Genomic DNA, 288,358 nt, shown 5'->3' on the forward strand with positions numbered 1-288,358 from the left:
GAGCTGGGCCGAATCTTAGCTTGGGCTGAATCCCAGCTTGGGCTGAATCCTAGCTTGGGCTGAATCCAAAACTTCACGTATTGCGTGTCATTCAAACTTTGTTTGAGGCACCGCTGCCAAGCAAGATACTTATTGGTAAATTTGATCCTGGTCATAAAGATCCCTCCAGTGATTGTAGGGCTGAATCTTACCTTGGGATATTAGTGCATGTCACTGATTGAGTGGTGACCTGCTGTCCTGTGTAATTCGTTGGGACTAGCTAAGCACAGGGAGGTGGAGCAGTACAGTAATTGCAAACTCGGTTGTGCTTGTGTCAACACTAACACACACACACACACACACACACACACACACACACACACACACACACACACACACACACACACACACACACAAACCACTATGCAGCTTCAGTAACAGCTGGGAGCAGCTACATCAAGCTGTGCTCAGTGTGCGGTCTGCTCCCTCGGGAACCTGTCAAACTAGGGTACAAGTAGGCAACCACTGGAAAAACCTGGGAGGATTCTACTTCTGTCTATCTGTCTGTCTGTCTGGAAACAAGGATGATTCTACCTCTGTCTGTCTATCTGTCGATCTTGCGCTCTCTCTCTCTCTCTCTCTCTCTCTCTCTCTCTCTCTCTCTCTCTTTCTATTTCTGTCTAGCTCTGTCAATCTCACTCTTTCCCTTTTTAAATAGGATGCCTTGGAAACCACAGACCGTTCTCCTTGAATTCCAAAATCTCAGGAAAGCCTCTTATCAGCCTGTGGAGCAGTGCTTACTGTGTGCTGTGCGTTCAGCCATGCGCATTTCTCTTTCTCCTGCTGTTCAGTGCCATTCTCTTGGCTGCAAAGGAGCTGAATGGTGCTGACAGGATGGCCATGTGTATTTCATATCCCGGGTTGAGCTGTGTGCTCCTAGGTTCCCATTGGGAGACTTAGAAAGAGGCCGACTGTTTCGAGGGTCTCCATGGGGACTGTTTCCAATGGGTTTCCAGGTGAAAGGGATGAGTGCTCTACTATATCTAACACCTTGGCTTTATGGGACGATTAGAGTAATAGTCTTCAGCCTAGAGTTACAGGCTTTTATTCTAGTTTCGCACTAACGCCTGATTTAACCTACTAAACACTCATCCATCAAGTCATTGATTGTTTATTCAGGATGTGAATCTGACAGTTTTAGATGTACGATTCGGAAACCTTTATAGAACCTTTAAGGCTCTGGAACCCCAGATTTGCTTCCTGTCTTTTAGCTTGTCCTTGTCGTCTGCAGTCTTAATAGCTGCTGTTTCCTGGTTGGTCCTTATTGGCTCCTGTTTCCTGGTTGGCTGATTTAGTGGACAGATGTGTTAAGCAGGGTGTAACATCACCAGTACGTGACTCTCATAAACCATAAACCCTGATCTACTGGGAGGCCTCAAGGACACCACATGACACGGGCTTCCTGCTCCTCAGATTGGGCTTCCTGCTCCTCAGATTGACAGCAGTGACAATGACTAGGTGTGAGCCACAAATGGCACATGATTCCCTATATAGTGCACTGACCCCCCCTATGGGACCTGGTCAAAAGTAGTGCACTGTAAAGGGGATAATCAAATCAAATCAAATGTATTTATATAGCCCTTCGTACATCAGCTGATATCTCAAAGTGCTGTACAGAAACCCAGCCTAAAACCCCAAACAGCAAGCAATGCAGGTGTAGAAGCACGATAAGGTGCCATTTGGGACACAGACTTTGACAATGACTGTGTGCTTGCATCATCTGTTGACTGGCATGTGGTTCGGAGGCGTGTGTGCATTGGAGGATATAATAACTAGCATGCTATAGGCCATGGTCCTTTACCTCATGGTCAGAGGAGTAAGCAGGATATGATTGAACTCTACTATACACTATAAGACGTGAAAAAGTGTTCATTTCGTGGGCATTGCTTTTAGACTACTGCTTACTGTATGTGGGAACCCCCCCTTAACCCATCACTACCCCCTAATCCCCCATCTAATACATTGTGACAAGGTAAACAGACAGCTGCTATGGGGGTGGTTGTGGGATGAGGAAATTATCTTCCTGAGTATGCATTCAGCATGCAGCACCCTGAGACCCAGCAGTCAGCGACTCAGCACAAATATCACTGAGAGAGCCTGCATCTCAAGTGGCACCCTATATTGTACACTACTGGCCCTGGTCAAATGTAGTGCACTACATTTGTAGCTGGTGCTACATTCCCTGTTCCTGTGTGTGGTACTGTAATTTAGATATGAGGTCTTTATAGGAATACAGAAGTAAGTCATTGAGAATTGTAGCTGGTGCTACATTCCCTGTTCCTGTGTGTAGTACTGTAATTTAGGTATGCGTCTTTAAACAAGGGATATACAAGCAAGTCAGTGGGCACTGTACTGTAGCTTGTCCTCTCAAATCAATTCAATGTAAGCCTTGTCCGAGCCAGAACGGCCCATAATTAATACATTGACTGTCTCAATATGTTTTGCAGTGGTTGTCCAGGGTTTCCAGATTTCTATGAAATATGATCTATAATGAATTACAATATGAATTAAATATTTGTTTTATTTAGTATGTTAAAAAGAAAAAAATCTCTCAAGTATTCATTTCAGTATTTCACTTACCTCAGAAGCCATTCTTGTCAGAAGCCTTTATTACACTATGCCAGCCATGATTGAGTTAGCTGTATCCAAACAGTGACTCGTCATTAGCAAGCTAGCCACCACGCTAGCTAGCTTTAAAATGTTGTGGGTTTACTTCTTCCAGTTTTTTTACTAGCTACACCAAGCTAACTTTTCTATCTGTCTTTTTTGGAAACGGTATCCGGCCATTACACAGACTGCCAACGTCAGAGATAACCTACTAATCGCTAGCTACCTGACTAGCCTACCACGATAGTTTTTCTGACGACTTAAAACATAACATCCCAGCTATGGCGACAAAAGCATCTCCCACTCCAAACGAGGAGAAGCTCCCGGCACGACTCTGCTCCTGTGGAAACAAGATATCCGCCAATGACACCCACTCGTTGTTCTGCTTGCATTGGGGTGCGACATGCCGAGGAAGCTTTAGCCTCCCCCTCCTGTCTCCGTTGCAGGCTAGCATGCCAACCTAACCTGAGTCAACAAACTCTAACATGGGGGCTGATGTTCCCGATGGTTCATTAGAGGCGATGGATATCCACACGGGATTCATGGAGCAACGGTTAGCACTAGCTGGCAGTGTTGCAGTACTCGAGGCCGCTCTCTGTCTCGAGTCTGGTCTCGAGGCCACATATTGAGTGTCTTGGTCTTGTCTCTGTGTTGAATACTTTTGTATTCGGTCTTGACTCTGTCTCGGACGTTAAGGACTCGTAAGACTCAGCTTCCATTTAGTCAGCACATAAAACTCCTTCTCAAGGCCAAATACAGTGCATTCGGAAAGTATTCAGACCCCTTGACCTTTTCCACATTTTGTTATGTTACAGTCTTATTCTAAAATTGATTAAATAGTTTTTTCCCCTCATCAATCTACACACAATACCCCAAAATGAGTTGCACATTTATAACAAAAACTAAGAGCAGAAATAACTTATTTACGTACGTTTTCAGACACTTTGCTATGAGACTTGAAATTGAGCTTGAAATTGACCACCAAGACTCTTCCTAGAGCTGGCCCCCCAGCCAAACTGAGCAATCAGGTAGAAGGGGCTTGGTCAGGGAGGTGACCAAGAAACCAATGGTCACTCTGACAGAGCTCCAGAGTTTGTCTGTGGAGATGGGAGAACCTTCCAGAAGAACAACCATTTCTGCAGAACTTCACTAATTAGGCCTTTATGGTAGAGTGGCCAGATGTAAGCCACTCCTCAGTAAAAGGCACATGACAGCCCGCTTGGACTTGGGCACCTAAAGTACACTGACTATGAGAAACAAGATTCTCTGGTCTGATGAAACCAAGATTGAACTCTTTGGCCTGAATGCCAAGTGTCACGTCTGGAGGAAACCTGGTACCATCCCTATGGTGAAGCATGGTGGTGGCAGTATCATGCTGTGGGGATGTTTTTCAGAGGCAGAGACTGGGAGACTAGTCAGGATCGGGGAAAAGATGAACAGAGCAACGTACAGAGAGATCCTTGATGAAAACCTACTCCAAAGCACTCAGGACCTCAGACTGGGGCGAAGGTTCACCTTCCGACAGGACAACGACCCTAAGCACACAGACAAGACAACGCAGGAGTGGTTTGAGTGGCCCAGCCAGAGCCCGGACTGGAACCCGATCAAACATATCTAGCGAGACCTGAAAATAGCTGTGCAGCGACGCTCCTCATCCAACCTGACAGAGGTGAGAGTATCTGCAGAGAAGAATGGGAGAAACTCCCCAAATACAGGTGTGCCAAGCTTGTTGCGTCATACCCAAGAAGAAACTAGGCTGTAATCGTTGCCTAAGGTGCTTCAACAAAGTACTGAGTAAAGGTTCTGAAAACTTATGTAAATGTGATATTGCATTTTTATTTATTTATTTTTACAAAAAAAAATGATCTGTTTTGCTTTGTCATTATGGGGTATTGTGTGTAGATTGATGATGACTTAAAATAAAACAATAAACCATTTGAGTAAGGCTGTAACGTACTAAAATGTGGAAATAGTCGAGGGGTCTGAATGCTTTCTGAATGCAGTGTACATGGACAGGACAAAGGGGTTTAGAAAACGTGATCAGCTATTCGTTTCCTGGGCCCAAACCTCACACGGGTAAAGTGCTCACTAAACAACTCCTTTCGCACTGGATAATAGTGGGGGGGGGGGGGGGGGGCTAATGCTTTGGCCTATACAAGTAAGGGACTCCGGTGTCCTGCTGGCCTGTGGGCTCATTCCACTAGAGGAATGGCTACATCCTGGCCTTTATTTAAGGGCCTATCTAGCCAAGATATTTGTATGGGCTTCGTACATTGGCAACGTTTTTTTATACAGTAGACTGGATATCACTGCACCAACTCTGATGCATACTGTATTACGTGTAGGATCTTCTGAGGGGCAGGGCCTATTTTGTGTGATAAGTCGCACAGGGCAGTCAGTCGTCAGGGTAAGCTCATCTGGCAATACGGGAGTCAGCATATCCCATGAATGAAATACGGAAACGAATCCTTGAAAGAGAACTTTAGGTTATGACCGTAACTCTGGTTCTCTGATAGTATGAGCGAGGAAGAGATGTTGCTTGTTTTGACTCGGAGACGCTGCATGGCCCTTTTTATAGAGTATGAGCGAAATGCCTCACTCGTACTATCAGAGAACCGGGGTTACGGTCGTAACCTAAAGCTTTTCTGTGTTTGTATGGTGTGGGCGTACCCCAACAACAGAATGGTGTTGGTGTATACTGGTCAATAAAATATTAATGACAAGTCAACAGCTGATTGGCCAGCTCAGTCAATGAGAAAACTCGGCCACAAACATGACATCATCCTCTGAGAAAGTAGTAAGCATTTTTGAAATGGTCTGTTTGAAATACACGTTTCACTTGGGCTTTTGGAAGTGTATTTTCCTCTAATATATGCTTTGGTAACAAATACAAGTATAGGAAGCATTAACATTATTTGGGTATGAGTTAACAGATTAAGGGGATATTTTCCCTGGGCAGTTACTTTAAGCATGGTACTTTAAGCATGGCAACGTTACTCTCAGGGTTTCTGTACTCACTGTTTCAGCTCTGTTTGTTTCATTGATGTGCCTCAGTAGACTGCACGCCACTATTCAGATTCCCACGCTAGCTTTGTCTGAAACGCAGAAAACATATGTGCCTTAGAACCTCTCGAACACACACACACACACACACACACACACACACACACACACACACACACACACACACACACACACACACACACACACACACACACACACACACAGTCCGTTCCTACTGATTGTAATGAGCGTGGCCTGCCTGGGAAAGAGCCTGGAGTATTTTCCTTTTGTTAGGAGAAGATGAAACAAAGTGGTTTGTGTCCCAAATGGCACCCTATTCCCTATATCAGTATTTCCCAACTCCAAGTACCCCCAACAGTAGGCATTTTTATTGTATCCCTGGACAAGCACTGCCCTATATAGTCCACTACGTAGGGAATATGATGCTATATGGGACACATACAGAGTTAAGTCTCCTTGGAGGAAGGCCTCAGTCAAATGCGCTGGGCTGAAAGCCATAGGGCATCCTTGGCTGCCGTCCAAATCCTCTATTAAGGCCCTGTGTAAAAATGTATGTGGTGGAAAAAGTACCCCATTAGTTATTACAGAGGAGGCTTTAACACTGAGCCTGCTGCCCCACTACAGTTCCCCTAGGACTCCAATAGCCTCTTATACATACACACACACACACACACACACACAAAGTGTGTGTCCAAAATGGCCCCCTATTCCCTATGTGCTATGGTCAAAAGTAGTACACTATGTTGGGAATAGGGTGTCATTTGGGATGTAGACCGAGAAACAACCCTGGGAAATCACCAAACAAGATGAAGTAGACCCATAGAACTCCTGTACAGTTCACACACAGATGGCTACCAAGGCTTTTCCTTTTGTTTCCACCTGGTGGAATGGGAATGGCCCAAGAGTGAACACAGGGCATTGTTAAATCCAATGCTTCCCCCCTCGGAACGTTGGAACTGGTTAGAATGTGGTTAAACTTCCGAGTCTTTTGTCATTCTAGAATTCCTGTAGAGGGTTCCGGAGTGTTCTGGGAGGTTGAGCTGTTGCCCAGACTGCAAGGAGGGGGGGCTGTCCCTGACCTCTATGTTCTCACACACGTACGCTATCACACTCACGCACACACAGACTCATTCAGTCTCCGCGTAAGGGTTCAGAATTGAGCAAAGGAGCATGGATAAAACTGCGAGGGTGTCACCAGCGTCAGTGGGAAAGGAAACTGTGATGTCAGGGCTCCTCGTGTTTCACAATCTCATATACATCAGCCATGCCAATAACCCCACGGAGATCCTATACTGTGATATGTGATTATATGGGTATCCCCTTGTACCAACATGTGTATATAGTTACAGTACTGCATGTGTGGGCTGACTATAATTTCCCAGTTCCCAAAATAGGGTTTTTCCCAACCACCCAATTGCCATCCGTTGACCGAATGATGTCCCTTTAAATTGGCATCACTTACCAAAACACCCAAAGGATATCATCCTGACCTAAAGTTTGCCCTTATTATTAGTTAGTCATCAAGGATTAGGTCCCAAATGGCACCCTATTCCCAAAATAATCCCTATGTGCCCTGGTCAAACGTAGTGCACTGCATAGGGAATAGGGTGCCATTTGGGACACAGACAAGGCCCTGCAGGCTCCTCTCTCTTCATGGTGGGCAGTATGTTTGTCTATGGTATAATCAGTGGGTAATATGACCTTGGCTTGGCAAAATGCATCTACAAGGATGTTACATTTTTTTTGCTTTAACAGAAAAGTGTAAGCAGCAGTGTTGAGACAGAGGGTTCATCCCAAATGGCACCATATTCCCTATGGGTTCCTGGTCAAAAGTAGTGCACCATATAGGGAATAGGGTGCGATTGGAGGCTCAGTCAGAGGCAGAGTGGTCTATTCAGATTGAAGGTGATTCCTATCTGACAGAGCAGGGCTGTGTCCACAATGGCATCATATTCCCTATATAATCAAAAGTAGTGCACTATTTAGGGAATAGGGTGCCATTTGGGCAGACCAGTTTTGTGTGATGATACAATTTTATTGGGCAGAAAGAGAGATATTGGAGTGTGAATGGGTTGTGGTGTAGGGACTAAATGGTAAGATGCAAAGCAGGCCTGTAGCAGGACCTATATTTAGAACTTTTATGGGGTAACTTTTGAGTGTTATTGTCTTGTTGACTTTCATTTTGTTTTATGCTAGTAAAACATAGCTTTAATGCCTACAATATGAAGTCAAAGTATTTTTGGAGCAAGATTAATGTTTTTTTTTTGTCATCGCTTCTTGGATAATGTAAGGAGGATACTGGCTTTGATGCACTCCAGACTTTTTGTTTTTCCGCACACATCTCTTTGCGCACACACGCACACACACACGCACACACACACACACACACACACACACAATAGTTACCAAGTGCAAACAGCATGAGTCTGAATGACAAAATCTCATATTTAGCAAATAGGAATTTGCAGAGAACCACCCATCAACCCTTTTAAATGATTAATGTTCGTTATTGGCCCTATGCCATTATATGTGCTTGCAAACTGTTTATGGATGGGGGGGATTGAAGTGAATAACGTTTCTAGCCGAAAGCTCAGCATAACTCCTGCGCTATCTCAAGCATTTTGTGAATGATAAGCCAGTGTTGAACCAATTACATGGACCGTTAACTCTGCCTGAACCAATAGTAAACTCCCCTCATAGTCATTTAGCTTTGGGAGACTGCAAGTTAAAGGATAATGCTATGGTGCCGATGATGTAACTGTGCTGTGTGCCAGGGCTTCCGTTTGCCGGTAATTGACGGCTTTTGGCCGATAAATACAAATATAGCCTGCCAAATTATCCAGGGCTGCCTTGCTGCTGAGGTGAGAGCGAGAGAGGAGCATTTGCCTAGGGAGAAAGAAAAGTATTCTGATTGCAAGGAAGCTATCCTGTTGTTACAGATGGAGAGAAGATGCTCTCAGCTTTCTGTAGATATACAGGACTTTTTTATTTCTCTCAATTATGAGTTCAGTAGCAACAATTATGCAAAGATATTGGATATGGCTTTGAGATACGGAGCCTGCGAAATGCGGATTGGCCATTGCGAGTGCATATGCCTCATTGGGCGGTAGGCTACAACTGCCACATTGGACATTAAATGTCATTTTAGATTAGCACGCGGCTACTATGAGTTATGGTGATCTGTTTTGAGTTTCCACTTACTCATGTGGTGAATTAGCCCCAAATAAATTCGCCTATGATATTAGAGCATGTAAAGATGCAGGAAAATGAATCTCCATTGAACAACAAAAATATCCCAAAATGATGTCGCTCTATTTTAAAAGTGAAATATAACAACAGTAGCATAAGTGTCTACCCACAATGCATGACAATCACTGAATTAGGTTGCATATTAAAATATTTTGAATCACAGGGTGATGAAACAACGTATTTCTTCAATACCATCTCGGTAGTCTATTACACTTCAGCAATAAGCCCCAAGGGTGTGGTATACGGCCAATATAGCACGGCTAAGGGCTGTTCTTTAGCACGGTGCAATGCGGAGTGCCTGGATACAGCCCTTAGCCGTGGTATATTGGCCATATACCACAAACCCCAGAGGTGCCTTACTGCTATTATAAACTGGTTACCAACTTAATTAGAACAGTAAAAATACATGTTTTGTCATACCCGTGGTATACGGTCTGATATAACACTGCTTGCAGCCAAGTTTATCATTTTTAATAAAGCACTGTGAATTACTTTATAAGATGATAGGTCTACTCATTTTCTCTATTGAGTAATGTTCAACTGTTCAGGTAGGATGCAATTTTGGTATAGTTTTTGTATATATATATATATATATATATATATATATAGTAATTTGTTTTACACATATTATTATTTTATATTATTGTAGGGATATTTATTAATCCAAGCCAGTTCTTTATAACCTGTTACTGCTATGGGCTCAGTCAGGGTCACACAGAGTGTTTATTGGTAGTCTTTAACAAATCTACTTTGAAACAAAAGTATACACCTCACACACATGATTAGGGGCTTAACAAAAATAAGTCACTTGTACCATGTCAGATATAGAGTTGAAATGTATTACATTTTGTATTTGCATCCCGATATTACACTTTATATACATCACAGAAGACTGAAATATAACAAAACTGTTTGACATAGAAACACTGGATTTTCTGTGTAAAAAAAGAAAAATGTAAAAAAAAAGATGATTAATTATGAAAACTATGAATAACATTCCACCCATGAGGCCACTAGGTAATTTGACGATAGGAAAGGGCTACATATGCTAAATGTGTTTGTTTTTTTACATTCTGTTGAGACATTTTCATTGGCTAAATTAAGTTTGATTTGTGTGCCTGTTGTAAAATAAATATAATTAGCCTTTCATTTGTTAGGTATGGCAGGCACTAGCCTTTCTTGGTAACTACTGCAATATAAGCTGTTCAAAACTTTTGTGAAGGTTTAAACCAGTTTGCAAGCATTTTGTTTAATTCGGTTGAGCCATTTCTTTGGCCAAATTAAGTTCCAACTATAATGTTGTGTTGTCCGGAATATAATATCCTGCTCGTTTTTTCCCTATAAACAATGGCTTGATTTACTTTTGATATTACCCTAATAAAGTTTAGAAACTTTTTGAAGGTGTGGTGTGGCTATTAGCCTATTATACTGCAGGCCTTTGATATGAGGCAGTGCGCAGCAACGCTCCGACCGACTCCGGCAGTTGAACTTGAGGTGAGGAAGAATGTTTTTGGCCTACTGGAGTTACTCCTATAATCTAACAATATAATGGTTGTCTTTATAAAAAAAATATTCATATTAAAAATGTACGAATTAGCATCCTTCTGTACTCCATTTTTCGAATGAAAATGTCTCAACAGAATGTAAAAAAACCCCACAGCAACTCGCCCAAGCCTTCCCCATTTCTCCTTCTCCCAAATCCAGTCAGCTGATGTTCTGAAAGAGCTGCAACATCTGGACCCCTACTAATCAGCCGGGCTAGACAATCTGGACTCTTTCTTTCTAAAATTATCTGCCGAAATTGTTGCCACCCCTATTACTAGCCTGTTCAACCTCTCTAAGGTCTTCGAAAGCCAAGTCAACAAACAGATTACCGACCATTTAGAATCTCACCATACCCTTTCTGCTATGCAATCTGGTTTCAGAGCTGGTCATGGGTGCACCTCAGCCACGCTCAAGGTCCTAAACGATATCTTAACCGGCATCGATAAGAAACATTACTGTTGTTACAGGAATTATATTCCTCTATGTTTTAATACCCAATTAAAATTAAACACACTGTCAATTCATGAGAATTTGTAAGACTCTTATTTGTATAAAATGGACAGAGACCAGTCATAAAAATCAACCAGCAGCGTTTATTCTCGAGAGTACTGCCCATGATACATTTTACCACAGGTTATAAACTGAAAATGACGTCAGCGTTTTCTAACTGTTCCTTCTCTTCTTGACACTGGTACAAAGGCTGTATAGTTCTCAAGCCTTCCCACATCGTCTAGAGCCAAGGCCAGCCTATGTAGATAAGCATTCTAGCCAGTCTGGCGATATAGTTAATTAATTTCTACCAAGGAACAGACAGTCATTGTTCTAATTCTTGATTATATTTACACACATTATATTCAGTACTAGGATTAAAAAGAAAATTCATACATATACAGTAACATAATAGTATTCTGATTAGTCAGTCCTGATTGAAATGTATACATAATTAGTCATTATTGATAAAAATTCCCTTAACAACTGTGCAGCCGTATTCATTGATCTGGCCAAGGCTTTCGACTCTGTCAATCACCACATCCTCATCGGCAGACTCGACAGCCTTGGTTTCTCAAATGATTGCCTCGCCTGGTTCTCCAACCTCTTCTCTGATAGAGTTCAGTGTGTCAAATCGGAGGGTCTGCTGTCCGGACCTCTGGCAGTCTCTATGGGGGTGCCACAGGGTTCAATTCTTGGACCGACTCTCTTCTCTGTATACATCAATGATGTCGCTCTTGCTGCTGGTGAGTCTCTGATCCACCTGTTCGCAGACGACACCATTCTGTATACTTCTGGCCCTTCTTTGGACACTGTGTTAACAACCCTCCAGGCAAGCTTCAATGCCATACAACTCTCCTTCCGTGGCCTCCAATTGCTCTTAAATACAAGTAAAACTAAATGCATGTTCTTCAACCGATCGCTGCCTGCACCTGCCCGCCTGTCCAACATCACTACTCTGGACGGCTCTGACTTAGAATACGTGGACAACTACAAATACCTGGGTGTCTGTTTAGACTGTAAACTCTCCTTCCAGACCCACATCAAACATCTCCAATCCAAAGTTAAATCTAATGGCTTCCTATTTCGCAACAAAGCATTCTTCACTCATGCTGCCAAACATACCCTTGTATAACTGACCATCCTACCAATCCTCGACTTCGGCGATGTCATTTACAAAATAGCCTCCAATACCCTACTCAACAAATTGGATGCAGTCTATCACAGTGCCATCCCCATATATTACCCACCATTGCGACCTGTACGCTCTCGTTGGCTGACCCTCGCTTCATACTCGTCGCCAAACCCACTGGCTCCCATGTCATCTACAAGACCCTGCTAGGTAAAGTCCCCCCTTATCTCAGCTCACTGGTCACCATAGCATCACCCACCTGTAGCACGTGCTCCAGCAGGTATATCTCTCTGGTCACCCCCAAAACCAATTATTTCTTTGGCCGCTTCTCCTTCCAGTTCTCTGCTGCCAATGACTGGAACGAACTACAAAAATCTCTGAAACTGTAAACACTTATCTCCCTCACTAGCTTTAAGCACCAGCTGTCAGAGCAGCTCACATATTACTGCACCTGTACATAGCCCACCTACAATTTAGCCCAAACAACTACCTCTTTCCCTACTGAATTTATTTTATATATTTATTTATTTTGCTCCTTTGCACCCGATTATTTTTTATTTCTACTTTGCACATTCTTCCACTGCAAATCTACCATTCCAGTGTTTTACTTGCTATATTGTATTTACTTTGCCACCATGGCCTTTTTTTTGCCTTTACCTCCCTTATCTCACCTCATTTGCTCACATCGTATATAGACTTGTTTCTACTGTATTATTGACTGTATGTTTGTTTTACTCCATGTGTAACTCTGTGTCATTGTATGTGTCGAACTGCTTTGCTTTATCTTGGCCAGGTCGCAATTGTACATGAGAACTTGTTCTCAACTTGCCTACCTGGTTAAATAAAGGTGAAATAAAATAAATAAATAAAAATAAACTCCTATATATCTAAAGCAGACGCAGTAGCCTATCTGAAATGCATGTTGTGTCGTAGCAAGCCCCCGGCATATCTCTTATCTCTCTCTCTGGGGCTAGGACTAAGCTTCTCTTCCTTTTTATATTTTTTGACCCCCAAAATGGATAGACCTAATACAGTGGACGCCTAAGCCAATAGGCCTATGCAGTGCCCTGATGCAACTAGTGCTCATATCTCTAATAGCTGAACAGTGTGGTGGACAATATTTGTTTTAGGAAAGCAAAAATCGTGAAAGAAAATATGCTCTAAAATTTTGCATATGCTACAGATGGAAATAGTGTTTTTGTAATTAGTTATAGGCTGTTTTTAAGGACACGTAAATGTGTCTCATTTAGCTACTATCCGTCGTTTATGGAATGGCGCTGGCTGTGTGGGTGGACGGACAGCCTAATGGGTTACCTACCCAATATCCGTCGTTTATGGAATGGCGCTGGCTGTGTGGGTGGACAGACAGCCTAATGGGTTACCCACCCAATATCCGTTGTTTATGGAATGGTGCTGGCTGTGTGGGTGGACGGACAGCCTAAAGTGTTACCTACCCAATATCCGTCGTTTATGGAATGGTGCTGGCTGTGTGGGTGGACAGACAGCCTAATGGGTTACCTACCCAATATCCATCGTTTATGGAATGGCGCTGGCTGTGTGGGTGGACAGACAGCCTAATGGGTTACCTACCCAATATCCGTAGTTTATGGAATGGTGCTGGCTGTGTGGGTGGACGGACAGCCTAAAAGGTTACCTACCCAATATCCGTCGTTTATGGAATGGTGCTGGCTGTGTGGGTGGACAGACAACCTAATGGGTTACCCACCCAATATCCGTCGTTTATGGAATGGCGCTGGCTGTGTGGGTGGACGGACAGCCTAATGGGTTACCTACCCAATATCCGTAGTTTATGGAATGGTGCTGGCTGTGTGGGTGGACGGACAGCCTAAAAGGTTACCTACCCAATATCCGTTGTTTATGGAATGGCGCTGGCTGTGTGGGTGGACAGACAACCTAATGGGTTACCCACCCAATATCCGTCGTTTATGGAATGGCGCTGGCTGTGTGGGTGGACAGACAGCCTAATGGGTTACCTACCCAATATCCGTCGTTTATGGAATGGTGCTGGCTGTGTGGGTGGACAGACAGCCTAATGGGTTACCTACCCAATATCCGTCGTTTATGGAATGGTGCTGGCTGTGTGGGTGGACAGACAACCTAATGGGTTACCCACCCAATATCCGTCGTTTATGGAATGGCGCTGGCTGTGTGGGTGGACAGACAGCCTAATGGGTTACCTACCCAATATCCGTCGTTTATGGAATGGCGCTGGCTGTGTGGGTGGACGGACAGCCTAATGGGTTACCTACCCAATATCCGTCATTTATGGAATGGCGCTGGCTGTGTGGGTGGACAGACAGCCTAATGGGTTACCTACCCAATATCCGTAGTTTATGGAATGGTGCTGGCTGTGTGGGTGGACGGACAGCCTAAAGGGTTACCTACCCAATATCCGTTGTTTATGGAATGGCGCTGGCTGTGTGGGTGGACAGACAGCCTAATGGGTTACCTACCCAATATCCGTTGTTTATGGAATGGCGCTGGCTGTGTGGGTGGACAGACAACCTAAAGTGTTACCTACCCAATATCCGTCGTTTATGGAATGGTGCTGGCTGTGTGGGTGGACAGACAGCCTAATGGGTTACCTACCCAATATCCGTCGTTTATGGAATGGCGCTGGCTGTGTGGGTGGACAGACAGCCTAATGGGTTACCTACCCAATATCCGTCGTTTATGGAATGGCGCTGGCTGTGTGGGTGGACAGACAGCCTAATGGGTTACCTACCCAATATCCGTCGTTTATGGAATGGCGCTGGCTGTGTGGGTGGACAGACAGCCTAATGGGTTACCTACCCAATATCCGTAGTTTATGGAATGGCGCTGGCTGTGTGGGTGGACAGACAGCCTAATGGGTTACCTACCCAATATCCGTCGTTTATGGAATGGCGCTGGCTGTGTGGGTGGACAGACAGCCTAATGGGTTACCTACCCAATATCCATCGTTTATGGAATGGCGCTGGCTGTGTGGGTAGACAGACAGCCTAATGGGTTACCTACCCAATGCATATCGATGGCTGGTAAATAGCTTAAATGTCCGATAAATACAAATATTCCCGGTCATTTGTCCAGCGCCAATTTTTCCTAACGGACACCCTGGTGTGTGCGTTTGTGTGTTTGTAGACTAAACTTGATCTCCCCACCCTGCCAGTACTGATTTACAGCGTTATTAAATCCTGAACCATAACTGTTTCAATGTCAGGCAAAAATATCATTGTGATAATAAACATCAAGGCAGTCTGTCTGCAATCCCAAATGGTACCCTATTCCCTCCCAATGGACCCTGGTCTAAAGTAGTGCACTAAATAGGGAATCGTTGGGACTCATACATGTACTGGGCAGACTAAACTAAACATGAATGGATTAGCTTTTATTGTCAGCAGTATGAACAATATCCCTGGCATTACACTTTTCTAAACACAAGCCTAAACACAAGGAAACATGTCAATGGGAATCTGCAGGGATATGTCTCTATCCAGTATATGAGTAACAATACTTTGGCTAGCAGAAAGGATATCGCATATCGCCAACTGAAGATTCTTAGATGCAGGATAGGAGGCTAATGGCCACAGGCAGATGCATACCATTCTGTGTGGTGTGTGTGTGTGTGTGTGTGTGTGTGTGTGTGTGTGTGTGTGTGTGTGTGTGTCTCTCCAATGCTTGAGGCTGTGATGGTTGTAGCACTCTGATGGTTGTAGATAGTTGTAGTACCTGCCTTGATTCATAGCTTGAAGCATATTTGGTACAGTATAATAGGACACACACACACACACACACACACACACACACACACACACACTTGGTATAATAAGAGGGGGTTGACTGACTGTGACTGATTTTACGTACTGCTGAGCCAGCACCATTAGCATCACACACATCGTCCATTCTCCAGCCAGCCATCTCCATAGAATAGAGAGACCAGGCTAGTACTGCCTCCAGTGGCCACACTATGAAACTACACCCTCCAGCACACTATGAAACTACACCCTCCCCGCTCATTGAATGAATGAAGGAACGAAGCCCAGATGAGATGCTCAGTCTGCATCACAAATGGCACCCTACATAGAGCCCTGGTCAAAAGTAGTGCACTATATAGGGTATATAGGGAATAGGGTGCCATTCGGGACACATACTTAGTTTGTATATCTGCTGAGCTAGGATCTGGAGCTTGGACTGGGTGAGACAGATGATTTGATGCACCACACCACCCAGCTCCAAAACAAACACTTGATGGACTGCTGCCCTATTTTCCCTGCTTTGCAGAGCAGGGCCTGGGCCGGTCTGATCTGCTGCTACTGAGTCTGACCTATTGGTCAAATAAAGGTTAAATAAATTGGTGCAAAGGATATGGCATAACACGTAGGGCTACTGGTTGCCATAGTGTGGAGGGCTTACCCTAACCTCATGAATAGTCAGTTAAACATTGTTTATCATTAGCTAAAACCATTGTCATGCAAGGGAGCAGCATTGTCTAACCTTCCTGTGTTCCTCTCTACAGGGCTTTCTACCTGGATAAGTCCAACCTTCCCCCCAGCTCCACACCTAAAGCTGCCCTCATAGACAAGGTAAGAGGATCAGGAAACTCCAGCTTCATAGGTTAGTTACAGTGGAGTCGTGGTCTGATACTCACGTTATGCAGTCATAGCAATTAGCCTTGTCCGAGCCAGAATGATCCATGGCACAATGGTCCTGTTTCTGCAGAGCGAGACAGCTTGATGTACAAGTATACCCCCTGGACAGGACGCTAGTCAATCGCAGGGTCTGATACAGTAGTCATACAGTATTAACCCTCCCTCCCTTTCTCCTACCTCTCCTTCTCCTCTCCTCCCAGTTGATGCGTCCTCTGAATGCTCTGGAGGAGTTGTACCGGCTGATGGAGAGTTTCATCTCCTCCCGTCGCACGGCAGCCTGTCAGTATACAGCCTGTGGGGCGTCAGGAGTCGGCCTGCTTACCGTGGCATCAGAACTCTGCTCTCGCCTCGGAGCCACACACATCGTCATGTGCAACAGCGGCGTGCACCGGTGAGTGACAGAGAGAGAGAGCGGAGGAGAGGGGATCTGGCCGAAAATATTCAAATTAATAATAGAACCAATTGCACTTTATGGCAGTAAAGTGTGCGCTGTGCTTACAAAGCAAGACTTTGACAAATGGGACAAACCCCCAATGGAAACCCAGCATGCGGAACTCTGTACGAGCATCCTCAGGCTACAGAGAAAAATTACAAACATCACATGCAGAGCAGAATTAGGCCAATTCCCTCTTCTGATTAATATCTAAAGAAGAGCCACCAAATGTTAGAATAATTTAGAAACAAGTGACCCCCCCCCCCCCACTTCGGACTGTTGTGATGACCGTATTACTGCATCTTACTGCATCACCAGCAGTTATGAGTCATGATCGCAGTGAAATTCCACATGACCGTTGACTCACGGTAAACTCCTCTTATGCACTCTGATGATCAATTTGGAGAAAGAAGTTCAACAGCAGGTTGAAGCTGAGTGGGAAAACATGGTCCTTGTGGATGTTTCAAAGCCAAATACAACGAAATGGACAGGGCTTTCTAAGGGGATGATTCATTCAAAACACCCGTGCATATGCATACCCTGAATTATAATAACGATTGTGCCATTATACAATACATAGCCAACCGCGTGTTACACATGGCAGAAAAACAAGCAACAATGCTGATGTAAAATATCTTTGGTACGTAATTGGTCTAGCCTACATTAATCAAATTTACGATTTAGCCTACAATTATAGTGAATTTGTTTTAGATTTTGAATAGCCTAGTGATAAGGCTTTTCTATTTTCATAATTAATAGACTGACACATTACTTTTAGCTGCAGAATGTCTCACCACCATGAGTTTCCATCTCCTCCCCTCTCTTTCGTTCCTTTCTACGGCGCGCATAGGGGGGGGGGGGGGCTGTCAACAGTTTAATGAAATATGTTTAGTTATGAAAACATGTTACTATCGATGTTCCCGAACAGATTTCAGTTGGTTTCCCAAATTAAGCACTTGGTAGCTGCAGAAATAGGGTTGGACAAAAGAGCCCCTGGGATACAGTGTTTGGGTGGAATGTCACCTGAGGCGCAGCGAAATTACCGTACGCACTGCAGAGGGTAGTGTATAGGGCCCAGTACATCACTGGGGCCAAGCTTCCTGCCATTCAGGACCTCTATACCAGGTGGTGTCAGAGGAAGGCCCTAAAAATTGTCAAAGACTCCAGCCACCCTTGTCATAGAGTTTTCTCTGCTACCGCACGACAGGTGGTACCGGAGCGCCAAGTCTGGGTAAAATGGCTTCTTAACAGCTTTTACCCCCAAGCCATAAGACTCCTGAATAGCTAATCAAATAGCTACCCAGACTGCATTGTCACCCCCCCACCCCCTATTTTACACTGCTGCTATTCTCTGTTTATTATCTATGCATAGTCACTTTCACTCTACCTACATGTACATATTACCACAATTACCGCGACTAACCGGTGCCCCCCGCACATTGACTCTATACCGGTACCCCCTGTATATAACCTCACTACTGTTATTTTACTGCTGCTCTTAATTATTTGTTATTTTTATTCATATTTTTTACTTGTCTATTTTTTACTTAACACTTCTTTTTCTTAAAACTGCAGTTTTGAGGGGCATCCTGAGTGGTGCAGTGGTCTAAGGCACTGTATCACAGTGCTAGCTGTGCCACTAGAGATCCTGGTTCGAGTACATGCTCTGTTGCAGCCGCACAATTGGCCCAGCGTCGTCCGGGTTAGGGGAGGGTTGTAACCACCAATTGGACAAGTGTTACGGCTCTCGTTGGTGGTAGAATGAGTAGACCAAGACGCAGCGTGGAAAGTGTTCATGATTTTAATATTCAAAAAACACTCAAACAAAATAACAAACGTGAAAAACGAAAGGGCACAGTTCTGTCAGGCACAGACACTAAACAGAAAACAAGGTCCCACAAAACCCAAAAGGAAAATGACAACTTATATGTGATCCTCAACCAGAGACAACAATAGACAGCTGCCTCTGATTGGGAACCACACACACACACACACGGCAGTGGTCTAAGGCACTGCATCGCAGTGCTAGCTGTGCCACTAGAGATCCTGGTTCGAGTACAGGCTCTGTGGCAGCCGCACAATTGGCCCAGCATCGTCCGGGTTATGGGACGATGCTGGGATGTCCTTGTCCCTTCGCGCTGTAGCGACTCCTTGTGGCGGCCAGGAGCAATGCACGCTGACACGGTCAGCCAGGTGTACAGTGTTTTCTCCGACACGTTGGTGTGGCTGGCTTCTGGGTTAAGCGAGCAGTGTGTCAAGAAGCGGTGTGGCTTGGCAGGGTCGTGTTTCGGAGGATGCATAGCTCTCGATGTTTGCCTCTCCCGAGTCCATACGGGAGTTGCAGCGATGAGACAAGACTATAACCACCAATTGGACAAGACTGTAACTGCCAATTGGATACCACGAAATTGGGAAGAAAAAGGGGTATAATAATAATATAAAAGTGCTTGTAAGTAAGCATTTCCCTTTAAGGTCTACACATGTTGTATTCGGCACATGTGACAAATACAATTGGATTTGAATAGCCTACCCAACATGAGTGCAAAACATAACGGTGGGAGAGTGGCCTCCATTCCCTATTCCAGTACATAGGTTACAAGTCCTTAACCAACAATGCAGTTGTTGTTTTAGTTTTTTCATTATTATACCCCATTTGATAATGGGCAGTTCTGAATCTAAACTAATTTGACATATTAGTAAAGAGCAGATTAAATTGAGAACAGACTAATGGGTAAAAATATGATCACTTGATGAGAGAACAGCTGTGCAGCCAGAGGCAAGGAACAGAGCCAAGCTTGAATAGCCGCATCATAGCCGCATCATAGTCGCATCATAGCCGCATCATAGCCGCATCATAGCCGCATCATGCAGCCCATATATGTTTTGATTTCTAAGGCCGACATGGTTTGTATCATTCACTACTAAAGTTGCCAAATAACTCTAAATCTATTGTATAGGACCTGTTTCAAATGATCACTTTTACACTCAACATAGCCACTTCATAATGTGCATTTGCTCCGGAATGGGAAAATTATCCTTTCTATGTTATTCACCTAAGTCCAATCATATTCTTCTTGTATGTAGCTTGTATGCTTGGAGGTCTGGAAATGCTAAACGTGTTTATGTTAATTACCGGTAAATTACCGTGAGACTGGCAGTCTTATGCATGACAATAACCGGCTGACAATTTCATGACCGCCACAGCCCTACTCCCACTCCTACAAAGCCCTTAAATGCCAAGATGTGACCATAGAGAAGAGTCCCCTCAGACAGCTGGTCCTGAGGCTAATTTCGCTAACCACTACCAAGGCAACAAAGCCTCAGGACACCACTGGTCCAACCAAATTATCACAAAGCAAAGAAAATAATCTATCACGTATTGGAAAGACAAAGTTAACTTCAATGCTAGTCTGCTTAGAGCCAAATATCTGACCACTATGACTGGTAGAAAATGAAGAAAAACACGGACTATGTACTCAGTGAGCACAACATGTCCATAGAAACTGGCCCAGAGAGAGGTCGAGACACAGCTGCATTTTCTCCTACATTGCCAGAACTATAAAGACTTACGGGCTATTTTCTTCCCCAAAATTTAAAAAACGAATACAAAGATTTTGAAACCAAAACAGAAAAGGAAAAAATCCAATATCGAAAAAAACTCTTAGCTGCAAAATATGTAGCTTCCTGACACACCTGTAGGGACAGCCAGTGGAATGACCAACCAGGTATCTATCTGCTTCATCATTTAAAAAAAATATCTGTCTGTATGTTTGCTTTGGCAATGTATATGGTAACACTTTCCATTGAGAGAGAGAGAGTGACTTGTACCCTTCTCCCATTGTCACCGCTCCTCTCACATTGTCCCCCTATTCTCACCCTCCCTCTCTTCTTTCTTCCTCTCTGTATCTCTACATTCTGTCAATCTCTGACAGTTACTTAGCAGGCTTGGCTTTCCACACACACACACACACACACACACACACACACACACACACACACACACACACACACACACACACACGCACACACACACACACACACTATGTTCTCTCTATTTGTCTCCATCCAGCATTCTATATCCCCCCTACATTTCTATGGCATCTCCATTACCACATTGAATGTACTCATTAATAGGTCTGAATCCCAAATGGCACCCCATTTTCTATATAGTGCACTACTTTTGACCAGAGCCTTATACAGACAACAGGCTGCCATTTGGAACACAGTGTAGAACTTACTATTAACATACCTTCCTCTGCATTAGTTATGAAGCCAATACTCTTAGTAATGGCTTTCATTGTTCCTTAAAGAGATGGTTAGTGCCTTTTTAAGTGAATATAGCACTTTTTAGACGGGAAGTCAACGACAGGTCAATTACTTCCATTCTTATTACATTCCATGTCTGCGTTCCGAATGGCAACCCTATATCATGCACCGCTTCTGACCAGAACCCTATGGGCCCTGGTCAAAAGTAGTGCGCTTTATAAGGATTAGGGTGTAATTTGGGACGCTACCTATATAAGGGTCCATCTTTCACCTGCCAGATCTTGTCTCGATTCATCATCCTGTGGGGACAGAAATATCCTGATCGTTTGTCACCCCTGATCCCTGCTGCTGCTTCATTCTCTCTTTCATATTTTTATCTCTCTCTCTCTCTCTGTCAGTCTCTATTCCACACACACACACACACACACACACACACACACACACACACACACACACACACACACACACACACAGAGACACACACACACACACACACTTGCGTGTGGTGGTGTGAATGACAGTGTGATAAAGTGTTGTGGAGTGAGCTGCCCGGCTGGCTGAGCTCTAATAGAAAGCCCCCGTCAGACTAGTGACTGCTGCTCCTTTATTAACTCACAGCCGTGTGTGTGTGTGTGTGCGTGCGTGTGTGCGTGCGAGCGAGCGAGGATGTGTGTGTTTGAGCACCACTAACTGGCCACAAGTCACCCATACAGGCAGGCTAAGTGTAGCGTGACAAGGCAGGTCAATTCTAGGGTTATTTGTCGGCCTGTTTTCCCACCCTAAATGCTATTCCATCTAGAGGGTTCTATAGAACGGGTTCCTGGTTCCCGGTACCATGTTTTTCTTCCACAGACTGTGTTTTTCTACGTACAGAACCATTCTGCTCTAACTTCATATTAATCAAAACACTGTTTATGGAACAATTCTTCCATAATCAAATATTCATCAAACTCTGACGCAGTACAGGATACAGCTTAATAACATGCTTTTTCCCCGGAACAATTCCAAACCTGACGAACCCAGTTATCCCAAATGGCACCCTATTCCCATTATAGTGTACGACTTTTGTGGGGCTCTAGTCAAAAGTAGTGCTCTAAATAGGGAATAAGGTGCCATTTGGGAATCTGACTGTGTGAAATCTTAATGGATTCCAGAAGGGTAGAAATAAGGAAATAGCAGGATGGTATTTATGAAACACTATGAAGCCAGGCCAATAGATTAGTAATGTAATGGAAACTGCACTATCAGAGAGAGAGGCAGGCAGGCAGGCAGCTCACACACACACACACACACACACACACACACACACACAGGTTGCTCTATTGATGTGATTAGTTGGCCTGATGGGCGAGGTAGCAGTGAGGTTTAATAACAGTGAAAGCAGCAGCAGTGTGATATTCAGGGTCTCAGCAGTTTACAATGTGCTGCCTCCGCTCCTCTGTTTCTCTACAATGTGCTGCCTCCGCTCCTCTGTTTCTCTGTTTCTCTACAATGTGCTGCCTCCGCTCCTCTGTTTCTCTACAATGTGCTGCCTCCACTCCTCCGCTCCTCTGTTTCTCTACAATGTGCTGCCTCCGCTCCTCTGTTTCTCTACAATGTGCTGCCTCCGCTCCTCTGTTTCTCTACAATGTGCTGCCTCCGCTCCTCTGTTTCTCTGTTTCTCTACAATGTGCTGCCTCCGCTCCTCCGCTCCTCTGTTTCTCTACAATGTGCTGCCTCCGCTCCTCTGTTTCTCTACAATGTGCTGCCTCAGCTCCTCTGTTTCTCTGTTTCTCTACAATGTGCTGCCTCCGCTCCTCTGTTTCTCTGTTTCTCTACAATGTGCTGCCTCCGCTCCTCTGTTTCTCTGTTTCTCTACAATGTGCTGCCTCCGCTCCTCTGTTTCTCTGTTTCTCTACAATGTGCTGCCTCCGCTCCACTGTTTCTCTGTTTCTCTACAATGTGCTGCCTCCGCTCCTCTGTTTCTCTGTTTCTCTACAATGTGCTGCCTCCGCTCCTCTGTTTCTCTGTTTCTCTACAATGTGCTGCCTCCGCTCCTCTGTTTCTCTACAATGTGCTGCCTCCGCTCCTCCGCTCCTCTGTTTCTCTACAATGTGCTGCCTCCGCTCCTCTGTTTCTCTGTTTCTCTACAATGTGCTGCCTCCGCTCCTCCGCTCCTCTGTTTCTCTACAATGTGCTGCCTCCACTCCTCTGTTTCTCTGTTTCTCTACAATGTGCTGCCTCCGCTCCTCTGTTTCTCTGTTTCTCTACAATGTGCTGCCTCCGCTCCTCCGCTCCTCTGTTTCTCTACAATGTGCTGCCTCCACTCCTCTGTTTCTCTGTTTCTCTACAATGTGCTGCCTCCGCTCCTCTGTTTCTCTGTTTCTCTACAATGTGCTGCCTCCGCTCCTCTGTTTCTCTGTTTCTCTACAATGTGCTGCCTCCGCTCCTCCGCTCCTCTGTTTCTCTACAATGTGCTGCCTCCGCTCCTCCGCTCCTCTGTTTCTCTACAATGTGCTGCCTCCGCTCCTCTGTTTCTCTGTTTCTCTACAATGTGCTGCCGCCGCTCCTCCGCTCCTCTGTTTCTCTACAATGTGCTGCCTCCGCTCCTCTGTTTCTCTACAATGTGCTGCCTCCGCTCCTCTGTTTCTCTGTTTCTCTACAATGTGCTGCCTCCGCTCCTCTGTTTCTCTATTTCTCTACAATGTGCTGCCTCCGCTCCTCCGCTCCTCTGTTTCTCTACAATGTGCTGCCTCCGCTCCTCCGCTCCTCTGTTTCTCTACAATGTGCTGCCTCCGCTCCTCTGTTTCTCTGTTTCTCTACAATGTGCTGCCGCCACTCCTCCGCTCCTCTGTTTCTCTACAATGTGCTGCCTCCGCTCCTCTGTTTCTCTGTTTCTCTACAATGTGCTGCCTCCGCTCCTCCGCTCCTCTGTTTCTCTACAATGTGCTGCCTCCACTCCTCCGCTCCTCTGTTTCTCTACAATGTGCTGCCTCCGCTCCTCTGTTTCTCTACAATGTGCTGCCTCCGCTCCTCTGTTTCTCTGTTTCTCTACAATGTGCTGCCTCCGCTCCTCTGTTTCTCTGTTTCTCTACAATGTGCTGCCTCAGCTCCTCTGTTTCTCTGTTTCTCTACAATGTGCTGCCTCAGCTCCTCTGTTTCTCTGTTTCTCTACAATGTGCTGCCTCCGCTCCTCTGTTTCTCTGTTTCTCTACAATGTGCTGCCTCCGCTCCTCTGTTTCTCTACAATGTGCTGCCTCCGCTCCTCCGCTTCTCTGTTTCTCTACAATGTGCTGCCTCCGCTCCTCTGTTTCTCTACAATGTGCTGCCTCCGCTCCTCTGTTTCTCTGTTTCTCTACAATGTGCTGCCTCCGCTCCTCTGTTTCTCTGTTTCTCTACAATGTGCTGCCTCTGCTTCTCTGTTTCTCTACAATGTGCTGCCTCCGCTCCTCTGTTTCTCTGTTTCTCTACAATGTGCTGCCTCCGCTCCTCTGTTTCTCTGTTTCTCTACAATGTGCTGCCTCTGCTCCTCTGTTTCTCTACAATGTGCTGCCTCCGCTCCTCTGTTTCTCTGTTTCTCTACAATGTGCTGCCTCAGCTCCTCTGTTTCTCTGTTTCTCTACAATGTGCTGCCTCCGCTCCTCTGTTTCTCTACAATGTGCTGCCTCCGCTCCTCTGTTTCTCTGTTTCTCTACAATGTGCTGCCTCCGCTCCTCTGTTTCTCTGTTTCTCTACAATGTGCTGCCTCCGCTCCTCCGCTCCTCTGTTTCTCTACAATGTGCTGCCTCCACTCCTCTGTTTCTCTGTTTCTCTACAATGTGCTGCCTCCGCTCCTCTGTTTCTCTGTTTCTCTACAATGTGCTGCCTCCGCTCCTCTGTTTCTCTGTTTCTCTACAATGTGCTGCCTCCGCTCCTCCGCTCCTCTGTTTCTCTACAATGTGCTGCCTCCGCTCCTCCGCTCCTCTGTTTCTCTACAATGTGCTGCCTCCGCTCCTCTGTTTCTCTGTTTCTCTACAATGTGCTGCCGCCGCTCCTCCGCTCCTCTGTTTCTCTACAATGTGCTGCCTCCGCTCCTCTGTTTCTCTACAATGTGCTGCCTCCGCTCCTCTGTTTCTCTGTTTCTCTACAATGTGCTGCCTCCGCTCCTCTGTTTCTCTATTTCTCTACAATGTGCTGCCTCCGCTCCTCCGCTCCTCTGTTTCTCTACAATGTGCTGCCTCCGCTCCTCCGCTCCTCTGTTTCTCTACAATGTGCTGCCTCCGCTCCTCTGTTTCTCTGTTTCTCTACAATGTGCTGCCGCCACTCCTCCGCTCCTCTGTTTCTCTACAATGTGCTGCCTCCGCTCCTCTGTTTCTCTGTTTCTCTACAATGTGCTGCCTCCGCTCCTCCGCTCCTCTGTTTCTCTACAATGTGCTGCCTCCACTCCTCCGCTCCTCTGTTTCTCTACAATGTGCTGCCTCCGCTCCTCTGTTTCTCTACAATGTGCTGCCTCCGCTCCTCTGTTTCTCTGTTTCTCTACAATGTGCTGCCTCCGCTCCTCTGTTTCTCTGTTTCTCTACAATGTGCTGCCTCAGCTCCTCTGTTTCTCTGTTTCTCTACAATGTGCTGCCTCAGCTCCTCTGTTTCTCTGTTTCTCTACAATGTGCTGCCTCCGCTCCTCTGTTTCTCTGTTTCTCTACAATGTGCTGCCTCCGCTCCTCTGTTTCTCTACAATGTGCTGCCTCCGCTCCTCCGCTTCTCTGTTTCTCTACAATGTGCTGCCTCCGCTCCTCTGTTTCTCTACAATGTGCTGCCTCCGCTCCTCTGTTTCTCTGTTTCTCTACAATGTGCTGCCTCCGCTCCTCTGTTTCTCTGTTTCTCTACAATGTGCTGCCTCTGCTTCTCTGTTTCTCTACAATGTGCTGCCTCCGCTCCTCTGTTTCTCTGTTTCTCTACAATGTGCTGCCTCCGCTCCTCTGTTTCTCTGTTTCTCTACAATGTGCTGCCTCTGCTCCTCTGTTTCTCTACAATGTGCTGCCTCCGCTCCTCTGTTTCTCTGTTTCTCTACAATGTGCTGCCTCAGCTCCTCTGTTTCTCTGTTTCTCTACAATGTGCTGCCTCCGCTCCTCTGTTTCTCTACAATGTGCTGCCTCCGCTCCTCTGTTTCTCTACAATGTGCTGCCTCCGCTCCTCTGTTTCTCTACAATGTGCTGCCTCCGCTCCTCTGTTTCTCTACAATGTGCTGCCGCCGCTCCTCTGTTTCTCTGTTTCTCTACAATGTGTTGCCTCCGCTCCTCCGCTCCTCTGTTTCTCTACAATGTGCTGCCTCCGCTCCTCTGTTTCTCTACAATGTGTTGCCTCCGCTCCTCCGCTCCTCTGTTTCTCTACAATGTGCTGCCTCCGCTCCTCTGTTTCTCTACAATGTGCTGCCGCCGCTCCTCTGTTTCTCTGTTTCTCTACAATGTGCTGCCTCCGCTCCTCTGTTTCTCTACAATGTGCTGCCTCCGCTCCTCTGTTTCTCTACAATGTGCTGCCTCCGCTCCTCTGTTTCTCTACAATGTGCTGCCTCCGCTCCTCTGTTTCTCTACAATGTGCTGCCTCCGCTCCTCTGTTTCTCTACAATGTGCTGCCGCCGCTCCTCTGTTTCTCTGTTTCTCTACAATGTGCTGCCTCCGCTCCTCCGCTCCTCTGTTTCTCTACAATGTGCTGCCTCCACTCCTCTGTTTCTCTACAATGTGCTGCCTCCGCTCCTCTGTTTCTCTACAATGTGCTGCCTCAGCTCCTCTGTTTCTATGTTTCTCTACAATGTGCTGCCTCCGCTCCTCTGTTTCTCTACAATGTGCTGCCTCCGCTCCTCTGTTTCTTTGTTTCTCTACAATGTGCTGCCTCAGCTCCTCTGTTTCTCTGTTTCTCTACAATGTGCTGCCTCCGCTCCTCTGTTTCTTTGTTTCTCTACAATGTGCTGCCTCCGCTCCACTGTTTCTCTGTTTCTCTACAATGTGCTGCCTCAGCTCCTCTGTTTCTCTGTTTCTATACAATGTGCTGCCTCCGCTCCTCTGTTTCTCTGTTTCTCTACAATGTGCTGCCTCAGCTCCTCTGTTTCTCTGTTTCTCTACAATGTGCTGCCTCTGCTTCTCTGTTTCTCTTTCTCTGCAATGTGCTGCCTCTGCTTCTCTGTTTCTTTCTTTCTTTCTTTTTATCTCCCTCTTTCTCTCGCTCTCACTCTTCTGTCTCTCAAGTCACCCCACAAAACCCTTTAGATGGGGGGAGCAGGAGGTGAGGGCTCACACTGTTCCACAAATACTAAGAAGAGAGTATCTTTAAAATGACGACGGACTGATTGAGAAGAGGGGGAAGAACAAAAAGAGGGGGGACAGGCAGATTCTCATTCCCAGATGCTTTGAATGGAATCACTACTATTTATCTGAGCGACTGCTGGAGCCAGGAAGTTAGTCACATTTAGTAGCTTTTCAGTCATCTCTTTACAGTAGGATTATCATCTACTGACGGGCGCTCAAAGATGTTTCAGAGACGACCAATGACCACTGTTCATTGTTGTTGCTTATCCGCCATGTAACCTTTCCCGGGAGTAAAAGGCAGAGTTTCTGCAAATAGGTAATGTCTCCTATAAAATGCGACCGTAAACATCTCACACACTGCTACATTCACTTTCAACATTGCATGTCATACATCAAAGCTGAGATCCTTCTCTCTCTCTCTCTCTCTCTCTCTCTCTCTCTCTCTCTCTCTCTCTCTCTCTCTCTCTCTCTCTGTGTCTATTTCCTTCCCTTTCTATTTTCGTGTCTCTTGGTACCATTTTCATTCCCTCTCTCTTCCTGGTTTATCTGTATGGGCCCAGGGCGAGGCGAATGGAGCTTGTAAATTGGCTGTGGGTTGAAAGCAACGGCATAAAGCAGATGGGTATAAATCAGCTGTTGCAGTGACACCAGCCCAAATGAACAGAGACTCTGCCAGCATCACACGCACGCGCTCACACACACACACACACACAGACACACCTCAGCCTCATGAGCCTGGTCGTGGCAAGACCAAAATGGTGGCTGAACAATTCCTTGTGGGTTGTGGCACCAGGTAATTAGACAAGCTTTAGGTGGTTGGTAGGGAGTCATGGTATGACCGCTGACTTAGTCCCTCGCCATGTTGTTCTATAGTCAACTGCTGTAAATGTGGTCAAAGTCAAGTGTTCGTTCTGGCTGGTGGGTAAATGTACCACACAAACATGAGACAAGGTGGGAGGATAGTTTATCCTCATGTCTTTGACAGCAGCACACCTACTCAGCCATGTTCTAGAAAGCTGACACCAGTCCAAAGCAGTTAGTGGAAATGAAGCTCAACAGGACTTTCGGCTCCGCCTGATGGTGTCGTAACCCTAGTTGCTCCAACTCATGTCCCAGGAAACTATGGTGATACATATTGTATTGAATTAAGAAGAATTGAACACGAGAGAGAAGGTTGGTTGACAGTTTGTCATCACGTCTTTGACAGCATACCCACTGTAACGTTGACAACAACTAGTGAAATGTAGAGAAACATCAAACTCCAATGATCTACCGTTTTTCACCAATGTCCTCTTACAGGAATGCTAGCTGGCGGTATGAGAGAGTTTAGACAGTTACATTGTCTGTAAAAGGGTTGTGGATCGATAGGGCTGTGTTGCTTGTTGTCGGACAAGGGGTTCCCTAGAGGCCTTGACATCTGCCGCTGAATGTATACTGTACACTAGGGTGGTGTGTGTTTTGAAAGGGTTACTTACTGTAACTTGTGAATCAATCCGAAACTCAGAATACACTTCACACACATCACACCTCATCTTCAGTGAGAGTGTGTGTCTGAGGACACCAGGGTTTTGTCTCAAATGGCACCATATCCCCTATATAGTTTGCTTGTTTTGATCAGGGCCCATAGGGCTCTGGTCAAAGGCAATACACAATACAGCCAAAGGGTTGTCATTTGGGACACCCTACTGTGTGCTTGGAGTCGGCTAGCTGCCTCACAGGGATGGAATGTTTCAATTCTCTCAATGAAGGTGTGCGAAAGCTTCAATCTGAACAGAAGGTTTCTCTCTCTCTCTCTCTCTCTCTCTCTCTGTGTGTTATTTTAAATCAAAAGACAGGATTCATTATTATCCTAGTTGTTAGTGAGCTGTGAGTGACATTATAATGACTATTAGATGCATACATCAGCAGACCTATATGCTAAGGCAGACAAATATAATGATGACACAGCTACAATAACAGATGAATCACTATTTTGTACTGGTAGGGGAAAACGACTTTATAGCAGTGTTGTCAGTAATGCCTTTAACTATATTTAGTTGATAGGCTGAGGCAAAGGGAGAAATATGATGATAATGAGTGTCAAGAAGAGCAAAGCAAGATTTGTATAATTAGATTGTACTGGCAATTAATAGGGGGATTTTGTCCTAGTAGGGAAACAACTTTACAGCTTTGTTGTCAATAATGGTAACTCAGTGTTCCTTATCCACCAATGGAAGACATGCCTCACAAGTCCTCAACTGGGAGCTTCAGGAAATAGTTCCCGCAAAACACCAGTCTTAACGTCAACAGTGAAGAGGCGACTCCGGGATGCTGACCTTCCAGGAAGAGTTGCAAAGCAAAAGCCATATCTCAGACTGGCCAATAAAAATAAAATATTAAGATGGACAAAAGAACACAGACACCGGACAGAGGAACTCTACCTAGAAGGCCAGCATCCCGGAGTCGCCTCTTCACACTTGATGTTGAGACTGGTGTTTTGCGGGTACTATTACTGAAGCTGCCAGTTGAGGACTTGTGAGGCGTCTGTTTCACAAACTAGACACTCTATTGTACTTGTCCTCTTGTTCTGTCCAAAGCACTTACCTCTGACCTCTGTACCCTCTACAGCTGTACCCTGAGTGTGACCCTGGAACAGGCAATCCTATTGGCTCGTAGCCACGGCCTTCCCCCACGATGCATCATGCAGGCTACTGACGTCATGAGGAAACAGGTATGGAGCTAGCAAGTATAGTTAAACACGTCCACACTCACTCACTCACTCACTCACTCACCTACTTTTACACCCCAATAACCTGGTTGTTATTGCAAAAAGGAAATGTGTTGTTTTCAGTGAGATACAGTACCTGGCTGAAGAAAGTTTAGATGAATACATCACTCCTCTAGTACCCACTCCCCTCATCTCAAACCCCTCTGTTCCCCTTGACATTCTACACATCCCTTTTCCTAATGCTACTTCACAACAGCAGACTAACCTACTACAACAGTTTTGATAAATGAGCGTACACACAGTTTTTTTTAAATTTTACCCCTTTTTCTCCCCAATTTCGTGGTATCCAATTGTTGTAGTAGCTACTATCTTGTCTCATTGCTGCAACTCCCGTACGGGCTCGGGAGAGACCGTACGGTCTCTCACGGTCCTCCGATACACAACCCAACCAGCCGTACTGCTTCTTAACACAGCGCGCATCCAACCCGGAAGCCAGCCGCACCAATGTGTCGGAGGCTACAACGTGCACCTGGCAACCTTGGCTAGCGCGCACTGCGCCCGGCCCGCCACAGGAGTCGCTGGTGCGCGATGAGACAAGGAGATGGCCAATTGTGCGTCGCCCCACGGACCTCCCGGTCGCGGCCTGGGAGGGGACTCTGATGGCACAGCTGGCGCTGCAGTTGGCGCCCTTAACCACTGCGCCACCCGGTAGGCCTCTTTCTAGGTTTTTTAAACACACCTCAGCCATACGGTGAACCATCCTTTCTTGGAGACTTGCATAAAAGCACAGCCTCTTCTTGTACCATGCAAAGCACTGTAACGGTTGTTTTTATACTGTGTCCCTTCTTTCTCAGAGAATGACCACTAAAAGCACAGTCTAAGCTTGTAACCTTTCAAACCTAAAGAACGGGCTGCTATTGTTCTCAATGACACACAGGACCTGGCTGTATAAAGGTTAGGTGAATACATGTTCACCACTCCCCTCCCCTCAAACCCCGCTGTTGTTCCCCTTGACATTCTCCAGGCCTTGTTACATAACGCTACTTCACAACAGCAGATAGATGTATTATTCCAACCTTGCTGAGGAATGGATGTGTGTGTGTTTTGAAGAATGGTTTGCTTCCGGCAATGAGAATATGCGGTTAATAATTCAACAGTTTTGATCTCCTCCAAAGGAGACGTCGTAACTCGTGTGGTGGATATTTACATTTTTGGGAGAAAAAGAAGAATACATCTCTTTAGTTCTGCTGTAGTGGCTAGGTCTATGTTCCAAATGGAGCAAGTTTCCCCTGTATAGTGCACTCCTTTTGACCAGGGCCCATAGTGAACCATTCTTTCTTGGAGACTTGCCTAAATATGGAATAGGGTGCCATTTGGGACACAGACCATCTATTCAGTTGTGCTGTAATTGCTAGGTCTCGTGGCTAGATCCACTATACTCCTTGTGTATAAAATATATTTTTCAAAAGACACGCTCGGTTGCAAAATATGTGGCCTGAGTCCCAAATGGCACCCAATTCCCTATATTCCCCCTATGGGCCCTGGTCAAAAGTAGTGCACTAAATAGGGAATAGGGTCCCATTTTGGAGTTAATATCCAAAAGATACGCTCATGTAGTCGCTAATTCTATTTGTCTTTGAAGAGTCATCGCCAACTGAGATTATGCCAATAACCAATTTTATTTTAATCGCCAGGCAAAGCTTGTTATGCTATATCTATTTTATTTCCAAATGGCCTGAATAGTTTAGCATTGGTTACCTTTACAGAAATAATGTTTGTTTGCGTCCCAAATGGCACCCTGTTCCCTATATAGTAGGGCCATAAGGCTCTGGACAAAAGAAGTGCACTGTATAGGGAATAGGGTGCCATTTGGGACTCAAACTCTGTGGTGTTGGTTCCCTTCCTGGACTTATTTAACAAAAGCGAGAGCTCGGTCTCTGTAAACCAGCAAGTTTACTGCTGCATTTGAGCTAGTTGTCATTTTTACCTCTGTAAGGCTATTTCTAAAAGCTTCTCCTCCCTTCTCTCTCCTTTCTCCCCCCTCTATCCATTTCTCTCTCTATCTGATTATATTGTTGCCAGAATTGACTCCCCTCTGCTTGCCAGCATACAGGATAGGGGTGTGTGTGTGTATGTCTGCTCGTGCTCGTGCATGGCTACTTAGTTAAGTCCAACCGTCTACCCGAGGGCTCAGGGAAACGGTGAAACTATTACTATCCCTCCATACTCTCTCGCTTTCCCTCCACACATTTCTTATTTATTTTCCCAGGTAAAGTCGTAGTGTCATTCAGAGGCTGTTCTGTCTTGGCCTGTATCTCCTCACCTCATTAGTAAGACTGTGAGTGGCCAGCCAGCCAGCCAGTCAGCCACAGGGTAATGCATAGATCGCATCCCTAATGGCACCCTATACCCTATGAACTGCACTACTTTGGACCAGGACCCACACACACCCACCCACAGGGCTCTGGTCAAAAGTAGTACCCTATATAGGGTATAGGGTGCCATTAGGGACGCAGCCTGATAATGGAAACCTAGGGTAGAGAGAGGCTACTTTGGCTCGTCTTCGGTCTCACAGAGAAGAAGTGGGCAGTTGACCAACAGGAGCACTATACTATTAGCTGTTTGACCTTCAGCTGGAGTAGATGGTTGATACTTATTCAAAAAGACTAGGCGTTCATCCAAAATGACACCCTATTCCCTACATAGTTTACTACTTAGTGCACCTATGAGCCCTATGTGGTCAAAAGTAGTGCACTATGTAGGGAATAGGGTGCCATTTGGGACATATACTTTGAGGGTTTCTATGCACACGGGGATTGAAGTACGTAATGATGTTCATTTGAGTAGGCTGAAGTGTGTTCGTGTGCATCCCAAATGGCACCCTATGGGTCCTGGTCAAAAGTAGTGCACTATAATAAGGAATAGGGGATCATTTGGGACTCTACGTGTTTGAATGGATTCTTTACAGAGACACAGTGAAAGAGCCTTTTGTCATTAGTTCTGTTTTGCAAGGTAATGGCACAGTGCTAGGAGACCATATTTCATGCTGTGTATTGTATTTTCAAAATGGAGATTAATGCTGTATGGATATAAGGATTTATCTTGTTTGTTCTTTACAGTGCATTTTTATTTTGTCAACTTTTAACATTTTGAAACGTTGTTGACTATGTCTCAAGGTCATTCACAGGTCATTAATTAAAGTGGTATTACATTTCTTCTCATTTAAAACCACAAAATATTCCCGGGACATTTCTAAATGTCTAACTCCATTTATGAATCAAATCAAATTCATTTATAAATATTGTTTTACGTCAGCAGATGTCACAAAGTGCATATACAGTATGACCCCAGACAGTTCAGTCCAAGCTAAGTGAGAAAGATGTTTTGTTTTTTTATTCACCAGACAGGGTCAGCCATAGTAATATAGTAATATAGTAATATGGCGCTCCTGGAGCAAGTTAGGATAAAGTGTCTTGCCTGGCTCAGGTATTTGAACCAGTGACCTTTTGGTTACTGACCCAACGCTCTAACAGCTAGGCTACCTGCTGCAGCCAGTTAGCTTTAACCGCTAGGCTACCTGCTGCAGCCAGTTAGCTCTAACTGCTAGGCTACCTGCTGCAGCCAGTTAGCTCTAACTGCTAGGCTACCTGCTGCAGCCAGTTAGCTCTAACTGCTAGGCTACCTGCTGCAGCCAGTTAGCTCTAACCGCTAAGCTACCTGCTGCAGCCAGTTAGCTCTAACCGCTAGGCTACCTGCTGCAGCCAGTTAGCTCTAACTGCTAGGCTACTTGCTGCAGCCAGTTAGTGTAATAGAACAGTCTGCAAAAACAGCCAGTCCTTTTTGCATCCCAAATCGAACCTTATTCCCTACATAGTGCACTACTATTGACCAGAGCTATATGGTCCCTGGTCAAAGCAGTGCACTACATAGGAAATCAGGTGCCATTTGGGACAAAGCCCTGGAGTCCTTGGTTTTCTCCTTTTTAGACCAGACAGATACCACGTCATGAATATGATGAATAAGATGAATATGAATGCTGTATGTCATTCACTAAGATTCCTTCCCAAATGGTACCTTATTCCCTATTTAGTGCACTACTTTTGACTAGAGCTCTGATCAATAGTAGTGCACAATATAGGAAATAGGGTGCCATTTGGGAAACAACCAAAGTCTTCTGTATCATAGAATATGATTCCAACAGAAATCACCCATCATAATGTACCTTGAGTCCCTTGTCAACGCTCAATCTGGAAAGAATTTGAATTGCATATCTGTTTGAAACTTTCCCAGGTTAGGGTAAGGCAAGGTCAGACTGTTTAAGAAGTCTCTTTACTGACTGGCCCATGGGTGTAAATGAGTCTTCCGCTATTAATTTGAATCCTTTCACTATTCATCAAGGGCAATGGGTCATAGCGTTGAAGAGCAGTCTCTCTAAGACAAACCTCTTCTCTGAAGTATGCTTCGGTCTCTCAGATGTGTTTCATTGCCTAATAATGTTTAAGTAACTCTTAAGTAACTGTTTTGAAATCTATTCTCAAGTGTGAAGCTAATGGAGACTCCAGACAGAGGCTAGGGACCACTGGAAAGTATTTCACAAATGAACCCATGCTTACCTAACCAGCCTTTCCAATCTCTCCAATCTCAGTCTCCCATTTGCTCATCCAACCCCTCTTCTCTCCAACTAAACTCTTTCTCTATGTGAATGTGTCCTCAATCAACCTAATAAAGTTGAATAAATACTAAACCCTATAGAGGTTCCAACATCCCACTGGTCACCCAGAGTCCCTGGTCAGGTAACCAGTCTCAACATCATTCTCCCATTGGTTTATTCAACCCGTCTCCAATACAACTCTTCCACAAGTCGTTGCAGTGTGAGATTGTGTCCTCAACCAACTTACCAACTGCTGTGTCCTCTAACACTTAAAGCCGTTGCAGATGGAAGAGTGCCAGTTTCAGTGCTCCGTTCCTGACAGTGGGGAATCTCTACCTGGAGGGTTCAATGTGGATGGATCACTGTGATAGACATCGCTGTAATTACTGATGCTATACACACACACACACACACACACACACACACACACACACACACACACAGGAGACTGTCTGACTGAATGACTAGGGTGTACTTACAGACGGGTTAGACAGGTTATGGACTCACAGACAGACTTGTTAGACATTGGTGATGCTACTGGAGTAAGAGAGACTGACGTTTCGGTGACATTCTGTGTGTTTGCGCGTGTGTTTGCCTATGCAACTGTGCATGCGATCGCACTCGTGTCTGTGTGCGTGCGTCTGTGTGAACGCAGGTGTTCTGGTGTCTGACAGGGTTTAACTCAGAGTGGCTGAGTTGCTTTATTTCCCCCCTGTACTCTAGTATCTGCAGACTCAGAACAGAACACTACAGTAACAACATTAGTGCTGATCATACACCCCTCTGTGTGCTGATACAACTATCTCTCTCTCTCGCTCTCTTTCTTTCAATCGCACCTGCTCACCCCCAGCTACCTCATCTAACCCCCATCTATCTCTCTATTTCATCTCCTCACACCCAAGGCTACAAACCGCTGCTCGTTGGTTTTACCAATAAAGAAGTGTTTTAATTGACTTCCGCTGTCCTCCGGGTTCGCTGAATTTCCTTTGCATCTCCACCCACCAGGGGCACTTTCTTCTCCCATCCCCTCACACATCTTTCTCTCAACCCAGTCTGTGATCCTATCTCTCTCTCCTCCATCCTTCCATCTCCCTTTCCATCACTCTGCTCCCTCTACCTCCCCCTCCCCTCCTATAGATCTGAATGGACAGTACACAGCGGTATCTCGCACAGTGTCGGACCGAGCTGTACTGTATGACACCCCCTTAACCACCCAGCTTATTTATAGATGCTGTTAATGTAGAGGAAATGTTCAGGATTTACACCCAGGTGGCCTGCACGGTGACTAGTCACCCCAGGCCCTGATGGATAGATACAGTATATAGATAAAGGCCCATCTCTGCGTTTCACATGGCACCCTATTCCCTATGTAGTGTGCTATGGGCCTTGGTCAACAGTACTGCGCTATATATGGAATAGGGCGCCATTTGGAATGTAGACTATTTCTGACCTCTCTTGCTTTCTCTCTCTGGAGGAAAACTGCACATTAAACAACCAGCGGCAGCCGTGATTAAATCTGATTGATTCTCATCTCTGAGTCATGCCCGCATCCCTCGTCCCTCAGGCATTGGAGACATGTCGTCTTTGTCCTAAATGGCACTCTATTCCCAAACGTCTCTGGTCAAAGGTAGTGCACTATGTAGGGAATAGGGCGCCATTTGGGAGGCAGATATAAATGATGTGGCCTAGCCCCTCGGGCTCGTCTGGATGTACAAACGAGTCGATCCAACAAGGCCATGAGGGTCTAAAATACAGAATGGGGATGTTGGATCTCTTTTATCATAACTTTTAGCTGTTCTCCTGGGTCGGATGAGAGATGTGCGTTTCCACACCTGGTGCCCCAAGGCTGTCACTAAAGTTAAGTTGGAATTCAATGATTTGCTCAATTTCGACTCTCTACCCTTCTCCCGACATGTGCGTTCAAATAACCCCCTCATGGATTTAAAAGGAATTGACAAGTGTGAGAACTAAATAAAGAGGGCATATCCTGCATATCCTGCAGCCATGCTTCCACCAATCCAATGCTGTTAAATGCATTCGGAATGAAGAAGGGAGAAGGGTTGAGAATTCAGAACGCAGCAATTGGTTTCTACAATGATTTGAATTATGTTCAGAGTGTCTTTATGCATTGTGGATCAAGGTCTTGTGGAGCAGAATGGTTCAGTGATGCTGAAAAAAGTGTGATCTGAGAAAACAGCAGGAGATCATATAATATTTATGCTTTGAGGCCTGCTTGGTACAGAAACTCAGCAACAAAAGAAATGTCCCTTTTTCAGGACCCTGTCTTTCAAAGATCATTTGTAAAAATCCAAATAACTTCACAGATCTTAATTGTAAAGGGTTTTAACACTGTTTTCCATGCTTGTTCAATGAACCATAAACAATTAATGAACATGCACCTGTTGAACGGCTGTTAAGACACTAACAGCTTACATACGGTTGGCAATTAAGGTCACAGTTATGGAACTTAGGACACTGAAGAGGCCTTTCTAATGACTCTGAAAAACACCAAAATAATGATTTCCAGGGTCCCTGCTCATCTGCATGAACGTGCCTTAGGCATGCTGCAAGGAGGCATGAGGACTGCAGATGTGGCCAGGGCAATAAATTGCAATGTCTGTACTGTGAGACGCCTAAGACAGCACTACAGGGAGACAGGACAGACAGCTGATCGTCCTCGCAGTGGCAGACCACGTGTAACAACACCTGCACAGAATTGGTACATCTGAACATCACACCTGCGTGACAGGTACAGGATGGCAACAACAACTGCCAGAGTTAAACCAGGAACGCACAATCCTTCCATCAGTGCTCAGACTGTCCGCAATAGGCTGAGAGAGGCTGGACTGAGGGCTTGTAGGCCTGTTGTAGGCAGGTCCTCACCAGACATCACCGGCAACAGCTTCGCCTATGGGCACAAACCCACAGTTGCTGGACCAGACAGGATTGGCAAAAAGTGCTCTTCTCTGAGGAGTCGTGGTTTTGTCTCATCAGGGGTGATGGTGATATCTATGTCTACCTAATGGCTTGCTGGAATTGATGATTCTGATATGTCTTTCAGGGTGCGAGAGTTCAGAATTCTGCCAAGAACCTGGGAGTGAGAGACCGCACTCCGTCATCTGTACCTAGGTAAGCTGAAACCCCCCTACCCTATCCACACCTACACAACACCATAGAGTAGTAATCTGCACCAAGGTAAGCTTATACACCTCATCCACATGCTACTAGACACAACACCACAGAATAGCTTGATGATACAGTGCCTTCAGGAAGTGTTCATACCCCTTGACTTATTCCACATTTTGTTGTTACAGCCTGTCACTGTCTTCTTGGTAAGCAACTCAAGTGTAGATTTGGCCTTGTGTTTTAGGTTGTTGTCCTGCTGAAAGGTGTATTCATCTCCCAGTGTTGGGAGGAAACCAGGTTTTCCTCTTGGATTTTGCCTGCGCTTAGCTCTATTCTGTTTTTTTTGTCCTGAAAAACTCACCAATCCTTAACGATTACAAGCATACCCATAACATGATGCAGCCACCACTATGCTTGAAAATATGGAGAGTGGTACTCGGTAATGTGTTGTATTGGATTTGCCCCAAACATAACACTTTGTATTCAGGACATTTTTTGCAGTATTACTTGAGTGCCTTGTAAACAAGATGCATGTTTTGGAATAGTTTTAGTATGTACAGGCTTCCTTCTTTTCCCTCTGTCAATTAGGTTAGTATTGTGGAGTAACTACAATGTTGTTGATCCATCCTCAGTTATCTCCTATCACAACCATTAAACTCTGGAACTGTTTGAAAGTCACCATTGGCCTCATGGTGAAATCCCTGAGTGGTTTCCTTCCTCTCCGGCAATTGAGTTAGGAAGGACGCCTGTATCTTTGTAGTGACTGGGCGTATTAACTGTAATTAATAACTTCACCATGCTCAAAAGGATTATTATTATTTTTGTATATTTTTTTACTCATCTACCAATAAGTGCCCTTCTTTGTGAAGCATTGGAAAACCTCCCTGGTCTTTGTGTTTGAATCTGTGTTTGAAATTCACTGCTCGACTGAGGAACCTTACAGATAATTGAATGTGTGAGGTACAGAGATGAGGTAGTCATTCAAAAATCATGTTAAACATTATTACTGCACACAGAGCGAGTCCATGCAACATATTATGTGACTTGTTAAGCACATTTTTACAATTTATTTAGGCTTGCCATAACAAAGGGGTTTAATACTTATTGACTCAACACATTTCAGCTTTTCATTTCTAATTAATTTGTTAAAACATCTTTAAAAATAATTCCACTTTGTGTGTAGACCGGTGACCCCCCAAAAAATCAACATTTAATCAATTTTAAACTCCGGGTGTAACAAAACAAAATGTGGAAAAAGTCAAGGGGTGTGAATAATGTGTGAGTACTGTGCTACTGTATAGTGCTACCGTTCAAGTGCTAGAATGCTTTTATGCATATTTGTGTGTTGATACAGTGGGGCAAAAAAAGTATTTAGTCAGTCACCAATTGTGCAAGTTCTCCCACTTAAAAAGATGAGAGAGGCCTGTAATTTCCATCATAGGTACACGTCAACTATGACAGACAAAATGAGAAAAAAAAATCCAGAAAACCACATTCTAGGATTTTTTATTAATTTATTTGCAAATTATGGTGGAAAATAAGTATTTGGTCACCTACAAACAAGCAAGATTTCTGGCTCTCACAGACCTGTAACTTCTTCTTTAAGAGGCTCCTCTGTCCTCCACTTGTTACCTGTATTAATGGTACCTGTTTGAACGTGTTATCAGTATAACAGACACCTGTCCACAACCTCAAACAGTCACACTCCAAACTCCACTATGGCCAAGACCAAAGAGCTGTCAAAGGACACAAGAAACAAAATTGTAGACCTGCACCAGGCTGGGAAGACTGAATCTGCAATAGGTAAGCAGCTTGGTTTGAAGAAATCAACGGTGGGAGCAATTATTAGGAAATGGAAGACATACAAGACCACTGATAATCTCCCTCGATCTGGGGCTCCACGCAAGATCTCACCCCGTGGGGTCAAAATGATCACAAGAACGATGAGCAAAAATCCCAGAACCACACGGGGGGACCTAGTGAATGACCTGCAGAGAGCTGGGACCAAAGTAACAAAGCCTACCATCAGTAACACACTACGCCGACAGGGACTCAAATCCTGCAGTGTCAGACGTGTCCCCCTGCTTATGCCAGTACATGTCCAGGCCCGTCTGAAGTTTGCTAGAGAGCATTTGGATGATCCAGAAGAAGATTGGGAGAATGTCATATGGTCAGATGAAACCAAAATATAACTTTTTGGTAAAAACTCAACTCGTCGTGTTTGGAGGACAAAGAATGCTGAGTTGCATCCAAAGAACACCATACCTACTGTGAAGCATGAGGGTGGAAACATCATGCTTTGGGGCTGTTTTTCTGCAAAGGGACCAGGACGACTGAACCGTGTAAAGGAAAGAATGAATGGGGCCATGTATCATGAGATTTTGAGTGAAAACCTCCTTCCATCAGCAAGGGCATTGAAGATGAAACGTGGCTGGGTCTTTCAGCATGACAATGATCCCAAACACACCACCCGGGCAACGAAGGAGTGGCTTCGTAAGAAGCATTTCAAGGTCCTGGAGTGGCCTAGCCAGTCTCCAGATCTCAACCCCATAGAAAATCTTTGGAGGGAGTTGAAAGTCCGTGTTGCCCAGCAACAGCCCCATAACATCACTGCTCTAGAGGAGATCTGCATCAAGGAATGGGCCAAAATACCAGCAACAGTGTGTGAAAACCTTGTGAAGACTTACAGAAAACGTTTGACCTCTGTCATTGCCAACAAAGGGTATATAACAAAGTATTGAGATAAACTTTTGTTATTGACCAAATACTTATTTTCCACCATAATTTGTAAATGAATTCATTAAAAATCCTACAATGTGATTTTCTGGATTTTTTTTCTCTAATTTTGTCTTTCATTGTTGAAGTGTACCTATGATGAAAATTACAGGCCTCTCATCTTTTTAAGTGGGAGAACTTGCACAATTGGTGGCTGACTAAATACTTTTTTGCCCCACTGTATGTGTATGCGTTGTATTGTTTCTATGAGAACAGAAAACGGCAGCCTCTCCCACCCAGCCCCCCTGCAGAGTCGATGATAGATAAGAATAGGGGATAGGGGCTGTCACAGCCAATTGGCTTTGACATATCCTTTTGTGACATGCAGCCCTTTTGAACCTTTTAGTGGGATTGACAAATGCAATTAAGTGGGGCTGTGATTAGTGTTGAGCTGTGCTGGCCGCAGGGGGAAATTTCTGCGCTCTCACTGGGTTTGTCATAATAGGTGCGGCGTTAGTGACTGCTCCTTAGACGCTCTGAGGGTGCTTGCCAAACAACACCCTATTCCCTACATACACATAGGGCTCTGGTCAAAAGTAGTTCACTAAAAAGGGAATAGGGCGCCATTTGGGACGCAGGCCGTGCGACTTTGAGACAGGTCTGTGAGAGGGTTGATTACTGATGGAGAATTGCGGTGAGGCTAGGGCAGCTTGTTGTGTTGTCTTAGCATTCTACGCTTTGAGAACTTACAGTAGGAAACAGGACATTTGTGTTAATGTGCATTTTGAAGGCAGGCACTCGCATTGCCTCATGGCTGAATGGGTGCAGAACTAAGAACGCTGTGTGTGTGGGTTTGGGGGGTGGGGGCGGGTGTGTGTGTGTGCGTGCGTGCGTCTGTCTATGCCGTGCTATGTGTACACCTTAATCTCTAACTGTAGCAAACAGTGAGCCCCTTTCCTAATTGTATGTACGTGTGTTTTCCCCACCAGACTGTATAAGCTGTGCCAGCCTCCACCCCCAGAGGGGGATTCCTAATTCCCTAGGTCCTGTATGGAGCTGTCCAGTCCAGCGAAGCTCTGCTCACCCTTCTTCCTGATCCATTCCTTAGAAGACTTCTCTCTTTCTACCACTGAGGAATCAACCTAGGGATGTGTCCCAAATGGCACCATATTCTCTATTTAGTGCACCACTTTGGACCAGGACCCAAAATGCTCACACTCGTGAGTTCAGTGGGTTCCAATAGGGCTCTGGTCCAAAGTAGTGCACTATATAGGGTATAGGGTGCCATATGGGACATAGACCTGGAAACAGAACATTTTCTCTCATCGACAGCCAGCTTGCCTTTTCAAAATGCCCACACTCAGTCACTCAACAGTGGGCTCAGTGGGTTCACAATTTGTAAATAGTGAATTTTTAATACTCTATTTCTCTCTCCGCTATTGTGCTGTACTTTATAGCTGATTTTAAAATGGATTTATATATTTGTCTTGCGTCCAGCTACATTGCATCTCATTTAACATTAATAGTGTTTTATAATGGAACAACAACAGAGCCTGAGATTGGTGCCTTGAGGCTGACGTCCAACCAGCCAACTGAAATGGAATGCAGCCTATCCATCGATGTTCTTTCTTTCTGCAAATAACTATCATGGAATGAAAATGAGCTGTTTTGTTATCACAAAGTTCAGGAAATGACCATTCCATGACCTGACTGATGTTGTTTGATATTTGTTTGGATATGGTGTGAAAATGGAATGAGATTATATGAGTTGTGGGGCAATATTGCTGTGCCCCATTTGCACAGTAATTTATTTTCCTTTCTCTCCAACTTGCTCATTCCAGATAATGCATTCATGGCCATGTTGATAACCATGCAAATGTTGTTGTAACATTGATCATAGCGATACTGTAAAATGACGTGTAGATATGCAGGTATGACACCTTGAACACTACCATGTAGCCATGTAGACACTCTAGTTTCATACCTTCTCTAGAGTCCCAGGCCGCATTCCAATCTAAATCAGCACCTTTGCCTCCTCCCTTCGCTTGGAGTGAGCCCTCCAGTGACGTGTCTATGACGTTTCCCCGAGGGAGTGGAGTGGAGGAGGGAAGGGATCACAAGTGAAGTGGATTGAGACGCACCTAAAGATTAGTAAGGGACCACTGAAAGGTGCAGTGTAGCTCGTGTGTTTTCCATTCTGCAGTCTCTGTGCCTTAATGATGGTATATTACAGATATGAACATGATCATCTGTACACACATGAAGTAACCCCCTGATATGAAGAGGTTCCTACATGAACCATCAGTATTAAAACAGCACTCCAAGCTTATGTAAGTAGAGCTATGAAATATATATAAATATACTTAAATATTGTATATTGCCAGTACTCAGGAGCTAAGTATTATTCTGTATTTAGGTATTACTTACAGTATCATTGCTATATTGGTAGCAACATTATAGAGTTGGTTAATTACAAACATGGAATATCAAACTGCATAGATGAGCTTGGATACACTCCAAATGGCACTCTATTCCCTATTTAGAGACCTATGGAGCCTGGTCTAAAGTAGTGCACTGTATAGGAAATAGGGTGCCATTTGGGACTCGGCCTTCTGTTTGACAGCTGTCCCCATATATCTCTCAATGTCTTACTGTAAACACATAGTGTTTGAAATATGTACCTTTTCTAATATTGCATAATGAAGGTGCCTGTTTGCCATATAGCAGCTTATAATGTGTTGAAGAGAAAACACATTAAAAGAAAGAGAAATGTAAAGATGCAACTGTAAAAAAAAAAAAGATAAACACCAATAGCCATGTTTGTTTGTTTGACTGAAAATTACTGTAATTTATTTTCTTATTATGAGACTGACCCTCCATAGTTGCCATATACACAATGTACTTTCTCTCGTTTGAAACCAATTTTCTCTGTATTACTTTTAAATATACAATGTTACGCTGTAGTCCATTAATTTCAATTAAACCAATTTAAAGGAGACATCCGGAAGGATTGTATTTTACACTTTGTTTCTACTTGCAGATTGCTGTGAAAATCAAATCAAATTTGACATGTCACGTACACAGTTTACAGCGTGTATGAACGGTGGCGTGAAACGCGTGCTAGGCTAGCTCCCTCAACGTTGCGGTATAATAGTCAATAATAAAAAATTTAAAAAAGTCTAATCGAACATAAGTAATTAGACGAAGATAGGATGCAGCCTACATTATAAGATCGTCTTAAGACTCGTAAAGAGGGTATTGCAATACGGCACTGTCTTAACTGTTCTGTCTTTGCAGGTGGTTCGCTTAGCAAGTGCTCTCTCTAGATCCCTGTCTGTCTACCCTTCTGGAAAAAACCACATGCTGTTTTTGGAGCACTTCACATGTGATGATATTTCACATGACGTTTCACGTGGATTTTCACAACCTATCACATGTGGATTTAAATGTTCACATGAAATCTCACAGGTGATGCCCTACAAACAAAAAGGTGGCGTTGTGATACCCACAGTGCTTTTAACTTACACGTTTAACAACACTTTGACCTACATGACTACATTGTGTATGTTTATTTATACATGAATTATTATTCAACATGTCCTTATCTAAGATTTGAACTCACAACCTCTTGATTCACGGCATTCCGATCTTTCTGCTACGCCACCAGTAGTTGATTTCACCTGTATTCCTACACTTTGGACTTCAAAGTACATTTCAGCTTTATTCAAATGTACACACATTTAAGGAAAACTATTTATATTTCTGATAGTTTATGATAGTTATACAGTACATTACTACAGTAATAGGATACTTACCGTAATAGTGTTTTGCTAGATATTTACTTTCAATCTCAATGCATTTGGGTACTTTTTTGATACGTCCTGCAATTACATTTAAACCTATAGGATACTTTAGATGCGGTTATGGCACAAACTGTTTTTTTAAATCACGGTCATTTTATGGTAAGTTACCGGCTACTGAGTTGCGGTGAGAACATATGTTAATGTCTTTCTACAGCTGCACTGTATTTTCTCAGTAAATACACAACAACTATATTCAGGAAGAACACATCAATTCTAATTCAATTATTTAAATAGCGGAAAGTTAAGAATTATAATTTGGTTTACTTTTTGATTTGACTGGAACTTAAATGGAATTGACCTCAGCATTGGTTGGCACACATGGGACGCTACCACACCCGGGAGTTGAACTACCTCTTAGATGACAGCAACCTGAATTTCCTGCTTCGCCACCAGGTCTGTGGCCATGACAGAGATCGGCCACAGATTTATTGGCAAGAATACATTCCTGTACTTTTACTAATCAAATCAATAATTGTGTGACTATCTGACAACACCAACTAAAAAGTAGCAGTGCTCAGGGACACAACATTAAGGCCTAGATTAAATCAGATCAAGCATAAACACGTGAAAGCCGACACCTGCATAGCTGGTGTTTTGGTGGTATCGCAGGTGTAACTGTGTTCGAGCTTTCAAATGGGTGAGCAGCTGCTCGTGTGGTCATTGTCACAAAGCCACAGCCATCCTACTCTCGTTAGAAGCTCAGAACGAGAAAGTGTAGGCTATATAGAAACAATGACACTCAAATTGAAAATCATTAAAGCAAATAATAAGAATTTCTATCAGCCTTATCGTGGTGTAGATTACGTATCACATTCCAATGTTCCAAATAGTAAACAAGGCTGCATGGGATTCCTCTTAATGCAGCTCCGTACAGCCAATGGCTATTTCCACTCCAGATATAATGACGGGAGATGGTTGTGGATTTGACAGCGCTAACGCAGTTTCACCTCCAAAATGATACTAATTTCCCTCTAGTAATTACCAGTTGGAGGGCCGCTCAAGTGGATTTTTCCCACTTCCCACTTGGTTACGAATGTAGCATTAGGTACAATTGTTACTGCACTTTGAAACATCGGTGCAGGCAATGTGCTGGTGGGGGCTCATTAGCATATATGGGGGCATGGTCTAAAATATATTTGTGCCAACCTTCACTGGAAATGTTGTAGCAGTTTAAGTGGTTTTATCATTATGTTGTTTAAAGTAGAGCACCTCTTGACATTGTCAGTACTGCAGTTTTTTTTTTAATAAGAACTTGTGACAATCAAGAGCCACACTATTAAGAGGTTACTGTGCATTTTCCAGTAGCTCAATGGCAGCTGGTTCACAGGGAGTTCATGTTTAATTTTCAATCATTTACTCTCAACTATACTGAACAAAAATAAATATGCAACATGTTCCATGAGATGAAATAAAAGATCCCAGAAATTGTCTCTCTAATGTTGTGCACAAATTTGTTTACATCCCTGTTAGTGAGCATTTATCCTTTGCTAAAATAATCCTTCCACCTGGCAGGTGTGGCATATCAAGAAGCTGATTAAAAAGCATGATCATTACACAGGTTCACCTTGTGCTGGGGGCAATAAAAGGCCTCTCTAAAACGTGCAGTTTTGTCACACAACACAATGCCAAAGATGTCTCAAGTTTTGAGGGTGAGTGCAATTGGCATGCTGACTGTAGGAATGTCCACCAGAGCTATTGCCAGATAATTTGTCAGTACGTCCACCTGGCCTCACAACCATGCCAGCCCAGGACCTCCACATCCAGCTTCTTCACCTGCAGGATCATCTGAGACCAGCCAGTCTGGCTATTTTAACAAATGTGTGCTCGTCGTCCTCACCTGTATCTTGACCTGACTGCAGTTCGATATCGTATGTCACCTTCGATGGCCACTGGCATGATGGAGAACTGTGCTCTTCACGTATGAATCCCCGTTTCAACTGTACCGGGCAGATGGAGTCGTATGGGGTCGTGTGGGCAAGCGGTTTGCTGATGTCAATGTTGTGAACAGAGTGGCTGAATGATGTTTGTGGGGTTATGGTATGGGCAAGGATAAACTACGGACAGCGAATAGAACCGTGTTTTAATGATGGTTATTTAGATGCACAGATATACTGTGACGAGATCCTGAATCCCATTGTCGTGCCATTCATTTGTCGCCATCACCTCATGTTTCAGCATGTCGCAAGGATCTGAACACAATTCCTGGAGGCTGAAAATGTCCCAGTTCTTCCATGGCCTGCATACACACCAGACATTTCACCGGTTGAGCATGTTTGGAATTCTCTGGATCGATGTGTACCACATCGTGTTCCAGTTCACGCCAATATCCAGCAACTGTGCACAGCCACTGAAGAGGTGTGGGACAACATTCCACAATCAACAGCCTGATCAACTCTATGCGAAGGAGCTGTGTTGCGCTGCATGAGGCAAATGGTGGTCACACCAAATACTGACTGGTTTTCTGATCCACGCCGCTATCGTTTTTTTAAACTACCTGACACCAACCGATGCAGATCTGTAATCCCAGTGATGTGAAGTCCATAGATTAGGGCCTATTGAATGAATTTATTTCAATTGACTGATTTCCTTATATGAACTGTAACTCAGTCAAATGTTTGAAATTGTTGCACGTTGCGTTTATATTTTTGTTCAGTATACAGTAGTTACAAGTGGATTATTGTAAAATTCACAGTGAGTTACTGTAGCTAATCAATTACACTCAGTGACCTGATGGTCTGGGAGGAAAGTGAGTAGTACAATTACATGGTTACTAGCTATTAGTGATGGGTCGTTCACGAACGAGTCGGCTCTAAGAGCCGGTTCTTGTAGGTGAATGTTGGGAGGCGGCTCGCATATCAGACGATCCAATTCTATTTATAAAAATACAAAAAAATGAAGATATGAATAATCAAAAGATATAAATGAATAGAATTAACTAATTTAAAGAATAGTATAGAAAAAAGTATAGGCCTAAATGCTCAAGCGCACACATTTGTTCTGACTGTCTGCTCAGATTAACAGCCTCACCTGTTGTTCATGTCAATCAGACATGCAGTGTCAACCAATGAACCAAAGATGCGTGAGGGAGGGCCGAGCCAACTCACTCACAGTCACACAGTTAGCAGCCGAGGAGAGAGAAAGAGGACAGCTGTGAAGACAACAGCTGGAAAATGAGTCGGAAGCACAGTAGCATTTGGATGCATTTTAATAATGTAGACAATGTTAGAGCACAGTGTAGAATTTGCAAAAACAAAATCTCATATAAAGCTGGTTCTACACACAACCTACACCGGCATATGCGAACTGTGCACCCAACTGTGAAGTTAGCTGTAGCAGAGCTTCGAGAAACTAGCGGGCCTGCTAGTGACAGTGGTGGAGCCATCCACTCAGTCAAGTAGGCCTACTCTGTGACCCACAGCAGCGCAGTCTTCTATGGACCAGTTTATGCTATGTCTGTAGCAAAACAAGGCCAAATTGATATTGCATTGGCTAAAATGATTGCCACCGATTTCCAGCAATTTTCGATTGTGGAGGACAGAGGTTTTAGAAATTATAGCAAAAGTCTAAATCCAATGTACACAATTCCAAGCAGGAAAACCCTTTCAAACATCACTTATTCCACAACTGTACAAGAGCACACAGGGTTCAGTGCGGGAAAGAGTTCAAAAAGCTACTGCAGTTTGCCTTACCACTGACTGCTGGACATCAAGGGTAACCACTTCTTACATGTCGGTTACATGTCACTTCATTGAAGATTTTTCAATGTCTAGCTGTCCTCTGGACTGCTTTGAGTTCACCGACAGACACACCTCAGAGAACTTGGCAGAGGAACTGTTGAGAGTGGCCAGAGAATGGCAAGTAGATGGAAAAGTGCTCTGTTGTGTTAGCGACAATGCAGCTAACATAAACAAAGCCATGAAAATGTTACAATGGACCCGTCATCCATGTCTTGCCCACACAATCAACCTGATTTGTAATAGATGCTCTGAAGGTGATACAGTCCACTGTGGACAAAGTGAATACAGCTGTGGAATACTTCCACAGGAGCACAGTAGGTGCTGAAAAACTAAAGTCTACACAATGCCAGATGGGAATACCTGAGTTGAGGTCTAAACAAGACTGCACTACAGGGTGGAATTCAACATTTTATATGTTGAAGCAGTTTCTTGAGTCAAATTATTTTATGGTTATTTGGTGTCAGATATAGAAATGTCAGCTTTTAACAAGGCTGCAGAATGTTTTAAATGATTATGAACAGACCAAATTAACTGGGATGACATTCCCTATTATGGGAGACCAAATAAAATAGCTGGAAGCCACGCCTAGAATAAGCCACGCCTAAAATCTTCTGATAGGCTGCCCTGTTAAAGTATGCTGCCATTCAGTAACCAATGTGCATGTTGCCAACAGATGAGTCAGAGAAGGTTCAGTAGGTTACTGGTAAGATTGCTAATGGCAGCAAGTGTCCCATAGGTTACTGACATTTTGCATCTCTTTTACGCTCACAGAAGCTGGTGTTGTAGCTGCACCGTAGCAGGACATTTCAGATTGCTAGCGACCAAGAGTTTATGAGTTCACATCCCATTTAAGGCTGTGTGATCACAGTACAAATGTATACAAGATTTATTTACACTTATTGAAATTCTAATACAGCAGCAAACTGTAATTTTATAGAAAACATCTTTGAGTTGGGCCTCCCGAGTGGCGCAGCATTCTAAGGCACTGCATCGCAGACCGGGAGACCCATGAGGCGGCGCACAATTGGCCCAGCGTCGCCCGGGCTAGCGGAGAGTTTGTACGGCCGGGATGTCCTTGTCCCATCGTGCTCTCCCGACTCCTTGTGGGCCGGGCACCTGCAAGCTGACTTCTGTCGCCAGTTGTACGGTATTTCCTCCGACACATTGGTGCGGCTGGCTTCCGGGTTAAGCGAGCAGTGTGTCAAGAAGCAGTGCGGCTTGGCACGGTTGTGTTTCCAAGGACTCATGGCTCTCGAGCTTCGCCTATCCTGAGTCCGCACTGGAGTCGCAGAGATGGGACAAGACTGTAACTACCGATTGGATACCACGAAAAAGGGGTAAAAATACAAACACTATCAAGTTGTTGTGTACATGTACTTTATTTTTACTGCAACTTTAGGCGAAGTGCAGAAATGTATTCTTGAGCCTCCCGAGTGGCACAGTGGTCTAAGGCACTGCCTCACAGTGCTAGCGGTGCTACTAGAGATTATGTGTTTGAGTCCAAGCTCTGACACAGCCGGCCACGACCGGCCGCAGCCGGCCACGACCCATGGGTTGGCGCACAATTGGCCCAGCGTCGTCCGGGTTAGGGGAGGGTTTGGCCGTCAGGGATGTTCTTGTCCCATCGTGCCCTAGCGACTCCTGTGGCGGGCCGCAATGCACGCTGACACAGTTGCCAGGTGTACAGTGTTTCCTCTGACACATTGGTGTGGCTGGCTTCCGGGTTAAGCGAGCAGTGTTTCAAGAAGCAGTGTGGCTTGGCTGGGTTGTGTTTCGGAGGACGCATGGCTCTCGACCTTCGCCTCTCCCAAGTCCATTAGGGAGTTGCAGCGATGGGACAATACTGTAACTACCAATTGGATACCACAAAATTGGGGAGAAAAGAGGGTAAAACAATTAAATACATTTTGTAAAAATAAATGTATTCTTGCCAATCCCCATAATGTCTACAGACCTGGTGGCACAGCAGGAACTTCCAGTAACTAGAAACCAAGAAGTTGTGAGTTCAAATCTCCAGAGTGGTTCATTCCCAAATTACAGCAATATTGTCCATTAACAGCAAAATGTTGCTTTAAAAAAATGCACTAACTAGTTTTTGATTTACCATATTTTCATCGCAACTAGACAAAAGCCTCCAGAGAATCATGACATAACATTCTAAGTACGTCCTTGGGGACACCCCTGGAACAAACGGGAACTAGACAAAACCTGCAGGGGACCATGACTGTGTAAATTGAATTAATGTCAATTATGCCTTACAAAATAAAATATTCTAAATGACATTTGACAGCTGGGATTTCACGTGCTCAAATGTCACGTGTAGTGTCATGATATCACATATTGACATTTTGCATCCCATTTCACGAGATCGTGTTCTCACGTGCTAAAATGTTGTCACGCAGTTTTATGTTTTCACATGTTGCTTTACATATTGTCACATGTTATCACATTAACTTCACATGAGATCATGTGTTCACATGTGAAATTCATGTGATTTTTCTGTAATGGTATCACTGTTTCTCAGTCTCTCTCTTTCCCCCACAAACACACTCTGTTTGTCTGTCTGCTTCTCTGTCTCTGTCAATGCAGTCTGCAGCAGACTTCCCAGGATGAATTCTTCTTCCTAGACCACAGATCACCCAGTTTTCTCATTGCCTGCCCAACAAAAGTCCAGGCAGAGGCTTGTCCCAAAGGGCACCTATTGTTTCAAACACAAAGTCTCACCACAAACAACACACTGCCGGCCTGGTGCCTTTCCACAATCTTCCAAGGATCTCAGTCCACCCACATAAATATACATGGCATTGGCAAGCAATTAGGCTGGTGACATCTGTTTCCCACTTATGCATAAGCATGTGCAAAACATTTGTAGGTTACATGACAGGAGGCGTGCGCACCAGCGCATTTTACGAACTAACTATGCGAATCATGCCCCGGCCAAACTTTGAACAAGCACACCTGTGTAGCCCTAGCCTGAGCCTACAGTCAGTACAGCTGCGCGAAAAACCGCACTGTCCTGTTTCTCACATCTGTCTTCCGTCCGGACCTTTAAATACTGCGAGATAGGTAAACAATCTGGAGGAGGGACCCTCTCATCCACTGATACCACTCTCAGCCAATGAGCGAAAGATCCCTAATCACTGTCAAGTAACTATCATTGCCATTGGCTTGGAGCATGAAGCGGTCGCTAGGGAGCCACTCAAGCGTCGCGCTGAGCATGGTCCGGTGCTACTGTGTAGTAAACCAAGTAGAGCGAAGCGCAGCGCGAGAGTACCTGCTACTTTCCACTTGCTACTTTCCACTATGCGCGGTGCGGTGAAGCAAACCCACCGCTCTTGACGCCCCTACTGTATATCTGTTGCGGTTATCCATCGCTGTGTGCACTTGGCTACAGTTGTAGTTCTTAAAGGTGTTTGAATTCGACTCTCGTATAGGCTACCCATTTTAATGAATGTATGGGATTGCCCCAACGTTTATTTTCAAATAATTTACGTTTAATGCAAGACGTATAGTTTCTTCATGGCGTCTCAACAGCAGTCAAGAATTCAGTCGTATCTGGAGAAAAATAAAATTGGACCGCTGTTTGAGGTTAGTGCATTCTTCATTTCAACTAGCATATTTCACCTGTGCATGGCATTGAATGGGACACGCATGTTTTGCTGCAAGCCTGCAATTTATCAGCATCATAAGGCTATGCTTTGGTTTCAATGTAGAAACTTAGATTGATAAAATAGCCTACATGAAAGCGCGTACTATTAAATATAAAAACTAGGTTATACATGTATGGAAATTGCAAGACCCTCTCCCTGCAGTGAATTGGGAAATACAGAGAGCGCACCCCTTTCTGCCCGATAACGATCATCATCACAGATTCGATCTGCCTGCAAGATTGTACTACGAAACCCACTCTCTGTAAATGTAGCTATTGGAAAATATCATTATAAGGTAGCCAGTAGTGGTTGTCTTGTCGCATACTTTCCCTGGCTACCAAGCATGCATGTCCTGGTCGTAGGCATCCACCCCCCTATGATTAGAAAGAGAGAGATGTTTCTGAAAGGTCCCGACGGGTTTACAGGCAGCACAAAGTGGGCAATATCATTCTGTGGAGCTCTAGGTAAAAGCGGTCGGGATAAACTGAGGTATCACACTGACACTGTGCTTGGAGGTTCCAAGCGGCACAAATGTTCACTGAAGAGAAGCAATAATGCTTTGTTTTTTTAATAGCCAAAAGCACTATTAAAAGTGAGACATAGTCTAATAGAATGGAAGGATACATTATTAGGTAAAACAATGTAAATCATCTCACTCATCCTTCATCACAAAATGATCATTGCATTTCATCTGCTACAGTAATGTTTGACTTGAGATCATTGCCTGTTCTACCGTCTGACCATATTAAAATAGTGTACTGCATCTATATGGCTGTTTGGCTGGAGAGTGTTGTTCTCTACCTAGCTACCGTTCTGTTTGTGTAGGGAGTTAATGTAAGTGCTATCGTACAGTATATAGGCTGAGTTGGAACATGCAGATGTGCAGAATAAAGAGAGAATTGCTGCAAGGCATCTGCCTGAAGGTGTACTGATTTAAGTGTGTGGGAAGGTTTGCATGTCTGTGGGAATCTGTTGTCTTCTGGTTTTCATTGACGTCTGTTTGAATGTTGTGTATCAGTCTGAGTTAATGACAGTATTGACTACCACAGCTATACAGCTACAGATACAGTTTTACAGTAGCGCATATAAACTACCCACTAGGCAAAACTGGTTGAATCAACATTGTTTCAATGCCATTTCAACCAAAAAATTCAATGTGATGAATTTTCACCCAATTTTTTAACTAAATCCAATGACATGGTGAAATGTTTTGTTGATTTCACGTTGAATTCACGTTAGTTGACAACTCAACCAAAATGAAATCAAAATGACGTCTGTGCCCAGTTGGTAGCAGCATAATAACTGGTTTTATTCTGGTAAATTCCTCCTTTAAATGTATCAGTCTGAGTTACTATAACGACAGTTGTGCTTACCACACCCCATCATGTTGGTATGATAAAAAGGGTCAGTCATGCTTGTTTGCTTCCCAAATGGAACCCTATGTAGCAGAGATGGTGCCATTTGGGACACATTGGCTGTTTCTCTAGACTGTGTTGGTATGATATCCCAGCTAGAAGAGTCAGTCATGCCTGTTTGCATCCCAAATGGAACCCTATGTAGCAGATATGGTGCCATTTGGGACACATTGGCTGTTTCTGTAGACTGTGTTGGTATGATATCCCAGCTAGAAGAGTAGGTCCTGCTGGTTGTGTAGACGGTAGAGTCATATCTAATTAGAGGGTCAGATGGGGAGATTAACCCTCAGATGCTAGGGAGATACCGACGCCGCACAAACACAGACTGTTTCTCCCGAGGCTCCTCCACACACACACATACACCATCTGCGATAACAAAACTGAGTGTGTGTTGTGTTGCGCCGGGACATGTTTTTGTGGGAGGTTAAGAGAGAGAGAGAGCGAGAGAAAGAGATACAGATAGAGAGAGACGTAGAAAGACAGAATGAGAGACAGAGAGCAATGCTTGAGCGTGTCTGCAAGTATGTATATCTGTGTGTGGTGGTTGTACATGCACTGTGTGTGTGTGTGTGTGTGTGTGTGTGTCCTCATGCAGGTGTGTCACAAACTTCTGATCAGGTCGTCCTTTCCACTGAGCTGCGAATGTAGCAACACACACACATCACACTGCATGTTAATCAGTGCTGGCTAGTATCAAAGAGTGGCCCGGGCCAGCCAGCCCAGCACAGTGGACAGCTGCTAACGTAGCGACTATAGCTCTATAAACTCACATCACTGCTCCCTGCTAGCGTGACTATAGAGCTATAAACTCACATCACTGCTCCCTGCTAGTGTGACTATAGAGCTATAAACTCACATCACTGCTCCCTGCTAGTGTAATGACTATAGAGCTATAAACACACATCACTGCTCCCTGCTAGCGTGACTATAGAGCTATAAACTCACATCACTGCTCCCTGCTAGCGTGACTATAGAGCTATAAACTCACATCACTGCTCCCTGCTAGCGTGACTATAGATCTATAAACTCACATCACTGCTCCCTGCTAGCGTGACTACAGAGCTGTTAACTCACATCACTACTCCCTGCTGGTGTGGCGGCAAAATACCTGTAAACTAGATTAGCAACTATAGCTCTGTACACTCACATCACTTCTCCCTGCTAGCGTAGCGACTCTAGCACTGTACTCTCACATCAGTTCTGACTGCTAACGTAGTGACTATAGCGCTGTACACTAACATCACTGCTTCCTGCTAGCGTAGCAACTCTAGCACTGTACTCTCAAATCAGTTCTGACTGCTAACGTAGTGACTATAGCGCTGTACACTCACATCACTGCTTCCTGCTAGCGTAGCAACTCTAGCACTGTACACTCACATCACTGCTCACACTCGCATCACTGAAGTCGGAAGTTTACATACACCTTAGCCAAATGCAGTTTTCACAATTCCTGACATTTAATTCTAGTAAGAATTCCCTGTTTTAGGTCAGTTAGGATCACCACTTTATTTTAGAATGTGAAATGTCAGAATAATAGTACAGAGAATGATATATTTCAGATTTTATTTCTTTCATCACATTCCCAGTGGGTCAGAAGTTTACATACACTCAATTAGTATTTGGTAGCATTGCCTTTAAATTGTTTAACTTGGGTTAAATGTTTCGGGTAGCCTTCCACAAGCTTCCCACAATAAGTTGGGTGAATTTGGGCCCATTCCTCCTGACAGAGCGGGTGTAACTGTGTCAGGTTTGTACACGCTTTTTCAGTTCTGCTCACAAATTTTCTATGGGATTGAGGTCATGGCTTTGTGATGGCCACGCCAATACCTTGATTTTCTTGTCCTTAAGCCATTTTGCCACAACTTTTGAAGTATGCTTGGAGTCATTGTCCATTTGGAAGACCGATTTGCCACCAAGCTTTAACTTCCTGACTGTCTTGAGATGTTGCTTCAATATATCCACATCATTTTCCGGTTGGGATGGCTTCACGGTTGGGATGGTGTTCTTTGGCTTGCAAGCCTCCCACTTTTTCCTCCAAACATAACAATTTTCATTATGGCCAAACAGTTCTGTTTTTGTTTCATTAGACCAGAGGACATTTCTCCAAAAAGTACCATCTTTGTCTCCATGTGCAGTTGCAAACCGTAGTTTGGCTTTTTTTATGGAGGTTTTGGAGCAGTGGCTTCTTCCTTGCTGAGCGGCCTTTCAGGTTATGTTGATATAGGACTTGTTTTACTGTGGATATAGATACTTTTGTACCTGTTTCCTCCAGCATCTTCACAAGGTCCTTTGCTTTGTTCTGGGATTGATTAGCACTTTTTGCACCCAAGTACGTTCATCTCTAGGATACAGAACGCGTCTCCTTCCTGAGTGGTATTACGGCTGCGTGGTCCCATGGTGTTTATACTTGCATACTATTGTTTGTACAGAAGAACGTGGCACCTTCAGGTGTTTGGATATTGCTCCCAAGGATGAATCAGACTTGTGGAGGTTTACATTGTTTTTCCTGAGGTCTTGGCTGATTTCTTTAGATTTTCCCATGATGTCAAGCAAAGAGGCACTGAGTTTGAAGGTAGGCCTTGAAATACATCCATAGGTACACCGCTTCTAAAGCCATGTCATCATTTTCTGGAATTTTCCAAGCTGTTTAAAGGCATAGTCAACTTAGTGTATGTAAACCTCTGACCCACTGGAATTGTGATTTATAAGTGGAATAATCTGTCTGTAAACAATTGTTGGAAAAATGACTTGTGTCATGCACAAAGTAGATGTCCTAACCGATTTGCCAAAACTATTGTTTGTTAGCAAGAAATTTGTGGAGTGGTTGAAAAACAAGTTTTAATGACCCCAACCTAAGTGTATGTAAACTTCAGACTTCAACTGTACATTCTGACACTCGCATCAATTCTGACTCAGACAAACAGACCTGCCTGGTTGTCATTATGAGAGACACCCTCTCTCGGTCTCTTTGCATTTTTTCTCTTTCTTCTTTATCTTTCGTTCTGTTCATCTCTCCCTTTACCTCTTCATCTCTGTTTCTTGCCTCTCGTTTTCCATCTCTCTGTTTCTCTACCCTCTTTGCTCTCTCTCACTCTCTGTGACATGATGAGTGAATATAGAGTTCATATGCAGTGAAGGAAGGAAGACATGAAACCCAGGGTAGCTATCAGAAATGATTAAAGAGATGAGTATGTGTCTAGGTGTTTGCACCCTTAACGGAGTTGCCAACAACCGGATGTATCCGGTTTTCAAGGATACAGCTAATTCAATCTAGCTTCCTTTTCTCCTGGATACCGGATGTGCCAACTCTGCTCAGGCGTTTATTTTGTGCCTGCTACCTTAGGTTAAGGGGTTTGTAGCTGATTCCCTTGAAAGCTGAGTTTGTAGCTGATTCCCAAACAAGCTTTTGTCATATGGGTCCCCCAGTGTTCAGTAAAATGCATCTACGACTGAGGATGCGTACCAAAATGGCACCCTATTCAAATCTAATTTTATTGGTCACATACACATATTTAGTAGATGTTATTGCGGATGTAGCAGAATGCTGGTGTTCCTAGCTCCAACAGTGCAGTAGTATCTAACAATTCACAACAATACACACAAATCTAAAAGTAAAATAATGGAATTAGGAAACAGATAAATATTAGGGCTAGCAATGTCTGAGTGGCATTGACTAAAAAACCGTATATACATATGAAATGAATTAAACCGTATGTAAACATTATTAAAGTGACCAGTGATTCCATGTCTATGTACATAGGTCAGCAGCTTCTAAGGTGCAGTGTTGAGTACCTGGGTGGTAGCCGGCTAGTGATTGCAATTTAACATTCTGAGGGCCTTGAGATAGAAGCTGGATGATGTCGGAGTGTACAGGCCGTGCCTCGGGTGATTGATGTCCTTGATGATTGCGGGCGGTGCAGTTGCCGTACCAGGCGGTGATACAGCCCGACAGGATGCTCTCAATTGTACATCTGTAAATGTTTGTGATGGTCTTAGGGGCCAATTAGAATTTCTTCAGCCTCCTGAGGCTCTGTGTGGGTGAACCATTTCAGACTGTCAGTGATGTGTATGCCGAGGAACTTGAAGCTTTTCACCTTCTCCACTGCAGTCCCGTTGATGTGAATAGGGAGGTGCTCTCTCTGTTGTCTCCTGAAGTGCACGATCAGCACCTTTTGTTTTGTTGACTCTGAGGGAGAGGTTATTTTCGTGGCACCACTCGACCAGGGCCCTCACCTCCTCCCTGTAGGCTGTCTTGCCATTGTTGGTAATCAGGCCTACTACTGTTGTGTCATCTGCAAACTTGATGATTGAGTTGGAGGCGTACGTGGCCACGCAGTCATGGGTGAACAGGGAGTATCGAAGGGGGCTGTGCACATACCCTTGTGGGGCCCCTGTGTTGACGATTAATGTAGTGGAGGTGTTGTTTTTTACCTTCTCCACCTGGGGGCGGCCCGTCAGGAAGTCCAGGGCTTAGTTGCGCAGGGCGGGGTTCAGACGCAGGGTCCCGGGTTTAATGATGTGCTTGGAGGTTACTATGATGTTGAAGTCAATTAACAGCTAAATGCCTTTAATGATCGCTTTGAGGCAAGCAACACTAAAGCATGCATGAGATCACCGGCTGTTCCGGACGACTGTGTGATCACGTTCTCCGTAGCTGATGTGAGCAAGACCTTTAAACAGGTCAACATTCACAAGGCTGCGGGGCCAGACAGATTACCAAGACGTTTACTCAGAGCATGCGTGGACCAACTGGCAAGTGTTTCTTCACTGACATTTTCAATCTCTCCCGAGTCTACAATACTTACATCTTTCTAGCAGACCACCATAGTCCCTGTGCTCAAGAACGCAAAGGTAAACTGCCTAAATGACTATCGCCCCTCAATCACACTCCACACTCCACTCCCTTTCCCACCTGGACAAAAGGAACACTTACGTGAGAATGCTGTTCATTGACTGCAGCTCAGCGTTCATCTCCATAGTGCCCACAAAGCTCATCACTTTCTAAGGACCCTGGTACTAAACACCTCCCTCTGCAACTGGATCCAGGACTTCTGGACGGGCCATCCCAGGATGTAAAGGTAGGCAGCAACACATCTGCCAGGCTGGACTACAGGAAAAGGAGGGCGGAACAGGCCTCCATTAACGTTGATGGGGCTGTAGTGGAGCGGGTCCAGAGTTTCAAGTTCCTTGGTGTCCACATCTCCAACAAGCGATCATGGTCCGAACACACCAAGACAATCATGAGTGGACGACAACACCTTTTCCCCCTCAGGAGAAAAAAAAGAGATTTGGCATGGGTCCACAGATCCTCAAAAGGATTATACAGCTGCACCATCGAGAGCATCCTGAGTGGTTATATCACCGCCTGGTACAGCAACTGCTCGGCATTCGACTGTAAGGTGCTACAGAAGGTAGTGCATTCGGCCCAGAACATCACTGGGACCAAGTTTCCTGCCATCCAGGACCTATATACTAGGTGGTCTCAGAGGAAGGCCCAAAAAATTGTAAAAGACTCCAGTCACCCAAGTCATAGACTTTTCTCTCTGCTACAGCATAGCAAGCGGTACCAGAGCGCCAAGTCTAGGTCCAAAAGGCTCCTTAATATCTTCTAGCCCCAAGCCATAAGACTGCTGAACAATTAATCAAATGGCCACCCGTATATCTACATTGATTGCAATTGCATCATCTGTGGATCTATTGGGGTGGTATGCAAATTTAAGTGGGTCTAGGGTGTCAGGTAAGGTGGAGGTGATAAGATCCTTAACTAGCCTCTCAAAGCACTTCATGATGACAGAAATGACTGCTACGGGGCGATAGTCATTTAGTTCAGTTACCTTTGCTGTATAGCTTTGGTCCAAAGTAGCACTATTATATCGACAATAGGGTGTGGTCATTCCACGATAATGGAATTACGCTGAGAATCCGATTGTTCCCTTTAAAAATGTAATGCTAAACAAACACATCTGTAGACATTGAAATCAAGGCCGGTCTGGACCGCCCAAAAAACAACGCCTGTGGATGTTGAAATCAAGGCCAGGGCTGACAAAAGGCCAGGGCTGACAAAAGGCCAGGGCTGACAAAAGGCCAGGGCTGACTGACAAAAATGTGACCACTTTTCAACGTCCATGGACGTCCGGTGTCGGTCGGTGCTCAGTGGGTGAGGATGCTGGTCACAGTAAATGGGAAGAGAGGGGGCTTATGGGTAGGTGTCAGTAAGAGCCCGGAGAGGTAACATAACTGGACAGAGATAATAGAGGCAGAGAGAGGGAGGTGTTTTCCAGATTGTTTATTAAACACGCACGCTTTGACCGCCAGACGACAGAAAGAGAAAGAAATCAGTTATCAGCTGAGCATAACAGTATGCCAGTGGAAGGGAGGACAGTAGCCTGTGGTTTGTGACTATTATGATTTCCCATTGTAGCGTATTAAATTGCTGTAATTTCATTACAGATGTTTCAGTAACTCTGTTAACGATTTAGTTACAGAATTACAAGTTTTAATCACTTAAAAAATTATTCATAAAACATTTTATATCAGTAAAAACACTAACTAATTGGCAGGTCTACCTTTACGTGTCACTTCTGTGAACTTTCATTTTCCTCCCTCATGGTGAGGGAGAGACATTAGAAAATATCTTAAAGCCAGGTGGGTTTTTGGTGGCAAAATTAAAAGGTAGGAAGCAATGTTCTTTAAACTTAAAAAAAGCTAATAATTTCTCCAAAACTAAATATACGTGTTGACATTAGTTGACAGGTATTTACTTCAACATTATTGTGTGTTGAAGTATCTCTAATACCTTTTAAATGCTATTTCTGGTAGATGTTAATTACAATGTTTAAAAATGTTTGCCTTCATTTTCCCAAAATATAGACTTTTTTTGACACCCAATTTGATATACTCCTATGAACTTCACATGTTGGTGCTCATGGGTACATTTACATGGACATGACCAGTGCCATTTGGGACATATGCTTCTTGATCATATCAGAGTCTATGTCATGTTAACACACCTTACAGAATCCTGTGAATATAGTGCATGAGTACATGTGTGTCTGCGTGTGTGTGTCGGCTTGGGTCTTTGCGGTGTCGCATAGCACAGAATGTATCTGACTGGCATTTTGATGAGAAAGCCTATCTCTATTTCACTACTGTTGTTTCATTGTTATAAATGGTTTTCTTCAGGAAGACTCCTGTCCTGGCTCTCTACAGTAACATGTTAATGGCACAACCTTAACAAGACAACAGTGCCATTTTAACCATGTCTGTTTGCAGGACATTGCACAACTTATTGATTGTGACTTGCCGTTCTAGGAGGGTATTTCATGACATAAAGACTTGGTTTTATGTCTCTTTTAGGTGTGTTGTTTCTGCCTCTCTCTGTTTCTCTCTCTGTTTCTCTCACTCTCTTTGTGTGTTCCCTCTCTCTGTGTTTCCCTCTTTCAGAACATTGGACTTTACTGTGCCCAGGGAATCCAGGGTATTGATTGTGGCTTGCAGGAGGGTATTTCATGATAAGGGCTGGTTGGTTTCGTGTCTCTCTGAGTTGTGTGTGTGTGTGTGGCTCTCTAAGGTGTGTTGTAGGAATATGACCCACCCCCCCTCCTCCTTGGTCTCCACGTCAACCCCACAATGAGGTCATCCTGCGTTCAGTATGCATGTACAGTAGGCAGTAGACTCCACCTGAAAGATGGTCCCCGCCTTCATTGTTCTCTTTCTCCCTCCCTCTCTCGTTCTTTCTCTCCCTCTCTCACTTTCTTTCATTCTCTTTCTTTCTCTATCTCTCTCTCTCTTCTTCACCCCCTCTCGCTATCTTTCCCCCTCTCTCTCTTGCTCTCTCTCTCCCCCTTCCTCCCTCTTTCTCTCACCCTTTCTCTCTCTCTTTCAATGAAATTCAATTTGCTTTATTGGCATGACGTTACAACGTACATATTGCTAAAGCTTACTTTGGAGATTTACAATGTTAACATAATTCAAATAACAATAATCAATGTTGTCAACGGGACAACAGTAACAACAATCTCTTTCAGAGTAGATGTTGGAGAAGTGCAGTGATATTATAAACGGTCATTTATCCACCTCTACCCTGTCAAATCAATGGCTGTAACTAGTGGTACTGTATGTACTCTATGTAATCCACCTGCGTCATGATTCAAATATGTGTCCCAAATGGCCACCTATTTCTTATAGAGGGCTCTGGTCAAAAGGAGGTCATTATATATGGATCAAGGTACCATTTGGGACACATCCCCAAGTGTCCCTTTCAAGGTTATTAAAGAACGTTTGGAGTATGTGTGATATTATGGACATAACACTCTGACACAATCATCAGAGCTCTGACATGTCAATGACTGAGCTCATCTGGCAAATCTAGCGCTATAGGAATGGCAAGGTAGATGAGCAACGTTCATTGAGCTATAACTGTGTAGGCCTGTGTGTCAGTTTCAATATTTGTGAGTCAACTCATCGGTATTTGCTCTCAACTAATAAAACGGTTACTTGAAATGACCCTGTCAACCGTATAATTTAATATTACACTAAGATATTGAAAAGAGAGAAGGTATTTGTCTAAACAATACCTTCCAAAACTTGGAGCTCCACTCCAGAATAATTGTGGAAATTCAACTATTAATTATATGCCATGGCATATTCCCTGCCTGTCCTTTGGGAGAATGAGCTACTAGTCTCTTCCAATCAAACACCTACTCTTCCCAATTATTTAGCAGTCACTAAAAACTCTGTCCTTTTTAATGTTCTCTCAGAGCTCTTATATGACACCCACTGTTATTTCTATTTCCACTGTACAGTATAATTGATGCATGAACAGGAAAAGGGCCAACTGTATATGAAGGTTAAGTTCCAAATGTCACCCTGTTTCATATATAGTGCACTACTTTTGACTAGATCCCTATTGGCCCTGGTCAAAAGTAGTGCACTGTTAGGGAATAGGGTGCCAATTAGGTGGCAGAGTAAGTAGTGAAATGGGAGGGTGGATAAAAGGTGTTAGGCTTTGGTTCTGTGTGTCTGAAACTTGGAATTATAATAGTTCCTACCATGATCTGTCAATCAAATCCATCCAATTAGGTCACCTCGGGTTTTGTGTTTGAATAGAGGGATTGTTATAAATAGATGATACAATAGAGGAAACAGAAAGCACTGAACATAGCCAATTCCCCAGAGAACGTTGGCTTTGCCTCTTAGTTTGTTTCACTGGTGAAGTCTTCTTAATGAGATAAACTGTACATGTTTCAGTGGATGGGATTTAGCTGTGAGCTTTAGTGTGTGTCCCAAATGGCACGCTATTCCTTTTCATAGTGCACTACTTTTGACCAAAGCCCGTGGGGAATAGGGTGCCATTTGAGACACAGCCTACAGTTCTGTTCAGTTCTCCCCAGGAGGAAGAGCCTGCTTAATGAATGACTGTGTTTATCAGGGAAAGTTTTACTAGCCTCAGGACACGGACAATGCAAATGTGTAGCTGACAGAAAACTTGAATCTTTTGGAAATAAATACTTAATTATCTATCGAGAACTAAAGTCTCGTTCTGTTCATTGTTGAACTCGCGATGAGCGTTCACACTTTCCACTGACTTCCCATTTTTCATTTCCTTTTTAGATGATTTAATGTATTGAATTGTGATGCATTGCAGTAGATTCTACAATATCAGCATTATAGCAACCCATGAACACGAGTAGCATAAGTATGAACCACACACACACACACACACACACACACACACACACACACACAGTAAACAACATGTAGCATTAACTGTATTGCATGTGGATTTGATCCTACAGTAGTTTGCAGTTCCCAAGAAAATAGTGTACCCACATCCCTGACAGGGTTCATGGGATTCGATACTCTCATCTCCACTCTAACCTCATCTACGTTCAGTTGTACTACATTGTGTGTGTGTGTGTGTGTGCTCAGCATCTCCAGGGTCTCAACAAACACAGCTCTATAAAGAGGTCACTCAGAGTAACAGCATCAGTCTCTGACCTCTATTGATCTTCTGCTTTTCTGGGTAACTGATAGGAGGCAGAGAGACTGAGTGTGTGTGAGAAAGTGGGTTGGGCTGTGAAGCCCACAGGTTGTACTTTATGCTGCTTATGCTACACTACACTCTGAGAAAAAGGGGATATCTAGAATCTGAAAGAGTTCTCTGGCTGTCCCCATAGGAGTACCCTGTCCCCATAGGAGTACCCTGTCCCCATAGGACTACCCTGTCCCCATAGGAGTACCCTGTCCCCATAGGAGTACCCTGTCCCCATAGAAGTACCCTGTCACCATAGGAGTACCCTTTTGGAACCCTTTTTTCTAAGAGTGTACTCTGTTAGTGATCCATAGCATAGACTGATCAGTCACTAAGTAAGTTTACATGCACAGTAATACTTTGATATTAATCTGTTTATGGCAGTAGGCAGATTATGCAATAGTCATGTAAACACCTTACTCTGCTTATCTTAATAAATGTGTCACTAGTCACTTTATACAATGGCACTTTAAATAATGGCACTTTAATAACGTTTACATATCTTACATTACTCATATCACATGTATATACTGTATTTTATACCACGTATTGCACCTTGCCTATCGCTCATCCATGTACTTAAATGTACATATTCTCATTCACCCCTTTAGATTTGTGTGTGTTAGGTAGTTGTTGGGGGAACTGTTAGATTACTTGTTAGATATTACTGAACTTTCGGAGCTAGAAGCACAAGCATTTTTTTCTACACTCGCATTCAAATCTGCTAACCATGTGTATGTGACCAATGCCATTTGATTTGATCGGCGTACGGTCAAAATCGAAGTAAGCATCAAAGTAAGCATCGGAGTAAGCATCGAAGTAAGCATTCCAGCGGTGTATTTGATCTGTGAATGTGCCAGCACCAGCCGAGGGAGCCTCTCTCATTAGCGCCAATGAAGTGAGTTCGGAAGAACTGAACGTCTTAGAAGAAGTTTTCACATAGAAACTGTATATGTTCAAACTCAGAATCAAATATGCTTCCCAAAAATAACATGATCCCTGTAGTAGAACGTTTGTTTTGATTGCCGATTTCCTGCATTTACCAGAGTCCCATCGGGTAGCCTGATTTCAGATGTGTCCATGTAAACAGCATTATTAGGGACATCGTTCTTCTTGCAAAGTATGTAAACGTTTTAATGTAACTATTCAATTCATTGGCATGGAATCATACTCACTGTGTGAGTTAGTGGGACAAGAGTCGGGATTGGATATGCGGTACTCCTCATCGATAGAGGTTGTTTATGCTGCCTACTCTTCACACATTTGTTGCTGATCCGTACTGTTTGTGTTCGGGGAAAGAGGTTGGCAGTAAATTGGGATCGGGGTAGGAGAGATGTTCCAGTACCTTTTTGGATGAATAACACACAATCAGACATTGGCCATAGAAGATTTAATTCATAACTGCGTGACTGCATGGCCAGGCACGACTCCAACACCATCACCAGGACAACAACCTCTCCCTCAATGTGAGCAAGACAAAGGAGCTGATCGTGAACTACAGGAAAAGGTGGGGCTGTAGTGGAGTGGGTTGAGAGTTCAAGCTTTTTGGTGTCCACATCACCAACGAACTATCATGGTCCAAACATATCAAGACAGTTGTGAAGAGGGCACGGCAAAACCTTTTCCCCCTCAGGAGACTGAAAAGATTTGGCAGGTCCCCAGATCCCTAAAGGGTTTTACAGCTGCACCATCGAGAGCTTCCTGACCGGTTGCATCACCGTCTGGTATGGCGACTGCTAGGCATCTGAACGTAAGGCCTATATACTAGGCGGTGTCAGAGGAAAGCCCATAAAATTGTCAGAGACTCCAGTCACCCAAGTCATAGACTGTTTTCTCTGCTATCGCACGGCAAGCGATCCCGGAGCGCCAAGTCTGGGACCAAAAGTCTCTTCAACAGCTTCAACCCCCAAGCCATAAGACTGCTGAACAATTAATAAATCGCCACCGGACAATTTACATTGACCCCCCCATATCTATGCATAGTCACTTCACCCCCACCTACATGTACAAATTACCTCAACTAACTTGTACCCCCGCACACTGACTCGGAACTGGTGCCTCCTGTATATGGCCTCGTTATTGTTATTCTAATTGTGTTACTTTTTATTATTACTTTTCATTTTAGTCTACTTGGTGAATATTTTCTTAACCCTTCTTGAACTGCACTGTTGGTTAACTTCTTGCGGATCATTGGGACACTACCGTCCCACCTGACCAACATCCGGTGAAAGCGCCAAATTCAAATGACAAAAATCGTAATATTAAACATTCATGAAAATGCAAGTGTTATACATCAGTTAAAAGCTTACCTTCTTGTTAATCCAGCCGCTTTGTCAGATTTCAAAAAGGCTTTACAGCGAAAGCACACTACAAAACAAATGGTCCTTTTGTTCGATAAAGTCCTTCTTTATATCACAAAAAAGTATATTTCATTGGCGTGCTTGAGTCAGTAATCCACCGGTTTCCCTCGTTCAAAATGCATACAAATGAATCCCACAAGTTACCAATAAACTTCTTCCAAACATATCAAACAACGTTCCTAATCAATCCTCAGGTACCCTAATATGTAAATAAATTATCAAATTTAAGACGGAGAATACCGGAGACCATTACCGGAGATAAATAACGAAGTGCACACCCTCACTGAAACGCGCAACAAACACTACAGCCAAAATGGGAGCCACTTAGAAAAACTACAAATTCTAGCTTATTTTTCAAAAAACAAGCTGAAACTCTTTCTAAAGACTGTTGACATCTAGTGGAAGCCCTAGGAACTGCAATCTGGGAGGTCTTCCTTTTATATTCCCATTCCCAGCCATTGTAATCAGTGGTGAGCTGATTACAATGGATCTGGATGGATTGTCCTTGTGTTTTCACCTGCCATATCAGTTTTGTTATCCTCATAGACATTATTTTAACAGTTTTGGAAACATGCATATCCTAGCTTCTGGGCCTGAGTAACAGGCAGTTTACTTTGGGCACCTCATTCATCCAAACTTCCGAATACTGCCCCCTAGCCCGAAGAAGTTAAGGGCTTGTATGTAAGCATTTCATGGTAAAGTCTACACTTGTTGTATTCGGCGCATATGACAAATAAAGTTTGATATGATTTGATCATCAAGTTTGCCGATGACACAACAATGGTAGGCCTGATCACCAACAACGATGAGACAGCCTATAGGGAGGAGGTCGGAGACCTGGCCGTGTGGTGCCAGGACAACAAACTCTCCCTCAACGTGATCAAGACAAAGGAGATGATTGTGGACTACAGGAAAAGGAGGACTGAGCACGCCCCCATTCTCATTGACGGGTCTGCAGTGGAGCAGGTTGAGAGCTTCAAATTCCTTGGTGTCCACATCACCAACAAGCTAGAATGGTCCAAACACACCAAGACAATCGCGATGAGGGCACGACAAAGCCTATTCCCCCTCAGGAGACATAAAATATTTGGCATGGGTCCTCAGATCCTCAAAAAGGTTCAACAGCTGCGCCACCGAGAGCATCCTGAGTGCTTGCATCACTGCCTGGTATGGCAACTGCTCAGCCTCCGACCGCAAGGCACTACAGAGGGTAGTGCATACGGCCCAGAACATCACTGGGGCCACCCAGAACCTTTTTTCTTAAAATGTGATTTGATTTTTTAACATAATCCTGGACAGTCAATTTATTTTTTAAAGATTATCATAATTTGGAAGATATCTCTGTAAATGTAATCCCATGTCGTGGTATGTTGGATGCAGGGTCCACTGAGGGATCAAGTAACATGGTATGTTGGATGCAGGGTCCACTGAGGGATCAAGTAACATGGTATGTTGGATGCAGGGTCCACTGAGGGATCAAGTAACATGGTATGTTGGATGCAGGGTCCACTGAGGGATCAAGTAACATGGTATGTTGGATGCAGGGTCCACTGAGGGATCAAGTAACATGGTATGTTGGATGCAGGGTCCACTGAGGGATCAAGTAACATAGTATTTTGGATGCAGGGTCTACTGAGGGATCTAGGAACATGGTATGTTGGATGCAGGGTCCACTGAGGGATCTAGGAACACGAACACGTTAACCCAGAGTTATTGGAATCATATTGATATATATTCACAATAACCACTTGGGAGAGAAGGTTGGGATACTGCATCTCATAGTAGAGAGTAGTGAATAACCTTGAGAAGTGAGTCTATCCAAACGTGCTTCAGTCCCCCCACCCCACCAAGGCTCTCCAGTAAAGGGGGTAGTTTGTCATTTAGCCTAGACCCAACCTCCCAACCAATTTGTTTATTCATTCACCCATCTATTTAAATCTACACCTCGATACAAGGTCTACGGCTTTGTCCCGAGTGGCACCCAATTCCCTACTTTTGTCCGGAGCCCTATGGACCCTGGTCAATAGTAGTGCACTATATAGAGTATAGATTGCCATTTGGGACAGACACAACATCAATGAATAGAACATGAGAAGGTGCTCTCCTTCAGCACTTAGCTGACCACTGACCATTGATTATACAAGACAGTGATGTTGTGTGTGGATGGGTTTGTAAGTCTCCGTATTATACAGGACAGTAATGGATTTACCGTCACATGGGAAGGTGACCTATTGCTTACGTCCTACAAGATAGCAAGGCCAAATAGAGAGGGAGAGAGTAAAGGCCATGTATATGGAGGTAGTTAATTAGTTTGACTCGTTAGTCACCTTGGTAAAGACAATGGATACGTCCCAAATGGCACCTTATTCCCTTTATAGTGGACTACTACCCATGGGCTCTGGTCAAAAGTAGTGCACTACATAGGCAATAGGTTGCCATTTGGAACCATGCATAGTTAGTGGTCACAGTGCAGCAATGTAATATAGTTCATGATGGGGGGAGTCTCCTATGCAGAAAAACCCTGTGACCCCAGTCTTTATGTTGGTATATATCTATCCTTCATTTGGACAGACTGAAACAGGAGCAGAGGAGGCTGGAGAGGGAAGGATGGCTCATAATAATGGCTGGAGTGAATGGAATGATTCCATTAATTCCATTTCAGGTGTCTGGTAACATGACCGAATACAAACAGTGCAGCTATTCCCTCCGCAAGGCTATCAAACAAGCTAAGCGCCAGTACAGAGACAAAGTAGAATCTCAATTCAACGGCTCAGACACAAGAGGCATGTGGCAGGGTCTACAGTCAATCACGGACTACAGGAAGAAACCCAGCCCAGTCACGGACCAGGATGTCTTGCTCCCAGGCAGACTAAATAACTTTTTTGCCCGCTTTGAGGACAATACAGTGCCACTGACACGGCCTGCAACGAAAACATGCGGTCTCTCCTTCACTGCAGCCGAGGTGAGTAAGACATTTAAACGTGTTAACCCTCGCAAGGCTGCAGGCCCAGATGGCATCCCCAGCCGCGCCCTCAGAGCATGCGCAGACCAGCTGGCCGGTGTGTTTACGGACATATTCAATCAATCCCTATACCAGTCTGCTGTTCCCACATGCTTCAAGAGGGCCACCATTGTTCCTGTTCCCAAGAAAGCTAAGGTAACTGAGCTAAATGACTACCGCCCCGTAGCACTCACATCCGTCATCATGAAGTGCTTTGAGAGACTAGTCAAGGACCATATCACCTCCACCCTACCTGACACCCTAGACCCACTCCAATTTGCTTACCGCCCAAATAGGTCCACAGACGATGCAATCTCAACCACACTGCACACTGCCCTAACCCATCTGGACAAGAGGAATACCTATGTGAGAATGCTGTTCATCGACTACAGCTCGGCATTCAACACCATAGTACCCTCCAAGCTCGTCATCAAGCTCGAGACCCTGGGTCTCGACCCCGCCCTGTGCAACTGGGTACTGGACTTCCTGACGGGCCGCCCCCAGGTGGTGAGGGTAGGCAACAACATCTCCTCCCCGCTGATCCTCAACACTGGGGCCCCACAAGGTTGCGTTCTGAGCCCTCTCCTGTACTCCCTGTTCACCCACGACTGCGTGGCCACGCACGCCTCCAACTCAATCATCAAGTTTGCGGACGACACAACAGTGGTAGGCTTGATTACCAACAACGATGAGACGGCCTACAGGGAGGAGGTGAGGGCCCTCGGAGTGTGGTGTCAGGAAAATAACCTCACACTCAACGTCAACAAAACTAAGGAGATGATTGTGGACTTCAGGAAACAGCAGAGGGAACACCCCCCTATCCACATCGATGGAACAGTAGTGGAGAGGGTAGCAAGTTTTAAGTTCCTCGGCATACACATCACAGACAAACTGAATTGGTCCACTCACACAGACAGCATCGTGAAGAAGGCGCAGCAGCGCCTCTTCAACCTCAGGAGGCTGAAGAAATTCGGCTTGTCACCAAAAGCACACAAACTTCTACAGATGCACAATCGAGAGCATCCTGGCGGGCTGTATCACCGCCTGGTATGGCAACTGCACCGCCCTCAACCGTAAGGCTCTCCAGAGGGTAGTGAGGTCTGCACAACGCATCACCGGGGGCAAACTACCTGCCCTCCAGGACACCTACACCACCCGATGTCACAGGAAGGCCATAAAGATCATCAAGGACATCAACCACCCGAGCCACTGCCTGTTCACCCCGCTATCATCCAGAAGGCGAGGTCAGTACAGGTGCATCAAAGCTGGGACCGAGAGACTGAAAAACAGCTTCTATCTCAAGGCCATCAGACTGTTAAACAGCCACCACTAACACTGAGTGGCTGCTGCCAACACACTGACACTGACTCAACTCCAGCCACTTTAATAATGGGAATTGATGGGAAATGATGTAAATATATCACTAGCCACTTTAAACAATGCTACCTTATATAAATGTTACTTACCCTACATTATTCATCTCATATGCATACGTATATACTGTACTCTATATCATCGACGGTATCCTTATGTAATACATGTATCACTAGCCACTTTATACTATACTATGCCACTTTGTTTACATACTCATCTCATTTGTACATACTGTACCCGATACCATCTACTGTATCTTGCCTATGCTGCTCTGTACCATCACTCATTCATATATCCTTATGTACATATTCTTTATCCCCTTACACTGTGTACAAGACAGTAGTTTTGGAATTGTTAGTTAGATTACTTGTTATTACTGCATTGTCGGAACTAGAAGCACAAGCATTTCGCTACACTCGCATTAACATCTGCTAACCATGTGTATGTGACAAATAAAATTTGATTTGATTTGATTTGATTACTGTGAGCCCATTCTCTAATTTAAAGTGCCACCAGCCACCACTGAACACGGGTATATTTTCAGTCGGACCAAACTAAGCAATACTTCAGTAGCTCGCAGACAATTGTGATCTTTATTAGTTCTCTCTAATAGAATCTGTGGAGTGACAAATTGAATGCTGCGGATGCACACAGAGATGTCAATAAAATCAATTTTTAGAAGAAGGATTGTGTTTCCCTGGTCGTAATTGATAATGACTACATGACAGCAGAATTGAAACCGTAGCCCATTTAATCAACGGGTCTTGTCTCTGAGGAGGAAGGGAGGAAGGGAAGAGCTATTGATGCAAGGACTGTCCATCCATGTTATCAAATATATAGTTTTAACCATGGGCTCTATTCCATCCGTGTCATCAAATATATCGTTTTAACCATGGGCTCTATTCCATCCGTGTCATCAAATATATAGTTTTAACCATGGGCTCTATTCCATCCGTGTCATCAAATATATAGTTTTAACCATGGGCTCTATTCCATCCGTGTCATCAAATATATCGTTTTAACCATGGGCTCTATTCCATCCGTGTCATCAAATATATAGTTTTAACCATGGGCTCTATTCCATCCGTGTCATCAAATATATAGTTTTAACCATGGGCTCTATTCCATCCGTGTCATCAAATATATCGTTTTAACCATGGGCTCTATTCCATCCGTGTCATCAAATATATAGTTTTAACCATGGGCTCTATTCCATCCGTGTCGCGGACGTTCAGCATTTCAGCGTGATGGAAATTTAAGGGCAACGTTCCCACGTTTGTGGAGACTGCATTCACGGGTAAACGCTGCATGATAGGAAGTAACCTTTACATTTCTATCACACAATCTGTAATACCTCAGCGACACAGATTGAATAGAGCCCCATGTTTTAAGGCTATACAGTGTTTTTTTTTTTTTTTTTAGGGGGGCGGGGGGGAATCAGTTTTAATATTGCAGATAGATTGTGGATTCCATCAATGTAATTGTCTGCATCATTTCCAATCCTCCATATATTTTTTTGTAAATATATATATTATGTTCTCCTAAACCTACCACACCTCCCTTAACTAGAGTAAACTAATGGACAACAACACTTAGGCTTTTACTTCCATACTATATACATTTTACAGACACAGTATATTTTACATTAGTTATTGTTTGTTTGTTCTTAGTCCCATCCGTCATCTATATTTGCATTGTTTACAAACATTGGAGTTAAACAAGCTTATATTTTTGGTTCTGATGGTGTACGACAGTTGAACTAAACTCATTAGGCATTTCTAACCTATATTCTTTAAGAATCAATGGGCATATATCATTCATTTATAAGTCCAAAGATGGATGTAGTAACTAAGGATGCTAGTTTTAAATACTCGTATAAGACAGGGTTAACACAGGTCCCCTGCAGCCAGACACTATTAGTGTAATTACTGTAGAGAGCTGAACACACAGCCTTAGGCCTGCCATCCACCGTCCTGGGAGGATAGAGGAGAGAGGGAGAGAGGGACTGGGGGAGAGATGGAGGGAATTAAGAGCATAGAGGAAGGATATAGATCAGAGCGAGAAAGGAGATAGATTGAGGAGACAGACCGAAGAGAGAGCAAGTGGGAGAAAGAGAGACATAACGAGAGAGCGAGAAGGCAGTCAGGCTGTGCACCACGGATGTCTGCCGTTATCATTGGCCCGCTGTAGCCTGCAGACCCGGCCTACGTCCCAAATGGCACCCCATTCCCTTTATAGTGTACTACCCTTTATTATTTAAATGTTTAATTTTACCCCTTTTTCTCCCCAATTTCGTGGTATCCAATCTTGTCTCATCGCTACAACTCCCGTACGGGCTCGGGAGAGATGAAGGTTGAAAGTCATGCGTCCTCCGAAACACAACCCAACCAAGCCGCACTGCTTCTTAACACAGCACATCCAACCCGGAAGCCAGCCGTACCAATGTGTCGGAGGAAACACCGTGCACCTGGCGACCTTGGTTAACGCGCACTGCGCCCGGCCCGCCACAGGAGTCCCTGGTGTGCGATGAGACAGGGACATCCCTACCGGCCAAGCCCTCCCTAACCCGGACGACGCTAGGCCATTGTGCGTCGCCCCATGGGCCTCCCGGCGCTGCAGTACAGCGCCCTTAACCACTGCGCCACCCGGGAGGCTTAGTGCACTACTTTTGACGAGGGCCCATAGGGTTTCTGGTCAAAAGTAGTGCACTATATAAGGATTAGGATGTCATTTGGAACATATCCCATGCTGTAACATAACATGCTGCAACGAAGGACCCTACTGGCTAATACTGGGATTGATGGAATGGTCTTATTCATGTTCCGTAAGATGAACTCCATTGATATGGAGACCCGTGACAGTCACCTCATGGAGGCTTGTCTGACCAGAGAAGCAGAGGGAGTGTATGGGTGGCTGTTTGTGCATGTGCCCATGCAGGGCCAGTTCCCTAAACGGTTGCTTAGGGCCCCATGGCAAAATGTGTAGAATTATAGGAATTTCACTTTAAAACAAAATGTTTTTTCTCTCTTCTGTCAAAAGGGGGTCCGCTAAAATGTTTTTTTAACAAGGTGAGGGGCCACCCAACCAAATCTCGCCCCCAAAAAGCTAAAGCTGGCTGTATATATGTGTGTGTGTGTGTGTGTGCCCACTCCACAGTGTGTCCCCTGGCACTGACAGTCTGGTGGCTGTGCCCTCTCTCCCACGTTCCCCCTGTTTTCCTCTCTTCCGCACGATCTCCCCTTCTCTCGTCTGCCTGCTGATTCAAGGTCTGGAATTTCTCCAGAGAGTCCTATCCCTAGCTCCTCTCCTCCGTCCTCCACCAAAACAGTCCCATGCATCACTCATTCATTCTTGTCTTCCTCCACATCCCCTGTTCCCAGCCCCTCTTCTATTAATGAAGCTACTTTAGTGATACAGCAACAACAACACGGTCTGCATCAGGCTACTGGAATAGAAAAATAGAGTGAGTGAGATGAACAACATATGGAGGGAGAGAGAGAGACTTACAGAGAGAGATATAAGTGCTGTGTGTTTTTCTGTCACCATATAGCAGTGTACCTTTGGGAGTCCTTGAGAGCTGGGTAGGGCAAGAAGGTGGTCTTTCTCCCTCTGTCTTTCTCTCTCTTGGCTAGCTGACAGCTTGTCTATTAGTGCCAACAGACTGCTGAGGGACAGTGCTGAGCTATCAGGAAGTATTGGGCACACACACACAACTGCATGGTCACTTTGTCTAGCACATACACACACACACATACACCGAGCCCCCCATATTGAATGCTATTGTGCTGATGTACATCAATCCCTATCTAACCCTAACAGTGTTAATGTCTACTCCTGTGAGACAGAGTTGTTGACCCAAATTCATCAGTACATCAGAGGGTTGCTCCCCCCCGTCAGGAGAAATGTGATCACCAATCAACGTGTGGTTATGAGATGAGGCGTCACGCTTTATTTAAAGCACCTCATTACCATACTAAGTGAATGTGTCAGTTCCGGTTGCTTTGCCTGCTGCAATAGTATGTTTGTGACATACAATACGCTGTGTATTACTGCTGTAGTACACAGAAACTGAAACACACACACACACACACACACACACACACACACACTACATCCTTTTCTCGCCGCAGAAAATGTTTACTCCTCCTCAGGAACACCGGGGTATTTAACAACACGCTGCTGAATTGGCTTCCTGAACACGTGTGTGTGTGTGTGTGTGTGTGTGTGTGTGTGTGTGTTGGCTTCCTGAGCAAAACCATAAATTATAGGCTTTACTTTATAGACTTCCTGTTGCTAGGTTAGTTTAATTACCAACTAGAGCCACATACACACACACAAACAGGCACACACAGAGCTACTAAACACTAATTATAACTGTTACATCCCACCACTGCTAGTGGGTCTTTAATTCACTTTAGTAGTTGTATGGCACACGCCTTTTGATCTAAGCACCCCCCCACCTCTCTCTCTCTCTCGGTCAGTGTGTATCAATAGGAAACAGTCTTAGTGTGTGTGTGTGTGTGAGTTCGGGTGTGTGTGTGTGCTTACCTACATGAGCGTGTCAGTGTCTTAGTAGCTAAATCATCCAGCTTTAACATATAGAATGTGGTAAGATTATCACTGTAGCTGCAGGGGAAATCTAATCCTCTGCTTATCAGGGGATTTTGATTCCTCAGCAATACTGCTTTTTTAAGACATCACCTGTATGAGGCAGAGCATCTCGTGTCAGTGAGTTTGGAATTGAATTTTGGAATTGAATTCATGCGCTGTATCTCCCTCCCTCCCTCTCTCTCCCCCCATCTCTCTCTCTCTCTCACACACACACACTCACACACGGTGGTTGACATATACTGTAGCCTACTGCTGCTGCTAGGTGGCATTAAGCTTCTCTATATAGACAAGAAGGGCCAGGCAGGCAGGAATATCCCCCTGACCAATTACCAATTACAGGAGGACTTCTCTCTGCACAGCCAAGACCAGTCTCGCTGACTAAGGTATTCATTAGACACTGAAACACAAACGCATGCACACACACATAGGAACACACACACCCAAGCTCACACATGCACGCACACACACGCAAAAACAAGAAATGGCTTTTGTCTTTTTTGAACGCAGAGGCACGGTAATGATATAATTGCCCACCTCAGCTCTGGCACTGGGTCTATGCTGAGTACTGTAGGTGCCACCAGCCCACCCGTGTGTGTGTGTGTGTGCGTGTGTGTGTTTGTGTGTTGCTCTAAGCTGGGTAGGGGCCACCCAGACCTGTACTGCATTGTGGCATTTCTGGTGTAAGCAGAGTTCACAAGTTCATCCCCATAGCCCAGATATAAAACACACACACGGGTGGGCTGGTGGCACCTACTCAGCATAGACCCAGAGCCAGAGCGCACACAACCCACCGGAGCTACGAAACACTAATTAGAACTGTTACATCCCACCATCATTAGTGTGTTTATAATTGAGTGCTGCGCGTACAGCAGAAATTCACTTTAGTACTTGAGTGGCAAATGCCTTTTGATCTGAGCACAATGATCCCCCCCCCCCCTCTTTGTGTTTCAATAACAAGTAGTCCGTGTGTGTGTGTATGTGCTTGCAGGTAGAGTATATGTGAGCTTCTGCACTTGACAGTGTTTCAGTAGTGAAGCAGCCTGAGTAGCTAAATCATCCAGCTTTAACATGTGGAGAGATTGTCTCTTAACGTGGAGAGATTGTCTCTTAACGCGGAGAGATTGTCTCTTAACGTGGAGAGATTGTCTCTTAACGTGGAGAGATGATCTCTTAACGTGGAGAGATTGTCTCTTAACGTGGAGAGATTGTCTCTTAACGTGGAGAGATTATCTCTTAACGTGGAGAGATTGTCTCTTAACGTGGAGAGATTGTCTCTTAACATGGAGAGATTATCTCTGTAGCTGCAGGGGATTTGGATTCCTCAACAACACTGCTTCTTTTAAGACATCACCTTTTTTGGGGGCAGAGCATCCCATGTTATTGAGTCTTTTGGAATTGAATTTGTGAGGTTTCTCTCTCTCTCTCTCACTGGTTGAGATGTACTGTAGCCTACAGCTGTTGCCATTAAACTGCTCTGCACAGACCTGCACAAAGGCCAGGCAGGCATGTCCCACTGACCAATGACCTACTGTACTCTCTGCACGGTCAAGACTAGCGTAGCTGACTAAGGTATTACACACGTTCTCGCACAGAAACACAAACATACATTTTAGTAGAAGCTCTTATCTAGACCAATTTACAGGTGTGAGATCATAAATTTTTTATACTGGTTCCACGTGGGAATGGAACCCACAACCCTGGCGTTGCAAGCGCCATGCTATACCAACTGAGCCACATGGGACCTGGGTTGATGGCACTGAGTCAGTGGACCCAGCACGGGGTGCATGCTGGGTAGGTGCCACCAGCCCAGCCCTCTACTGCATTTCTGGTGATAGCTTCAGCTAATCTGACTGAGTTTCAAGCAGAGTTCATCCCCATAGCCCTGATCACACACACACACACACACACACACACGCACACACACACGCAGACGCAGACGCACACACACACGGAAATCTAATCAGGTTAAGTTCCACATGATTTTCTTCTCTGCGTGAAGCTGTCATGACTAAAATGCATGTATTTCTGTACTGAGCTCATATTTCATGGGAATGCAAATGTTCTTGTTCATGATCCCTTTTTGAACAACATGTTGGCTGTCATGGTTTGGCTTGTCAAGGATTGTGGTTGTACCCTCAAATGGCACCCTATTCCCAGTAGTGCACTATCTAGGGAATAGGGTGCCATTTGGGACGCAGGTACTGTATCTAATTAGGCATGTGGCAGATCAGAACGCGAATACCCATCAGACAGTCTGTCAGAGCAGCATGCCAAGTCAGGTGACCTCAACCCCTGCTACCTCTCTCTTTAACTTCTGTCGTCTTTCCTCTGTTCTCTCTATCTTTCTCCCTTCTCTCCTTTTCCTTCTGCTTTCTGTCCAGATCTTTCTCTTCTTCATCTCGTCTTCATCACCTTCTCCTTTACCTGTTCTCCTTTCTCTCCACTCCTCCTCCTACGTTTCCCCATCTTAGTCATCTCTATCATCTCTGTCATCTCTCTTTCTCTATTTCCTCTTCCTGTATCTCCCTCTGCCCTTGTCTGTCCAGCCGCCTGTCTGATTTTTTCTACCTCTCTCCTTCCTCCCTACAGCTTCACCTCTCCTTCTCTCCATCTCTCTCCCTCTCCCCAGTCTGTTCGTCCGTCTGTCTGGCTGCTCTCTGTTCGGCCCTCCTTCCTCAATCTCTCTCTCTCTCTCTCTCTCTCTCTCTCTCTCTCACTCTCTCTCTCTCCCTCTTTATCTCCCTCGCACTCTCCTCCCCAATTTTGTCAGTCTGCCTGAGTGCTACCTGTTCTGCCCTCTCTTTTTTCTCCCTCGGAATTCATCCCACGCTCACCTTCTCATCTCCTCCGTCTGTCTAACTGTTTTCTATTCTCCCCATCTATATCTCCTTCTCTCTCTCTCGCTCTCTCTCGCTCTCTCTCTCTCTCTCTCTCTGTCTCTCTGTCTCTCTCTCTCTCTCTCTCTCTCTCTCTGTCTCTCTCTGTCTCTCTCTCTCTCTGTGCCTCTCTCTCTTTCTCTCTCTGTGTGTCTCTGCGTCTCTCTCTTTCTCTCTCTCTCTCTCTGTGTCTCTGCGTCTCTCTCTTTCTGTCTCTCTCTCTTTCTCTCTGTGTCTATCTCTGTGTCTCTCTCTCTCTCTCTCTCTCTCTCTCTCTCTCTCTCTCCATCTCCTTCTCTCTCTGTCTATTAGTGTCTCTCTCTCTCTTTCTCTCTGTGTGTGTCTCTCTCTCTTTCCCCCACTCTTAATTCCCCCTCTTTCTTTCTCTCTCTCCTCCCCTGTCTCTCTGTCTATCTGTCTGACGTGTCTTTTGTTCTGTCTTGATAGGAGATGATGACCAGTCTGATAAGCGAGACCCCAGATCACCCTATTCCTTTTCTCATCAATCACCTGCAGACCAAGCAAGGCAGCCCCGGCAAGCTGCACAGGACACTGTCGGGCTCCGCCGCACTGTGGGCCCAGAGCTCTGCAGGTAGGAACACACACACACACACACAGACCCACACGCAAATGCTCACATAATGTGCTATATTATAAGTACATGCATATGCACACAATCACGCACACATGTACCACACATACATTGCATTCAGTCTCTTTCACTTGTTCCCCATTTTATTACATTACATGTATAAAAACTGAAATATCACATTGACATACAGTACCAGTCAATGCATGTGATGCATCACTCTCCTTCTTGGTCAAATAGCCCTTATACAACCTGGAGGTGTGTTTGGGTCATTGTCCTGTTGATAAACACATGGAAGTCTATCACTGCAGAATGCTGTGGTAGCCATGCTGGTTAAGTGTGCCTTGAATTCTAAATAAATCACTGACAGTGTCAACAGCAAAGCACCCCCACACCTCCTCCTCCATGTTTCACGGTGGGAACCACACGTCGGGAGATAATCCGTTCACCTACTCTACGTCTCACAAAGACACGGCGGTTGGAACCAAAAATCTCAAATTTGGACCAAAGGAGTTCTTTACATTTTTTTCTGGATTGACTGACCTTCATGCCATGAAGCTGGTTGAGAGAATGCCAAGAGTGTGGAAAGCTGTCATCAAGGCAAAGGGTGGCTATTTGAAGAACATCAAATATAAAATATATTTTGATTTATTTAATACTTTTTTGGTTACTACATGATTCCATATGTGTTATTTCATAGTTTAGATGACTTCACTATTATTCTACAAGGTAGAAAATAGTAAAAATAAAGAAAAACCCTTGAATGAGTAGGTGTGTCCAAACTTTTGACTGGTACTGTAAGTATTCAGACCCTTTACTCAGTACTTTGTTGAAGCATCTTCGGCAGCGATTACAGCTTTGAGTCTTCTTGGGTATGACGCTACACGCTTGGCACACCTGTATTTGAGGAGTTTCTCACATTCTTCTCTGCAGATCCTCTCAAGTTCTGTCAGATTGGATGGGGAGCGTCGCTGCACATATTAGATCTGGTTTAAGTCCGGCCTCTGGCTGGGCCATTCAAGCCACTCCTGCGTTGTCTTGTCTGTGTGCTTAGGGTTGTTGTCCTGTTGGAAGGTGAACCTTCACCCCAGTCTGAGGTCCTGAGCGCTCTGGAGCAGGTTTTAATCAATGATCTCTCTGTACTTTGCTTTGTTCATCTCCTCCCAGCAGAGAGTAAAGGACGTCGTGACTTCAGGAGTTATGAGAAGCCCTGGCAGATCCATCCTAAGAAACCCAAGAAGTCTAAGAGTGATCTGGCTGTGTCTAACATCTCCCCTCCCTCACCAGAGTCCAAGTCCCGTGAGTGTATCTGCATTTGAATGCTGTGTATCTGTGAGAGCCTCTGTATCTCCCTTCTCTAGTCCAACAGACTGTAGTAGAGGTTCGGATAGGAACCGTTCACCCTTTACGTTGATACCTGCTGTACCCTAAGCATTCACCTCATTGCTTTCAGTCTTCCCTTTTATACACCTATATAACCTTTAACAGTCCTGTCAGTACCTCTGTCATTACAAATTGATGTCGGGAACCTCTCGGCAGTAGATGTAGCAGGTGCCAATCCTGCCAGTCTTTTCTGAACAAAGTCCACCGACAGTAATACAAACACCAGGAAGCTTCTTTGCTTTCGGTGTGACAGACAGACACATCAGGTCTTAGTGAAGGTGGTGTCACGGCACAGCGCTTACAATCTCCCCTAAACTCCAGCAAGCTGAGCTGCAGGTTTGAGTAGGAACCGTTCGTCCATTGCATTGATACCTGTTGTACCCCAATTATTCACCTCATTAGTTTCAATCTCCCCTTTTAATTGGATGTAATTTCCCATTCAATTAGTCATGGTTAACTGTGCTAGTGCCAGATGGGTACACTACCGGAGGGTCTATAGCACAGATAACTGGGGGGATGGAATCTGAACGAGAGAGAGAGAGAGATGGGTCAGAGAGAAAAAAAGATGGAGAGAGAGAGAAACCTCAATAATTCAGTATTGCTCTCTGTCTCTGCCAGTCCCAGGCTATTTCAGGCTGTGGTCAGACCATTGCTCAGGAGGAAATTAATGTGAGAATCTGTCTCTATCTCTGTGTCTGTGTGTCTACCCTGGTGGCCCTGATTGTGACGCTTTCCAATATTACACACACCCTAACTGGCAGCAAAGAGACAGAACTGTGCTCCTCTCAAAGCTGCACCAGAATATAATGGGAGATGTTTTTGAAACATCTATTGGCGGCCCCAGCGGGAATCAAACGGACAATCCTGACATTTCAAGCTCCTTACTAACTGGGCCACAATGGACCACAGGATACCTTCTCATACGATGTGCATTTCAGTCATGAAACATACCCTGAGTGTACAAAACAATATGAACACCTGCTTTTTTTTCTCTCCCAATGACGGATTGACCAGGTCAAAGCTAAGATCCCTTATTGACGTCACCTGTTAAATCCACTTCAATCAGTGTAGATGAAGGGGAGGAGACATGTTAAAGAAGTATTTTTAAGCCTTGAGACGATTGAGAGATGGATTGTGTGCGCGTGCCATTCTGAGAGTGGATGGGCAAGACAAAAGATTGAAGTGCCATTGAGTTGGGGGGGTGGGGGGGGGGGGGGTCTGTAAAATGTATACAGGTTCAGAACTTTTGTGAAATAGCACAGTTACAAATATATGGCAAGTCAAACAGGATGGACAACAGAAATAGAGGAAGGCGAGGACAAAAACCAACATAATATAACTATTGTAAAATACATTGTGTCTAAAATGTATATAGTATGTATAAGCTGGAAGTAGAAGCCTCAGTGTTGTTGACCATTAGTTTACTCCAATTAGGGGAGGGGTGGTAGGGTTAGGGGAAAATATATTTCAAAAAGATAGGTATATTTATGTATGTATATGTTTGTGTTTATATATATGCATGTTTATATATGTATATGTGTATATATGTTAAGGGTGTGTACTGGAGGCGAGGTCAGGTGCAGGAGAGCGGAGTGTAGTGAACAGGCGCACTTTTTATTCCCAAACACGGAACATAGACAAAAAGTATGGCGCGTAACAATACCCACATGACATAAATACAATTTCACACAAAGACATGGAGGGAAACAGAGGGATAAATACATGCAGTGTGATTAGGGAATGAAAACCAGGTGTGTATGGAACAAGACAAAACAAATGGGAATATGAAAAATGGTGCGGCGATGGCTCAAAAGCCGATGACGTCGATCGCCGAACGCCACCCGAACAAGGAGAGGAGCCGACTTCGGCGGAAGTCGTGACAGTATATGTACAGTCATGGCCAGGTTTTGAGAATGACACAAATATTAATTTTCACAAATTCTGCTGCCTCAGTTTGTATAATGGCAATTTTCATATACTCTAGAATGTTATGAAGAGTGATCAGATGAATTACAATTAATTGCAAAGTCCCTCTTTTCCCTGAAATGAACTGAATCCCCAGGGCTACATTGCAGCCCTGCCACCTCCGTCAGCCATGGTTACCTGCAAGGAAACACGTGCCGTCATCATTGCTTTGCACAAAAAGGGCTCCACAGGCAAGGATATTGCTGCCAGTAAGATTGCACCTAAATCAACCATTTATCGGATCATCAAGAACTTCAAGGAGAGCAGTTCAATTGTTGTGAAGAACGCTTCAGGGCGCCCAAGAAAGTCCAGCAAGCGCCAGGACCGTCTCCTAAAGTTGATTCAGCTGCGGGATCGAGCCAACACCAGTACAGAGCTTGCTCAGGAATGGCAGCAGGCAGTTGTGAGTGTATCTGCATGCACAGTGCGGCGAAGACTTTTGGAGGATGGCCTGGTGTCAAGAAGGGCAGCAAAGAAGCCACTTCTATCCAGGAAAAACATCAGGGACAGATGGATATTCTGCAAAGGGTACAGGGATTGGACTGCTGAGGACTGGGGTAAAGTAATTTTCTCTGATGAATCCCCTTTCCGATTGTTTGGGGCATCCGGAAAAAAGCTTGTCCGGAGAAGACAAGGTGAGCGCTACCATCAGTCCTGTGTCATGCCAATAGTAAAGCATCCTGAGACGATTCATGTGTGGGGTTGCTTCTCAGCCAATGGTACCAACACATCCTCCGAGAGCAACGTCTCCCAACCATCCAGGAACAGTTTGGTGACGAACAATGCCTTTTCCAACATGATGGAGCACCTTGCAATAAGACAAAAGTGATAACTAAGTGGCTCGGGGAACAAAACATCAATATTTTGGGTCCATGGCCAGGAAAATCCCCAGACCTTAATCCCATTGAGAATTTGTGGTCAATCCTCAAGAGGCGGGTGGACACACAAAATCCCACAAATTCTGACAAACTCCAAGCATTGATTATGCAAGAATGGGCTGCCATCAGTCAGGATGTGGCCCAGAAGTCAATTGACAGCATGCCAGGGTGGATTGCAGAGGTCTTGAAAAAGAAGGGTAACACTGCAAATATGGACTCTTTGCATCAACTTCATGTAATTGTCAATAAAAGCCTTTGACACTTATGAAATGCTTGTAATTATACTTCAGTATTCCATAGTAACATCTGACAAAGATATCTAAAGACACTGAAGCACTGAATAATTGTGTCATTCTCAAAACTTTTGACCACGACTGTAAATATATAAATATATATATTTACCCCAAAAATATATGGGGAATTGGAAATGATGCAGACAATTACATTGCTGGAAGCAACAATCTATCCGCAATATTAAAGTTGACCCACCCCTTAAAACAAAGACAGTGAGCAAGAGAGAGAGAGTTTGAGGAGGAGGGTGGAAACTGTTTAGTCTCCCCTCTCATCCTTATATGAACCTTGATCATGTGATATCCTGTATGACGGGAAATGAAACTTAAAAGCAGACCCTCATTCGTTTGCATAACGACACACCCTTGTCATAACTTCCTCTAGAACTGTTCTAAAGTAATCTGTTGAATCACTCTTACCTTACCTGTACCCTGAGATCAACATCACCTAGACAACATTAGGTAAGTACTTTATCCATCTAATCGTGATCATACTTCCTAAGTGTCATAAGTTTGACATTTTGGTTTCAATATTTCAACTCTGCATTTTGGTTATTTTTGGAATCTGTAGATGAGCAATTTGTTTAGGATGTCCTTTGCCTTGACTATGCTAAGTCTCTTATATCCTCTCTGTAAAATGTGCATATGATCAAAGACTAGGTCACCAACAAAGAAGCGAAACAATTGAATGAAAGCATACCATGACATTTTCATGGAATCGTTTTGCACCTTACGGTTTTTGTTTATAATGTTGTGAAAAGAATGGAGGTTTGTTACTGTCCCCCATAGAAGTTAAGCTACTACATAGAAGTTAAGCTACAGATGTAGGATCTTAATTTGAGACAGTTTGCTACAGCAGGAAAATAATCCTGCAGCAATGGGAAATGTGAATTATTATGTGGATTATAATAATTGGACAATTTTGTAGGTGTCGATAAATGTTTTGTTAGGGGAAATCTAGTCTGAAATGTCAAAGTGGAAATTACAAACTTTAGATGCCTTTTTAAAACTCAAATACACTACAAGTTTACATTTTCTGCGGTGAAGGAAAATTCTCAGCAACAAAGAAGTTATTAAACTAAATCAAAATGTTGTGTGGACAGACCTTTGATGGGGGAGATGCTCAAGGTAAAAAAAAAAAAGCCACACTCACTCATCACACATTGTAGGGTAAACAAGCTAGAACCACAGATGAAAGGGAGGAAGTAAAATGATCTTTGCTAGAACCACTACTGTGGTGGTCTGGATCAGCTGATCATCCCAAATGCAGATGAATCAGCTAGTTAGTTATGCTTCCAAAACAAGCTAACTAGTCTTTACTTGATTTAAATCTGTTCTGCTACTGACAGTCAAACTGCAGTTGCCCCTTTTCCTGTCCCTGATCCTGAGACGAGACATGCTAGCAACCCTAAGTAACCAACTACTGGCAGTATTCATTTCAAACTCACCACCCAGCGCTGTAGATCACTCCATGCAGGTTGAAGGGTTGGGGAGGGGACTTGTTTCAAGATTCATGAGTTCATGAGAACATCTAGTTTGATGGGCAATTTGTTAAAATTAAAGTAACAAGAGAGAAAATAAATAAGTTTAAAAAACACCACCAATCAAAAGGGCACTGTTTTAATAGTAGGGACAAAGGGCAGGTTCTCCAGTACCCCTAGGACTCTATCTGAGCATGTGCCTGACTGGCCATATCATTAGGGTGTAGTAGATCTCTCACATCACTGACAGTCCTGTCTTCTTTACAGCAGCATTTACACAACCATGTGGGCAGAAGATGACTTCTCTCTTCCCTCTGGGGTAGTGCGACTGGGCCAATCTGAACCACAAGATGGCTATACCTACATCATGTACCACGGCACCACTAAGCAGGCCGCAAATCAAATCCTGAACACTGGTTTTCGTCAGTCTGCTGGTGGTATGTTGGGGCGTGGAGTGTACCTCAGCCGAGACCTGCAGAAGGCAAGCAGGTACCCCCTGGATCATCCTGAAAATCAGAGGGTTGTCATTCGAGTCAAAGTCAATGTGGGCAAGGTGAAAAGAATTGACAGTCAGTATCATGCTCTGCGGACAACCTGGCATGAGAACGGTTACGACACCGCCTGGGTTCCTCCTAACTGTGGTATGGTGAAGAGTGGTCTAGAAGAGGACTGTGTCTGGGATCCAAACCGCATCACTGTCTTAGATTTCATCCAGCCTAAAATGCAACAGCCCCAGTGTCATTCACGCTGGTGATGAAGGGTGGATAATGTGTAACAATATGAAGAGAAAAATACATTGAATGTATTTCAACAGAATGTCATTTAGTCTCATTGACTAAAACAACAGCTGATTTTGACCAATAAATTGTTACAACAATAAACCGTCATCTCTTGTTATGTCATTGATCTACATTCCATTCTCATGACTTTTCCTACGTCATGACAGAGAGAACATTTACAAGAAAACGAAACTACAGTAGCTCGCCTTTTCTCCTGACTGCAGGGTGAGGTGTCAGAGATCAAGATAAAAGCAGATAATCTATATGTAAATATACTGTAGATACAATGATTATGGGTGAATCACTCTATTCATTTCAACAAACAACAAAACAATTAACATTTTGTGAATATAATAGTTGTACCTATTGCTTATTTTGAGCAATGAAATATGTTAAACAGCAGAAAAGCCTGAATAGATTTTTTCTCTCCATAGAAAGACAAGTAGTGTGTGTTTGTTATGTATGTTGTGGGTTAGAGTTTGCTGCATGGTAACCGTGCACTTCAAAACAAGTTAGAAAGCATGACCATTATTACGCCACCACAATCTCATCTTTTATATTAATATTTCATAGCTTCATCGCCCAGGTAATAAAGGCATCAACATACAGTTTACATACATGTCTATTGTTATTCAACATTCTGTTAACATACAGTACATGTGTCATATGTCATTTCCCGTTTGTTTCTAGTCTTTCTGTGCCACTGTTACAGTTGACCATTACAATGGAAAGAAGGAGAAATATAGAGAGAGGAAGGAAGGAAGGAAAGGGAGGAGAGGAAAGAACAGCAAAGACTAAACATGCCTCTGTTAACATGTATGTTAAGACACCGTGTGACTCATGCAGTAAATTCATTCACACTAAATAACAACAGATAAAATCATCTTATTCTTCCTCAAAACAAACTGTCAAAAAGGTAGATTACGTACCTGTGTACTCGCCAGTGTTGCCCATACTGTAGAATACTTCTAGTAATCCGGTATATTTCAGTCATGAAACATACTGTACATGAAACATGCATAACACATGGTATCTCTGTATCTTTGTAGATCACGTCTAGTACTGTACTTTACACAGATGGCTGATGAAATTCAAAGTAGTCATCCATACAGTAGTGATGTTCAGAGATACAGCACAGTACAAATCATACAACAGGTAGACCTTACAGTGAAATGCTTACTTACAAGCCCTTAACCAACAATGCTTTAAGAAGTTTTAAGAAAAATAAGTGTTAAGTAAAAAAATTGAAAGTAAAAGTAAAAGATAATTCAACGGCAGCAGTAAAATAAAATAGTGAGGCTATATACAGGGTGTTACGGTACAGAGTCAATGTGGAGGCTATATACAGGGTGTTACGGTACAGAGTCAATGTGGAGGCTATATACAGGGTGTTACGGTACAGAGTCAATGTGGAGGCTATATACAGGGTGTTACGGTACAGAGTCAATGTGGAGGCTATATACAGGGTGTTACGGTACAGAGTCAATGTGGAGGCTATATACAGGGTGTTACGGTACAGAGTCAATGTGGAGGCTATATACAGGGTGTTACGGTACAGAGTCAATGTGGAGGCTATATACAGGGTGTTACGGTACAGAGTCAATGTGGAGGCTATATACAGGGTGTTACGGTACAGAGTCAGTGTGGAGGCTATATACAGGGTGTTACGGTACAGAGTCAATGTGGAGGCTATATACAGGGTGTTACGGTACAGAGTCAATGTGGAGGCTATATACAGGGTGTTACGGTACAGAGTCAATGTGGAGGCTATATACAGGGTGTTACGGTACAGAGTCAATGTGGAGGCTATATACAGGGTGTTACGGTACAGAGTCAATGTGGAGGCTATATACAGGGTGTTACGGTACAGAGTCAATGTGGAGGCTATATACAGGGTGTTACGGTACAGAGTCAATGTGGAGGCTATATACAGGGTGTTACGGTACAGAGTCAATGTGGAGGCTATATACAGGGTGTTACGGTACAGAGTCAATGTGGAGGCTATATACAGGGTGTTACGGTACAGAGTCAATGTGGAGGCTATATACAGGGTGTTACGGTACAGAGTCAATGTGGAGGCTATATACAGGGTGTTACGGTACAGAGTCAATGTGGAGGCTATATACAGGGGGTACCGGTACAGAGTCAATGTGGAGGCTATATACAGGGGGTACCGGTACAGAGTCAATGTGGAGGCTATATACAGGGTGTTACGGTACAGAGTCAATGTGGAGGCTATATACAGGGGGTACCGGTACAGAGTCAATGTGGAGGCTATATACAGGGTGTTACGGTACAGAGTCAATGTGGAGGCTATATACAGGGTGTTACGGTACAGAGTCAATGTGGAGGCTATATACAGGGTGTTACGGTACAGAGTCAATGTGGAGGCTATATACAGGGTGTTACGGTACAGAGTCAATGTGGAGGCTATATACAGGGGGTACCGGTACAGAGTCAATGTGGAGGCTATATACAGGGGGTACCGGTACAGAGTCAATGTGGAGGCTATATACAGGGTGTTACGGTACAGAGTCAATGTGGAGGCTATATACAGGGTGTTACGGTACAGAGTCAATGTGGAGGCTATATACAGGGTGTTACGGTACAGAGTCAATGTGGAGGCTATATACAGGGTGTTACGGTACAGAGTCAATGTGGAGGCTATATACAGGGTGTTACGGTACAGAGTCAATGTGGAGGCTATATACAGGGTGTTACGGTACAGAGTCAATGTGGAGGCTATATACAGGGTGTTACGGTACAGAGTCAATGTGGAGGCTATATACAGGGTGTTACGGTACAGAGTCAATGTGGAGGCTATATACAGGGTGTTACGGTACAGAGTCAATGTGGAGGCTATATACAGGGTGTTACGGTACAGAGTCAATGTGGAGGCTATATACAGGGTGTTACGGTACAGAGTCAATGTGGAGGCTATATACAGGGTGTTACGGTACAGAGTCAATGTGGAGGCTATATACAGGGTGTTACGGTACAGAGTCAATGTGGAGGCTATATACAGGGTGTTACGGTACAGAGTCAATGTGGAGGCTATATACAGGGTGTTACGGTACAGAGTCAATGTGGAGGCTATATACAGGGTGTTACGGTACAGAGTCAATGTGGAGGCTATATACAGGGGGTACCGGTACAGAGTCAATGTGGAGGCTATATACAGGGGGTACCGGTACAGAGTCAATGTGGAGGCTATATACAGGGTGTTACGGTACAGAGTCAATGTGGAGGCTATATACAGGGGGTACCGGTACAGAGTCAATGTGGAGGCTATATACAGGGTGTTACGGTACAGAGTCAATGTGGAGGCTATATACAGGGTGTTACGGTACAGAGTCAATGTGGAGGCTATATACAGGGTGTTACGGTACAGAGTCAATGTGGAGGCTATATACAGGGTGTTACGGTACAGAGTCAATGTGGAGGCTATATACAGGGGGTACCGGTACAGAGTCAATGTGGAGGCTATATACAGGGTGTACCGGTACAGAGTCAATGTGGAGGCTATATACAGGGTGTTACGGTACAGAGTCAATGTGGAGGCTATATACAGGGTGTTACGGTACAGAGTCAATGTGGAGGCTATATACATGGTGTTACGGTACAGAGTCAATGTGGAGGCTATATACAGGGTGTTACGGTACAGAGTCAATGTGGAGGCTATATACAGGGTGTTACGGTACAGAGTCAATGTGGAGGCTATATACAGGGGGTACCGGTACAGAGTCAGTGTGGAGGCTATATACAGGGGGTACCGGTACAGAGTCAATGTGGAGGCTATATACAGGGGGTACCGGTACAGAGTCAATGTGGAGGCTATATACAGGGTGTTACGGTACAGAGTCAATGTGGAGGCTATATACAGGGGGTACCGGTACAGAGTCAATGTGGAGGCTATATACAGGGGGTACCGGTACAGAGTCAATGTGGAGGCTATATACAGGGTGTTACGGTACAGAGTCAATGTGGAGGCTATATACAGGGGGTACCGGTACAGAGTCAATGTGGAGGCTATATACAGGGTGTACCGGTACAGAGTCAATGTGGAGGCTATATACAGGGTGTTACGGTACAGAGTCAATGTGGAGGCTATATACAGGGTGTTACGGTACAGAGTCAATGTGGAGGATATATACAGGGTGTTACGGTACAGAGTCAATGTGGAGGCTATATACAGGGGGTACCGGTACAGAGTCAATGTGGAGGCTATATACAGGGGGTACCGGTACAGAGTCAATGTGGAGGCTATATACAGGGGGTACCGGTACAGAGTCAATGTGGAGGCTATATACAGGGGGTACCGGTACAGAGTCAATGTGGAGGCTATATACAGGGGGTACCGGTACAGAGTCAATGTGGAGGCTATATACAGGGGGTACCGGTACAGAGTCAATGTGGAGGCTATATACAGGGGGTACCGGTACAGAGTCAATGTGGAGGCTATATACAGGGGGTACCGGTACAGAGTCAATGTGGAGGCTATATACAGGGGGTACCGGTACAGAGTCAATGTGGAGGCTATATACAGGGGGTACCGGTACAGAGTCAATGTGGAGGCTATATACAGGGGGTACCGGTACAGAGTCAATGTGGAGGCTATATACAGGGGGTACCGGTACAGAGTCAATGTAGAGGCTATATACAGGGGGTACCGGTACAGAGTCAATGTGGAGGCTATATACAGGGGGTACCGGTACAGAGTCAATGTGGAGGCTATATACAGGGGGTACCGGTACAGAGTCAATGTGGAGGCTATATACAGGGGTACCGGTACAGAGTCAATGTGGAGGCTATATACAGGGGGTACCGGTACAGAGTCAATGTGGAGGCTATATACAGGGGGTACCGGTACAGAGTCAGTGTGGAGGCTATATACAGGGGGTACCGGTACAGAGTCAATGTGGAGGCTATATACAGGGGGTACCGGTACAGAGTCAATGTGGAGGCTATATACAGGGGGTACCGGTACAGAGTCAATGTGGAGGCTATATACAGGGGGTACCGGTACAGAGTCAATGTGGAGGCTATATACAGGGGGTACCGGTACAGAGTCAATGTGGAGGCTATATACAGGGGGTACCGGTACAGAGTCAATGTGGAGGCTATATACAGGGGGTACCGGTACAGAGTCAATGTGGAGGCTATATACAGGGGGTACCGGTACAGAGTCAATGTGGAGGCTATATACAGGGGGTACCGGTACAGAGTCAATGTGGAGGCTATATACAGGGGGTACCGGTACAGAGTCAATGTGGAGGCTATATATAGGGGTACCGGTACAGAGTCAATGTAGAGGCTATATACAGGGGGTACCGGTACAGAGTCAATGTAGAGGCTATATACGTACCGGTACAGAGTCAATGTGGAGGCTATATACAGGGGGTACCGGTACAGAGTCAATGTGGAGGCTATATACACGGGGTACCGGTACAGAGTCAATGTGGAGGCTATATACACGGGGTACCGGTACAGAGTCAATGTGGAGGCTATATACAGGGGGTACCGGTACAGAGTCAATGTGGAGGCTATATACAGGGGGTACCGGTACAGAGTCAATGTGGAGGCTATATACAGGGGGTACCGGTACAGAGTCAATGTGGAGGCTATATACAGGGGGTACCGGTACAGAGTCAATGTGGAGGCTATATACAGGGGGTACCGGTACAGAGTCAATGTGGAGGCTATATACAGGGGGTACCGGTACAGAGTCAATGTGGAGGCTATATACAGGGGGTACCGGTACAGAGTCAATGTGGAGGCTATATACAGGGGGTACCGGTACAGAGTCAATGTGGAGGCTATATACAGGGGGTACCGGTACAGAGTCAATGTGGAGGCTATATACAGGGGGTACCGGTACAGAGTCAATGTGGAGGCTATATACAGGGGGTACCGGTACAGAGTCAATGTGGAGGCTATATACAGGGGGTACCGGTACAGAGTCAATGTGGAGGCTATATACAGGGGGTACCGGTACAGAGTCAATGTGGAGGCTATATACAGGGGGTACCGGTACAGAGTCAATGTGGAGGCTATATACAGGGGGTACCGGTACAGAGTCAATGTGGAGGCTATATACAGGGGGTACCGGTACAGAGTCAATGTGGAGGCTATATACAGGGGGTACCGGTACAGAGTCAATGTGGAGGCTATATACAGGGGGTACCGGTACAGAGTCAATGTGGAGGCTATATACAGGGGGTACCGGTACAGAGTCAATGTGGAGGCTATATACAGGGGGTACCGGTACAGAGTCAATGTGGAGGCTATATACAGGGGGTACCGGTACAGAGTCAATGTGGAGGCTATATACAGGGGGTACCGGTACAGAGTCAATGTGGAGGCTATATACAGGGGGTACCGGTACAGAGTCAATGTGGAGGCTATATACAGGGGGTACCGGTACAGAGTCAATGTGGAGGCTATATACAGGGGGTACCGGTACAGAGTCAATGTGGAGGCTATATACAGGGGGTACCGGTACAGAGTCAATGTGGAGGCTATATACAGGGGGTACCGGTACAGAGTCAATGTGGAGGCTATATACAGGGGGTACCGGTACAGAGTCAATGTAGAGGCTATATACAGGGGGTACCGGTACAGAGTCAATGTGGAGGCTATATACAGGGGGTACCGGTACAGAGTCAATGTGGAGGCTATATACAGGGGGTACCGGTACAGAGTCAATGTGGAGGCTATATACAGGGGGTACCGGTACAGAGTCAATGTGGAGGCTATATACAGGGGGTACCGGTACAGAGTCAATGTGGAGGCTATATACAGGGGGTACCGGTACAGAGTCAATGTGGAGGCTATATACAGGGGGTACCGGTACAGAGTCAATGTGGAGGCTATATACAGGGGGTACCGGTACAGAGTCAATGTGGAGGCTATATACAGGGGGTACCGGTACAGAGTCAATGTGGAGGCTATATACAGGGGGTACCGGTACAGAGTCAATGTGGAGGCTATATACAGGGGGTACCGGTACAGAGTCAATGTGGAGGCTATATACAGGGGGTACCGGTACAGAGTCAATGTGGAGGCTATATACAGGGGGTACCGGTACAGAGTCAATGTGGAGGCTATATACAGGGGGTACCGGTACAGAGTCAATGTGGAGGCTATATACAGGGGGTACCGGTACAGAGTCAATGTGGAGGCTATATACAGGGGGTACCGGTACAGAGTCAATGTGGAGGCTATATACAGGGGGTACCGGTACAGAGTCAATGTGGAGGCTATATACAGGGGGTACCGGTACAGAGTCAATGTGGAGGCTATATACAGGGGGTACCGGTACAGAGTCAATGTAGAGGCTATATACAGGGGGTACCGGTACAGAGTCAATGTGGAGGCTATATACAGGGGGTACCGGTACAGAGTCAATGTGGAGGCTATATACAGGGGGTACCGGTACAGAGTCAATGTGGAGGCTATATACAGGGGGTACCGGTACAGAGTCAATGTGGAGGCTATATACAGGGGGTACCGGTACAGAGTCAATGTGGAGGCTATATACAGGGGGTACCGGTACAGAGTCAATGTCGAGGCTATATACAGGGGGTACCGGTACAGAGTCAATGGGCGTGGGCACCGGTTAGTCGAGGTAATTGAGTTAATATGTACATGTAGGTGGAATTGAAGTGACAATGCATAGATAATAAACAGAGAGTAGCAGTAGCGTAAAAGAGGGGTCTAGGTAGCCCTTGGATTAGCTGTTTAGGAGTCTTATGGCTTGGGGGTAGAAGCTGTTAAGAAGCCTTTTCGACCAAGACTTGGCCCTCCGGTACCGCTTGCCGTGCGGTAGCAGAGAGAACCGTCTATGACTAAGGTGGCTGGAGTCGTTGACAATTTTTAGGCCTTCCTCTGACACCACCTGGTATAGAGGTCCTGGATGCCAGGAAGCTTAGCCCCAGTGATGTACTGTACGCACTACCCTCTATAGTGCCTTGCGGTCGGAGGCCGAGCAGTTGCCATACCAGGCAGTGATGCAACAGGTCAGGATGTTCTCGATGGTGCAGCTGTAGAACCTTTTGAGGATCTGAGGACCCATACCAAATATTTTCAGTCTCCTGAGGGGGAATAGGTCTTGTCATGCCCTCTTCATGACTGCCTTGGTGTGCTTGGAACATGTTAGTTTGTTGGTGATGTGGACGCCAAGGAACTTGAAGCTCTCAACCTGCTCCACTACAGCCCCATCGATGAGAATGGGGGCACGCTCAGTCCTCCTTTTCCTGTAGTCCAAAATCATCTCCTTTGTCCTGATCACGTTGAGGGACAGGTTGTTGGCCTGGCACCACACGGCCAGGTCTCTGACCTCCTCCCTACAGGCTGTCTCATCATTGTCGGTGATCATGCCTACCACTGCTGTGTTATCGGCAAACTTAATGATGGTGTTGGAGTCGTGCCTGGCCGTGCAGTCAAGAGTGAACCGGGAGTACAGGAGAGGACTGAGCACACACCCCTGATGGGCCCCCGTGTTGAGGATCAGCTTGGCAGATGTGTTGTTACCTACCCTTATCACCTGGGGGCGGCCCGTCAGGAAGTCCAGGATCCAGTTGCAGAGGGAGGTGTTTAGTCCCAAGGTCCTTAGCTTAGTGATGAGCTTGGAGGGCACTATTGTGTTGAACTCTGAGCTGTGATGTTTGCAGGAGCAGCACTCACTTCTCAGGACATAGAAGGGCAGAATCCATCATACTATTTTGTGCATAACATAACATAACAAAAACAAGGTTGATTTGCAAAAATCTTATTTGGATAAGCAAGTCTCTATAATGTTAAAATACTGGATTTCACCAGTAATATATGGTTGTTTGTTTGTTTACGTGTGAAATTATGAAAATAAAAATACATTGAATGTATTGCCAAAGTATGTAATTTAGACAAATTTACTAAAACAACAGTTGATTTTGGACAATAAATTGTTTGAACGATAAACCGTCATCTCTTGTTATGTCATTGATCAACATTCCATTCTCATGACTTTTCCTACGTCATGACAGAGAAAACATTTACAAGAAAACGAAACTACAGTAGCTCGCCTTTTCTTTTCCTGACTGCAGGGTGAGGTCTAAGAGCTCAAGATAAAAGCAGATAATCATTGTACCTACAGTATATTTATAGATTATGGGTGAATCATTTTAACAAACAGCAAAATAAACCAAATATAAAATAATATTTGTACCTATTGCTTACGTTGAGCAATGAAATATGTTAAACAGCAGAAAAGCCAGAATAGATTTTTTCTCTCCATAGAAAGACAAGTAGTGTGTGTTTGTTATGTATGTTGTGGGTTAGAGTTTGCTGCATGGTAACCGTGCACTTCAAAACCGGTACCGAGTCAATGTGGAAGCTATATACAGGGGGTACCGGTACAGAGTCAATGTGGAGGCTATATACAGGGGGTACCGGTACAGAGTCAATGTGGAGGCTATATACAGGGGGTACCGGTACAGAGTCAATGTGGAGAATATATACAGGGGGTACCGGTACAGAGTCAATGTGGAGGCTATATACAGGGGGTACCGGTACAGAGTCAATGTGGAGGCTATATACAGGGGGTACCGGTACAGAGTCAATGTGGAGGCTATATACAGGGGGTACCGATACAGAGTCAATGGGCGTGGGCACCGGTTAGTCGAGGTAATTGAGTTAATATGTACATCTTGGTGGAATTGAAGTGACAATGCATAGATAATAAACAGAGAGTAGCAGTAGCGTAAAAGAGGGGTCTAGGTAGCCCTTGGATTAGCTTTTCAGGAGTCTTATGGCTTGGGGGTAGAAGCTGTTAAGAAGCCTTTTCGACCAAGACTTGGCGCTCCGGTACCGCTTGCCGTGCTGTAGCAGAGAGAACCGTCTATGACTAGGGTGGCTGGAGTCGTTGACAATTTTTAGGGCCTTCCTCTGACACCACCTGGTATGGAGGTCCTGGATGCCAGAAAGCTTAGCCCCAGTGATGTACTGTACTCACTACCCTCCTTTGTCCTGATCACGTTGAGGGACAGGTTGTTGGCCTGGCACCACACGGCCAGGTCTCTGACCTCCTCCCTACAGGCTGTCTCATCATTGTCGGTGATCATGCCTACCACTGCTTTGTTATCGGCAAACTTAATGATGGTGTTGGAGTCGTGCCTGGCCGTGCAGTCAAGAGTGAACCGCGAGTACAGGAGAGGACTGAGCACACACCCCTGATGGGCCCCCGTGTTGAAGATCAGCTTGGCAGATGTGTTGTTACCTACCCTTATCACCTGGGGGCGGCCCGTCAGGATGTCCAGGATCCAGTTGCAGAGGGAGGTGTTTAGTCCCAGGGTCCTTAGCTTAGTGATGAGCTTTGAGGGCACTATTGTGTTGAACGCTGAGCTGTGATGTTTGCAGGAGCAGCACTCACTTCTCAGGACATAGAAGGGCAGAATCCATCAAACTATTTTGTGCATAACATAACAAAAACAAGGTTGATTTGCAAAAATCTTATTTGGATAAGCAAGTCTCTATAATGTTAAAATACTGGATTTCACCAGTAATATATGGTTGTTTGTTTGTTTACGTGTGAAATTATGAAAATAAAAATACATTGAATGTATTGCCAAAGTATGTAATTTAGACAAATTTACTAAAACAACAGTTGATTTTGGACAATAAATTGTTTGAACGATAAACCGTCATCTCTTGTTATGTCATTGATCAACATTCCATTCTCATGACTTTTCCTACGTCATGACAGAGAAAACATTTACAAGAAAACGAAACTACGGTAGCTCGCCTTTTCTCCTGACTGCAGGGTGAGGTCTAAGAGATCAAGATAAAAGCAGATAATCATTGTACCTACAGTATATTTATAGATTATGGGTGAATCATTTTAACAAACAGCAAAATAAACAAAACATTAAATAATATTGGTACCTATTGCGTACTTTGAGCAATGAAATATGTTAAACAGCAGAAAAGCCTGAATAGATTTTTTTTCTCCATAGGAAGACAAGTAGTGTGTGTTTGTTATTTGTCTTGTTGGTGAGAGTTTATTGCAGGGTAACCGTGCACTTCAAAACAGGCTAGAAAGCATGAACATCACAGCACCACGATCTCATCTTTTATAATAATATTTAATAGCTTCATCTCCCAGGAAATAAAGGAATCAACATACAGTTTACATACATGTGTCTATTATTACTATTCAACATGCTGTTAAAATCAAATCAAATGTTATTGGCCACATACACGTGTTTAGCAGATGTTATTGCGTGTGTAGCGAAATGCTACTGCTTCTAGCTCTGACAGTGCAGTAGTAACCGTCATTTCTTGTTATGTCATTGATCTACATTCCATTCTCATGACTTTTCCTATGCCATGACAGAGAAAACATTTACAAGAAATCGAAACTACAGTAGCTCGCCTTTTCTCCTGACTGCAGGGTGAGGTCTAAGAGATCAAGATGAAAGCAGATAATCTATATATAAATATACTGTAGGTACAATGATTATGAGTGAATCACTCTACTCATTTCAACAAACAACTAAATAATAATCATTTGTGTAAATCATATTTGTGCCTGTTGCGTACATTGAGCAATAAAATATGTTCAAAACAGGCTAGAAATCATGACCATTACGGCAGCACAATCTCGTCTTTTATCATAATAATTAATAGCTTAATCTCCCAGGAAATAAAGGCATCAACATACAGTTAACATACATGTGTACTTTTATTCAACATACGGTTTACATACAGTACATGTGTGATATGTCATTTCTCGTTTGTTTCTAGTCTTTCTATGCCACTGTTACAGTTGACCATTATAATGGAAAGAGGTAGGAAGGCGAAGAGAAAAATAGATAGAGGAAGGAAGGAAGGTTTATAAATGTAACATGGACATCCCCCTACTGTAGAACACTTCCAGTGTATTTCAGTCATGAAACATACATGAAACATGCATTACACATGGTATCCACAGATACCCTTATCCTATGTGGAGTCCATTCTTTGTGTCTTAGTGGATTTCACTCATGAAACATACATAGGATCTCTGCATCTGAGAGAGAGAGAGAGAGAGAGAGAGAGAGAGGAGGATGTAAACTGTTAGTAAATCTGCCGCCTTTCATCCTTATATGTACCTTGGTGATGTGATAACCTGTTTGATGGGAAACAAAATGTACAACTAGAACCTCATTTGTTTGCATATTCACTGCACAACACGCCCTTGTCAAATCTTCCTTTAGAAGTGGTATAAAGTCATCCGTTGAATCACTCTACCTTACCTGTACCCTGAGATCAACGTCAGCTAGACATCCAGCTCTGTCATTAGGTAAGTACTTTATCCATCTAATGTTGATCAAACCTGCTAAGTTTTACATTTTGTTTCTGACATTCCAACATTTCCTTTTGCTTATTATTTGGAATCTGTTGATGAGCAGTTTGTTTAGGATGTCCTTTGCCTTGACTATGTTAAGTCTCTTATATCCTCTCTGTAAAATGTGCATATGATCAAAGAGTAGGTCACCAACAAAGAAGCTAAACAATTACTACCCGGCATAATAATGTCGACCAGCCACAGGGTCGTGAACAGACCTTTAAGGTGATCAAAGTAAAAACAAAGCCACACTCACTCATCACACATTGTAGGGTAAACAAGCTAGAACCACAGATGAAAGGGAGGAAGTAAAATGATCTTTGCTAGAACCACTACTGTGGTGGTCTGGATCAGCTGATCATCCCAAATGCAGATGAATCAGGTAGTTAGCTATGCTTCCAAAACAAGCTAACTAGTCTTTACTTGATTTAAATCTGTTCTGCTACTGACAGTCAAACTGCAGTTGCCCCTTTTCCTGTCCCTGATCCTGAGACGAGACATGGTAGCAACCCTAAGTAACCAACTACTGGCAGTAATCATTTCAAACTCACCACCCAGCGTTGTAGATCACTCCATGCAGGTTGAAGGGTTGGGGAGGGGACTTGTTTCAAGATTCATGAGTTCATGAGAATATCTAGTTTAATGGGCAATTTGTTAAAATTAAAGTGACAAGAGAGAAAATAAATTAGTTTAAAAATCACCACCAATCAAAAGGGCACTGTTTTAATAGTAGGGACAAAGGGCAGGTTCTCCAGTACCCCTAGGACTCTATCTGAGCATGTGCCTGACTGGCCATATCATTAGGGTGTAGTAGATCTCTCACATAGCTGACAGTCCTGTCTTCTTTACAGCAACATCTACACAACCATGTGGGCAGAAGATGACTTCACTCTTCCCTCTGGGGTAGTGCGACTGGGCCAATCTGAACCACAAGATGGCAAAACCTACGTCATGTACCATGGCACCACTAAGCAGGCGGCAGGGATAATTAGGGCCTCTGGTTTTCGTCCGTCTGCTGGTGGTATGTTGGGGCGTGGAGTGTACCTCAGCCGAGACCTGCAGAAGGCAAGCAGGTACCCCCTGGAGCTTCCTGAAAATCAGAGGGTTGTCATTCGAGTCAAAGTCAATGTGGGCAAGGTGAAAAGAATTGACAGTCAGTATCATGCTCTGCGGACAACCTGGCATGAGAACGGTTACGACACCGCCTGGGTTCCTCCTAACTGTGGTATGGTGAATAGTGGTCTAGAAGAGGACTGTGTCTGGGACCCAAACCGCATCACTGTCTTAGGTACCATCCAACCACAAAGGCAGCAGCCCCAGTGTCCTTCACGCTGGTGATGAAGGGTGGATAATGTGTAACAATATGAAGAGAAAATTACATTGAATGTATTTCAACAGAATGTCATTTAGTCTCACTGACTAAATCAACAGTTGATTTAACCAATAAATTGTTACAACGATAACCTGTTATCTCTTGTTATGTCATTGATCAACATTCCACTCTCATGACTTTTCCTACGTCATGACAGAGAGAACATTTACAAGAAAACGAAACTACAGTAGCTCGCCTTTTCTCCTGACTGCAGGGTGAGGTCTAAGAGATCAAGATAAAAGCAGATAATCTATATGTAAATATACTGTAGATACAATGATTATGGGTGAATCACTCTACTCATTTCAACAAACAACAAAATAAACAAAACATAAAATAATATTGGTACCTATTGCTTACTTTGAGCAATGAAATATGTTAAACAGCAGAAAAGCCTGAATAGATTTTTTTTCTCCATAGGAAGACAAGTAGTGTGTGTTTGTTATTTGTCTTGTTGGTGAGAGTTTATTGCAGGGTAACCGTGCACTTCAAAACAGGCTAGAAAGCATGAACATCACAGCACCACGATCTCATCTTTTATAATAATATTTAATAGCTTCATCTCCCAGGAAATAAAGGAGTCAACATACAGTTTACATACATGTGTCTATTATTACTATTCAACATGCTGTTAAAATCAAATCAAATGTTATTGGCCACATACACGTGTTTAGCAGATGTTATTGCGTGTGTAGCGAAATGCTACTGCTTCTAGCTCTGACAGTGCAGCAGTATCTAACAAGTAATAGTTTCACAACGTATTCCCAAAATACACATACATCTGAGTAGGAATGGATTAAGAATATATACATATATGTCAGAGCGGTATTGAACTAAGATACAGTGGCATTGTATAGAGTACAGTATACACATATGAGATGGATGATGCAATATTTACAAACAATTGAAGTGACTAAGATACCATAGAATAGTGTTGAGTACAGTTTACACATATGAGATGAGTAATGCAAGATACAGAGACGTTATTAAAGTGTCTAGTGTTTCATCTCCTTAAAGTTATTACTGCAGATGTCGGATCTTTACTTGATCATATTTTTGTCGCTGAGAATTTTCCTGCTGCATCAGAAAATTCAAATGAGCCCCATGAGTCCCTGAAAAAGAGCACTTCTCCTTCTCTCCATGCTGGGCATTCGAGTTAATAGGATCACGGTTCACCCTCAAATAAATGTTCTCTCTTGCTCACTCCAACTTTAGGCCAAGGTCCTATTTCTGTAACATTCAAATGTACAAAAATGTATCTGAAAAGCAGCCACAAATCATCTGTCATTTTACATAGCTTAATAACAATATAGATATTGGTTTCCACTAGGTTGTGACGTTCAAGTGTGAAGTGTATGGTACGGTTAGAATTAAGTTCAATTGTGGCCTTCACTCTTCTGTTTTTCTCTCAGTTCCTGAAGCTTTTCCAGTATCAACACTATCTCAACTGCCAGTTTGGCATTGAAGAGACAGAGCTGTGCTCTTCTCTGCACCGGAATATAATGGGTTGAGAAACACCTTTACAGGCTCTTGCCATTTAGCAGATGCTTTTTTCTGTGCAAATATTGGTATTGGTGGCCCAGCAGGAATCAAACCCACAATCCTGGCGTTCCACGTGAAACGCCCTACATGACCACAGGATACCCTTATCCTATTTGGAGTCTTTTGGTTGTGTCTTAGTGGATTTTAGTCATGAAACATACATAGGATCTCTGCATCTGAGAGAGAGAGATAGGAGGATGTAAACTGTTAGTAAATCTGCCCCCTTTCATCCTTATATGTACCTTGGTCATGTGATAACCTGTTTGGTGGGAAACAAAAATGTACAACTAGAACCTCATTCGTTTGCATATTCACTGCATGTCCTTGTCATGACATCCGTTGGAAGTGGTATAAAGTAATCCGTTGAATCACTCTACCTTACCTGTACCCTGAGATCAACGTCAGCTAGACATCCAGCTCTGTCATTAGGTAAGTACTTTATCCATCTAATGTTGATCAAACCTGCTAAGTTTTACATTTTGTTTCTGACATTCCAACATTTCCTTTTGCTTATTATTTGGAATCTGTTGATGAGCAGTTTGTTTAGGATGTCCTTTGCCTTGACTATGTTAAGTCTCTTATATCCTCTCTGTAAAATGTGCATATGATCAAAGAGTACGTCACCAACAAAGAAGCTAAACAATTGACTGAATGCATACCATGACATTTTCACATAAAAATGAATTTGTTTACAATGTTGTGAAAATAATGGGTATTTGTTACTGTCACCCATGAAAGTTAAACTTGTCCCTCAGACATAATAATAATGTCGACCAGCCACAGGGTCGTGAACAGACCTTTAATGGGGGAGGAGGTGATCAAAGTTTTTTTTAAAGCCACACTCACTCATCACACATTGTAGGGTAAACAAGCTAGAACCACAGATGGGAAAGGGAGGAAGTAAAATTATCTTTGCTAGAACCACTACTGTGGTGGTCTGGATCAGCTGATCATCCCAAATGTAGATGAATCAGCTAGTTAGTTATGCTTCCAAAACAAGCTAACTAGTCTTTACTTGATTTAAATCTGTTCTGCTACTGACAGTCAAACTGCAGTTGCCCCTTTTCCTGTCCCTGATCCTGAGACGAGACATGCTAGCAACCCTAAGTAACCAACTACTGGCAGTATTCATTTCAAACTCACCACCCAGCGTTGTAGATCACTCCATGCAGGTTGAAGGGTTGGGGAGGGGACTTGTTTCAAGATTCATGAGTTTATGAGAAATAATGTAGTTTGATGGACAATTTGTTACAATTTAAAGTAACAAGAGAGAAAATAAATTAGTTTAAAAAACACCACCAATCAAAAGGGCACTGTTTTAATAGTAGGGGCAAAGGGCAGGTTCTCCAGTACCCCTTGGACTCTATCTGAGCATGTGCCTGACTGGCCATATCATTAGGGTGTTGTAGATCTCTCACATAGCTGACAGTCCTGTCTTCTTTACAGCAGCATCTACACAACCATGTGGGCAGAAGATGACTTCACTCTTCCCTCTGGGGTAGTGCGACTGGGCCAATCTGAACCACAAGATGGCAAAACCTACGTCATGTACCATGGCACCACTAAGCAGGCGGCAGGGAAAATTAGGGCCTCTGGTTTTCGTCCGTCTGCTGGTGGTATGTTGGGGCGTGGAGTGTACCTCAGCCGAGACCTGCAGAAGGCAAGCAGGTACCCCCTGGATCATCCTGAAAATCAGAGGGTTGTCATCCGAGTCAAAGTCAATGTGGGCAAGGTGAAAAGAATTGACTGTCAGGATCATCCTCTGCGGACAACCTGGCATGAGAACGGTTACGACACCGCCTGGGTTCCTCCTAACTGTGGTATGGTGAAGAGTGGTCTAGAAGAGGACTGTGTCTGGGACCCAAACCGCATCACTGTCTTAGGTACCATCCAGCCTAAAATGCAACAGCCCCAGTGTCATTCACGCTGGTGATGAAGGGTGGATAATGTGTAACAATATGAAGAGAAAAATACATTGAATGTTTTTCAACAGTATGTCATTTAGTCTCATTGACTAAAACAACAGCTGATTTTGACCAATAAATTGTTACAACAATAAACCGTCATCTCTTGTTATGTCATTGATCTACATTCCATTCTCATGACTTTTCCTACGTCATGACAGAGAGAACATTTACAAGAAAACGAAACTACAGTAGCTCGCCTTTTCTCCTGACTGCAGGGTGAGGTCTAAGAGATCAAGATGAAAGCAGATAATCTATATGTAAATATACTGTAGATACAATGATTATGGGTGAATCACTCTATTCATTTCAACAAACAACAAAACAATTAACATTTTGTGAATATAATAGTTGTACCTATTGCTTATTTTGAGCAATGAAATATGTTAAACAGCAGAAAAGCCAGAATAGAATCTTTTCTCTCCATAGAAAGACAAGTAGTGTGTGTTTGTTATGTATGTTGTGGGTTAGAGTTTGCTGCATGGTAACCGTGCACTTCAAAACAAGCTAGAAAGCATGACCATTATTACGCCACCACAATCTCATCTTTTATATTAATATTTCATAGCTTCATCGCCCAGGTAATAAAGGCATCAACATACAGTTTACATACATGTCTATTGTTATTCAACATTCTGTTAACATACAGTACATGTGTCATATGTCATTTCCCGTTTGTTTCTAGTCTTTCTATGCCACTGTTACAGTTGACCATTACAATGGAAAGAAGGAGAAATATAGAGAGAGGAAGGAAGGAAGGAAAGGGAGGAGAGGAAAGAACAGCAAAGACTAAACATGCCTCTGTTAACATGTATGTTAAGACACCGTGTGACTCATGCAGTAAATTAATTCACACTAAATAACAACAGATAAAATCCTCTTATTCTTCCTCAAAACAAAATGTCAAAGGTAGATTACGTACCTGTGTACTCGCCAGTGTTGCCCATACTGTAGAATACTTCTAGTAATCCAGTATATTTCAGTCATGAAACATACTGTACATGAAACATGCATAAGACATGGTATCTCTGTATCTTTGTAGATCACGTCTAGTACTGTACTTTACACAGATGGCTGATGAAATTCAAAGTAGTCATCCATACAGAAGTAATTTTCAGAGATGCAACGCAGTACAAATCAAATCAAATTGTATTTGTCACATGCGCCGAATACAACAGGTGTATTACAGTGAAATGCCTACTTACAAGCCCTTAACCCAACAATGCTTTAAGAAGTTTTAAGAAAAATAAGTGTTAAGTAAAAAAATAGAAAATAAAAGTAAAAAATTATTCAGAGTCAATGTGGAGGCTATATACAGGGGGTACCGGTACAGAGTCAATGTGGAGGCTATATACAGGGGGTACCGGTACAGAGTCAATGTGGAGGCTATATACAGGGGGTACCGGTACAGAGTCAATGTGGAGGCTATATACAGGGGGTACCGGTACAGAGTCAATGTGGAGGCTATATACAGGGGGTACCGGTACAGAGTCAATGTGGAGGCTATATACAGGGGGTACCAGTACAGAGTCAATGTGGAGGCTATATACAGGGGGTACCAGTACAGAGTCAATGTGGAGGCTATATACAGGGGGTACCGGTACAGAGTCAATGTGGAGGCTATATACAGGGGGTACCGGTACAGAGTCAATGTGGAGGCTATATACAGGGGGTACCGGTACAGAGTCAATGTGGAGGCTATATACAGGGGGTACCAGTACAGAGTCAATGTGGAGGCTATATACAGGGGGTACCGGTACAGAGTCAATGTGGAGGCTATATACAGGGGGTACCAGTACAGAGTCAATGTGGAGGCTATATACAGGGGGTACCAGTACAGAGTCAATGTGGAGGCTATATACAGGGGGTACCGGTACAGAGTCAATGTGGAGGCTATATACAGGGGGTACCGGTACAGAGTCAATGTGGAGGCTATATACAGGGGGTACCGGTACAGAGTCAATGTGGAGGCTATATACAGGGGGTACCGGTACAGAGTCAATGTGGAGGCTATATACAGGGGGTACCGGTACAGAGTCAATGTGGAGGCTATATACAGGGGGTACCGGTACAGAGTCAATGTGGAGGCTATATACAGGGGGTACAGAGTCAATGTGGAGGCTATATACAGGGGGTACCGGTACAGAGTCAATGTGGAGGCTATATACAGGGGGTACCGGTACAGAGTCAATGTGGAGGCTATATACAGGGGTACCGGTACAGAGTCAATGTGGAGGCTATATACAGGGGGTACAGAGTCAATGTGGAGGCTATATACAGAGGGTACAGAGTCAATGTGGAGGCTATATACAGGGGGTACCGGTACAGAGTCAATGTGGAGGCTATATACAGGGGGTACCGGTACAGAGTCAATGTGGAGGCTATATACAGGGGGTACAGAGTCAATGTGGAGGCTATATACAGGGGGTACCGGTACAGAGTCAATGTGGAGGCTATATACAGGGGGTACCGGTACAGAGTCAATGTGGAGGCTATATACAGGGGGTACCGGTACAGAGTCAATGTGGAGGCTATATACAGGGGGTACCGGTACAATGTGGAGGCTATATACAGGGGGTACCGGTACAGAGTCAATGTGGAGGCTATATACAGGGGGTACCGGTACAGAGTCAATGTGGAGGCTATATACAGGGGGTACAGAGTCAATGTGGAGGCTATATACAGGGGGTACAGAGTCAATGTGGAGGCTATATACAGGGGGTACCGGTACAGAGTCAATGTGGAGGCTATATACAGGGGGTACCGGTACAGAGTCAATGTGGAGGCTATATACAGGGGTACCGGTACAGAGTCAATGTGGAGGCTATATACAGGGGGTACAGAGTCAATGTGGAGGCTATATACAGAGGGTACAGAGTCAATGTGGAGGCTATATACAGGGGGTACCGGTACAGAGTCAATGTGGAGGCTATATACAGGGGGTACCGGTACAGAGTCAATGTGGAGGCTATATACAGGGGGTACAGAGTCAATGTGGAGGCTATATACAGGGGGTACCGGTACAGAGTCAATGTGGAGGCTATATACAGGGGGTACCGGTACAGAGTCAATGTGGAGGCTATATACAGGGGGTACCGGTACAGAGTCAATGTGGAGGCTATATACAGGGGGTACCGGTACAGAGTCAATGTGGAGGCTATATACAGGGGGTACCGGTACAGAGTCAATGTGGAGGCTATATACAGGGGGTACCGGTACAGAGTCAATGTGGAGGCTATATACAGGGGGTACCGGTACAGAGTCAATGTGGAGGCTATATACAGGGGGTACCAGTACAGAGTCAACGTGGAGGCTATATACAGGGGGTACCAGTACAGAGTCAATGTGGAGGCTATATACAGGGGGTACCAGTACAGAGTCAATGTGGAGGCTATATACAGGGGGTACCGATACAGAGTCAATGTGGAGGCTATATACAGGGGGTACCGGTACAGAGTCAATGGGCGTGGGCACCGGTTAGTCGAGGTAATTGAGTTAATATGTACATGTAGGTGGAATTGAAGTGACAATGCATAGATAATAAACAGAGAGTAGCAGTAGCGTAAAAGAGGGGTCTAGGTAGCCCTTGGATTAGCTGTTCAGGAGTCTTATGGCTTGGAGGTAGAAGCTGTTAAGAAGCCTTTTGGACCAAGACTTGGCGCTCCGGTACCGCTTGCCGTGCGGTAGCAGAGAGAACCGTCTATGACTAGGGTGGCTGGAGTCGTTGACAATTTTTAGGGCCTTCCTCTGACACCACCTGGTATGGAGGTCCTGGATGCCAGAAAGCTTAGCCCCAGTGATGTACTGTACTCACTACCCTCTGTAGTGCCTTGCGGTCGGAGGCAACAGGTCAGGATGTTCTCGATGGTGCAGCTGTAGAACCTTTTGAGAATCTGAGGACCCATGCCAAATCTTTTCAGTCTCCTGAGGGGGAATAGGTCTTGTTATGCCCTCTTCACGACTGTCTTGGTGTGTTTGGACCATGTTAGTTTGTTGGTGATGTGGATGACAAGGAACTTGAAGCTCTCAACCTGCTCCACTACAGCCCCGTCGATGAGAATGGGGGCACGCTCAGTCCTCCTTTTCCTGTAATCCACAATTATCTCCTTTGTCCTGATCACGTTGAGGGACAAATTGTTGGCCTGGCACCACACGGCCAGGTCTCTGACCTCCTCCCTACAGGCTGTCTCATCATTGTCGGTGATCAGGCCTACCACTGTTGTGTTATCGGCAAACTTAATGATGGTGTTGGAGTCGTGCCTGGCCGTGCAGTCAAGAGTGAACCGGGAGTACAGGAGAGGACTGAGCACACACCCCTGATGGGCCCCCGTGTTGAGGATCAGCTTGGCAGATGTGTTGTTACCTACCCTTATCACCTGGGGGCGGCCCGTCAGGAAGTCCAGGATCCAGTTGCAGAGGGAGGTGTTTAGTCCCAAGGTCCTTAGCTTAGTGATGAGCTTGGAGGGCACTATTGTGTTGAACTCTGAGCTGTGATGTTTGCAGGAGCAGCACTCACTTCTCAGGACATAGAAGGGCAGAATCCATCATACTATTTTGTGCATAACATAACATAACAAAAACAAGGTTGATTTGCAAAAATCGTATTTGGATAAGCAAGTCTCTATAATGTTAAAATACTGGATTTCACCAGTAATATATGGTTGTTTGTTTGTTTACGTGTGAAATTATGAAAATAAAAATACATTGAATGTATTGCAAAATTATGTAATTTAGACAAATTTACTAAAACAACAGTTGATTTTGGCCAATAAATTGTTTGAACGATAAACCGTCATCTCTTGTTATGTCATTGATCAACATTCCATTCTCATGACTTTTCCTACGCCATGACAGAGAAAACATTTACAAGAAAACGAAACTACAGTAGCTCGCCTTTTCTTTTCCTGACTGCAGGGTGAGGTCTAAGAGCTCAAGATAAAAGCAGATAATCATTGTACCTACAGTATATTTATAGATTATGGGTGAATCATTTTAACAAACAGCAAAATAAACCAAATATAAAATAATATTTGTACCTATTGCTTACGTTGAGCAATGAAATATGTTAAACAGCAGAAAAGCCAGAATAGATTTTTTCTCTCCATAGAAAGACAAGTAGTGTGTGTTTGTTATGTATGTTGTGGGTTAGAGTTTGCTGCATGGTAACCGTGCACTTCAAAACCGGTACCGAGTCAATGTGGAAGCTATATACAGGGGGTACCGGTACAGAGTCAATGTGGAGGCTATATACAGGGGGTACCGGTACAGAGTCAATGTGGAGGCTATATACAGGGGGTACCGGTACAGAGTCAATGTGGAGGCTATATACAGGGGGTACCGGTACAGAGTCAATGTGGAGGCTATATACAGGGGGTACCGGTACAGAGTCAATGTGGAGGCTATATTCAGGGGGTACCGGTACAGAGTCAATGTGGAGGCTATATACAGGGGGTACCGATACAGAGTCAATGGGCGTGGGCACCGGTTAGTCGAGGTAATTGAGTTAATATGTACATCTTGGTGGAATTGAAGTGACAATGCATAGATAATAAACAGAGAGTAGCAGTAGCGTAAAAGAGGGGTCTAGGTAGCCCTTGGATTAGCTGTTCAGGAGTCTTATGGCTTGGGGGTAGAAGCTGTTAAGAAGCCTTTTCGACCAAGACTTGGCGCTCCGGTACCGCTTGCCGTGCTGTAGCAGAGAGAACCGTCTATGACTAGGGTGGCTGGAGTCGTTGACAATTTTTAGGGCCTTCCTCTGACACCACCTGGTTTGGAGGTCCTGGATGCCAGAAAGCTTAACCCCAGTGATGTACTGTACTCACTACCCTCCTTTGTCCTGATCACGTTGAGGGACAGGTTGTTGGCCTGGCACCACACGGCCAGGTCTCTGACCTCCTCCCTACAGGCTGTCTCATCATTGTCGGTGATCATGCCTACCACTGCTGTGTTATCGGCAAACTTAATGATGGTGTTGGAGTCGTGCCTGGCCGTGCAGTCAAGAGTGAACCGGGAGTACAGGAGAGGACTGAGCACACACCCCTGATGGGCCCCCGTGTTGAGGATCAGCTTGGCAGATGTGTTGTTACCTACCCTTATCACCTGGGGGCGGCCCGTCAGGAAGTCCAGGATCCAGTTGCAGAGGGAGGTGTTTAGTCCCAAGGTCCTTAGCTTAGTGATGAGCTTGGAGGGCACTATTGTGTTGAACTCTGAGCTGTGATGTTTGCAGGAGCAGCACTCACTTCTCAGGACATAGAAGGGCAGAATCCATCATACTATTTTGTGCATAACATAACATAACAAAAACAAGGTTGATTTGCAAAAATCTTATTTGGATAAGCAAGTCTCTATAATGTTAAAATACTGGATTTCACCAGTAATATATGGTTGTTTGTTTGTTTACATGTGAAATTATGAAAATAAAAATACATTGAATGTATTGCCAAAGTATGTAATTTAGACAAATTTACTAAAACAACAGTTGATTTTGGACAATAAATTGTTTGAACGATAAACCGTCATCTCTTGTTATGTCATTGATCAACATTCCATTCTCATGACTTTTCCTACGTCATGACAGAGAAAACATTTACAAGAAAACGAAACTACAGTAGCTCGCCTTTTCTTTTCCTGACTGCAGGGTGAGGTCTAAGAGCTCAAGATAAAAGCAGATAATCATTGTACCTACAGTATATTTATAGATTATGGGTGAATCATTTTAACAAACAGCAAAATAAACCAAATATAAAATAATATTTGTACCTATTGCTTACGTTGAGCAATGAAATATGTTAAACAGCAGAAAAGCCAGAATAGATTTTTTCTCTCCATAGAAAGACAAGTAGTGTGTGTTTGTTATGTATGTTGTGGGTTAGAGTTTGCTGCATGGTAACCGTGCACTTCAAAACCGGTACCGAGTCAATGTGGAAGCTATATACAGGGGGTACCGGTACAGAGTCAATGTGGAGGCTATATACAGGGGGTACCGGTACAGAGTCAATGTGGAGGCTATATACAGGGGGTACCGGTACAGAGTCAATGTGGAGGCTATATACAGGGGGTACCGGTACAGAGTCAATGTGGAGGCTATATACAGGGGGTACCGGTACAGAGTCAATGTGGAGGCTATATACAGGGGGTACCGATACAGAGTCAATGGGCGTGGGCACCGGTTAGTCGAGGTAATTGAGTTAATATGTACATCTTGGTGGAATTGAAGTGACAATGCATAGATAATAAACAGAGAGTAGCAGTAGCGTAAAAGAGGGGTCTAGGTAGCCCTTGGATTAGCTGTTCAGGAGTCTTATGGCTTGGGGGTAGAAGCTGTTAAGAAGCCTTTTCGACCAAGACTTGGCGCTCCGGTACCGCTTGCCGTGCTGTAGCAGAGAGAACCGTCTATGACTAGGGTGGCTGGAGTCGTTGACAATTTTTAGGGCCTTCCTCTGACACCACCTGGTATGGAGGTCCTGGATGCCAGAAAGCTTAACCCCAGTGATGTACTGTACTCACTACCCTCCTTTGTCCTGATCACGTTGAGGGACAGGTTGTTGGCCTGGCACCACACGGCCAGGTCTCTGACCTCCTCCCTACAGGCTGTCTCATCATTGTCGGTGATCATGCCTACCACTGCTGTGTTATCGGCAAACTTAATGATGGTGTTGGAGTCGTGCCTGGCCGTGCAGTCAAGAGTGAACCGCGAGTACAGGAGAGGACTGAGCACACACCCCTGATGGGCCCCCGTGTTGAAGATCAGCTTGGCAGATGTGTTGTTACCTACCCTTATCACCTGGGGGCGGCCCGTCAGGAAGTCCAGGATCCAGTTGCAGAGGGAGGTGTTTAGTCCCAGGGTCCTTAGCTTAGTGATGAGCTTTGAGGGCACTATTGTGTTGAACGCTGAGCTGTGATGTTTGCAGGAGCAGCACTCACTTCTCAGGACATAGAAGGGCAGAATCCATCAAACTATTTTGTGCATAACATAACATAACAAAAACAAGGTTGATTTGCAAAAATCTTATTTGGATAAGCAATTCTCTATAATGTTAAAATACTGGATTTCACCAGTAATATATGGTTGTTTGTTTGTTTACGTGTGAAATTATGAAAATAAAAATACATTGAATGTATTGCCAAAGTATGTAATTTAGACAAATTTACTAAAACAACAGTTGATTTTGGACAATAAATTGTTTGAACGATAAACCGCCATCTCTTGTTATGTCATTGATCAACATTCCATTCTCATGACTTTTCCTACGTCATGACAGAGAAAACATTTACAAGAAAACGAAACTACAGTAGCTCGCCTTTTCTTTTCCTGACTGCAGGGTGAGGTCTAAGAGCTCAAGATAAAAGCAGATAATCATTGCACCTACAGTATATTTATAGATTATGGGTGAATCATTTTAACAAACAACAAAATAAACAAAACATAAAATAATATTGGTACCTATTGCTTACTTTGAGCAATGAAATATGTTAAACAGCAGAAAAGCCTGAATAGATTTTTTTTCTCCATAGGAAGACAAGTAGTGTGTGTTTGTTTTGTATCTTGTTGGTGAGAGTTTATTGCAGGGTAACCGTGCACTTCAAAACAGGCTAGAAAGCATGAACATCACAGCACCACGATCTCATCTTTTATAATAATATTTAATAGCTTCATCTCCCAGGAAATAAAGGAGTCAACATACAGTTTACATACATGTGTCTATTATTACTATTCAACATGCTGTTAAAATCAAATCAAATGTTATTGGCCACATACACGTGTTTAGCAGATGTTATTGCGTGTGTAGCGAAATGCTACTGCTTCTAGCTCTGACAGTGCAGCAGTATCTAACAAGTAATAGTTTCACAACGTATTCCCAAAATACACATACATCTGAGTAGGAATGGATTAAGAATACATACATATATGTCAGAGCGGTATTGAACTAAGATACAGTGGCATTGTATAGAGTACAGTATACACATATGAGATGGATGATGCAATATTTACAAACAATTGAAGTGACTAAGATACCGTAGAATAGTGTTGAGTACAGTTTACACATATGAGATGAGTAATGCAAGATACAGAGACGTTATTAAAGTGTCTAGTGTTTCATCTCCTTAAAGTTATTACTGCAGATGTCGGATCTTTACTTGATCATATTTTTGTCGCTGAGAATTTTCCTGCTGCATCAGAAAATTCAAATGAGCCCCATGAGTCCCTGAAAAAGAGCACTTCTCCTTCTCTCCATGCTGGGCATTCGAGTTAATAGGATCACGGTTCACCCTCAAATAAATGTTCTCTCTTGCTCACTCCAACTTTAGGCCAAGGTCCTATTTCTGTAACATTCAAATGTACAAAAATGTATCTGAAAAGCAGCCACAAATCATCTGTCATTTTACATAGCTTAATAACAATATAGATATTGGTTTCCACTAGATTGTGACGTTCAAGTGTGAAGTGTATGGTACGGTTAGAATTAAGTTCAATTGTGGCCTTCACTCTTCTGTTTTTCTCTCAGTTCCTGAAGCTTTTCCAGTATCAACACTATCTCAACTGCCAGTTTGGCATTGAAGAGACAGAGCTGTGCTCTTCTCTGCACCGGAATATAATGGGTTGAGAAACACCTTTACAGGCTCTTGCCATTTAGCAGATGCTTTTTTCTGTGCAAATATTGGTATTGGTGGCCCAGCAGGAATCAAACCGACAATCCTGGCGTTCCACGTGAAACGCCCTACATGACCACAGGATACCCTTATCCTATTTGGAGTCTTTTGGTTGTGTCTTAGTGGATTTTAGTCATGAAACATACATAGGATCTCTGCATCTGAGAGAGAGAGATAGGAGGATGTAAACTGTTAGTAAATCTGCCCCCTTTCATCCTTATATGTACCTTGGTCATGTGATAACCTGTTTGGTGGGAAACAAAAATGTACAACTAGAACCTCATTCGTTTGCATATTCACTGCATGTCCTTGTCATGACATCCGTTGGAAGTGGTATAAAGTAATCCGTTGAATCACTCTACCTTACCTGTACCCTGAGATCAACGTCAGCTAGACATCCAGCTCTGTCATTAGGTAAGTACTTTATCCATCTAATGTTGATCAAACCTGCTAAGTTTTACATTTTGTTTCTGACATTCCAACATTTCCTTTTGCTTATTATTTGGAATCTGTTGATGAGCAGTTTGTTTAGGATGTCCTTTGCCTTGACTATGTTAAGTCTCTTATATCCTCTCTGTAAAATGTGCATATGATCAAAGAGTAGGTCACCAACAAAGAAGCTAAACAATTGACTGAATGCATACCATGACATTTTCACATAAAAATGAATTTGTTTACAATGTTGTGAAAAGAATGGGTATTTGTTACTGTCACCCATGAAAGTTAAACTTGTCCCTCAGACATAATAATAATGTCGACCAGCCACAGGGTCGTGAACAGACCTTTAATGGGGGAGGAGGTGATCAAAGTTTTTTTTAAAGCCACACTCACTCATCACACATTGTAGGGTAAACAAGCTAGAACCACAGATGGGAAAGGGAGGAAGTAAAATGATCTTTGCTAGAACCACTACTGTGGTGGTCTGGATCAGCTGATCATCCCAAATGTAGATGAATCAGCTAGTTAGTTATGCTTCCAAAACAAGCTAACTAGTCTTTACTTGATTTAAATCTGTTCTGCTACTGACAGTCAAACTGCAGTTGCCCCTTTTCCTGTCCCTGATCCTGAGACGAGACATGCTAGCAACCCTAAGTAACCAACTACTGGCAGTATTCATTTCAAACTCACCACCCAGCGCTGTAGATCACTCCATGCAGGTTGAAGGGTTGGGGAGGGGACTTGTTTCAAGATTCATGATGTTATGAGAACATCTAGTTTGATGGGCAATTTGTTAAAATTAAAGTAACAAGAGAGAAAATTAATTAGTTTAAAAAACACCACCAATCAAAAGGGCACTGTTTTAATAGTAGGGACAAAGGGCAGGTTCTCCAGTACCCCTAGGACTCTATCTGAGCATGTGCCTGACTGGCCATATCATTAGGGTGTAGTAGATCTCTCACATCACTGACAGTCCTGTCTTCTTTACAGCAGCATTTACACAACCATGTGGGCAGAAGATGACTTCACTCTTCCCTCTGGGGTAGTGCGACTGGGCCAATCTGAACCACAAGATGGCAAAACCTACGTCATGTACCATGGCACCACTAAGCAGGCGGCAGGGAAAATTAGGGCCTCTGGTTTTCGTCCGTCTGCTGGTGGTATGTTGGGGCATGGAGTGTACCTCAGTCGAGACATGAAGAAGGCAAGCAGGTACCCCCTGGATCATCCTGAAAATCAGAGGGTTGTCATCCGAGTCAAAGTCAATGTGGGCAAGGTGAAAAGAATTGACAGTCAGGATCATCCTCTGCGGACAACCTGGCATGAGAACGGTTACGACACCGCCTGGGTTCCTCCTAACTGTGGTATGGTGAAGAGTGGTCTAGAAGAGGACTGTGTCTGGGACCCAAACCGCATCACTGTCTTAGGTACCATCCAACCACAAAGGCAGCAGCGTCCGCATCAGGAATGCAGGTGATAAAGGGATGCCTTTTGGTTATTTTTGGAATCTGTAGATGAGCAGTTTGTTTAGGATGTCCTTTGCCTTGACTATTTTATATCCTCTCTGTAAAATGTGCATATGATCAAAGAGTAGGTCACCAACAAAAAACCTAAACATTTTCCCGAATACATACCATGACATTTTCATGTAAACATTTTGCACCTTACAGTTTGTGTTTATAATGTTGTGAAAATTATGGAGATTTGTTACTGTCACCCATAGAAGTTAAGCTACTTCCCAAAATGTCTCTGACGGCATAATAATGTCGACTAGCCACAGGGTCGTGAACAGACCTTTAATGGGGGAGGTGATCAAAGTTTTTTAAAAAGCCACAGTCACTCATCACACATTGTAGGGCAAACAAGCTAGAACCACAGATGAAAGGGAGGAAGTAAAAGTATCTTTGCTAGAACCACTACTGTGGTGGTCTGGATCAGCTGATCATCCCAAATGCAGATCTTCCCTGATCCTGAGACGAGAAATGGTAGCAACCCCAAGTAACCTACTACTGGCAGTATTCATTTCAAACTCACCACCCAGCGCTGTAGATCACTCCATGCAGGTTGAAGGGCTGGGGAGGGGACTTTTTTCAAGATTCATGAGTTTATGAGAAATAATGTAGTTTAATGGGCAATTTGTTACATTTAAAGTAACAAGAGAGAAAATTAATTAGTTTAAAAAACACCATCAATCAAAAGGGCACTGTTTTAATAGTAGGGGCAAAGGGCAGGTTCTCCAGTACCCCTTGGACTCTATCTGAGCATGTGCCTGACTGGCCATATCATTAGGGTGTAGTAGATCTCTCACATCACTGACAGTCCTGTCTTCTTTACAGAACCATGTGGCCAGATGATTACTTAACTTTTCCCAATTTGGTACTACAAGTGGGCCTACCTGAACCACAAGTTACCGATAACTACATCAGGTTTGTAGTTGCCGCTGCCGCCTCTGCGAAGGCACAGGAAAACCTGTTGTCTGGTTTTGACCCTCATGATCATCCTCTGGGGACATACTGGAATGACAACCTCTTAGATTTCATCTAGCGAAATATGCAACAGATCCAGTGTCATTCACGCTGGTGATGAAGGGTGGATAATGTGTAACAATATGAAGAGAAAAATACATTGAATGTATTTCAACAGTATGTCATTTAGTCTCACTGACTAAATCAACAGTTGATTTAACCAATAAATTGTTACAACAATAACCTGTTATCTCTTGTTATGTAATTGATCAACATTCCATTCTCATGACTTTTCCTACGTCATGACAGAGAAAACATTTACAAGAAAACGAAACTACGGTAGCTGGCCTTTTCTCCTGACTGCAGGGTGAGGTGTCAGAGATATTGCATATATTATTGTACTCTAGGTACAATGGTTATGGGCGAATCCCTCTATGCATTTCAAGAAACAAGAAAACAAACAACAAAAATAAATTGTGAAAATATTTTGTGCCTATTGCTCACTTTCAGCAATGAAATATGTTACACTGCAGAAAAGCCAGAAAATATTTTTTTCTCTCCATAGGAAAACAAGTCGTTTTTTTTGGTAAGATTATTACTTTTTTGTTAATACAGAACATACAGATCCACACAAACATCAACCAGGCCCACCTGTTCTCACCCCTATCTCCAGGACCCGCACTACTCTGTCAAATGTCCTCAAATTGCACCATTTTGTTCCTCTCCGTCGCCAATGCTCTTTCAATATTTAGATAATGAAGCATATGATTTTTCTATTGTCTTAACGATGGAGAATTGTTTGATTTCCAGTTAAGTATATGTTTTTTCTTAAAGATAATTGATGAGTAGAGTATCGTCCATCTCACTGTACCATTATATGCCACGTCTTGAAACATGCAGACAGACGGTTTAAAAGTACATTTACATTGTAATACTTCTGACAGTGTAACGGATTTCCTCCTTTTCGTCTGAAGAGGTGTAGCAAGGATCGGACCAATACGCAGCGTGGTAAGTGTCCATGTTTTAATAGAAAAGACTGGACGCTGGACAGGCGGGAGCACCTGTAGGGAGAGACAGCCTGGTGCGGGGGGCTGCCACCGGAGGGCTGGTACGTGGAGGTGGCACTGGATAGACCGGACCGTGCAGGCGTACTGGAGCTCTTGAGCACCGAGCCTGCCCAACCTTACCCGGTCGAATGTTCCCCGTAGTCCGACTAGTGCGGCGAGGTGGAATAGGCCGCACTGGGCTGTGCTGGCGAACTGGGGACACCATGCGTAAGGCTGGTGCCATGTACGCCGGCCCAAGGAGATGCACTGGAGACCAGATACATAGAGCTGGCTTCATGGTACCTGGCTCGATGCCCACTCTAGCCCGGCCGATACGAGGAGCTGGAATGTACCGCACCGGGCTATGCACCCGCACCGGGGACACCGTGCGCTCCACAGCATAACACGGTGCCTGCCCGGTCCCTCTCGCTCTCCGGTAAGCACAGAAAGTAGGCGCAGGTTTCCGACCTGGCTTCGCCACACTCCCTGTGTGCCCCCCCCCCCCCCAAATACATTTTTGGGGCTGACTATCGGGCTTCCAACCGCGACGCCGTGCTGCCTCCTCATACCAGCGCCTCTCTGCCTTCAGCTCTGCTTCGGGGCGGCGATATTCCCCTGGCTGTGCCCAGGGTCCTCTCCCGTCTAGAATTTCCTCCCAAGTCCACGAGTCTTGTGTTCGATGCTGCTGCCCGTTACCACGCTGCTTGGTCCTCTGTTGGTGGGTGATTCTGTAACGGATTTCCTCCTCTTCATCTGAAGAGGTGTAGCAAGGATCGGACCAATACGCAGCGTGGTAAGTGTCCATGTTTTAATAGAAAAGACTGAACATGACACAAATACAAAACAGTCCCGTGTGGCACAATCACCCACAAAATACCCAAAGAATATGGCTGCCTAAATATGGTTCCCAATCAGAGACAACGATAAACACCTGCCTCTAATTGAGAACCAATCTAGGCAACCATAGACCTACAAAACACCTAGATGGAAACAACCCCATAAATCTACAAAAAACCCTAGACAGTACAAACAACCTAGATGAGACAAAAACACACATATCACCCATGTCACACCCCGACCTAACCAAAATAGTAAAGAAAACAAAGAACACTAAGGTCAGGGCGTGACAGACAGCCAACTCTCTAACTCCACACATGGACTTTATGACATTCCCAGAAGGCATGGATTATTGAATCATTATTAGTTTTACTCTGAAGACATGACTCTGTCGCTGTGCTGTTGAATTTGTGAATTTTGTCTCTTGTATAATCAATTATATACATTAGTTTATGCTGGATTAAGTGTACATTTTCATTAACTGTAATTGTATTAGGTATGTTCCAACATTCCCTCCATTTTGTGCCAATATCAGTTCGTTCTAGGTCTTGGTTTCAATAGTTTATATTTTTCTAAGAGATTGTCAGTTTGATATGCTCTCTGCAATATTTTGTATATCTTACATATCATATGAATACCATTTTCTGACTAATAGGATATCCAAAATAATTAAAATAGAAATGTTGTGATCTGAAACGTTTAAGTTGTATGTATACTGAACAAAAATAAAAATGCAACATGCAACAATTTCAAAGATTTTTTTTAGAGTTACAGTTCATATAAGGAAAATAAATGTGCTTTTTGTGCGTATGGAACATTTCTGTGATTATTTTATTTCAGCTCATGAAACTTGGGACCAACACTTTACATGTTGCATTCATTTTTTTGTTCAGTGTATTTGGAAATATCTACATTGATCAGTCCAAAATCGATTTTTAATTCTGTCATGGAATGAAATTAATTTTGTATTATCAAGCCATTTATGGTTTCTATGCCTTTAGGTTTCCAATGTGGACCATTTTGGGTGGCGAGTTGATAAAACTCCAAGTCTTGGAGGTGAAAGCAACCCCCAGACTTAGGGAGATGTACAACTTTCCTTTTTATTCTATGAGTTTTATTTGCCCATTTAAAGTCTGTTATGACTGAGGATACTTTTTTAAAGAATGTCTTAGGTGGGGTAATTGGTGTTACCGAGAATAAATATAAAAACTTTTGGAGCCATGCCATTCTGAAGAGGTTTCTTCTGTGTGTAAGATTTATGGGGACATTATTGTTTAGCAAGGGGGCCTTGAGTTTTCAATATTGGTTGGATATATCAGTAGATTGGCAAATAAGTTTAGTTTATATTCACGTTTACCAATGCTGATACCTCTTACATTTGGGTCCTGTCTAATTCTTTCAGCAAGCAGTTCAAGTGCCAGTGCAAACAGGAGGGGGGAGAGGGGACATCCCTGTCTTTTGCACCTTTCTAAAGCAATTTCATCAGATAATGTATTATTTCTGTATATTTTAGCTTCAGGATATTTATATAATATTTTTTGTTGTGTGTGTTTCTTATGTGTTTTGTTAGGGGCGGCAGGGTAGCCTAGTGGTTAGAGCGTTGGACTAGTAACCGGAAGGTTGCAAGTTCAACCCATCGAGCTGACAAGGTACAAATCTGTCGTTCTGCCCCTGAACAGGCAGTTAACCCACTGTTTCTAGGCCGTCATTGAAAATAAGAATTTGTTCTTAACTGACTTGCCTGGTAAAATAAAGGTAAAAAAAAAAAGGGAGAGTTTACTGCAGGGTAACCGTGCACTTCCAAACAGGCTAGAAAGCAGGACCAACACCACAATGTCATATTTTAGAGTAATATTTAATAGCTTTATCTCCCAAGAATAATAAAGGCTTCAACATACGGTTTACATACATGCCTATTATTATTCAACCTACTGTTAACATACAGTACATGTGTAATATTTCATTCCTTGTTGTTTCTAGTCTTTCTCTGCTACTGTTACAGTTGACCTTTACAATGGAAAGAAGAAGAAGATAAAAATAGAGAGAGGAAGGAAGGAAGGAAAGGGAGGAGAGGAAAGAACAGCAAAGACTAAACATGCCTCTGCTAACTTGTACAGTATGTGAGTTAAGACACCGTTTGAATCATGCAGGCAATGAATTTACACTAAATAACAACAGATAAAATCCTCTTATTCTTCCTCAAAACAAACTGTCAAAAAGGTAGATTACGTACCTGTGTACTCTCCAGGTTTATACATGTAACATGGACATCCCCCCTACTGTAGAACACTTCCAGTAATCCAGTGTATTTCAGTCATGAAACATACATGAAACATGCATAACACATGGTATCTCTGTATCTTTGTAGAACACGTCTAGTACTGTACTTTACACAGATGGCTGATGCAATTCAAAGTAGTCATCCATACAGTAGTGATGTTCAGAGATACAACACAGTACAGTGATGTATGCAGGAGCAGCACTCACTTCTCAGGAACATAGAAGGGCAGAATCAATCAAAGTAGTTTTAGATTACTGCTTCAGATGACTTTCTAGAACATTTAGTAGTGTCCCTGCTTTCACCCACCCATTTCCTGCTGTATTTCAGATCATTTCAAAGGTATGTATTTTTCATAAGGACCTAATGTCCTGATGAAATATAGATCTCTCTCCATTATCTTTCATGTAATCCAAAACTCTGTGTGTGCGTGCATGTGTGTGTGGGGGTTATTACTACAGATGTCGAATATTAACTTGGTCACTCTTTTGTCGCTGAGCATTTTCCTGCTGCATCAGGAAATTCAAATGAGCCTCATGAGTCCCTGAAAAAGAACAGTTCTATTTCTCTCCATGAGGAGGCAGTCGAGTCATTGGGATCATGGCCTGCTATCCAAATAATGTTCTCTCTTGCTCGCTTAAACATTAGGCCTAGGTCCTATTACTGCAACATTCAAATGTACAATAATGTATCTGAAAAGCAGCCAGACACGTTAACAACTGTTGTTTTACATGGCTTAATAACAACATAGATATTGGTCTCTACTAGCCTACGACATACAAGTGTCAAGTGTATGGTAAGGTCAGAATTAAGTTCAATCGGGGTCTCCACTATGCTGTTTGTCTCTCGGTTCCTGAAGCTTTTCCAATGTCAAACACTATTTCTCAACTGCCAGTCTGGCATTGAAGAGACAGAGCTGTGCTCTTCTCTGCACCGGAATATAATGGGTTGAGAAACACCTTTACAGGCTCTTGCCATTTAGCAGATGCCTTTTTTTCTGTCCAAATATTAGTATTGGTGGCCCAGCAGGAATCAAACCCATAATTTTTGAACAGACTAAGGGCGATTAATCTAAGCATTCTGTACAAGAATTTCATTGTTTACCACTGCAAATCTACTATGACAATTTACCTGCCACATTGTATTAATGGAAACTAATGTTGGTGTAGCATATTGTTGTTATTTTATTTGTTTCCTATTTATGTTATCTGGTATGGTCATTTCTCATCAAGATATCCTTGCACTGTCTACATTTGAAATGTGTAAATAAATCAAATCAATCGGGGGGATTGAGTTATTTGTGGAACCTCATGTCGTAGCCTAGTGGTGGCGTGGGTCAGAATTGAACCCACGCCGACACGTTATGCTTATATGTGCGCTGCCACGCTGAATGTAGCAGCCCTAACCGTTAGACCACTCCAGGCCACGATTGAACTCAATTTTGACCTTAGCATACACTTCTCACTTGTATGTTGTAGGCTAGTAGAGAACTATATCTATGTTGTTATTAAGCTATGTAAAACGATGGTTGTTGACGTGTCAGGCTGCTTTTCAGATACATTTTTGTACATTTGAATGTTGCAGTAAAAGGACCTAGTTTAAGCGTATAAGCGAGAAAGAGAGAGAATTATTTGGATAGCAAGCCCTGATCCCAATGACTCGACTGCCCCGCAAGGAGAGAAAGAGAACTGTTCATTCAGCAAAGCACTACATGTATGTCCATTATTATCCCTAAACGGGGTATTAGTGCAGTAGGCCACTTCTATATGGATGGTTTATTCAGAGATGTACTTTACACTGAGTGTACAAAACATTAGGAACACCATCCTAATATTAAGTTGCACCCTCTTTTGCCCTCAGAACAGCCTACATTCATTGGTGCATGGACTCTACAAGCTGTCGAATGCGTTCCACAGGGATGCTGGCCCGTGTTGGCTCCAGTGCTTCCCACAGTTCCCAAGTTGGCTGGATGTCCTTTGGGTGGTGGGCCATTCTTGATACACACAGGAAACTGTTGAGCGTGAAATGCCCAGCATCGCTGCAGTTCTTGACACAAACCTGTGCTCCTGGCACCTACTACCATACCCCGTTCAAAGGCAAATATTTTGTCTTGCCCATTCACCCTCTGAATGGCATACGTACACAATCCGTGTCTCAATTGTCGCAAGGCTTAAAAATCTTTCTTTAACCTGTCTCCTCCCCTTCATCTACACTGATTGAAGTGGATTTAACAAGTGACATCAATAAGTGATTATAGCTTTCACCTGGTCAGTTTATGTCATGGAAAAGGCAGGTGTTCTGAATGTTGTGTACACTCAGTATAGGAACATAATGACGCACATAAGATGTGGGTTAAGTTAAAGACTACATGTATATTCCCCTATCCCTATAGGAGAATATCTCTCCCCCTCTCCCTCCATATTTCATGTATATATCTCTCACTCCTCATTCATGAATTAAACCTCTAGGTAATGTTTAGAGGGAGCGAGAGATGGAGAGGGAGATAGAGGGACCTAGGGCTAAGGCAGGGGACACTGGAAGACGTTGGTGAGATGATAATGAAATCTGGGTCATTTCCTCTTTTTGTTTGTCCCATTTTCATCTGCTAATCATGCTGTAATGTCCTCCAGGCCTTGAGGGAGACCAATGGTCTTGGAGGGGATACATCGACTTTCCTCCAAGCTTTTCCATACAGAAAAATCTCTTGATATCTAAGCTTTATTGACGTATGTGAAAGTTAATGACTTTCTCAAGTTCTGGTTTGTTTCAGTGTTGAAGAACATTTCAATGAAATTGCTCTGTGTGTTTGTGTGTTTCAGTGCCGCGGTCCATAGAGCACCCATCGTGGGAGTGGAGGGAGAGCAAAGACTTTGATGAGCTCAACCACATCCTGCAGGAGAGCAAGAAGCTGGGCAAGGCTCTGGAGAACCTGTCACGCAGTGAGTACAGTAACTAAACCCTAATGCTGTACCCTAAACCCTGAAGCCAAGGCTCTGGAGAACCTGTCACGCAATGAGTCTAGTAACTAAACCTTAATACTGTACCTTAAACCCTAATACTGTACCCTAAACCCTGAAGCCAAGGCTCTAGAGAACCTGTCAAGCAGTGAGTCTAGTAACTAAACCCTAATACTGTACCCTAAACCCAAGGCTCTGGAGAACCTGTCCAGCAGTGCATCTAGTAACCAAACCCTAATACTGTACCCTAAACCCTTTTAAGCCAAGGCTCTGGAGAACCTGTCACACAGTGCATCTAGTAACCAAACCCTAATACTGTACCCTAAACCCTAATACTGTACCCTGAACTCTAATACTGTACCCTAAACCCTAATACTGTACCCTAAACCCTTAAGCCAATGCTCTCGAGATACCTGTCACACAGTGAGTCTAGTAACTAAACCCTAATACTGTACCCTAAACCCTAAAGCCAAGGCTTTAGAGAACCTGTCACACAGTGAGTCTAGTAACTAAACCATAATACTGTACCCTAAACCCTAATACTGTAACCTAAACCCTAAAGCCAAGGCTCTAGAGAACCTGTCACACAGTGAGTCTAGTAACTAAACCCTAATACTGTACCCTAAACCCCAAAGCCAAGGCTCTAGAGAACCTGTCATACAGTGAGTCTAGTAACTAAACCCTAATACTGTACCCTAAACCCCAAAGCCAAGGCGCTAGAGAACTTGTAATGCCCAATGCAGGAGATGAGAAGCAGGTACAGGCAGTGAACCATTTAATTTAGACGGACATGCAACGGAACAGGAACAACATCTGGACATAAACACGACATGACAAACAATGCTACTACAGGCAACAACACAGAGGAGCAGACATATATGCAGGGGCAATCAACACAGTGAGGGAGTCCAGGTGAGTCCAATGAGCATAGCTGTGCGTAGTGATGGTAACAGGTGCGCGTGACGACGGGTAGCCTGGCACTTGGGAGGGGGAGCGGAAGCAGGCGGGACAGAACCTGTCACGCAGTGAGTCTAGTAACTAAACCCTAATACTGTAACCTAAATACTAATACTGTACCCTAAACCCTAGTACTGTACCCTAAAGCCTAAAGCCAAGGCTCTAGAGCAAGTATTCCCAAACTGGGGTACGAGCAATGCCGTCGGGGTACATCAAATAAAAATGTGATTCACAGAAGAAAGAATAATAATAATAATAATAATAATAATTCTTCACATTTTCAAACAGATTTATATTTTCCCAAGGGGCTATACATTTTGGTGATGTTTTTTTCTCGCCTGAGTATCCTCGTTTCACTGCCAAAAATACAACAAAACCATCTAGTGTTCAACGAAATAACAACACAATGTCAAATACAGGAAGCCTAGTAAAATAATTAACATCCAATCACATTAACCTCTAGCGGGAATTCCACTAGTATGTACTGTAGCCAAACATAGCTGCTGCTCATGATGTTGCAAAAGTCATGACAGTTATACATAGTGGAAAGGTAACGCGCGTGCAAGCAGTTGCTCCCGACGCCACTTGGGTACACTGCAGCATCCACCAAGAGGCTCTTGCTGCCAAGAGAATGCCTGACAGCTTGAAAGACGCTTAGGACACTGCAGTGAAAATGTTTAACTTTGTTAAAGCAAGGCCCCGGAACTCTCGTGTATTATTTGCACTATGCAATGATATGAGCATCGACCATGTAACGCTTTTACAACATACAGAAGAAGTTCTCTGGTTATCAAGAAGCAAAGTATTGGCAGGTTTTTTTTAAATTGAGAGACAAGCTTAACGTTTTCTTTACTGACAATAATTTTCACTTGTCTGACTGCTTGCATGATGACGAGTTTCTCACACGACTGGCCTATCTGGGTGATGTTTTTTCTCGCCTGAATGATCTGAATCTAGGACTTCAGGGACTCTCTGTAGTCGCAACTATATTCAATGTGCGGGACAAAATTGAGGCTATGATTAAGAAGTTGGAGCTCTTCTCTGTCTTCATTAACAAGGACAACACACAGGTCATTCCATCATTTTTTTTGTGCAAATGAACTCAAGCTTACGGACAATGTCAAATGTGATATTGCGAAGCACCTGAGTGAATTGGGTGTGCAATTACGCAGGTACTTTCCGGAAACAGATGACACAAACAATTGGGTTCGTTATCCCTTTCATGCCCTGCCTCCAGTCCATTTACCGATATCTGAACAAGAGAACCTCATCGAAATTGCAACAAGCGGTTCTGTGAAAATTTAATCAGAAGCCACTGACAGATTCCTGGATTGGGCTGCGCTCAGAGTATCCTGCCTTGTCAAATCGCGCTGTTAAGACACTGATGCCCCTTTGCAACCACGTACCTATGTGAGAGTGGATTCTCGGCCCTCACTAGCATGAAAACTAAATACAGGCACAAACTGTGTGTTGAAAAAGATTTAAGACTGAGACTCTTATGTGCATCCTTTCAAGCACACCCTTCTCATTAACCTGTGGTGAGTTATTCACAATGTCAATGAACAAATAAGATTTTATATGTAAGATGGTTAAATAAAGAGCAAAATGATTGATTATTATTATATTATTATTTGTGCCCTGGCCCTATAAGACCTCTTTGTCACTTCCCAAGAGCTGGGCTGTGACAACTCACACTCGTTCTTGTGTTTAATAAACATATCGTATTTTGTGTGTGTGTGGCAGGCCTACAATGATGGCAAAAAACAACATTTGAGAGTGCACTGACCCTGGTGCTAAATCTTAGACAGACAGTATGCAACTGGAGGTTGAATGTGTGAAGGGGTACGAGACTATAAAAAGTTTGGGAACCACTGCTCTAGAGAACCTGTCACGAGGTATTGCCTTTATCTTATAGTAAACCCTTAACCACTTTTGACTAGAGGTAATACTTATAGTAACGTTTTACTATAATCACTTTGTATATATTTTGGAAATAGAGACTGCAGGTAAAGCAGAGCCCCCTCTGAATCACTGTTCTCTTCTTTAAAGGTATCGCTGCTTCTGATGAACTTGATCAGGTGACTATGAACTACTTTGTCATGACTTTCCTCTGATATTGAAACTGTTACATCGTCACCTTCTACTGCCGCCACCCTGTCAGTTGCAATCCGATTCCATCTCTTGTCAATTTGGGCTCAGTTAACAGCACGACACACAGCTCTGAGAATAGTGGGGTGTGTGTGTGTGTGTGTGTGTGTGTGTGTGTGTGTGTGTGTGTGTGTGTGTGTGTGTGTGTGCGCGTGCATGTGTGTGAGAATAATGACAAACCACAATCTCATGGGAATGACATCCATCTGCAGAAACTTCAATAAACATGTCCTCTTCCTGTATTTTCCTGGGTGCTAGTGTGTAGACAAAGCTTTGTTTGACCTGGATTCTACACGGTGATGAGAGCACTGACTTTCCAGTGTACAGTATTTCCCAGTATTGCACACAGTCTTAATTGCAAATTGATTGTCAGGAGGCCCCTCAAACAAAAGGTTTTAGTAACCTTTATTACTAAAGCTTATGAGGGTGTCCACCTTAATATTTCAACTTTCATGGGCGTCCATCTGATTTCTCATGGCACTGCCAAGCCCCCATAATTCGAACCCTGAAGATAGCAGCAGCATTTGATATATTCTTGTCCTCAAGAAGAGACGTTCCCTATAGAGGTAATATCATACGGTATTACAGTACAGTACGTCTGCTTGGCTCCAAGCCCAGATAATCTCCTTCTAGACAAGACAAAGACAGACACAATATTAAGATATATTTACCCTCCTATCATGTAATTAAGTATTGAATTCCATTCCACTTCGAACACGGTGTAGACACCTAAATGAGTGATACTGTGTGAGTGGCTGTGAGCACTGTCAAGTTAGGGTTGCTGTCAGGGATGAATTGGTAAAAAAAAAAATGGTGGTCAAACACTGATTGCCTGTCGCGTTGAAAACAGTAATGCTCCCTACACTTTCAATGCATTTTTCCTTAAAAGCTTGCACAAAATAAAAAAGCTGAATAAGCAGAGTTTGTGTGCGTTTACCCTCCACTACACCACTGGTTGATAATAATAAGACACAGACAGACAGACAGACAGACAGACAGACAGACAGACAGACAGACAGACAGCATTTATTTATTTATTTACCTGGCACACAAATGTATCACTGACAAAATCTACTTTCTGTTTTGAACTGAATGGCCATATGACAGTCCCTTTCTCTACCTTTTCTCCCTATCTCCCTCCACCTCCCTCCCTTCCATCACCTCGCCTCTCTTTCCCCTCTCTCCCCTCTCTCTCTCTCTCTCTCTCTCTTTCTCTCTCTCTCTCACCCTCCCCCACCCCTCTCCCCCTTGCACTAGAACCTTGGGGGGTATAACTCAGTGCTGCGGCCTAGGGTTGTGGGGGAGTGGGTGGGCAGGCAGGAAGAGGATCCAGACCCCCTGGCAGCAGAGATGCTCCAGCCCCCAGTCCCAAGGAACAAGACTGAGGTGTGGGGGAGGGCCAATAACAGCCCTGCCTTGAGGTAAAAGAGAGAGAGTGTGTGTGTGTGTGTGTGGGGGGGGGGGGGGGGGCTCGTGTGTGTATGTGTTTAAATGTGTAAATGTATTTGTGTGTGCTTGTGTGTGTGTGTCAAAGTGACGCCTTAAAGGCATGTTTGGACACACACACATTTGTTCTGGAGTCAAGCCGAAGTCGATGATTGGTCAACGGTTGGGATTCTTCAAAAAAGTCTTTGTTGTCATTCCATGATGACTCGTTTTCATGCACATTTTTACATTGAGAAATACTGCACCAAACATTTTAGTTACAGTTGAAGTCGGAAGTTTACAAACACTTAGGTTGGAGTCATGACTGTGCCTTGTAAAATTCCAGAAAATTATGTCATGGCTTTAGAATCTTCTGATAGGCTAATTGACATCATTTGAGTCAATTGGAGGTGTACCTCTGGATGTATTTCAAGGCCTACCTTCAAACTCAGTGCCTCTTTGCTTGACATCATGGGAAAATCAAAAGAAATCAGCCAAGACCTCTGAAAAGGAATTGTTGACCTCCACAAGTCTGGTTCATCCTTTGGAGAAATTTCCAAACGCCTGAAGGTACTACGCTCATCTGTACAAACAATAGTACGAAAATATAAACACCATGGGACCACACAACCGTCATACCGCTCAGATATGAATATACTTTGGTGTGAAATGTGCAAATCAATTCCTGAACAACAGCAAAGGACCTTGTGAAGATGCTGGAGGAAACAGGTACAAAGGTATCGATATCCACAGTAAAACGAGTCCTATATCGACATAACCTGAAAGTCCGCTCAGCAAGGAAGAAGCCACTGCTCCAAAACCGCCATAAAAAGCCAGACTATTGTTTGCAAAAAGCACATGGGGACAAAGATCGTACTTTTTGGAGAAATTTTCTCTGGTCTGATGAAACAAAAATAGAACTGTCTGGCCATAATGACCATCGTTATGTTTGGAGGAAAAAGGGGGAGGCTTGCAAGCCAAAGAACGCCATCCCATCCGTGAAGCATGGGGGTGGCAGCATCATGTTGTGAGGGTGCTTTGCTGCAGGAGGGCCTGGTGCACTTCACAAAATAGATGGCATCATGAGGATGGAAAATTATGTGGATATATTGAAGCAACATCTCAAGACATCAGTCAGGAAGGTAAAGCTTGGTCGCAAATGGGTCTTCCAAATGGACAATGACCCCAAGCATACTTCCAAAATTGTGGCAAAATGTCTTAAGGAAAACAAAGTCAAGGTATTGGAGTAGGCCTCCTTGCTCACAAAGCCCTGACCTCAATCCTATAGAAAATTTGTGGGCAGAACTGAAAAAGCATGTGTGAGCAAGGAGGCCTACAAACCTGACTCAGTTACACAAGCTTATTGTGGGAAGCTTGTGGAAGGCTACCCAAAACGTTTGATCCAAGTTGAACAATTTTTTAGGCAATGCTACAAAATACTAATTGAGTGTATGTAAACTTCTGACCCACTGGGAATGTGATGAAGGAAATGAAAGCTGAAATAAATAATTCTCTCTATTATTATTTTGACATTTCACATTCTTAAAATAAAGTGGTGATCCTAACTGACCTAATTACAGGGAATTTTTACTAGGATTAAATGTCAGGAATTGTGAAAAACTGAGTAAACTTCCGACTTCAACTGTATATGTAAAATTGCGCGACTAAGATCTCCTCTGCAAAATGTAAAAATGAATGAATTACAGTTTTCTTGAGTTATCTGATTATTTAGAGGAACTGTATACTTGCTACAGCGTCTCAAAATGGACAATGATTACTATCGCCTTTTTTCTCACTTTTCAAACAAAGGTATTTTATTTTAAGGGAGTATGCTAGCACACTCGTTCAGTTCATTCGGTTTGTCTAGCCGTGTTCGGCCATACTGAAGCATGCTGAGGCCGAACTCAGCTAGGTGAACCGAATGATTTTGCTAGCATACTCCCTTAAATTACCTTCTCTTGACAAAAATAAACCCTCACTGAAGTACAAAAAAACTTTACAAAATGTCATAATAATATATGCACAAACTATTCCGAACTTTTTAGGCTGGGAAGCATGAGGACGCCTTAATTACCCCTCTCAATCTTAGCCAACCAGAGGCCATTCCAATTAAGCTTTCTCCAGCTGCAACAGAGAGGGCGACTTTGTGCATTTGTCCCCAATGGCACCCTTTCCCTATAGCCTATAGGTTGTTCTACAAAAGTGGTGTAAATTGTGTGGTGAATAAATAAGCATCTTATTTTTCCCAAACTTTCAGCACACGTCTTCAGATCAACATATCTACGACATTTTGTAATGGCATTTTTGAGATACTGTATTTACCTGAAATCCTTACCACCCCAATATATTTGTCACTAGTGAAACATAGTGAAAAAGTTGCATTAAATGAACAACTTTGCACAGTAATGATTCATATGCTATTACAGATTCATTTTTCAAATTGTATTTGCGTACAACATTTACAAAATAGTAAAAACAGGATTTAAAAAAAAAAATCTGATTTTCAAAACCTTTCAATAGAATTTAGATAATTGTTCTCTGTAAAATGTTCAATGTTGATTGCTTGAATCTGAAATGTATTGATGGATTTAATTACTGATGCATCTAGTTCATTAGGTGGCTAATGAATTAGTTGTCACTTTTTCTATCTTTATTGTGGCAAAAATAACAGGCATTTCTGTAGTGACATCATTGTTTCGGTTGTGACGCGGCATATACTGTACTTTCTTAACTTAATTGCTTACTAAATTGATACCATATCTAATGGGGCACATGTGATTGATATATCACTAACACAATCAATAAAAGGTAAGTCTTTCTGTCTGTCTGTCTTTCTGCCTTTTCACTGCTGCTGACCTGTGTTGTCTTTGACCTCTCAGATAAATATTTTATTAATTTGACCTTTCCCTCTTCCTTTCCTTTAGCATTTCTTTCCCTTTTCTTTCTCCAGATATTCTTGATATCGCACAGGGTCTGTTTTTATCCCCTCTCTGTACTGTCTGGCTGTCTGCTGTACTTTTCTTCGTGTTGACACCAGATGTCCCTATCCTTCAATAACACGACAAATAATCTAAAATACAAATAATGACCTGTGTGTTTAATAAATGTAAAGAAGTACAGTGGACTAACAATCAAGTGTCAATCATAGAGACAGATAGAGGACCCTAGAAGGATATGTCTCGTTTTAGTGTAGACTTTGCCAATGAGGCTTTCCACCATTTTTAAGTAGTCAACTGGGTGGGGGTTCCTATGGGTTGGGTTGGATCAGCCAAGGATCAGAGAGCATTGTCTTCTTCTTCAAATTAGGTTGCCTATTATTTGTAAATGGCTTTAAGATATATCACTGCCATCTAGTGTAAAGTACAGTACAGTACAGTAGAGTATAGTTTAGTACAGCACAGTACATTACATTAGGGCACAGTACAGTAGAGTACAGCACAGTACAGTAGGGTACAGTACAGTGCAGTAGAGTAGGGTACAGTACAGTACAGAACATTATAGATGTTTTTGTTTGGGCCAAATAGACGTCAATGTTTGGGCTCTTGGAGGGTTGCGTCTCAATACTCAAACCCTCTTTCCTAAAATGTGCACTTGTCCACTTGACCCACATGATGGTCAGCTGTAAATCATTTGGTAGAGCATGGCACATTTAACTTTAAACAGGAGATAGCCTCAGTGCTGCAGCCCGTGCTGTCACATATGCCATAATGACACAGATACGAAGATGAGACCTCTATCTATTGCCATGGTGTCAATTGTTTTGGTTGTGACCATTTCGGTTTGGACAGTTTTAGCCCCACAACCACACGCTTGACATATTTCTTTAAATATTAAATTATACTAAAATTAAAATACACAACGATTTAGTCATTCTCTCCCAAATATTTGTAGACAGACTACTCACCATGTAGCCATGCTGGAAAGGAGTGCAATCCAATCAGCTGGTGATATTTGTAGGGTGTGGCTTAAGGCACATTCATTCTACAGCCTTTTAATCTGTGTTATAGCCTGTTCCTATATCCGTTTGTGCCATTGCCAACTCCATTGCCAACTCCATTGCTGTCCTTCTTAAGATTAACGCTGAGATTGCCATGAGGCCAGGCTGTTGACATGACAATACGTGACATGGAGTTGGCATGATAGCGCTGGCACTCAGGCTACTGAAGTAAGTCTTTGTAGGGAGATATCTGACATGGGCTTTGGTGTAATTCACTGTTATGAAAAAGTAATCTAATTTAAACAAAGTGTATGTTTTTGTAAAATTATGCAGGTGTGTAATAAAATAAATAGTCTCTCTCCAAGGCCCGCTTCCGGATGCTGCTGTGGTTATATGAATTGTGGGACTGTGAGGCGGTGGTGTGTGTGTGTGTGTGTGTGTGTGTGTGTGTGTGTGTGTGTGCGTGTGTGTGTGTGTGTGTGTGGCGAGCGCACTTGGCGACTGTCTGGGATGTAGCTAATTAGGGAGGATCAGATATTAAATCATAAATCATACTCATGCTCGAGCTGACACACACACACACACACACACACACACTGGTTTTTGTAATCTCATTAGGTTATTCCATTGATGGATTAGTCAGAGAAATCACATTGTTAGGGTTCTCAGCAGAGGGATAGGGGTATGCATGTGTGCAGTGTACATCTCCATGTATGTGTGTGTCTCTCCTATCCCCAAAACCCATTCCCTTGTAGCATCCTCTAAGAGTTCCTCCAATGAAGTCTGAGAAGTGTTTGGCTCAGCTGACATAATTTATTTCTGCTTAATTGTGTTTTCTGGGTATTGGCTCCTGATGCTGCCTCTTGCTTGCCAGTCTTCTGCTGCTGCTGCTGTGCATTAGAGGACTGAGAGCCACTGAGATGTGCTAAAAGATACCGTGGCTTGCATAATGGCGCTGCCTGCTGCTCTGCCTCATCTGAGGCCCAGCTCTAAAACGCTGTCTGTGTCTGAAATGGCCAAGAGTAGTGCACCATATAGGGAATCGAGTGATAGGATGATAGTGCACTTTTGGTCTATAGTAGTTCACTATTTGTGGGTTGCACGTTTCATCACAATATTGTTTGTACTTTTGAGGACTGGTGCACGAATGTTCTACTGACTTAATGATTTCTCAATTGACCTTTCGATAAACCCCGCCCCATCATTTTGGGCAACCATTTGCAGCGCTCCAATGGACAGCAACTGTCATTGAGTCCGACACCTCAGACTTAGGAACATAATGATTGTGTTCCTAGCCTCGGACCATCTCACGTTTTGAAATACATGAAAGCCAGTGAGGGCAGTGGGATAAATTTGGAGTTTTCTTTAAAAAAAATTGAAGTAATTGAACAGTGCACCAGGGGTTCTTGCTACTGTGATTCCTGAAATGCATAATCTGTTAATGTATTTTTAGAATCCAAAATTATACTTTTGTTACATTATTTGCTAGCTCAGCTGGTTAGCTATTTAACTTGTTTTCTCAATATATATATATATATATATTTTTTAATGGCCCATCCACCACCACCCCCACTTCGGAGGACAAAAATAACTTTGTTTGTACAGCTTTTTCAACCTCTCCTGAACCTGTGACCAGAAACTGTCACACCAGCCTTCACTTTGGCTCCCCCTCCTGTCCAGGTCAGGCGTTCGACGTTGCCGGCCTTCTAACTGCTGCCGAACATACTGCTGGCAAACGCCCTTCACTCATCAACTCCTGACTTGTCTCGTCCTCATTACACACACCTGGTTCCAATCCCCACTCTATCACTGTATAATTACTCCCTCTGCCATTTGTCTTTGTCGGTCATTGCAAATTATATTTGTTTTCCTGAGAAGAATCTCTCCTACTATTTCCTGAGTACTTTATATTTTGCACTTTGGGCTTGCCCTGTGCCTTTTTGTTTATCAAGATATATTTTGAGCACAACACCATTTGGGTTTTTGTCCCGCTTTGATCTATGGTGCTTAAATAGATTCAGTAGTTCCAAAGCTGCTACTGCCTCTTGCCTACTCCTCTCAACACCAGTGACAGAAACAAGCTACAAAGATAACTTATTATGATATTTCCCCTAATGAATAATGTACAGTATGTATATATACTTTTTTAATCAATTAGTATATTTGAGTTTAACCATATTATTTGTAGTAATATGTTTTCTGTCTTTTCTGGAGGATGGAAGTGGAATTTCAACCAGCTTTGTATGGCTTGTTTTGGAAAGGGGATATTTTGAACAAGGTTCTGTTTTCAATTAAAAAGTGAGAGGTTGTAATATGGATAACGGGGAAAAACACAAGGTGTGAGACATTCTTATTAATCTATTTGAAAACAAGTTCTGGTTTAAGTATAACTCTTGTATGACTGACGCTTTTAGTGAGAGGTCTAATGCTTTAATATTTTATCATTTAACAATTTTATTAATGCAACCCCAATCTGCTGTCAACATCAGGATATGATTTGAGAGCACTAGTTAGCTCCAAAAGAGGTTATAGCATGACTGCATGCTGATTCAGAGCCATTCAGTGGCTAGCCACACTACAAACATCATTTATCCAGGTTTCCTTGAAGCAATTATAATGACAGTCCACCACAACATACCTGAGAGTTTCCTGATTAGCAAGGGGTAGTCTGTGCTTAATTTAATTGTGTTTTAAAAACACAGTTTGAGATGATTAAGAGGGGATTTCGCCAGTGGTTTGAAGAAGGTGGAATTGGGCTTCCCGGGAAAATATTGTCAGAGGTTACATCAGTAACCAGTGCATCAGTGTCTCTCATCGACGGGACAGCAGTGGAGAAGTTGGAAAGTTTTAAGTTTCTTGGTGTACGTATCACTGACAAACTGAAATGGTCCACCCACACAGACAGTGTGGTGAAGAAAGCACAACAGTGCCTCTTCAACCTCAGGCGGCTGAAGAAATGTGGTTTGTCATCTAAAACCCTCACAAACTTTTACAGATGCACAATTGAGAGCATCCTGTCGGGCTGTATCACTGCCTGGTACGGCAACTGCACCGCCCACAACTGCAGGACTCTCCAGAGGGTGGTGTGGTCTGTACAACGCATCACTGGGGGCGAACTATCTGCCCTCCAGGACACCACCTACAGCTCCCAATGTCACAGGAAGGACAAAAAGATCATCAAGGACAACAACCACCCGAGCCACTGCCTGTTCACCCTGCTATCATCCAGAAGGCGAGGTCAGTACAGGTGCATCAAAGCTGGGACCAAGAGACTGAAAAACAGCTTCTATCTCAAAGGCCATCAGACTATTAAACAGCCATCATTAGCACAGAGGCTGCTGCCTACATACAGACTTGAAATCATTGGCCACTTTAATTAATGGAACACTAGTCACTTTAATAATGTTTACATATCTTGCATTACTCATCTCATATGTATATACTGTATTATATACTATTTACTGTATCTTAGTCTATGCCGCTCTGACGTTGCTCATTCATATATTTATGTCTTCTTAATTCCATTCCTTTACTTCAGATTTGTATGTATTGTTGTGAAATTGTTAGATATTACTTGTTAGATATTGCTGCACTGTCGGAACTAGAAGCACAAGCATTTTGCTACACTCGCAAAAACATCTGCTGAACACTTGTATGTGGCCAATAGAGTTGTATTTGATTTGATAATCAAGGGGGTGCAGGGCTTGTTTAAAGTACATTATAGTGACCTGGAAACATAATTTAGATGAAACAGTCATTATCCCCTGTTCAGAATGACTGGGCATCACTTGACTTTAGGGTACCACTATGGCGGAGAGTGGCCTGAGAACGTTCATAACAATGGCATGATGTGCCTGAGTGATTGAAGTGCAGAACATGAATATAGGGAAACGGGTGCCATTTGGAACGTTTCGTCCCCTGACATAATGATGGGGCTGCCCAATTCACTGCCTGATCTAAAACCCAGCTGTACTGAACAACTCTACAGTAGTCTCTCCTGATGCCTGCCTGTCCACATTTAGAGGAAGAGGTTAATTAGAGCCCCGCCCTCTGATATTTTTCATACAATAATACCCCAGCTTGGTCTTAATCTTCTTATATCTCTCCAGTCCTTTGCCCGCTTTCCTCCCCATCTATTTTCCTTACCTTGTCATCATTCTCTGGACTTTCTCTTTTCTTCTATTCTCCTTCCATCCCTCCTTCACGGTTAGAGTTTGAGGAGAGCTGACAGTTACCTGTGGGTATGTACAGTATCTGCAGTAGGTGAGGGTGAAATGGAGGGGTGGAGGAATGGAAGATTGGAGTGGTGGGCTTCTGGGAAATCAGGCAGAGCCAGGTGAATTCTGGGAGAGGCTTTTTGGGACAGATAGTATGGAAGACAGAGTGCAGTGTGGGACATCTCAATCCCACTTCTCTCGCTTTTCATTCTCTCCCTTCACCCCCCCCTCTCTCTCATTGTCACTCTTCTCTCTTTTCTCCTCTCTCCCTCTCCAGCCCTCTCTCTCCCCTCTCTCTTTCAGTCTCCCCTTTCTCTCTCTCTCTCTTTATCTCCCTACCTCTCCTCCCCTCTCTCTCCCCTCTCTTACTCTCGCCCCCCTCTCTCCCCTCTCTCGTTCCCTCTCTCACCTCTTTTACTTAATTCCTCCCTCCTCCTGTATTCACACTACAGTCTCGTCTCCCCTCCCCTCCCCACTCCTACTCTTCTTTTAATCTTTTATCTTCTAATTACCCTATTTTAACTGTATTGTTCTTATATCAGTATTCCCATGACAAACCCCAACTTTATATTACTTTAACAGCAGGTAATGTAGTCCTTTCCTTTCTCCAGTATGAGTCATACTCTGTGTTTGTCCTAAGTGGCACCCTATTGCCTATACAGTGCTCTACTTTTGACCAGAGAAGTAGTTTACTATATAGAGAATAGGGTGCCATTTTGGACACATTCTCTATCATGTCCCTGGTAGTCAAGGTCTTGTGATCTACTCTCTGTGATTCTGAAGGTAGGAGCTATCTTGTTCCCCTCAGGGAAGTTGAGCAGAGGCGTAGTCCCTCTCCAGGGCTCACACACTCAAGGTTTGGTAAAAACAGAGGGGGGGGGGGGGTGAGAGTGCTACACAGAATATCAGTTTGATTCAGATTTTGATTCTAAGTTGATTCTAGCTACGTCTCTTATTTGATGTTGTGTTGATTGGTGTTTGCGTCGTTGTTGTCATTTATAATAGAACACATTACCTGAGCCTGGTCCCTGTAGAGGTAGATGGCTGAGACTAAAGCGAGGGAGAGAAAGGAGGGGAAGAGAGACAAAGATCCCCCTAAAGAATTAAATGAAATAGAGAGGAGGAGATTCCCCATTGAAAATACTTGAAAAATCTGAACAACAAAAGCAAATCAACATTTCTCACAAATAGAACTTACAATGCCCCTGCTTCATCTGAAGTCTCAAAGCAGAACCTTATACTTAGTACTGTGTCCGAAATGGCACCCTGTTCCGTATTAACTTCCCTGTTTTTGACCAGGGCTCCTGTTGTGAAAAGTAGTGCACTATTTCGGGAATAAGGTACCGTTTGGGACACAGGCCGGCGCTAGAATTGCAAATAAAAGTTACACAAACAAAATACTCTGAAAAGAACCACCAGTCTCACTTGGCCTAATCCATATGATACGGCACATTAGCATAGTAATACTCTTCCTGCTCAGGATATGAAGATGTTTAATCTCTCCCCCTCTCGCTCTTTCTCTATGTATCTCTCTCTTTTTCTCTCTCTCCCCCTCTCTCTCTGGCTCTTTCTCTCTCCATTCCTCTCAAGTACTGACCTCCCTCTCTCCCCCCTGGAATCTGTAAGTCCTAGTCATTCTGATGAGATATTCATCCAATTAAGGCTCTCCAGTCCTAATCCCTAACACACACCCTCCATCCCAGACAGGATATGGAAATGAATTATTATGTCAAATATGGAGCCGGTGCAAAACACGCACGCAAACAGACACACACACACACACACACACGCTCCATAGTACATTTCTTTATCTGTGGATATTAAATTGGAGGCATTATTGGGTCGTTGATTCCTCTTCCACACAGTTTGTGCCCTAGCTGGAGATAAAGCCATTCCACCTCAGCAGCAGGGTGAAGTTATGCATATGTTTGTGTTTATTCTAGGAGTCTGTCTCTGCTCTGCATAGTCAATTGTTTTCAGTGAATTGTACTTTAGTTTTTTCTTTTCTCTGGCTCTCAACTTTCTGGTGCGTTGTATCTTTGTGGTGCGTTGTATCTTTGTGGTGCGTTGTATCTTTGTGGTGCGTTGTATCTCTGGTGCGTTGTATCTTTGTGGTGCGTTGTATCTTTGTGGTGCGTTGTATCTTTGTGGTGCGTTGTATCTCTGGTGCGTTGTATCTTTGTGGTGCGTTGTATCTTTGTGGTGCGTTGTATCTCTGTGGTGCGTTGTATCTCTGTGGTGCGTTGTATCTCTGTGGTGCGTTGTATCTCTGTGGTGCGTTGTATCTCTGTGGTGCGTTGTAGGATGCATTCTAGGAATTGTTCCTCCATTGTAATTTAACATCCTGGTCTTTGAAAAGACCCAGATTAGATTCTAGAGAAGGGTTTCTTCCTGGACCTGCAAAGTCCATCATGGATCATTAAAAGCAGCAAGACCTGCTCCATAACTCAGCTTCTATAGCTACAACAGAGCGCACAGCCATTGTCTGCCCATCAAATAGCACCCAGTATCCTATATAGTACACTACTTTTGATCAGGGCGCATGGTGGACTGTAATAGTTAAAAGGTGCTATTTGGGACACAGTCCTTTGTCTGGATCGTTTGAATGGACTGGGCCACATTCATTCAAACGTGATATGAGAAACAACAAGGTGTTCGGACAGGTTTCTATTGTCAGACCATGTATCCTTTCTTTGCCTTATAATCATATCCTCTTTGTCTGGATCGTTTGAATGGACTGGGCCACATTCATTCAAACCTGATATGAGAAACAACAAGGTGTTCGGACAGGTTTCTATTGTCAGACCATGTATCCTTTCTTTGCTTTATAATCATATCCTCTTTGTCTGGATCCATTGTAGGGACTTTGGTCACTTTTCAATCAAAGTAGCTATGGGGAACTTGTTGATATGTCGGTTATCTCTTTTGAAAATTCGATATTCTTTGAACATGCATCCTCTATGTGCTTTGTAAAGACTTGTGATTACCAGAGCTGTGGTGTTTTGACCAGTTCCCTGCCTCAGTACATCATATGTCATAGCTCTAAAACCCATCTGTTCCTCTAACTGCCTCGGTGTCTGCTGTAGCCAATATGTTTGGCATGACAATGACAAAGGAGCTGTCTTGGACAGAGACACGCTGACGCTGATAGATCAGAGGCAGGCTGACTGCACCCTAGCTGCTATTAGCACTGCTGATGCTACACTGCAGCATTGCTCCCTTTTGTATTGGGTTGCGCAAAAAAAAGTCAGTGGGAAGCCAAAGTTAAATCTAATTATATTTCAACTTACTGTGCCCGTGGGCAGAACGGTTGGTCATTAAAACAGGGTGAATATCTAACAGGCCGTACTATTCAACAGACTTTCCAAACGTGGGTCTGTTGTAGAGTGATTCCCGCCGGCACAGTAAGATGACATTTCATTTCACCTCTGGCTTTCACTTCTGGCTTCCCACGGACTGTTTTTCAGCAACCCAACACAAAAGGGAGCAACACTGCAGTGTAACATCCCCATTGCTACTGGCAGCTAACTGCACCAATGCTGACTATATCTCTCACACAGGGGTGCAGTGAATACTGAATACACTATCCTTATTCTATCTTCTATATTCTCATTCTCTCATTCTCTTTCTCCTCTCTGTCTCTTCTCTCTCTCTCTCTCTTTATCTACTCCCTCTCCCACGCCCTCTCTGCAACCTCCCCTCCGTGATCTGTTGCTCTTTTTTTACTTTCTCTCTTGCTCTCTCTCAACCTCTCTCCTCTTTTACTCTTTCTCATTCACTCTTATTCTCTCTCTCGTTCTCTCTTCCGGTCTCTGCCCCCGCCTCTCTCTCTCTCTCTCTCTGTAGCCTCACCTCCTCTATGTTGTGTTGTGATTTTAATTACTCTTTTCCTCAGTTCAAGTCTGTTAATAATTATCCAAGCCTATTCACTTCCTGGTAATCAACAGAGGAAAGTGTGAGTGTCTACCTCTCTACTTTAATGGCCCTGTTGGTTTCTATACGCCGAGTCCCAAATGGCAGGACTCCCTATGAACCCTGGTCAAAAGTCGTGCACTATATAGGGAATAGGGTGCCATTTGGGATACAGCCTATTCTCAAACGATCGTGGAATAGCTGCCAGGTGGAAGCCATGTTGAGAGGTACTTAAGTGTGAGGACACTGTGTACAGGGTAGAGAAGCTGCACCTGCCTACAGATACACACAGCCTCGGAGATACAGAATCCAATCATAATAAAATAAAAATGTTATTGGTCGCGTATACATATTTGCAGATGTTTTTGCAGGTGCAGCTAAATGCTTGTATTTCTAGCTCCTACCGTGCAGTAATACCTAGCAATACAGAACAATACACACAAATCCAAAGTAATGAAATGGAGAAATTTCACAACGAGCAATGCATATATACACAAAAGGAACACCTTCCTAATATATTTTGCGCTCAGAATAGTTTCAATTTGTCGGGGCATGGACTCTACAAGGTGTCGAATGTGTTACACAGAGATGCTGGCCAATGTTGACTCCAATGCTTCCCACAGTTGTGTCAAGTTGGCTGGTAGTGGATCTCTGCTCATTCCATCTCATCCCTCCGATGCTCAATTGGATTGAGATCTGGTGACTGGGCAGGCCAGTACAATCCTAGCCTTGTGGCATGGGGCATTATCATGCTGAAAAAAATCTAATTGTAGATGGATACATTGCTGCCATGAAGGGATGCACCTTATTGGCAATAATGATCAGATATCCTGTGGCATTCAAACATTGCTCCACTTTTATTCAGGGGCCCAATGTGTGTCATGAAAACACACCCCACACCATCACCACAATCAGCCTGCAATGTATTTTACATTTTTTTATTTTAAGGGGTGGATGAGCTTTAATATTGGGGAATGATTTATACATATAAACATTCATACAGTTGAAGTCGGAAGTTGACATACACCTTAGCCAAATACATTTAAACTCCGTTTTTCACAATTCCTGACATTTAAACCTAGTAGAAATTCATTGTCTTAGGTCAGTTAGGATCACCACTTTATTTTAAGAATGTGAAATGTCAGAATAATAGTAGAGTGATTTTATTTCAGCTTTCATTTCTTTCATCACATTCCCAGTGGGTCAGAAGTTTACATACACTCAATTAGTGTTTGGTAGCATTGCCTTTAAATAGTTTAACTTGGGTCAAACATTTCGGTTAGCCTTCCACAAGCTTCCCACAACAAGTTTGGAGAATTTTGGCCCATTCCTCCTGACAGAGCTGGTGTAACTGAGTCAGGTTTGTAGGCCTCCTTGCTCGCACACACTTTTTCAGTTCTGCCCACAAATTCTCTATAGGATTGAGGTCAGGGCTTTGTGATGGCCAAAACCATAAGCAAATAGTGATGACTAAAGAGTTAATCAGGGTGATTTTTCCACAAATAGACAGGTATTGCCTTTCCATGGTAGGAAGATCTTATTTATTTTTGCCTTCTATTAAACTTTCTATTAAAATTTATTGGAGTGAGATCATTTCTATATTTCGGGATTTGTATACCGAGTATGTCCATATCCCCATCAGACCATTTTATTGGTAAACTACACGGTAATGTAAAGTTACATTTTTTAGTGATCCAATATGTAATATGGTACAGTTATCAGTGGTTTGGTTTTAATCCAGAGAGGTTAGCAAAAGTATCTAGATCCTCTATGAGGCTGTGGGGGGATTATAATTGTGGTTTTAAAAGAAAACATGAATCATCAGCGTAAAATGACACCTTTGTTTTTAAGCCATGGATATTTTTATTTAAAAATATATATATATTATTTATTTATTTTTTGAATTTTACCCCCTTTTCTCCCCAATTTCGTGGTATCCAATTGTTAGTAGCTACTATCTCGTCTCATCGCTACAACTCCCGTACGTGCTCGGGAGAGACAAAGGTTGAAAGTCAAGCGTCCTCCGATACACAACCCAACCAAGCCGCGCTGCTTCTTAACACAGCACGCACCAAACCGGAAGCCAGCCGCACCAATGTGTCGGAGGAAACACTGTGCACCTGGCAACCTTGGTTAGCGCGCACTGCGCCCGGCCCGCCACAGGAGTCGCTGGTGCGCGATGAGACAAGGATATCCCTACAGGCCAAGCCCTCCCTAACCCGGACGACGCTATGCCAATTGTGCGTCGCCCCCCCCCTCCGACCTCCCGGGCGCGGCCGGTTACGACAGAGCTTGGGCACGAACCCAGAGTCTCTGGTGGCACAGCTGGCGCTGCAGTACAGCGCCCTTAACCACTGCGCCACCCGGGAGACCAAGCCACGGATTTCTAATCCCTTAATACAGTCTTATTGTTGTATCTAATTTGAATTAGATAACAATAATAAATAGATATGCCGATAGTGGACAACCTTGTTTTACTCCTCTTGACAGTTTAAAACTTTCTGAGATGTAACCATTATTTAATATTTTACACCTAGGGTTACTATACATAACTTTAACCCATTTTATAAGAGATTCTCCAAAATTGAAATATTCAAGGCATTTATATATAAACTCCAGTCGTACTTTATCAAAAGCCTTTTCAAAACCAGGCCTGGTTTCCCCAATATTTCATAGTATTCTATTGTTTCCAGTACTTGTCTTATATTATCTCCAATGTATCATCCATGTAAAAAACCTGTCTGATGAGGATGAATAATATCTGACAATACCTTTTTAAATTCTATGCGCCAAGCATTTAGCTAGAGTTTTTGCATCACAACACTGAAGTGTAAGAGGCCTCCAATTTTTTAAATGGACTGGATCTTTATATATACCACTTGGGTCCTGTTTCAGTAATAATGATATCAGACCTTCTTGTTTCGTGTCCGATAATCTACCGTTTATATAGGAGTGGTTAAAACATGCTAATAATGGTCCTCTGAGTATATCAAAAAAAGTTTAGTATACAGTACTTCCACTGGTATGCCATCCAGCCCTGGAGTTTTCACAGCCTTAAAGGCTTTAATTGCATCAAGAAGTTCCTCCTCTGTAATTTGACCTTCACATGAGTCTTTCTGTACAGATGTTAATTTCACATTATTAATAGGGAAAAAATCCATACAATTAGATTCGGTTAAACAAAACACATACTCAAAGTACTTTACTTCCTCTTTCAAAATATAATTTGGTGAATCATGCGTGACTCCATAATTTGTAACAAGTTTTTTTTGGTAGCATTTCAATGTTGAAGATTGAAAAATAATTCGGTGCATTTTTCCCCATATTCCATCCTGTTCGCTTTATTTTTTATAATATATTGCACTGGATCTTTCTTGTATAAGTTCCTCCATTTCTTTTTGTTTTTCCTCTAACTTATTCTGTGCCTCCAAGGTATAGTTGTTATTGCAATCTAACTGTGCTGTTGGTCCTTCAATTTCCTTTGTTAATATGGACTCTTTTGATCTAAATTGCTTTTGTTTTATAGATGAATACTGAATTGCATGGCCTCTAAAGGCACATTTTAAAAGTGTCTTATACAATAAGGGGATCTGCTGTACCTATGTTATGTTGGGAAAAGTCAGTTATAAATGCTTCTGTCCTAGTTATAAACAAGTTCTCATCCAATATCCTCTCCCACATGGAAATTCTGTAAGAGTAATATAAATGTCATATGTGATGATCCGACCGCATTCTGTCCCCTATCAACCCAATTTTTTTACTTTTGGTGCCAGAGAGAATGACATAAACAGTAATCAAGACGACTGGCTTGATTAAGCCTCCGTCGTGTATTTCTCACTAGGTCAGGGTATTTAAGCCTCCATATATCCACTAACATTCATGATTTCCTTAAGTGCCTGAGGGTGATAGTTTGTAGTGTGATTTCCTTTACGGTCCATAGAGGTATTTAAAACCGTATTAAAATCCCCCACCATAATAATAGTCTAGTGTTGCTTGTAGAGTTGATACATTCTCATATGTATATATATTCAAAGAAGCTTGGATCACCATTATTTGGACCATATAGGTTAATAAGCCTTATCTGTTTATTGTCCAATAACACATTTAAAATAATCCCTCTACCTTGATGATCTGTTTGGACAATTTGCACATTTGGATCAAAATGACTGAACATGCCCCCATGTGGGGGATCAGCTTGGCAGAGTTGTTGTTGCCTACCATCACCACCTGGGGGTGGTCCATCAGGAAGTCCAGGACCCAGTTGCACAGGGCCGACCCAGGGCCTCGATCTTAGTGCTGAGCTTGGATTGCACTATGGTGTTGAAGGCTGAGCTGTAGTCCATAAACAGCATTCTTACATAGGTATTCCTCTTGCCCAGGTGGGATAGGGCAGTGTGCAGTGCGATGGGGATTGCGTCATCCATAGATCTGTTGGGCGGTATGCAAATTGTTGTGGGTCTAGGGTGTGGGTTAAGATTTTTTCATCTTTGATTGCATTACGGAGGTCATAGCTGGTCTGTTTGTACACGTCGGTGTTCCCAGTCACCTTGCTCTGGTTAAATGCAGTGGTTCTTGCTTTCAGTTTTGCATGAATGCTGCCATCTATCTACAGTTTTTGTTTTTGATAAGTTCAAATCATCACAGTGGGAACAATATTCCCTATGCACTTCCTGATGAACTCAGTCACAGAGTCAGTGTGTACGTGGATACTATTCTCAGACACAACCCGGAACATTTCCCAGTCTGCGTGATCAAAACAATCTTGAAGCGTAGATTCTGATTGGTCAGACCCACGTTAAACAGTCCTTACCACAGCTAATTCCTGTTTCTGCCTATAGGAGCGGAGGAGAAAATTGGTTTTATTTGGAGGGCCTTGTAATTGTCCCAGAAGGGGGAATAGCAATGATCCAGAGTGTACGATGCGCAAGTAGTACATGTGTTAATAACATTTCGGAAGCGTTTTTCCTCAGATGTATTTTAAGTACCCAGCTGCAATAAATGTGGCCTCATAACATATGGTTTCCAGTTTGCACAATGTCCAGTGTAGTTATTTAAGAATCTGTCGTGGTGTCGGTTTTGGAGGGAAAATACACAGCAGTGATAATGACCAGAGAAAATTCTCTCAGGAGGTAATGCGGTCGGCATTTGATGGTGAGGTATTCTAGATCAGGAGAACATTACCACAATCACACCATTGGTAGTTAATCATGAAACATACACTTTTATTTTTCCCCAGAGAGTTCTTTCATCATGTCTGTGTGATGGACAGGGACAATATATCCAGAGAGAGCCATGATTCTGTAAAACAGAGTATGTTACAGTCCCTGATGTCTTGCTGGAAGGAGATCTTCGCCCTGAGCCTGTCTACTTTATTGTCCAGGGACTGAACGTTAGTGAGTAATATACTCTGAAGCGGTGGACGGTATGCACGCCTCCTGAGTCTGACTAGGAGAGCTCACTTCTTCTTCCTTTTCTCCGGCGTCTTCGTTTTGGTGCATCCCCCGGGATGAATGGAACTGCCTCGGGGAGTTCAAACAAAGGATCCAATTCAGGGAAGTCTAATTTCTGGTCGAAATGCTGGTAAGTGGCCTCCAATCTAATATCCAAACTCATTTTTGGGGCTGTAGGTAATAATTTGAGAATCGTTCCGAGCAAATAATGTAAGAAATAACACACACACACACACACACAAAATATATTGCAAAACTGTCTAGGAGCTAGAAAGATGTTGTTGATAGGGGTGAATCTATAGCTTTCTAACAGGGAAAAAACAATTTCCATAGAGTGTATCGCATCTTACTAAGTAGAACCAAAAGGAAGGCCTGGGGCTTTCCTGGGTGTGCAAACTTAACAGGAAAAACTCTTTGCTGTGGCTATAATAACATATCCAATGTTCTAACTTCTCTTCCTGTCTATACGGTGTGAAGAAAAAGATGAGGAGTAAATGATTGAAGCAGATTAACACAAGCCCTAACCATACAAACAAAGATACTGATAACTAAACCAAGAGTTATCATTGGTGTCGTTTCCAAAGGGAGCAAATTAAGCATAGTGGGCAGGACAGTCAAGGAGGTGGGCAGAGCATATTTCCGTTTGGTAATACCGACTCTGTGAATTGCACTCCTTCTAAACAACACCATTTTTTTTTACAACTTTTAGAAAGGGTCAAGTCTACAAAATCTGTTCGTAACAGATTATAGTTTTAGGAACAGAAAACCATATTGAGATTGTTTCATCAATGAGAACATTTTCAACGAGCTCCATCTTCACTTTCCACCACCGGACTTCCTTTCACCACCATATTTGGTGGTGAGGGGAGGTTCTAAATGGATGCTTTAGATTCATACACCCTGTGTCATGTCTGGGTTTCTCCTTTTGTCTGTGATATCAAATCCAATTGGATTTGTCACATGCGCCGAATACAACGCTTACTTATAAGCCCTTAACCAACAATGCAGTTTTAAGAAAAATAAGTGTTGAAATAAAAACAACTAATAATTAAAGAGCAGCAGTAAAATAACAGTAGTGAGGCTATATACAGGGGGTACTGGTACAGATTCAGTGTGTGGGGGTACAGGTTAGTTGAGGTAATTGAGGTAATATCTACAGTACATGTAGGTAGAGTTAATGTGACAATGCATAGATAATAACAGAGTAGCAGCAGCGTAAAAGAGGGGGTTGGGGGACAATGCAATTAGTCTGGGTAGCCATTTGATTAGCTGTTTGGGAGTCTTATGACTTGGGGGTAGAAGCTGTTAAGAAGCCTTTTGGACCTAGACTTGGCGCTCCGGTACCGCTTGCCATGCGGTAGCAGAGAGAACAGTCTATCACTAGGGTGGCTGGAGTCTTTGAATTTTTTAGGGCCTTCCTCTGACACTGGTATAGAGGTCCTGGATGGCAGGAAGCTTGGCCCCAGTGAAGTACTGGACCGTACGCACTACCCTTTGTAGTGCCTTGCGATCGGAGGCAGAGCAGTTGCCGTACCAGATAGTTATGCAAACAGTATGCTCTTGTTAGTGCATCTGTAGAACTTTCTGAGGATCTGAGGACCCATGCCAAATCATTTCAGTCTCCTGAGGGGGAATAGGCTTTGTCGTGCCCTCTTCACGACTGTCTTGGTGGGTTTGAACCATGATAGTTTGTTGCTGATGTGGACACCAAGGAACTTGAAGCTCTCAACCTCCTCCACTACAGCCACATCGAGGTGAATGGGGGTGTGCTCGGTCCTCCTTTTCCTGTAATCCACAATCATCTCCTTTGTCTTGATCACATTGAGGGAGAGGTTGTTGTCCTGGCACCACACGGCCAGGACTCTGACCTCCTTTCTATAGGCTTTCTCGTCGTTGTCGGTGATCAGGCCTACCACTGTTGTGTCGTCTGCAAACTTAATGATGGTGTTAGAGTCGTGCCTGGCCATGCAGTCATGGGTGAACCGGGAGTACAGGAGAGGACTGAGCATACACCCGAGGGGCCACAGTGTTGAGGATCAGTGTGGCAGATGTTATCTACCCTTACCAACTGAGGGCGGCCCATCAGGAAGTCCAGGATCCAGTTGCAGAGGGAGGTGTTTAGTCCCATGATTCTTAGCTTAGTGATGAGCTTTGAGGGCACTATGGTGTTGAACGCCATGCTGTAGTCAATAAATAGCATTCTCACATAGGTGTTCCTTTTGTCCAGGTGGGAAAGGGCAGAGTGGAGTGCAATAGAGATTGCATCATCTGTGGATCTGTTGGGGCAGTATGCAAATTGGAGTGGGTCTACAGTTTCTGGGATAATAGTGTTGATGTGAGCCATGACCAGCCTTTCAGAGCAATTCCTGACTACAAATTAGAGTGCTACGGGTCAGTAGTCATTTAGGCAGGTTACCTTAGTGTTCTTGAGCACAGGGACTATGGTGGTCTGCTTGAAACATGTTGGTATTACAGACTCAGTCAGGGGCAGGTTGCAAACCCCGCCCCTTCCCATTCTAACCTCTCCTCTTCCTGTTGTAACCCCTCCCCTTCCTCTTTCTCCAGTGTGAAGATGGAGGGGAAGAGTAAAGGGTTGAAGCAGCAGCAGCAGCACCACAAGAAGCTCCTGGCGGCCATGTTGTCCCAGGATTCCTTTGACTCCGCCCATAGCTCCGCCCCCTCACTCACCGAGGAGGAAATAGAGGATGAGGATGATGCCATGGAACTGTTGGGTAAGATCAGAAAAATGTGCTTACACATTCACAAATTCACACACACACACACACACACACACACACACACACACACACACACACACACACACACACACACACACACACACAGGCATTCACGTACAGGGGTCGATGGGTTCACATCTTCTGCTCTTCAAGCCCCATTTTCCCACTAACAACTACTAAACAAAACCAGACTGAATACTGATTCACATTTCAAATATGCCAGTGAAGATAATGACTCTATTTTCATGGAGGGTCATTGAGTTCTGACTTTAAGATGTTGCTCGCGTCTTCATTACGGCTGAACTAGACTACCAAGTTCCACAACAACAACCACCTCCAGATATGCTGAATATGGAAAACACATTCATAAACACTGAACGGAATTTCCTTCCTTTGTGAATAAGAAACACTTACATGACAGTCAGGTTCTAGACAACAGATGATCGCAAATGGTCTCTCTCTATAATCTAAGAGGCAAGACAAATTGTGTACAGTAAATGTAGGATAACCATGAATAACAGATACATGATAATCCACAGCCAAACTAGATGAAACAAAAGTAATTATACACGCACACACACAACCACACACATTCCCATGCTGTAGTGTAGCTGTAACAGTATAACTTTAGTCCGTCCCCTCGCCCATACCCGGGCTCGAACCAGGGACCCTCTGCACACATCAACAACAGTCACCCACGAAGCATCGATACCCATCGCTCCACAAAAGCCGCTGCCCTTGCAGAGCAAGGGGAACCACTACTTCAAGGTCTCAGAGCGAGTGACGTCACCGATTGAAACGCTATTTAGCGCGCACCACCGCTAACTAGCTAGCCGTTTCACATCCGTTACATAGCTACTCCATGGTAGTACAGAATGGTTTAGAAGTGTCTTGCTGTGTTCTTCACAGTGCTTACAGCCTCCTGTTATCTGGCCAAGTAAAACTCAACTCCACAATGTACTGTGCTTTTTTCTGTGTAATTGCTATTCTCAGTAATTGCGTGCCAAATCCATAGTTTTTGATAAACTTTGCGATGTCGCAGCTCAACTCCGTTGATGTGAAGTACACTGTGGGGTTGAGATTTATTTAGCTGCCTGTTATCATGCCCTCTCCCACACACTGAGCACCAGTGTGCGTATGTGTGTGTGTTGGTCAAGAAATGTGTGATTCAACCATTCATAACAATTTAGGCTGTAATTCATAACGGCAATGAATGAGTGAACAAACAAACACTATATTCCTTTATATTTTTTGTTTGAGGGTGTTTTTTGATTCCCAGAAGTTTCTTGTGTGACTTGAGGTGCTTTTCCTGGATTACACAGTGAGGGGGGTGTCTGTTCTTTCTGCTCCTGTCACCTTGTCTGACCAGACACTGAGGTATCTTGTCTCATGTCAAATTCAATTTGTTTTCTTTCTTGTAAAGGTAGTGTTCTCTGTTATCAAAGCTCTCTCTCTCCCTCCCGCTCTCTCTTTCTCCCGCTCTCTCTCTCTCCTGCTCTCTCCTGCATTATAATCCTTACCTCCAGCGATAGGTAGGTAGGTAGAATAAAGTACAAAGGGGATTATCCCTGGGCTCTGGCTCTGTTGTAATGAAAGGCCTCATTCTTTTGATACACCATTCATGCTAAGGGAGAAACACACACCCACAGAGGGAAATAGCTGACTCATAGCCTTACAAAATGCTACTTTAAATCCCACAGATTACCTGCTGTTTTCTATTTCTTTCTGTCTTTTCCAACACCTATTGCTCTGCAGTATATGTTCAAATACAGATCAGCCAAAGTAATGCTTTAGCGTAGCATGACTTTCTGTAACGCAGGTAGACCGACTTGTTGTACTGAACAGAACAGACCACATCCTTTCTGCTCATTCCGGTCTGAGTGTCTTGCATGGCCACTCCCTCTCCCCAGATGGGGAAGCAGGAGTCCAATTACACAGTAGTTGACCATCTCTATCCCCTTTCCCCCTCTTATTCTCTCTCCCCTTAGTCTCTTCTGTAGTTAGTGACAGATAATCAATGTCCTCCCCCACTTCAGAAGGCTGTGTCATCTGCAGAGCACAGCACATCCAGAGTGCTCATTTGTAAAGTGGTGTCTGGATGAGCTGAAGTAGACTAATTATTCATATGTGTTTAATGTTTTCCCTGTTCGAGAAGGAGAGGACTCTGTTGGTCGTTTCACACTATATAAACCACATTTAATCAAAGGGGCATTTTGTGAGTTGATTATATGAAATGACCCTGCTTTGTCTTATCTCTGATTGATCATAATTCTGATAGCTGTGTGTCTGACTCTTAACAGCTATAGCTGACAGTCTAGTCCACAGATAGCAGATATTCAGAGGGGATGATGCAATGAGGTCATTTGTGATTCTGTGTGAAGGCTTGGCCTAATATAGTGAAGGGTTTTGCCTGGTACAGCCCATTGAGACTGGGCTGGTCCTGGTAGAGAGAGAGGGAGAGAGGTCTATCAGTCTTACTTAATGGCCTTCCAGACTACAGAAATACAGAGATGGTAAGGAGAGAAGAGAGATGCCCAGTGGTTGGTGACAATATGACTGTCCTATTGTCTTAATTAAGCTGACAAAAACAGGGGATTGCAATTATAGTGGACATCATGCGATCTGAACTTGACTTCAGATAAGCCACACTGTTTTGATTAGGACTCAGGAAGTTGTGATGGAGATAATATTCAACAGAGTGGCTGCGGTTCCAGATTTTCTGGAACCTGACTTGCTGTGGCTAATGATAGAGATTTCTCTGCATGTGCAGAATTTACTTTTATGTAGCTGCTGCCCACTCTGCTGCCCACTCTGCTGCCTTACGTAGCTTCTGCTCAGTGCTCCGCTGCTGCTGCCCATTTCTTGACCCTCGGAGGGAAACTTGATGTCACACACTAAAGCCGTATTTTTTTTTTTGTTTTACAGTCGAAGCTAAAGACATAGTCGACATGTTCGAACTGTGCATTCCTTGCCTCAAGCGCGATTGAATGTTATTTTTTCAGGAGGGGCGTTCGGCTACATGCAGCTGTCATGTTGATGTTGTGCACAAACAACATGATCGGCATGTTGGTACAAACGTTGTCGCCTGTTGTAACAGTATTGCAAAGGCTGTCTTGCGATTTCATGTTCTTCTTAGCTGCTGAGTTACATGCAGCTATTTAGGCCAGCATATCAAACACAAGCAAGACAGACACTACAGTCAAAATAGCGGTTTAATATTATTTTCTCATCATCATTGCAAACATTGACTCGTTCTTTTTACATCTACTTTCACTATGATATGAAGATGATCAATTACAAATAGTACGCTGTCTAAAGCGGTAGTTGACAAAGATGTAAGGACAGCGCACCGCTGTATACAGCTCGGCTGCCCAGAGGTGGAACAGCTGGGTATGCTTCTTGTGCTGCAGTTGCATGATCATTGAGAAGCGGTAATAGCGGTTCGTCGGGCCTGCATGAGGTTAAAACGCAGACAGTTTTTGGAGTGTTACGTGCTGCTATCTAGGCAGCATTTCAAACACAAGCAAGACACAGACATGCAGTCTAATTAGCCAATTAATGTTATTGTTTCATCATCGTTGCAAGCATCGGCTAAGCAGGAGGCAGACAGGCAGTCAGAGTATTAGTGTTCTTTTTTCAGGAACACTGGCTAGTGGCTACGACATGGCAGCAACTATACAGATTAGCCTACATCATCACACAAAACCTGGATGTGTAGGGACTGCGTCCTGCTTATGCAAGTGCAATATTCGTTATAACAGACAGGGGTTGTTTTTTGGAATGTTCATTTAAAATCGCTGCGCGGTTTTTATTTTAGCTGTCCCTACACAGGCAGAGACGGGCTACGTCATCATGGTTGAGAAGAGGGTGAGTAGAGAGAAAAACATGAAGGGAGCAGGTGTGTGAGCAGTAGCTACGCAGTGTGCAAAAAATAACGCAAGCGCAGAATGTGATTCGGATCCTTAGGTTCGAGAAAGAGATTTCTGGAAGGATGCGGTGAAAACTCTGTATTCACAGCCACGGCCTGTATTCGAAGGTTGCATCCCAAAAGACACCCTTTTCCTTATAGGTTCCTGGTCAAAGGTTGTGCACTATATAGGGAATAGGGTGCCATTTGAGATGCACACAAAGTTGTATCGATCCAGGAATGTAGTTTGTAGATCATTCATTGTTACAACAATCTGTGAGTGAACAAACTAGAAAAGTGTATGTTTGAGTCACTGTGTATATGAGGTTACACAGACCTCTAGTGGCCACAGATGGGAGCCAGTGACTGGCACTGAATTCTCCTGTGAACCATGGGGTGTATTCACTAGGGCATACCGTAGCAAAGCGTTGCGCAACGAAGAGTAAAAAAGCATTTCTTATTGGACTGCAGATGGTACCTCCCCGTTTTCCTCTGTTTTTGTCCGCTTTGTACGTACTGAACATGACCCTGGTGTTTATTGTTGTTCTCTATGGTTCAGACTGGGCCACTGGTGTCTCTCTCTCCCACTCGTTGAGCTTCTGCCAGACTCCACCATCTGTGTGTAGCAGAGGGTTACCAACTTAACACACACACAGCATGCCAAACTAACCAGGTGCAATGATGACTCTGCCACTTTCTGTAGACATGTGTTGTCACTGTTCTTGTTTTGACCAAACCAAACCACCATATTGTAACAAAGCACTGAGAGCTGGCATGGGGTACTGCATGCCTAGCCAGGAGTGTCTTTGTTATTCTATGACTCCAGTTGCTCACACAACTGTGATACTAAGTCAAGCCAGGAATAGGGCTTTTACGGTAAACGTATTACTGCCACACCAGCCACACCAGAGTCATGCTGGCAGTCAAATTCCACGTGATCGCTTAGTCACGTTAATTAGGCTTCTCCAAGCTCTGATCCTGCTGATGGTCAACTTGCTAACTGCCTGGTACTCAGCACTCTACTGTCCCTCCAATATATCTGACATCAATGCAAATGTAATAAAAAATCTTATCAAACACTTCATGAGAGTCTATGAGCTCATGTTGCGCAATATTTCTATAAGTTATGTAATTGCGTGAGAAAACAGAGTAATGGCCTCTATTAAAAAGAGGAGGTTCCCATCAGCTTTTTATAGTCTAGGCCTACTATATTTATTTTGCAACATTAATAATATTGAGCACATTGCTTATATTTACAACAGGAGTATAGCCTACCTAGCTGGCATGAAAATGAACCATAGGAAAACGTCCTCCATTCGCTATTTAAGTGCATAGATGACATGCATTTTCCCCATACGGGTACATGATAATGGTTCATTCTGAATCAAAACAAATTTCACACATATATTATTCAGGATATGTAAATACGAGATTAAATCAAGAATAGTCTGATGGGTGACAATATTAGCCTATCACTTGTGAATGATGACCAGCTTGAATGCAGTAAGGCAAATCATAGTCACACACCTCATATAGCCTAGCCCATAGGCATATACAGTGCCGTGAAAAAGTATTTGCCCCCTTCCTGATTTCTTGTTTTTTGGCACATTTGTCACATTTAAATGTTTCAGATCATCAACAAATGTAAATATTACACAAAGATAACCCAAGTAAACACAACATGCAGTCTTTAAGTGATGATTTTATTTATTTAGGGAAAAAAGCTATCTGAACCTTCATGGCCCTATGTGACAAAGTAATTGCCCCCTAAACCTAATAACTGGTTGTGCCACCCTCAGCAGCAACAACTGCAATCAAGCATTTGCGATAACTGGCAATGAGTCTTTCACATTGCTGTGGGGGAATTTTGGCCCACTCTTCTTTGCAGAATTGTTTTAATTCAGCCACATCGGAGGGTTTTCGAGCATGAACCACCTTTTTAAGGTCATGCCACAGCATCTCAATCCGATTCAAGTACGGACTTTGACTAGGCCACTCCAAACCTTAATTTTGTTTTTTTAAGCCATTCAGAGGTGGACTTGCTGGTGTGTTTTGGATCATTGTCCTGCTGCAGAACCCAAGTGCGCTTCAGCTTGAGGTCACGAACTGATGGCCGGACATTCTGCTTCAGGATTTTTTGGTAGAGAGCAGAATTCATGGCTCCATCAATCACAGCAAGTCGCCCAGGTCCTGAAGCAGCAAAGGAGCCCCAGACCATCACACTACCACCACCATATTTGACTATTGGTATGATGTTCTTTTACGCCAGATGTAACGGGATGCACACCTTCCAAAAAGTTCAAGATGTTTTTTTTTTGTCAAAAGTGAGACAAGCCTTTATGTTCTTTTTGGTCAGCAGTGGTTTTCACCTTGGAACTCTGCCATTGAAACCATTTCCCCCCAGTCTCTTTCTTATGGTTGAGTCATGAACACTGACCTTAACTGAGGCCTGCAGTTCTTTAGATGTTGTTGTGGGTTCTTTTGTGACCTCTTGGATGAGTCGTCGCTGCGCTCTTGGGGTAATTTTGGTAGGCCGGCCACTCATGGGAAGGTTCACCACTGTTCCAAATTTTCTCCATTTGTGGATAATGGCTCTAACCGTGGTTTGCCGGAGTCCCAAAGCTTTAGAAATGGCTTTGTAACCCTTTCCAGACTGATAGGTGTCAATTACTTTGTTTCTCAACTGTTCCTGAATTTCTTTGGATCGCAGCATGATGTCTTGCTTTTTGAGATATTTTGGCCTACTTCACGTTGTCAGACAGGTTCTATTTAAGTGATTTCTTGATTCATCAGGTCTGGCAGTAATCAGGCCTGGGTGTGGCTTGTGAAATTGAATTCAGCTTTCCAAAAAATGTGATTAACCACAGTAAATTCATGATTTAACAAGGGGGAGCAATTACAGTGCCTTGCGAAAGTATTCGGCCCCCTTGAACTTTCCGACCTTTTGCCACATTTCAGGCTTCAAACATAAAGATATAAAACTGTATTTTTTTGTGAAGAATCAACAACAATTGGGACACAATCATGAAGTGGAACGACATTTATTGGATATTTCAAACTTTTTTAACAAATCAAAAACTGAAAAATTGGGCGTGCAAAATTATTCAGCCCCTTTACTTTTAGTGCAGCAAACTCTCTCCAGAAGTTCAGTGAGGATCTCTGAATGATCCAATGTTGACCTAAATGACTAATGATGATAAATACAATCCACCTGTGTGTAATCAAGTCTCAGTATAAATGCACCTGCACTGTGATAGTCTCAGAGGTCCGTTAAAAGCGCAGAGAGCATCATGAAGAACAAGGAACACACCAGGCAGGTCTGAGATACTGTTGTGAAGAAGTTTAAAGCCGGATTTGGATACAAAAAGATTTCCCAAGCTTTAAACATCCCAAGGAGCACTGTGCAAGCGATAATATTGAAATGGAAGGAGTATCAGACCACTGCAAATCTACCAAGACCTGGCCGTCCCTCTAAACTTTCAGCTCATACAAGGAGAAGACTGATCAGAGATTCAGCCAAGAGGCCCATGATCACTCTGGATGAACTGCAGAGATCTACAGCTGAGGTGGGAGACTCTGTCCATAGGACAACAATCAGTCGTATATTGCACAAATCTGGCCTTTATGGAAGAGTGGCAAGAAGAAAGCCATTTCTTAAAGATATCCATAAAAAGTGTGGTTTAAAGTTTGCCACAAGACACCTGGGAGACACACCAAACATGTGGAAGAAGGTGCTCTGGTCAGATGAAACCAAAATTGAACTTTTTGGCAACAATGCAAAACGTTATGTTTGGCGTAAAAGCAACACAGCTCATCACCCTGAACACACCATCCCCACTGTCAAACATGGTGATGGCAGCATCATGGTTTGGGCCTGCTTTTCTTCAGCAGGGACAGCGAAGAATGTTAAAATTGATGGGAAGATGGATGGAGCCAAATACAGGACCATTCTGGAAGAAAACCTGATGGAGTCTGCAAAAGACCTGAGACTGGGACGGAGATTTGTCTTCCAATAAGACAATGATCCAAAACATAAAGCAAAATCTACAATGGAATGGTTCAAAAATAAACATATCCAGGTGTTAGAATGGCCAAGTCAAAGTCCAGACCTGAATCCAATCGAGAATCTGTGGAAAGAACTGAAAACTGCTGTTCACAAATGCTCTCCATCCAACCTCACTGAGCTCGAGCTGTTTTGCAAGGAGGAATGGGAAAAAATTTCAGTCTCTCGATGTGCAAAACTGATAGAGACATACCCCAAGCGACTTACAGCTGTAATCGCAGCAAAAGGTGGCGCTACAAAGTATTAACTTAAGGGGGCTGAATAATTTTGCACGCCCAATTTTTCAGTTTTTGATTTGTTAAAAATATCCAATAAATGTTGTTCCACTTCATGATTGTGTCCCACTTGTTGTTGATTCTTCACAAAAAAATACAGTTTTATATCTTTATGTTTGAAGCCTGAAATGTGGCAAAAGGTCGCAAAGTTCAAGGGGGCCGAATACTTTCGCAAGGCACTGTACTTTGTCATATAGGCCATGAAGGTTCGGATAGCTTTTTTCCCTTCATAAATAAAATGATCACTTAAAAACTGCATTTTGTGTTTACTTGGGTTATCTTTGTGTAATATTTACATTTGCTTGATGATCTGAAACATTTAAATGTGACAAATGTGACAAAAAAAAGAAATCAGGAAGGGGGCAAATACTTTTTCACAGCCCTGTATGTTTTGATAGAGTTTGTATCCCAACTAAAGTGGCCAAATAACTTCTTAAAATGAAGCACACAGCATAACTGGCATACATACACAGCACATACGTTTCACATTTGGGGAAGATCATTGTCACCATAACAATGCATCATTATAATAGAAACATGACATGCATAATTGCATTTGTGTTCACTTTTGAGAATGGTGTTTTCCAGCTAATGGAACATTCCTGCTTATAGCCTACTGCCATGTGCCCATTTCCTCTGCTTATAACGTGAAGAAATAGGCCAATAGTTTATCAATATTTCAAGCTAAAAGTTCTGATCTGTTATGTGAGCCACATTTGTGATGCTAGTGGTTGTGTTCATTTGAGATCTATCCCATCCCACAACCTTCCCAGACTGTGTTTGGAATATTTATTTCTCGCACAGAATAGAATAGGTCAACTTGTACTATGGGGGATAGTAGATTGACATAGACTTTTGCTGTTCGTTAGGCCTACTCATCTTGTTGGCTGATGAAAAGTAAATGTGGACAGTTCTTACAATATCTTGAATATACGCCTCGGAATTGGATGAGGACGCACACAGTTGTGTCCTCAAAGTGTCTGTCTTCACTTGTAGCCTGTGAGAAAGACCCGATCATGTGACGGAGAGCCATTTGAGTGAGAGGTGCTTTGGAGCATGCAGATGGGAGAAGGGAATTATAATGATTATATTCAGCCCAAGGGCACAACAGACACTGTCCGCAAATGGCACGGATTTGTTCAGGAAGCATTATGACCACACAAAGGGGATGCCGCAGGGAAATTCGAGGCATTATCAAGCGCTTGTCAAATTGATGAAGACTGATGATGAAGTGTGTACAGCCTGCGCTAAAAACAATGCATAGTTCATGCCTTTCATGCAACTTTTTTCAAATTATAATTGTAGTCGCCTCATGCAGCCTTAGAATGTATTAAAATTCTAAACATTATAGCCCAATATTTGTATCACAACTAAAGTTCTATAAATAACTCTAAATGAAGCATATAGGAGGACCTGTTTCTTTGCTAACCGCTCAACAGAGAATAGACGTGTTTGCTCTCTCCCTCAAATTGTTTGTAGATAATATATTTCCTATTTTATTCAGCTATGTTCAATTGTATTCTTCATGTTATAAAATAATATAAAATAATGCAACGGAATTGTAAGCAAATCTTGTCTGCTAAATGAACTAGTGTAGCACACAGCCATACGGCATAGCCACATCAGGACCTAACATAAGGACAACTCAGAGTATAATATTCTGTTCTTCTGAAATATACTTTATTTCTTCATATCATGTTTCTTTAGACCGGTCTAAAATAAAACATGGATTTATTGTGATGGTGTAGACTGTATTAAATGGATTTATTAGACTTTTAAAATGTAGATGTTCCAAAGGTCTGCATCAATGTGTTTATGTTCATTTACGGTCAATTACAATGAGACTGACAGTGATTTGCTTGACAATCACTGGCTGCCGAAATGTCATGACTGCCACAGCCCTTCCCAGGAATTATCATATTCTGTGACAAGCCCACTCCAGGTGTACATACACACACACACACACACACACACACACACATACACACACACACACACACACACACACACACACACACACACACACACACACACACACACACACACACACACACACACACACACACACACACACACACACACACACACACCCACACATATCTTATCACAGCAGGGGCAAACCAACTCTCTGACCAAAATGGCTGACCTTTATCTCGTCATAAGAATGTTCATGTCAGTTGTAGTATTCTAATTCCTAATTCTATGGCAACGACCTCCAGGGAGAATATAGTATTTTATACAACCTTTTTATTGCGGCGGTGGGTGGCCCTGCGGGGGAGGGTAGTATGCCAGTAGTGTGTGCATGTGTATATCAGACCTAGGTTCAAATGCATGTGGTTTTGTGTATTTTTTATTCAAATACTTTTTTCTGTGCATTTGAGTATTTTCAAATACACAGCCCAAAACAAGTACTTTTATTTGATTATTTGAATGGTTATTTGTAAAAGCCAAATAGTCAACCAAACTGTCTCTGTGTCTGTCTTGTCTGTCTGTCTGTGTTTTCCACCATTAGAGGTAAGTGTGTTATAGACTGTTATAGACAGTGACAAATACTGGGGACTCAGAGGCTAGTTCATCACATTCATTTCTATGACATCACATTCAAGTATATGTCCTTATGCCTAGTGTTAAACTGCAGCACAATCCACACTGGAAAGTAATGTGACACAGGCTTAATGAACCACTGGAAAGTAATGTGACACAGGCTTTATGAACCACTGGAAAGTAATGTGACACAGGCTTAATGAACCACTGGAAAGTAATGTGACACAGGCTTAATGAACCACTGGAAAGTAATGTGACACAGGCTTAATGAACCACTGGAAAGTAATGTGACACAGGCTTTATGAAACACTGGAAAGTAATGTGACACAGGCTTTATGAACCACTGGAAAGTAAAGTGACACAGGCTTTATGAACCACTGGAAAGTAATGTGACACAGGCTTTACTCTCTAGGGGATTCAGGAGGACAGCAGGAGATTGAAATTGCATAATTTAACTGGTCAATAGTTTTTTTTGTCACCCTGGGTGAACATAACTCATAGAGAATACATATCACATGTGGCATTCCACAAGGGTTCGATTTTGGGTCCGGTACTGTTCAGTTTATATACTGTATGTTACCCCTTGGCAGCGTTATCAGAAAGCATAGCATTGATTTTCACTGCTTCATAGACGATACACAACTTTACATTTCTGAGGATTTTAGCTCCATAGATACATTATTGTACTTTATTAGTGATTTAAATACTTGGTTGGATCACAACTTCCTCCAGCTAAATCAAGACAAGACCAAGGTACTTATTGTTGGAGCCAAAGCACAGAGAGAGAATCTGTCCGCACATTTTAATTCACGGCAATAAAGATAAAACACCAGGTAAAAAACCTAGGTTTTATTTTAGAATCTGAACTCCATTTCGAATCACACATTAGGAATGTGACCAATATATATTTTTACCAGCTGATGAACATTACCAAGGTGTGGCCATTTCTCTCTCAGGCTGATACAGAGAGACTCATCCATGCTTTTATTATAAGTAGGCTTGATTACTGTAATGCTCTCCTGTCTGGTCTACCCAAGAAAGCCATTGGTCAACTGCAAAACATACAGAATTCTGCAGCACGGGTACTGACCAAGACCAGAAGGAGAGCACATATTACACCGGTTTTAATGTCTCTGCACTGGCTGCCTGTGAGTTTTAGAATACATTTTAAGATTCTTCTATTGGTTTTTAAATCAATCCACGATTGTGCTCCCCAATACATGTCAGACATGCTTTTAAGTTATGTACCCAGTAGGTCCCTCAGGTCTTCTGGCACTGGCCTTTTAACTATCCCAAAGTCAAGGACCAAGAGGCATGGAGAGACAGGCTTTAGTTACTATGCCCCTGGAATAGCCTTCTAGAGAACCTGAGGGGGCAGAAACTGTGGACATATTTCAAAGAGAACTTAAAACACACCTTTTTAGTCATTCAGTTTGTATTGTTATTCTTTTGCTTTGCGAGTTCAAACCCCCGAGCTGACAAGGTACAAATCTGTCGTTCTGCCCCTGAACAGGCAGTTAACCCACTGTTCCCAGGCCGTCATTGAAAATAAGAATTTGTTCTTAACTGACTTGCCTGGTTAAATAAAGGTAAAATAAAAAATAAAACATTTTTGTTTTTTATCCTCTTATGTTTGTTTTGTTGTTTTTGTAGTTTGTTGGTGTGTTTCTTCGTCGTCATTAAAGGAACATGTATTCATATCACGCTGCGCCTTGGTCTCCTCCATTCACCGAACGTGACAGACCAAGCAAAAGGACCAAGCAGCGTGATATGAATACATGTTCCTTTAACGACGAAGAAGAAGCACATAAACAAACTACAAAAACAACAAAACGAAGGTGACGCTTAATATAGTGCTGACACAGGCAACTAACACAGACAATAACCCACAAAATACCCAAAGAAGATGGCTGCCTAAATATGGTTTCCAATCAGAGACAACGATAAACAGCTGCCTCTAATTGAGAATCTAGGCAACCATAGACATACATAAACACCTAGATAGTATACACCCCCATAAACATACAAAACCTCTAGACAGTACAAAAACACATACATCACCCATGTCACACCCTGACCTAAGCAAAATAATAAAGAAAACAAAGAATACGTGTGTGTGTGTGTGTGTGTGTGTGCGCGTGAGAGAGAAAATCTGGTCCAATTGCAGAGCTTCAGAGCCCAGCCCCAATATCAGTATATCTCTTTGTTCTATTCTGTATTTAGAATAGAGAGAGAGAGAGCGCGCGGGAGAGAATGAGAGCTAGAGCGGGAGAGGGGGAAAGAAAGAGAGTGCCAGGGCTGGCAGACACCTCACCCTGCTCTGAACTTCCTGACGCCAGTCCTCCCCCTCTCCTCCTCTCCTTCCTTGCCCTGACAACCAGAGACACAACAGTTGCCCCGGCAACAGCGCAAACAAACAACTGAGCCGTATCATCAGGGAGCGTTGTTTGTTAAAAGACACACGAGGAGAAGAGAAGGGCATGTTAGTAGTGTGAATTACAGAGGTACTAAATCACATAAGATCAAGTCATGTACAGGGGGTGGAAACGGCTGGCAGGGTGACAGCTTCTCTGACTAAAGCCTCTGATACTATATAGTTTGATGGGAGAAAGAGTCCCCAGTTAGAAAAGAAGTGTTGCCATTATGAGGCCCTGTAAAATAATACATGTGCAGATGGATGGGTTGGTTGAAGGGTGAATTGCAGTGGTATTACTGGAGGCAACTACAACACTGATGGGCAAGTTCAGTGTTACAATGTTATCTGTTGGGATAAAATCGGACACTCACTGGTCTCAGAGTTTACGGATAGAAGGGGTTGGTCTTGGAATGACAGATTATATGAATGGACATATACTGTAATATTATGGCTAAACACCGATAGTTTATTTAAATAGAGAAGTTTTAGGATAAAGGACCTTTATGCTTGTGCCTAGAATGATCTGTCTGAAGAGTGTTCTTGACTAAATACCTGAAAAGACCCATAGACAATAAATACATCTGTTTTTTATCTATGAAAATGCCTTTGTTCATCTTACAGTATCTTTGCCAGCAACATTGTGCATTGTGTATTCTTTGTTCTTCTCGTGATAAAAATCCACCATGTCATTCTCAGGTGTTTTTATAGGAGAAAGGGTGGCCCCTGTTAGCGTCTAAATGAAGATGCATCTGACAAACAGTGAGTTACAGACTTTATGAGGTCATTACTGCGTAATCAGAGTGTTTGTGTTGTCTTTCGTATCTATGTGTTTATCACCAACAGGTTGCCAACTCCCCATCACCTCTTCAGGTGTGTATGAATGAGGACTATGGCGGGGGGGGGGGGGGGGGGGGGATTTCAACTCCAACTACCTCATTACTTGACAATGTAACCCACAAAATCTGGTAACCCCACCCAGACATTGTTATCTCTGGGCTGTAGATCACCATATCTGCCCAGAAACCTTCTCTGTTGTTCTCCTTTAGTGACTGGGCCGGGGCTAGTGTCACAAATATATTTTTTAACATTTTAAATGGAACCTTTATTTAACTAGTCAAGTCAGTTACGAACAAATTCTTATTTACAATGACGGCCTACCCCGGTCAAACCCGGACGACGCTGGGCCAATTGTGCGCCGCCCTATGGGACTCCCAATCACGGCCTGATGTGATACAGCCTGGAATCGACCCAGGGACTGTAGTGACGCCTCTAGCACTAAGATGCAGTGCCTTAGACCGCTGCGCCTCTCGGGAGCCCAAAGCGTCTAGGAGTAGGCGTGCTGATCAATTTAGCCTTTTAGATCACAGTGAAGAAGAATACATGGTCAGGGAGGGACTGATCCTACATCAGCACTCCTATTCTGAGACACTTTATGGATACTGGCCCAGGTCTCTAACATTGATGTCTTAATACTGTATTCTTATCATATTGCATCAACAGTTACTTATATGAACTCTAGATGGCAGTATTGAGCCTGGGAGACGGTTGTTGTTCCCTGTCTCCAGTCTTTCTCTCAGAGAGAAGGATTACAGTTTAAGAGCTTGAGTTGAATGAGTTGACAGAACAGTGTTGTGGAGTTCTGACAAGACTTTCACAGGCTCTGATCTTGCATTCTCTCTCTCTCCATCTGATTCTTTTAGTTTGTTCTCTTTCTTGTAAAGGCAGTGTTCTCTGATATCTAAAGCCCTCTCTCTCTCTCTCTCTCTCTTTCTCTCTCTCTCTCTCTCTCTCTCTCTCTCTCTCTCTCTCTCTCTCTCGCTCTCGCTCTCGCTCTCGCTCTCGCTCTCTCTCTCTGTGTGTCTGTCTGAGATACTGCATGAGGTTGGGATCTGACAGACAGACTTTGAGGGGAATGACAGGCACTGGGAAAGAAACGGCAATTGAAAGCTGAGTTGTAATTATGAAATGTAAGTTGGAATATTGCTTTTATTACAAAGCTAAACAAATGCCTCTCTGGCCCGTTCTGGGAGATCTAACCGCAGAGTCAATGCTTTGTGTTTAATACTTCATGAATCACAAATGCTTGAGCTGACTGTGTGAGGGGCAGGGAGAGTGTGGGGTCTCTCTTTCTCTCCCTCACTCTCTCCCCCTCTCTCTTTCAACCCCCCCTCTCTTTCACAATTCAAATCATTCTCTCTCTGTGTGGTGTGTGTGTGTGTGTGTGTGTGTGTCTGCTACCACTCTCTGTGATATCTATCATTACAGAGATATTGTTAATTACAGCGCAGCGGATAGGAGAGACAGGAGAGCCACAGTCTATTTTATAATGACACAAGACTAGAGCCTGCTGTTATAGGCTATATCCCAAATGGCACTTTGTTCCCTACGTAGTGCACTACTTTTGACCAGGACCCTATGGGTGCACTATATAGGTAATGGGGTGCCATTTGGGATGCATCCCATTGTGACCTCCCAGACACAGAGCCACAGCATCACAGCATCACAGGCACAGCTAGGACATATGAAGGACTGGAAATTAGTCAATTAGTTCACTCATATGTGAATCAATAAACTCGTAGTCTTGGATCTGGTGTGCGTGAGAAAGGGTGTGTGCGTGCCAGTGGGTTTGTGTCTCTCTCTGTATCTCTGTCTCTGTGTGTGGGGGAGAGAGTTAGATGATTGCACACTATACATCTGTCAACACATCATCTCAGAAAGTGTAGGTTAGGTTATTTGTGAGATGAATATACTAATTATGACTTCAGTTCTTGATTTAGAACAGAGAGAGGAGAGAGTCAGTCAGTCTCCGTCTAAATGACATTATAACATGGAAACTTGATGGGGGAACAGACACACACACCAGCTCCGCTTTTTGCTTTGGTGTAGTGAGTGATTGAGAGAAGGAATTCCTCATTACTCAGACCTCTTTGTTCACATCGCATCGCTCAAATACTTTCCACCCGTCTCCTCTCCTCTGCCAGTCGTATTTATCAGTCATGTCTCAACGTTTGATGCAGGGTCTGCTTTCCAAATGCCACCCTATTCCCTATATAGTGCTCCTCCTTCGACCAGGAAGCATTAGAGAACGTAGGGAATAGGGTCATATTTTGGACGTACCCAGGGACCATGTGCGGCTGCCCCGCTGTGCTCTGACTCTGAGGGAGTGAAAATGTGCCTCGCTCGCTGACAAACGGGTGGGCTGAGTGCTGACTTTGTTGTGTCTAGACAGACGCCACTGCGTGTGACGTGAGTGTTGCATGGTGAAACATATTGACGTGCCGGTCTGTAATGTAAACTTCTCTTAGACGGTGTTATTGTGTGGGGGGTTTGGTGCGGGGGTTATGGTAGGATGTGTTGCTAACCCAAGGGAGATAAACTCAGTTGTGTCTGGCTGAATAAATAAACTCTCTTTCTCAATGGGACCTGTAGAAAAGGGGAACAAACAAAAAAAAGATGTACACACACAAAAATATGATTTATCCTCTAGTTTAGTTTAGTTTAGTCCCCAGTATTTAAGTCTATGTCTGGCACCAACACTTCACTGGCACAGCGGTAAGTAGCAAACAGCTATATGCCCACATAAAATACACATCAGCCATGGCACTGTGGACACACACACACACACACACACACACACACACACACACACACACACACACACACACACACACACACACACACACACTGTATGCCAATGTACTGTAAGTCACACTAATAAGGGTGAGTGTAACTTCTGGGATCACTCTGTTTCTCTCACTTGGCCCTTGGAGGCCCCTGTGTCTCTTTGTAGGAGCCCACACCTGATAGCATCAGACCAGTGTTATTCATACACAGCAGGGTTGACAGCATAATTCCACTGACTGACTGTGTGTGTGTGTGTGTGTGTGTGTGTGTGTGTGTGTGTGTGTGTGTGTGTGAGAGATCCCAATGTATAATCCCATTGACACTGTTTGTAGGGCGGAAAGACTTGCCGTCCTGTAAGCGCGCCATGTTGTCATGCCCGGCTTGTTCTCAACAGCGGAAACATCTTGTTTAGACAAAACACAAACTAAATCTAAAGCTGCATGTAATGTCTTTATTCGACTCGCCTGAAAGATTAGACAGAGATTTTGTCCTCTCCGTGTTTTTGTCATTTCTTTATCTCCACCTACAAGGAACAAGGTCAAAGGGAGAGGTGAACTCGGAGATTAAAAGCTTCCCGTAAGGTAATGTGCTGTGACCGTGGCAACGTTTGAACACAGTAACTTTACAGCAGTGGTTCCCGCTGTGACCCACCTAGACTTTTTGGACTTGTAGTCTACCACCGCGCAAACCAAACCAGTCTCTAGACAGGACCTTACAGAGTAGATAACGACCAGGAGACGGATTAGGTGGAGGAGCAGGTGATGGTCTGGGCGTTGACACAATATTAAGCCATGGCTTGTGTTCCAAAGGACCCCCTATTCCCAACACAGTGTGTTACTTTTGACCAGACCCTATGGACCCTGGTAAAAAGTAACACAATGCATAGGGAATAGGGTGCCATTTGGGACACAGCCATGGTTCCCACGGCCGGTAACCTCTCTCCTCTTGCCCACCCACTCTCATTTCCCAGCAGTGATGATGAATGAGACTATGCTTACAGGCATTCTCAGAAGCATGACAGAAGCATTCAGTCACCCTGTGTTATCCACACCAGTCCCAGTCCCTGGATGACCTGTGTTTTGGGACTGTGTGTACCAGCTGCAACCCTATTTTCCTTACAGTGAAATACTTTTGACCAGGCCCACAGGTCTCTCAGTGCTTCAGGTGAGAAATCTCACCTCGTCTGGCACGGTAAGACGTAGTATGGCTCAATGTCAGCATGATATAAACGTTCATCTTCATGGTGTGTATGTTATCAAATGTTTGTTAATCTCATCAGACGATAGAAAAATTAAGGAAAAATCTAACACCCAATCAGACAATTCTAAATCAAAACCTGGGCAATCTGACTACGTGTAACACCCAGGCAATCTGACTACATGTAACACCCGGGCAATCTGACTACATGTAACACCCGGGCAATCTGACTACATGTAACACCCGGGCAATCTGACTACATGTAACACCCGGGCAATCTGACCACATGTAACACCCGGGCAATCTGACTACCTAACACCCGGGCGATCTGACTACATGTAACACCCGGGCAATCTGACTACATGTAACACCCGGGCAATCTGACTAGATGTAACACCCGGGCAATCTGACTACATGTAACACCCGGAGAATCTGACTACATGTAACACCCGGGCAATCTGACCACATGTAACACCCGGGCAATCTGACTACAAGTAACACCCGGGCAATCTGACTACATGTAACACCCAGGCAATCTGACTACATGTAACACCCGGATAATCTGACTACATTGAACACCCGGGCAATCTGACCACATGTAACACCCGGGCAATCTGACTACATGTAACACCCGGGCAATCTGACTACATGTAACACCCGGGCAATCTGACTACATGTAACACCCGGGCAATCTGACTACATGTAACACCCGGGCAATCTGACTACATGTAACACCCGGGCAATCTGACTACATGTAACACCCGGGCAATCTGACTGCCCGGGTGTTATGTAATCTGACTACATGTAACACCCGGGCAATCTGACTACATGTAACACCCGGGCAATCTGACTACATGTAACACCCGGAGAATCTGACTACATGTAACACCCGGGCAATCTGACCACATGTAACACCCGGGGAATCTGACTACATAACACCCGGGCAATCTGACTACATGTAACACCCGGGCAATCTGACTACATGTAACACCCGGAGAATCTGACTACATGTAACACCCAGGCAATCTGACTACATGTAACACCCGGGGAATCTGACTACATGTAACACCCGGGAAATCTGACTACATGTAACACCCGGGCAATCTGACTACAAGTAACACCCGGGCAATCTGACTACATGTAACACCCGGGCAATCTGACTACATGTAACACCCGGGCTGGTATTCCTTTTAGACACACATCAGTGCCTCTCTGAAAATGTACTTCTCGTGGAATTTTACTCCTAGTGGAATTCTTCATTTGCAGCTGGTATGGTATTTCTCTCCTCTCTCGTCTCCTCTCGCTCTCTTTAAATTATTTCTTCACCTACGGAGAGGAGACATGCACGTACGAAGCAAAGGGAGGCATGCAAGCAAACACACACACACACACACACACACACACACACACACACACACACACACACACACACACACACACACACACACACACACACACACACACACACACACACAGACAAACGCGTAACGAGGAGAGACAGGTGAGAGATAGCCTGGCGCAGGGCCAGTGTGATGGATGGAGGGGAGAGGAAGATTTCTCAGTGGATGAGTGTCTCTCCTCTAATCCAGGTGATTAGTCACGCCTCCTCTTCTATCAAAGTGTAAGCCGCTGTTTTCTATCGTCTCGACTCAACCAGGAGGCCAGTAACATGAGATTGACGGGGAGAGTATCAATGTGACTAATGTGTATATCTGTCACACACACACACACACACACACACACACACACACACACACACACACACACTAGTGAGTGGTAATAATTATGTCCAGCATTTGATCTCTTGTTGTCACATTTCTCACATTCCTGATGACTGATGAAAACAAAATGGGCTATTGTTGTTAAAGAAAACATCCTTTATATGCTGTCAAATGGTCCATACAGTAATGGCTTGAGGTACTGTATCTATCAACTTGTTATTAAAAAAAGGGAAAGCACTCGCACGTCTGAGGTGTTTTGTTGCAGGTGCCTGGGAATCCTTCTAGGATATCTTCAAACTGCGCTTGCCTGTATGCTTAATAAACACAAGTGATACGGGCAAGTTTGTATTTGATTTTAAAGGCCCAGTGCTGTCAAAAATGTGATTTCCTGTGTTTTATATATATATATTCCACACTTTGAGGTTGGAATAGTACTTTCTTGCTTGAGAAATAGCTTTTTGCCAATTATTAATTGTTGTTAAAACATTTTTTTTAACCATTTTACTTCATTGTTCCCCTGAAATGATTTGATATTGAGATAAAAACAGCTGCATTGGACCTTTAAGATATCAACTTGTTATTAAAAAGCTATATTATATATCTTTACCAACAGTTAGCTAACTCAGACCATGACTCATGTCGTCAACATACAAATTCAGACTTACGCTATATAATTGTTGCAATGTGTTTCGTCTCTCAAAACATTTATTCAGAACCAAGAACTTGCTGTCGAATTTACATCCCTCTTTGATGTCCTGCTATATTTAATAAAGCGTTACTGGTTTTAGTTTTGTGACAATAAACATGAAGTTATTTATATTTTACTACCCTTCTTTTCTACTCAGTCATGACCCTGCTTATTAGACTGAGGGTGCATCCCAAATGGAACCCTATTCTCTATATAGTGCACTACTTTTGACCAGGGTCCACAAAGCCATAAAGGGACTAGGCTGTCATTTGGAACGCAGACGAAGTTATGCTTTCTGTTCTCAATGATTGTATTATTGTCTCTGTTACCGAAACGCGAGTCACATACTTCGCCTTGAAGCTGAAAATTATATTATCTGATACCTGATCATATAAGCCTGTTTAAAGCTGAACATGGGCCCAGTGGTGAACTTGGGAACACACAGCACTGAACCTGGGAACACTATCGCGTGTGGAACTCAGTTCAGCTTTATTCTGTCTCCCTGTCCAACAGCAGTATGTTAAAACAAACCAGAGATAGAGGGGAGGGGGGGGGGGGGGGAAAGAGACAGAGAGACTGGGGAGAAGGAGAGGGGATGACACTGGCATGTCTAGTTCATATGGAGCTCTTTAGAGAGTCATCATGCAGACCGAGGACTGTTCTTATGAGGACACAGGGAGAGAACACACAGAGAAACGTCTCTCCTTCTCTCTGGTCAGGATGTGTGGTCTCTCTCTCATCATCTCTCCTTCAGGACTGCCTTCTCTGTCTCTTCTCCTTACAACCACCATCTATTTATTGGCTAATTGATGCAAGATAGTCTTGTCAGTCTATCGTCTCTTAGTGTGTGTGTGTGTGTTGGTTCATCCTTCCTCAGTTCTGGACGGCTGAGACAGCTAAGACAGATACAATGCATCTGTTGATGACTCAGTGACTATGATAAATGACTGTCCCTCTCCTTCTCTCCCTCTTTCCCCTCTCTCTCTTTCCTTCTATTCCTCATCCCTCTTCCTCACTCCATCTCCCTGTACTTCACCCATTCTCTCTCTTCCCTGTCTCCCTCTCTCCCTCCCCCTTTCTCCCTCTCTCTCCTCTCGCCCTCTCTCCTCTCTCTCCATAGAGGACCTAGATGACCTGCGTATGGAGGGGGTAACAGGGCTGGCCCCGTCAGGAAGTAAGTTCAGTCAGGGTCGTAGTTCCTACCTCCCAGAGCCCCAGGCCAAGGTCACACTCAACATCTGCTCAAGGTGTGCAAGGTAAATATTTATCCTTTACTCTGATCTGGGGGTTACCTGGGCCTTACCTGTGCCAGTGTGTCTGTTTGGCTGATTGGTTGTCTGTCTGCTCTATAACTTGGTACAGAGAGAGTGGGACAGGTCTGTGTCCAAAGACTCCTCTTCTCTCTGCTCAGTTAGTGTTTTTTTCTGAGCAGATAGGGTACTGCATATGAGAAATGCTTGCCTGACTTACTACTGCAGTGTCCATAGGCCCAGTTCCCTATCACTATACTAGCCCAGTTCCCTATCACTATACTAGCCCAGTTCCATATCACTATACTAGCCCAGTTCCCTATCACTATACCAGTTCAGTCCCCTATCACTATACTAGCCAAATTCCCTATCACTATACTAGTTCAGTTCCCTATCACTATGCTAGCCCAGTTCCCTATCACTATACTAGCCCAGTTCCCTATCACTATACTATTCCAGTTCCCTATCACTATACTAGCCCAGTTCCCCATCACTATACTAGCCCAGTTCCCTATCACTATACTATACTAGTTCAGTTCCCTATCACTATACTAGCCCAGTTCCCTATCACTATACTAGTCCAAGTTCTATATCACTATACTAGCAAAGTTCCCTATCACTATACTAGCCCAGTTCCCTATCACTATACTAGTCCAAGTTCTATATCACTATACTAGCCCAGTTCCCTATCACTATACTATACTAGTTCAGTTTCCTATCACTATACAAGTCCAGTTCTCTATCACAAAACTAGCCCAGTTTTCTATCACTATACTAGCCCAGTTCCCTATCACTATACTAGTCCAGTTCCCTATCACTATACTAGCCCAGTTCCCTATCACTATACTAGTCCAAGTTCTATATCACTATACTAGCCAAGTTCCCTATCACTATACTAGTCCAGTTCTCTATTACTATACTAGTCAAGTTCTCTATCAATATACTAGCCCAGTTCTCTATCACTATACTAGCCCAGTGTTCTATGACTATACTAGCCCAGTTCCCTATCACTATACTAGTCCAGTTCCCTATCACTATACTAGTCCAGTTCCCTATCACTATACTAGCCTATTTCCTATCACTATACTAGTTCAGTTCTCTATTACTATACTAGTCCAGTTCTCTATTACTATACTAGACAAGTTCTCTATCAATATACTAGCCCAGTTCTCTATCACTATACTAGCCCAGTGTTCTATGACTATACTAGCCCAGTTCCCTATCACTATACTAGTCCAGTTCCCTATCACTATACTAGTCCAGTTCCCTATCACTATACTAGTCTACTTCCCTATCACTATACTAGACTAGTTCCCTATCGCTATACTAGCCTAGTTCCCTATCGCTATACTAGCCCAGTTCTCTATCACTATACTAGTCCAATTCCATATCACTATACTAGCCCAGTGCTCTATCACTATACTAGCCCAGTTCCCTATCACTATGCTAGTCCAGTTCCCTATCACTATACTAGCCCAGTTCCCTATCACTATACTAGTCCAGTTCCCTATCACTATACTAGTCCAGTTCCCTATCACTATACTAGTCCAGTTCCCTATCACTATACTAGCCTACTTCCCTATCACTATACTAGCCCAGTTCCCTATCACTATACTAGTCCAGTTCCCTATCACTATACTAGCCTAGTTCCCTATTACTATCCTAGCCTAGTTCCCTATCACTATACTAGTCCAGTTCCCTATCACTATACTAGTCCAGTTCCCTATTACTATACTAGCCTAGTTACCTATCACTATACTTGACCAGTGTTCTATGACAATACAGGCCTAGTTCCCTATCACTATACAGGCCTAGTTCCCTATCACTATACTAGCCTAGTTCCCAATCACTATACTAGCCCAGCTCCCTATCACTATTCTAGTCCAGTTCCCTATCACTATACTAGTCCAGTTCCCTATCACTATACTAGTCCAGGTCCCTATCACTATACTAGCCTACTTCCCTATCACTATACTAGCCCAGTTTCCCTATCACTATACTAGTCCAGTTCCCTATCACTATACTAGTCCAGTTCCCTATCACTATACTAGCCTAGTTCCCTATTACTATACTAGCCTAGTTCCCTATCACTATACTAGTCCAGTTCCCTATCACTATACTAGTCCAGTTCCCTATCACTATACTAGCCTAGTTACCTATCACTATACTAGACCAGTGTTCTATGACAATACTAGCCTAGTTCCCTATCACTATACAGGCCTAGTTCCCTATCACTATACTAGCCTAGTTCCCTATCACTATACTAGCCCAGTTCCCTATCACTATGCTAGTCCAGTTCCCTACCACTATACTAGCCCAGTTCCCTATCACTATACTAGTCCAGTTCCCTATCAGTATACTAGTCCAGTTCCCTATTACTATACTAAACTAGTTCCCTATTATTATACTAGTCCAGTTCCCTATCACTATACTAGCCTACTTCCCTATCACTATACTAGTCCAGTTCTCTATTACTATACTAGCCTAGTTCCCTATCACTATACTAGTCCAGTTCTCTATTACTATACTAGTCCAGTTCTCTATCACTATACTAGTCCGGTTCCCTATCACTATACTAGCCTAGTTACCTATCACTATACTAGCCCAGTGTTCTATGACTATACTAGCCTAGTTCCCTATCACTATACTAGCCTAGTTCCCTATCACAAAACTAGCCCCGTTTTCTATCACTATACTAGTCCAGTTCCTTATCACTATACTAGTACAGTTCCTTATCACTATACTAGTCCAGTTCTCTATCACAAAACTAGCCAAGTTTTATATCACTATACTAGCCCAGTTCCCTATCACTATACTAGCCAAGTTCCCTATCACTATACTAGCCCAGTTCCTTATCACTATACCAGTCCAGTTCTCTATCACAAAACTAGCCCAGTTTTCTATCACTATACTAGCCCAGTTCCCTATCATTATACTAGTCCAGTTCCCTATCATTATACTAGCCCAGTTCCCTATCACTATACTAGTCCAAGTACTATATCACTATACTAGCCAAGTTCCCTATCACTATACTAGCCCAGTTCCTTATCACTATACTAGTCCAGTTCCCTATCACTATACTCGCCCAGTTCCATATCACCATACTAGCCCAGTTCCCTATCACTATACTAGCCTATTTCCCTATCACTATACTAGCCTAGTTCCCTATCACTATACTAGCCTAGTTACCTATCACTATACTAGACCAGTGTTCTATGACAATACTAGCCTAGTTCCCTATCACTATACTAGCCTAGTTCCCTATCACTATACTAGCCAGGTTCCCTATCACTATGCTAGTCCAGTTCCCTATCACTATACTAGCCTAGTTCCCTATTACTATACTAGCCTAGTTCCCTATCACTATACTAGCCTAGTTCCCTATCACTATACTAGCCCAGTTCTCTATCACAAAACTAGCCCAGTTCCCTTTACCAATACTAGCCTACTTCCATATCACTATACTAGCCCAGTGCTCTATCACTATACTAGCCCAGTTCCCTATCACTATGCTAGTCCAGTTTCCTATCACTATACTAGCCCAGTTCCCTATCACTATACTAGTCCAGTTCCATATCACCATACTAGCCCAGTTCCCTATCACTATACTAGCCTAGTTCCCTATCACTATATTAGCCTAGTTCCCTATCACTATACTAGCCTAGTTCCCTATCACTATACTAGCCCAGTTCTCTATCACTATACTAGCCCGGTTCCCTATCACTATGCTGGTCCAATTCCCTATCACTATACTTGCCCAGTTCCCTATCACTATACTAGCCCAGTTCCCTATCACTATACTAGTCCAAGTCTATATCACTATACTAGCCCAGTTCCCTATCACTATACTAGTCCAGTTCCCTATCATTATACTAGCCTAGTTCCCTATTACTATACTAGTCCAGTTCCCTATCACTATACTAGCCTTCTTCCCTATCACTATACTACTCCAACTCTCTATTACTATACTAGCCTAGTTCCCTATCACTATACTAGTCCAGTTCTCTATTACTATACTAGTCCAGTTCTCTATCACTATACTAGACTAGTTACCTATTACTATACTAGCCCAGTGTTCTGTGACTATACTAGCTTAGTTCCCTATCACTATACTAGCCTAGTTCCCTATCACAAAACTAGCCCAGTTTTCTATCACTATACTAGCCCAGTTCCGTATCAATATACTAGTCCAGTTCTCTATCACAAAACTAGCCCAGTTTTTTATCACTATACTAGCCCAGTTCCCTATCACTATACTAGCCCAGTTCCTTATCACTATACTAGTCAAGTTCTCTATCAATATACTAGCCCAGTTCCCTATCACTATACTAGCCCAGATCCCTATCACTATACTAAGCCAGTTCCTTATCACCATACTAGTCTAGTTCTTTATCAACATACTAGCCCAGTTCTCTATCACTATACTAGCCCAGTGTTCTATGACTATACTAGCCCAGTTCCCTATCACTATACTAGTCCAGTTCCCTATCACTATACTAGCCCAGTTCTCTATCACTATACTAGCCTGGTTCCCTATCACTATGCCAGTCCAATTCCCTATCACTATACTTGCCCAGTTCCCTATCACTATACTAGCCCAGTTCCCTATCACTATACTAGTCCAAGTCTATATCACTATACTAGCCCAGTTCCCTATCACTATACTATTCCAATTCTATATCACTATACTAGCCAAGTTCTCTATCACTATACTAGCCAAGTTCCTTATCACTATACTAGTCCAGTTCTCTATCACAAAACTGGCCCAGTTTTCTATCACTATACTAGCCCAGTTCCCTATCACTATACTAGCCCAGTTCCCTATCACTATACTGTTCCAGCTCCCTATCACTATACTAGGCCATTTTTCTATCACTATACTAGCCCAGTTCCATATCACCATACTAGCCCGGTTCCCTATCACTATGCCAGTCCAATTCCCTATCACTATACTTGCCCAGTTCCCTATCACTATACTAGCCCAGTTCCCTATCACTATACTAGTCCAATTCTATATCACTATACTAGCCAAGTTCTCTATCACTATACTAGCCAAGTTCCTTATCACTATACTAGTCCAGTTCTCTATCACAAAACTGGCCCAGTTTTCTATCACTATACTAGCCCAGTTCCCTATCACTATACTAGCCCAGTTCCCTATCACTATACTGTTCCAGCTCCCTATCACTATACTAGCCCATTTTTCTATCACTATACTAGCCCAGTTCCATATCACCATACTAGCCCGGTTCCCTATCACTATGCCAGTCCAATTCCCTATCACTATACTTGCCCAGTTCCCTATCACTATACTAGCCCAGTTCCCTATCACTATACTAGTCCAAGTCTATATCACTATACTAGCCCAGTTCCCTATCACTATACTATTCCAATTTTATATCACTATACTAGCCAAGTTCTCTATCACTATACTAGCCCAGTTCCCTATCACTATACTAGCCCAGTTCCCTATCACTATACTGTTCCAGCTCCCTATCACTATACTAGCCCATTTTTCTATCACTATACTAGCCCAGTTCCATATCATCATACTAGCCCAGTTCCCTATCACTATACTAGCCTAGTTCCCTATCACTATACTAGCCCAGTTCCCTATCGTTATACTAGCCTTGTTCCCTATCGCTATACTAGCCTAGTTCCCTATCGCTATACTAGTTCAATTCTATATCACTATACTAGTCCATTTCTATGTCACTATACTAGCCAAGTTCCCTATCACTATACTAGTCCAATTCTATATCACTATACTAGTCCAGTTCTCTATCACAAAACTAGCCCAGTTTTCTATCACTATACTAGCCCAGTTCCCTCTCACTATACTAGCCCAGTTCCCTATCACTATACTATTCCAGCTCCCTATCACTATACTATCCCAGTTTTCTATCACTATACTAGCCCAGTTTTCTATCACCATACTAGCCCAGTTCCCTATCACTATACTAGCCTAGTTCCCTATCACTATACTAGCCCAGTTCCCTATCACTATGCTAGTCCAGTTCCCTATCACTATACTAGCCCAGTTCCCTATCACTATACTAGCCCAGTTCCCTATCACTATACTAGTCCAGTTCCCTATCACTATACTAGCCTAGTTCCCTATCACTATGCCAGTCCAATTCCCTATCACTATACTAGCCCAGTTCCCTATCACTATACTAGTCCAATTCTATATCACTATACTAGCCAGTGAAATGCTTATTTACAGGCTCTAACCAATAGTGCAAAAAAGGTATTAGGTGAACAACTGTTAAGTAAAAAAATAAAACTGTAAAAAGACAGGCTATATAAACAGTAGCGGGGCTACATACAGTAGCGAGGATACGTACAGACACCGGTTAGCCAGGCTGATAGGTAGTATATACATGTAGATATGGTTAAAGTGACTATGCATATATGATGAACAGAGAGTAGCAGTAGCGTAAAAGAGGGGTTGGTGGGTGGTGGGTGGCGGGACACAATGCAGATAGACCGGTTAGCCAATGTGCGGGAGCACTGGTTGGTCAGCCCAATTGAGGTAGTATGTACATGAATGTATAGTTAAAGTGACTATGTATATATGATAAACAGAGAGTAGCAGCAGCGTAAAAAGAGGGGTTGGGGGTGGTAGACAATGCAAATAGTCCGGATAGCCATTTGATTACCTGTTCAGGAGTCTTATGGCTTGGGTGTAAAAACTGTTGAGAAGCCTTTTTGTCCTAGACTTGGCACTCCGGTACCGCTTGCCATGCGGTAGTAGAGGGAACAGTCTATGACTGGGGTGGATGGGGTCTTTGACAATTTTTAGGGCCTTCCTCTGACACCACCTGGTGTAGAGGTCCTGGATGGCAGGCAGCTTAACCGCATTGATGTACTGGGCTGTACGCACTACCCTCTGTAGTGCTTTGCAGTCAGAGGCCGAGCAATTGCCGTACCAGGAACTGATGCAACCATGCTCTCGATGTTGCAGCTGTTGAACCTTTTGAGGATCTCAGGACCCATGCCAAATCTTTTATGTCTCCTGAGGGGGAACATGCTTTGTCGTGCCCTCATCACAACTGTCTTGGTGTGTTTAGACCATTCTAGTTTGTTGTTGATGTGGACACCAAGGAACTTGAAGCTCTCAACCTGCTCAACTACGGCCCCGTCGATGAGAATGGGGGCGTGCTCGGTGCTCCTTTTCCTGTAGTCCACAATCATCTCCTTAGTCTTGGTTACGTTGAGGGATAGATTGTTATTCTGGCACCACACGGCCAGGTCTCTGACCTCCTCCCTATAGGCTGTCTCGTCGTTGTCGGTGATCAGGCCTTCCACTGTTGTGTCGTTTGCAAACTTAATGATGGTGTTGGAGTCGTGCCTGGCCATGCAGTCATGGGTGAACAGAGAGTACAGGAGTGGACTGAGCACACACCCCTGGGGAGCGCCGGTGTTGAGGATCAGCGTGCCAGATGTGTTGCTACCTCCCCTCACCACCTGGGGTCAGCCCGTCAGGAAGTCCGGGATCCAGTTGCAGAGGGAGGTGTTTAGTCCCAGAATCCTTAGCTTCGTGATGAGATTTGAGGGTACTATGGTGTTGAACACTGCGCTGTAGTCAATAAATAGCATTCTCACATAAGTGTTCCATTTGTCCAGGTGGGAAAGGGCAGTGTGGTGTGCAATAGAGATGGCATCATCTGTGGATTTGTTGGGGCGGTATGCAAATTGGAGTTGGTCTAGGGTTTCTGGGATAATGGTGTTGATGTGAGCCATTACCAACCTTTCAATGCACTTCATGGCTACGGAAGACACCTGCCAGTTGGTCAGCACATGCCCAGAGCACACGTCCTGGAAATCCGTCTGGCCCGTAGCCTTGTGTATGTACACCTGTTTAAAGGTCTTACTCACGTCGGCTACAGAGAGCGTGATCCCACAGTCGTCTGGAACAGCTGATGCTCTCATGCATGCCTCAGTGTTGCTTGCCTCAAAGCGAGCATAGAAGTGATTTAGCTTCTCTGGTAGACTTGTGTCATTGGGCAGCTCGCTCCTGTACTTCCTTTTATGGTCTGTAATAGTTTGCAAGCCCTGCCACATAAGACGAGTGTCGGAGCTGGTGTAGTATGATATCACTATACTAGCCCAGTTCCCTATCACTATACTAGCCCAGTAGAAAGTCTTTATCTCCCTCCCCACTCATGCTAGGCTCCAGGGAAGCAGGTTTATTATTAGGATGGATATATTTCACAGGCACTTCTGGGAATCCCATTGAGACATGGTTGGGTCTAAAGCACACACTGTAAAGCTTTTGTTAGAGGTGAGAGCCAGCCTCTCTCTCTCTCTTTCTCTTTGCTACTTTCTCTCTCTCTCTCCTTCTCCATGCACATCTCTCTCTCACGCTCTGCTCCCGTTTGACCTCTGACCCCTGTCTTTACAGCCCCCTGTTCACAGGCATGTCTACTGAACACACTCCTCATACCACAGAACACAGTGTGTGTGTGGGTCTGTGTGTGCGTGTGTTTAAATAACCTCTGATATTACAGTCCCGTGCATCTGGAATGAAGCCGGTCTGGTCTGGGCCATCTGTCCAAGGCATTTCCAGGCCAGTGATGTGTGATCTGTTTAGGGCCCTTCCCTCCCATCCCTCACCATCTAAAACAACTAGAGCTCGTCAGCCAATAAACCTCTAGAGGATCTAGTGGTCAGGTTAAAGGAATTTGGTCGGAACAGAACAGACGGAGAGGGGGAGAAAGCAGATGTCTGACGTTTCACTGAGAGAGATATTTGCACAGAGCCAAAGCTAGCTTCAGATACGGCTACAACATCAGTGGATACGTCCCAAATGGCACCCTATTCCCTGGTCAAAAGTTGTGCACTATATAGGGAATAGGGTGCCATTTGGGATGCATCCCATTGTGATCCAGGAGCTGGCTTAGTCATTATAAGCCATAGATATAAACTATTGAACTTTAAACATTCAGGTGATAAACAATCTGCCTACAAACTTTCTGATAACATTCAGTATCATGAGAAACCCATCTACCCATCTTAGACACGCATTACCAAACAGATAAGCGGCGTGGATGAATGAAAAATGAAAGGAACAAGAAAGAGGACAAAACCCAAATAGAGAGGGAAGGGGGAGGGGGGGATGGAGGAGTGTGCCTGGCGTCTGACCTGTCTAATACCCCATTATCTCAACCTGGCATCGGGCAGAGTCATGCCCGCTTGGGCCCTATTGCACCCAACACCCAGAAACATGAGCATAACATTGGGCTGAGAGGGAGGATAAACAGGAAACGTGCCGGAAGAGAAAACAAGTGATCTAACAAATAAATAAAAAATGATAAAGAGGTGATAATGGAGACCGGTATCAGCACAGGGCGGTCTTGTGACAACAAGCACATTTTGGAATGCACTTAAGATATGATATTCTGTTCTTGATCTGGAGGAATGTAGACTGTAGGTAAGTGCTGATACAAAGAGGAAGAGAAAGAGAGAGAGAGAGGGAGAGGGGGAGAAAGAAAGAGAGGGAGAGAGCGAGAGGGAGAGAAAGAGAGAGGAGAGAGAGAGAGGGAGACGGTGGGTGTGTGACAGAGAGAGAGGGGGGGGGGGGTAAATTGGCTATCCCAATACTCAAAGGCTGGCAAGATGTCTTTCATATACATACTTCAGAGGAGGCTGGTGGGAGGACCTATAGGAGGATGGGCTCATTGTAATGACAGGAATGAATGGAACGGAGTCAAACATGTGGTTTCCATATGTTTGATGTGTTTGATACCATTTCATTTATTCCATTCCAGCAATTGCAATGACCCCGTCCTCCTATGTTTCCCTCCACCAGTCTCCTCTAACTTAGTCTGGGAAGCCATCGAAGTGAAAGACAAAAATACAACACCACTATGCCAGCCGGGGAACAACAGCATGGAGGTGATTAATCTATAGTAACACCTCAGAGAGTGTTTATTAATTTACTGCAGCACTGTTAAATGCTGCCTGAGCCTACCCAGAGGTGTGTTCACCACCCATCTGTTCCAAGGCGTTGCTTAGAGGAGGCAGATGTTACCAGGGACAGTGATAGACAACGAATATCATCCTTCCTTTCAATCCTTTTCTCAAAAGCGTGAGATTTCTTTATTTGATAGTTTTATAATGTTTTGGGCCCACCAGAGCTGCATGTCCCTGGCCCATAGATGTGGCTAGAGCTGCATGCCCCTGGCCCATAGATGTGGCTAGAGCTGCATGCCCTTGGCCCATAGATGTGGCCAGAGCTGCATGTCCATGCTGGGCCTTGCTCTGGCGGCAAATCTCCAGTGTTCACAAACTCATCCCAGACCCTGTCCCTAAGCACTGTGTGTGTGCGCGTATGTGTGTCTGTGTGTCGTCACAGCCTGGGAGACCATCCGTGGCATATGTGGACCGGGAATAGGCCTTATTGGAATATTTGTTTTCGTATATGGAATGCTTTCAGGGAATTGTGAATGGTAGTCAGGCCCAAATGCAGAGGACCACATCATTCAAAGCAGGGATATCTGGCTTTTTATTATTTTTGAGAGCGAGAGAGAGAGACAGACAGAGGAGAGAGAGACAGACAGAGGAGAGAGAGAGAGACAGAGGAGAGAGAGACAGACAGAGGAGAGAGAGACAGACAGAGGAGAGAGAGACAGACAGAGGAGAGAGAGACAGACAGAGGAGAGAGAGACAGACAGAGGAGAGAGAGAGAGACGGAGGAGAGCGGGACAGAGGATAGCGGGACAGAGGAGAGAGGGTCAGATGAGAGCGGGACAGATGAGAGCGGGACAGATGAGAGAGGGTCAGATGAGAGAGGGTCAGATGAGAGAGGGTCAGATGAGAGCGGGACAGATGATAGAGGGTCAGATGAGAGCGGGTCAGATGAGAGAGGGTCATAGGAGTGAGAGACATAGGAGTGAGAGAGAGATTTGTTCATTTCAAAAGTTATCTTCAATTCTTACAATAATCCCTTAGGTACAAAGTGGTGGTGGCTGTGGAGGAATGCCACACCATAAGTTGTTGTCATGTTGTGTTGTTACCATGCTGCGTTTTCATGTGTTGCTGCTATGTTGTTGTCTTAGGTGTCTCTTTATATAGTGTTGTGGTGTCTCTCTTGTCGTGATGTGTGTGTTGTCCTATATTTTTAATCTCAGCCCACGTCCCCGCAGGAGGCCTTTTGCCTTTTGGTAGGCCGTCATTGTAAATAAGAATTTGTTCTTAACTGACTTGCCTAGTTAAATAAAGGTTAAATAAATTAAATTAAATGTATTTTCTCTCCAGTTAATGGCTTCCTCTGATTACATGGAAAATAGCATGCAACTAAAAGAATGCGTAACTAAAGCAGTGTGCAATTAAATGATATATAGTATGATTTACAGTCAACTAAATATATACTGTTCAAACGTAAATACCATGAGTACAGATGATGTGAAACTGTTTATAGGAGAAGAAGGAAACACTAAGGGAATCAAAATGTGTGTTCCAAATGGCACCCTATGCCCTACCTCTAACCAGAGCCTTAATGGGGAATAGGGTGCCATTTGGGATACAGAAATGTCATCTAACATTATTTTTATCCGAACCACTACATCCAACCACAAAGCGAAGGCCAGAGTGTTCAGCTTGCGTTCCTGTTAGAAAACTGTTTGTCTTTCAGACACAGCGTGCTGCTCTTTGTCTAATCTCTGAGAGTGTTACATCTTTGACGTGAGGAGAAAGGCAGAAGCCACAACTTTTGGACAAGGCTCTCATCCCACTCCAAGCAGATAGGGCTGGTACTGGCAGGCCTATAGATATGTTATAGCTAGGATTTGTACTGGTAGGCATATATGGGCTCAAAGCTGGACATGACATTGAACAGTTATGATTACGAACAGATGGGATATGATAGTGGACCCGACAGTCTTGTCAGGGGTGTGAAGCACCAGTAGACAGACGGAATTTGGGTTTAAAATGATGGTATTTATTTACAGGTACATCATCAGACGTTGACCAAAATAACAAAGGGCCAGTTCACTGAAGCTGCTGACTTCTAAGGCAGAGTGCCTTAAAACTAGGCAAAGTGAATTCAAACTAGGCAGAGTGAATTCAAACTAGGCAGAGTGAATTCAAACTAAGCAGAGTGCCTTAAAACTAGGCAGAGTGAATTCAAACTAGGCAGAGTGCCTTCAAACTAGGCAGAGTGCCTTCAAACTAGGCAGAGTGTCTTCAAACTAGGCAGAGTGCCTTCAAACTAGGCAGAGTGCCTTCAAACTAGGCAGAGTGCCTTCAAACTAGGCAGAGTGCCTTCAAACTAAGCAGAGTGCCTTAAAACTAGGCAGAGTGAATTCAAACTAGGCAGAGTGCCTTAAAACTAGGCAGAGTGAATTCAAACTAGGCAGAGTGCCTTCAAACTAGGCAGAGTGCCTTCAAACTAGGCAGAGTGCCTTCAAACTAGGCAGAGTGCCTTCAAACTAGGCAGAGTGCCTTCAAACTAGGCAGAGTGAATTCAAACTAGGCAGAGTGAATTCAAACTAAGCAGAGTGCCTTCAAACTAGGCAGAGTGAACAGATTCAAAACCCAGCCCTAAAACTGTGATACCGGTAATCCAAAATGTCATCAATTAACATGAATATCTCAGTCAATAATCAATACTTTTCACTGGTTTAAATATCAATGGCTAATACATTTACATAAATATCGCAAACATTTAACTGATAAAGATTAGGAAAACACACCTCAACATAGTGCATAGTAATTTCTGAGCAAGCTCAGTCCTCACAGCTACTGGCTAACTAGTTTCCACAGCAATCCGCAGTGGTTAATATTGAAGGTCAGTGATAAAATGGAACTTGAATTCTAAATAGACAATATTTAACATTTCTACTAGTGTGTTATCATTTATATAACAAACCCAATGCATGTTTGAAAGCTACTAGCAACAGGAATGGGCTTGTCGACGTGAACAACTGACACAAACATTAACAAACAGGGGCGCGACTTTGGTTTTAGAAGTGGGGGGAGGACATAATATCTATATATTTTTTTATCCAGCCAGCTAAACACTCCAAACAGCCTACCCCACCTCTCAGAGACGTCTGCATGATCCGAAATCAGACCGTTGCCTTGTTTTGTATCACATTCCCAGGATAAATGTGGAGGGGACAAAATGCGAGGGGGGGGGGGGGGTGGTATGCCCATCCCCGGTAAAAGTTATGCCCCTGTTAACAAACATTTTGCAAAGTGTGTTTGGCTCCAAAACTGAATGAACTGCACCATCTTATACTTCAGCTATACATGATAAGACTTTTATCTGAGTTTGGCTTGGGCATAGTTCTGCCTCTACAGATTCTATCTAACTGTAGTTGTGATGAGTGGATGGATATGAATTCCTAAACTGGTCTGCTATGTTACTGTGTCTGGAGGTACCTTCCCTGATGCACATCCACATCCCGACGCATTCCCCTGATATAGATTAGACAAGTGAAGCCTATCAGTTCCACTCTGTTTCATCACCTCTCACTGATAGATTCCCACTGTCCTCTCATAGAAGGGTTCGGGGCCTGATGTATTAATTAAGCATATCAGAGTAGAATACTGATCTAGGATCAGTTTAGTCATTTAGATCAGAGTGAAAAATATTACATGGACAGGGGGGGGGCACCTGATCCTAGATGTGCACTTCTAGTTTGATATGCTGATGAATACAGATGTTTAGTGTGAGAAACATATACGGTACTGGACTACTGTAGTGTGCATACTGTGCTGTGTTAACACTAGCTATAGAGCTAGGGAAGTATGTGCCTTGCGTCGTTTGTTAAGTGTTCAGCGTTTGACCCACTGTAATTGAAGAATGTGTCATCGGTGTTGTGCCTTCGAAGGCTCCAAACCGACTTTGGGTGAATGCTGCTCGTCTGAAAGCTAGTGGATGTTTAGCGTAAAGTGTGTATAGGTTTTGTTTTAAGTTAGGGGTTGTAATGTGTGAAGTGTGATGATTTGTGTGAGTTGTTTTGACATGTGGTTCAGCCTGTAGTCGTCGAGTGCGTTATCTAAGTTTGGTTTTGTCTCTACAGGCTGCAGGGGGACAGTCTGTCAGATGCCAGTAGACCAGAAGAGGACCAGCACCATGGACCCTCCCAGCATGGATCACCTCAACATGGACCTCTCCATGGAACTTCTCATCCCCTGCTCCCAGAGCATGCTGCTGTCAACATGCCTGATGGAAATGGGCCTCGTGGACCCCCCCATCACTTACAACCTGTGCCTGATATCTCCTGTAAGTTAATAGTACACAATGTATGCATCCCAAATCACGCACAGTGCACTATTAGGATGCCGCTAATAGGACCTACCCAGTATATCCTCTTGTCAGCTCTCGATACGTCAAATATGGCATTACTCTTACTCTTTCTTTCTGTGTGTTTGTGGGTTGTCTGGAGTAGGTTGTTTTCCCGGGGTGGACACAGCGCCGGTACGAGACCAGGAATGCGAGAGTGTGTCTCAGGTCTCTTTCCCAGTAAGTGTCTTCCATCGTTCTGTCCCTCCCTCTCTTCTTCCCACCATCTGTCACCAAACAATCCAGCTCACCTTACCTCATCAATTATCACCCCCCCCCCCCCCCCCCCCCCCAACCTGTTTTGTAAGACTGAGTGCTAGACCCGTCTCAATAACCCTGCTATTAGGCCAAGGCCAGGCTTTAACCATCCATCTTTACAGGCCACGGCAGTTTACACAATGGACAATATAACTGTGATACAGCGGAACAAGTGACACATCTAATTAGACTTTCCCTTCATATCACTTTACAATAGTTTCCCTAAATGTCACTCTACGATAGTTTCAGGGCTTTTTCTGCCATTTGTCTGTTAAAAGGATGAGTTTCGGTTTTAATCCGTTTCTATGTATCTGTAACTACCGACCAGAGATAGGGCTATTTAGAATCGTGATACTCTTGCCCCACATAAAGGGCTAGTAAAGAGACATTCACTATTGTTCTGCGTACTGGTTTGCGTGACAACTGTGGAGATCATGGAGGTTTATAAGGTGCTCTACAGATGTAGCTACAGGCAAAAGGGTAGACGAAACGACACATTCAATTCATTATTGTTCATTGGCTGGCTTTCGTGATAACTCCACCTGCTAAGGGAGTTCATAGAGGGATTTGGAGTCTGCACCAAAAAGCACTCTATGCCCTATATAACCCCCCCCCCCCCATGGGCCCTAGTCAAAAGTACTACACTATAAAGGGAATAGGGTGCTATTTGGGATGCAGACCTGGTGCTGCATTGATGTAGCCATCTGACAGCTAACTAACTAACACATGACAGATTGAGTGTGGCGGTGCCACAGACACTCACATGCTGTTAATAAAGCAGTCTGTGTATGCAGACGCCGATACCTTGATGCTTAATTATCCACACCAAGTGTTGGAAAAGCCTTTAACAGCTTTTTTTTGTAGAAATAAAAGGGATTTGGAGCTGCACCTCGTTGTGTGTGTGTGTGTGTGTGTGTGTGTGTGTGTGTGTGTGTGTGTGTGTGTGTGTGTGTGCGCACCAGATGGGCGGAGGCTCCAGACTAACTGGCAGCAGGACTGGTGTGAGACAATATTCAATCAAAGCGGTAACCGGGTCGACATTGATGGGGTAAATGGCAAAATAGCATTCTCTCAATGCTGCTAGAAAGAATATCCGATATCTTCATTGTTCAACTCAATGAATAATGATAATAACTCAGGGGATGGGGGTGCTTATATTTGTCCGGATACACTTGTGGGTGTGTCTTGTACAAGTGTGTCATGAAAATGTGTTTCTGGTATATTCCAACTCTTCCTGAGAAACCCACAGGGAGTGGGGTCACTATTGTCCAGCAACCCTGGAGTAATTGGGACGAAGTGCCTTGCTTAAGATGACAGCAAAATATTTATTTAATTGTTGGCTCCGGGATTCAAACCAGTGTCCTTTCAGTTACTGGCCCAACACTCTAACCTCGAGGTTACCAGCCACCCCCAATTGTGTCGGATTGCATTACAGGGAACCAACTGCATCCTCGACGATCCAGCTCCCTACACTCTGCAGTCCATGGGTCACAGCACTGACACACAAGTGACTCAAGATTTTGGCTGTCTTCACCACTGTACAGTACAGCACATGTACTCTCCATTGCTCTCCTCACACGGTCTCCATAGGTTCGAGCGGTTGGCAGTGTTAAGAGCAAGCTTTTAATATTCTAATGTTTCCCATATGGAAACACCAAGTGTGAATGTCTCTCTCCCGCCACCTACTGCTGTTTTTAAAGCCTACTATTCAACCCAAATGGCACCCTGTTCCCTACATAGTGCACTACTTTTGACCAGAGCCCTATGGGCCCTGGTCGAAAGTAGTGCACTGCATAGGGAATAGGGTGCCATTTGGAACTCAGCCCAAATGTGGTTGTTTTCCTCTTTAATGGCTTATTTTGGGCCCTTTTTGAAAGGCTAATGTAATTTGTCTTCCTAATAGTGTGTTTGTTTAACTGGGCCTGCAGGGCTCTGGTGCCCTGAGGAGCTAACAAGCTATGGGAAACAACATGTAATACTTTAATGAGTTCTGTTGAGTCACTTCTTGGGACAAATAATGGTTACTGTCATACAATGGCCGAGCTCTCTGTCTGTCTATCTACTGTATCTATCTCCACTCACTGCCTTTCCTATGGTTCACTGGCTGCGTCCCAAATGGGACCCTACTCCCTATGTTGGGCACTCCTTTTAACCATGGCCCATAGAGGTCTGGTGAAAAGTAGTGCACTAGTATGAAGGGAATTTGGTGCCATTTGGGAGGCAATCATGGGACACAGACAAGGGATGTCCTGTATAGAAGTTTGTTTTCAGTCAATAGGGCATTTTATAGTGGCTTCCTGTTTTTCCCTAGGTAAAGGATATCTGTATTTTATACAGTCCAGCATTGAGCCATAAAACGAAGCAGACTTGGATAGCTGAACACACACCACACATATGTGTATACAACTGAAATGTATCTTCCACATTTAACCCAACACCTCTGAATCAGAGAGGTGCGGGGGGGGGGGGGGGGGGGTGCCTTAATCGACGTCCATGACATCGGCGCCCGGGGAGCAGTTGTTGTTGGGGGTTAACTGCCTTGCTCAAGGGCAGAACGGCAGAAAGCAGAACGCTGTTAATGGTTAACATTAATGCTGCTGCAACAGCATTAGGTCTACCATCTAGCTGTGCCAGCTTGTCTAGGTGATAATTGACTCATAAAGGTTATGTTCCTAAAGCAACAGCCGGAGTAATTTCCCAAGAATTTCTGCTCAATTTCCTTCATAAGTGTCAAGCACTATGTTTAATCAAACCTAGCCCTTCGACTGGGTGTTACCGTCGTCGAGATTTTTCTAAATGTTTACATTTTACAAGCAACAAGAACAAGATAATTAGCATGATGCAATGCTATGTGTATGTTTCAGGGCAGGAATGTGATGGTTTATGTTTCCAGGGCCATTTGGATGTAGTTCAGCTGATATATTGCAGGGCCTCTATTCCTAAGTGTGTGTGTGTGTGTGCGCGCGTGTGTGTGTGTGTGTGACCTCTCTCGTCTCTTCCTGGGTCTTTAGTATTTGGCACTGGCCACCTCTCCACTTTATCAATGGAGCCAGCATGCTCCCACACCTCTATGGTAATATATTATACACCTGATTATCGGCAGACCCAATCTCAATGTTTTATACTCCAGGGAAGTGTCATAAATGGCACCATAATCCCTATATAGTGCACAACTTTTGGCCAGAGCCCATTGGGCCCTGGTCAAAAAGTAGTGCACTGCAAGGGGAATAGGTTGCCATTGGGGACGTAACCTAGGTAACCCAATAGCTGTTATATTCCCCTGCAAAAGTCTCTAGTATTTCCAGACTTTCCATATTAGTGGTTTCCTTTCATGTGGTCTTGGTGCTCCACGTTCACAATGATTGTCTCAATGCAAAAAGTGAGTTTAGAAAACAGCTATCCTGAAGAACTGTAGGAGCTCCTGCATTGCCTTACTTGTGTCCAGTCTCCCTGGTTCCTCTAGGCTGGGACTGTTTCATTCCGGTCATGGAGGGCTAAAACACTTCTGGTATTCATGCTCTGCTTATGCACAGGGACAGATTCAGACCGGGGACACCAGGTGAGTGCAATTACCTAGCAGACAGAAACAGAAACCAGAAGTTATTGCCTCCCTCAGGCACCGAAATCGAACCGCCCAGGACCAATACCTTAAGCTAATCTGGTCTGTGACCACCACTGCCTTTCCCCCCCATTGTACCCTCAAGACTAGGGCTCTATCTCAATTCAATTTCTTGCATCCTATTTCCTCAACGCCTTCTCAAGTGATACCTGGCTCACCTGCCATTGGCCAAACAAACAAACAAACATGCGTGTCTAGGCCCAGTCATGGCCTGCTGCATCCACCTCATCCTCTTTCCCTTTGCCATCCCTCTCTTTCTCTCTCTCTTACCAACACACACCAGTCCCACCAGACCAGACCAGGCACACACACACACGCACACACACACACACACACACACACACACACACACACACACACACACACACACACACACACACACACACACGCCCTTACATGCAAAGCCACCATCAGCCAGGAGTCATAACTAATGCCTTATTTAAATTTAGCCCAAACCCCCGGCTGCTTGGGGTTTTCATTTGTTAGAACAAACAATAGCAAATTACTCACCTCCAATGGACCCGAGAAACAAAGAGCCTGGAGAGCTGGGAGCGAGGAGAGATTGTACTGCTGTGGTTTCTACTAAATATAGTCTACTAATTCAACTTTAAGAGAAACAGTCTGTTTTTCGGCAATTGATTGCTTGTGACTGCATGCAGAGCAGAGCTAGAACCCGCACCGCTCGCTTGCTCTCCCGCACCGCACTCCGTATTAGAAAAGAAAGGCTGACTGTTTGAACTTTAGTGAGCGTGAGTTTTTTCCTTCCTTCGAGTTTTCAGTTTTCACTCTTCATGGGCCAACGTTCAATCAAACTTGCCATGCAGTAATCCCACACAGCAAGGTTAATCCCACACAGCAAGGAGATTTATCAGAAGTAACACTGTTGAAGCTAATATTTATCACTATGGCACATTGAGTGTTTTCTGCGTAGGTTAAGAGCAAGCAGCCATATAAATGCTATTGTAATGTAGTTGGTTGCAAAACACATACTGTCAATATTAATTACATTAATTCTGAAGTATATGTATTTAATAAAACTTTAGCTAACATCCACCAGAGTATACCAAACATTAGGAACACCTTCCTAATATTGCATTGCACCCCTAGGTGTCAAAAACGTTCCACAGGGATGCTGACCCATGTTGACTCCAATGCTTCCCACAGTTGTGTCAAGTTGGCTGGTGGACCAATTTTGATACACACAGGAAACTGTTGAGCGTGAAAAACCCAGCAGCGTTGCAGTTCTTGACACAAAACAGTGTGCCTGGCATCTACTACCATACCCCGTTCAAAGGCACTGAAATCGTTTGTTTTGCATATTCACCCTCTGAATGGGTACGTACACAACACGTACACAATCCATGGCACACGAACACTGAGCAGGTGTTCTTAATGTTTTGTATACTCAGTGTACATCAATACAAAAAAGATCATGTGAATGCAAAACAGATACACAGAATTCATTTGCAATAAAAAATGATTTTATCCAGTGCATCCGTGGACAGCCACTCCATCATCCTTCAGCTAACCTAACACAACCCTAAGTCAAAACACACACACACACACACACACACACACACACACTCCATCATCCTTCAGCTAACCTAACACAACCCTAAGTCAAAACACACACACACACACACACACACACACACACACACTCCATCATCCTTCAGCTAACCTGACACAACCCTAAGTCAAAACACACACACACACACACACACACACACACACACACACACACACACTCCATCGTCCTTCAACTAACCTAACACAACCCTAAGCCGACAGACACACACAAACACACACTCCATCATCCTCCCGCTAACCCAACCCTAACCCCACAGCTACAGGAGGATATTAATAATATGTGGTCTAACGCTTCAGATAATACGTTCCTGTTGTCTTGGCAATGGCTATGGACTCACCTAGGCTGCATCCCAAATTACACCCAATTTATTCCCTATATAGTGCACTACGCTTCACCTGAGCCCAATGGTAATATGTAGGGGATAGGGTGCCAATTGTAATGCGGACTAATGGTAGAATGTGGTCGGTTCAGCTCCCAGGCACACAGACCCAATGACACGACTGATTCAGAGCAGCCAACAGCAAACAGGATATTGACAATAACACAATTACACTCCTGATTCAAGCCTCTCCTCTCTCCTTTCTTCTCTTTTCTTCTCCTCTCCTCTTCTCCCCTCCCCTCTCTTCCCTTTCCTCTCCTTTCCTTTACTCCCCTCTCTCTTCCCATCTCTCTCCTTTCCTCTTCTCCCCTCTCTCTTCCCATCTCTCTCCTTTCCTCTACTCCCCTCTCCTCCCCTCTCTCTTCCCTTCCCTCTCCTTTCCTCTACTCCCCTCACCTCTTCTCCCCTCTCTCTTCCCATCTATCTCCTTTCCTCTACTCCCCTCTCCTCTTCTCCCCTCTCCTCTTCTCCCCTCTCCTCTTCTCCCCTCTCTCTCTTCCCATCTCTCTCCTTTCCTTTCCTTTCCTTTCCTCTACTCCCCTCTCCTCTTCTCCCCTCTCTCTTCCCTTCCCTCTCCTTTCCTCTACTCCGCTCTCCTCTTCTCCCCTCTCTCTTCCCATCTTTCTCCTTTCCTCTACTCCCCTCTCCTCTTCTCCTCTCTCTCTTCCCATCTCTCTCCTTTCCTAAACTCCGCTCTCCTCTTCTCCCCTCTCTCTTCCCTTCCCTCTCCTTTCCTCTAATCCCCTCTCCTCTTCTCCCCTCTCTATTCCCTTCCCTCTCCTTTCCTCTACTCCCCTCTCCTCTTCTCCCCTCTCTCTTCCCATCTTCCTCCTTTCCTCTACTCCCCTCTCCTCTTCTCCCCTCTCTCTTCCCTTCCCTCTCCTTTCCTCTACTCCCCTCTCCTCTTCTCCCCTCTCTCTTCCCATCTTTCTCCTTTCCTCTACTCCCCTCTCCTCTTCTCCCCTCTCTCTTCCCTTTCCTCTCCTTTCCCTTTCCTCTCCTTTCCTCTCCTTTCCTCTACTCCCCTTTCCTCTTCTCCCCTCTCCTCTTCTCCCCTCTCTCTTCCCATCTATCTCCTTTCCTCTACTCCCCTCTCCTCTTCTCCCCTCTCCTCTTCTCCCCTCTCCTCTTCTCCCCTCTCTCTCTTCCCATCTCTCTCCTTTCCTTTCCTTTCCTTTCCTCTACTCCCCTCTCCTCTTCTCCCCTCTCTCTTCCCTTCCCTCTCCTTTCCTCTACTCCGCTCTCCTCTTCTCCCCTCTCTCTTCCCATCTTTCTCCTTTCCTCTACTCCCCTCTCCTCTTCTCCTCTCTCTCTTCCCATCTCTCTCCTTTCCTAAACTCCGCTCTCCTCTTCTCCCCTCTCTCTTCCCATCTTTCTCCTTTCCTCTACTCCCCTCTCCTCTTCTCCCCTCTCTCTTCCCATCTCTCTCATTTCCTCTACTCCCCTCTCGCTTCCCTTCCCTCTCCTTTCCTCTTCTCCCCTCTCCTCTTCTCCCCTCTCTCTTCCCTTTCCTCTCCTTTCCTCTACTCCCCTCTCCTCTTCTCCCCTCTCTCTTCCCATCTCTCCCCTTTCCTCTACTCACCTCTCCTCTTCTCCCCTCTCTCTTCCCTTTCCTCTCCTTTCCTCTACTCCCCTCTCCTCTTCTCCCCTCTCTCTTCCCATCTCTCTCCTTCCCTCTACTCCGCTCTCCTCTTCTCCCATCTCTCTTCCCTTTCCTCTCCTTTCCTCTACTCCGCTCTCCTCTTCTCCCATCTCTCTTCCCTTTCCTCTCCTTTCCTCTACTTCCCTCTCCTCTTCTCCCCTCTCTCTTCCCATCTCTCTCCTTCCCTCTACTCCGCTCTCCTCTTCTCCCATTTCTCTCCTTTCCTCTACTCCGCTCTCCTCTTCTCCCCTCTCTCTTCCCTTTCCTTTCCTCTACTCCCCTCTCCTCTTCTCTCATCTTTCTCCTTTCCTCTACTCCGCTCTCCTCTTCTCCCCTCTCTCTTCCCTTTCCTCTCCTTTCCTCTACTCCGCTCTCCTCTTCTCCCCTCTCTCTTCCCTTTCCTCTCCTTTCCTCTACTCCCCTCTCCTCTTCTCCCCTCTCTCTTCCCTTTCCTCTCCTTTCCTCTACTCCCCTCTCCTCTTCTCCCCTCTCTCTTCCCATCTCTCTCCTTCCCTCTACTCCGCTCTCCTCTTCTCCCCTCTCTCTTCCCTTCCCTCTCCTTTCCTCTACTCCCCTCTCCTCTTCTCCCCTCTCTCTTCCCTTTCCTCTCCTTTCCTCTACTCCGCTCTCCTCTCCTCCCCTCTCTCTTCCCATCTTTCTCCTTTCCTCTACTCCGCTCTCCTCTTCTCCCCTCTCTCTTCACTTTCCTCTCCTTTCCTGAGAGACTACAAAGGCAGGTCTACTATGACATACTGTCTACACGCTGGGATCCACAAGGCCAGCCAAACCATGGTCTTCTGGAGTGCTGGATTGTTATAGTTCAACAATAGCTCATCATTAACTGGCCAAAAGTGCGTCCCAAATGGCACCCTATTCCCTATATAGTGTACTATTTTTGACCAGGGTCCATAGGGCAAAAGTAGTGTACTGTACAGAGGATAGTGTGCCATTTTGGACACTTCCAAGGGCAGCCAAACAATGGAGATGTTCTAGGGTGCTGCTGCGTGCCTGCAACAATAGTCCATCATTAACTGACGGGTAAGGGACGAGGACAAAGCAATGGGGGTGTATGAAAGAGACACGGACACCTTAAATGAACTGTCCAATGTTTCCAGAGTTCTATGAAATGTGACCTATAATTACTTACAATATGAGTGAAATAGTTTTCCTTTCAAAAAATGGTAGGGGAGAGTGGAGCAAGTTGAGCAAAAGGGGTAAGTTGAGCCACCCCTGTTTCTAGGAAACCATACACAAAATGAATAAGTTGACCAAATATTTAGGAAGAGGTCATCATTTCATGGAGTCTGTGAAGGAAGAAACCACATGGAAAAAGTGGTAAGACAGTTAGGTCCAAAAAAACAGATTTTCACCAAATGAATCTATCGTGTTCAAGGTTTAATGATGCTTGTATCTAAACCAAAGTAGATAATTTTAAGTTGTGGTCTCTATAAGCTTCCATAGGAGGTCCTAAACCTAGCATGAATGTGTATCCTTGTAGCTGTGTGGGCTAATATAGTCAACATGTTTGCCTTGGGGTAAGTTGAGCAAATGTAAGTGTTTTCTTCCAAGGCATAATGCAAGGCATTCTTGCTGTGATATGAGGTAACAGCAGGGCCTATGTTAAGTGTTTGTTAGGTGTTAAGCCTGTGTTAAAATGATTAAAAGATTATCATTTTGACCCCACGGGGTGAGTTCTTGCGTGGAGCCCCAGATCGAGGGAGATTATCAGTGGTCTTGTATGTCTTCCATTTCCTAATAATTGCTCCCACAGTTGATTTCTTCAAACCAAGCTGCTTACCTATTGCAGATTCAGTCATCCCAAACTGGTGCAGGTCTACAATTTTGTTTCTGGTGTCCTTTGACAGCTCTTTGGTCTTGGCCATAGTAGAGTTTGGAGTGTGACTGTTTGAGGTTGTGGACAGGTGTCTTTTATACTGATAACAGGTGTCTTTTATACTGATAACAAGTTCAAACAGGTGCCATTAATACAGGTAACGAGTGGAGGACAGAGGAGCCTCTTAAAGAAGAAGTTACAGGTCTGTGAGAGCCAGAAATCTTGCTTGTTTGTAGGTGACCAAATACTTATTTTCCACCATAATTTGCAAATAAATTCATTAAAAATCCTACAATGTGATTTTCTTGATTTTTTTTCTCATTTTGTCTGTCATAGTTGAAGTGTACCTATTATGAAAATTACAGTCCTCTCTCATCTTTTTAAGTGGGAGAACTTGCACAATTGGTGGCTGACTAAATACTTTTTTTGCCCCACTGTAGGTGCCCTTTGCGAGGCATTGGAAAAGCTCCCTGGTCTTTGTTGTTGAATCTGAGTTTGAAATTCACTGCTCGACTGGAGAACCTTCCAGATCATTGTATGTGTGCGGTACAGAGATGAGGTAGTCGTTCAAATATGTTAAAACACTATTAATGCACACAGAGTGAGTCCATGTAACTTATTATGTGACTTGTTAAGCACATTTTTACTCCTGAACTTATTTTGTACGTCCTCTACACCTGCATTGCTTGCCGTTTGGGGTTTTAGGCTGGGTTTCTGTACAGCACTTTGATATATCATGTAAGAAGGGCTATATAAATACATTTGATTTGATTTAGGCTTGCCATAACAAAATGGCTGAATACTCAAGACACTTCAGCTTTTAATTTTGTATTCATTTGTAACAATTTAGAAAACATTATCCCACTTTGACATTATCGGGTATTGTGTAGGCCAGTAACAAAAAAATCTCAAATTAATCCATTTTAAATTCAGGCTGTAACACAACAAAATGTGGAAAAATTCATGGGGTGTGAATACTTTCTGAAGGCACTGTATAATTCTCACTGTAATCTACATTATTAGCCTGGTCCCAGGTCTGTGTGTGTTGCAGCTAACTCCTATATGGTTCCTTGTCATGCCAAACATGCTGAAAACAATAGTTTGGCTAAACGTACTGTATGTTACTGTTGATCGTTATTAGTTACCCAAAAAAAGCCTTCTAACAAATATCATATCGTACCAGGTAAACAACGTTATTATAAATATCCTTTTAAAAGATAACATTTTTACACCAAACAATGAGGAAACAAACCAGATGTGTAGTCGAGCTGTCTCTCACATGCAGGGTTAGGCCCATAAATCAACCAGTTGTTTTCAGCGAGCTGTCAGAAAACACAAGGGACACATGCAGACAAAGGAAGAAATAAGACTAAATCATATTGGATTACTTTCTCTTCCTCTTTCCCTCTCCCCCCTTTTGCTCCCCCTCCATCACTCCCTCATACTCTCATCCCTCCCTCCCTCCCTCCCTCCCTCCCTCCCTCCCTCCCTCCCTCCCTCCCTCCCTCCCTCCCTCCCTCCCTCCCTCCCTCCCTTCCTCCCTCCCTCCCTCCCTCATTCATCTTTCCCGCCCTCCCTCATTCATCTCTCCCTCCCTCCCGCCTGTCCTTTCCCCCACTCCATCTCTTCCTCCCTCTCTCGTTCATCTCTCCCTCCCTCCCTCATTCATCTCTCCCTCCCTCCCTCATTCATCTCTCCCTCCCTCCCGCCTGTCCTTTCCCCCACTCCATCTCTTCCTCCCTCCCTCATTCATCTCTCCCTCCCTCCCTCATTCATCTCTCCCTCCCTCCCGCCTGTCCCTTTCCCCCACTCCATCTCTTCCTCCCTCCCTCATGAATCCCTCCCTCCCTCCCTCCCTCCCGCCTGTCCCTTCCCCCACTCCATCTCTTCCTCCCTCTCTCGTTCATCTCTTCCTCCCTCCTGTCCTTTCCCTCACTCCATCCCTCCCTATCACGTTCATCTCTCCCTCCATCCTCATTTTCTGAAAACAACAGGCATGCCTTCTATTAAGTGGTTTGAAGAGGTCAACCTGTGGTCTTAAAGGGGATGAGGTAGCGGTGGTGGTCTTGCTAGTGGTGTGTGTGTTCCTAGCTGCTTCCTGTTCCACTTGGGTTGCCCACTAGCAGTCCCTCACTAGACCAGACTACAACGCGCTGCGATGGGCAACATGTGGCCCAAGAGTCATGTGGGCAGACCAGAAGTCCAAACATTGCACCATTTTTTACCAGGGTCCATGGGGTATCAAGTGTCAAAGGTGATGAACGTGGCTTAGAAGCAATATTTCCCAAAATAGACAACCTTTCTTACCAGTTATGAATAGATCAGAACTTTATCATTCATGGTAGACCAGAGTAAAACCCAGACAGGAGTCTTTTTCTGGCCTTTTCCTGCCCTCAAAAGGGCAGAGTTTAAACGACAGCATACTGTCTGTCTGTCTGTCTCTCTAGCTCTTCTTCTTCACCACCACCAAGGTGATTGAGGCTGATGACTGCATGCACACAGGCCTGACAGTCCTGCTGTGCACCGGGGCCGACTGGGACCCAAAAACTCCCTGTTAGTGGTGCTGGTGGATATTACTGCTGAGCACGCACACACACACACACACACACACACACACACACACACACACACACACACACACACACACACACACACACACACACACACACACACACACACACACACACACACACACACACACACACACACACACACACACACACACACACACACACACACACACACACACACACACACACACACACACACACACACACACACACACACACACACACACACACACACACACACACACACACACACACACACACACACACACACACACACACACACACACACACACACACACACACACACACACACACACACACACACACACACACACACACACACACACACACACACACACACACACACACACACACACACACACACACACACACACACACACACACACACACACACACACACACACACACACACACACACACACACACACACACACACACACACACACACACACACACACACACACACACACACACACACACACACACACACACACACACACACACACACACACACACACACACACACACACACACACACACACACACACACACACACACACACACACACACACACACACACACACACACACACACACACACACACACACACACACACACACACACACACACACACACACACACACACACACACACACACACACACACACACACACACACACACACACACACACACACACACACACACACACACACACACACACACACACACACACACACACACGTGTGTGTGTGTCGGCCCCGGTGCACAGCAGGACTGTATTCAGACAGCAGTGTATTTCAATCTGGACTCCCATCCTCTCTCTCTCAACATGGATCTAATTTAGGTAGGAATCAGATCCATGTTTGTTAGTTGGACAGAAGCATCACCACCAAAGGATTTTCTTCCATTTTCTTTGTTCACCTTGGGCTCGGCTTTGGGTTTCTGCAGTGTTGGCTGGGAGTGGAATTATACAACGTTGGTTTTCTAGCCGTTGACATGAATGACCTCATCATAACTCATTACCAAATTATAAAAGTACTTTATCTCAGAGATGAACACAACAAACCTTGTTCTTTTGATTTGTTGTTCATCTGGATGAAATAAAATGATTTGCATCGATGCGTCCAACAAACAAATGAAACAAAACAGTTTGACTCATTTGGGTCATCATCTAAACATACATCATTATCAATACAATGCAATGCAATGACTGTTTCAGACAGGAGTGACTCAGTTTCTCTCTCGGGACTGGAGCCCTATTCCCTCTATAGTCAACTACTTATGTCCAGAGCCCTACTCCCTCTATAGTCACCTACTTATGTCCAGAGCCCTACTCCCTCTATAGTCACCTACTTATGTCCAGAGCACAACTCCCTCTATAGTCACCTACTTATGTCCAGAGCCCTACTCCCTCTATAGTCACCTACTTATGTCCAGAGCCCTACTCCCTCTATAGTCACCTACTTATGACCAGAGCCCTACTCCCTCTATAGTCACCTACTTATGTCCAGAGCCCTACTCCCTCTATAGTTACCTACTTATGTCCAGAGCCCTACTCCCTCTATAGTTACCTACTTATGTCCAGAGCCCTACTCTCTCTATAGTCACCTACTTATGACCAGAGCCCTACTCCCTCTATAGTCAACTACTTATGTCCAGAGCCCTACTCCCTCTATAGTCACCTACTTATGTCCAGAGCCCTACTCCCTCTATAGTCAACTACTTATGTCCAGAGCCCTACTCCCTCTATAGTCACCTACTTATGACCAGAGCCCTACTCCCTCTATAGTCACCTACTTATGTCCTGAGCCCTACTCCCTCTATAGTTACCTACTTATGTCCAGAGCCCTACTCCCTCTATAGTTACCTACTTATGTCCAGAGCCCTACTCTCTCTATAGTCACCTACTTATGACCAGAGCCCTACTCCCTCTATAGTCAACTACTTATGTCCAGAGCCCTACTCCCTCTATAGTCACCTACTTATGTCCAGAGCCCTACTCCCTCTATAGTCAACTACTTATGTCCAGAGCCCTACTCCCTCTATAGTCAACTACTTATGACCAGAGCCCTACTCCCTCTATAGTCACCTACTTATGTCCAGAGCCCTACTCCCTCTATAGTCACCTACTTATGTCCAGAGCCCTACTCTCTCTATAGTTACCTACTTATGTCCAGAGCCCTACTCCCTCTATAGTCAACTACTTATGACCAGAGCCCTACTCCCTCTATAGTCACCTACTTATGTCCAGAGCCCTACTCCCTCTATAGTCACCTACTTATGTCCAGAGCCCTACTCTCTCTATAGTTACCTACTTATGTCCAGAGCCCTACTCTCTCTATAGTTACCTACTTATGTCCAGAGCCCTACTCCCTCTATAGTCAACTACTTATGTCCAGAGCCCTACTCCCTCTATAGTCACCTACTTATGACCAGAGCCCTACTCCCTCTATAGTCACCTACTTATGTCCAGAGCCCCCTACTCCCTCTATAGTCAACTACTTATGACCAGAGTTCTACTCCCTCTATCGTGCACTACTTTGACCATTTGTTAAATGTCTGGAAGTGAAGAATATTCCAAAAGGCAGGTTTTTCTGATTTTCTGACACTAGGTCCAAGTGCAACCATCTGCAGTGGAAAGCTGTGATCTATTTCACCAAAAGCAGATGCTCCCTGCATTCCAAATGGTTTCCTATTCCCTATATAGTGCACTACTTTTGACGAGAATCCTGTAGGAAGTTCACTATATAGGGAATAGGTTACCATTTGGGATGCAGGGGCTGTGTCCACATCACGATAGGCAGACAAAGTTCACACAGTACAGCCAGATAGATAAAATAAGAAATTCCATCCAGGCGATATCAAAGCCAGTGTAACAGCTTTCCAATTTGATCAATGCGCTGCAATATTTGCAAGACCATTTGGTTGTTTTGGACCAAAAGTATATTCACTGGCCCATGTGGGAATCCAACCTGGCACACAAATACACACGTACACTTAGGAGTAGAGGTAATCATGACGGTAATCACAACCGTATATCATGAAGTGACTAAAGACTACAGGGGCCCTTCCACATGGTGCTGTAGAGTCCTAAAGTCTACAGGGGCCCTTCCACATGGTGCTGTAGAGTCCTAAAGACTACAGGGGCCCTTCCACATGGTACTGTAGAGTCCTAAAGACTACAGGGGCCCTTCCACATGGTACTGTAGAGTCCTAAAGACTACAGGGGCCCTTCCACATGGTACTGTAGAATCCTAAAGACTACAGGGGCCCTTCCACATGGTACTGTAGAGTCCTAAAGTCTACAGGGGCCCTTCCACATGGTACTGTAGAGTCCTAAAGACTACAGGGGCCCTTCCACATGGTACTGTAGAGTCCTAAAGACTACAGGGGCCCTTCCACATGGTACTGTGCAGTCCTAAAGACTACAGGGGCCCTTCCACATGGTACTGTAGAGTCCTAAAGACTACAGGGGCCCTTCCACATGGTACTGTAGAGTCCTAAAGACTACAGGGGCCCTTCCACATGTTACTGTAGAGTCCTAAAGACTACAGGGGCCCTTCCACATGGTACTGTAGAGTCCTAAAGCCAAGCAAGATACACAGGATTCCAATATACACACAACCTTCTATTAATTAACCTCCCTAGATAACATCACAATGTAAACAGACAAAGTATGCCAAGAATCAAAGCATAACTTGGTGAGTAAATGGATGTTGTTTTCATCAGGGGGACTAAACAGACACGACTCCCTATATATTATACATACTGACTGTACAAAACATTAAGAACACCTGCTCCTTCCATGACATAGACTGACCAGGTGAATGCTATGATCCCTAATTGATGTCACTTGTTAAATCCACTTCATTTAGTGTAGATGAAGGGGAGTGTAATGGCTGTTGGTGGAAGAAGGTGAGGACCAAAGCGCAGCGTGGTACGTGTTCATGTTATTTTATTGACACTGAACACTAATACAACAATAACAAAGGGAACAACCGAAACAGTTCTGTCTGCTGCAGACACAAACACAGAAAACAACTACCCACAAAAACCCAGTGGGAAAAAGCTACCTAAGTAACGATAGACAGCTGCCTCTGATTGTGGAAAAACTGAGTTTAAATATATTTGGCTAAGGTGTATGTAAACATCCGACTTCAACTTTATTTGACCTTTGCTTCTGACCAAAAGTAGCACACTAGACAAGAGTATTATGTAGCTGGGGAATAGGGTGTCATTTAGGTTACATCTGTGAATGTCCAGTTTCAATTGTTACAGTCAGGTCTAGAGGGTCTCAATAGGCAACATGCTATATGGGAGATAAAGAACATGTTTAGGACAAGTCAGCCAGCCAACCAGCCAACAAGTCAGTTAGACAGCAAGTCAGCCAGCATGCCAGCCAGTGAGCCAGTCAGTCAGTAGTTAAGCAGTCGGTCTGTGGACTACAACACTCTGCATTGTTTAGCTGGCTCATTACATCTCCAGACATATGTTTCACCTGGTTCATTTGGAGTCTCATAAGGGCCACAAACACTGAATATACTGTTCTGTATGTCTATGTGTGTGTATAACTGATCCTAGGTCTGGTGTCTATGAAGAACTGCAACCCAGAGCGAGAATGTAGATGTGACTGCGATACTAAAATGCTTTGTTCTATGGAATGGGCATCTCATCTGGGTAAAGTCATGTAGTCAAAAAATAAAAGATGATGGCAGGATCTCCCAGAACAGACCACAACGAGTTCTGTTTAAATTGTGGTATTTTATGGGAGATGCCTTCTACCCAGAACCTGTTTGTGTGTGGAGATGTCACGAAAGATGTCACAGAGAGAATACCCAGAAAAGCATGACTAGATGATGTCATGCTGGAGGGAGTGAGGGAGGGAGGGAGGAACATGTCATGTAATGTTTCACCCTGCTGGCAGACTGGTTAGAGGGTTATAATTACTGATGGGTTGTGGTCTTACCGCCACAGAGCTCTTCATGTCGCTAATAGGCAGAAAGACCAACTTCAGGGCTTTTTCCCAAATAGCACCCTATTCCCTATAGAGTGGACTACGTATGACCAGGGCCCATAGGGCTCTGATCAAAATAAGTGCACAAAGGGCTTTAGAGAATAGGGTACCATTTAGGGGAAAGCTCCAGTCTCCCCCAAAATCACGTTTTGCCATTTATCCTTGGGCAGCGCCCGGCAACAGACCCTGTTGTTTTTCGTCATTCCTTTTCTATGCGGACATGTTTTAAGACCACTCACTCAATCCACATTCAGATCAGGGGGCCTACAATGAGTACCAGTGTTAGGCTAGGGATGTGTCCCAAATAGCACCCTATTCCCTATGTAGTGCACTACTCTTTACCGGAGCCCTATAGACCACTCGTCAAAAGGAGTGCACTATATAGGGAATAGGGTGCCTTTTGGGATACAACCCATGTGTAAGGTTAGCTATCCCTCTGGGTTGGTCTATAAACGTAGTGGAGAGAAGCTGTATGTCTCTCATCAGATCTGTGCCTTTAGACGTTGTGCGTCCCAAATGGCATCCTTTTCCCTATATAGTGGACTACTTTTGACCAGAGCCTTATGTGCCCTGGTTGAAAATAGTGCAGTATTAGGAAATATGGTGCCATTTGGGACCCATCCATACACTACCCTGCCTGGACAGTCCATCATGTGAAACCAGCCTGTCAGTGGACGCTAAGAGTGTCCAGTGATGTCACAGTTGGCAGTGATGTCACTATAACTCATGTTAGGGTTCAGTACAACTACGTCCCAAATAGCACCATATTACCCATTTAATGCGTCTACTTTTAACTAGAGCCCTATGGCCGTCTTATCATTGGACACACAAAGGTCCACTGGATTAACAGCTCATCTGACCTGTCTGTGATCACTGGGATAAAAGAGGGGAGGGGGGGGATTATGTGTACTCCAATTATAGAATCTGGCAACCCCGGTCTTACTAAATTATGTCTCATGCCAGGAATAGGTATGGCGGCATGGCAGTAATACATGGCAACCCAGCTACCCCAGCAGCCAGTTGCAACCGTAGTCTACTTTGCTTATTCATGATCCCTGAATGTCTGTTCATAGTTGTTCAAGTTTTTAAACACTTTTCTAGTTTTGATATTGTAAAAAAATGGTATCCATATGCTTATGAAACTATTTCCAAACAGTTTGGTTTGTTAGATGTATTGTTTGTTAACTGCCTATACTGTAGATGGATCAGCGCTCTCAGACAGCCTGGCTAGCAGGAGCCGTATTCTGCATCCCAAATGGCACTCTATTTCCTACATAGTGCACTGCTTTTGACCAAAGCCCTATGGGTAGTGCACTCAAAATGGAATAGGGTGCACTTGTGAGACAACCTTGCACTCCATTTCAGAATTTATTGATTGTTATTTATAAAAATCCCCTCAAACGACCACTACTGACAGTCTAGTAGTCTACCAGTCGATGTTCTACCATCCGAGGCTAGCCTAAACCCCGCGCCTCCAACCCACCCACTTTCATCTACACTCTGTGGTTACCCAAAGTTTTTCTAATGCCCATAAAATATAATAATTGCCTCTTGTTACAACAGATATGGCTGGGGCCTGCCCCCATTTTGAGCTTTTGAGCAAAAGCTTGATTATTCAATGATGTTGTAATTGAGGGGGTCTTTCTTTCTTCTAATGTGACTTTCTCTATTTTTTCTCCCACTCTCTCTTTCTTCTCTGTGTCAGCGTCAGGCAGTCTGGGAGGCTGATGTGAAGGTGGTTAAAGGAGTAGGAGGAGGGAGCTCGTCCAGGGAGCTGCTGGGACAGACGGGGGGACTGCTGCTAAGTGACTCCCTCTTCTCTAAAGAACTAGAAAACATGGGCAAACACCTCGCTGGTAGGCATCTATCTGGGTGTGTATGGTGTGTGTGGAGGGGGGGGGGGGTTCTTTGTGTGACGGGAGTGTTATTTTTTTACAGTGACAAACATTGTGGGTAACCCAGATCAAACAATCACTCACAGACACACAGACACACAGACACACAGACAGACAGACAGACAGACAGACAGACAGACAGACAGACAGACAGACAGACAGACAGACAGACAGACAGACAGACAGACAGACAGACAGACAGACAGACAGACAGACAGACAGACAGACAGACAGACAGACAGAGCTCCATTAAACATTGCATATATGACAGAAAGAGAACATGGGGAGAGAGAGAGACAGAATTAACCTAGCTCCTGCCAAAGCACATATTTGGGGCTTGTGCAATTTGATTGGCTAATTAAAAACTGATCTGCCAATTAAAAGTGTCTGGAAAAAAATATATTTATTTTTACCCCTCGGCATCTTTTATTAATTTAATAAATACAGCTCTGGTAAGTCGTTAAAACCTTCTGTGAAATTGATAGCTTACACACACACACACACACTGCTATGAACTGACATATTTTAATTTATAAAACCACACACACACTCATGCACACACTTCGCATGCTGTGACCTGACACATTTTAAGTTCTTAGAACCATGACCAAAATATGGGAGCAGTCACTGTGCCTTTCCATCAGGCTTGATCTCTCTCCTCTCTTTGAACGATGGTTGACGTGACGTCTGTCTGGGTGACTCTCTGAGACGTTCGTCACGGTCGTTACGGGTGGCTGCGACGTAGAGTATTAATTTATTAACCAGATGAAAGTAGACCAAAGAGTGAAGTCGCCATCCACAGTCAACCTAAGACATGTGTCACCCAATTGTTTGTTCCTGCACATTCCCCCTTTAAGCTGTGGTTATCTCTTCTGTGTCCCAAACGGGTTTATAAGAGTCTATATTCCCTTATTACTGTAGTGCACTACAGGCCCTGGTCAAAGTAGTGCACTATATAGGGAATAAAGTGCAGTTTGGGATGCAGCCTCTGCTGCATGTACACCACATATGTGTCACCATTCTAGGGTTATGTCAAGCATTTTGACCACACTTAGTGTAACTATTAATGTCACGCAGAGGCACTCACAGCTGGTAAATATCTTCTGCGTCTTCTCAGACCTCAGCTCATCTGCTCATTGGTTGCCTGTTGTATGTATGGGTCTGTCTCCCTCACACAGGGTTTTCACTAGCAAAACAGAACCCTGTCTGGCACTTTGGAGACACAGTGGGGAGGCCCTATGTTGGCAACATGCACACTTTGAGCTTTTGAAAATGCCACTGCTGTGTATCTCATAATGCAATAACGTATCGGCTCATTGTTAGCCTGTTGTATCTCTCTCCCTCACAGTCCCGTCAGGAGAATAATACGCTGGCTGACTTTGGGACACAAGAGGAGGCCCTGTGTTGGCAACACATTCACTTTGAGCAGCTAGTAAAATATCACTGTTGAGTGTCTCAATAATTAATCTCCACGGCGATAGACTATTGTCTCCCACACACTCCTACTGATTGCACTGAGGTAGAGGTTTCTCTTATCCACAGATCTAAGATCTGATTACTCAATTCCCAATACTCTCCTAAACCCTTAAATGGATATAAAAAAGATCTGACCCTGTATAAGCAGTTAGGGGCAACTTCTCTACCTACTCCACTGAACTAAATGCTGCATCTTAGCAATTTACCTCAGGGGCTAATATTCCAAACTTCTGACGAAGTGAAAATGTAAGTGTAAGTTAGGATTTTCCCCTGAGTGTATAGAGATTTGTACACTGCCTGGCAGTATGGGGCACTAGAGAAGTCCTTAAAGTCGTTGTGTTGACAACATGGCACACTTTGCACTCGTTCTTTATGAAACACCCTCAAGCCATCAGGTGGCATTGATTTCTAGTTGTTTTACTTAAGTTAGGCTGTATTGAATCAGAGGGCTCCCCATTGAAGGGAGACGTTGAACAACTTAATTCCCCGTCTTTCATGCCTCTATTAGCTGCTAATCTGTTCCATGTTTCAACCCACCGCCTCTCCTTTTATCTCCTCTCTCACCCCAAATTATGTGGTAATGGTGCATCCCCCTTCTACTAGTCCGTTTTTGAAATACAATTAGGTTTATCTACTTTCTTTTGTAATCCCTGTGGATATAAGTAATAGGTTACTTTTTTCCCACCAAAAGATCCCATTTGATTATTAGACTTGTCTCAAGTAGAACTTCGCTAGGGTTGCAAAATTCCGGTAACTTTTCCAAGATCCCCAGGTTTTTCATAAATACCGCTTGGAGAATTCCAGTTGGTGAATTACCTCATTGCTTAATTCTCCTGATTACGGGAATCCTCCAACGAGGAGTTCTGGAAAACTTTTTTTCTGAACTTTGGGAAAGTCACCAGAATTTTGCAACCCTAATCTCTTTGATGATTGAAGTCTGTGCGTAATACTAGCTTTAGTCCTATGATATGGAATGTGAATAGTCAGAGCAGATGGCTAATAAAACATGCTGTTTACCGACCTGGAACCAGTCTAGGCTTAGTCTGACTGCCAGTCTGTATGTCTTATCATGCCAACTCCTTGTCGCTCCTTGTTATGCCAAACAAAGGCAGCAATGGAGTAGTCTTGAGGACACACAGATCTGGGATCAGTTTTAGGGTAATGCAATTCAGTTCATGATAATTCTCCTATCCGTTCGACATCATTTATCTGTAATCATGTTGTTTAATGTTATTCAGGGAGTACATCTCATTCTGGCCGACAACATGCAGATTTTATCCAAACGAAAAGATATGACTGAATCGTTAACGTGTGTGTGTGTGCCCGCCAGTGTGCCTGTCTTTAAAGTTTCCATTTTGGAGAGGTTGGAAGCCGGAGTCAATAAAGCATTGCATGTGATCTAAGAGTTGTAAGGGTGTTGTAATGCGGTGGTCCTGTACTCTATCACTAAATGTCTTCTCTTTCTGATCAAAGAGTTTAGAATAGATTATATCTGCCTCCTCCCTCCCACCCGCCTTGTGCTAAGTGCATTTGAGTCCTGATGCCTCCAACCTTGATTGTCTTTTAAACAATTGTCATCACTTATTTTAGTCTGGAGGCCAGGCATCAGCTCAGACTGTGAACACAGTACTTGAACTACAGTGAGTTAATCAAGTTGGATACAGATAAATACATTCCTGATTTTTAGATTGTGTCCCAAATGGCACCCTTTTCCCTTTGTAGTGCACTACTTTTGACAAGGACGCTGGTGAAACAGGGAACAGTGTGCCATTTGGGACGCAGTCTTCGATGTTTAATAAACGGGATGTGAGAGCCATGTTTTAATTGGAGAGGACAGGAGGAGGAGTGGAAGGGGAACTATCTTCGTCACACTTACAGTAACAGCATGACTGCATCAACACCCAAATCACTTACGGTCAGGAACAACGATTTTCCAAACCGACTGAAAGAATGCTTTTGTTTATCATAACATCAGTTGATGATCATATTGGCTTTATGGGAACTGATTATTTATCAACATATCCTGTTTAGTTGAATCAAACACCAACGATCTCGGTCATGGTAGAATGGGTGCTGTGTGGGAGAGTATGACATTTCACGCCCTCATACCTGCTGCATTTTTTTCACTGCTTATAAGCACCGACCGAAATATGGCATTATGAAAGCAGCTTCATGTACAGTTTCTCAAGATTAGTAGTAGTTGTGTATTCATTTATCACTTGTGTACAGTTGGATATTCAAGTCGCTTCCTAAAGGTCTACATTTGGTGTTTCAGTAGATGTATCCTGTTTTCTCAAGTGACTAACCCAGATCTGACACTGTGATGGAATAGTATGGCAACGCATGAAGAACCCATGTACATGTGCCTTCAGAAAGTATGGCAACGCATGAAGAACCCATGTACATGTGCCTTCAGAAAGTATGGCAACGCATGAAGAACCCATGTACATGTGCCTTCAGAAAGTATGGCAACGCATGAAGAACCCATGTACATGTGCCTTCAGAAAGTATGGCAACGCATGAAGAACCCATATACATGTGCCTTCAGAAAGTATGGCAACGCATGAAGAACCCATATACATGTGCCTTCAGAAAGTATGGCAACGCATGAAGAACCCATGTACATGTGCCTTCAGAAAGTATGGCAATGCATGAAGAACCCATGTACATGGGCCTTCAGAAATTTTTCCCACCCTTGATTTTTTCCATATTTTGTTGTGTTACAGCCTGAATTTAAAATTGATTAAATTTCTTTTTTTTTGTCACTGGCTTACACACTATAGAGTACCACAGTATGAGTCATAATACCCATTAAAAACTAGCAGTCAAAGAGGGAAATGGTTCAAATTGTTTTTCCACAATTCATTTTTCCCATAGGGGATTTTAGAAACACTTAAAATAAGGGCTGTGTTTTGTGTAGGCTTACTCTGGTGTGACGTTTTGCTAACTCTGTAAATCTCTCGACACCAGGTAAAAAAATAAAAAATAAATCTACTTAAATTATTATACAAAATTCTTGCAACCAATAGAATTGTCACGTTCGTCATAATGAGGAGACCAAGGCGCAGTGTGATAAGAATACATTTATTTGCACGAAGAACACTAAACAAACGTGCCGTGAAAAGACACGCGTGCTGACAGGAAACAGCACATAGACAATAACCCACCAAACCTAAATTGAAAATGGCAACCTAAATAGGATCCCCAATCAGAGACAACGATAAACAGCTGCCTCTGATTGGGAACCAATTCAGGCCACCATAGACCTAAATTTACCTAGACATACCAAAATCCCATAGATATACAAAACCCCTAGACAAGACAAAAACACACATACCACCCTCATCACACCCTGACCTAACCAAAATAACAAAGAAAACAAAGATAACTAAGGTCAGGGCGTGACAAGAATGCAGATTTTGCTGCAAAGAAACAGAATCATTAGATCATTTGTTTTGATACTGTCCATATGTAGCTTGTTTTTAGTCACATGTTCAGGTATGGCTGAAGAATTGCAGCAGTTACTTGGAGCTGACTCTGCAAATAGCACTTCTTAGTCAATCGATCAATGATATAATACTTTTATCAAAATATTTATCTTTAATTTACAATCCGTAGAAACTATGAGAATAGAAAGGTTCAGAACATGTGTGAAACATCACAGCACAGTTGAAAAATATATAGCAAATAGAAATCAAAACCGAATGGTGTTCGTAGATAGATGGGAGGGGTTGAGTGGAGCTAAAGGGCGGGACTAAAAACAACACGATAACTCATGTAAAATACACAGTGTCTGTAAAATGCATATATGTTCAGAACTGGATGGTCTTTAGAGATACTGTAGATAGGAGGGGTTGAGGGTAGTTTAAGGATGGGATTAAAAACAAACAAAAGATAACTATTGTAAAATACACTGTTTTCCTTCAAATGTACACTAACATTCAAAAGTGTGGGGTCACTTAGAAATGTCCTTGTTTTTGAAAAGAATGCACATTTGTTTTGTCTATTAAAATACATAAAATAGATCAGAAATACAGTGTAGACATTGTTAATGTTGTAAATGACTATTGTAGCTGGACACGGTAGATTTTTTTAATGGAATATCTACTGTACAGTAATGGCCAAAAGTTTTGAGAATGACTAAAAAAACATTTTCACAAAGTCTGCTGCCTCAGTTTGTATGATGGCAATTTGCATATACTCCAGAATGTTATGAAGAGTGATCAAAGGAATTGTAATTAATTGCCAAGTCCCTCTTTGCCATGCAAATGAACTGAATCACAAAAAAACATGTCCACTGCATTTCAGCCCTGCCACAAAAGGACCAGCTGACATCATGTCAGTGATTCTCTCGTTAACACAGGTGTGAGTGTTGACAAGGACAAGGCTGGAGATCACTGTGTCATGCTGATTGAGTTTGAATAACAGACTGGAAGCTTCAAATGGAGGGTGGTGCTTGGAATCATTGTTCTTCCTCTGTCAATCATGGTTACCTGCAAGGAAACACGTGCCGTCATCATTGCGTTGCACAAAAAAGGGCTTCACAGGCAAGGATATTGCTGCCAGTAAGATTGCACCTAAATCAACCATTTATAGGATCATCAAGAACTTTAAGGAGAGCGGTTCAATTGTTGTGAAGAAGGCTTCGGGGAAAGTCCAGCAAGTGTCAGGACTTCTCCTAAAGTTGATTCAGCTGCGGGATCGGGGCACCACCAGTACAGAGCTTGCTCAGGAATGGCAGCAGGCAGGTGTGAGTGCATCTGCACGCACAGTGAGGCAAAAACTTTTGGAGGATGGCCTGGTGTCAAAAAGGGCAGCAAAGAAGCCACTTCTCTCCAGGAAAAACATCAGGGACAGACTGATATTCTGCAAAAGGTACAGGGATTGGACTGCTGAGGACTGGGGTAAAGTAATTTTCTCTGATTAATCCCCTTTCCGATTGTTTGGGGCATCTGGAAAAAAGCGTGTCTGGAGAAGACACGGTGAGCGCTACCATCAGTCCTGTGTCATGCCAACAGTAAAGCATCCTGTGGCCTTCTCAGCCAAGGGAGTGGGCTCACTCACAATTTTGCCTAAGAACACAGCCATGAATAAAGAATGGTACCAACACATCCTCTGATAGCAACTTCTCCCAACCATCCAGGAACAGTTTGGTGATGAACCATGCCTTTTCCAGCATGATGGAGCACCTTGCCATAAGAGAAAAAACTAAGTGGCTCGGGGAACAAAACATCGATATTTTGGGTCCATGGCCAGGAAACTCCCCAGACCTTAATCCCATTGAGAACTTGTGGTCAATTCTCATGGCAGAGCCTGTGTAAGGCTGACTGTTCAATGCTCCATCTATTAAGCATTGTCTTTGTATTTTATATAATATCTAAATTAAAACGAACGGATTGACAGTTGATTTGTATAAACCAGTTCATAGACCAGATGCCAAGGTATTGGGACGTCAAAGAGCCTGTCCCAACTGACTTGAATTTTATGCGGCGTTGCTGTCAAACCATTTGACTTTAAGTCAAACTGATACATTTTTCGATGTACACTAATCATTTTTTGCCATTTCAGGTTTTTAATGGGTGGCTAATAGACGAATTCTTTGCCCCTTCCAATTATGTGGCAGAGCCGCAATGAGTTGGCTTCATTTAAAAAGGAGGATACTTTGGATTGCCAATCCACCGAAAATGTGTGGTTTTAAGCCATAAAGCTTCCCATAATCTCAGTTGCTCATATATTCTCATTTCTACACCTAGGTATATTATTCCCTAAAAATGCCCTATGCGCCCTGGTCAAAAGTACAGGCTACATAGGGAATAGGGTGCCATTTGGGATACAACCATGTTCTCCTATATTATATAGCTCTATTGGATCAGAGGTCAGCAGGTCTACAAACACAGTCTATAACAGCATATGGGCTAAAACAACACAGGACTCAATGTTAGTGTATGGTGCAAACACACACACACACACACACACACACACCGTATCTGAGTTTAATTTAAAACAGCAAAGAACACAATGTCAGTATGATGTACACACACATTCAGTAAGTGAACATACTGCCATGGTGTAGTATCTCTCTCTGGTTTCAAGAGACTGTTACAATTACAACTAATTAACTACAGATCCAGCTATATGGTTATCCACGTCATGGAATGAAATACACAGGGTGCCGGATGGACTATACAATACAAACAATTTAGTTGAGTTTTCAAACAAACTGACAGACACACACTTCTTAAACTTTCAAACCAGATTAAATCATCTCTCCAACGCTGCTCAGTGCTCTTGTATAACATTAGTTGACCTACAGTATCATAGTAGTTTTGGAGTATTTTGCAATATGTGGATCGACTGTAGCTAGTAATTTGTGATGAGTGAACATGTGTTTCGCATTTTTGAAGCGTGGACAAATGAAATGCTGTTTGTTTTGGAGAAGTCTCTATTTGCTCATAAATGGTTGAAGTCTATGAAGTACATGTAATGCTTCCACTACGTGTCATTTATTAAATGTCACAAATACACGCTTCTCTGAGAATGCTTAAGGAGTTAGGCTCCATCCCGAATGGCATAATGTGTCCTACATAGTGCACTACTTTTGACCAGTGCCCATAGAGCTCTGGTAAAAGTTGTGCACTATAGGGAATGGGGTGCCGTTTGGTACGAACTCTTCGTGGTGAGTCATTCCTGAAAATATCCCCCTCGCATGATAAGTCCCAGCTTGGATCGCTGAAAACCCAACAGCGTCAGAGCCTTAAAAAGGACAAAAACAGGGAGATGAGGAGCAGAGAGCAGGCTACCCCCAGATGTTCTCATTGGCAGTCCTATCCCATCCTCTGACAAACAAAACTGTTTTTGTAACTACCAATAAAGCAAACAAATATATTTCAGAATTTTGGAATAACACTTCTGTGTGTCCCAAATTGCACCCTGCTCCCTATGTAGTGCATTGCTTTTCACCAGAGCCCTATGAGCCCTGGTCAACAGTGGTGCACTACGTAGGAAATAGGGTGCATTGCATAGGACATAGGAAATAGGGTACCTGTCCCAAATTGCACTCTGCTCCCTATGTAGTGCACTGCTTTTGACCAGAGCCCTACATAGGAAATATGGTGCCATTTGGGACACAATCTTCATGTTATGTGACATTCGTTTTTAATGTCAATCCGGAATTTTTACTGAAGCAGGATTCACCACAATTTACAGAGTCAGTAAATATTGTTTTCAATGACCAGTGAAAGGGGTTTTAAGACAAACATCATGAAAAGGAAAGGCAGCATTCCCACTCTCCTGTTATGAAGCCTGTGATATCTTCTGGGATGTTTTGTAATGTAAATGAGTCCATCCTGTGTCTTTAGTCCAGAAACACACATCAATGAAAATCAGAGCGTTGAGGTGCTTTTTTTGAAAGATTTGAAAGATAAGCGTGCATATCTGAACATGACCCACCTTTGCCCTTTCTCTGTTTTATATAATAAGGCCCAGATATTTTTTGACTATGTCCCTTGGCCTTACTTTTATACAGTATGTTATTTATCATGAATACATTTAATTATCAAACATGTCTGTCTTTGTCTCTGTGTCCCTCCAGAGGTGGAGAAGGACCTGGCCAAACTGGCGGAGCAGGGGAAACTAGCCCAGCGGAGCCCCAACAGCCCCCACAGTAGTCTGCTCCTCACCCCTCTGTTCCACACCTCCCTCCCGGGGGGAACCCTCCCCAACACTCTACCCTTACCAGGCCAGACCTCCAGACCCCCCTCCAGACCCCAGTCCCCCGTCCTCAGCGCCCGCTCAGCCAAGCCCAGCTCCATAGGCTACCCCCTGGTCAGCCCCAAACTTAGCCCTCTGCTCACCCGGAAACCAACCTCCCTCACCATGACGACTGGTCACAGAACTCATTCTCCCAGCAACCCCGGCAGCAGAACTACAACTCCTAGAACCCCCAGCAGCAGGCCCATGACCCCCAACAGCCTGCTGACCTCCAGGTCGGCCATGACGGCCGTGACCCCAGGGGTTGGAGGTCATGGGGGTCATAAGGAGGTGACGTTCAGGAGGTCGAGGAGCAGACCGGTGACCCCCACCAGTCAGCCGACCCGACCCAGGCCCCTGCTCACCCCTCCTGGGCTGAGTACGACAGATAGTCTGGGCAAGGCCTCCAGCCTCAGGGCCTATCTGTCAGAGGTACCCACTCACACCAGGGGAAGTTTCCTTAAAGCACAGATCTAGGATCAGCCTTTCAAAATCATAACCTAAACTATAAGAGGGATAAGTCAAAACTGACCTTCGTTTGTCATGCTACAGTAGGTCAGTATAGGATGAACCAGTGTATAAAAGAACAGAAAAACCCAGGTCTAATTATCATAAACCTTGGGTCATGGAAGTGAAATGTACCCTTCATTTATTGTAATTCCTTGGGTAATGTAATGGGTTGTAATAGGTTGGCATTAGAACATGAGAGCACGTGAGGGCACATAGAATGCACACACACACGCAGAGACATCATGGGGGGTTTGGCATAGTGATGGGAGGTCCATACAGTAGGATGTCTACTCACTGTGGAAAAAATGTGTCTGGCTTTAAAGGGGAATATTTCAATGGGATTTTTTTGTCTCAAGTTCCTTTTCATGGTCTACTTCAGAGCCACATTGTTAAATATGAGACCCCCTTTCTGAGGACTTTATTAATCGCGGGCAGGAATTTGGTGATTCCTGTGTATTTTTTGGACAGTTGCTTGAGGTTGACGCCTACTGAGATTATCAAAAACACCAGCGAGCGGAGCGGAGTGACCTGATTCTGATTCACAAATGATTGGAGCCACCTGGACTTGCGGGATGACTAGTGTCCACTGAAAGAGAGAGAGAGAGAAGAACAGAGAGAGAGAGAGAGAGAGAGAAGAACAACAGAGAGAGCTATCAAATCAAATCAATGTTTATTGCAGTAAAATGTCAAAGTACACAAATAATTAAAATGTAGAAAGAGTACAAAAGAAACAAGAAATCAAGAATGAGGAATCCAATTAACAGCCCAAATAGTAATCAAAATACAATCTATACGTATGTGCAGTATAGCTGGAGAATTTACACCAGATATACTAAGAATTATATGTACAACAGTAGATATATTGGAATGAGCTATGTCAAGAATCCAGTATGTAAATAAGTATGTGGTGTGTATAAACAGTGTAAGAATACACCGTGCAGTAGTAGAAATATTAGAATAAGCTATGTCGGCGATACAGTATTTAAATACACAGAGTGAAATGGGAAGTGTCCAGTGGTTCAATGTCTCTATAACATGTGACAGCAGTGTTGGCTGTGAGTGTGTGTGTTTCTGTGAGTATGAGGTGTGTGTGTATTTTGTGTGAGTGAATGTGCATCGCCTGGTAGACAGCTAGTGATGGAGAGATAGAAGTGGAGAGGGTCGAGAGAGAGAGAGAAAGAGAGTGAGAGAGACAGAGGGGGATGAGAGACAAACAAACAGAGGCAGAAAGAGAGCAAGAATCCTGGGCCTGTTTATAAAACTGGATGTACAGAAAACAAGGGAGAGCAAGAGAGAGGACAGGAAAGAATGGATGTACAAACCTGATTCTTCCTCTTCCTGTTGTAACTCTTCTTGAAACACTGCCTTTACGTCCCAAATGGCACCCTACTCCCTTTAATAGTGCACTACTTTTGACCAGGGCTCTACAAGAGACGCTTGGAGGCGTCCTCTCTTTCTCCACCATCGAGACTAACTGACAGGCTGGCTTACTGACTGGCTAAATGACTGACTGACTCACTGACTGGCTGGCTGGCTGGCTGACCAGCTTACTGACTGGCTAAATGACTGACTGACTCACTGGCTGGCTGACCAGCTTACTGACTGGCTAAATGACTGACTGACTCACTGACTGGCTGGCTGGCTGACCAGCTTACTGACTGACTGACTCACTGACTGGCTGGCTGGCTGACCAGCTTACTGACTGGCTAAATGACTGACTGACTCACTGACTGGCTGGCTGGCTGACCAGCTTACTGACTGGCTAAATGACTGACTGACTCACTGACTGGCTGGCTGGCTGACCAGCTTACTGACTGGCTGGGAAACATCCATCACCTTTTAACACTAAAAAACTAGAACACATAAAACCCTTTAGACGGGAACAAAACTAGAACACATAAAACCCTTTAGACGAGAACAAACTAGAACACATAAAACCCTTTAGACGGGAACAAAACCAGAACACATAAAACCCTTTAGACGGGAACAAAACTAGAACACATAAAACCCTTTAGACGGGAACAAAACTAGAACACATAAAACCCTTTAGACGGGAACAAACTAGAACACATAAAACCCTTTAGACGGGAACAAAACTAGAACACATAAAACCCTTTAGACGGGAACAAAACTAGAACACATAAAACCCTTTAGACGGGAACAAAACTAGAACACATAAAACCCTTTAGAAGGGAACAAAACTAGAACACATAAAACCCTTTAGACGGGAACAAAACTAGAACACATAAAACCCTTTAGACGGGAACAAAACTAGAACACATAAAACCCTTTAGACGGGAACAAAACTAGAACACATAAAACCCTTTAGACGGGAACAAAACTAGAACACATAAAACCCTTTAGAAGGGAACAAAACTAGAACACATAAAACCCTTTAGACGGGAACAAAACTAGAACACATAAAACCCTTTAGACGGGAACAAAACTAGAACACATAAAAGCTATTAGAAGGGAACAAAACTAGAACACATAAAAGCCATTAGAAGGGAACACGGGCAATTTATTTATTAAAGTTTGGCCCCAAGGACTATACTCCAAGGTGTACTTGGTTTTAAAAGCTGTAGGACTAAATGGGGAACTCTTTGGTTTCTAGTTCACTAACAATTTCTCTGTAATTTTCCTTTTAGAGAGAGTGAGAGAGAGAAAGGAGATGGAATGAGAGAGCAAGAGCGACAGATGGAGATGGAACAAGAGAGAAAGAGAGCGAGGAGATGGAACGAGAGAGCGAGAGAGCGATAGATAGACTTTCTCTGTTTTCCACCGTCAAGACGTTTAGAAATACAAAAAATAAAATAAAATAAATGAGTGGTTTAAAAATGACAGAATCTAAAGGCTCAGACACACCAATAGTTTACCAGCTGAGAGGACTGAGAGGACGAGTGCGCACCGGTTCTCCATGTAGAATCGACTTAAATGTCGTCAGTCAGACCTCTACAATGGGTGGTCCATAAAACACAGCGTGCTGAACGATCGGCAGACGAACTCTAGAGCCACATTCTGTGCGATGTGTGCAAGCCTTAAAGTTGCTTACAGACTTCTAACAGCTGTATCAGATATATATTTTCCAGAAGAACATGTTTTTTTATGGTTCACTCTAAACCTTGGCCCAGTTCATGTTGTTTGCCTACGTTTGTAAATGTATAGCTATGTATGCAGCTTTTCATCTTGACGATTCAATTATTTATCTCTCTAATTCCAAACAAGTTGTATGTATAGTATACATTGTTGTTAGGCTATTACGGCCAGAGCTCATCACTATATGGATCTCATCACACTTTGTTAAACTTAAAAACAACCTCTCAAAATGATTTGTAGGTAGTTTTGTTAATACTCAATTAGACACCTGTTGTTTACCTACAACATGAGTCAACCCTGTAATGTCTCCTCCCATCTCCTCTCCTCCCATCCCATCTCCTCTCCCATAGGATGAGTTCTACCAGCAGCTGCAGGCCATCAGACAGCCATGGCACATTCCCAGTGACACAGAGAGTGACCTTCTGGAACCACCTGAGCAGGACAAGTGTGAGTAAGCGTGCCTTACCTTGCACTTTTCATCCCTTCTCTCTATTTCTCTGCTCTTTATCTCTTTCTGGCCCTGTCTCTCTCTTTCTACCTCTGTCTTAATCTTTATCCGCATTGCTGTTTATTTCTCTCCCCACCTTTCTTATTGTCTTTTCTCTCACATACTGACTCACAAGGGAAGTCCTTTTTCCTCAGTGTTTCACAGTGTCAAACTCTTTCATGAAGTCAGTGGTATTCTACTGCCCCACAAGTTGTCTGATCGCTCTCTTACTGCCATCAGCCGCACACTGTAATTTCCTTAGTTAAATTTATTTATGTCATTACTTCAATTTTCTGTGATTAATGTACAAAGTATGGCTTTCCGTCGGCCTAATAAAGGGGATTTATACCTTAATGTACGCTGTCAAATTCAGTACAAGAAAATGAGAGTTTAGTCATGAAATGCCCCTTGCTACACAGGAGGCAGACATCTTCTGAAGTTTTAAAAGCTGAATATGTGATTTCTGGGTGGATTGTTAATATCGTCTAAGATTACATCTCCAGCCGTCACTTAAGAGATTTGTTCACGTTAAGAGCTAGCCGATGGACATGAAGGACTCTCCGTTGCATCTCATGAATCCATAAATCGTTATATAAGTCTGGCTTGGGTACGACGTAGCTCTCGCTCTCTCTCTGTCCTTTGAACATGACATCACTAGGAGTGTATCCCAAATGGAACCCTATTCCCTACAGGGGCCATAGGGCTCTGGGCAAAGTTGTGTACTATATAGGGAATAGGGTGCCATTTGGGACACAGACTCCATCTTTGAACATGACATAGTTAGATCAGAAGTCCCCTCTTGATGTTAAGATAAATAAATATGTTGAATGTAGTAATATGTCATAATTATTCATATGTAATAAATAATACTATAATATGGTCTCAATAGTCCTATCAAACCATCAAATGTGTGTGCTCTTAACTTTTATGGTGAGAGTTGCGTATCGCCACATCCTCAGAGATGGCTTCAGATCCTGGTATTGTAGAAATGCGTCAATGAACGCACACGCACAGTACACGTGCCTGACGTTGGCCTTGTAGTTAAGACCACCGCCCTCAGCACATATACGATTCCCCTGACTGTGTGGGCACGAATCCCGGCACCTACCGGCCCAACTCAGTATCTCCCTTCTCTCTGTCTCCCCTTCATTGCATACCGGTCTCTGTCATTGAAAAAACACACAGAAGGAGAGTGCATATCCACACATAGCCAACTTCTTCAGTGTGGGTGGATTATACAACTACAGTGTAAGTACAGTTCATTGTACATAATTCTGTTCATGTTGAAGTCAATTAATTGAATTTATCTATCAAGCCAGATGGAACTAAATCTGTCATTTGGCCCTAATTCCTCTCTTTCCCAGAACAGTGACAGAAATGTTCTGCAAATAATGTATCACATAACGTGTCCCAAATGCCACCTTTTTCTCTATGAGGTGCACTACTTTTGACCAGGATCCATAGGGCTCTAGTCAAAAGTAGTGCACTATATCGGGAATAGGGTGCGATTTGGTATCCACACACAGTTTTCTCAGTAAACAACAGGGCCTGGAATCATCTGCTTGTACTGAGACTGAAATGCAAGTGGGAATTGGAGTCAGAGGGCCAAAGGTTTTTATGGAACTCATGAAACAGGGACTGCATCCCAAATGGCACCCTATTCCCCATGTGGTGCACCACTTTTGACCAGGGCCCTTAGAGCTCTGGTCAAATGTAACGCACTATATAGGAATAGGGTGCCATTTGGGAAGCATCCAGGAATTCCAAGTCAAACCAAACATTGCGTTACGCAAAATGGCGGCAATCAAATGGAACTGTAAGACTACATGACAGGTCTCTCTTGGGTATGGAGGGTTGTTGTGCCAAAAGGAACATAGCTGGTGAAGTGGCCGAACATATTCAGCTACTATACTCGGGCTATGGCAATGATGTGTTTATAAAAGGATACGAGCCACACACTACTGGAGAGAGAGGGAGGGAGAGAGGTGGAGGAGGAGGAGAGGGGAGAGAGATGGAAGAGAGAGAGAGGTGGAGGAGGAGGAGAGGGGAGAGAGATGGAGAAGAGTGGGAGCAAGAGAAAGAAAGAGAGAGATGCCCAGCTGCGAGACATGAGAGAGGGCTCATGGGGTGAGATGGCTGCTGACTGACTCAGTAAGTGTGTGTGTGCGTGCGTCTGTGTTTACATTTGTGTGTACGTATGCCTGTGTGCGTTTCGTGTCTGTGTGTGTGTGTCATTAGATGTATGCTTCTTAGCTCATTGGCACAGTGACACCCCCTCCCCTCATCTCTGCTGCCATGCCAGTGCCTTGGTTCTTGTGTCTGAGCTGGCGCCAAGTCTATGGCACAGAGCTACATAATAAAGAAAAAAAAAAGCCATCCATAGCTATTTCCTGTTATTCTAGAGACTTCCACAATGGGGTAACCGCAGCGACCTCAATGAGATGAAAGTAGTGTGTAGTCAATGGAGTAGTCAGTCCCCCTCCTGTCCCCTTCTCTTCCCAACCACCCTGTGGCTCATGTCTCAGACTAACTACCCAATTTATTAAACATAGAGGAAAACTCCACTCCAAAACTATCTTTTGATATTTTTCATTAGTCCACTGCTGACATGCAACACATTCTGGGACTACATCAACAGTGGCCTGATGAAAAAAATCCAAACATATGTTCTGCTTTAACTTGATGAATTAACATGGTAATGTGTGTATACAACTGCCAACGTCTCTGTAATGACGGTTTATATGTACTATAGGTAGTTTGATGGGTGCTGATAGTGTTGTTTTCATATGATATTGGCAGCAACCCTTGATGAGGGTGGTCACAAACTCCTCCAAAGGAGTTATCTGCTTTGGGGTTGTGGTTCGAGTCCCAGCTGGAATAACCCTGAAAACGCTATAATATGTTGCCATGTTGGATGGGATGTCAGTCAGAGTCCCAGTTATGTGGATTAATTAGTGTTATTGTCTGTTCTGATGTATTCACAGGTGGGGTACGAGATGCCAATAAGAGATCCGTGTTCTCAGGTGAGCGTCTAAACCCAAAGGTACTAGTCTGTCACAATCAATCATAATCACACCAATAAGATAACCCAATCAACTGTAGTCATAATCAACAATCATCTCGCTGTCATATTCCTATTTTTAAGAGCATGTTATTCACGCTTTACTCTTAAAACGGTTTCATATTTATGCAAAATACGGTAAAATATGCGTTTCACAGTAACATCATAAAAACGTGGTCTACCAGCCCGCTGGGCACAGATGTCAATTCAACAACGTTGATTCAACCAGTGTGTGCCCAGCGGGAGACAACCAAAAGGCATTATACAGTACCAGGTAGCATGGACATGATTACAGTATATGGATTTTATTATGATTATATGATTATATGGATGAAAAAGCCATCCAATAAGACCGGATATCAAACAGTCTGTCATATACAGTACACATTTTGAAAACTGTAACATATTTCAACATTACTCACATAAGTGTAAGACAATTTACACTCAAAAGCATAACAACCTAGTCTGCTACCAGGTACCCATTATAGAAATATGGATTATATTGTGATATATTATTATATGGATCACAAAGCTATCCAATAACAGCGTAATATCAGCCGGTCTGTTTCTTATTAGTAGTGTCTTGAGACGACTCCTTTATCCCATTAGAGACAAGAGGCGACTTTATTTGATGGAGCCTCCATGTCTGTCTGTCAATGACCTCACTCAGAGTCCCCGGCACCACTGCAGTGTATGTTGCCCCAGCAACTACCAATAGGTGACTCAGAAGCCTCCATTTTCCTTTATAGACCCTCCAATTAGTCCTTAGATTGGAAGACGTACCGGCTCTGCAATGCGATTGTTGGACATCGCCCATTTTGGAGAGTGAGAGAGTGCGAGAGAGAGACAGAGAAGGAGTAGGGCACCTCTTCCATTAAGTCAGTACTCGGTGCATAGGGAACAGTGTTTACAGGGTTTAAAATCACTGCAGACAGACAGCGTCAAGTCTTTAGAGAGGATTTGGGCAGAGGCAAAGACTATGTCCCAAATGGCACCCTATTCCCTATATAGTTCACTACCTTTGACCAGCGCCTGGGTGGCATTTGGGACGCAGACAGAGAGTGTCTGGTTGGTTTAGACGAGGTTCTCTGCGGTTCTGCCTTCTTGTGGCGCTAGCTGGTCGACAAGTTCTGCCCACAGTTCCCAGAGTCAAAGAGAGAGAGGGAGGGAGAAAGGAGAGAGAGAAGGGAGGAAGGGGGAGAGAGAGAAGGGAGGAAGGGAGAGAGTGAGAGAGAAGGGAGGAAGGGAGAGAGAGAGCGCGTGTGACAGTCTGGAGAGAGAAAGAGCCAGGGACAGAGAGTGTCTGGTTGGTTTAGACGAGGTTCTCTGCGGTTCTGCCTTCTTGTGGCGCTAGCTGGTCGACAAGTTCTGCACACAGTTCCCAGAGTCAAAGAGAGAGAGGGAGGGAGAAGGGAGGAAGGGGGAGAGAGAGAAGGGAGGAAGGGGGGAGAGAGAGAGAGAGAGAAGGGAGGAAGGGAGAGAGAGAGAAGGGAGGAAGGGAGAGAGAGAGCGCGTGTGAAAGTCTGGAGAGAGAAAGAGCCAGGGACAGAGAGTGAGAGAGAGATGGAGAAAGAGAGCGCCAGGTTGGACAGAGAGAGATACATAGAGAGGGAGGGAAAAAAAAATCATAATATATATATATAGAGAGAGAGAGAGCCTGCAGAGAGGTGTTAGAGAGGCCGTGGTCAGGCCGACGCTTTGGCTATCTGACACGCCACGAGCTAACAATGCTGCCACAGTAACTATAGTAACAACCAACCCAAACCCCAACTCTGGGTGCTGAAGTCACCATGCACTCTCACTCATCTCCCATATGCTGTGACCCAGATGGCACCCGTTCCCTATATAGTGCACTTCTTTTGACCAGGGCCTATAGGGCTCTGGTAAAAAATAGTTCACTATATAGGGAATAGGGTGCCATTTGGGACGCAGGCCCAGAACTCAGAGCCCTCTGGAACCATCTCTCTCGGTCCCTAACCAACCAACCAGGCTTCATTCTCATTTTCCAACTCATGTTTATCTTTGACATGTTCAAATATTAAAGTCTGTTTTATTGTAATTGCCCAGGCTATTATTTCTTATTAGCGGTTGGTTGTTGAAATGTGTCTGAATCTTGGTTTCTAAGGAGACTGATGTTTTCGTCTTTGTGTGTGTGTGTGTGTGTGTGTGTGTGTGTGTGTGTGTGTGTGTGTGTGTTTTCACAGGCCTATAGTGATGAAGACCAGAGAGAGAGGCATTGATCCAATCAAATAATTATGCAAACCACTGGGTATTTTCAATATTGTGTACAGAGACCATTATTTTTTATAATTCACTCAGTGAGGAATATAAAAAAAGATTGTATACTTTTTCCACAGAGGTTGATATTTCTGAGACCATGTAGCACCAAGATGTGTGAACTATTGTCAAAAATAGGACAACTTTAGAGTATGAACTATGAAATATAACTGAATATTTCTTTGTGCTTGCTATTTTAGCATGCTTACGTCTTTAAAGGAGTTGAAAGAAAAAAAAGCATTTTGTTGTTTAACACATTTTTTTCTTGAAGCTAGAAGCATACTTTGAAACAGTAGCACCTGTACTGTACTGTACTGTACTGTACTGTATAGAGCCAATCTCTGGATAGGCACTTAAGGGCTGGTTTTTTTTGGCTTTCAAGGGAATAAAATAATGGAGCTTTGATTCACCTTGGATTGAAGATTATTTTCCCCCACACTACATTACATGTAGCCTGATCCCAGATCTGTTTTTATTTCAAACCTAAAGCTCCATTGTTTTCAAAAACAGTAGCTGGTATGCAGGCTTTCGTACAGATACTCACCTTGATTTGAAAAGGACATCCTTCCTTCTTTTGCACCAAATTTAGTTCATTCTAAATTCTGTTCATTCTAAATTCTGTTCATTCTAAATTCTGTTAATAACTTGAAGAGTGTTTCTTCACCACACCATGGGTCTGTTCAGGAGACTGTGACATAAGAACTTGCCCCTGGTAAGGGAAGTCTTGAATCCCGATTCCTCCTTCCAGGATTTCTTGGGAAAATCTAGACATTTTGGGAAAGGTAACAATCCTGGTCTACACTGTTATGTTGATCTACGACTGTTCCTTTTGTAGCTCTGAGTTTTGTTATACTTCTGTTGACATGCAAATACTTACAAAATGGATAAAAGATTGTTTCTTTTTTATGCACTGACTGAACCATTGAATAAAAACCTGGAAGTGATTGATGCCATGTTTTTACATAATTAAACCTATCATAACACATTGGATGCATCCCAAATTGCGCTCTGTTCCCTATATAGTGTGCACTATGGGTGCTGGTCAAAAGTACAGTAGTGCACTATAAAGGAAATGGGGTGCAATTTGGGATGCACACATCATCAATTATTGCTCTACCATTTTCCCATCCAAACCAGACAGACCTGGGTTTAAATACTATTTGAAATCATTTGCTTTATCTGTGCTTGATTGAACTTCCCTGTTGCAATGGAACCAATAGAAACATCCTGGCACTCCAGGCAGGCTAAAGCAAACGCTCAAAGTATTTGACAGATTTCTAATAGTTCATCAACCCAGGTCTGCAACCAGATGATCTTTGTAGGTTGTGTGTCTTGTGCTTTAAACACTAGCTGTGGTGATGAGCAGAAACGATGCCCACTGACCACAGTTACGTTTCTAACAGTTCTCTGTTTGCCTGGGCGTGTGGAAATTAAACTGTGGCTGTCTGCGGGTTGTGTGTGTGTGGAAGTTAACCGGTGTGTCTGTGTGTGTGTGCGCGTGTGTTTGCATGGTAGTGTTGAAGTTAAGCTGTAGCTGTCTGAGCAGAGGAGACATAAGTGCAGATTCAGTTTTCCATGCGCAAAGGCTCACACAGACACATACAGTATGTAACCACGTGTACACACACACACACACACCCCTCCCCACGTACACCCACCACAGACATTATGCTGGTTTGAGTGTGAGAAGACACCCCGCTCCGGCACCGTATGAATGCCTTGTTCAAACGTGCGCCCGCCATGTCTCACCAAGCGCTGCCTGTTTCAACTACCTCCATCCCTCCCAACCCTCCAAAAACGGGATGTGGTCTAAAGAAAGCCTCCCAGCCCCAGACGTGTGTCCCAATGGCACCCTATTCCCTATGTAGTGCACTACTTTTGACCAGGCTAGTCAAAAGTAGTGCACTATATAGGGAACAGGGTGTCAGTTGGGACGTAGCCTGAGGGTTGTTCCTGTACAGGGATGCGTCAGGATTACCATCAGCATTCTCCCTCCCATGCTAACACAGACATATAATAAAGCATGGTATGCAGACTACAGCCATCCAAGGTATTTCCACAGAACGTTTATTCACGTTTAGTGGGGAAAGTTTATTCAGTGGAAAGGGATGTGGTTTTTCAAAAGGATCCTTGCCACAAAAGATGTATGAGTGTGTTGATTTGGCCTAATCAGGTCTCAAGGGCGTGTTGATTTGGGTGTAATTAGCACCATTGTACATGTAGCTTTCAGCAACGTTCGTCTTTCCTCGTGTGTGAAATTAGATCATCTTCTTTGATATTTCTTTATTAAAGACTATGTTTGCATCCCAAATGGTGCCCTATATCCTATATAGTGCACTACTTTTGACCATAGCCCTATGGGTGCTGGTCAAAAGTAGTGCACTGAAAAGGGAATAGGGTGCCATTTTGGAAACTCTTTGTTTGATGAAAAACTATGTTGTTTGATTGCCATCTGTTATGTTTTATTTCACACACAGATTATTATTTGCCAGTAACGCTTGGTTCATTTTTAGTATCAATATTTTCTCTGACTACATGTGTCTCTCCTATTCTCTTATTTGTCATGTCATCAAACTATCAAAGCATGAAGTGTTTCTGAAGAATGAGAAGTTAAAGAAGTCCCTGCCACACAGATGTCTTATACGCTTTCTCCTTTAATGCTGTCATTCACATGGACAGTACGTATGGGAACATATCTCGATGTGTCATAACTCATACACATGACTTGGTGTGTGTCCCAAATGGCAACCTATTCCCTAGTGCACTACCCTATAGGCCCTGGTCAAATGTAGTGCACTATATAGGGAATAGGGTGCCATTTGGGATGTACTGTAGACATTGTGACGCCCTACTGTTCCTCATATTGCTTTGTTAACGTCATCGCAGCGTATGGGTGAGATAAGTTCCCATGATTGCATCCCAAATAGCACCCTATTCCCTTTATAGTGCACTACTTTTGACCAGGGCCCATAGGGCTCTGGTCAAAATGAGTGCATCATACTGTATATAAGGAATATAATACCCTTTCACATTGTATGTGAAAGATAAAAAGGATTCCCCTAAAACACAATGTTATTGAGTATCAGTGGGGATTCTCTTTCATATCCTTATTATTATCCCCCGAGAGTTCAGAGAGCCTCCCAATACCCAAGAATCTGTTTACCATTCTGCCTTTAATAAACCAGGCCTAGTTGAAGCAACTGAGGCAGTCCAGGCCACCCAGGAGATCCAAGCGGGGGCCATTTTGGATCCAGACCACCACGTCTGTGTCTCAAATGGCACCCTACTACCTATATGCTGTCCACTATATAGGGAGTAGGGTGCTATTTGGGATGCAGACCAATCTGTGGTCAGCTATCGAACTGTCCTGCCTCATTATTTACAGCCTTACAAAGGCAGATTGATGCTGATTCACAGCATTAGTACATCTATAGAGGTCGACAAGTATGCTTTGAAGGAGTATACAGTGGAGTCTAGAATTCAGGCTACGAGACCCGCCCTGTAACTTTCCCATAGGCCAGGGTGTGTGTTTGTGTGTGTGTGTCCGTTCGGTGTGTTGTGTGTGTCTCCAGCATTTATCCTATGCATTTGCGTGTGTGAATCCACAGAGCTAATTGGTAACGGATAGCCCTTTGGAACTCCTATCTCTCCTCATCATTCTAGAGACGCTGTGGGAGGAAGAGATGACCCTATGTAGCGATTTAGGAGGAACGGCCGATCCGAAGAGGATTTGAACCAGCAACTTGGAGGGCAAGTGCATTACCTATGTCTCATATGGTACTCTAATTCCCTATGTAGTACACTACTTTTGAATAGGGCTCTGGTCAAAAGCAGTGCATTATATAGGGGATAGGGTGCCATTTGGGACGTAGTCCAAGCGCCTCATACCCCTACAGACTTCTGAGAGGTTGTTTTCACATGAACAAAACAAACGTGAAGAAATTAACACAGAGTAAAAACACACTGGAGGAGTGTTTAATTGGGACAAACGAGGGAGGAAAAAAAAGAGCAAAGAAAAAAGTGGGAGAGAAAGCATTGCTTTATCTTGTTTTTATTAAAAGCAGCAGTAAAGGCAACCATGCAAACATCCTCTTGATTGGGCGGGTGGGGGAAGTCGTGATGGTGGTAATGAATTGGATATGCAGTGCGTGTGTGAGTGCACTTATCCAGTATTCAAAGCTGATCAGAAAGCTTTGACTGAGTGGGCTAGAACTGTACAGGCTCTCCGCAATGTGCTATGGCCACTGTCAGGAAACGCATCCCAAATGGCGCCCTATTCCCTAAATAGGGCACTACTTTTGACCAGAACCTTATGGGCCCTACTCAAAAGTAGATCCCTATATAGGGAAAAGGGTGCCATTTTGGATGCAGATCTTTCTCTTTCCTCTCACACCAAACTAGGGTAATAATGAAAGCAGTTGGGTGTGAAGTGTTTTGTAGTTTTAGAAGAAGAAAGGGGTTATTCGCGTTATTGGCACATTATGTGGCAGTCAGCAACCTCTCTAATGAGGTAGTCAAAGAACTTGAAAAATGACAGATACATTGTGTAAAGGCCTACACATGTTGTCAATCTATTTCACACGTTTCCCAATGTAGCAAAGTTATGGTGGAGATGCTGCTTTTTTTCTGGGGTATAAATGACACCAGCTATTTGTTTCGTATCTACATTATTCAACGTCATTACTGAAAAAATAAGTGTTTTTAAATCAATTGTGTGTGTTGCATTCGTTGACTGGCTCAGCAGCAAAAACAAAATGACCCACTTTTCACATCTGTGAGAGTGTGGACTTCATCACTCGTCCAAGGTTTGTTAAAGGGGCAATCTGGGATTCAAATAACAACAAAGTGGGAACTCAGCCACTTTTTTGGTAACCAGCTGAGGAATTGGCTTTGAGAAATGGGTGACCACTTGGTTTGTATCCCATATTGCCTTGTAATTAATCAATTAAGACAGGTGAGTGCATGAGATCAGTAACATTGACCAAGTAGCACTCTTCTACAATGGATTGATGTAGTCTACACAAAACATAGGATAAAACAAAGCATTTACTTAGGCTACAACAACAACATTGGTAGTCTATAGTCCAAAAGAAGAGAAGATTCAAGTTTAAATCACGTCGAGGAGAGCATGTGTAGTTCCTGCTAATAGTATTGGTCACACCTTGCAGCCTCCTGCCCTGTATTGTTTCATCCAATATCAGAAATACAGGTTTTCACCTCCTTTTCTGGCATGAACAAGTGGAATACAGTGCGCAAGAAGATCTAATCATCGGTAAGTGCTCACTGTTCTGGGAACGCATTTGACTGTTATAAAAGTAATATTGTTGAACGAAACCACTATTTTGTAGTTCTTCAAAGTAAATCAGGCATACTTTTATGACTGCTGAGTACCAACTATCAATCACTTATCATGTATTTTTCAGGTAGAGATACCTCACCAAGAGACAGCTGATTTCCATATCCTCTCACGATCACACATTCTTCTGTCTCTTCCTTAGTAGTCTTAAAAGAAACACAGACCGGACAAGTAGATTCACAATGGATTGTGGTCATTGTAGTTAATTACCACTTTTTTTTGTGTGCTAAACTACTACATCGCACAGTTCAGGCTTGATCTGATTTATCTCTAGAGAAACTGTGTAATATGTGCATTGAGCTCACAGACAAAAAAATGAATGAAATGGAATTAAAATAATTGAACCGAGTTGATCAATTAGTTGTTTAAAAACGAAGAATAACAGAGTTTTCGGTTAACCGCTCAGCACTATGCATTTTGCATGAAAAAATATAAAATGCATCATACTGGCTGTATTTTGAAAGTCAAATCAAATCAAATTTTATTTGTCACATACATATGGTTAGCAGATGTTAATGCGAGTGTAGCGAAATGCTTGTGCTTCTAGTTCCGACAATGCAGTAATAACCAACAAGTAATCTAACTAACAATTCCAAAACTACTGTCTTGTACACAGTGTGAGGGGATAAAGAATATGTACATAAGGATATATGAATGAGTGATGGTACAGAGCAGCATAGGCAAGATACAGTAGATGGTATCGAGTACAGTATATACATATGAGATGAGTATGTAAACAAAGTGGTATAGTTAAAGTGGCTAGTGATACATGTATTACATAAGGATACAGTCGATGATATAGAGTACAGTATATACGTATGCATATGAGATGAATAATGTAGGGTAAGTAACATTATATAAGGTAGCATTGTTTAAAGTGGCTAGTGATATATTTACATCATTTCCCATTATTAAAGTGGCTGGAGTTGAGTCAGTGTCAGTGTGTTGGCAGCAGCCACTCAATGTTAGTGGTGGCTGTTTAACAGTCTGATGGCCTTGAGATAGAAGCTGTTTTTTTGCAGTCTCTCGGTCCCAGCTTTGATGCACCTGTACTGACCTCGCCTTCTGGATGATAGCGGGGTGAACAGGCAGTGGCTCGGGTGGTTGATGTCCTTGATGATCTTTATGGCCTTCCTGTGACATCAGATGGTGTAGGTGTCCTGGAGGGCAGGTAGTTTGCACCCGGTGATGCGTTGTGCAGACCTCACTACCCTCTGGAGAGCCTTACGGTTGAGGGCGGAGCAGTTGCCGTACCAGGCGGTGATACAGCCCGCCAGGATGCTCTCGATTGTGCATCTGTAGAAGTTTGTGAGTGCTTTTGGTGACAAGCCGAATTTCTTCAGCCTCCTGAGGTTGAAGAGGTGCTGCTGCGCCTTCTTCACAATGCTGTCTGTGTGAGTGGACCAATTCAGTTTGTCTGTGATGTGTATGCCGAGCAACTTAAAACTTGCTACCCTCTCCACTACTGTTCCATCGATGTGGATAGGGGGGTGTTCCCTCTGCTGTTTCCTGAAGTCCACAATCATCTCCTTAGTTTTGTTGACGTTGAGTGTGAGGTTATTTTCCTGACACCACACTCCAAGGGCCCTCACCTCCTCCCTGTAGGCCGTCTCGTCGTTGTTGGTAATCAAGCCTTCCACTGTTGTGTCGTCCGCAAACTTGATGATTGAGTTGGAGGCGTGCGTGGCCACGCAGTCGTGGGTGAACAGGGAGTACAGGAGAGGGCTCAGAACGCACCCTTGTGGGGCCCCAGTGTTGAGGATCAGCGGGGAGGAGATGTTGTTGCCTACCCTCACCACCTGGGGGCGGCCCGTCAGGAAGTCCAGTACCCAGTTGCACAGGGCGGGGTCGAGACCCAGGGTCTCGAGCTTGATGACGAGCTTGGACGGTACTATGGTGTTGAATGCCGAGCTGTAGTCAATGAACAGCATTCTCACATAGGTATTCCTCTTGTCCAGATGGGTTAGGGCAGTGTGGTTGAGATTGCATCGTCTGTGGACCTATTTGGGCGGTAAGCAAATTGGAGTGGGTCTAGGGTGTCAGGTAGGGTGGAGGTGATATGGTCCTTGACTAGTCTCTCAAAGCACTTCATGATGACGGAAGTGAGTGCTACGGGGCAGTAGTCGTTTAGCTCAGTTACCTTAGCTTTCTTGGGAACAGGAACAATGGTGGCCCTCTTGAAGCATGTGGGAACAGCAGACTGGTATAGGGATTGATTGAATATGTCCGTAAACACACCGGCCAGCTGGTCTGCGCATGCTCTGAGGGTGCGGCTGGGGATGCCGTCTGGGCCTGCAGCCTTGCGAGGGTTAACACGTTTAAATGTCTTACTCACCTCGGCTGCAGTGAAGGAGAGACCGCAAGTTTTCGTTGCAGGCCGTGTCAGTGGCACTGTATTGTCCTCAAAGCGGGCAAAAAAGTTATTTAGTCTGCCTGGGAGCGTTGGACAGACCTACCAGCGTTGGACAGACCTCAGCGTGGGAGCCTCTTGTTTTAGTTTCTGTCTGTAGGCAAGGATCAACAAAATGGAGTCGTGGTCAGCTTTTCCGAAAGGGGGGCGGGGCAGGGCCTTATATGCGTCGCGGAAGTTAGAGTAACAATGATCCAAGTTCTTTCCACCCCTGGTTGCGCAATCGATATGCTGATAAAATTTAGGGAGTCTTGTTTTCAGATTAGCCTTGTTAAAATCCCCAGCTACAATGAATGCAGCCTCCGGATAAATGGTTTCCAGTTTGCAAAGAGTCAAATAAAGTTCATTCAGAGCCAACGATGTGTCTGCTTGGGGGGGGGGATATATACGGCTGTGATTATAATCGAAGAGAATTCTCTTGGTAGATAATGCGGTCTACATTTGATTGTGAGGAATTCTAAATCAGGTGAACAGAAGGATTTGAGTTCCTGTATGTTTCTTTCATCACACCATGTCACGTTAGTCATAAGGCATACGTTGTACATCTTAACTTGATTGCTGACATGCAAACATTTAGAGACTATATCAACAATGGACTAATAAAACAAATGCCAAAAGAGAGATTTTGGGTGGAATTTTCCTTTAAGGAAAAAAACGAAAGCAAGTAGGGTGGTTGGTCAGGGTGGATGGTCAGGGTGGATGGGTGAACGCATGATGCGAACGTCTAGCAACCCAAAAGTTGCGTGTCTCTTCACGGACAACCATTAGCATTTTAGCTAATTAGCAACTACTTAGCCTGCTACTTTCCAACTACTCAGTATGTTAGATAACCCATCCCATAACCCTAACCTTAACCATTTAACCAAACTCCTAACCTTAACCCAGCTAACGTTAGCCACCTAGCTAGTGTTAGCCACCTAGCTACAACAAATTGGAATTCGTAACATATCATATGAATTGTTATTCCTAACAATTTATATGAAATGAATGATAAACATCCACAAATGAATACATACCAAACGTTACATGTCATACTAATGAGTGTCCCGGATTTACATTAACTATGTTACCCCTGAGTCCAAGTTGTTTTTAGCATTGCTGAAACCAGAAGTTATTATACACTGTCGTTTGGGAATGGCTGCTGCTAGGAGTGTGTGTGTGTGTGTGTGTGTGTGTGTGTGTGTGTATTGGCTTGGCTTGGCTTGTACTGTGTTGAAGGACAGATTGCCAGTATGAAACAAGTGTATTATGGCTGAGACATTTACAACATGTCTACTGAACCAGGGCAGTGCCCCAAATGGCACCCTATTCTCTATTTAGTGCACTAGGTCTTTTCACTATAAGGGAAAATGGTGCCATTTGGGACACAAACCATGTTGTTTACTTACACTTGAACCTCACTAGATGTCAGCTGACATCTCCTACAATATTAAAAAACATGTTTTTGTTATGTCCCAAATGGCACCTTATGCCCTATATTCTGCACTACGTTTGACCAAGCCCCATTTAGAGAATAGGGTAGGCGCTCCATAGGGTTCTGGTATAAAATGGTGCACTACAAAGGGAACAGGGCACCATTTAAGAGGCAGACTTTATATTTGATGTACTCCTTGGAAGATGACAGTGTAATGGTTAGATCCTGTGTTTCTGTCTCGTCTGCGTGCACAGACATCCACACCCAGATAAATATTGGGCCTCGCCGAGACTTTTAGATTTTTTTTCCTCTGGAACATGATCATTGTGTGTCTCGTCTTCTCTGCCATCCGTTCCAAAAAGCCGTTCTCCAAATTTTCCAGAGAAATACAGTATCAATGAATACGCTGAAATAATATGGAGATTTCTGTCTAATTGAAGAGCTTTTGAGTCAGCTGTGTTTAAGGTTGGCAGGAAGGTCAGATTAATGAGGTGGAGTACAGCCGTGTGTATATGTGTGTGTGCAGTACGCTGGCAGGTGGTGCGGTGGGTGAGGCTCAGACCTCGGTCAAATGAGTCGCACAAACTTGGCGTAACCTCTCGCTCGCTCTCTCAAGTCAATAAATGTTTTCTTGGCATGAATGGGTGGTTGCCACTGTTGCCAAAGCATGACAGACCAGGACGGTATCTGAAGAAAGATCTACTCTCTTGTTTTCTCATAACAAAATGCAGATTTTCTCAACAAGCAGTTCAAGTCTCTCTCTGTCTTTCTGTCTGTGTGTTTGTCTCTGTTTATGTCATAGAATCATCAGCCCCGTATAACTGGTGTTATTCTTTTAAATGGAAAAGGTCTGAGCTGAATCCTGTGGCGAACCGTCTTCTGTATATGTTTTGATGTGCGTTTATGTTTTATCCCATTCTGGAGAGGATTGAAACAGTATCTGATGGCAGAGAGACAAAGTACTGGTTAATGTGATATTTATACCTATTGTAAAAAAAAGGTGTGTGCCAATGATGGATCGCATTCGCTCTCTCCCACACTAGCCGTTAAACTCCCCTCAGGCTAGTGTCTGTGTCAAATCAAATGTTATTTGTCACATGCTTCACAGACAACAGGTGTAGACTAACAGTGAAATGCTTACTTAGGGGTCTATTTCCAACAGTGCAGAGTTAAAGATATAAATTAAAAACTATGAATAGTGACATGAAAAATAAATACACAGTGAATAACAAATTGAAGTGAATAACAAAAAATTAAGAGTAAAAATAAATGGCTATATACAGGGAGTACCAGTACCAAGTTGATGTGCAGGGGTACGAGGTAATTGAGGTAGTAGCTATGTACCTATAGATAGATGTAAAGTGACTAGGCAACAGGATAGATAATAGACAGTAGCAGCAGTGCATGTGGTGAGTGTGAAAGTGTGTGGTGTCAGTTTGTATGTGTGTGTGTGGCGTCAGTATGCATGTGTGTGCATGTTATGTGTGTTGGGGGGTGTGTGTGTAGAGTCAACGCAAGAGAGCAAAAAAGGGTCATTGCAGGTAGCTGTTTAGCAGTCTTGTTTAGACGTCTTGTGGCTTGAGGGTAGAAGCTGTGCAGGGTCATGTTGGTTCCAGACTTGTTGCATTGGTACTGCTTGCTGTGCAATAGCAGAGAGAACAGTCTGTGGTTTGGGCCTTCCTCTGACACTGCCTGGTATAGAAGTCCTGGAAGGCAGGCAGCTTGGCCCCAGTGATGCACTGGGCCATACGCACTCCCTCCTTAGCACCTTGCGGTCGGATGCCAAGCAGTTGCCAAGTGGTGATGCAGCCAGTCAAGATGCTTTCTGGTGCAGCTGTAGAACTCTTTGAGGATCTGAGGGACCATGCCAAATGTGTGTGTGTGTGTTTTCCCTGTCCCGTTCTGTTCCCGAGTACTAAAGCCTGAGTTGGGCTACTCATGATCCGGTCAGATCTCGTCTCTCTTATGTTAATTTACATATAAAGTTGCAGTGAATTTGATGCTCCTGCATATGGCTTTTGATTTAAGCCCTTATTTATTAGGTATGTTCATACTGTTTCATTTTCTGCCAGCTTCAGCTCTTATTCGTGCCTTTCCCCATTTTTCAAAGAATTGGGCAAATGCTGCTGGATGACAGGGGAAGGAGAGAAGGACTTTAGTGTGGGGCCAGAACCTTGTCCATGGCTTCAACTCTTTTTATTGGAGAGTATTTGTTTGTCTGTTGAGTCTCCCGTAATAATTTTCCTGTCCAAGTTTTGTCGCTGCGTGAGTGAGTCGAGTGCATGCTAGTGTGTCATCAAATGCATGGCTCCCTCTCTTTTCTACATTCTTAAATCAATGCCTCTGCGTTCCAAATTCCCTATATAGTGCACCACCCTACGGGCCCTGGTCAAAAGTAGTGCACTAAATAGGGGGCAGGGTGCCATTTGTGACACAGGCCAAGAAGTTGAGTAACAAGGGCTTTGGGTCTTAGAGGAGGCATCTAATCTGAAGGTAGCAGCACATTTGTGTTTCATGGCTCTCTTTATGATTCCAATCTCCAGATGTTATTGAGTGTGTCCCAAAAGGCACCCCATAGGCCCTGGTCAAAAGTAGTACGCTATAAAGGAAATGCCATTTGGGATCTATCGAAGGACAGCCAATCCAATGTGTTGTTTACTCCCCCTCTCGCTCGCTGATGTAGCATTACTAAGCAAATAGGACCAAGGAGCCATGATAATACAGCCCTGACAGACACTAATTGGAATCATGCCTCAGTAAATGCACTGTCATCGACATGAATGTTGTCTACCAGTCAGAGATATGGCCATTAATCTCATCTCCCAGTCAGATATAGGGCTAGCTAGCTGTCTGGGAGAGGCCAACGCACATTCATGTGTATGGGGGGATGTTATGTTAGATGGGTAACTGATGGGTATTGATAGCCTTACTCCTCAGTTTGAAATGTCTCTACCCGCACCATCGAATTGATAGCTTTTGGTGGCACAACTGGCTACAATCTTTCAGGAGGTCCGTCACGTGTGTGAAGAAATGGTCGTTGATGAACTTGTTGAACTTCTTACTGGCAGTTAGACAAATTAGTCTTTCAATTTGTGTGAGGAAAATATATATAATTCTCTCTTTGGGAGGGTGGTACATACCTTCTCTTGCTATAGGCTAGTCATTCATAAAAGATGGCTTTTTATAGCAGGAAATGTGTTACTGGAATGTTCAATACAATCAGTCCAACACGTTGTTTGCCGAGTTCAGACCGTCACTCTAAGATCCAAACTGCGTCGGTTCCAGTAAGTGACACCATGGATGGGTCGGCCACGGAGAGGAAGGGTGTGGTGGGAGAGACATGGGGTTGTAGGCCCACAGGGAGAGGAGGGAACGAGGGAAGGCGATCCCTCCCTCAACACCCCTGTTTACTAGCCCAGGACTCCTCTGATCACAGTAACCAGTAACACAAGAAAGGTGTAGCCACCATCCGCCTCCCTCCCTGCCACAGACCCAGCTGCTGCACGCACACACACCCATACACCCGTGCTGCCAAAAGTCTGATGTCAATTTCCCCAGCAAAGGGAAAGGCAGGGAGAATTATCCAGGCCTCAAAATGCATCAGCTTCAGCTACGATCTGGGACTGTGAGATGTGATGGGTGGACCAAGAAATGAAGAAGTTGTAGAAGTTTGTTGTCGTGAGGTACTGTCATGTTTCGCTAGCAAAAGATGGTAAGAACATCAGCGCTGTGGGACGTGATTCAGTGACTTTCTTTCTCAGCCCTGGCGTCGCGTAACTTTTTTTATTTCACAGTGCTTATTTAGCTCTAGAACACATTTATGAAAATTACTCAGTGTTTTTACTTTGGCTGTAAAAACGCTTTCCGGTTTTCTGGGCTCCAGTTATTATTTCCTTGAAGCAAGGAAGGAGTGAGAGGATGTTTAAAACAGCTGTCCTAACCCACTAACTCTCTTTCCTTACCCCAACGTGCACGCTCGCACACACACAGCCTTCCCGAGGACAGTTTAAACCTCCCCCGTGATTTACTTCCATGTACAACCGGCTGTAAACGTAATATTTATTCACAGATTGACTTCCTCCGACCCGTCAGCAGGTCGTTGGAGACACGAGTTGCAGGTTGTACTGTACCAGAATAAAAAGCAGGGGTCAGAAGGTTACGTAGTAGATAGAATATTACTATACTACTGTAATGTATGGGCCTACCTTAGGAAAGGCCCAAGAGGTGCACAAGGTGTTTGGTTACATTTCAAATGGCAGCCAATTCCTATATAGCACAGTCTTTGACTGATACTCTACTGTTTTACGGGTTAACAACATGACCAAACTATCTGAATGTATGGTACCAATAGCGCAATACCACAATGATACATTTTCCATATCAAAAAAAGAAAACACGAAGTAGCCTAAAGTCTATGGTCCTTTTGAAAAACCCTGCTGTATGTAAATAACTGTGTGCTATAGCTTGGCAAATAAACAAATGTGATTCAAACTGTAACAACATGAGGCTGTGAGTTTAGAAGATTAGAACTGTTTTCTGAGTATCGTAATACTGGTATCCGCCGAAATTGTTGAAACCCTTGTTACTAGCCTATTCAACCTCTCTTTCGTATCGTCTGAGATCCCTAAAGATTGGAAAGCTGCCTCAGTCATCCCCCTCTTCAAAGGGGGAGACACTCTAGACCCAAACTGTTATAGACCTACAGTTGAAGTCGGAAGTTTACATACACTTAGGTTGGAGTCTTTAAAACTAGTTTTTCAACCACTCCACAAATCTTGTTAACAAACTATAGTTTTGGCAAGTCGGTTAGGACATCTACTTTGTGCATGACACAAGTAATTTTTCCAACAATTGTTTACAGATAGATTATTTCACTTATAATTCACTGTATCATAATACCAGTGGAAAACTCCAGAAAAGGATGGATTTAGAAGCTTCTGCTAGGTTAATTGACGTCAATTGGATGTGTACCTGTTGATGTATTTCAAGGCCTGCCTTCAAACTTAGTGCCTCTTTGCTTGACATCATGGGAAAATCTAAAGAAATCAGCCAAGACATCAGACAACAAATTGCAGACCTCCACAAGTCTGGTTCATCTTTGGGAGCAATTTCAAGGTACCACGTTCATCTGTACAAACATAAGTACACAAGTATAAACAATGGGACCACGCAGCCGTCATACCGCTCAGAAAGGAGACGCGTTCTGTCTCCTAGAGATGAACGTACTTTGGTGGGAAAAGTGCAAATCAATCCCAGAACAACAGCAAACGACCTTGTGCAGATGCTGGAAGAAACGGGTACAAAACTATCTATCTGGATTATCTAAGTGAAATAATCTGTCTGTAAACAATTGTTGGAAAAATTACTTGTGTCATGCACAAAGTAGATGTCCTAACCGACTTGCCAAAACTATAGTATGTTAACAAAACATTGTGGAGTGGTTGAAAAACAACCTAAGTGTATGTAAACTTCCGACTTCAACTGTAGGTATTACAGACTTTGTCAGGGAGAGATTGAAAATATCAGTTAAGACACTTGCCAGTTGGTCAGCGTATGCTCACAGTACACGTCCTGGTAATCCATCTGGCCCTGCGGCTTTGAGATTGTTGACCTGTTTAAAGGTCTTGCTCACATCGGCTACCGGTAGCATTATCACACAGTCATCCAGAAAAGCTGGTGCTCTTGCCAAAACAATAGTTTGCTTACAATACATTTCTGGAGTGATTGAAAAACAAATTTTAATGACTCCAACCTAAGTGTATGTAAACTTCCGACTTCAACTGTACATCTGGCCCTTCTTTGGACACTGTGCTAACAAACCTCCAAACGAGTTTCAATGCCATACAACTTTCCTTCCGTGGCTTTTAAATGCTCCTTAAACTAAGTGCATGCTCTTCAACCGATTGATACCCTTACCCTCCCGACTGACTAGCATCACTACTCTGGACGGTTCTGACTTAGAATATGTGGACAACTACAAATACCTAGGTGTCTGGTTAGACTGTAAACTCTCCTTCCAGACTCCTATTAAGCATCTGCTATCCTAAATTAAATCTAGAATCGGCTTCCTATTTCGCAAACAAAGCATCCTTCACTCATGCTGCCAAACATACCCCAGTAAAACTGACTATCCTACCGATCCTTGACTTTGGTGATGTAATTTACAAAATAGCCTCCAACACTCTGCTATCACAGTGCCATCAGTTTTGTCACCAAAGTCCCATACACTACCCACCACTGCGACCTGTATGCTCTCGTTGGCTGGCTCTCACTACATATTTGTGGCCAGACCCACTGGCTCCAGCTAATTTATAAGTCTTTGCTAGGTAAAGCCCCACCTAATCTCAGCTCACCATAGCAACAACCACCAGTAGCACGTGCTCCAGCAGGCATATTTCACTGGTCATCCCCAAAGCCAACACTTCCTTTGGCCGCCTTTTCTTCCAGTTCTCTGCTGCCAATGACTGGAACGAATTGCAAAAATCACTGAAGCTGGAGTCTTATATCTCCCTCTCTAACTTTAAGCATCAGAGCAGCTCACTGAGCACTGTACCTGTACACAGCCAATCTGTAAATAGCACACCCAACTACCTCATCCCCATATTGTTATTTATCTTCTTTCTCTTTTGCACCCCAGTATCTCTACTTGCCCATCATCATCTGCACATCTATCACTCCAGTGTTAATGCTAAATTGTAATTATTTCACCTCTATGGCCCATTTATTGCCTTACCTCCCTACTCTTCTACATTTGGACACACTGTTCCTAGATATTTATGTTGTGATATTGACAGTATGATTGTTTATGTGCACCTCTGTGTTGTTTTTTGTCACACTGCTTTGCTTTATCTTGGCCAGGTCGCAGTTGTAAATGAGAACTTGTTCTCAACTGGCCTACCTGGTTAAAAAAAGGGGAAATCAAAAATAAAGAAATAAAATTGTGACAACCCTATCTGAAAGGAAGCGAGGCTGTAACCATGTTGTTGTTTGTTTGGAAAAAGCACCGCTTGCACAAATGCTAGTAAGGAGAGAGCAACTTACACCGTGTAAAAAGTGCATTTGTCGACCTCATGTGTAGGACACAAATGTATCGGTGCTGTCTGTGTGTAGGTGGTCAATTCCACTGCACGCAAACAATCTCCCGTGATCTCACTATCAGCAATGCTGTGCTACAAGAGAGAACTTGAACTGGAACTGTGCCACAAATGGCACCCTGTTCCCATGGGCCCTGGTCAATAGTAGTGCACTGTGTAGGGGGAAGGGTGCCATTTGGGATGCGGGCATAGAGTAGATTTATTGTACGACCCTGAGACGCTTCTTTGGCATCCGACGCAGGTTCTTGTTGCCTTGTTTGACTGTGGGAGGGAGCAAGAGCTTGTTATCACTAAGGTCTTACTATGATCATTCATTCAGCTGACACATTTTACTACCTGTTAGGGAGGTGAAGTATCGTACCGTCCTCACAGAACCAGACAGTAAAGAGGTTTTGGGTGTCCTGCCAACTCAATCCCACGTAACCGTCTTGAAATTTCTTCAGCTCTTCTCTGTGTTAGTATTGGCGTCTCAAATGGCACCCTATTCCCTATGTAGTACACTACTTTTTACCAGGGCACATATGGCTCTTGTCAGAAGTGGTGCACCACATAGGGTATAGGGGGCCATTTGGGTGGCAACCTTAGTTGGTGCATCTCATCCATTGGAGACCAACTGGGGTGATTCCTCACCACACCAGAACAAAAAAAAGATAATGATTCCAAATGGCACCATGTTCCATACATAGACCCTATGGTTCCTGGTCAAAAGAAGTGCATTAAGTAGGGAATAAGATTCTATTTGGGATGTAGACCCAAGCAAAACCTTAAAGTAGGCAATTATCACTTTATTCAGTACTGGCACCAAAATCACGAACCATAAACCGTTTTACTGCTGAGAGATTTGTTAAAGATTGATGTCGATGACTTCTGTGCATTGGCTCTGAATTGACACAGAACCAAATGGTTCCTATTACCGGTTAGTTTCCGCTCCTTTCTGACTCATCCCGTTCCATCATTGCGTCGCATCACCACCATCTCAACGAGACAGAAGCTGCTTATAAAATCCCTCATTCAGATTGCTCTATGATATTTATGTTACTGGCTGGTCGAGTCACCAATGACACCCAATATCCTATGTAGTGCACTACTTTTGACTCGGGCCTATGTAGAGAATAGGGTGCCAACTGGGAAGCAACCACATTCTGGTCGGCGTTAAAGAGCGGGACGCTGAGGGATAAATATTGGCTCAACTGTATTGGCTGATCCCTGGTTTAGTTTCATCCCTATTGGCTCAGCCATGGATTCGGCTGATTGCTATTGGCTCATCCTGGTTTCCTGGGGACGTTCTGCTCACTCATCAATAACGGAGTGCGTTTCTTTAGCGTTGGTTTCTCCATGATGTCAGTGGCAGTCAAGGCGAGGCGAGCTTAGCTCACAGTTGGAAGTGGGCTTATTGGACATAGCACCACTGCAGTTTAAGAGGCTTTTAAGCCCAGTCAAAACATTGATGGCTTTGGGGGTGATATTATTTTCTCTAATCCATTTCCATAAAACCGAGAGGTGCATGTCCTCTGCCAGGGAGGCAGAGATGCGGGAGGAGGGAGAGGGTGGGAAAAGTTAAGGGAGTGGATTGAAAGGAAGAGGTGTGGAAAGTTGCCTGCCGACGCATTCTCTTCTCTCTGGGCCTGTAAGAGAGAGGGAGTGGAGAGAGTGAATGAGCGAGAGAGAGGGAGGAGAGTGAGTGAGGAGAGTGGCTGTCCGTTGAACTGTGCCAATCTTCCACTAGAGGTCATGTAGAGTCAGCTGACATTGTTAAAGGGCCTGTTTCTCCTCCCAGAATCCTTGTCATGGTTTTGATGACATGACTGTTGGGCAGCCATAACGTTGGTCTCTGCTATGGTCATTACTCTCCTGCTGTTTGTTCATTATTAGCTGGGGCTGGTGTTGACTTGACTGAGGGGAAACAAAATCCTTGTAGGGACATTACAGCACTCATATGGTCATATCTCAATGATGACTGAAATGAAATAAACCCCATTTTTAGTGTGTACTGCTCTGTGTTGGGAATAAGGTTATTAGGAATGACTTATTCACCCAAATTGCTAAATTACATACTGGTGTTCCTACCCTGGAAGCAGTCTACGGATAAGGTAATCCGTAGGTAAGGTAATAACGCAATCCATGCTTTTGTTTTGTTTACCTGGCCACGCTTTCAAATGCTAACTTTTTAGCATTATTGACACAAATCCAATGCGCTTCATGTCCACAGTCTATAAGTAACTTCGTTGAGTCAAACAATCCATTTGTAGATACCTTTTGTTATTCCTTTTTGGGTAAGTCTTGATTGCAGTGTGGAGTGATGTTTGCTCTTATGACTAGGCAGAAAAGCATTTTGCTACTACTAAGATGCGTGAGAGCCTGCAACAAATTGAAACAACTTTTGTTTTACAGTTCAGATGGGCATCGAGCAGTGCCAAGGATTTTTAACTGAGGCATGTCAAGGGGCTGCATAACATCCAGCATTATAAAGTTAGAGTTTCATTATATAAGCCTTAATCCTAGTGTCATGGCTGTTTATGTTTCCTCTGACTGGGAGAGACTGAACGGGGTCTAATCCCTACGGCGGAAACACACATTAGTCAGAGACGCTCCATCCCTCTCCACCGTTCCTCGTGTCACTGTTTTAAACTGTTACTATAATCCAAGCTCAACCATGTTTTTCTAATGAAGCCACGAGTGGAAGCGTTTACAGTTTTTTGTAATTGTTAATAAATCATCGTAATGATTTCAGGGCGTGTCTTTACTCGAAACTCGAAACCCCTGGCATGGTCCTATGTATTCAACAGCATGACAGAAAGACAATGCATTACAGTTTCCTCCCCACGATCCTACTTCTAAACCCAATCAATTTGTCACATTTAAACAATCATTCAGGGACTGTTCTCGTTTTGCCGTGTATCAAGTGGCTTGATGACAATTGGCCAGAGAGTACGTGATATACATGTATTCATTACTAAACCAAGATCATGGCTTGCGTCTCAAATTGCACCGTGTTCCCTTTTAGTATCTTAATTTATGTCAGTTTGCTAAAGCAGCAACAGGAAATGTGAATTATTTTGGGGGATTATTATTAATGGAACATTTTGTAGGGATTGATACATTTTTCGAAAGGGAAAATCAAGTCTGAAATTTCAAAGTGTAAATTACAAACTTCAGAAGCCTTTTTAAACCTGTAGTGCAGGAAAGTTCTCCTTCAACAGGGTGATCAAATTCAGATTCTACATCTGTAGGGAAATGGATGCCATTTGAGACGGATATCCTGGAGTAACGGAGATATGGCTGATGACATGTGGTCCTAATATTCCACTGGACATGATGGATGATGGTCAACTGTGTTTAGTCTACTATAGCACCCTTAGGATGACAATGAACATCCTGTCTAAATAACAGTTCATCCATATCGTTTAGCCTAGTGTTAATGACCACTAAACTCCACCGCCACCCTATGGACTCATCTAAGGATTTGAATCAATGTAATGTAGCACATTTACAATTATTCTATCTGCCTATGTAAATGCATACGTTTTAGGACATTACAGGATCATTTAACAGATTTAGCCTGCTTCTGGACTAAAAAGCATGTTAAATGGACAATCTTCATAAGAAGACTAGTTCTTGAGAAAAAACCACTTTCTGCCGATGTACAGTAACTACCACGTAAATACACTGAACAAATACATAAACACAACATGTTAAGTATTGGTCCCATGTTTCATGATCATTACACAGGGGCACCTTTGCCACAGAGCTGCCACAGAGCTGTTGCCAGAGAATTGAATGTTCATTTCTCTACCATAAGCTGTTCTAGTGAGTTTGGCAGTACGTCCAACCGGACTCACCACCGCAGATCAGGTGTAACCATGCCAGCCCATGACCTCCACATCTGGCTTCGTCACCTGCGGGATCATCTGAGACCAGCCACGTGGACAGCTGATGAAACGGTGGGTTTGCACAACCAAATAATACCTGCACAAACGGTCTGAAACCATCTCAGGGAAGCTCATCTGTGTGCTCGTTGTCCACAACAGGGTCTTGACCTGACTGCAGTTCGGCAACGTAACCGACTTCAGTGAGCAAATGCTCACATTCGATGGCCACTGGTGGGCTGGAGAAGAATACTCTATGGCGTCGTGTGGGCGAGCGGTTTGCTGATGTCAACACTGAACAGAGTGCCCCAGCCAAGGACAATGAACACAATTGCAATTTAAATGCACAGAGAAACCGTGACGAGATCCCGAATCCCATTGTCGTGCCATTCATCCACCGCCATCACCTCATGTTTCAGCATGATAATGCACGGCACAATGTCGCAAGGATTTATGTAGTTCTGTCCTTGAGCTGTTCTTGCCTATTAATGTTCTGTCATCTTTAATGTTCTGTGTGGACCCCAGGAAGAGAAGCTGTGGCTTTTGCAACAGCTAATGGGGATCCTAAAAATATACTATCTGTACATGATTCCTGAAAGCGGAAAATGTCCCAGTTCTTCCATGGCCTGAATACTCACCAGATATGTCACCCATTGAGCCTGTTTGGGATGCTCTGGATCAACGTGTACGACAGCTTGTTCCAGTTCCCACCAATATCCTGCAACTTCTCACAGCCATTGAAGAGGAATGGGACAACATTCCACAGGCCACAATCAACAGCCTGTTCAACTCTATGGGAAGGAGATGTGTCACGATGCATGAGGCAAATGGTGAATACACCAGATACTGGCTGGTTTTCTGATCCACGCCCCTACTTATTTATTTATTTACCTTTTTCTTCCCAATTTCGAACTTGTCTCATCGCTGCAACTCTCCAACTGGCGTGGGAGGCGAAGGTCGAGTCACGCGTCCTCCCAAACATGACCCGCCAAACTGAGCCTGTTTAACCCAGAAGCCAGCCACACCAATGTGTCGGCGGAAATACCGTTCAACTGACGACCGAGGTCAGCCTGCAGGCACCAAGCCCACCACAAGGAGTGGCTAGAGCCAATGAGCCAAGTAAAGCCCCCCCGGCCAAACCCTCTCCTAACCCGGGCAACGCTGGGACAATTGTGCGCCGCCCTATGGGACTCTCGATCACGGTCGGTTGTGACACGGGATCGAACCCGGGTCTGTAGTGACGCCTCTAGCACTGCGATGCAGTGCCTAGGCTGCTGCGCCTCTCGGGAGACCCCTACTTTGGTATCTGTGACCAACAGATGCATATCTGTATTCCCAGTCATGTAAAATCCATAGATTAGGGCCTAATGGATTTATTTTCAATTGACTGACTTCCTTTAACTGTAACTCTTTTTAAAATCTTTGAAATTGCATGTTTTGCGTTTTATATTTTTGTTCAGTGTACATAGGGTGACATGTTCCTCTCCCAAAGAGGGATCATTCTCAGCCGGAACGTCTTCATTCTAGCTCCACTCTCCCTGTCTATCCAACAGATTGTCCGTCTGTCTATTAAGTGATCAGTGTGAACAGCTTCTCAGGGTAATGATATGAGCTGACCTCTGACCTCTGAGTCAAGAGTTCACCCAGAGAATAGTCCATCGCTGATTTACAGGACCATGTGGTCTCACCAGCGCTAGGCTTTTTGTCTTTGCAGTTGGTGTGTTGTTCCACAGCTTCACAGACAGAGTTGCACAGACCGCACTAGACAGTTACACTGTCAGCATTATGGGCGGTAGGTAACCTGATCCCAGATGTGTTTGTGCTCTTACAAACTCCATTGCTGTCATTGTCAAGCTAAACATTTTAGAGGAGTTGGCAAGAAAACGGAAACGGACTGGCATCAGGCAATGTGTAGTATTCAGACTTGATATCTGAGATCTCCTAACTTTAATCCCGTTGACAAAGTTTTTATGTGACAGTCAGTTGTCTCTCCTCTAAACTCTTAACACTATGGGCTTGTTTCCCAGACATAGATTAAGCCTAGTCCTGGACTAAAAATCTTTTTTTAATTGAGAATCTTTATTGATGATTATAAACTGGACGGTTCGAGGCCTGAATGCTGATTGGCTGAATGCTGTGGTATATCGGACCGTATACCACGGGTATGACAAAACATGTATTTTTACTGTTCTCATTACGTTGGTAATCAGTTATATATTATATGGCCAATATAACACGGCTAGGAGCTGTGTCCAGGCACTCTGCGATGCGTCGTGCCTAAGAACAGCCCTTAGCTGTGACATTTTGGCCATATACAGTACCCCACCCCCTCGTCTGTCAGTGTGCATTTTTTGCCTATAATACACAGAATATTTGCACGGTAGAATTCAATGGCTCTAGTTCATTTTTACATGTTGTGTTTGAGCTGCTTTTGAAAGCAAAAGTCTAATTTGAAAACAGTATCGGTATTGTTGAATTCGATTTTCATAATAGCAAGCTAAGACCGATGGTTTGAAACTAGCAAGTCTGTTTGGTTACCATAGCGACTACTGTAGCTATCTAGTAAACTTGCGAGCTACTTCAGTGGATATTGAACACATTTCTACCGGCAAATTAACACATTTCTAGTGGCAAATGTGTTCAATTATAGACATGGAATAAAAGGGATATTCAACTCGGGGCTGTATGCGTTAGAATGCAACTCCGTGGAAGGTCAGTTCCACTCCGCTGGCGCGGAGGTTAAAGGAGTGAAACACACCTTCCACATTGTTCGTTGTTTTCCATAGAATACATAGCCACTCCTTGATTATCCCTTACTTATTTTTAGTCCAGGATTCATCTGTATCCAGGAAACCAGCCCTATATGTGTCTGCAGTTCAGTTTCCCTCTTTGAGAGTTGAGTCTTGATAAAAATGTTTCATTTAGAAAGAATTGATCTTGTTATGGTAAATTATATGAGAACCGAGGGTGACATTTGTCTTGATATAAACCATACAGTAGGATGATACTGTAAGTATTGCTGTAAGTTGATCCTCTCAAAGTATAACCTCAGTGAGCCTCAACAATACATATTTACATACCTAGAAACTATCCCAGCGTAACATCCCATCTGTGTTTGAAATGTAGAGGCTGTGTCCCAAATGGCGACCTACATCCTCTGTATAGTACGTTACTTTTGACTGTGGAGCCTTCTGGCTCTACAGCCTCTATATAGGGAATAGGGTGTAATTTTGGACACATCCAGAGAGAAACCATCTGAGAACCATTTGACTGACTCCAACCCCTCCTCAACCCTCAACTGTAATCTGTACAGTAAACATCGAAAGCTTTTCATTTCAAATGGGCACTGTGCTGTTTTGATTGCACACTGTGTGAACACTCTTCCTCTGTAACCCCGGTCTAATTGATACCTATGCCAAGTGTGGGACACACACACACACACACACGCTAAGCCAAGTGACAGAGATCAAACATTTAACATGGAAGCAGCTATATGGGCGGTCCTGGGTCACTACAGGGGGGGGGGACCAACACTACACACACACACTACACACACACACACTCTCACCCCAACCCCTCTTCTGTGGCTGTCAGGGCAGAACAGAGGCGAGGAGACAACCACACAAAGGAAATATTTGTCCAGTCTGTCCAAGCAAGCTCTCCAATTGAAGGGTGAACTTTCCCATCGCCCGGGCCTGTGTTAGTGGGAGATGTAACTGGAAGACGGATGATGCTTTGAACTGAGCAGGAGGCAGCGGCCGCATCGGACAAATCGGACAAACCTAAATAAATTCTGCCATATTAGCCGTAATTAGCTTTGCCTTACTAAACGGTGCACCTGTTCTTCTCCTCTTTGTTGACCGAAGTGAAAATCAGCATTGAAATGTAACGATGAGGCAGATGAAAAGAGATCCCAGCATAACAATAACTTGGCACGGTGGTTCAAACACCAGCAGTCCTTAAGTGTTTCTGAACTAAACTTGAAAGCTAGGGGAAAAGAATATAAAAGATAAAGCCATAATGCTTTTAGACGACCACACTTATTTGTTTGTACGTATGTTGATCTTCCAGGATGTTAAAGATGTTATTTTTACTCCCCACATTAGACTATTGACCATTTAACGGGCCAGACTGATGTGAAGCCAATCATTACCATATGCAAACACTAAGGATGCATCTCAAATGGTACCCTATTCCCTATATAGCACACTACTTTTGACCAGAACCCTATTTGCCTGGTCTCAGTAGTGCACTATGTAGCGTATCGAGTGCCATTTGGGACACAGCCTATATCCCAACAGTGCTATGTCCCACAGTTCAGCAGCTTGCCCTTAAAAACCCAGTGTTTTCTCAACCCCTGTGTCCCATAGATATGTTCTTCTATTCCCTCCTTTCAGACTTTCAACCTCTTCCTGTCGTTATCTGGTAGTTTCCCAGAAGAGTTTGCAGCCGCCGCCCAAACACCCTGGAAGTCTTGGTCAGTTCCAAACGGCACATTATTTCCTACATAGTGCTCTACTTTTAACGAGAGACCCTTGTCAACAACAGTGCACTATGTAGGGAATAGCGTGCCATTTGGGACGCCATCTTATCAGTTGGTGACTACCCAAATGTTCATCTCCCTTCTACTTCTCCATGACCCATGTGATGTTGTTTAGGTGTGTGTGTGTGTGTGTTACCCCATTATACAGTGTTTTTTGAAAAAGATGGTATGATTTTCAATACCGTTTAAAAATATATAATTCAGTTGGGGACCCACCCGCCTCACGGGGTGCTTGAAACACCACTGCTTATAACTATAGTTAACTATTAGTTAGGCATAACTGTTAGAACTCTAAGAGGCTCCAAATATGCACTTGGTTTGCTAACTTGCTAGCTAATTGGCTAGATGTCAAGTTCAAGCTTCTTCGTAACAGCAGAGCCTGCCGTTCAGTGTGAACTGAACGGCAGGCTCCAGTCCAGTTAGTGTGTCAGGAGTCAGAATGGTTGCCAGGCAGGGCGCTGAAAGCCGGTGGTGTGAAAGCGATGGTGTTTGCTCATGTCCAGGCTCTGAGAATGGAGGAGAACACAGATGGGTTCTCTGTCTGACTGACCGCTCTCTGCTTCTCTCTTTCCTCTGTCTCTGTATGTTTGGACAGACATGGAAACGCTGCCTGGAGTAGACAGGAATCTTATTGAGAGGAGAGTTCACCCTTACAAGGCTTGAATAGGACGGGGGAGGTGTGTGTGTTTCAGGGGGATGAGGTCAGTGTAATGTGAATGCCCCTTACTGTCACTGAATGTAGGGGTTAAGGCTTGAAAACACATGGCTTTTTATACTACAATGTGATGAAAATCTTTTGAGAATCATATTGACAAGAGCAGTAAATGAAAGTCAAACTGTAGCTTACTGTCAGTGTATTTGTTGGAGGTTTCTAATGGACGTCCTGAGTATAACTGTTTTGCATTCTGTTACTACGATCGGTGTGTGTGTGTGTGTGTTTGTGCACAAACTTCTACAGGGCCATTAGGAGCATGTGGTAGTCATTGAGCGCGGCAGAGCAAGCGCGGTAGCCTACAGATGTGTGTGAAAGCCTTGTGACTGAAGTCCAGTACCATAAAACATCAAAGATCCTACAGCAGCACAATCGCCCTCTCCTCCCCTCTGGCCAGCCGCTCAATACCTCTGTTTGTGTTCTACATCTGGACCTCTGACAGTCTACAGGGGATTCGCTAAACAGCAGTGTATTGTCAGTCCACAGGGGATTCACTAAACAGCAGTGTATTGTCAGTCCACCGGGGACTCATTTTGCCCATTCTAATGTTCAATCGAACAGTAACTAGATGCCTGTCTGCCTGCTTTATAGAACAAGCTACGGGCCACCATTTTCATTAACGTGTTGGTATATCTAATAAACTGATCACTGAGTGTTTGTCTTCTGCAGAGAGATGAGAGAGCATGAGAAATTCGTTTTTTTATCAGTCATGGAAATAAAAATCCTGAAAACATGTTGGCTCACTATTAAAAAATATGGAGAATGAGCTATAGGATGAAAAATAGCTGAGTTTTGGAGCAGGTACAGCATACTAGCCCTAGCTAACTCTACTTGGACACTATTGAAGGGAGGGGAGGCAATGTCAGTGTGTCAATCATCAGCTTGCCTTCCCTCCCCTCAGTCTCTCTCCGTTCTTCCGTTCCTCCGTCTGACAGACAGGTCAAGGGCAGGTTTAGGATCTGGCCACATGAAACATGAACCTGGCCACTTCTCTCACTCGCTCTCTAGTTCTCGCTTGCTCGCTCGCTCTCTAGCCCTCTCGCTCTCAAGCCCTCTCGCTCTCTAGCCCTCTTGCTCTACCCAATACTCTCTCTTTCTCTGTTAGTTTAACCTGATATTAAAGGGATACATTGGTATTTTGGTAATTTCCTACTTACCTAGAGTCAGACAAACTCATGGATACCATTTTTATGTCCGTGTGCAGTTTCAAGAAAGTTGAAGGTAGCATATTGTTAGCTTAGCACAATTGCTGGAAGTCTATGGGTATCTACTAGCCAGCTCATCTCAAAAACAAGGAAATAGACCTAACTACTCCAAAGCTGGGTGGTTAGTTTGCACTTTGTACTCTTTTATTTACAAGTATATGTGAAATTATAATATTTACTCTCTCTTCCCTTCTCGGATGAAGTCTGTTCAAATAGGCCGCCCTCTCTCTCTTGACCTCTCTCTCTACCTCTTTCACTGAGGACAGCGTCAGTGTTAGCCCTACCTATATCTCTCGTTAGCCTCTCCTGTCAACTACAATTTATGGACATCACAACCTAACTGAGCTGGAATGTGCTTTCATGTCTGCAATCAAAGATGTGTACTGTACATGTGTAGTATGTAGTCAACACCATGCCAAGCACCGCAAGAGATTTATTACACAAGTCCTTCATAAGGGCCCAATCTGCCCCTTCAATAGCATTCCTCAACCACGTACATTAAATAAGGATCCTATTTACAAGGTGATATGAATGAATACACTTAGAAGGCAATAAATCACACCAAAATAATGTGCTTTAAGTAAACTCTTAGCTTACATAGTGTTTTATTTTAAGATGAGACAAATAGTACCAGTAAAAAGTTTGGACACACCTACTCATTCATGGGTTTTTCTTTATTTTTTACTATTTTCTACATTGTAGAATAATAGTGAAGACATCAAAACTATGAAATAACACACATGGAATCATATAGTAACCAAAAAAAGTGTTAAACAAATCTAAATATATTTTCTATTTGAGATTCTTCAAAGTAGCCACCATTTGCCCTGATGACAGCTTTGCACACTGTTGGTATTCTCTCAACCAGCTTCACCTGGAATGCTTTTCCAAAAGTCTTGAAGGAGTTCACACATATGCTGAGCACTTGTTGGCTGCTTTTCCTTCACTCTGTGGTCCAACTCATCCCAAACCATCTCAATTGGGTTGAGGTCGGGCGATTGTGGAGGCCAGGTCATCTGATGCAGCACTCCATCACTCTCCGTCTTGGTCAAATAGCCATTACACAGCCTGGAGATGTGTTGGGTCATTTTCCTTTTGGAAAACCAATAATAGTCCCACTAAGCGCAAACCAGATGGGATGGCGTATCGCTGCAGAATACTGTGGTAGCAATGCTGGTTAAGTATGCCTTGAATTCTAAATTAATCACAGCCTGTGTCACCAGCAAAGCACCCCCACACCATCACTCCTCCTCCTCCATGCTTCACGATGGCAACCACACATGCGGTTCACCTACTCAGTGTCTCACAAAGACATGGTGGTTGGAACCAAAAATCTCAAATTGGGACTCATCAGACGAAAGGACAGATTTCCACCGGTCTAATGTCAATTGCACATGTTTCTTGGCCCAATCATGTCTCTTCTTATTATTGGTGTCCATTAGTAGTGGTTTCTTTGCAGAAATTTGACCATGAATGCTGATTCACGCAGACTCCTCTGAACAGTTGATGTTGATGTGTCTGTTACTTGAACTCAGCAGCCCAAATATATGCTTCACAATCTGAGGTGCAGTTAATTCTAATGAACTTGTCCTCTGCAGCATAGGTTACTCTGGGTCTTGGTTTCCTGTGGCGGTCCTCATGAGAGCCAGTTTCAACATAGCACTTGAATTTCTCCACATTGACTGACCACAAGTTCATATCCCAACCAGAAGTCATGCATTACAGGCAACATCCGCATTTAGCTAAAGGCTAGAGCTGCCGCTTTCAAGGAGTGGGACACTAATCCGGACGCTTATAAGAAATCTCGCTATGCACTCAGACGAACCAACAAACAAGCAAAGCGTCAATACAGGATTGATATTGAATCCTACTACACTGGCTCTGACGCTCGTCGTATGTGGCAGGGCTTGAAAACTATTACGGACTACAAAGGGAAACCCAGACGTGAGCTGCCCAGTGATGCGAGCCTACCAGACAAGCTAAATGCCTTTTATGCTCGCTTCGAGGCAAGCAACAATGAAGCATGCACAAGAGCACCAGCTTTTCTGGATGACTGTGATAATGCTACCGGTAGCCGATGTGATCAAGACCTTTAAACAGGTCAACAATCACAAAGCCGCGGGGCCAGACGGATTACCAGGACGTGTACTGTGAGCATACGCTGACCAACTGGCAAGTGTCTTCACTGACATTTTCAATCTCTCCCTGACAAAGTCTGTAATACCTACAGTTGAAGTCGGAAGTTTACATACACTTAGGTTGTTTTTCAACCACTCCACAATTTCTTGTTAACAAACTATAGTTTTGGCAAGTCGGTTAGGACATCTACTTTGTGCATGACACAAGTAATTTTTCCAACAATTGTTTACAGACAGATTATTCCACTTATAATTCACTATCACAATTCTAGTGGGTCAGAAGTTCACATACACTAAGTTGACTGTGCCTTCAAACAGCTTGGAAAATTCCAGAAAATGATACCATGCCTTTAGAAGCTTCTGATAGGCTAATTTACATAATTTTAGTCAATTAGAGGTGTACCTGTGGATGTATTTCAAGGCCTACCGTCAAACGCAGTGCCTCTTTGCTTGACATCATAGGAAAATCAAAAGAAATCAGCAAAGACCACTGAAAAATAATTGTAGACCTCCACAAGTCTGGTTCATCCTGGGGAGCAATTTCCAAATGCCTGAAGGTACCACGTTCATCTGTACAAACATCAGTACGCAAGTATTAACACCATGGGACCACACAGCTGTCATACTGCTCAGGAAGGAGATGCGTTCTGTCTACTAGAGATGAACGTACTTTGGTGCGAAAAGTGCAAACCAATCGCAGAACAACATCAAAGGACCTTGTGAAGATGCTGGAGGGAACAGGTACAAACGTATCTATATCCACAGTAAAACAAGTCCTATATCGACATAACCTGAAAGGCCGCTCAGCAAGGAAGAAGCCACTGCTCCAAAACCACCATAAAAAAAGCCAGACTACGGTTTGCAACTGCACATGGAGACAAAGATGGTACTTTTTGGAGAAATGTCCTCTGGTCTGATGAAACACAAATATAACTGTTTGGCCATAATGACCATCGTTATGTTTGGAGGAAAAAGGGGGAGGCTTGTAAGCCAAAGAACACCATCCCAACCGTGAAGCATCATGTTGTTTCACAAAATAGATGGCATCATGAGGTGGAAAATGATGTAGATATGTTGAAGCAGCATCTGAAGACATCAGTCAGGAAGTTAATGCTTGGTCGCAAATGGTTCTTCCAAATGGACAATGACCCCAAGCATACTTACAAAGTTGTGGCAAAATGGCTTAAGGACAACAAAGTCATATTGGAGTGACCATCACAACGCCCTAACCTCAATCCCATAGAAAATGTGGGGGCAGAACTGAAAAGGCGTGTGTGAGCAAGGAGGCCTACAAACCTGACTCAGTTACACCAGCTCTGTCAGGAGGAATGGGCCAAAATTCACCCAATTTATTCTCAATCGCACTCCACGCTGCCCTTTCCCACCTGGACAAAAGGAACACCTATGTGAGAATGCTGTTCAGCAGCTCAGCATTCAACACCATAGTGCCCACGAAGATCATCACGGAGCTAAGGACCCTGGGACTAAACACCTCCCTCTGCAACTGGATCCTGGACTTCCTGACGGGCCACCCCCAGGTGGTAAGGGTAGGTTACAACATGTCTGCCACGCTGATCCACAACACTGGGGCCCCTCTGGTGTGTACTTAGTCCCTTCATGTATTCCCTTTTCACCCACGACTGCGTGGCCAAACACGACCCCAACACTGTATCATTAAGTTTAATGACGAAACAACAGTGGTAGGCCTGATCACCGACAATGACGAGACAGAGAGGTCAGAGAACTGGCGGTGTGGTTCCAGCACAACAACCTCTCCCTCAATGTTAGCAAGACAAAGGAGCTGATCATGGATTACAGGAAAAGGGGGGACGAGATGGCCACCATTAACATTGATGGGGCTGTAGTGGAGTGGGTCTAGAGTTTCATGTTCCTTGGTGTCTACATAACCAACGAACTGTCATGGTCCAAACACACCAAGACTGTCGTGAAGAGTGCACAACAGAACCTTTTCCCCCTCAGGAGACGGAAAAGATTTGTAATGGGTCCCCAGATCCTCAAGATGTTCTTCAGCTGCACCATCAAGAGCATCCTGAGTGGTTATATCAGTGCCTGGTATGGCAAGTGCTCGGCATCTGAAGGCGCTACAGTGGGTAGTGCGTACGGCCCAGTACATCACTGGGGCCAAGCTTCCTGCCATCCAGGATCTATATAATAGGCGGTGTCAGAAGATGGCTAAGTCATAGACTGTTTTCTCTGCTACCTCACGACAAGTGGTAGCAGAGAACGAGTAGGTGTGTACAAACCTGGTACTGTAAACCAAAGGGTTAACCCTATTCTTAACCTTCTTTCCCAGTGGCGCAGAAGTCTTGCCCAACCGCCTTTTATTGGTGGTGTAGTGAGGACATGCTTCAGTTTGTTGTTCTAGTCTTTTAGTCACTGTGGTTATACTGCACTAACCTACACCGTGAAGTGAACTGCCCAAACCTGTGTTGCCACAGTAGCCTATGTGACCCTTAACACCGCTGGTCCTCTTACACTTGTCAGCATGTCCCAACTGCACCCTGGGTTTCTGTTCGGTCTGTTCGAGTGGAGGAGAGGGAGGCTCCCCATCCCTCCCCCTTCACCAGCTGGCCAGTTGGTCAGGAAAGCGAGGGAGGAGGGAGGGAGAGAAATAAACAGTGACCGAGGTAATGAATGATGAGCAAATATATCTGTGTATGTCTGGACTAAAGAAGGGGAGCACTCCTACTGCTAGTTCGTCATACAGTCAGGTGTGTGTGTGTGTGTGTGTGTGTGTGTGTGTGTGTGTGTGTGTGTGTGTGTGTGTGTGTGTGTGTGTGTGTGTGTGTGTGTGTGTGTGTGTGTGTGTGTAAGGGAGGTTTGGGAGTGGTTGTCTGTGGCAGCCAGTAGTGAAAGCGTCGGCGTGTTTGTTTATGACTTGTGAAATGGAGGAAGTCGCAGTGTGGCGGAAGAGAGGACATGAGTGTGTCAGACTCAGGACAGGAGGGGAGAATTGACAGATGTGGGAATGGGAACTGACTGCCAGGTTGTATGTGTGTTTTTACTTTACAGTGTGTGTATGTGTGCGCCACTGCTTGCGCATGTGGGACAGTGCGGTAAGAATGTTGTCTCTGTCCTGCTGTTATTTACCTCGCAGGCCCTCACACAGGAAACCAGAGGTTGTGGTGAGGAGCAATAGACACACACTCCCTCGCTGGACCAGCTGACGGCTGCAGGCCGTGTGTGTGTGTGTGTACCCCTTGTAAAATCTCTCGTCTCCCTGACAGTAAAAAGCTCTAAAAGCTCTGATAAAGGAAATCATTACATACCTTCTTCAAAATGTTGTCCATGTAACACAATCTTAATCTTGTAAGAGGCGACAGTCACTTAATAAAGGCCTGTGGACAGTATGTACAGGTGGCTGAAATGGATAGGCATGAGAGTACGACGTAAAATGAGAATTTTAACTACTTTTACTGTTGACTTTTCCATTCAGGTGTCAAATGGAGCCGTATCTGGAATTTTACGATGGGTGAAAGCCTATAACATGTTGATTGATAAGTGACCGTTATGAGTCATGTTTTTTCTATCTGGATACCTAGGTACTTCCACAGCCCATGACATCAACTACGGATATAAAGCCAGCTGTCAAATCTACAAATATTTCCAATGGCTGTCCCAAATGGGACCCTATTCCCTACACAGTGCACTACTTTTGACTAGAGCCCTATCAAAATGAATGCACTACATAGGGAATAGGGTGCCATTTGGGATGTAGCTGACGTTATGGATTTACAATATTATTACCTAGCGAGAACTGTTGACACACTTTATGCTGGTACTTTATTAGGTTACAAGGTTGTGGAGGCAGCTGAAAAAACAGCCTGTACGAATGGTGTCGATTGAGAAAGAACTTTAATCCAATAGGTTTTTGTAACTATTTCAATTGGACTGATAATAGAACATTGTGTTTGTATCCCAAATGCACCCTATTCCTTATATAGTACACTCATTTTGACCAGCGCCCTATGGGGCTGGATGGAATAGGGTGCCATTTGTGACACAGACATGGTGTGTTCCTTCGATAATTTAAGTAGTTTTTATTGACTGACTAACAAGCAGATAAGCTACACATTTAGAAGTGCTGTGTTGATTTATTTCTTATACAATAGCTCCAAATAAATTAAAGCGAAAGGGTCAAGCAGTTTACACTTATATTCATTGAAGTTTCTGTTATGAAATGGGGTGGCAGGTAGCCTAGTGGTTAGAGCGATGGACTAGTAATCGAAAGTAATCGTCATCTTCTATGTAGGTACATTGCATTCTGAGAATTTAATTTCCCCCAAAACTGTACTTACATGATGCCTGTGGTAACAGAACTTTTGCTGTTACGGTACATTTATATACACCATTCAATATAAATCCTCAACAGTTTCTCTACTATTTGTCAATGTCATGGTTTCATCCATTGTCGTTCTTTACTGCTCCTCCAGTAAATGAGACCATCACTAGTAGTCAATGATGGGGAATCAAAAACAATTTGTTTAGCTGAGGTGTTGATATAATCTGCCCCCATAGCTTGACATTGAGGTGGCATATTCACCATTGCTTCTATCAGAGGATGTGAAAGCATTGAGAAAGTCGTAAGAGGGGGAATGAATGAATTACAGGAACTGAAAGGATTGTAATTGTTGTAGATGTGGCTGATATTCGAGGCTTAACTGTTTCTCTTGTTCACTTCTGAAACCATTGCTTGGCATTTGAATTTCAATTGTAGTTTTTTTTCCTGACTTTATTTTATTTGACCTTTTATTTAAACAGGTAGGCTAGTTGAGAACAAGTTCTCATTTGCAACTGCAACCTGGCCAAGATAAAGCATAGCAATTCGACACATACAACAACACAGAGTTACACACGGAATAAACAAAAAATACAGTCAATAATACAGTATAAAAAAAAGAAAAAGTCTAAATACAGTGAATGCAAATGAGGTAGGATAAGGGAGTTAATGTCAGGTGCGTGAATGAGGACCCAAAAGCGAATTAACAAACAGAGTTTCTTTAATGATGAACACACGTGGGCTCAGATGGACAGGTAGATTCCGACAGGACAGGACAAGGTTGCAGCAAACACGATGATAGTCTGGTTCAGGCATGAGACACACAAACAAGAATCCGACAAAGACAGGAGCAGAAACAGAGAGAGATATAGGGACCTAATCAGAGGGAAAAAGGGAACAGGTGGGAAAAGGGGTGAATGAGGTAGTCAGAGAAGACAAGGAACAGCTGGGGGAAAGAGGGACAGAAACGGTAACCTAGTACGACCAGCAGAGGGAGACAGGGTGAAAGGAAAGGACAGAAAGACACAACATGACAATACATGACAGTACCCCCCCACTCACCGAGCGCCTCCTGGCGCACTCGAGGAGGAAACCTGGCGGCAACGGAGGAAATCCTCGATCAGCGCACTGTCCAGCACGTCCCGAGAGGGAACCCAACTCCTCTCCTCAGGACCGTACCCCTCCCAATCTACGAGGTACTGGTGACCACGGCCCCGAGGACGCATGTCCAAAATCCTACGGACCCTGTAGATGGGTGCGCCCTCGACAAGGATGGGGGGGGGGGGGAAGACGAGCGGGGGCGCGAAGAACGGGCTTGATACAGGAGACATGGAAGACCGGGTGGACGCGACGAAGGTATCGCGGAAGAAGAAGTCGAACTGCGACAGGATTAATGACCCGAGAAATACGGAACGGACCAATGAACCGCGGGGTCAACTTGCGAGAAGCCGTCTTAAGGGGAAGGTTCTGAGTGGAGAGCCAAACTCTCTGACCGCGACAATATCTAGGACTCTTAGTTCTACGCTTATTAGCAGCCCTCACAGTCTGCGTCCTATAACGGCAAAGTGCAGACCTGACCCTCTTCCAGGTGCGCTCGCAACGTTGGACAAAAGCCTGAGCGGAGGGGACGCTGGACTCGGCGAACTGAGATGAGAACAGCGGAGGCTGGTACCCGAGGCTACTCTGAAAAGGAGATAGCCCGGTCGCAGACGAAGGAAGCGAGTTGTGGGCGTATTCTGCCCAGGGGAGCTGTTCTGACCAAGACGCAGGGTTGCGAAAAGAAACACTGCGTAAGATGCGACCAATAGTCTGATTGGCAAGGATGGGGGGGGGGGGGGGAAGACGAGCGGGGGCGCGAAGAACGGGCTTGATACAGGAGACATGGAAGACCGGGTGGACGCGACGAAGGTATCGCGGAAGAAGAAGTCGAACTGCGACAGGATTAATGACCCGAGAAATACGGAACGGACCAATGAACCGCGGGGTCAACTTGCGAGAAGCCGTCTTAAGGGGAAGGTTCTGAGTGGAGAGCCAAACTCTCTGACCGCGACTATATCTAGGACTCTTAGTTCTACGCTTATTAGCAGCCCTCACAGTCTGCGTCCTATAACGGCAAAGTGCAGACCTGACCCTCTTCCAGGTGCGCTCGCAACGTTGGACAAAAGCCTGAGCAGAGGGGACGCTGGACTCGGCGAACTGAGATGAGAACAGCGGAGGCTGGTACCCGAGGCTACTCTGAAAAGGAGATAGCCCGGTCGCAGACGAAGGAAGCGAGTTGTGGGCGTATTCTGCCCAGGGGAGCTGTTCTGACCAAGACGCAGGGTTGCGAAAAGAAAGACTGCGTAAGATGCGACCAATAGTCTGATTGGCCCGTTCTGCTTGACCGTTAGACTGGGGGTGAAAGCCGGAAGAGAGACTGACGGAAGCCCCAATCAAACGGCAAAACTCCCTCCAAAATTGAGACGTGAATTGCGGACCTCTGTCCGAAACGACGTCTGACGGAAGGCCATGAATTCTGAAAACATTCTCGATGATGATTTGTGCCGTCTCTTTAGCAGAAGGAAGCTTAGCAAGGGGAATGAAATGAGCCGCCTTAGAGAACCTATCGACAACCGTAAGAATAACAGTCTTCCCCGCTGACGAAGGCAGTCCGGTGACAAAATCTAAGGCGATGTGAGACCACGGTCGAGAGGGAATGGGAAGCGGCCTGAGACGGCCGGCAGGAGGGGAGTTACCGGACTTAGTCTGCGCGCAGACCGAACAAGCAGCCACGAAACAACGCGTGTCATGCTCCCGGGTGGGCCACCAAAAACGCTGGCGAACGGAAGCAAGCGTACCCCGAACGCCAGGGTGGCCGGCTAACTTGGCAGAGTGAGCCCACTGAAGAACGGCCAGACGAGTAGGAACGGGAACGAAAAGAAGGTTCCTAGGACAAGCGCGCGGCGACGGAGTGTGAGTGAGCGCTTGCTTTACCTGCCTCTCAATTCCCCAGACAGTCAACCCGACAACACGCCCCTCAGGGAGAATCCCCTCGGGGTCAGTGGAGGCTACTGAAGAACTGAAGAGACGAGATAAAGCATCAGGCTTGGTGTTCTTAGAGCCCGGACGATAAGAAATCACGAACTCGAAACGAGCGAAAAACAGCGCCCAACGCGCCTGACGCGCATTAAGTCGTTTGGCAGAACGGATGTACTCAAGGTTCCTATGGTCAGTCCAAACGACAAAAGGAACGGTCGCCCCCTCCAACCACTGTCGCCATTCGCCTAGGGCTAACCGGATGGCGAGCAGTTCGCGGTTTCCCACATCATAGTTACGTTCCGACGGCGACAGGCGATGAGAAAAATACGCGCATGGGTGGACCTTGTCGTCAGAGAGGGAGCGCTGAGAAAGAATGGCTCCCACGCCCACCTCTGACGCGTCAACCTCGACAACGAACTGTCTAGAGACGTCAGGTGTAACAAGGATAGGAGCGGATGTAAAACGATTCTTGAGGAGATCAAAAGCTCCCTGGGCGGAAACGGACCACTTAAAGCACGTCTTGACAGAAGTAAGGGCTGTGAGAGGAGCTGCCACCTGACCGAAATTACGGATGAAACGACGATAGAAGTTCGCGAAGCCGAGAAAGCGCTGCAGCTCGACGCGTGACTTAGGGGCGGGCCAATCAATGACAGCTTGGACCTTAGCGGGATCCATCTTAATGCCTTCAGCGGAAATAACAGAACCGAGAAATGTGACGGAGGAGGCATGAAAAGTGCACTTCTCAGCCTTCACAAAAAGACAATTCTCTAAAAGGCGCTGGAGGACACGTCGAACGTGCTGAACATGAATCTGGAGTGACGGTGAAAAAATCAGGATATCGTCAAGGTAAACGAAAACAAAGATGTTCAGCATGTCTCTCAGGACATCATTGACTAATGCCTGAAAGACAACTGGAGCGTTAGCGAGGCCGAAAGGAAGAACCCGGTATTCAAAGTGCCCTAACGGAGTGTTAAACGCCGTCTTCCACTCGTCCCCCTCCCTGATGCGCATGAGATGGTAAGCGTTACGAAGGTCCAACTTAGTGAAAAACCTGGCTCCCTGCAGGATCTCGAAGGCTGAAGACATAAGAGGAAGCGGATAACGATTCTTCACTGTTATGTCATTCAGCCCTCGATAATCTATGCAGGGGCGCAGAGACCCGTCCTTCTTCTTGACAAAAAAAACCCCCGCTCCGGCGGGAGAGGAGGAGGGGACTATGGTACCGGCGTCAAGAGCTACAGACAAATAATCCTCGAGAGCCTTACGTTCGGGAGCCGACAGAGAGTATAGTCTACCCCGGGGGGGAGTGGTTCCCGGAAGGAGATCAATACTACAATCATACGACCGGTGTGGAGGAAGAGAGGTGGCCCTGGACCGACTGAACACCGTGCGCAGATCGTGATATTCCTCCGGCACCCCTGTCAAATCACCAGGCTCCTCCTGTGAAGAAGAGACAGAGGAAACAGGAGGGATAGCAGACATTAAACATTTCACATGACAAGAGACGTTCCAGGAGAGGATAGAATTACTAGACCAATTAATGGAAGGATTATGACAAACTAGCCAGGGATGGCCCAAAACAACAGGTGTAAAAGGTGAACGAAAAATTAAAAAATAAATGGTTTCGCTATGATTACCAGAAACAGTGAGGGTTAAAGGTAGCGTCTCACGCTGAATCCTGGGGAGAGGACTACCATCCAGGGCAAACAAGGCCGTGGACTCCCTTAACTGTCTGAGAGGAATGTCATGTTCCCGAGCCCAGGTCTCGTCCATAAAACAGCCCTCCGCCCCAGAGTCTATTAAGGCACTGCAGGAAGCTGACGAACCGGTCCAGCGTAGATGGACCGACAAGGTAGTGCAGGATCTTGAAGGAGAGACAGGAGTAGTAGCGCTCACCAGTAGCCCTCCGCTTACTGATGAGCTCTGGCTTTTACTGGACATGAAGTGACAAAATGACCAGCAGAACCGCAATAGAGACAGAGGCGGTTGGTGATTCTCCGTTCCCTCTCCTTAGTCGAGATGCGGATACCTCCCAGCTGCATAGGCTCAGCTCCCGAGCCGGCAGAGGAAGATGGTAGGGATGCGGAGATGGGGGCAACGGAGAACGCGAGCTCCTTTCCACGAGCTCGGTGACGAAGATCAACCCGTCGCTCAATGCGAATAGCGAGTTCAATCAAGGAATCCACGCTGGAAGGAACCTCCCGGGAGAGAATCTCATCCTTTACCTCTGCGCGGAGACCCTCCAGAAGACGAGCGAGCAAAGCCGGCTCGTTCCAGCCACTGGAGGCAGCAAGAGTGCGAAACTCAATAGAGTAGTCTGTTATGGATCGATTGCCTTGACATAGGGAAGACAGGGCCCTGGAGCCTCCTCCCCAAAAACAGATCGATCAAAAACCCGTATCATCTCCTCCTTAAAGTCCTGATACTGGTTAGTACACTCAGCCCTTGCCTCCCAGATTGCCGTGCCCCACTCACGAGCCCGTCCAGTAAGGAGAGATATGACGTAGGCGACACGAGCAGTGCTCCTGGCGTAAGTGTTGGGCTGGAGAGAAAACACAATATCACACTGGGTGAGGAACGAGCGGCATTCAGTGGGCTCCCCAGAGTAACACGGCGGGTTATTGATTCTGGGCTCCGGAGATTCGAAAGCCCTGGAAGTGGCCGGTGGATCGAGGCGGAGATGGTGAACCTGTTCTGTGAGGTTGGAGACTTGGGTGGCCAGGGTCTCAACGGCATGTCGAGCAGCAGACAATTCCTGCTCGTGTCTGCCTAGCATCGCTCCCTGGATCTCGACGGCTGAGTGGAGAGGATCCGAAGTCGCTGGGTCCATTCTTGGTCGGATTCTTCTGTCAGGTGCGTGAATGAGGACCCAAAAGCGAATTAACAAACAGAGTTTCTTTAATGATGAACACACGTGGGCTCAGATGGACAGGTAGATTCCGACAGGACAGGACAAGGTTGCAGCAAACACGATGATAGTCTGGTTCAGGCATGAGACACACAAACAAGAATCCGACAAAGACAGGAGCAGAAACAGAGAGAGATATAGGGACCTAATCAGAGGGAAAAAGGGAACAGGTGGGAAAAGGGGTGAATGAGGTAGTCAGAGAAGACAAGGAACAGCTGGGGGAAAGAGGGACAGAAACGGTAACCTAGTACGACCAGCAGAGGGAGACAGGGTGAAAGGAAAGGACAGAAAGACACAACATGACAATACATGACAGTTAAGGCAATAAATAGGCCATGGTGGTGAAGTAATTACAATATAGCAATTAAACACTGGAATGGTAAATGTGCAGAAGACGTATGTGCAAGTAGAGATACTGTGGTGCAAAGGAGCAAGATAAATAAATAAATACAGTATGGGGATGAGGTAGATAGATGGGCTATGTACAGGTGCAGTGATCTGTGAGCTGCTCTGACAGCTGATGCTTAAAGCTAGTGAGGGAGATATGAGTCTCCAGCTTAAGTGATTTTTGCAGTTCGTTCCAGTCATTGGCAGCAGAGAACTGGAAGGAAAGGCGACCAAAGTAGGAATTGGCTTTGGGGGTAACCAGTGAGATATACCTGCTGGAACGTGTGCTACGAGTGGGTGCTGCTATGGTGACCAGTGAGCTGAGATAAGGTGGGGCTTTACCTAGCAGAGACTTGTAGATAACCTGTAGCCAGTGGGTTTGGCGACGAGTATGAAGCGAGGGCCAACCAACGAGAGTGTGCATGTCGCAGTGGTGGGTAGTATATGGAGCTTTGGTGACAAAATGGGTGGCACTGTGATAGACTGCATCCAATTTGTTGAGTAGAGTGTTGGAGGCTATTTCATAGATGACATCGCCGAAGTTGAGGATCGGTAGGATGGTCAGTTTTACAAGGGTATGTTTGGCGGCATGAGTGAAGGATGCTTTGTTGTGAAATAGGAAGCCGATTCTAGATTTCATTTTGGATTGGAGATGCTTAATGTGAGTCTGGAAGGAGAGTTTACAGTCTAACCAGACACCTAGGTTTTTGTAATTGTCCACGTATTCTAAGTCAGAGCGGTCCAGAGTAGTGATGCTGGACAGCGGGCAGGTGCGGGCAGTGATCGATTGAATAGCATGCATTTAGCTTTACTTGCATTTAAGAGCAGTTGGAGGCCACGGAAGGAGAGTTGTACGGCATTGAAGCTCGTCTGGAGGTTAGTTAACACAGTGTCCAAAGAGGGACAAGAAGTATACAGAATGGTGCCGTCTGCGTAGAGGTGGATCAGAGAATCACCAGCAGCAAGAGCGACATCAATGATGTATACAGAGAAGGGAGTCGACCCGAGAATTGAACCCTGTGGCAGGCCCATAGAGACTGCCAGAGGTCCGGACAACAGGCCCTCGGATTTGACACACTGAACTCTATCAGAGAAGTAGTTGGTAAACCAGGCGAGGCAATCATTTGAGAAACCAAGGCTGTCGAGTCTGCCAATAAGAATGTGGTGATTGACAGAGTTGAATGCCTTGGCCAGGTCGTTGAATATGGCTACAGAGTAATGTCTTATCGATGGTGGTTATGATATCATTTAGGACCTTGAGCGTGGCTAAGGTCCACCCATGACCAGCTCTGAAACCAGATTGCATAGCAGAGAATGTATGGTGGGATTTGAAATGGTCGGTAGTCTGTTTGTTAACTTGGCTTTCAAAGACCTTAGAAAGACAGGGTAGGATAGATATTGGTCTGTAGCAGTTTGGGTCTAGAGTGTCACCCCCTTTGAAGAGGGGGATGACCGCGGCAGCTTTCCAATCTTTGGGAATCTCAGACAATAGAGAGGTTGAACAGGCTAGTAATAGGGGTTGCAACAATTTCGGCAGGTAATTTTAGAAAGAGAGGGTCCAGATTGTCTAGCCCGGCTGATTTGTAGGGGTCCAGATTTTGCAGCTCTTTCAGAACATCTAGCTATCTGGATTTGGATGAAGGAGAAATGGTGGGGGCTTAGGCGGGTTGCTGTGGAGGGTGCCGGGCAGGTGACCGGGGTAGGGGTAGCCAGGTGGAAAGCATGGCCAGCCGTAGATAAATGCGTATTGAAATTCTCAGTTATAGTGGATTTTTCTGTGGTAACAGTGTTTCCTAGCCTCAGAGCAGTGGGCAGCTGGGAGGAGGTGCTCTTGTCAGACACGGCTAAGACATCCGGGTTGGCAGAGTGTGCTAAAGCAGTGAGTAAAACAAACTTAGGGAGTAGGCTTCTAATGTTAACCTGCATGAAACCAAAGCTTTTACGGTTACAGAAGTCAACAAATGAGAGCACCTGGGGAGTGGGAGTGGAACTAGGCACTGCAGGACCTGGATTAACCTCTACATCACCAGAGCAACAGAGGAGGAGTAGGATAAAGGTAAGCCTAAAGGCTATACGAACTGTCCGTCTAGCACGTTCGGAATAGAGAGTAAAATGATGCAGGTTTCTGGGCACCATAGCATAGACTCAAGGCATAGTCTACAGACAAAGGTAAGGTAGGATGTGAGTACATTGGAGGTAAACCTATGCATTGAGTAATGATGAGAGAGATATAGTCTCTAGAGACCTTTAAACCAGGGGATGTCATCGCATATGTAGGAGGTGGAACAACATGGGTGGTTAAGGCATATTGAGCAGGGCTAGAGGCTCTACAGTGAAATAAGACAGTAATCACTAACCAGGACAGTAATGGATGAGGCATATTGATATTAGAGAGAGGCATGCGTAACCAAGTGATCATATGGGTCCAGTGAGTGGTTGGGCATGGCTGGGGACACGGCGATTCAGACAGTTAGCAGGCCGGGGCTAACAAGCTAGAAGTTAGTAGGCCGGGGCTAACAAGCTAGCAGTTAGCAGACTGGGGCTAACAAGCTAGCAGTTAGCAGACTGGGGCTAGCAAGCTAGCAGTTAGCAGACTGGGGCTAGTGAGCTAGCAGGTTAGCAGAATGGGCCTTCAGCGGCTGAGGTGCCTGTTGGAATCCTCGGGCAGATTATGTCGGTATTCCAGTCGTAGAGGATCGGTGGGGTTCCGTGCCCTGTTCCGGCAGTAAAAGGTGCCCGGATATTGTAGCCCAACAGTGGTCTTCGGTGGTAGCCCAGGAGCCCTAGCCGGGCTAGCTTCAGGCTAATTAGTACTTGCTCCGGGATGGAAACGCTAGCCAGGAGTAGTCACCCGGGATTGCGTTTAGCTAGTTGAGAGGATCCAGATGAAAAGGTTCAGATTTTGCGGTAGGAATCTGGGGATATGGAGAGAAAAATAGGTCCATCATGCTCTGGTTTGAGTCACATTGTATGAACTGGCGAGGTTAGCTGATGACCGCTAGCAGTGGTTTGCTGACTGATAGCTGGTAGCTAGTTAACGTTAGCTTGCTAGCTTCAGTTGAGGGATTCCAGAGCCAAAGTAAATAGAAATACTTTAGAGAGAAAAAACAGATCCACACCACATTGGGTGAGGCGGGTTGCAGGAGAGTATTTAGAAGTTGAGGTTTACGGAAATATTTGTAAAAAATATGCGATAAAAATATATATAAAAGGGACACGACAGGACAAAGACGTCTGACTGCTATGCCATCTTGGAAAAGAGTAAGAGGAAAGAGAATGAGAGAAAAAGGGAGCGAAAAGACTGAATCCTTGTATTGAATCCTCCAATTAGACTAGTTTTTGGGGGTCAATGGTTTTTACAGTAGACGTTATGCATTGTCTCTATTTAGATGCGTTAAAAAGGACACTGTGCTTTTACAACCGTAATGAAAATGATCACTGTCTTGGGTCAAACACCTCACTTCCTCTGCCCTTCCTTCTATCCTATGCTCTTGTTCCTGACTGTAAAATGCTAATTTTATGGTCATTGTCCAAGAGGATTTCTGCTTCAATTACCAGAGTAGAGTACAGTCCTCCCTCCTCAAGACAGGATGTGATGATTTTACTGTCCTCTTCCTCTAGCTGTCTCTGTGTCTCTTTATGGTCCGCTCAATACATGGTGAAAGCCACATAATCCGTGTAAAAGGATTCCACCAAAGGTATGCCAAACCTCCTTTCCCCAAAGGATATATTTATGGCTTAATTTCATATATATCTTTGGGCCAATCCCATTTGGAATCCCCCAATTATCCGTATACTGGCACTTGAACTTAGCATGCATTATATTTCCTTCCAGTGACAAAATAGATAGGAAACACCTTTATCTTAGAGCCTATCAACCCATGAGTCTATAGGTATAATGCTTTGTAAGACTTGGCATAACTACAAATGACCCTTTTTATGTATTGGTATAATCTTGTAATAATCCTGAGTTATTAGTCAATCACTTTGTTGCTTTTCTGTACTGCAGTGTACTGTCGTCATTAAACGCCAGACTACATGCATAATTTGACCCTGGGGGAAAATCCCTTCGTTCGTGGCCAACAATACTCCATTGTAGATCCAGAAGTGTTGGAATGAGTGTGTTTTTATTTTGTCTGTAAAGTGTAAGTGCCAAGAGGGATGACATCCTGTCGTGCTGATTGAGCCAGTCACGCGTGAAACACACACACACAGATACACACACACACACACACACACACACACACACACACACACACACACACACACACACACACACTTTACACACCTCGTCTCCAATGTGCTGTTTGTTTTTTGATAAACCCTATTTAAGTGCCCGTTAAATCACATTTTCCTGAGCAGCCAGTCAGAAGTAGGTCCCTTGAGGAACACCTAAAATAAACTGGTGGTCAGAATACTTATCCTTGGGGAGTGCCCATATAAACCTGAATTCCCCTCAACTGAAATCCCCTTTATGCCACAGGTTGCTGTTTTGTTTTACACTGAGTTATACGTGGAAAACTAACTGACCAACTAAAGGTTTGTTTGGATAACATCAGAGCTTTTTTATTTTATCACACGTAATGACCGACTTGTAACGACTCCTCAACTTGTGGTTTTAGATTTACACCACCATAGTATGTTCTTTACCTAGATAATTATTTCTACAAAGCTTTTTTATGTCTTTACAAATGAGCTACAAGAGAGGCTGTAGTGTGTTTCAAGCCTGTATACTGTAGTACATGTTTGTTGCACTGCATGCTCCATTTTAGTCTGACTTGACACAGTGTCATTGTGAGGGGACCCCCCCCCCCCCCCCCCCCAGTCTATCCCCTAGAGACAAATTACTGTCACAAACTGCTTTATATGTTATGTTATAGACAAAAGGGGCGGGATAAGGTGGTGTGAATGCAACAATTTGCACTGTAATTTTACAGCAGACCCTCAGAGCAATAAAATAGAAAAGGTATATATAAAATAAAAAATGTATTCATTGCTATGAAAAAAGGCATTGAACACAAATAAAACCATAACTGGTAGCCAAATATAGCTCGGCAGGTAGCCTAGTGGTTGGAGCGTTGGGCCAGTAACCAAAAGCTTGCTGGTTCGAATACCTGAGCCGTCAAGGTGATGCATCTGTTTGTGTCCTTGAGCAAGGCACTTAACCCTAATTTGCACCCGGGGCACAGTACTATTACGGCTGACCATGTGAAACAACACATTTCACTGCACCTATCCGGTGTATGTGAAAATAAAAACGTGCGTACTAGATACACTATATGACCAAAAGTATGTGGACACCTGCTTGTCGAACATCTCATTCCAAAATCATGGGCATTAATATGGAGTCCACCCCCAGCCTCCACTCTTCTGGGAAGGCTTTCCACTAAATGTTGGAACATTGCTGCAGGGACTCCATTCAGCCATGAGCATTAGTGAGGTCGGGCACTGATGTTGGGCGATTAGGCCTGGCTTGCATCGGTGTTCCAATTCATCCCAAAGGTGTTCGATGGAGTTGAGGTCAGGGCTCTGTGCAGGCCAGTGAAGTTCTTCCACACTAATCTCGACAAAACATTTCTGTATGGACCTTGCTTTGTGCACGGGAGCAGTGTCATGCTGAAAGAGGGAAGGGCTTCCCCAAACTGCTGCCACAAAGTTGACAATGTCATTGTATGCTATAGCGTTACGATTTCCCTTCACTGGAACTAAGGGGCCTAGCGCAGACCATGAAAAACAGCCCCAGACCATTATTCCTCTGCCACCAAACTATACAGTTGGCGCTATGCATTCAGGCAGGTAGCATTATCCTGTCATCCACCAAACCCAGATTCGTCTGTTGGACTACCAGATGGTGAAGTGTGAATCATCTCTCCAGAGAACGCGTTTCCACAGCTCCAGCCAGATGCTTGGCATTGCTCATGGTGATCTTAGGCTTGTGCGTGGCTACTTGGCCATAGATACCCATTTCATGAAGCTCCCGACAAACAGCTCTTGTGTACTGACGTTGCTTCCAGAGGCAGTTTGGAACTCCGTAGTGAGTGTTGCAACTGAGGACAGACGATTTTTAGGCGCTTCTCGTTTCAGCACTCGACGGTCCCATTATGTGAGCTTGTGAGGCCTACCACTTCACGGCTGAGACGTTGTTGCTCCTAGCCGTTTCCCTTCACAATAACAACACTTACAGTTCACTGGGGCAGCTATAGCAGAAATTTGACAAACTGACTGATTGAAAAGTTGGCATCCTATGACCGTGCCACGTTGAAAGTCACTGAGCTCTTCAGTAAGGCCGTTCTACTGCCAATGTTTGTCTATGGAGATTGCATGGCTGTGTGCTCAATTGTATACATCAGTCAGCGATGGGTGTGGCTGAAATAGTCGAATCCACTAAATTGAAGGGGTGTCCACATAGTTTGTATGTATGTTTGTCTGTCGTTAGGCTCTGTATTAGGGAACTGTATTAAATCAAATCAAACTTTATTTGTCACATGCGCCGAATACAACAAGTGTAGACCTTACAGTGAAACGCTTACTTACAAACCCTTAACCAACAGTGCAGTTCAAGAAGAGTTAAGAAAATATTGATCAAATAAACTAAAGTAAAAAAATAAATAAAAAGTAACACCATAAAATAACAATAACGAGGCCATATACAGGGGGTACCGAGTCAGTGGGCGGGGGTACAGGTTAGTTGAGGTAATTTGTACATGTAGGTAGGGGTGAAATGACTATGCATAGATAATAAACAGCGAGTAGCAGCAGTGTATTACTGAAGGAAACCGCGAGAAAGCCCAGGACTTCTGGAGGAGGACTGTTCCCTGAGGGGTGTGTGTGTGACGCACGGATCTACCATGCTGATCAGAAGAGGCCTGCAGAGTTACAGGAGTCTCTCAGTGCTGTCATTTCCTCTTTAACACGTCTCCCTTTAAAGACGTAATAGAATAACGTTTACTAGCCCGTTACCAGAGCTCAACACCCCTACACTACCCTCTACTGACTCTTTGTTTATGTTACAGAGCTGTTCTGTTGGGACAGGTGTGCTGAATGGTTTACTGTCAAATATATTTTTAATGTAACAGAATAGTTTTGGTGGTGAATATTTGTATTTGGTGAGGAAAATGAAGTGATCCGTCATGCTCAAAAGGTCTGCAGTTTAATCTCCTTTCTCACCAATGCCTTAATTTAATGGAAGTGTGTAGTCGGGAGTTTATTGTGCTGGCGTCAGAGCCACAGTGTCCAGGTTGTGTGGGTGTAGGCATGGCCAGTGGTGGTATGCATTTCAAATGGCACCCTATTCCCAAAATAGTGCCCGACTTTTGACCAGAGCCCTATGGAGCCCTGATCAAAAGTAGTGCACTATATAAGTAAAAGGGTGCTATTTGGGACGTGGACCACCACATCACCACCACACTAAAGGGTGCCACTGCCAGGACCATAATAAACACACAACAATGGAGGTTGCTAACGGAGATCAGCCAAGCTCTGGGGCTGCTGGAAATCGCACACCGTGGGCTACTTCGAGAGGGAGAGAGAACAATCTGAATGGAGAAAAAGAAAGCAGAAATGTGATTGCATGTTAATCCCCTTAATGGGTCCTAGTGCCACAGTTAGGGAAAGGCCAAGTGTGACAGTATAAAGACATTGGCTTCTATGAGGGTGTATGTCTTTGTGTGTAATGTAGCAGAGAGCTTTTCAGCACGAACGCATCTACCATTTTCAAAATAAGCCCCCATGTTTACACTGGCCAACAGACAGAGGAATGCAGCCTGAAATATGGTCAGTCTTTGATGCAAGATGGCCATCCCCTCAGCTTGATGCTATCATCACCCCAATAAGCCCTTCTGAGGGCGAGATAAGAGCCAGCATATCATTCTGGTTTTCATCAATGGGCAGCCACTTTTATCAATGGTAACTAGTCCAGAAGTTGAGTGCTGTAAAGAAACTCACTAACAGACTGTTGTTGAAGCTGATGTAATGTGGATGGGATGCTGGCTCTTCGTGCTTAGACAGATATCAGCACACAGAGGCTGTCCTAAATGGCACCCATATTCCCTACATAGTGCACTACCTTTGAGCAGAGCTCTGTAGAGAATAGGGTGCCAAGTGAGACACGTCAGTAAAGGCCTTCTCCAAGGGCTGGAGTCGAGTTGCTGGCTTAAGAGGTTAGATGGGCCAAATACCCTGCACCTGCCCGCCTGTCCAACATCACTACTTTGGACGGTTCTGACTTAGAATATGTGGACAGCTACAAATACCTAGGTGTCTGGTTAGACTGTAAACTCTCCTTCCAGACTCATATCAAACATCTCCAATCCAAAGTTAAATCTAGAATTGGCTTCCTATTTCGCAACAAAGCATCCTTCACTCATGCTGCCAAACATACCCTTGTAAAACTGACCATCCTACTGATCCTCGACTTCGGCGACGTCATTTACAAAATAGCTCCTACACCCTACTCAATAAATTGGATGCAGTCTATCACAGTGCCATCTGTTTTGTCACCAAAGCCCCATATACTACCCACCACTGCGACCTGTACACTCTCGTTGGCTGGCCCTCGCTTCATACTCGTCACCAAACCCACTGGCTCCAGGTCATCTACAAGTCTCTGCTAGGTAAAGTCCCCCCTTATCTCAGCTCACTGGTCACCATAGCAGCACCCACCTGTAGCACCCGCTCCAGCAGGTATATCTCTCTGGTCACCCCCAAAACCAATTCTTACTTTGGCCGCCTCTCCTTCCAGTTCTCTGCTGCCAATGACTGGAACGAACTGAAAAATGTCTGAAACTGGAAACACTTATCTCCCTCACTAGCTTTAAGCACCAGCTGTCAGAGCAGCTCACAGATTACTGCACCTGTAAATAGCCTATCTATAATTTAGCCCAAACAACTACCTCTCCCCTTACTGTATTATTTATTTATTTAGCTCCTTTTCACCCCCATTAATTCTATCTCTACTTTGCACATTCCTCCACTGCAAATCTACCATTCCAGTGTTCTAGTTTAATTTTTTAATTTTTTTACTTGCTATATTATATTTACTTCGCCACCATGGCCTTTTTTGCCTTTACCTCCCTTATCTCACCTCATTTGCTTACATTGTATATAGACTTATTTTTCTACTGTATCATTGACTGTATGTTTGTTTTACTCCATGTGTAACTCTGTGTTGTTGTACCTGTCGAACTGCTTTGCTTTATCTTGGCCAGGTCGCAATTGTACATGAGAACTTGTTCTCAACTTGCCTACCTGGTTAAATAAAAAAAATAAATTAATTTGACACCATTATGTTACCTTTCTCTAATGTCCAGTTGGACTGTGATATCCTGGTCTGACTGTCTCTCTCTCTGTCTCAGACCACTGGTAACCAGAGTGTGTGTGTGTGTGTGTGTTGGCTCACAGCCGGTCCGGGTGCTCCCCTCATGAGTAATTTCTTAGACAACATAGCGTCTCAGGGTTACTGCTCATATCTGGATAGTTGAAGGCATGAGAGGGGGCTTACACAGGTTTAGTTGGGGGAAGAAAAAGAGGTAACAGATGAGAGAGGGATGAAGGAAGGGGGAAAGGGAGGGACGTCTGACAGGAGGAGTGAAGGATTAATAGAACCATTGTGACAGATGAGAAAATCTGTACTGATGGAATGGAGACAAAAGGATGGCGTGATAGTGGAGCGATGGAGAGGAAGAAAGAGTGAGTGGTGAAGGGTAGAGAGGGACATTGATGGATAGAGGGAGAGATGGAGCGATCTATTCTCTAAAGCGTTGCTCACATTGGCAGTTTAAAGTGACTCAAATCAAATGTTTTTGCATATTCAAATCTGCCACATGGAATCTGATATTTCAAGCCACATTTCAAACCACCTTCATATATGGTTTGAAGTCAGGTACAAATCTGATTCCTGGCCTTGTGACTTGTCTGAATGGTCAAATCTGATTTATTTGCCCACAAGTGATTTTTAGACTGTTATTTGGCATATCTTGTTGCTTGCTAGCTACTCTGTTGACAGTTTGACAAGAACATTTAGTAGCTAACTTAATTGTTAATGGTTTACAAAGAAGTTAGTGAATGTGCTAGAAAGCTAATCAGTACCTAGCTAGCTAGTTGACTGCTGTGGCTAGCCAAAAAGGACTTGTTTTGAAAGTTGCATCATCTTCTCCTTTGAGGCTTTAAAAGTGTTCTTGCACTCTGGTTTTGTACGTTCAAATCAACTGGGAAACATAACTTCTGAGAGATAGGAAGGTCCAGCACCCCCACCAATACGCCTACACACCCTTTGTTACTATAACTTGTTGTTTGGACAGTCAGGTTTGAAAAACAAAAACTGATTTGAGCATTAAGGTCTGCAGTGTGAACAGGGCTTAAGATACCGGAGACAGGACAGCCAGCCAGTGGTTTGCTCAGCAAGTTACTCGTCACAATGAGATCATGGGGTAAAGGAGACGAGACAGACAACTGTGCTGAGCTGTACGCATGGGACCTCAAGCATGGCACATGTACTGTACCCTCCCAGTATACCTGCACACTGGATTTATGATTTGGGGAAATCTAATTTTAACAAGCTCAACCAAAATAAAACCATGTGTACACAGGTGTACATTTCAACTAGCTCCACGATCCCGATCCGTGCTCTATGCATCTCTCGCATGTTGTGGTCTATGTCCTGTGACCAGTGAGCCAGTACCGTCTGACTGGGCAGCTATATCCATTTCACTTCACTAGTTTGACTGCATCCAAATGATGCTATATTTCAGCTATATTTCTAATACCCATAAGAAGTTTATTGACTTGAATAAGACTTGAGCAACACGGTTTCATGGTACGTTGAACGATGTTGGTATGGTCCCATTCTCACCTATTAGGGAATATAGGGTAAGTGTGTTGAGGAAGATATATACTGAACAAAAATATAAACGCAACATGTAAAGTGTTGGTTTCATGATCTGAAATAAAATATCCCAAAAATATCCCACAAAAATTGTATTTCTCTCAAATGTCTTTACCTCCCTGTTAGTGAGTATTTATTCTTTGCCAAGATTATCTATATCACCTTATCTATCTAAAATGTGCAGTTTTGTCACTCAACACAATGTCACAGATGTCTCAAGTTTTAAGGGAGCGCGCAATTGGCATGCTGATAGCAGGAATGTCCACCAGAGCTGCTGCCAGAGAATTGATTGTTCATTTCTTTTACATAAGCCACCGCCAACATCATTTTAGAGATGTTTGCACAAATTGTCAGAAACCGTCTCAAGGAAGCTCATCTGCGTACTTGTCATCCTCACCAGGGTCTTGACCTGACTGCAGTTGAGCGTCATAACCGACTTCAATGGGAAAATGTTCACTTTCGACGGCCACTGGCATGCTGGAGAAGTGTGCTCTTCACGGATGAATCCCGATTTCATTTGTACCGGGCAGATGGCAAACAGCATGTACGGCGTTGAGCGGGCGAGTGGTTTGCTGAAGTCAGCGTTATGAACAGAGTGCCCCATGGTTATGGTTATGGTTATGGTATGGGCAGGCATAAGCTGTGGACAACGAACACAATTGTATTTTATCGAAAGCTAATTGAAAGCAGAGAGATACCGTGACGAGATCCCGAGGCCCATTGTTGTGCCATTCATTTCGCAAGGATCTGTACACAATTCCTGGAAGCTGAAAATTTCCCAGTTCTTCCATGGCCTGCCTCCATTGGATCGATGTGTACCAGTTCCCGCCAATATCCAGCAACTTCGCACAGCAATTGAAGAGGTGTGGGACAACATTCCACAGGCCACAATCAACAGCCTGATCAGCTCTATGAAGGAGATGTTGTCACAGCAGATACTGACTGCCTTTCTGATCCACGCCCCTACCTTGTTTTTAAGGTATCTGTGAACAACAGCTGCATATCTATATTCCCAGTCATGTGAAATCCATAGATCAGGGCCTAATGAATTTATTTCAATTGACTGATTCCCTTATATGAACTATAACTCAATAAAATCTTTGCAATTGTTGCATGTTGCGTTCTGTATTCATTGTCCAGTGTACAGTAGGTTATTTCAACATCTGTGGTCCATAGCATAGTGCTCCCAGTTCATCAACTCAGTAACAGCAGAAGCATAAAATAGTGCTACCATTAAAATACTGTCTAACCCCCTATTATACAGATGTCATAGTTGTTCACATTGGGATTATACAGCTGTTAAAATACAGTGGAGTGTCTGTATTGACAGCCATGACTATTTCCCTTTTCAATCTGTTAGTCAGTTCAAGTAAGAGCGCTCTTCTGACAACATCACTGGCATCACTGGCATCACCGCAACCCCCTCCCTCACTCCCTCTGTGTAAATATGTGTCTCTGTCCCCGGCCCGAGCCCCCTGTTTTACTAGCATTCTCTTTGTATCCGAAGGCTAGAAAAATGAACACTTCAAAGACTGTTCTCTCTTACCCCACCAATTATGCATGATGGGGTATTTGAGTCTGCGTCAGAAAGATTGTGTGTGTGTGTGTGTGTGCGCGTGTGTGTGTCTCTGTGTGTGTGTGTGTGAGCGCGTCGGCATGTGTGCATGCCAGGGGGGAAGCAAGAGGACTAACAGGTGTGTTCAATTTTCAGCCCCTCTTTTTATTTATTTTGTGAAATGATCATGGTTCTCTAGCACTGATAGGGTCAAAGTAAATACCTACAGGATCTGCCTGATGACTTACTACCCCGTCTCCATCCCAAATAGAAACTTATTCCATATGGGCCATAGTCAAAAGTAGTGCTCTCTATAGGGAATATGGTGCCATTTGGGATTCAGCCCCCGCACCCAAGGGGTTGTTTTGAATTTGGTCAATTAATTGGTGAAGCCTGCAATGTTTGCTGTTTGTTTGATACCTTGTAATAGGGAACCTCTGGAGACACACACACACACACACACACACACACACACACACACACACACACACACACACACAGAGAGCGAGAGTGCAGTTAAATGTAATTGAGGGCCATTTGGTGGAGTCATCTCTAGTTATCTTCACTTAGTCTATTGTTTTGGGTTGTTTCAGCCACATGTACACTAGGCACCCAGTTCCCTTTCTTGTGCACTACTTTTGACCAGGGCCTATAGGGACACACACTAGGTCACCTATTCTCTTTAATTACTTTTTCTTTAGTATTTTATTGCTTAGTAAAATGTCAAAAGTTTAGACGTATAACTTTTTGATGCCTCTTGGCTTGTTCCGTATGTGTTGTAAATCACGGTTTCCCAAAGTCAGTCCTGGGCCCCCCCCCCCCCCCCCCCCCCCTAGGTGCACGTTTAGTTTTTTCCCCTAGCACTACACAGCTCATTCAAATAATCCAAGCTTGATGATGAGTTGGTTATTTGAATCAGCTGTGTAGTGCTAGGGCAAAAACCAAAATGTGCAACCAGGGGGGAGGGGCCCCGCTCCGACTTTGGGAAACCTTGTTACAGATATTGTTTGAAGGAAAGGAAAAGTAGTTTCAAATTGATATGTTTTGTTATTTGATCAAAGTCCAGTGTCAGTGTAAAATCTCCAAGGAGTTCCACTGTTCTGTTCCACTTAATACTGCTGGGTCGTTCCACCTGAATTCAAGCACTTTTTGACTGCACCCCTTTTGATTTAAATCAAGTGTTCTATACATATTTGACATGTTAGACGTAGTCAGAAGGGGACTTTTGGATCTGAATGCCACACCATTTAGGAGATGGAGGTGCTCAAAGGTGACCCATTTGGCATAACCTACCATTGAGACGTCCATGTCTTCATCATTCAAAAATATATATGGTTGAGTTTGATATAATTTAAAAGCTGTCAAACCGGGCCTCCCGAGTGGTGCAGCCATTTAAGGCACTGCATCGCAGTGCTAGAGGCATCACTACAGACCCAGGTTTGATCCCGGGCTGTATCACAACCGGCTGTGATCGGGAGTTCCATAGGGCGGCGCACAATTGGCCCAGAGTCGTCCGGGTTAGGAGAGGGTTTGGCCGGAGGTGCTTTACTTGGCTCATCACGCTCTAGCGACTCATTGCGCTCTCTGCAGACTTGACCCCGGTTGTCATTTGAACAGTGTTTTCTCCGACACATTGGTGCAGCTGAATTCCGGGCGGCTGTTAAGAAGCACGGTTTGGCGGGTCCACAAAGTGTCTGACCACTTCTACAAATGTGTATGAAAAGTTTTGATCAAATCAAAAGGGGAGCTGTTAAACAGTGTTTTGAAATCAAATGGAACGACACTGCCTGAAGAGGGACAGTATTGGGACATCACCTCTTGTTGTCCTCACTTTTACAATGTACGTTGTGTTTGGTGTTGTGAATAGGAACAGAGTATGTGTGTTGTGAGCTCCACATGTAGACCATCTCACAGAGGTCACCTATCCTGCCAATATACTTTTTCTTTCTTCTTTATAGCATAATTCTACCTTTTAGAAAAATAAGCCCTGACCTTTTTGTTGCCTCTTGGCTTGGTTCTGTGAATTAGTTGTTGTACTATAGTTCATCTAATATGACAGCTTGGTTCTGTGAATTAGTTGTTGCACTATAGTTCATCTAATATGACAGCTTGGTTCTGTGAATTCTGTGTCGTACTATAGATGATCTGATATGACAGCAATTGTTGGTGTTTGAAGTCATCGTTATCGGAGGATCAAAGTTCGTTATTCGATCAAAAACTTCACTTATACTGTAAATCTACCAAAGATGTTCCATTCAATACTTTCCCAAGATGGATTCCAAAAGTTTATAGCATTGTGATGGGGGAATGTTAAGTAAATTTGTGTGTGTGTGTGTGTGTGTGTGTGTGTGTTGTGGCTGACATCCCCATCTGCTTCAGAAAGGAGGAATGTTAATCTATCTTTGAACATAAGGCATATTCATACACAATGTAATTAATACATATGGAAAGTACACACACACACACACATTCATACAAAATGCACATCAGAGGAGAAGCCAGCATTACGCTATATAAAAATGTCCTCCAAGTCTCTGGCTCTCTTTAAAGGGGCAATCTGGGATTTGTAACAAACACTGTATCACTTCAAATCAGGGTTAATCCTATCATTTTGATCTCATGGATGGTCAGTCCTGGCATCCATAGCTCCGTCTATGAATTTCCGAGGGGTTACATTTCTCCAGCCCCATCCCTTAGTTTTTTACCAAAACATTGGCTGGAGGAGTACTTTATTGTTTGAATCCCAGACTGCCTCGTTAACTTCTTACTTGGCTAGCTTGCTGTTCTTATTCATTCTCATTTGGTAACGGTACATTGGGCCTATACTTGGATACTAGTTTAAAGAAAACAGTTCACTGAGCTAAGTGACCAAAATGATATGTTTATCTTTGAGGTAGCCTCCCATAGCCAGACATTGTATTCTCATTCACTCTGCAATGACATTGGCAAGACAAGGCTACCTCAGAGGTAATTGATGACAATTATTGTGAGAAAATGAGATTTGCTAACAATCTGGTTTAATTTATTTGGAAAAGTTTGCATTACGAGACTGTGAATCCAACATTTGAATTGGTTTATTGATAAATGCATTTAAAAAAAATATATATATATTTTTTTAACCTTTTGGTCCTTTAACAGACAGTCTTATCCATAGCAACTTACAGTAAGTGCAAAATAGGCACACAGTTGCATGAACTTACTATAGGTTAGACAGACCAGTTTGTCTTCAGCCGTTGACAATTTGTGCGTGCATGTGCGTGCGTGCGTGCCTGCCTGCCTGCCTCTTCCAGCTGTTCCTCTCAGAACTTCTTAAACAGGGAGCATTTTGTCATAGACACCATAACTTCTCCTTCTGACGGTGGAGAGAAGAGAGGGAGGGGATGGGGGAGAGAAAGGGACAGAGAGAGGCAGAGAAAGGGGGGAATTATATTTTCAGATGTCCTGGCAGGCCGGTGGGGTCTTGCGTTTTACACCTGACTGTAAAGCAGCAGTCTGGTCCATCACTTAGTTCTCCTCTAGTTGTTTCATAACGCTAAGAACAGGTGGTTTCCATTGATGTCCGTCTTTAAGCGTCTCTTCCTACCCTGAGTCCCAAATGTCACCCTATTCTCTATGGGCCCTGGTCAAAACTTGTGCACTATAAAGGGGAATAGGGTACCATTGGGACGCAGCGGTGCTACTTTCCTACTGCCTCCTGTCTATCCCTCTGTCCCGTTTTCTGGGAACAGGGAGAGATGACTGTAATATGACTACCTGAATCTTTATCCACTTTGAGAGCCGTCTAATGTTCCTAAATGAGTCTATTCTAACCTGAACATCTGCAACATAAAGAATAATGTTCCACTTTTTCTTGGTAAGGCCTCGACTGACGTCTTTATGACCTTGTCTTTGAAGTGCAGTATGTCTTTAGGACCAAGTATCTTCTCTGAATAGCACCAGGACTCATCTGGCTCTCTCTTTGTTCTCTCTACCTCATAAAGAGGGCTAGATTGATTATATGGACGCTGACTTTCCACAAGTTCCCCCCTAAATTACTTGAAACGAAACATAGCCGTGAAATTACCGAACTCTAATCAAACCAGATATTTCAGCAAAGCCACTTCAATTCTATGCATGAAGAAGACCAACAACAGCTGTTGAACATAATGAGAAGAATCCTGTTTCTCCAGAGTTATATCTCAAATGACCTACTATTCCCAATATAATGGATCACTTTTGATGGGTCCTGGTCAAAAGTAGTGCACTATATATGGAATATAGTGCCATTTGGGACGCAGCTTTGATCTCTGGAAGTGGCTCCCCACCTGAGAGGATACATGTGCCCAAAATGGGCTCTCTCCCCTGGGATTAGTACCAACCCTGGCCCCCTCTTTTAAAGGCTTGGCTGGAGAGCCCCTGTAAAAGTTTTGGGAGCCGTTTGGAAGCGGGAATAAAGAGAAGAGAACAAGGCATCAGCGTGTAGCCACTCATTAAGTAGCATGGTGCCAGCCACTCAGATACACAGACCAGGACTTCGTCCAAAATGGCACCCTATTCCCTATATAGTGCACTTCTTTTGACCAGAGCCCTATGGGCCCTGCTCAAAAGTTGTGTACTGTATAGGGAATGGGGTGCCATTTGGGACACAGCCCAGTATGGACACTGGAACAGTAGAGGTTTACTAGCCAGCCAGCAGGACTCAAACACTGCATCAGGTTGGACTGTTTACAAAGGACAATGGTCCCGTTTTCCAAATTTAGTGCACTACTTATCAGCAGGGTCCATAGAGCTCTGATCAAAATTAGTGCACTTTTGACACCGCCATTGACATGAAATACTTTCAAAATATTTTCCACTGTCATGATAGTCATTGAGCAAATTAAGTATTTGAAAATTGCTCAGTAGACCGATCATATAGCATGTCCACTATCATTAGTGTTAGGAGTTACACAGCACATGTTTCGGTATGCAGTTTGTTGTGAATAGGAGTACAATTTCTGGATGAATTCTTTGAATCCTGCAATTCTATAAAATTGTCCATTGGCAAAGGGGGTCTATAACTCTTAGTTGGCCTTGAAAAACAGTGATGGACAATTAATGACTAACAACCGGATAGTAAATCATGTAGAGACATTTTTGTGTTTCAGAACAATGCTAGCCTTCATGGATGGTTTCTGCAAAGGATTGGATGGAGGGAGGGAGAGAGGGTAGAGGGAGAGAGGGAGAGAGGGTAGAGTGAGAGATGGAATGGGGGAGTGGGGGAGGGGAGAGAGGGATAGAAGGGAGAGTGAGATGGAATGGGGGAGTGGGAGAGGGGAGAGGGAGAGAGGGATGGAAGGTAGAGTTAGAGATGGAATGGAGTGGGAGAGGGAGAGAGGGATGGAAGGTAGAGTGAGAGATGGAATGCGGGAGTGGGGGGGAGAGAGGGAGAGAGGGATGGAAGGTAGTGAGAGATGGAATGGGGGAGAGTGAGAGATGGATGGAAAGTAGAGTGAGAGATGGAATGGGGGAGTGGAGGAGGATGGGGAGTGGGGGAGGGGAGAGAGAGAGGGATGGAAGGTAGAGTGAGAGATGGAGTGGGGAAGGATGGGGGAGTGGGGGAGGGGAGAGGGATGGAAGATGGAGTGGGGAGGGGAAGGGGGTGGGAGGTAGAGTGAGAGATGGAGTGGGGGAGGGGAAGGGGGTGGGAGGTAGAGTGAGAGATGGAGTGGGGGAGGGGAGGGGGATGGAAGGTAGAGTGAGAGATGGAGTGGGGAGGGGAGAGGGATGGAAAGTAGAGTGAGAGATGGAGGGGAGAGGGAGAGCAGTGTTTTTGACATTTAGACCTATGGTTTTCCTCTGGCTGAAGCAGGACTGTAGTTCGTCCCAGCGTCATAAATCACAAGACGACCTGATAGCCCAGCAGGACAGAGCAGCATGGATAGTACAAGAGAGATCTGTTCAAAGCCAGACAAAAGGCTGAACAGGTATACCTGACCAGACAACTAAGCATCTACTATAGGATATCATCCTAGCACAGAGCCTGCAAACTTTTCCAAAATTCCCAGATTTTCCAGAATTCCTGGTTGGAAAATGTTGAATTTCCTGCTTCTTCCCTTCCGTTCCCAGGAATCTTCCAACCAGTAATTTTGGAAACCTTGGAATTTGACAAAAATGTTGCAACCCTAGCCAGGCCTTTACAAAACAGTTTCAGTACAATAAGAACCAAGCAAAGCATGTAGACCAGCTTGTCCTAACACATTCCAGCTCTGACAAGACCAAACCGGAATTGAAGAACATATTACAACTGAACAGCACCCTGAGTACAAACAATGTGAAACAAACCCCATGAGAACTCCACAAAACCCGAATCAAACAGTGTTTCAGCATACTACAACTTCCCTGTCTGTAACATCCTTTTATCCCACAGATTGCTTCGACGACCAAAGCTTGTCTTTTGGTTGCTTGGGGGGGCCAAACCTAATTTGTTCTGAAGGCCAATGTTCAAAGTGGCAGATGGACTGTGTTTGCATCCCAAATGGCACCCTATTCCCTATATAGTGCACTGCTTTTGTGGTATGGTACATAGGGCTTTGGTCAAATGTAGTGCACTATGTAGGGAATAGGCTGCCATTTGAGATGCTAACCTCTGTGTCTTTAGTGTGTGCATCAATATGAGCCAAATCATATTTTGGCTGTGGTGTAAGTACGCAGGTGGTCCGAATGGGACTACCCACTCTAAAGCCAGATCCAGATTTAGTTTTAATCTTTGGAATATGGATTCAATTTGCTGTGTATTTGAGCGATTACATGCCCTGGTAATAACGTCCATAGTCATGAATGTATTTGTCGTTGGACATGAATCTCTTTGACAGAGAGAAGAGACTTACTGCTGGGATCTTTTCCTTCTTGTGAATCAAAACAACTAGATTTACTGTTACAGCATGTGGGAGCGTTGGGCCAGTAACCAAAATGTCACTGGATCGAATCCCCGAGCTGACAAGGTAAAAATCTGTTGTTCTGCTCCTGAGCAAGGCAGTTAACCCAATGTTCCCCGGGCACTGATGACGTGGAAGTCGATTAAGGCAGCCCCACGCACCTCTGTGAATCTGAGGTTGGATTAAATGTAGAAGACTCATTTCAGTTGATTGCATTCAGTTGTACAACTGACTAGGTATCCCCCTTTCCCATCTGCAAGGCTGCGTCCCAAATGGCACCCGTTTCCCTATATACAGGCAACTGCCAAAATAAAGGAAACACCAACATATATTCAGTTTATTAGGTACACCCATCTAGTACTGGGTCGGACACCCCTTTGGCCCCAAAACAGTCTGAATTCTTTGGGGCATGGAAACGTTGCTCAATTGGTATCAAGGGACAGGAAAATATTCCCCAAACCATTACGCCACCAGCCTGTACCGTTGACACCAGGCATGATAGGGCCATGGACTCATGTTGCTTATGCCAAATCCTGACTCTGCCATCAGCATGACGCAACAGGAACTAGGATTCGTCGGACCGGGGCAATGTTTTTCTAGGCTCTCGAATGGCGCAGCAGTCTAGGGCACTGCATCTCCATGCTAGAAGCATCACTACATACACCCTGGTTCAAATCCAGGCTGTATCACAACTGGCCGTGATTGGGAGTCCCATAGGGTGGTGCACAATTGGCCCAGGTTTGGCCAGTGTAGGCCGTCATTGTAAATAAGAATTTGTTGTTAACTGACTTGCCTAGTTAAATGCAAATGTATATTTTTAAACATTTTCCAGACCTTGTGACTGACCAGCTCAAATCGGTCTTATGAAGCAAAATTTGAAATAGTTTTTTTTACATTGGATAAACGCAGAGACTCAGAGCTCTGCTTTTATCCAATTATGGTCCAGTGTTGTTGATTGCGTGCTCACTTGAGCAGCCTCTTCTTGTTTTTAGCTGATAGGAGTGTAACTCGGTGTGGTCATCTGCCCGCAGTATCCATCCATGTCCATCCATGTCATGGACCGACAACTTGTGAGAACCAAGATGCCGTTCTGCACACCACTGTTGTACTGTGCAGTTAGGTAGACCCATTGTAGCAGCAATCGACTCTGTGACATCCAACATTTCTACATTTGTGGATTACCACATTAAACCGATGGTTGAGAATCTCCCATCTTATGCCAAAGACACTAGTCACATGATCTCATTGATAGAGGGCTTAGGAAGGATACCAGATGGCACCCTGCTGGCCACTTTTGATGTGGAGAGCTTGTACACTAACATCCCACACACTGGAGGCTTGCAGGCGCTGCAACACTTTCTTCAGCAGAGAGACTCTACCCTTGCTACATTCCAATGGTTGCATCTTACAACTTACTGAACTGGTATTATCCCATAACTATTTTGTCTTTGAGTCAGACTTTTTCCTTCAAACCTTTTCCTTCAAATCTCCCCAACTATGGAAACCTGCATTCCTTTTTAAAACAGAGACACACACCATACTTTCTAAAATACTTCTATGGAAGAGATACATAGATGATGTCTTTGTGCTCTGGGAGGGAAGTCAGCAGGAACTAAATGAATTCCAAACTCTACTAAACGAGAGCTCTGAATACCTCAAATTCACCATGCAGACTGATGAGAGAAAAATGAACTACCTGGACTTATGGATCATCAAAGGGATTGATGCATTACACACAGACTTATACACAAAGCCCACAGATCACAATACCTTGCTATATGACACTGCACCTGTACATAGCTCATCTGTAAATAGCCCATCCGATCTACTTCATCCCCATACTGTATTTATTTATTTATTTATCTTCCTCCTTTGCACCCCAGTATCTCTACTTGCACATTCGTCTTCTGCACATCTATCACTCCAGTGTTTAATTGCTATATTGTAATTACTTCGCCACCATGGCCTATTTATTGCCTTACCTCTCTTATCATACCTCATTTGCACATGCTGTATATGGATTTTTCTACTGTATTATTGATTGTATGTTTGTTTATTCCATGTGTAACTCTGTGTCGTTGTGTGTATCGAACTGCTTTGCTTTATCTTGGCCAGGTCGCAATTGTAAATGAGAACTTGTTCTCAACTAAGCTACCTGGTTAAATAAAGGTGAAATAAAAAATTAAACATGTGCAGATAGTATGGATCTCCTTCCCCTCAAGAATGGTCTACCATATAGCCAGTTATGCAGGGTTAAACAAATCTGTGGCCACCAGTCAGATTTTGACAGCAATGCTAAAAAAATGACAGATACATTCACAATGAGAGGCTACAAGGACAAATCTCTTGATGCTGCAATGATGAAAATATCTCAAAAACCAAAAGCGGAATTACTAAAAACTCAACCAAAGAAGAAAAACAACGCAACCGTCTTTTGCACTAAGTACACCAAGGGTTCGGAGAAAATGAAAGCAATCCTGAAAAAGCACTGGCATATTCTGCAATCAGACAAAAAAAAATCGCACACCTCTTCAAGGAACTCCCACTGGTGGTCTCTAAGCATGGTCGCAATATTGGAGATAGTTTGGTGTGATCTGCCATGCCCACTCAGACACTCTTGACAGCTATCCCAAATGGGAACTACAAATGTGGCTCATGCGCACAGTGCAATAACACTATAAAAACGTCTTTCTTCAGACACCCACTTACAGGTCGAAAGATCCCTGTACCATCTCATGCAAGACCAAGGGAGTAATCTATCTCATCACCTGTTCATGTGGAAAAGCCTACGTAGAACAAACGAAAAGACAATAAAAACAATGCATGGCTGAACCCCGCAGCTCAATCAGGTGTAAGAACATTGACTATCCAGTAGCAGCTCACTTTGTTGAAGCTAACCATCCCATCTCCTCCCTCAAATACACAGACATTGAGCATGTTGCTCTACCAAGGAGAGGAGGTAACATCGAGATCCTACTACTACAAAGGGAGGCTTACTGGATATCCGATCTAAAAACATTGACCCCTAGTGGTCTGAATATTGACTTTGATCTCAGGCCCTTCTTATGAACACATTTTCCTTTATGAACAAGTCTTATAAATTGAAAAATTATTTTTTACAGCTTATTAGCGTACACCTAATATGTTCCCCCTGTGGATGATGCTCATTATATATTAAGGTTGAACCAAAAGATTACATGTAACAAAAATGAAATGAAATATGAAATTATTATGTGAAATTGAATGAAACAATAATGTATGTTGATGCTAATATGATGTACAATATTCCACTATGTTTCTATATGATAACAATAGCATAAAATATTTAATATGCCATATACTGTTTTTTTTTTAACAATTTCACTAACGAATTTGAATTAACTTGATCATTATGACACACCCCTCACTACTGTCATTGGTTACACAAATTGCACTCTGTTTCTACATAACCTGGTTCAAGTATTCACGACATTACCCTGAAGAAGGCACAGTGATGTTGGTAAATAACCATTAAATTGCTGGGAGATTATACATGGAGTGTGCGACATTCTTTATTTTAATAGTTTATAGTTTATTCGCCGTTAGTCAGCACCTCCACACAGACTATTATTCTGGGTGTGCGCCAGCTCATGTTTTTATTTATTTGGCAGCTACCTGTAGTACACTACTTTTGACCAGAGAATGATGTGCCCTGGTCAAAGGTAGTGCATTATAAAGGGAATAGGGTGCCATTTGGATGGCATACTAAGTCTCAGAGCTGAGGGTTCTGGTTAGTGGGTTGATTCTGGGTTAGGTCGGCATGGCATGTGGTGGGTAGGAGGGATGGCTGGGTGGGCACAGCTTCGGAGAAATGGTTTTATGGTGTTATCTTAATTCGAGTCAGTACCTAACCAGGCTCCCACACTCAGAAATGTTGTGGTTCAACTATGTTTGATACTTGGATTAGTGGAGTAGTTTTGAAATACTTTTGCTTGGCTAGTTCATGTAGGGCAAAGATTCTGGGAATAGTTTTTGTTGTTGTTGTCTTCTCTGGTATGGACCAGTGAAGATGGCTTATGTATGTCGCCCACTGTGTCAGTTCCAGTCATTACCGAGCCAAGATCCCACACTCAGAGAGGTTGTGGCCCAAGCCTGTTTGATTCTTGGATTAGTCGAGTAGTTTTGAAAGACTTTTGCCAGTTTGCGTCACACTGTTTATGTTGGCTAAGCATCCAATTCCCAATGTCATGTTTATTTTCTCAGCCTGGTATTGTCACCGGAACTACTTATCCATGCTGCATCAAAACCCACCTCAGAAAGATTCCATTCAGCCTTCCTGAAGTACTGTATGTACTGTCTAGGAATGCTGCGTGAACATAAACTCAATAGCAATTCCCTGCTAATCTTTACAAATCATTTCTGAATCGGCCAGTAAATTCCTATATTCCCAGGGTGGTAATCCAAGGCTGTGTCCATAATGGAACCCTATTCTCTATATAGTGCACTACATTTGACCAAAGCCCATAGAGCTCTATGTAAAGCAGGGCTGCCCAACCCTCTTCCTGGAGATCTACTGTCCTGTAAATTTTCAGCCCAACCCTAATTTAGCAGTTCTGATTCAGCTAGTTAAGGTCTTGTTGAGCAGCTAATTAGTAGAAGAAGGTGTGTTGAATTAGGATTGGACTGAAAACCCACAGGATGGTAGATCTCCAGGAAGAGGGTTGGGCAGCTCTGATTTAAAGAGTAGGTGGTGCATTACTTTTGACTAGGGCCCCATACTCTGGTCAAAAGTAGTGCACAATGTAAGAAATAGGGTGCCGTTTGGGACACAAGCCAAATGAGTTCTCACAGCAGAGTTGGCTGTAGGCTAGAACTGCGATCACGCGACGATGTCATGGTGTGTAAAACAACGTGGCTCTCTGTCTGCTCTAACGATGCGGTCTGGGATGGTAATATCTGCTGCAGTATCTCCTTGGCGATAGGGGCCTTGATTGATGACCTGGAGGACACACCAGAGGCAGATGGTGATGGTATGCTGATGCTCTCTATTCAATTCAAAGGGCTTTATTGGCATGGGAAACATGTTTACATTGCCAAAGCAAGTGAAATAGATAATAAACTAAAGTCAAATAAACAATGTAAAATGAACAGTAAACATTACACTCACAAAAGTTCCAAAGGAATAGAGACGTGTCAAATGTCATATGATGGCTACATGCATGGTTGTAACGATGTGCACATAGTTAAAAGTACAAAAGGCAAAATAAATAAACACAAATATAGGTTGTATTTACAATGGTGTTTGTTCTTCACTGGTTGCCCTTGTGGCAACAGGTCACAACTATTGCTGCTGGGATGGCACACTGTGGTATTTTACCCAGTAGATATGGGAGTTTGTCAAAATTGTATTTGTTTTCAATTTCTTTGTGTCTGTGTAATCTGGGGGAAATAGGTCTGCCGATGGTGGCCTTTCTCAATAGCAATGGCTTACTGAGTCTATACATAGTCCAAGCTTTCCATGATTCTGGGTCAGTCAGTGTATCCTCTGTTTAGGGCCAAATAGCATTCTAGTTTGCTCAGTTTTTTCGGTTAATTACTTGACACATTGGAAATAATAGTATTTTTTTGTTTTCTCATGATTTGGTAGGGTCTAATTGTGTTGCTGTCCTGGGGTCTGTTAGTGAACATCTTGCTAAAGAGACTTTTCTCCAGGTTCATCTCTCTGTAGGTGATGGCTTTGTTAAGGAAGGTTTGGGAATCGCTTCCTTTTAGGTGGTTGTAGAATTTAACGTCTCTGCATGCATTATTTGGTGTTTTACATTGTACATGCAGGACATTTTTACAGAATTCTGCATGCAGAGTCTCAATTTGGTGTTTGTCTCATTTAGTTAATTATCGTCTCTCTCTCTGTCTCTCTGTCTCTGTGCATAGCTTTGAGAGAGTGTAATAGTTTAGCGGCTGTGAGTGCTCTGTCAAAGCACAGTACAGTTACACCACAGGGGGCTGGTGAGAGGAAGACTGCTCATAGTAATGTCTGGAATGAAACCATATCAAACACATGGTTTCCATATGTTTGATTACATTCATTCCAGTCTTTACAATTCGTCTGCCCTCTGATTTCAAAGTGCCACCACTGCTGTACACAGAGCAGAGACAGATATGAGATATCATTCAAAATAAAAACACTCTAATGCGTCCTAAATGGCTCACTATTCCCTATATAATGCACTTATTACGACCAGGGCCCATAGGGTTGCAGCCAGACTGCCTGGAGACGAATGGTGTATAAATCCATGGCTATGAAGGACCATTTGTCTGCCTTATGGGCTCTGTGTGGATGAGTGGCCATGATTCCATACATAACAACTACAGAACTACCAGGGGAGAGTGAAGGAGTACAGGGAGATTCTCTCTCTCTCTCTTGCACGGGATGATGGGAGGCAAATTTAACCAAAGGAGAAGAGAAATCACAAAGTGGTCATTGTGACTGATGCTATATGATTATATAAACGGGAAGGTATGTTGTGCTTTTCAAGTCAGCTATGATAATGCGTTCAGTGTGGTTAAAAGGCCTGTTCTGCACGCTCAACGTAATTCTTCCTATGCTTTTGATATCAGAGGTATTCTTCTCATATTTTTTTTCTATATGATCGTTCGCCAATCACTTGGGCTTGACGTGTACTCACTGTACTGTATGACGTAAGCTATATACAGAGATCTGACTCAGATTGATATATCAGTATATGGAATCTGTGACCTGGGGAGATGCAGAAAGAGGAGGAGCTCTCTGTATTGCATATCCCAAATGGCCCCCTCTTCCCTATATAGTGCGCTACTTTTGACCAGGGCCCAAATGACTCTGGTCAAAAGTAGTGCACTATATAAGGGATAGGGTGTCATTTGGAACTCAGCCTCTGAGAGAGTGAATGGGGACTGGGAGATATTGATGTTTTTGTCAGAGATGGAAACCAGGCCTCGGATCTTTCTGGGTTCTAGAAGTCCCCCTGGCTCTTGTTCTCTAACGTTCCGAGCGGCGGAACAACACGCTGATTAGGACTGCCACCACAAGAGCTCTGGAGGATCCTTTGAGAATTAAGACGCATGGAACGTTCAGAAGTTCCATCGCTGCATTCTGGGATTGGGACTGGAACCTCCAGGCTTCTGAAGAACTTTACGAGAGCAGCAAGAGTTTGTCCCAAATTGTACCTTATTCCCTTTGTAGTGCACTACTTTTGACCAGGGCCGAGAGGGCTCTGGCCAAAAGTAGTGCACTATATAGGAAATAGGATGCCATTTAAGACACAACCAGAGAGCTGAGAGTGCTGTAAGGAGCTCGGGAGTTTTAACTTGAACTTGTAACAGTTCATCAAAATACAGATCAACAACTGTCTAAGTATTCTGTGTTAAATAAACCAAACTAGTCAGGGGTTTGATTCCCCTTGGCTGTTTAAGGGTACATAGAGTGTGGTCGTGTCCCAAATGGCACCCTATTCCTGACATAGCACACTACTTTTGAACAGGCCCCATGCGCCTTGGTCAAAAGTAGTGCACTAAATAGGGAAAAGTGTGCCATTTAGGACAGAATCCGTGTGTGTCCCAGGAAAATCTCAAGCAGATGCAGGCCATCTTATTGATCAAAGCGTCAGGGAATGGGCACAGTGAAATCAGGCCTACTGTACTCTCTTACATCTGTAGCCGGAGGTGTCAATCACACAGGTGCAGGCTCTGTCCCCAATGGTACCATATATAGTGCACTACATTTGACCAGGCCCCATTGGGATCTGATCAAAAGTAGTGCGCTATGTAGGGCAGGCGTGACAAACTCATTCCATGGAGGACAGTTTTTTTTGTTTATCCTTTCAATTAAGACCTAGACAACCAGGTGAGGGGAGATCTTTACTAATTAGTGACATTAATTCATCAATCAAGGGAGCAGGGAAAACCTGCAGACACTCGGCCCTCCGTGGAATGAGTTTGATATGCGATGTAGGGAATAGGGTGCCACTTGGGACGTATTCCCTGTGTTCAGTAGTTCATGACTCTCAGGCTCTCTCTCTTTATTACAGACATGTTCTGCTCTGAAGCTGATTCCATTTCAAATGGGGATCAGTTTACAAATCTTTGAAAACGTGAAACATTGGCCTGTCTGCGTCACAAATGGAACCCTATTCCCTATCTAGTGCACTGCTTTTGAGCACTGGTTAAAAGTAGTGCAAAAATAAAGAGCTTCATAGGGAACAGGTTGCCATTTGGGACATAAACATTTTCCTGCACTTGTAGTGACCCCTTTCGTCCGGACTGTAGCTAACATCTGTAACGTGGACGGATGAGGTGGTGCCTCTCCTCTTCTGGGATTTTAAACACGGTGGGCTAGAGTTACCTTACTTATAGTACGATTTACAATCTGCAACCTTCTGTGTCAGCTTCCTCTATATGAGTTATGATTCTGGAAACTGTGTACAGGAAACGAGTCAGTGAAGATCCAAAATGGAGAAGTAAATCCTATCATTACAGTAAAAAATGGACAATTACATAATGCTATTTCTCAACATAGTCTGACATGTTTAGATATTTGCTCCAAATGATTGATTTGCAGACGCCTATTAATTTGTCTTTGATTATTATCTTGAGTAGTTGTATTATTTATGAGAAGTTCTGTATTACTGTTGAAGTCCTCGGAATCTAGTAATCTTTTCCCTATTGTTTTTTGAGCCATCCATTCCAGAATATACTGTGTAGACCTTTGGAACGAACTGTGGAGAAGTTTAGAACAGGTTCTACTTTTAACCATAAACAAGCACTTGTATCAACTTCTACTGTCTTTAGAGAGGTTCTAAATTGTGTCTTCACTTCAGTTTCTCCTCAATTCATGCATCTTGGAGAGCAGCAGTGTTCACTTCCCTTAGAACTATTGAAAAGCATGGAAATGGATTTGTAGACAGGCATCTGGTTTAGTGTTGTAATTCTAACCTCCTGGGGTTATCTCTTTGATGTAATCTGTGACACGGATTTTATCCCAAATGGCATCCTATTCCCTATGTCGGGCACTACTTTTGACTAGAACCCTATGGACCCTGGTCAAAGTAGTGTACAATATAGGGAATAGGATGCTATTTAGGATGCAGACAAGGAAACACACCATAGCTGGTGGCTTTCACTAAATTACATACTGGCTGGCTGTTGAGGCTAACAGGTAATGCAATGGTTACCTACTATCATTTGTCAAAGGAACCACTTCTCTGTAATTGTTTTAGTGTGTGTGTGTGTGTGTGTGTGTGTGTGTGTGTGCATGTGTGTCCTGTCTCAGCCCCTGCTTCTCCTCTTCCACCAGGTCCTCAGATTGCAGCTCCCATATGGTTCAG

The 288,358-nt window shown here is 43.9% G+C and overlaps 2 protein-coding genes, 2 long non-coding RNA genes and 1 other non-coding gene across 7 annotated transcripts in view; all 5 read left to right on the forward strand.

Annotated features, from left to right (window-relative positions):
• prex2 (phosphatidylinositol-3,4,5-trisphosphate-dependent Rac exchange factor 2) overlaps nucleotides 1–43,887 on the forward strand; it is a 203,376-nt gene extending 159,489 nt beyond the window's left edge. For both annotated transcript variants that reach the window (XM_036944100.2, XM_036944101.2), the window contains exons 37-41: nucleotides 16,602–16,668; nucleotides 16,935–17,125; nucleotides 30,298–30,400; nucleotides 38,110–38,177; nucleotides 41,879–43,887. In XM_036944100.2, the coding sequence (XP_036799995.1) occupies nucleotides 16,602–16,668; nucleotides 16,935–17,125; nucleotides 30,298–30,400; nucleotides 38,110–38,177; nucleotides 41,879–41,924 (475 nt within the window). In that variant the 3' untranslated portion in view covers nucleotides 41,925–43,887. The remainder of the gene's footprint in view (nucleotides 1–16,601; nucleotides 16,669–16,934; nucleotides 17,126–30,297; nucleotides 30,401–38,109; nucleotides 38,178–41,878) is intronic.
• A 7,583-nt stretch (nucleotides 43,888–51,470) lies between these two features.
• c15h8orf34 (chromosome 15 C8orf34 homolog) lies at nucleotides 51,471–221,278 on the forward strand. Of its 2 annotated transcripts, none has more exons than XM_036944104.2 (15): nucleotides 51,471–52,077; nucleotides 78,257–78,401; nucleotides 79,566–79,697; nucleotides 121,951–122,070; nucleotides 125,095–125,123; nucleotides 126,451–126,614; nucleotides 146,700–146,866; nucleotides 168,428–168,563; nucleotides 182,591–182,793; nucleotides 182,960–183,033; nucleotides 201,488–201,638; nucleotides 210,745–211,334; nucleotides 214,859–214,955; nucleotides 217,980–218,018; nucleotides 220,261–221,278. In XM_036944104.2, the coding sequence occupies exons 1-15, from the start codon at nucleotides 52,009–52,011 to the stop codon at nucleotides 220,266–220,268; spliced, it is 2,124 nt and encodes a 707-aa protein (XP_036799999.1). In that variant the 5' UTR covers nucleotides 51,471–52,008; the 3' UTR covers nucleotides 220,269–221,278. The 2 variants fall into 2 exon arrangements, with proteins under 2 accessions (XP_036799999.1, XP_090055792.1); XM_090199666.1 differs by having other exon boundaries at nucleotides 51,649–52,077; nucleotides 79,569–79,697.
• LOC110489840 (uncharacterized) lies at nucleotides 83,130–85,276 on the forward strand. The gene is made up of 2 exons (XR_016486606.1): nucleotides 83,130–83,376; nucleotides 84,663–85,276. It is a non-coding gene; the product is annotated as an uncharacterized LOC110489840 (transcript).
• Nucleotides 97,301–99,001, forward strand: LOC149977420 (uncharacterized). The gene is made up of 2 exons (XR_016486608.1): nucleotides 97,301–97,493; nucleotides 98,390–99,001. It is a non-coding gene; the product is annotated as an uncharacterized LOC149977420 (long non-coding RNA).
• On the forward strand, nucleotides 100,765–102,518 carry LOC149977421 (uncharacterized). Its single transcript, XR_016486607.1, has 2 exons — nucleotides 100,765–100,881; nucleotides 101,899–102,518. It is a non-coding gene; the product is annotated as an uncharacterized LOC149977421 (long non-coding RNA).
• Nucleotides 221,279–288,358: the final 67,080 nt, after the last annotated feature.

The sequence above is a fragment of the Oncorhynchus mykiss genome, chromosome 15, assembly GCF_057628025.1.
Source record: "Oncorhynchus mykiss isolate SJ-2025 chromosome 15, ASM5762802v1, whole genome shotgun sequence".
NCBI classification, from domain to species: Eukaryota; Metazoa; Chordata; class Actinopteri; order Salmoniformes; family Salmonidae; genus Oncorhynchus; species Oncorhynchus mykiss.

What these genes read in the sequence shown, in the direction of transcription:
- c15h8orf34 (XM_036944104.2), top strand. Translation starts at nt 52,009, where the DNA reads ATGGCGTCTCAACAGCAGTCAAGAATTCAGTCGTATCTGGAGAAAAAT. An exon ending in TGATGCCATGGAACTGTTGG is followed by an intron (nt 146,867 to 168,427) that starts GTAAGATCAGAA and finishes CTCTCTCCATAG; the next exon opens with AGGACCTAGATGACCTGCGT. An exon ending in TGTCTCAGGTCTCTTTCCCA is followed by an intron (nt 183,034 to 201,487) that starts GTAAGTGTCTTC and finishes TCTCTGTGTCAG; the next exon opens with CGTCAGGCAGTCTGGGAGGC.